General features: G+C 36.6%; 28 protein-coding genes, 3 long non-coding RNA genes, 1 other non-coding gene and 3 pseudogenes across 39 annotated transcripts; 10 read left to right on the top strand and 25 right to left on the bottom strand.

Annotated features, from left to right (window-relative positions):
* Positions 1–7,798: 7,798 nt before the first annotated feature.
* Positions 7,799–9,477, bottom strand: LOC137729239 (tetrahydroberberine oxidase-like). Its single transcript, XM_068468102.1, has one exon. The coding sequence runs from the start codon at positions 9,470–9,472 to the stop codon at positions 7,889–7,891; it is 1,584 nt and encodes a 527-aa protein (XP_068324203.1). The 5' UTR covers positions 9,473–9,477; the 3' UTR covers positions 7,799–7,888.
* A 2,259-nt stretch (positions 9,478–11,736) lies between these two features.
* On the bottom strand, positions 11,737–15,151 carry LOC137729931 (berberine bridge enzyme-like 21; annotated as a pseudogene).
* Positions 15,152–36,751: 21,600 nt separating this feature from the next.
* Positions 36,752–38,422, top strand: LOC137727333 (berberine bridge enzyme-like 17). The gene has a single exon (XM_068466200.1). It carries the CDS (start codon positions 36,761–36,763, stop codon positions 38,345–38,347), a length of 1,587 nt encoding a protein of 528 aa, XP_068322301.1. The 5' UTR covers positions 36,752–36,760; the 3' UTR covers positions 38,348–38,422.
* A 15,017-nt stretch (positions 38,423–53,439) lies between these two features.
* On the bottom strand, positions 53,440–55,035 carry LOC137728488 (berberine bridge enzyme-like 7). Its single transcript, XM_068467264.1, has one exon. It carries the CDS (start codon positions 55,033–55,035, stop codon positions 53,440–53,442), a length of 1,596 nt encoding a protein of 531 aa, XP_068323365.1.
* A 3,113-nt stretch (positions 55,036–58,148) lies between these two features.
* On the bottom strand, positions 58,149–59,000 carry LOC137728487 (tetrahydroberberine oxidase-like). Its single transcript, XM_068467263.1, has 2 exons — positions 58,619–59,000; positions 58,149–58,351 (listed from the first exon to the last, which is right to left on the bottom strand). The coding sequence occupies exons 1-2, from the start codon at positions 58,998–59,000 to the stop codon at positions 58,149–58,151; spliced, it is 585 nt and encodes a 194-aa protein (XP_068323364.1).
* Positions 59,001–60,749: 1,749 nt separating this feature from the next.
* On the bottom strand, positions 60,750–63,070 carry LOC137728856 (patellin-4-like). The gene is made up of 4 exons (XM_068467641.1): positions 61,854–63,070; positions 61,618–61,742; positions 61,343–61,489; positions 60,750–61,242 (listed from the first exon to the last, which is right to left on the bottom strand). Exons 1-4 carry the CDS (start codon positions 62,937–62,939, stop codon positions 61,227–61,229), a joined length of 1,374 nt encoding a protein of 457 aa, XP_068323742.1. The 5' UTR covers positions 62,940–63,070; the 3' UTR covers positions 60,750–61,226.
* A 3,192-nt stretch (positions 63,071–66,262) lies between these two features.
* Positions 66,263–74,945, bottom strand: LOC137729051 (twinkle homolog protein, chloroplastic/mitochondrial). The gene is made up of 21 exons (XM_068467874.1): positions 74,578–74,945; positions 74,029–74,165; positions 73,307–73,362; positions 73,159–73,216; positions 72,945–73,043; positions 72,717–72,800; positions 71,725–71,805; positions 71,257–71,322; positions 71,049–71,165; positions 70,787–70,834; positions 70,615–70,700; positions 70,450–70,510; positions 69,773–69,955; positions 68,961–69,092; positions 68,599–68,660; positions 67,764–67,847; positions 67,431–67,562; positions 67,087–67,183; positions 66,878–67,012; positions 66,705–66,772; positions 66,263–66,598 (listed from the first exon to the last, which is right to left on the bottom strand). The coding sequence occupies exons 1-21, from the start codon at positions 74,837–74,839 to the stop codon at positions 66,550–66,552; spliced, it is 2,097 nt and encodes a 698-aa protein (XP_068323975.1). The 5' UTR covers positions 74,840–74,945; the 3' UTR covers positions 66,263–66,549.
* Positions 74,946–76,721: 1,776 nt separating this feature from the next.
* On the bottom strand, positions 76,722–79,364 carry LOC137728938 (ATP-dependent Clp protease proteolytic subunit 4, chloroplastic-like). Its single transcript, XM_068467750.1, has 2 exons — positions 78,828–79,364; positions 76,722–77,406 (listed from the first exon to the last, which is right to left on the bottom strand). Exons 1-2 carry the CDS (start codon positions 79,232–79,234, stop codon positions 76,923–76,925), a joined length of 891 nt encoding a protein of 296 aa, XP_068323851.1. The 5' UTR covers positions 79,235–79,364; the 3' UTR covers positions 76,722–76,922.
* On the top strand, positions 79,233–84,500 carry LOC137728486 (transcription factor bHLH52-like). The gene is made up of 4 exons (XM_068467261.1): positions 79,233–79,315; positions 83,184–83,227; positions 83,409–84,148; positions 84,300–84,500. Exons 1-4 carry the CDS (start codon positions 79,233–79,235, stop codon positions 84,498–84,500), a joined length of 1,068 nt encoding a protein of 355 aa, XP_068323362.1.
* Positions 84,501–85,859: 1,359 nt separating this feature from the next.
* Positions 85,860–87,577, top strand: LOC137728485 (probable LRR receptor-like serine/threonine-protein kinase At2g23950). Its single transcript, XM_068467260.1, has 2 exons — positions 85,860–87,101; positions 87,194–87,577. The coding sequence occupies exons 1-2, from the start codon at positions 85,860–85,862 to the stop codon at positions 87,575–87,577; spliced, it is 1,626 nt and encodes a 541-aa protein (XP_068323361.1).
* A 226-nt stretch (positions 87,578–87,803) lies between these two features.
* LOC137730019 (alpha N-terminal protein methyltransferase 1) lies at positions 87,804–91,361 on the bottom strand. Its single transcript, XM_068469088.1, has 8 exons — positions 91,088–91,361; positions 90,821–90,968; positions 90,562–90,620; positions 89,905–90,024; positions 89,511–89,612; positions 88,782–88,836; positions 88,499–88,596; positions 87,804–88,099 (listed from the first exon to the last, which is right to left on the bottom strand). The coding sequence occupies exons 1-8, from the start codon at positions 91,349–91,351 to the stop codon at positions 87,974–87,976; spliced, it is 972 nt and encodes a 323-aa protein (XP_068325189.1). The 5' UTR covers positions 91,352–91,361; the 3' UTR covers positions 87,804–87,973.
* Positions 91,362–92,012: 651 nt separating this feature from the next.
* On the top strand, positions 92,013–94,762 carry LOC137729222 (pentatricopeptide repeat-containing protein At4g20770). The gene is made up of 2 exons (XM_068468085.1): positions 92,013–94,529; positions 94,626–94,762. The coding sequence occupies exon 1, from the start codon at positions 92,033–92,035 to the stop codon at positions 94,361–94,363; it is 2,331 nt and encodes a 776-aa protein (XP_068324186.1). The 5' UTR covers positions 92,013–92,032; the 3' UTR covers positions 94,364–94,529; positions 94,626–94,762.
* A 282-nt stretch (positions 94,763–95,044) lies between these two features.
* LOC137729224 (uncharacterized oxidoreductase C663.09c) lies at positions 95,045–97,841 on the bottom strand. Its single transcript, XM_068468086.1, has 6 exons — positions 97,493–97,841; positions 96,327–96,476; positions 95,991–96,084; positions 95,772–95,854; positions 95,532–95,685; positions 95,045–95,434 (listed from the first exon to the last, which is right to left on the bottom strand). The coding sequence occupies exons 1-6, from the start codon at positions 97,670–97,672 to the stop codon at positions 95,199–95,201; spliced, it is 897 nt and encodes a 298-aa protein (XP_068324187.1). The 5' UTR covers positions 97,673–97,841; the 3' UTR covers positions 95,045–95,198.
* Positions 97,842–102,281: 4,440 nt separating this feature from the next.
* On the bottom strand, positions 102,282–108,414 carry LOC137729720 (probable WRKY transcription factor 14). 2 transcript variants are annotated; one of them, XR_011068029.1, is made up of 4 exons: positions 107,240–108,414; positions 106,186–106,326; positions 103,152–103,849; positions 102,282–102,980 (listed from the first exon to the last, which is right to left on the bottom strand). XR_011068029.1 is itself a non-coding variant. In XM_068468727.1 (3 exons), exons 1-3 carry the CDS (start codon positions 107,923–107,925, stop codon positions 103,207–103,209), a joined length of 1,470 nt encoding a protein of 489 aa, XP_068324828.1. In that variant the 5' UTR covers positions 107,926–108,412; the 3' UTR covers positions 102,282–103,206. The 2 variants fall into 2 exon arrangements, 1 of the variants encoding a protein (XP_068324828.1); XM_068468727.1 differs by having other exon boundaries at positions 102,282–103,849; positions 107,240–108,412.
* Positions 108,415–114,760: 6,346 nt separating this feature from the next.
* Positions 114,761–120,032, bottom strand: LOC137727783 (uncharacterized). Its single transcript, XM_068466598.1, has 14 exons — positions 119,878–120,032; positions 119,527–119,757; positions 119,236–119,410; positions 119,068–119,151; positions 118,623–118,864; positions 117,931–118,168; positions 117,448–117,527; positions 117,282–117,366; positions 116,934–117,065; positions 116,719–116,832; positions 116,570–116,617; positions 115,565–115,649; positions 115,316–115,372; positions 114,761–115,220 (listed from the first exon to the last, which is right to left on the bottom strand). Exons 2-14 carry the CDS (start codon positions 119,730–119,732, stop codon positions 115,078–115,080), a joined length of 1,689 nt encoding a protein of 562 aa, XP_068322699.1. The 5' UTR covers positions 119,733–119,757; positions 119,878–120,032; the 3' UTR covers positions 114,761–115,077.
* Positions 120,033–121,239: 1,207 nt separating this feature from the next.
* On the bottom strand, positions 121,240–121,310 carry TRNAG-GCC (transfer RNA glycine (anticodon GCC)). Its single transcript has one exon. It is a non-coding gene; the product is annotated as a tRNA-Gly (tRNA).
* Positions 121,311–130,467: 9,157 nt separating this feature from the next.
* On the bottom strand, positions 130,468–131,345 carry LOC137727782 (protein G1-like1). Its single transcript, XM_068466597.1, has one exon. It carries the CDS (start codon positions 131,247–131,249, stop codon positions 130,560–130,562), a length of 690 nt encoding a protein of 229 aa, XP_068322698.1. The 5' UTR covers positions 131,250–131,345; the 3' UTR covers positions 130,468–130,559.
* A 7,883-nt stretch (positions 131,346–139,228) lies between these two features.
* On the top strand, positions 139,229–141,463 carry LOC137729217 (uncharacterized). The gene is made up of 3 exons (XR_011067977.1): positions 139,229–139,413; positions 139,512–139,700; positions 140,985–141,463. It is a non-coding gene; the product is annotated as an uncharacterized lncRNA (long non-coding RNA).
* Positions 141,464–141,711: 248 nt separating this feature from the next.
* LOC137729216 (protein CHUP1, chloroplastic-like) lies at positions 141,712–145,132 on the bottom strand. The gene is made up of 7 exons (XM_068468077.1): positions 144,211–145,132; positions 143,089–144,006; positions 142,848–142,979; positions 142,537–142,718; positions 142,339–142,450; positions 142,117–142,260; positions 141,712–142,026 (listed from the first exon to the last, which is right to left on the bottom strand). Exons 1-7 carry the CDS (start codon positions 144,985–144,987, stop codon positions 141,946–141,948), a joined length of 2,346 nt encoding a protein of 781 aa, XP_068324178.1. The 5' UTR covers positions 144,988–145,132; the 3' UTR covers positions 141,712–141,945.
* A 531-nt stretch (positions 145,133–145,663) lies between these two features.
* LOC137727297 (pentatricopeptide repeat-containing protein At1g30610, chloroplastic-like) lies at positions 145,664–150,396 on the top strand (annotated as a pseudogene).
* Positions 150,397–150,413: 17 nt separating this feature from the next.
* On the bottom strand, positions 150,414–152,211 carry LOC137727296 (large ribosomal subunit protein uL2x). The gene is made up of 2 exons (XM_068466161.1): positions 151,731–152,211; positions 150,414–150,965 (listed from the first exon to the last, which is right to left on the bottom strand). Exons 1-2 carry the CDS (start codon positions 152,168–152,170, stop codon positions 150,626–150,628), a joined length of 780 nt encoding a protein of 259 aa, XP_068322262.1. The 5' UTR covers positions 152,171–152,211; the 3' UTR covers positions 150,414–150,625.
* A 1,245-nt stretch (positions 152,212–153,456) lies between these two features.
* Positions 153,457–155,133, bottom strand: LOC137727626 (large ribosomal subunit protein uL2x). Its single transcript, XM_068466450.1, has 2 exons — positions 154,631–155,133; positions 153,457–153,938 (listed from the first exon to the last, which is right to left on the bottom strand). Exons 1-2 carry the CDS (start codon positions 155,068–155,070, stop codon positions 153,599–153,601), a joined length of 780 nt encoding a protein of 259 aa, XP_068322551.1. The 5' UTR covers positions 155,071–155,133; the 3' UTR covers positions 153,457–153,598.
* A 13,897-nt stretch (positions 155,134–169,030) lies between these two features.
* Positions 169,031–174,660, top strand: LOC137729156 (UDP-arabinose 4-epimerase 1). 4 transcript variants are annotated; one of them, XM_068468004.1, is made up of 11 exons: positions 169,031–169,195; positions 170,103–170,146; positions 170,424–170,548; positions 171,597–171,710; positions 171,799–171,906; positions 172,001–172,092; positions 172,408–172,549; positions 172,639–172,733; positions 173,398–173,527; positions 173,803–173,947; positions 174,060–174,660. In XM_068468004.1, the coding sequence occupies exons 2-11, from the start codon at positions 170,134–170,136 to the stop codon at positions 174,302–174,304; spliced, it is 1,209 nt and encodes a 402-aa protein (XP_068324105.1). In that variant the 5' UTR covers positions 169,031–169,195; positions 170,103–170,133; the 3' UTR covers positions 174,305–174,660. The 4 variants fall into 4 exon arrangements, with proteins under 4 accessions (XP_068324105.1, XP_068324102.1, XP_068324103.1 ...); XM_068468001.1 differs by having other exon boundaries at positions 169,993–170,146; XM_068468002.1 differs by having other exon boundaries at positions 169,031–169,316; positions 169,993–170,146.
* An 832-nt stretch (positions 174,661–175,492) lies between these two features.
* Positions 175,493–177,941, bottom strand: LOC137729159 (coatomer subunit epsilon-1-like). The gene is made up of 6 exons (XM_068468009.1): positions 177,550–177,941; positions 177,309–177,460; positions 176,609–176,744; positions 176,366–176,521; positions 175,987–176,066; positions 175,493–175,808 (listed from the first exon to the last, which is right to left on the bottom strand). The coding sequence occupies exons 1-6, from the start codon at positions 177,811–177,813 to the stop codon at positions 175,712–175,714; spliced, it is 885 nt and encodes a 294-aa protein (XP_068324110.1). The 5' UTR covers positions 177,814–177,941; the 3' UTR covers positions 175,493–175,711.
* A 650-nt stretch (positions 177,942–178,591) lies between these two features.
* On the bottom strand, positions 178,592–179,563 carry LOC137729263 (CASP-like protein 1B1). The gene is made up of 3 exons (XM_068468136.1): positions 179,325–179,563; positions 179,105–179,231; positions 178,592–178,987 (listed from the first exon to the last, which is right to left on the bottom strand). The coding sequence occupies exons 1-3, from the start codon at positions 179,555–179,557 to the stop codon at positions 178,769–178,771; spliced, it is 579 nt and encodes a 192-aa protein (XP_068324237.1). The 5' UTR covers positions 179,558–179,563; the 3' UTR covers positions 178,592–178,768.
* Positions 179,564–180,443: 880 nt separating this feature from the next.
* On the bottom strand, positions 180,444–186,393 carry LOC137729264 (protein LSD1-like). The gene is made up of 8 exons (XM_068468137.1): positions 186,127–186,393; positions 185,966–186,040; positions 182,978–183,091; positions 182,694–182,804; positions 181,755–181,867; positions 181,104–181,184; positions 180,938–180,991; positions 180,444–180,823 (listed from the first exon to the last, which is right to left on the bottom strand). The coding sequence occupies exons 3-8, from the start codon at positions 183,087–183,089 to the stop codon at positions 180,782–180,784; spliced, it is 513 nt and encodes a 170-aa protein (XP_068324238.1). The 5' UTR covers positions 183,090–183,091; positions 185,966–186,040; positions 186,127–186,393; the 3' UTR covers positions 180,444–180,781.
* LOC137729262 (protein ROOT PRIMORDIUM DEFECTIVE 1-like) lies at positions 183,098–185,958 on the bottom strand (annotated as a pseudogene).
* A 3,367-nt stretch (positions 186,394–189,760) lies between the features above and the next one.
* LOC137729265 (lysine-specific demethylase JMJ18-like) lies at positions 189,761–195,892 on the top strand. 2 transcript variants are annotated; one of them, XM_068468138.1, is made up of 11 exons: positions 189,761–190,046; positions 190,582–190,665; positions 191,256–191,327; positions 191,588–191,665; positions 191,802–192,299; positions 192,387–192,605; positions 192,738–192,899; positions 192,986–194,372; positions 194,506–194,609; positions 194,831–195,028; positions 195,201–195,892. In XM_068468138.1, the coding sequence occupies exons 2-11, from the start codon at positions 190,624–190,626 to the stop codon at positions 195,567–195,569; spliced, it is 3,129 nt and encodes a 1,042-aa protein (XP_068324239.1). In that variant the 5' UTR covers positions 189,761–190,046; positions 190,582–190,623; the 3' UTR covers positions 195,570–195,892. The 2 variants fall into 2 exon arrangements, with proteins under 2 accessions (XP_068324239.1, XP_068324240.1); XM_068468139.1 differs by having other exon boundaries at positions 189,761–190,470.
* A 3,937-nt stretch (positions 195,893–199,829) lies between these two features.
* On the bottom strand, positions 199,830–203,413 carry LOC137729157 (E3 ubiquitin-protein ligase SPL2-like). Of its 2 annotated transcripts, none has more exons than XM_068468006.1 (6): positions 202,972–203,413; positions 202,719–202,868; positions 202,284–202,421; positions 201,811–201,932; positions 201,432–201,551; positions 199,830–200,428 (listed from the first exon to the last, which is right to left on the bottom strand). In XM_068468006.1, the coding sequence occupies exons 1-6, from the start codon at positions 203,281–203,283 to the stop codon at positions 200,137–200,139; spliced, it is 1,134 nt and encodes a 377-aa protein (XP_068324107.1). In that variant the 5' UTR covers positions 203,284–203,413; the 3' UTR covers positions 199,830–200,136. The 2 variants fall into 2 exon arrangements, with proteins under 2 accessions (XP_068324107.1, XP_068324106.1); XM_068468005.1 differs by having other exon boundaries at positions 199,833–200,428; positions 202,284–202,463.
* A 1,919-nt stretch (positions 203,414–205,332) lies between these two features.
* Positions 205,333–205,981, bottom strand: LOC137729161 (uncharacterized). The gene is made up of 4 exons (XR_011067973.1): positions 205,913–205,981; positions 205,753–205,815; positions 205,599–205,665; positions 205,333–205,440 (listed from the first exon to the last, which is right to left on the bottom strand). It is a non-coding gene; the product is annotated as an uncharacterized lncRNA (long non-coding RNA).
* Positions 205,982–215,426: 9,445 nt separating this feature from the next.
* LOC137729160 (uncharacterized) lies at positions 215,427–218,260 on the top strand. Its single transcript, XR_011067972.1, has 4 exons — positions 215,427–215,502; positions 216,408–216,805; positions 217,868–217,981; positions 218,070–218,260. It is a non-coding gene; the product is annotated as an uncharacterized lncRNA (long non-coding RNA).
* A 2,208-nt stretch (positions 218,261–220,468) lies between these two features.
* On the bottom strand, positions 220,469–224,126 carry LOC137729158 (E3 ubiquitin-protein ligase SPL2-like). Of its 2 annotated transcripts, none has more exons than XM_068468007.1 (6): positions 223,650–224,126; positions 223,397–223,546; positions 222,962–223,141; positions 222,688–222,809; positions 222,309–222,428; positions 220,469–221,387 (listed from the first exon to the last, which is right to left on the bottom strand). In XM_068468007.1, the coding sequence occupies exons 1-6, from the start codon at positions 223,959–223,961 to the stop codon at positions 221,096–221,098; spliced, it is 1,176 nt and encodes a 391-aa protein (XP_068324108.1). In that variant the 5' UTR covers positions 223,962–224,126; the 3' UTR covers positions 220,469–221,095. The 2 variants fall into 2 exon arrangements, with proteins under 2 accessions (XP_068324108.1, XP_068324109.1); XM_068468008.1 differs by having other exon boundaries at positions 222,962–223,099.
* Positions 224,127–225,182: 1,056 nt separating this feature from the next.
* LOC137728925 (gamma-soluble NSF attachment protein-like) lies at positions 225,183–229,320 on the bottom strand. The gene is made up of 9 exons (XM_068467731.1): positions 229,200–229,320; positions 228,556–228,623; positions 228,387–228,471; positions 228,123–228,281; positions 227,339–227,476; positions 226,937–227,015; positions 226,712–226,791; positions 226,096–226,225; positions 225,183–225,564 (listed from the first exon to the last, which is right to left on the bottom strand). The coding sequence occupies exons 1-9, from the start codon at positions 229,244–229,246 to the stop codon at positions 225,463–225,465; spliced, it is 888 nt and encodes a 295-aa protein (XP_068323832.1). The 5' UTR covers positions 229,247–229,320; the 3' UTR covers positions 225,183–225,462.
* Positions 229,321–236,581: 7,261 nt separating this feature from the next.
* LOC137729690 (subtilisin-like protease SBT2.2) lies at positions 236,582–243,862 on the bottom strand. The gene is made up of 10 exons (XM_068468694.1): positions 243,219–243,862; positions 241,609–241,768; positions 241,010–241,407; positions 240,491–240,586; positions 239,399–239,471; positions 238,958–239,240; positions 238,154–238,479; positions 237,794–238,064; positions 237,380–237,661; positions 236,582–237,155 (listed from the first exon to the last, which is right to left on the bottom strand). Exons 1-10 carry the CDS (start codon positions 243,437–243,439, stop codon positions 236,725–236,727), a joined length of 2,541 nt encoding a protein of 846 aa, XP_068324795.1. The 5' UTR covers positions 243,440–243,862; the 3' UTR covers positions 236,582–236,724.
* A 2,921-nt stretch (positions 243,863–246,783) lies between these two features.
* LOC137728977 (probable ribose-5-phosphate isomerase 4, chloroplastic) lies at positions 246,784–249,942 on the top strand. Its single transcript, XM_068467794.1, has 9 exons — positions 246,784–247,054; positions 247,638–247,765; positions 248,003–248,072; positions 248,236–248,340; positions 248,542–248,637; positions 248,728–248,784; positions 249,030–249,147; positions 249,238–249,304; positions 249,475–249,942. Exons 1-9 carry the CDS (start codon positions 246,863–246,865, stop codon positions 249,551–249,553), a joined length of 912 nt encoding a protein of 303 aa, XP_068323895.1. The 5' UTR covers positions 246,784–246,862; the 3' UTR covers positions 249,554–249,942.
* Positions 249,943–255,250: the final 5,308 nt, after the last annotated feature.

The following is a 255,250-nucleotide window of genomic DNA, read 5'->3' as shown; positions in this document are numbered from 1 at the left end:
GTGTTTATCCACTACATACATTTCCATTTTTTTTTTTTTTAGTCGAGCGATAGCATTAGTAAGTTAGTTGTTAGTTTAATCACCTATAGAATTCGAACCCACGCCGTCTTGTAAGAGCACAACACTTTTTAACCAATGTGGTAAAGGGCCACTTGTCAACAAGTTGATTGGCCTGTGTGACTTTACTAATACTATTCCAAGTCATGCATGAAATATACACATTTGTCCCTTCATGCCACTTGGTTATAAGCAAACGTCATGCACAAGTTGTTTACTAATTAGTACTACTCTTATTCAGCTTGTATCATGACTGTTTTCTTTCTGTTATTCATATGCCCAAGACATTGTAAGAAATAATGTTGATTATTCAAAATGAATCAATAACTAGTTGCGCAGGGTCACAGTCAGTGATACTCCCAACTTGATAAAGAAAAAAAAAAAAGGAAGTCGACTTTCAAACTAAAATAAAATGTATATAAATATAGAAAATTGTTATTAGCAATCCAAAAATCTCATTTGGCACTCCAAACTTTCTATAATTAGAAAGAAAAATACATTTGTGCAAAGTGTAGAATGAGATTTTTGGAGCACTAATAACAATTCCCTAAATATATCTTAACAACTATTGTATGTGGCATTGACTTAGACTTTCGCTAATAGACTTATAATTTCTGGTATCTAATAAATATTCAAATTGAAAATATTCATCGATCTACAAAGAAAATTTTCTCATGGAGGTACCCATTTTTTTGCCACAGATACCAATATAGAGGCTAAAAGATGCTACAATATTAAATTCATATGTTGTCAAGATATTTATGAATTTACTCATTAAAATGCATAAGCTCAATTATACATTCAAGTTAGATCAATTCCCGAAGTTTTGGTCAACAATAAAAACTGCTTACCTATGAGTTCAGCTATAAAATGTGCAAATATGATATACTTTTTTTAACCACAATTCTATGTATTGTGAATTTTTGTCTGCAACTTTTGTGGCATATAGAGGCTAAAAGATACTACGATATTAAATCCATATGTGATCGAAATATTTATAAGTTTAATCATTAAAATGCATAAACTCAATTATACATCCAGGTTAGATTAATTCCCGAAGTTTTGCTCCACAATAAAAACTGCTTACCTATGAGTTCGCCTTTAAAATGTGCAAAGGCGATATACTTTTTAGCCACAGTTCAATGTAATGTGAATTGTTGTCCACAGCTTTTGTATCTAATAAATATCCACGGTTTCAACAAAAAAATAAAAATAAATAAATATCCACGGTTAAAAATATTCATTGATCTACCAAAAGTTATCATGGACGTACCCATTTTTCTACCACATATAGAAATATAGAGTCTAGAAGATTCTCATTTAATTGAAACATACCAAACTCATTAAACACTCTAACCAGAAGCTCATTTAATTGAAAAGAAAAAGGAATCAATACGTAAAAATTGAACCAATCAATTGAACACATACCAATTATTAAGCTAATTAGTGCTCTAGAAATTTAGAGATGTCAATTGATGAAGAAAAGGAAGAGGAAGAGGTTTGGATGACAACGGAGGAGTAGATGGGGTTGCAGAATGACAACCATGGGAGATGGAAGGATTTTTTAAAGAGAGAGAGAAGGGGCTTTGCTCCATGGAGATGATGGACTGGTTAGGGTTTTATTTTTTATTTTTAAGTAGATTGAGTTGGGTGTAAAAAGAAGTTTGATTGAGTTGAGTTTTGATAATTAATGGTGGTTTCGGAAATAACGTTGAGTGTAAAGAGATAATGATAGATAAATCAAATACAATGTGGGTATTAAAAATAAGCTAGGTATTGAGATACAAAATATGGGTTCAAATAAAATTTCTTTTTTTTTTTTATTTTCTTTTCTTATAATCTCCTTCAAAGTCTTCCTATGTCTTCGTCTATTTCTTTTGCTTGGAACCTTGTCCCACAGTCGCATCTTATAAAAAAATAATTTTGTATTTTGACATCAATTTCCATTTATTGTAAAGAAGTATATATTCGTCGAAAACAATTTCCATTTATTAAAAGAAGGTTATAATTCTTTTATTGAGATACAAGTAGAGTTAGGAACTTGTATACGTTGGTTGAGGCTACCTAATATCTATCGTTCGTTGACACTAGTTAGTAATGTCCGTGCATTGCTCTGGGATTACAAATTGTATGAATAATTATGTATCATTCTCTTCTAACAGTTTCTCTAATTATGAGTTTTATTAAACAAGAAATAAGATTATTTTCTTGTCACAGAATTAGCATTTTCAATGCATCAAAGCAAGTGGTAATTATTAAAATGAATATGTTAACATATAGCATAAAATCTAATAACCTGAATAATAGTATTTTAATTGATATCAACAATCAGAAACACAATTGTAAATATAAAGTTGGGTGATTTAATGGTTACAAACCATGTAAATCACCTAGACATAGAGAAATAAAAAGTAGATGAAAATTAAAGATTGACTTGAGCTTGGAGTTCACAAAATGCTTTTAAAAGTAGTAAATATTCTGTTGGATTGAGTTCCTTGTAATGAGATACACTTCTCTGCATGAATAAAATTCTAACTTGCAACCACCCGTAATTTATAATTAAGCTAAGCAAATACATAGTAAGCACTGCACAATCACAGTAATAACAATTTTCAAATAGCATTATACTATCAATTACTCTACACAGGAATCTCAAAAATGGATAATCAAGCTGTAATTTAAGATCTTTGAAATTGCAATTTTATAAGTCATTAAACCCATATTACAAATTATGTAGTCAATCTCACTACCCTCCTTATTACACATCAAAAGTTGAAAAAAAACAAATATAGTTTCTTTGAGATTTGTAAGTGGAAGTACCTCATTGAAAGCCTTCTGGAAGCACTGCAACACCTTTTGGAACATTTGCCTCATTCTGGTCCAGAGTGCAAACTGCACAAGCACTTTAAGCATTTCCCAACACCGCATAGCATCATATTTCCTATTATTAATCCACAATGCCTCCTCCAACTTTGAAATATCTGCTGGGCAAACAAACACAAATCTATATTTATAAATTCAAACTCCCAAATATCTAAATGGAAGAAGTCCCAAATTTATATTTTCAACTACTAGATAAAACATGGAGAATTCCTACGTCTAAAATAATTAATAATAATAATAATAATAAAAAGATATTTCCGGAAAATTCAAAGTTAGCACCTTGAGTTAGCTTCTTTAATTCCAAAACTGAGACAGATTGCTCTCCGCTTCTTCTCATAATACACACAATCAGTTTCTATTTTTTTTTATCAAGTAAAGCATAGTCAACATCTTTTACTGTCGATTAGATTGCGTCTCCCTACATGATTGAAAAAACAATTGAATCACAATTAACATTTATTAACAATGAAAAAGCAATTTAGTGCCAAACTTTAAAAACAACCTGTAAAATCCAAAGCAAGCATTAAAGAAAGTTAATAGTGTAGGACATAAATGTTTGCCCAAATATAAAAGGAAAGATGTTTCCTAGCTATACTTCAGAGTATTTAAAAAAAAAAAAGGAATGATGTTTCCTAACTTTATTTTAAGCAAGCTCACATATACAGAACATCAATTCTATCATACACATAAGTCAAACAAAAGCATCAAAGCCAATAATAACACTGAACTGAAAACCCATTAACCAATTTATTAACATATTTTTTTGTAGATCACTACCTCTGTATTCTTAATTTATTAAATTGATTAAAATTACTAATTCTCCTATTTCTGACAATACCCCTCCCACTTCAGAATGATAAACAAAAAATTTCTCAATTTCTTATATCTCACAAATAAAAGTACATGCATGTCCATTTCAGATCTTAAAACCGAAAGAAAATATCGGGATTTCTTAGTTTCTTACCCAGATCCACGAATTTGAACAGTTTTATATCAAACTGTTCATCGTCACTAGTTATACTAAAATATCAGGGTTTTTTGTTATTAATATTGATAAAACTCAATTGAGACCTCTCGAATCATTCATTGTGCGTATTGATTTCATTTTAATATTGAACCTTCTAAGAATCTAAAAGCTCATCAAAGCGTATTTCTAAAAAAATAGATATTCCAAAGTGACACTTAATTTCACATGATACAACCAAAAAGGGTAAAAATACAGCAATGAAACGGCTTTTCATTCCCAATGGCCAATTTTATAGGATTCAATCCATACATGGGAATCAAGAGGATTGAAGCTGTCAGGCATAACACATGGTTACTGATTGATGGAAATGGCCAAAATATTAGATAAGAAGAAAGTCTGCTCGCTTTCTGAAAGTGACTTTCTGCGGTAAAACTGAACGAGCTTAAGGAACAATATTTCATAAGCAGGAAAGTCATTAACTTTGGAAAGATTGATCCCCCTTGAAGATACAGCCGATCATTCGTGTACTCATCAAATTCAGCCATCATTACAATCATGTACCACACCTTTCCTAAGATCTCCCTTGCATTTCCAAACGGTTAAAAAATGTATAACTTTACTTATCATGAAAGGCCAATGAGATTACAATGATTATAGTCTGGTGTACGCAAACCTGATATACTACAACTGATGCATACAATCCAATTAAAATGTTCATAAAAACTGCCAACACGATACTTGAAACAACCACAATTACCCACATAGTGATTGTCAAACCAGCAATAAGGATGCAAGCTATTTCAAGAAATGGACCTTCTCGAGTAATCAGATCATGAATCAGTCGATACCAGCCTTTAAGCAGCATATAGGGGCTCTTTACAACAGCAATTACAGTGTAAACAGAATCTCCACGATCAGCCCAACACGCCAACTATATTACATCCCAGAATGTGAATCAACCTAGAATATGTCCCCGAAAAGAATTGAGTTCGGATTAAAACCGCTCTTTTAAGCAATGTTATTTCAAATGTTTATATTTGGCCACTGCTACATAATTTGACGACAGAAGCAAAACGTTGAGTCACTAATTACAACACGATTACTTTATGGTTCGATTCAAATGTTTATACTCGGCAAAATCAATCACGAATGACTCTTCGTATGTATCTAAGATCACCAATTAGGCAGAATCACTCAGGACTAACAATATAGGCACCCAAGCATCCCATGACACACTGACTGACTAACCTGCACAGATATCCCAATAAACCTACAGATTAGTAAAAATAACAGAAGAGTGTTTGATGTTGAATGTCCTGAAACAGTCTCCAAGACAGTGGTACAAGAGGTTTGATTCATTCATGCTGAAAATCAATTTTAGAAGATGTTTATATGACTGTTGCGTGTACTATCATGCGTTCTAAGATGGGATGATCATATTGCTATTGCTATATGTGGATGACATGCCAATTGCTTGTCAAGACAAGTCTAGAATTCAAGACTTGAAAAAGATGTTGAGCGAGGAGTTCGATATGAAGGATCTAGGTGCTGCACAGAAGATCCTTGGCATGGAAATTCAAAGAGATGGGACTGCTAGAAGGATTTGGATATCACAAGCCAAGTATATTCAAAAGGTTCTTCAGAAGTTCAACATGCAAGAAGCAAAGGTACTTTCGACTCCTTTGGCGGCTCACTTCAGGTTAAGTGGGCAGCAGTGTCCTATGTCCGAGGAAGAGCAACGAGTAATGAAGAAGATGCCTTATGCTAATGTCGTGGGCTGCCTCATGTATGCAATGGTATGCACACGTCCCGACATAGCTCAAGCAATCAGTGTTGTTTCCAAATACATGGCAAATCCAGGAAATCAACATTAGGATGCAATCAAGTGGATTTTGCGTTATTTTAAGGGTTCTTGGCTACAAAAGGATTATGTTTGAGAGTCAAAAAGAAAATGTAGGGGTGTTAGGATATGTGGATGCCGATTATGCAGGGAACTTGGACAAAGATAAGGTCAACTTCTGGTTATGTGTTTACGTGCATAGGAGGACCAATCAGTTGGAGGGCACTACTGCAACCAATTACAGCTTTGTTGACCAGAGGCAGAGTATATTGCATTGGCCGAAGCTGGAAAGTAAGCAATATGGCTTAGTGGCTTGGTAAGTCAAATGGGAATCACTCAAGATTGTGTGAAGCAGAAGTGTGATAGTCAAAGTGCCATTCACTTGGCAAAGAATTGAGTTTTTTTCTGGAAGATCAAAATACATTGAAGCAAGGTATCACAGAATCAGAGATTGGATGGAGTCTAAGGAGATTTGGATTGAAAAGATTCATATGGATGGCAACGTCACAGATTTCCTTACAAAGATAGTGCCAGCCAAGAAAGCATTGCTTGAACTTGATCAAATATCGTTGGTTGATCAAATTGAAGCACCTCCTCACTTGAGGTGCAATGAAGCAAGGAGAAGATTGCCAAGGTGAAGACTCTTGAAGATTCCAGAGCTGCTTCAAGAAAGTTCAAGGATACTCTGGGGTGCAACGATCAAGACTTGGTTTGACTCACCAAGGTGGAGATTGTTAGGTATTTTGGTTCGTCAAATATGTCCTAGTCGGTTTGGGTTTCTTTTAGGAAAACATTCCCTCTTACCAACCTCCAACAAGCAAGTATACCAGTAAACTGAGTAGCTTCCCCGTTGGTATCTTGGAATTTGATCCGCCATTCACATCTGTATGTGAACCTACAATCAGCAACCAAAGTCAGTGCCGTTGGGGAGCTCTGGTTTAGGGGAACAAAATGTATGGGAAGATTATAGTTTGAGTATCTGATCATCCAATCAAACAAGTTATGTTTACATCATGTTTGGGAATGTTATAGGGCAAATGTGCACTGCAACAAACTGTATGTGGATTCTTTGAGCTTAATTATTACATCAACTGCTAATTGGTTGCGGACTTTCATCGAACAGGTTGAGTGCACTCAATAGAGAATGCATTCACAATGACCATTGTTAGGAGGGAATCACCCTACTGTTTGACAAAACATCCATACTCATAACAGTAAATCAGCAACAGTTCTTATTATTCAAACACACACACACTTGTTTTATCTTTTTCACTCTACTTTATTGTGCTCCTGAAATCGAAGGCAACTCAACACAACAATAACAGTAAACACATGTATATGGTGATATCCCCAAAAAGAGAAGACCAAAATCCAAAAGGGTCATCTCTAAAGGAAAAGACTTACCTACACTTCTTAGCAGGAATATAACTTAATAACAAATTAATATTGTAATTAGATACCGCCATGCAGGTAAATCTATTTATTTATAAGTGCACAAAGACTAAGAAAACGAAAAATCCTTCGTTGCCAATACTCACATATTTTTTGTGTCTATATCTCTCGTCAAATAACTTTATGTAGACACATCACATGATGATTCTACGAGAAAACGACCGAGTCGCAAGGGACCTTCAATGATTGTACTCCATCTAATAATCCACACCCTTCAAATCTAACCGTGTCACAAGAATCACAGCCACAAAATCAAGACCAACCCACCAACAGAAGCTTCTGTGCAATTACAGTTTTCAATGACAGCTATTTTTAACTCAACTTGACTTTGGCTTAAATGGAATTGTGATAGGAACCTATATTGTGACTTTTTACAATCTTAGACTATAGGAAAGGTTTTCCCCAAAATACGAGGTGAAGAATCTGCATCTGGATGGTTTAATCCAATTAGGCATATTGTTCAAATAAAATAAAAGATTAGTCGTAAGCATAATTCTTCAGAATTTGAAAATACTCTTGGGACAAGAAAGTTTCCCTTTATTCTTCGAGTTTAAGGGTATATGGTTTGCACCTTGTGACCTTTCATTGACAAATTAATCTCGCTTAATCCTTTATTATTATTAAAAAAATAAAATAAAAACCTTGATACTTATCATTAGTATGATAAAAACTAATCACAAGTTCCCAACTCAAATAGATGGGAACACAGGGATGCTTTGTTCATTCCTAAAGAAGTTACCAGGATCAACTAAGGTCTTCACATGAACAAGTCTCCTAAAATTATTCTTGAAATACTTTAAGCCCCAAATGCTTGCTTTTCCACAGCTTGTATTACAAGCATTGTTCCTCCCCAAGTCAAGATCCCTATAATTCAAATAGGCACCTCTTGGGGACTTTGAAACATATGGTTCCATGTAGTCATACAGCCTTCTCATCCCGCCAACATGTTTCTCAGTTTCCTTGCCATCATCCCAAGTGACCATATACTGGATTCCGAATATGTTGCCGATTCTGTGTGGGAAAGGAGTTTCCGAATCCGAAATCTCACTCATCTTTCCACCATAAGGTGTCAATATCAAATAAGCTTTCAATTCAATCAGTGTTTGCCATAAACCTTCCAAGCCAGCTTCCGAAATTGGTTTAGTCACATAGTCTGATTTTGCTTTGAAGAAGCTCCTAGATTGTTGTGTTCTCCCAAGCAAAGCTTCCGACTTGTTTATCGACTTGCCGGCAAAGTATAGAACAGACTCGATCCAGCTCATTTCAGTGCAGTTGCTGCGGTCTAAACTTAACTCCGGAAAATTGTCTTGCATCAAAGTGAGAAGTTTCTCGACTGGCCCAAGAAACAAGGAACCGAATTCAATATTAATAGTTTTGCCACCATTTACGCCAGCTTTATTTCCAACACTTATGACTGAATGTAGGAAAATGTCTTCATGAAGCGTATCTGCAATGTTTTGCCATTTCGAAAATAGTTTGGTTGCGCCTTGTTCTATGGTCTGTGAAATTGTGAAAACTGTCACAGATGGAGGAACAGGAACCAACCTAAGTTTCCATTTCAAAATGACTGCAAAGCTTGAGCCTCCCCCTCCTCGAATAGCCCAAAAGAGTTCTTCTCCCATGGATTTTCTGTCGAGAATCCTGCCATTAACGTCAACAATCTTAGCGTCAATAACATTGTCAGCTGCTAGACCATATTTTCGGAATATAGTGCCAAATCCACCTCCGCTAATATGTCCCCCCACACCATTAGTTGGACATGTCCCTGCTGGAAATCCATGAATTTTACTCTTTTGTGCAATTGTGTAGTACAACTCTCCGAGAGTAGCACCTGACTCAACCCAGGCACTCTCATTCTCTATGTCAACATCGACAGACCGAAGATTGAAAAGATCGATGATGATGAAAGGAGCTTCGGATACATAAGATAGGCCCTCGTAGTCATGGCCCCCGCTTCGGGTTCTTATTTGTATGCCGTCTTTCTTGGCGCATACCACAGCTGCCTGAACATGAGAGTATCGAGAAGGAGTGATAATAGCATGTGGTTTCGGTGTTGTGTTCAAGAATCGGAGATTCTGTATGAAGGATTGCAAGACTAAGGAATAATCCCAAGTGCTTTCGGTGAGGATGATTTTGCTTGTTGAGTTAGAATGTATGCGGGATGAAAAGCAAGGGACAAAGCTTTCCGAAATCGGGTTCGAAGTTGTAGAACAAACCGAGTTTAGAAGGAAGAAAAGTAGTAGGGGAAGTAGTTTTATGTGGGAGATCTCCATCTCTATTTGTTCTACGTATGTGAAATGGTATGAGCTCTAAGCTCACTTATATAGGTAAGATGAGTTGGAAGAATTGAAAAGATATATGCGTAGACTTTTCACAATCGATCGCTTAACAAAAGAGCCGTTTCATAAACGTTTGCCCAACAAAAGAGACTTTTCATGTAAATAATTTAATATCTGTACATGAATCTAATACAAATTATTTAATACGGTTTCAATTCGAATTTTCCATCTATGTGACAATGGAATAGTTACAATAACTACTAAGATTTATTGCACTAAGTGAGGTCGGCTGTATGAATCTTAAAACGTCATTATGCTCGATTTTTGTGTCAAGTCTTCGGTTAGCTCAAAGTACTCCATATATTTTCTTAGTCTCTTTCAAAGTCTTCCTAGGTATTTCTTTATTTCTTTTGCCATGAACTTCTGTCTCATAGTCACATCTTATAAAACAACAATTGTGTATTTTGACATCAATTTCCATTTATTGTAAAGAAGTATATATTCGTCGAAAACAATTTCCATTTATTTAAAGAAGGTTATAATTCTTTTATTGAGATACAAGCACAGTTAGGAACTTGTAAACGTTGGTTGAGGCTGCCTAATACCTATCGTTAGTTTATATGTGCTTGAAAGATGAACAAAAAGCCCAACCAATCTATTTAATATTCTACTTTCCCTGATGGGAACACAAGGATACTTGTTCATTTCTAAAGAAATTACCAGGATCAACTAAGGCCTTCCCATAAACAAGTCTCTTAAGTCACTCTTAAAATACTTCAAGCCCCAGATGCTTGCTTGTCCATAGCTTGTATTACAAGCATTGTTCTTCCCCAACTCAAGATCCCTATAGTTCAAATATGCAGCTCTTGGGGACTTCGAAACATTTGGCGCCACTCTACACGTACACCTTTGTCATCCATCTAATAAGTTCTCAGTTTCTTGGTCATCATCCCAAGTGAGCAAGTACTGGAATCCATATATTCCCGAGTAGCGCCTTACTCTTTCGTGCAATTTTATAACACAACTCTCCGAGAGTAGCACCTAACTCAATCCGTGCAAAGTATGTACTCTCCTTGCCTATGTCAATATGGATGGACTGTAGATTGAAAAGATCAATGATGATGAAAGGAGCTTTAGAAGCAGAAAGGCCCCCGTGGTCATGATCCCCACTTCGGAATCTCATCTCTGTGCCAAGTTTCTTGGAGCAAAAAACTGCTACTTGAACATGAGATTCATGGAGAGGAGTAGCGCTAACTGGTTTTAGCGTTGAATTATCCAAGAATCTGCGTTTCTGTATGCAAAATTGCAAGGCAAACGAATAAGCAGAACTGTTTTTGGTAGTGGAATAAATTGAAGAAATCTATGAGAAGTAAAATTTGAACTTGTGGACCAAACTTAGTTGAAAAGGATGAGAGGTAGACCTACTGGAAAGTCGCCTATGGAAAGAGCATACGTGACCAATGTGAGCCTGTTCGGGACTTGTCTAAGATCACCACAATTATTTCCTCTAACGTATCACGTATGACATGTAGAGATCAACCATATATATATATATATATATATATATATATATATCTGGTTGATGTTCCTACTTTGTACTATGAGTTGAAAGAAAATTGCAGTCATTGGATGCACACTGGAAGTTTCGAAGTGGAAACTTCAAAGTGAAGAATATTCTAGGATGAAATTTAACAAATGGCATGATTTTTTCATGGAGACATCAGCAAATAACTCATCTCTTCTAAAATGGCTGCATTGATCAGCTTGTCACCTACTATTAAGTGCCGCATTCTCACAGACCAGGGAACTACTTGCTTGGTTTACATATCTGTCCTAGCTTAACCAGAGAATCAACTACCCGCCCTCGACTCAATTGAGGTTTTAAAAGTGGCACTTCAGATGATGGTTTCCACCTCCAGATTAAAACGACTTCGTATTAGACATGAGTACTGTAGTAGCATAGAAATCATAATTCATGGCCCTATCTCCAAAAATCTATTTTCAACTACACCCTAAACAAGACTTCTTCGTTTCTATTTCTTTCTAGCTACACTCTAGAAAGCCGAACATGCTATATGCATGAGGCATTACCCGAATGCCTTCTTACTGAAACTAGGGTTGTTTTTATCTCCCTACAATGCCTTCTTATTCGAGTGATGCTTCTTGTTTATCTTTGTTCCGTTTTACTCCATTTTCACGCAATAATGGGAGTCAAACAAATTATAAGTTAAAAGAGGAAGCACGATGGACTTAGTAAGTACAAATGATAAGAATGTATGAAGAATTAAAAATATTTACATACAATGGATCGTAGTCTTGGCTAGTAAAGCATTCCCTCTTACCAACCTCCAACAAGCAAGTATACCAGTAAACTGAGTAGCTTCCCCGTTGGTATCTTGGAATTTGATCCGCCATTCACATCTGTATGTGAACCTGCAATCAGCAACCAAAGTCAGTGCCGTTGGGGAGCTCTGGTTTAGGGGAACAAAATGTATGGGAAGATTATAGTTTGAGTATCTGATCATCCAATCAAACAAGTTATGTTTACATCATGTTTGGGAATGTTATAGGGCAAATGTGCTCTGCAACAAACTGTATGTGGATTCTTTGAGCTTAATTATTACATCAACTGCTAATTGGTTGCGGACTTTCATCGAACAGGTTGAGTGCACTCAATAGAGAATGCATTCACAATGACCATTGTTAGGAGGGAATCACCCTACTGTTTGACAAAACATCCATAATCATAACAGTAAATCAGCAACAGTTCTTATTATTCAAACACACACACTTGTTTTATCTTTTTCACTCTACTTTATTGTGCTCCTGAAACCGAAGGCAACTCAACACAACAATAACAGTAAACACATGTATGTGGTGATATCCCCAAAAAGAGAACACCAAAATCCAAAAGGGTCATCTCTAAAGGAAAAGACTTCTTAGCAGGAATATAACTTATTAACAAATTAATATTGTAATTAGTTTGAGATACCGCCATGCAAGTAAATCTATTTATTTATAAGTGCACAAAGACTAAGAAAACGAAAAATCCTTCGTTGCCAGTACTCACATATTTTTTGTCTATCTCTCGTCAAATAACTTTATGTAGACACATCACATGATGATTCTATGAGAAAACGACCGAGTCGCAAGGGACCTTCAATGATTGTACTCCATCTAATAATCCACACCCTTCAAATCTAACCGTGTCACAAGAATCACAGCCACAAAATCAAGACCAACCCACCAACAGAAGCTTCTGTGCAATTACAGTTTTCAATGACAGCTATTTTAACTCAACTTGACTTTGACTTAAATGGAATAGTGAAAGGAACCTATATTGTGACTTTTTACAATCTTAGACTATAGGAAAGGTTTTCCACAAAATATGAGGTGAAGAATCTGCATCTGGATGGTTTAATCCAATTGGGCATATTGTTCAAATAAAATAAAAGATTAGTGGTAAGCATAATTCTTCAAAATTTGCATACTTTTATTTTCTCATTCTGCACATTTCTTACGCCGAAAAAAGAGAAAGTGCAAAAATCAACTCCCGTTACTTCCGCTTTAATTTTTGTTTTTTCCAATGATTGAACTAGTCCTCTATGAGATAAACTAATCAGATGAAAATGACATTCACGGCAAGCATACCCCATTACACAAGGTAGAAAAAAATTGTCAAGTCAGCCTTCAATATAAATGGCATTGTCTCAACTCTCTTATACATGTCTCAATCTCTCACAAATCCAAAACCAAATATTAATCTGGAGCAGGATAAAAGTAAAACCACATTGTATATATTCACTGTGACACGAACTGAATCAAAATGACCCAATAATTATAACATTTGCATATTTTTTTTAACTTATTACTATGAATCTATGACCAATCAATAACCAAAAATCCATGCTTTTGTATCAACTTCCTAAGTTCTCTTATTCCTTACTTGGAAGAATTGGGATGCTTTGCTCGTTGTAGAAGAAATTTTCGGGATCGACGGCGGTCTTCACCTTCACCAACCTATCAAAATTGTCATTGAAATACTTCACCCCATATACCTTTCCTTCTTCATATGTAGGAGCCCCATTTGAACTAGCACCAATGTCAAGGTCCCTATAGTTCAAAAAAGCACTTCTTGGATTCTTTGACACAAATGGGGTCATGTAACTGAAAAGCCTTTTGCTTTCTGTGGTGTAGTTCTTCTCCAAGTCCTCCCCTGCATCCTCCCAGTTCACGGAGTACTGAATTTTGAACAAGTTTCCGGCACGGTGGGGAAAAGGCGTCTCGGATGGCGCAATCCGGCTCATTTCCCCGCCGTACGGATTGAAAACAAGTCCTGTTTTCCCTAGCTCGATCATTTTCTTCCATAGCCACTCTAACCCGTCTTTTGAAATTGGGGTTTGGACATAATCAGACTTCCTCTTCAAGAAATTTGCATCGTTTGGCATTCTGTCAAGCAACGCTTCCGGAGAGGTACCAATGTCGAAATTCGCCCACCAGAGGACAGATTCAATCCAGCTCGTCTCGGTACAATTTTCCTTCGTTAACCCCAATTCAGGAAACTCCTTTCCCAACAATGTCACAAGTTGATCGCCATTGCCTAGAAACTCAGCCAAAACTGAAGCTCTAACAGTCTTTTCACCCTTCTTCACTTTAGAACTCACAGGCTGCAACAACAGCCTCAAGAACAACCCATCATCCGTAGTCGGCGCCACCTCCTGCCACCGCAAAACGAGGGCGGTTGCATCCTCCTCCAACGTTTTCTCAACCCGAAAAATTGTAACAACTTCCGGGACGGAAACCAACTTCAATTTGTACGAAATAATGACTCCAAAGCTTCCACCACCTCCTCCTTTAATAGCCCAAAACAAGTCTTCTCCCATCGATTTTCGATCGAGAAGTTCCCCGTTCGCATTGACAATCTGAGCATCAAGGACATTGTCGACAGCAAGGCCATACTTCCTAAGCAAGTTACCATATCCGCCGCCACTTATGTGTCCACCAACACCAACCAGTTGGCAAATCCCCGCCGGAAACGCGTGAACTTTGCTCTTCTCCCAAATCCTATAGTACAATTCTCCGAGCGTGGCGCCGGTCTGAGCCCAAACGGAGTTGTCCTCAATGTTCACCGTGATCGACCTGAGATTAAACATGTCAAGAACAATAAATGTCTGGCTAGACCAGTACGAAATACCCTCGTAATCGTGGCCGCCGCTTCGGATTTTAAGCTGTACGCCGGCGAGCTTGGCACAAAGGACGGAGGCCTGGACATGGGATTCGGTTAAGGGTGTGACGACGAGGAGCGGCTTTGGGGTGGAGGTTCTGTTGAACCTGGAGTTTCTGATGTAGGCTTGTAAAATTGGTGTGTATGAAGGGTTGTTCTGGGCATACACTATGCTGGACAACTGGGTTGTGTTTGATGAGTTCGTTTTGGTATTTAGGCATTGGAGAAAGCTGTCGTAGACAGAATCTGAAGCTGCCCAAGAAGCAGAAGCTTGAAGAAGGAGAAGAGAAACAAGAACCGGAAGAATCTTAGACATGGCGTCCCTCATCGGTTTTGTCAAATTTGTTGAATGTTTGCAAGGGGTCGGTCCTCTTATATATAGACACAGAGGCACCAACCAAGGCCGCGTGTGGGAACAGTATTTGCACTGGTTCACTCTGACCATTCATGGCGGTTACCATTACATTTGTTATTTGGAATCAAGATTAAAACATTCAAAACAATTTAAATTATTATACTAAATTTATCCGAATTGCGGAAAATGAAATTCGAACTTGATAGGATAGCAAAATAGTTTAGCCAATTTAGTTATATAGAAAAGGAGTTTCACATACTATATTTAGCCTCTCATACATGTCTTTATTTTTATTATCGAACGAGAAACTCAAAAAAATATCAACATACTAAATTAAACAAATGTATGTACAAAATTAAAACGTGTATCATTTTCTATTCGGATTATGCATTAATGAGTAGGATAGCATTTGATTTTTGGTAGCATGGATTTAAAATTAATAGAAAAATGAGTTTCTTTCTTTAATTTAATGGAAACTTTTAGGAAAGTAATCTGGTTCGCCGTTTGGGCAAATCGGCACCAATCAATCGTTGCACATCTCAAGCATCTTACTTTTCCTAAAACTCCGGCGGGATTAATCATGAATGTAATATTTTTGTGATGTGTGGTCCAAATACACTGAAATTGTGTACATTTTATTATTGACTTTGAATAGTGATATTTAAAAAAATTGTGATATTTTGACTTTAAATAGTCGTAATTTGACATGATATTATTGACTTTTATTTCTTTAAAAAATTTAGGCTTAATTGGAAAAATCAAACTAAATCCAAATTGACTCCTACAAAACACATAATTCACAGAAAAAGATCGTACTTGAACCGAATGGTACTTGAACCTTCCTGTTAAAGTCGGTGATATTGCTTTAAAGAACTTTTAGAAATTTTGTTATCAAGATCTTAGGATCATTTTTATAAAGAAAAACTAATGAAAAGAGTTAGAAAATTTTAAGTTTTAACGATAATGATAAAATAAAAGGTAAAATAAATAGTACTATGATTGACTTTTTAATGTAAAAATGTGATTTTTCGTTAAAGTAAATAGTACCGAAAACCTTTTTGTTAAAATTCCATTTTATAAAAGTCAGAGTTTTGAAGCTTTCTCAAAGACAAACAAAGCCACGATTTGTTAGATAAAATACTAAACCCATGATTTAGAAAAGAGTTATGTCGGAGTAGTTGTCAGGTTTTAGTTATTGTTTATTTGTTTATATATAGGGAGATGCGATTATATTTTTGCAACCATATGAATTGTTTTCTAAATAGCTAGGGAGATGACAAGAGAACTCAAATATATCCATATATAATGACAAATTCGTTAATCAAGTTTTGGTAAGAATTGATCTTTTATTTCTTTTCTTTTTTTACATAAAAAAATTCTACTCCATCGATAGTGGAATTGAGTTGGGCCACACAATGAATCAGCTACTAACTAGGTATCAAACTCTACACAAATATAATACATCATTTTCATTCATTTGAGTCGAACTTTATATGCATCACATACAAGTGAAGAAGATTATCACTGGACTACAGTTTTAGTTATCGCATACTTGTAACTTAACAATATATTAAAGTGATAAATTGTATAAGATGGTTATGTTTAGCCTTGAACCTACCGGACACACCCAATCTACCATGTATTGAACCTAAAAATTACAAAGCATACGTGGCGCATATACTAAGTAAAAAAGAGCTAACTCGTCCTTTGACGGCTTGAATTCTAAAGTGAGCATGCCAATTCGCTACTGAACTTAACTAGGTAAATAACTTGAATGTGGTGATATGGTGGAATGCGTTGCTAACTTCTGAATCAAATAACTTCGTCCAAGGAAGGAACACTCTCAACCTTAGAGTTCTAAAATGTAAAGACAAGGTTGTGCAAATCATTGTGAAGTTCTGGATCCTGTGTGCACCAGGTTTGGCATCCTAAACTATTAGGTGAAAATATAGGTCCAATGAATCAATTTAAACTGTATGGACAAAGATACTCGAAGCAGATGAGTGTCTTAATCATAAAAATGATTCGGTTGTCTGTGTGCCGAACTCTAAATGTGACCTGAGAGTAACCAATCATATAATACCCCAGTTCGTCGAAAAGGCTAATGAGTGACCTCTTTTGCGAAAGAATCAAAGACTCATCGCCGACTAAGACTTAAGATAAACAATCAACTACAGACTCAGAAAGAATCCTTGTCTATCCAGCTTCACTAGTTGCTCCTAAAAAATCCCATCTATCCACTTGGAATTTGTGCTAACAATTAGTAAGTCAATCTCACCCTTTTTTTGCTCAAACTAGAATTTTGGACCTAGTCTTATTATGTGATCCTTAAGAAACTAACTCAAATCCCATCAAACACCAATCATGATCCCCAAACAATCCCTGTTCTAGAACTCGACCACATCATAAGCTAATTCTGATCTTTAATCAAACCTACTTCGTCTAGGACTCGGCCACTCCATCATCACTATTAGGCCGAAATTAATACCCTCCTTTCTGACATTCTACCAACTTGGCCCAAGCCAAGATAAATTTTTAGTTGTGACAGGAACAAAAGTGGTAAACCACGTGTTTTAATAGGAGTAGTGAGAAATTTTATTTTTTAAGTTATTAACTTTTTAGCATACATACCCCACCATTTATATAATAACACGTGGTGTGTTATCTCATGTACCGGTCACACTGAAAAATCTCTCCCAAACCAGAACTTCAGACCCAAACACCGCTCAACTTTGTAGCCTAAAATCAAGTGCATGGTTGTTATGATTGCATCCATTAAAATTTGTTATGATTGCATCCATTAAAATTCCTTTTTATTGTAGATATTCTTTTCCAATGCATGGTACTGGTTAGGTCATAATCTTTCCCACTATGGCCTGCAATTACAGTATAATACTATATCCCGTGAAACTTCACAAATTAAACATTTGTAAGACAGTAAGAGCATGGACTTTTTCTCGACCCTATTAAAACCTTGGAGGATACATACAAATGCTAACGTGACTCTTTATTAAGGCCTTGGAGGATACATACATGAACAAAAGAGAAATACTAATGTGATTATCTTAAAGTGAAATTCTCTATAGACTTTCTACTAGTTCACAGTTTAACGTTAATTTTCTTACCAACATTAAAAAACATTATGTCCAAAACATAAGGTGCCAGAGAGTATATAGAAAGTTCAATTTTTAACAAAGCTTCCTTAACATTTCTTGAACAAAAATGAAGTTATTATATAAATATGTCAATTATTCACTGTATAATTAATCTATAACAACCTTTTATTTGTTAAATGTTTCATCCGGAGACAACTGAGGATGCTTGTCTTGATTGTAGAAAACGAAATGCATGCATATATATATATATATATATATATATATATATATATATATATATATATATGTAGTTGTCCAGTGTAGGTAAAGGGAACACGTGCTTATTATGGTCGGTACGCATCCACAATACAATATCGTTAATCATTGGATACCATAAGTATCAATGAATTTTCTCTTTTACATCAACAATTGTGTTTAAACGTCACTTGGTATTACAGTTTAATGATATTTCTCTTTATATGTAATTCAAATCTAGTGAATGGCGAGTTTCATATCTATTCATTCTTCTCATCCTTTAATGTAAAGATATCGTTGTCTAAATGAAACAATTGAAAAATAATTGTAGTTTAAGATATTTTTTGTAAGACACCGATATATTTACATTATAGAGTTGGAGATTAGATCCAAGCAATCAATAGTTTGTCAAATATTTTGGTAGCAAGCTCGCTCACAGGTGCATTATTTCTCATATTTTTATCTCAATTATCCCTAGGTTTTGTTAAGGAATCGGTTATAAAAGAAACTTATTACTTTCCTTTTCTTATTTTCAGCAAAATTCTGCACTTATAACACTTTTTATGATAAATCGGCTTCAGAAGAAGTTTTGATGCAAGGCCAATTGGATAAAGAATCGAAGAGACCGAAGATCATTTGTCCAAATTTCATAATTTTTTATGGAGCCAAACATTCCAATTTTATAGTTTAATCCTGCAAAAGTTACATTCCCATCAGAACTGCGCAGTTGTGGAAGAATGAAGATTTGAAGGCTTTCCCGATTTTTCCTAGTAATGTGTGATTAACCCTAGAAAGCTAAGACATACAGCTACATGTTTCCTATTTTTCCAAAATTTTCTAGAAGATGGAACGACCTTAAATCTAGCGGGCAAAGTGACTGACGTGTTTTTCAAGACAAGAATGATTATTTCCTAGTTTGTGTCATTAATTGTTAAGGAATGTGTTTTGTTTTATGAGAATTTTTATCAAACCTTTTAGGATTCTTTAGTATAAAAGAGCCTAGGGATGTACCTTGCCATGGATTATGGGTTCTATCTTTCTTTTATTTTTATTTCTATGTGTAACTTAGTTATTGTCTAAGGTTATGACGACGACATGTCATGAATATTTGTGAAGTACTTTGTTAACTAATATTCGATCGTATGCAATGTTGAATTATTATATTCGATTGTATACCATGTTGAATTCTTAATCTTTGTGCGCATTTTATTTTAGATTCAAATTTCTAATGACTAGTCGCCCTTAAGCATCTAGATAAATAAATTTATTAGGATAACCTACAATTAAGTTTATTGGTTCTAAGATTAAGAAGAGTAGATAAACTAATGAGGATGACCAATTATAACTAATGAGAATGACCAACTATATCAAGCTAGTCTTACTTGGCATGATTCTTCTACGCTTAATGGATTTTTATGTGTTTAATTGTATGCCTAATGAACAATTTGGGTCTTTTACGACTTGAAATATACGGCATACAGTACTGACATGCCTTAAATGATATTATTCACGACATTCGTAAAGTTCATGTCGTAATACTTGCACATAATCTAGCATTCATGATATCACTTTTGTGCAAGTCGTTAAATAAAAATATTTATAGCGTAAGCATTGTGTGTCGTATTTGACAATTTACATGACGCACTTTCCTTCTCTTTTAAGGTATCACGTTATGTCGTAAAGTGAATTTTTTTATATATTTGGATCCCTACCTTTTATGGCACGAATGATACATCGTAAATAATAGTTTCTAGCTTCGTGCCTAAACTTTCCCACTCCACACCTAACAAAAAATGCACATCGGGAAATTATAGCACCGGAATGAAATATCAAACAAGTGAAATTCTGGACCATTCCACTTCATCTTTCCCCTTTCTTTCTCTCTGCCTTTCAGATTGCTCTTTCTTTCACACCACCGTGACTCAACAAGAAGGCCATCTCCTCTCTGGGGTGCATGTCATACCCAGATTTATTTACCCAGACAACAAACCCCTCTCTCCATCGCTTTGTCGCAATCCATGGCCTCATCTCCATGTCGCTTGCTGTCCACCACCGAAAATTCAAGAACCTAGGAGATCCATTCCGCCAAAACTCAAATCGACATCTAAATCTTCTTCCCCCAGACACATGAGACCGCCGTTTTTCTCCCAATGTTCTAAGGTTGAAGTTTTTTTTTTTTCAATATTTTATTTTATTTTTATATAAATTTGGTTTTGAATTTACAGGTACTTTCCTCCAACAGCCCCTCCACCTGCACATTTGCACTCCGCAGCCTCCAATTTGGGTTTGATTTTTTTAAATTTATATGTATTTGTGCCCGGCTTTATTATTCCATGATTGGGGATTTTTTAACTTGATTTATTATTACATATGGAGGATTTTTTTCTATCAGTTTTCTATTTGCTTTTTATTTTTCAGTATTTTTCTTTTTGCTGTGAATCTGTAGGTTGAAATTATTTTTCTGGGATGCTTCTATTTTTCTTGTTGTTTAAGGGTAAAATCTTTTTGAATAAGAAAAGAAGGTTTAGTAATTTTGGGCTTTGTAGATGCTTTGAAATTGAACCATACTAATTGTTTAAGCTATCACGTTATACTCTACAGTCAATTCCAAGAGCTATCATTTATGTTTTATGGAGAAGCGATTTTATTATGTGAGGTTCTCTTTGAATCCAGAGCAGTGAGTGCTATGTACTTAAGTAGTTTTAAAAATTAAAAACATAAGCTATTGTTTATTGGATATTAGGATATTAATGCTCTCAATTGTAACGTTTATCTTTTAGTTGCTCTGCATTGTAATCCTACACGTCCTAGAGGCTTATCTCCTCATGTTGTTTCTGTATACCAATACTTGCATCACTCATACAAAAATCAATGAATCGATCAATTTTTACTAATGATGGAACTTGTGCTTAATGATTTTATTTGGCTTTTGGGATCACTATCTAATCCATAGTTTGTAATACACTTCAATCTTTCTTTTTCTTTTTTTTTTTTTTTTTTTTTTTTTTGTGTTTTTGGACTTCTACATTTGGATCTTTCTGAATGTTTGGTTAATTCATTTTTTTTTATATTAATTTTCAATTACAGGTTGGTACTTGGTTGCTTGACTTCTAACCCTTTTATTAGCTCATATGAGGAATTGGGTGCGTGTTGTGTTCTCTTTGTTGTGATGAACTTTTGTTTGAAATTTTCGTTGAAGTTCTTGTTTCACTAAAGTCTACTTGCTTTGCTTTTTAAATGGGATTGAGTATTTTGGGTTTCATTGTTTTTTTTAGGAATGGTCTCTTTGTGTACGGTTAGGTACACTAATATGGAAAAAATGGTCCAAAGATCCAAATAGCCTGGGCAGCAAATAACTTTTGTCAATCCATTTCTGTCCTTTGCAGGTTGCTCATGTTATTCATTAGATCACCACCTATATTTCCAAGTGCAGTGACAAATATATACAAGTTAAGTGATTTAATAACTTAAATAAGTGTTAATATGCCCACCTTTAAGTGTATTGTAGGAATTGTATCAGCACTTTTTTTCTTGTTATAATGTCTTTTTTTGTAAGTTATAAACTTATATATGCATTTGAACAACATTTGGGTTACCTAATCTTTTTTATTGAGTGAAACAGTTTTTGATAGATATGTTGGAATTGATTCCTTCTCAAATCTACAGCAATAAGTAATGGCGCCCAATGAATTATCAAATCTGAGGCACCAAGTATTTAAAAAAAATTTAGACTAATATTAATCTAGAGTATTCCAATTCAATTTCCTCTAAAAGAGTTTTAATTATGGTGTTGGGGATTTGTTAATTTTTCTCTCTCTGTGTGATTTGGTTGGGCTTGTAGAGTGACTTGGGTTTCTTTGTATGCATATCCCGGACCTCTAGGTCACATGGGGTACTTAGCAAGGTTCTACTTTTGCAAGGGAGATGGAGATGTTACAGACTTACCGTGATACTGCAATCCAAATAATCTGTGTTGTAGTAGTAGTAGAATAACACTGGGGCATAGCCTAGCACTTAAATTATTGACTTTGTTTCTTAGCCTAGTACTCTGTGAGTTTGTTATAATAGTAGTGCAGTACTTTGTTTAGTTTGTACTACTGGATAAAAATGCTAATTTGATTGAGTTCCCTTGGTAAGATTTATATTCACTTATTTATTGTATTTCGTTTTACTAATTTTTAGGCAGCATTCAAGTCTTTGGCGAAATTTTAAACGAAGAGGTTGCAAATGCAGCGGTAATGAATGGAAAAGTTTATACTTAATTTTATTAGTATTAAAGTCTTTATCAATTTCTAAGTTAACATTTTGTTTTGACCAGCACTTAACTTACCAACCAAATCCATCTCCTTTGACTAGCTAGAGTATCTTGGTTGGGCACTCTATCCGTTCCCAGAGCCTAGTTTCCAAAGACGAAGTTGAGACAGGTTGGGAACTCTCTCTTTCTCTCCTTTTGTTCTAGTTCCGAAGAAAGTTGATTGGATTGAAGAAAATGGAACAAAAAGAAATGAAAAAAAATTGAAATTTGATGTTGAATTTGTAATATATTAAGACCCAAAAACTAGATAAATGGCTAACTTTGATGTAAATTGATAACAGCAAGCCACAAGGTCAAAAAACAGTGAGTCTTACCTTACAGTTTTTGGGGATATCATAATTGATAACCATATCCACTGATCGAATATCCAATCTTCTACTTGCCGCATCAATTCTTCATGCGTGAAATGTTAGAGACTCATTAATTTATCTATTCACAAGTATATGATTTTTATGCAGGTTATAGGAAAAAGTAAAATTGTGAAGGCATAATTTGTGTATATTTAAGTCATTTGATACATGTATGAGTGTAAAGCAATAAAACTGTGAAGGCATAATTTGGGATTTAGGTTTGTATGACAATGATTAGGTTTTCTTTCAGTATCACTTTTCTTACTTGAGATTAAATGTGTATTTCTACATATAGTTGTACAATAGATTTTCTTCTGCTCCATGTGCTTATGTCTATGCAGATAGAGAAAGTAATTAGTGTGGTTCATGCATTAGGAGCAGTATTTCACTTTCAAATGACTTCATTTGGAGGTCTTCAAGGAAAAGTGAAGTCTTTCAATTGACAAATTTCTTTGTTAGTAGAGGCCTATTTGGTATTTCATGTGTAGTTTGATATTGACCTTAGCTTTGTTCAACTTGTAATACATTTTGACAATATGATTACTTATGAAATTATTGTATTATAGTAAATGTGTAATTTTGTCGATTCTTTTATATATATATATATATATATATTAAAAATTAAAATTAAAATAAATGTAAATTACTGTATGCAAATTCAACAGTAATTGTTGATGCTAGTCTTTGTTTATGATGTACGATATATGCCTTAATTCCTTTCACAGTATTACGACACTCAACAAACGCTGTATCAAATATAAATTACGGCACACAGATATGCCGTAATTGTTTTTTTAGTATTACGACACTTTATTAATACCGTATCTAATACCAATTAAGGTGTGCAAGGCATGCCTTAAAGAGAATTTACGACACTTCATTAACGCCGTATCTAATATCAATTAAGGTGCGCAAGGCACCCCTTAAAGAGCATTTACAACTTGTTTGCTTAAATTATTTACAGCTACTAGAGAACGTCGTATTTGACAAAATATCTTTTACGATAGGGGCTTTTACTGCTTGGGGGCTCACGCCGTGAATAACCATTTACGGCGCCCTTTGTGCGCTGCAAAAGACCAGTTATGTTGTAGTGCCAATAGGATATAGTTATCATGTAGAGATATACGAGTTAATGTCTAACCACAAATTAATTCATGCCTTAAAAAAAAAAGGAGTTTTAACGAAACACTCCCGGTACTGTTCACTTTTAACGAAAAACCACATTTTTACCTTTTCCTAGTACTATTCACTACACATTTATTTGTCATTTTTCATTAAAATTGATTCGTGCGCTTACGAGTAATTTGATTTGTGACTTTTGAATCTCTTGTTTTTAGATTACAAAAGTACGTCGTCCACATTAGCTGAACTTAAAACTTTATTCTTACAAGTAAAGAAGCAAACACTAAACTATAGTGCTATACAGCATGAGGTTTAATTCAATAGATGTACGCGGAGGTTTAATTCAATAGATGTACGCGGTCTCAAGAGACTTAAGATAACGAAATTAGCTCCCATTTAGAATATTCGTTACTTTTGTTCAGAACGCTTTTCAAATCAAGGGATCGATTCCACCGGGCGAGACAAGGGCGAATGGGATCGAGCCTAAGTTTTGAACTTTTCAAATCAAAGGACCACTGCTTTAATAAAAAGGACTTGACTTAATGAAGTCATATATGTTTTGTCTTCTAACTTTTGTTCTTGGCTACACATTCTCTCTTAACACACATCAAACCAAAGAAAAATAATTAAACGCGGCAAATTTGATATACATTGTAAGTTCATTTTCTAAGGTTATAACAACTTAAACTTTTGCAGTTTAATTATTGTCTAATTTGGTATTAGCATTAGAGTCTTGTTTACAAGTACTCCTTGTTTGACTAAATGTGGATTCAGGAAGAATATGATTTAGCGATATTTTGGGGTGTCTTTGATTCAAATCATATGTATGATGAGTTTGGTACCGAATTATTATGGTTGATACATTGTGTGTCTTAGTGTTAAATATATATTTTCATTATCCTATTTAACTTAATATTTTCCCATGTTTCCTTTACTAATTAGGGTTTTCAATTCGGAATAAATTAATTTGGATATTTAATTAGGGTTTGTAATCTTAGTAAAATTCGGAAAAAAATGATACAATCATAAGTTCATAAAATTCATATACACAGGAAATCCATTGGAAAAATGTAATCAAACTTCCGGAAAACCTATAATGTGTGGAAATTCAGTAAAATGTGAGGAACTAGGGTTGGGTTTCATGCTGAGGAACTAGATAGCCATGTGATGGAAATTCCATTTGTCTTTATTTTCACTTGGATGGTTTTTCTCTTGCCTTTTCTTATCACATAATATAACACAGCTATTTCGATATGTAACATGTATAAGGTTATTATTTTCGTCTAATATAAGAGAAATTTATAAAATGCGAGGAACTAGGGTTGGGTTTTATCCTTCCACCCAATCATGAGGCTGAAGCAGTCAGATTGTCAAAGAACATTAGTGCAGTATTCCTTACAATTGGAGAGTGAGGTTGCTGCTACACAAAGTCTCTGCATTAAGAAAACCCTCTTGGCATCTTGAGCTTGTATATTATTGCTATATCATGTGTACCATAGCAGCCAAATCAACATAGACCTGGTGCCGCCACCCTTATCACAAATGCCCATATGGTATCCTACTTGAATATCAAATATACCTCCAACATTGCATAAGCGAAATACATAAGATCCTTTGAACTCATGTGCAGCAATTTGAATAGATTTCTCCCATATGGCCAAAACAACAAGTTGAACAAAAAACGAGTCTAAAAATAGTCCTGTATTGTAATTTCCCTGTAACAGGTATGCAAAAACCTGAGCAAACTGATGTAATAGATGGAGCCTAGTTGAAAAATGCAGTATAGATAGTCCTTGCACTTCTAGTAAATGGGTTGATTCACAAGATGTTGGTAATTTAGCTGATCCGCTAGTTTGTGAACTTTCTGCACCAACAGAACTAGCTGGCTGCTCCTCGGTTTTCATTATAATTGTTTTATCACAATCGTTCTGCTTTGAAGTACTGATAGAAGCTCTTGTTGTGGAATTAAGTGGCAGGGAAGATTCAAGGTAATGCGAGAAAGAATTGACCATAACAGAGTCTGTCTTAATTGACTCCATTGAATCAGAAACTTGAAGCTGATCCTGCAAGTTTGGATCTTGTGTAATAGATGAGTTGGTAGTTTGAGCAGAACAATGGGTAGCAAGATGATCCTTATGTGAACAAATTTGACATGTAGTAATTTCAGGTGGCAGGGAACTAGGATATGAAGATGGAAGTGAGCCAAGAATTCGATTATAACTATCAACATTATTACCATAGCTTGACTAGCATGAACTAAAATTGGATTGAGCATGATAACCACCATTGAAGCCAGCATGAAATTGAGAGCTAAAGAGAGGAAAGAAAGAACCTTTTGTCTCACATTCAACAAGAGCACAATCCACAATGGCTTCCTCAACGAGCAATTGTGCACGAAAATCCTTGAGTGAAATGATACTCTCACGCCTTCTGAGTACACATTTAAATCTGTTGTATTTTGGAAGGAGTCCATTCAACACAATGATCACAAAGTCTTCATCAGCAAATGTGAAACTAAGAATAGAAAGTCCATCCCTTGCTTCTTTAATTCTTTGAAGATACTGGGAAATTGAATTTGATCCCTTCTTAATGTTGTAAAGATCAATTTGTAATTTGATTATACTGGTTTTTGTACTTGGTAAGAAAAACTGGTTTTGAAGACGAACCTACATCTCTTGAGAACTCTTGCTACCATGTTAATGTAGAGGGAGATTGAGAAATGATTAAGGTTTCAAGAACTAGAGAGAGAGAGAGAGAGAGAGAGAGATGAGATTTTAGAGAGAGAGAGAGAGATGAGATTTTAGAGAGATGAATTGCACAATCTATTGTATTGATTTCTTACTCAAGAAGTTACTACAATGATGTATATATAGAAAGCGCAAAGTCTCCAACTAACTAACTAATTAAGGTTTACAATATTATATTCTGACAGTTGTTTCTGTCTCGAAATTAAGGTGGTTTGTCGACTACCGGGTTCTAGTTTGGTTGTCGAGGCGATTGGCTTCTAGCTTTGTATTAGTTGTGCTGTTAGTTGCGTACCTCTCACGTATTCTATAGCTATATGTATGTATGTATGTATGTATGTATGTATGTATGTATACTCACTGATTTGCACCATTCAAACCATGCCATATGTTTCTCATTTTTTTTAGTACAATGATAAGTTTTTACATTAAAAGGATGAGGAGTTCAGCTAAGCCGCACAATGAGCAACCTAATTGTTATCGAATTTGTCATCTACAATATTCGAACGTAAGATTTCTCACTTACCAATGAAAAAGAATACCACCAGACTGTAGTCCTAAGTGGCATATTTCTTGTATTGAAAGCCCAAGAAAATTATTAACATGTCCATTATTTTTAAAAATAAAAAATAAGTTACAATATCCTGGGTGAATTCAAAAGCTGAGTATTCACTTGTGAGTATCTAAGTATCATCTTTTTTTTTTTCTTTTTTTTCTTTTTTTATATTGTGAACAAAAAAAGTATGATTTCTTAATTATTACTAGCCCCTTGCCAAATGGCCTTTTATATTTACAGTTATATTTAGGAAAGGGATCCTCTCCGGATCACTTCCACCAAATCCTACCAATCAACAAATCAGAGTTTTTAAAATTTGATTTAACGGCTAAAAATAGGGGCCCCCATTAAAAGTTATAATAACTTTAGCCGTTTGATCAAATTTCAAGGGCCCATATTTGTTGATTGATAGGATTTGATGGAAGGATCCGGAGATGATCTCTTTCTTTATACTTATATATTTCTACTAGTCCTGGAATTCGATTTAATTTCATTTTTTCTTATAAAATTAAAATATGTCACTTTACACTTGAAATTTAATTTTCGCTCCACTTTAACGAGATATAGTCTAATTCGTTAAATATTCTAAGGTGGAAGGATAGTATTGTAAATTCGTCGTAGATGGCAATTAGGAACCCAATTTTTATAGCGACGTGGCAAAAGAAATGGTAATCATAATTTTGAAAACTTCTGTTGGGTTGATTAGTGGTCCTCCTTCGGCTCTATCGCCTCGCTTGGATTTGCGTCGCCTGTACATCAACCCGATTCGATCGTTGCATTCAATGGGGCACATCCAGGGGACTCAGCGATGAGCCATAGCCTATTTGAGATTTGAGAATTTGAAAAAAAAAAAAGAAAAAAAGTTTGTTTAGATCGTTCTCCAAGGAGGATTTATTCTCTATGAGGCTACTATATTTGAAGCTTTAGTGAGAAAAATGAGGTTAGATTCACCACTTGAGCTAGTAGTTTCCTTTTATGGGTAGCAAAAAATTAGACAGCCCCAAAAAGTAGTAGATTCCATGAGGAAAAATAGCAATTTATGTGAACCAAATTCTGCCACTCTCCTCCAATTGCAAATGGACTTATACTATCTTTTTATTCTTCTTTTTTATTTTTTATTTTGTTTGCATATTTTTATCCAAAGGTCCTCCATTTTGTTTGTATGTTTAATGCTTTAGATAAAGAATAAATATAAGATGTTCTACTAATTCTATTAATTTTAAAACAAAAATACACTATCTATTGAGATGACATTTGTAGTTTAGAGACCTAAACCAAAAACATAACAAACAACATACTTAAGTTGTAAGAGCATTACAATCTAGTTATTTGAAAGTATAAACAAGCAAGGGGGACCAAAATTGTAAAATCATTACAATTTAGTTATTTAAATGCTACAAACGCAAGAATTAGTCGCTTTGTGCATGTCCATTTCACACGTATACATGCAATCAAATTATTTCGGAGATTGGTAGTTTAGAGACAACGATCCAACGGGTTAGATTGAGATGAGAAATTTGATCTAACGGTTAGTGGAAGACGAAATCTTATCTTGTCTGCTTTGGGAGAATGTGTCAATAAAAAAAATACACCGAAGTATGAGATTGAGGTAAGATAATTTAATCCAATTGTTGTTTTGAGATGAAATCTTATTCTGTCTGATTTCAAATAAGCAAATAACCAACTGATGAGGTTGAGATAAGAGAACATAATACAACAGTTTATAAATGATGAAATCTAACATTGTTAGAATTTCAATTTTTTTCAAGTTGGAAAGTTCATAATTTTTTTTTAAGATAACACGTCAAAAAAGCTCAAGAACAGTTAACATAGATTTTTTTTTTTTTTTTTACCGCACAATTCAACTACTACATACATAAATATATAGCCCCATATAGAGTCTGTAAGGTCATAACCCCTCATTGTGGGAGATTTTTTTTAAGACCCAAATATTCCTTGAGTTCTTAAATGAGCTATATCCACAATTTTTTCAGCCCCATATAAAACTCTAATGAGTATGCTTTTTAATTTGAGCAAATCCAACTCATATCTAACACATCCATCCTACTAATTTTAAATTTTCTTTTTCAAAATTCCCAGAAAACTCAAAATAACTACTCAAGTGAGTAGAAGAACATGGGGTTTATTTTGATAGTAAGTTAAAAAAATTTAAAATCTTATCATTTTACTATTTTCTCCTTAAGAAGTTCAGAACTCAATTGTATGTAATGCTTTCCCATTTTCCTGGTCTCATTTAAAAAATAGGGTAAATATCAATTTACTACCCTCATGTTTTGTGGTTTTCAACATTTAGTACATCAAGTTTTTTTCGTCCCAGATTCATACCTAAAGTGTTAATTTTGGGACAGTCTCATACATTCGTTAGTCAAACTGTTAAATTTGCCATTAACTAGTGACGTGGCGCCTATGTGAACAATGACTGGGTGCCACATGTCATTAAAGGGTCTGCGTGGATTTTTTTTTTTTTGAGAAGGGGTTCAAAAAAAAAAAACCGAAACAAAGCAACCTCCCTTCTCTCCTTCTTCCTTCCTCCCTTCTCACTTCTTCTTCCTTGTAAAATCCCAAAAACAAAGCAACTATCAGACCCAGAAACCAAAAAATGGAGAAAACCCAAGATTTTGCTCTGGCTGAGATGAAGAAATCAGTGGCAGAAAGATCTGCTTGCAGGGTTTGTCCAAGGCGGGCTCGGGCTCTAATTCCGGCGAAGTAGGCGGGCTTAGACTCTAAGAAACCGAGGCGCTATCGAGGAACATCACAGCGGTGGGAAATGGGTGGTGTAGTGAAGAAGATTGGGTCGGGATCTCTTCAATAAACCCTAGAAATTGCAAAGAAGATCTGGTCAGGGCCAGGGTCGGTACCGGAAACCCTAGAAATTGCAGAGAAGAAGGAAATATGCTTTCTCTCCTCCGTATTCGAAATTGGGAAAAGATTGAATCTTTGTTGGATTGGAGAATGGGGGGAGGTACAGAGAGATGAGAGAGAGGTAGAGAAAGAGAGAGAGAGAGAGAGAGGGGGAGGGAGAATGGAAGGAGAGAGGGTGCGGGGGTAGAAGACGAGTTTCGGTTTTTTTTTTTTTTTTTGAACCCCTTCTCAAAAAAATAAAATAAAATAAAATCCACATGGACCCCTTAATGACACGTGGTGCCTAGTCATTGTCCACATAGGCACCATGTTATCAGGTAATGGTAGATTTAACAGTTTGACTAACGGATGTATGAGACTGTCTCAAAATTAATACTTTAGGTATGACTCTGAGACAAAAAAAACTTGATGTACTAAATATTGAAAACCACGAAACATGAGGGTAGTAAACTGATATTTACCCTAAAGAATAGATGTATAGATAGATATTAGCAAACCTTGCACTTTGCACCCTTAGAGTTTTGTTTTCAAAAAATATTGGTTCTTACATATTTCAAAACAATAATCAAACCGTATATTTTTGAGTTGATTATGATTTTTTTTTTTTCGTCACAAAACCAAATAAAAGTAAGCGAACCCAAGCCTAACGAGTGGTCTACCTAAGAAGAAGATGATCCTTGAATGAAATATTTGATAGAAAATGTGACGGAACCCAAGATTTTTGAGTTGATTGGAGCTCACTGAACTTTAGTCTATAAAAACGGTGACAAATTCAAGACCCAATGGGTATTGACAACATCGATATTATCCTTAACTTATTAATTATCATATGCATAGTCCGATATGTGTGGGTTTATCACAAAAAAAAATCGGTATTAATTAGAGTGTGGTTAGGATATTGACCCACCCATCCTGTGGCAGTATGGGTTCGCTCCATGGCTCTGATATCATGTCAAATTGTTAGAGAGACGGGTTAAAGGCCCACTTTCAACGACATCGATATCATTCCAACTTGTTAATTATCATCTTCACAGCCCGACAAGTATGAAGTTTTCTACAAAAAGTCTCGATATTAATTAAAGGAGAGTTAGAATATTTAAACTCTTTTCTGATGTGGAATATTTCAACAATATTTACATTCTCGTCGATATCAAGGTTATAATTTGTTTTACAGTATCCTTATATAAGCTTTGACAATACTCAACCCGCAATTATATACAAAGTCTGGATTATATTACAAACTTCACAGCATAAACAAAAGAAGTTGCCTTGTACTAGCAACTATATCTTGAGGATTTAGCTTGACAACCGTCTAGCATCACACAAAAACTTTGGTGCGTAGTCGACTTTTATGCGACAAAATATAGGGACCAACGATAAGGGGCATCCCGACTACATAAATATCATTTCCTTTCTAACGTACAATAAAAACGTTAAAAACATAAATATAGAAATTTTGTTAGATCATCAAACCATTGGTGCTCAGGCATTTTTACAGACGGTTTTGGGATCCTAGTAACATAATTTGATATCACATTCAATACCAAATCCTTTTTAATCCTTTAACATATTTATAACAATTTTATATCAAAGTTTATTAAACACTGACACTATCTTTTTTTTGTTAAAAAAAAAAACACTTTTACTAAAAAAAAAAAAAATTAATACTTACAACATTGTTTATTCTCATTGCACAATAAATTTTCTTTTTTTTTTGAAAAAGCACGTCAATATCAAATTAGCCTTTCCTCCCTTCCACCACACCACCACCTAATGAAGCGCATATTCAACTTTTCTCTTTTACCGCACCATCACCGCTAAATCAGCTTGTCAAACAACAGATATTCTGTGGCTATGAAGTTTGGGATTTCAGAATGTAAAAAAGATATCTAACATCATTCAATAAAGGGGTATGCTATTCACACATCCTGTTTTATTTTTCACACATCCTTTGATTTATGTCCGTTGATCTTCTTCAATTCATCCGATCTGACGGCCGAAAATTAAAAAAGTATGTGAGAAATAACATAGGATGTGTAGATATTACACCCCTTCGATAAAAAGTGAATAGAAAACACTAAAAATGAACCAACAATAAAAGAGGAATACCATTAGCTTCTAATTCATTTTATGTCCTCATTTTTGGTAAGTAAGCATTCCATCGATAAAAACCCTATATATTGTACTTATTGACTATAGTGATGCTACTTTTACTAACTAAATATGCCATAATTTCATATCACTTTTTGTGATAGTCGAGTTGACCAGCCATGTCAAGTAAAAAAGATTGGAATGAGTATTCCCGTCGGATTCTCTTTGTGAAAATTTCCGGAATCCTTAAATCACATATGTTCATCGTACATCGTGCGGTTAGAAATCATTGTAAATTTTTTTATTTAAAATTGAATATAAACAGTACCTGACAAAAACTGGCCGCACAATGTACGATAAACGAATGTGATTAGAGAATTCTGGAATCCTCACAAAGAGCTCCTCTCTCAAAAGATTATGCAACAACTGAGATAGACAATAAAATAATTAAAGGTATTGCTTTGTCATAATTGATTAACTGCAGTGGAATATGATCATCTCCGGATCCTCTTTGTGGAAATCTGGATGATCAATCAATCGTGTCTGTTCATCGTATATCATGCGGTTAGAAATTATTTTAAAATTTTAATTTAAAATTAAATATAAATAATACCTAAGAAAACTAGCCGCACAATGTACGATGAACGGACACGATTAATTGATCTCGGGATCCCCACAAAGAGTATCCAAAGAGGATCCTTGTCCAAGTGCAGTGATATTTACGCACCACTTCTTATCTCAGACACTTTTGTTAATTTTTATTTTTGTTTTTCTTCAATTCATCTGATCCAAGCATCGAAAATTGAGAGGGGTGTGTTAGAATTAAAAATGTGTGTGTGGATGTCACCACCCTTAATTAAAAGAATTATGAGTTTTTTTTTATTAAGAGTAATGTTAAGCTTACAACATATTTATACCATTTTTGTAATAGAAATAGGTCCACCAACGCATGTTAGGTCTCATATTTATTAAAAATATGACATAAAATGATACAAATATGTAGTAAGAGAATATTTTTGCTTTATTAATCAAACTATGCTGTTTATTTACGGAAAAAGAGAATCCAAACCTTACTGATTACGTTCTCTAGCCTTCCCGTTGCCTACTATCCTCCCCCTTCTCCTGGTGCTCCACCACCTCCACCCTTACTGATGATGATTCATATGTCTTGTCACCAAATTCAAGTTTGAAATTTCAATTGGTTTATACCTCTGTTGAGAAAAAAATTGTTGGAACAAATAATTTACTTGACACAAAAATTTTGGTATTGTCTTAACTTAACACTACAAAAAGATCTTGGTGTTATTCGGAGTAGAATCACACACTTATATATTGTATTTTATTTTCTCAATTCCCAGATGTGAGACTTATATTAAAATACCCCATCACGTGAGACCAACACATAGTGGCCACAAGTGCAACCAATCTCACATTGGACATTAAGCGTGGAAGCATGGTGTTACATAACACGGTAACTCGGGCACGGCACGGATCCACAAGACTCACAATCAAACCTACGCTGATACCATGTCAGATATTCAGTTAGACGGGCCATTGTCACACTCATCTATTGTTAGGTGTTGTTTTTTATCACAAAAGACCTTCGTTATATTAAGAGTGAATATATATCAATTGTATATTATTTGATCCTGTAATGAGGTGGGATCCTATTCTTCAATGTCCATCAATAAAAAAAACCTGCCAAACTTTGTGAAACAAAACTCTACGTACCCAACGTGGCTAACATCAAAATGTTCACGTATGATAAACTTATACTTCATTATTTTTATTCAGTTTCAACCGGATAAACCAGACATCCATCGTGGCAAAGAAGTACATGATCCGGGAAGAAGAAAAAATCAAGATGACTCTTTCAAAATCCATTGCAGTCTATTCATCGGAAGTTTCCAAAAGCTTGCCACAATGTCAGGGACAGAATAAGAGTCAAATATATATAATTATTTTTATATATAACCAATGATTGGAAAGAATAAAATTCAAATATATATATATATATATATATATATATATATATAATCACTACACAATCTGAACCTTGGTTTGATGAATTGAATCCGTCTATATTTTTAGTATTACAATTTAATAATTTTTTATTTATTTATAACTAGGATGTTCGTTTGACTGCCACGCATGGGGGCGAGTTGATCATCTCTAATGAAAGTAGACTATTGGGACATTTACCTCAATTCTCTTGTCTTCCTACCTTTGGGGTGATGTAAAATCTAAATTTCCTTGTCCTTGTGGATTTAGGTTTATTATTCTAATTAATATTGATTTAATTTCTTGTTGTTTGGTTAAACTTGTATCTTGCTATCTTATAAATACCACCTTGCAAAAAAAAAAAAAGAAAAAAAAAATTTAAAAAAAAACCTCATATGAATGTGTATGAAAATATAAAAAAAAAAAAATCTCAAATGAAAAGCGTAACCATGTACAAAGAGGTAGCTCATACAGACATGAGGCAGAATGCGAAGCTCAAAACATGGAAGAATACCACAATATAAGATTGAGCGACAAAAGAACATTACAAAGGATCAAAACAAAAGGTGTAACATATTCTGTGATTTGTTAAACTAACATATTCTCAAATTTAATTAGAACATAATTATGTTATCGGATTAAATTCTCAGTCTATCTCCCATTAGTTATAACAAATTCGGCGTCAAGTATGATTTATTAACAGATGTACAAAAACTAGCCAAATGGCTTGTTTGACAAGTTAGTGCCTAAATTTTTTTAAAACAGTCCGCGATAGGTTTAGTGCACATGTAACATGTTTGATATCAAGCGCATGGTTCGCTCACCTCCGACCGTCCCTAGCTAGGCCTGGATCAAGTAATGCTAAAATTAATAAATAAAGAATAATATTTCCTTTTCCCAAAGGAAAAGTCCAGAAACATGGATCCGTGTCAAAATAGTTAACAATCAAAGATTTCTTAGTTTTGCAAGGAGTCTTATATCATAGTGATGGAGATGAGTATTATCTTGTACCACGGTGTGAGTTTAAACCCGATCGACTCTCTAATCTAACATCTAATCTAAATTCCCTTGTCCTTGTGGATTTAGGTTTATTCTTCTAATTAATATTGATTTAATTTCTTGTTGTTTGGTTAAACTTGTATCTTGCTATCTTATAAATACCTGCTTACAAAAAAAAAAAAAAAAAAAATTAAAAAATACCTCATATGTGTGTATGAAAATATAAAAAAAAAATCTCAAATGTTTTCTTTTAACTGAAAGCTTCAATAAAAGCGCAACCATGTACAAAGAGGTAGCACATACAGACATGAGGCATAACTCGAAGCTCAAAACATGCAAGCATACCACATTATAAGACTGAGCGACAAAAGAACATTACAAAAGGTCTAATTAACATATTCTGTGATTTGTTATACTAACATATGCTCAAATTTAATTACAACATAATTACGTTATTGGATTAAAATTCTCAGTCCATCTCCCATTAGTTATAACAAATACCGGATCAAGTATGATTTATTAACAAATGTACAAAAACTAGCCAAATGGCTTGTTTGACAAGTTAGTGCCTAAATTTTTCGAAAGAGTACGCGATAGGCTTTAGTGCACATATAACTGTTTGATGTCAAGCGCATGGTCCGCTCACCTCCGATAGTCCCTAGCTAGGACTGGACCAAGTCAAAGTCTAGAAACAATGGATCCGTGTCAAAATAGTTAACAATCAAAGATTTCTTAGTTTTGTAGTTAGTCTTATATCACAGTGGTGGAAATGAGTATTATCTTGCACCACGGCGTAAGTTTGAACCTGATTGACTCCCTAATCTAACATTTAATATAACAAATTTAATGTTCGACAAAAAAAAAAAAAAAAAAAAGATTTCTTAGTTTTGCTTCTTTCCTTCTTTTGAATACCAAAGATATCGTAGTCCTACATCTGAAAAGATGGGCCTGATTTTTCGATGATTTAGTCTTATCTCAAGGAAACGGATCATTTTCCTTGAGATCTGGAAAATCTCATGATCGTAAACATTTATCGTACATCATGGGATCCCCATGATCCCTAAGAAAAGGATCCAACGGGGATCAATTTCCTTATCTCCATGCTATTATTTGCATTCTGCATGAAAAGTAGAAAACTTGGTCAAGAAATTAAACAAGTTGGAATTTCATACGCTTCTGTTAAGTTCAAAGTCGGGTGCTCTAGCTTCAGTATAAATAATACACGAAGTTTGTTATTTTGTCACACTGCCAGATTTAAATCAAGAATGCTACAACACCACAAATTACCAACAATGAAGTTCCCAAACTCTCCAGTACTACTTGCCATTCTCTTATTCCTTTCACTCTCAGTTTCATGGGCAAATTCAGATCCGGGTCCTATTGATGGCTTTCTCCGATGTCTTACAACACAAACTCAGTCTAGCCACCCAATCGATGAATGCATTTACACCCCTCAAAACACCTCTTTTCAATCTGTTTTGCATGCGCGTATTAATAACCTCAGATACGCTACAACCACAACTTCAAAACCTTTGGCCATAATAGCAGCCAAGAATGAGTCCCATGTCCAAGCAACGGTGGTTTGTGCAAAACAGCATGGATTGCAACTTAAAATCCGAAGTGGTGGACATGACTTTGAGGGTCTTTCATACGTGTCCGATGTCCCCTTTGTCATTCTTGACATGTTCAATCTGAGTTCCATTAATGTTAATGTTGCGGATGAGAGCGCCTGGGTCCAGTCTGGAGCTCTTCTTGGACAAATTTATTATGAAATTGCTAGGAACACCAAGGTTCATGGTTTTCCTGCTGGAATTTGTCCAACGGTTGGTGCTGGTGGCCATTTTAGTGGCGGCGGGTATGGAGCGTTGATGAGAAAATATGGGCTTAGCATCGATAACATCGTCGATGCTAAGCTTGTTGACGTGAACGGTAGAATTCTTGATAGGAAGTCAATGGGAGAAGACCTTTTCTGGGCCATCAGAGGAGGTGGTGGAGCTAGCTTTGGAGTCATTCTTTCCTGGAAGCTCAAGCTGGTTCCAGTTCCAGCCAAAGTGACTGTGTTCAGTGTGCCAAGGACAATCGAAGAAGGTGCTACGGACCTCTTTTACAAGTGGCAAATTGTAGCACCCAAGATGCCCAAAGACCTCTTCCTCAGAGCAATGCCACAAGTCAAGAATACAACTGAAGGCAAGAAAACTGTGGAAATATCATTCATAGCTCATTATTTGGGCGGAACTGACAAGCTTGTTGCGTTGGTGAATGAGAGGTTCCCAGAACTAGGTTTACAACAAAAAGACTGCATTGAAATGAGTTGGGTGGAGTCCACTGTATACTGGTCTTTGTACCCACTTGGAAGTCCCACAAGTGTTCTGCTTAACACGACAATTCCATCGATCTTCTTCAAAGGTAAGTCTGACTATGTGAAGGAACCACTTCCAAAAGAAGTTATAGAATCAATATGGAAGCATATGATTGAGATAGAGGATATTTTTTTGGAAATAAACCCTTACGGTGGAAGAATGAGTGAGATTTCTGAGTCAGCAACTCCATACCCTCACAGAGCTGGAAACCTATTTCATGTTATGTATTATACGTGGTGGGCTGAAGAGGGGATTGAAACCACAAACAGATTGGTTGCGTTAACAAGAAAACTGGCAGAAATGATGACTCCATTTGTCTCCAAGAATCCCAGAGAGGCCTTCCAAAACTACAGGGATCTTGACATTGGTGCCAACCAAGATAATCAGACTAACTTTGAAATTGCTAGACTTTATGGAAGCAAGTATTTCAAAGGTAACTTTGATAGATTGGTGCGTGTGAAAACGACGGTTGATCCTCATAATTTTTTCAGACATAAACAAAGTATCCCACCTGTGTAGATAGATATAAACATGCATAGTATTAGTATGTAGAATAAATCCCACCTTTTAATGGGAGTGGTTGAAAATAAATGTTAAGGGTTTTATTTTTTTATATCAATAAAGGTAAGGTTTACATATATTATTTGGGGTTGGGGTGTGCTATCCACACACCCTATTTTACTTCTCACACATCCCTTGATAATTTATGTTCGTTGATCTTCTTCAATTCATCTGATCCGATAGTCGAAAATTAAAAAGGTGTGTGAGAAGTAAAATGAGGTGTGTGGATATAACATCCCTATTATTTTATGAGATGTGTGTCATACATAATGGTATATCACTTCTCATCAGCTGTCATATACAATATATATTTCTTTTAAGTGAGTAAATAATTATACAATTTGTTTGTTTGGATGATTTTTGGTTATAGTTTTTGGATCGGTTTCTTAGGGGTAGAATGGCAAAGAATTAAGAGGATATTGGAGTGTGGTTTTCAACTTCAAGGTTGTGCAGAAAAAATGCAGCAGCCATACTTCATTAAGTAGAGAAAATGTGTAAGGGTGTGGTACATTTCCATCACCCATACTTGTGTAAAAGAGTTGGTGATTAGATAATATTTAAACACTAAAATTACCTTACTACTCCAGATTAAATCCTAACCCTTCCCTTCATTGGGATTTAAGTGATTTAATCTGGAGTGTACATTTGTCACTCACACATTTAAACAACAAAAAACTAGCCGTTGGAGGCCAACCCTTCATTTTCTTCTTCTTCCTTCTTTAATGCAGACATCACCTTTTGCTCAAGAGCTCCTTGCTGCCTTCGACCCCTCAACTCCAGGAGTTGGTTAGCTTCCAACACTCCCTTTTAAACTGCTTCTAGGAGTCATTCCGAGCAAACCCCTCAGGTAATTGAATCTCTCATTTGGTAGTGCTTTTGTGAATATGTCTGCGATCTGATCTTCTGTGCTGCAATAGATTAGTTTGATTGTATTGTCCTGCAATGCTTCTCTGATGAAATGATATCTTCTCTTGATGTGCTTTGTTCTTTGATGGAAAACTGGGTTTTTGGTCATGGCAATTGCAGAGGTGTTGTCACACAAGAGTGGTGTGGCATCAACCTGTAATTCGCCAATATCTTTGAGTATAAACCCTTAGCCAAATAGCTTAAGCCGTTGCTTCTGATGCACTCATGTACTCCGCCTTGGCTGTGGATAGTGCAACACTTTGTTGTTTCACAGAGGCCCACGAAAACACCCCTGAACCAAAGATGAAAGCGTAGCTCGATGTGCTTCTGCTATCATCTTCACTGCCACCCCAGTCACTGTCACAAAATCCAATTAGGATAGTTGACTTCCCCATTTCATACTTGATCTCATAATCTAGTGTTCCTTGCACATATCTCAGCACTCTCTTAGCTGTGCCCATATGTATCTTGCTAGGATTCTGCATAAACCTAGAAAGTAGGCTTGCTGAGAACATTAGATTTGGCCTTGTTGCAATTAAGTACAATAGACTGCTAACAATGCTCTTGTAGAGACTAGCATCTGCAGATTCACTTCCATCATTCTTCTTAAGTTTCTCATTTGCAATTAGAGGTGTAGAGACCGGTTTGCAACCTTTCAAACCAAACTTTTCAAGCAAGGTTTTAGCATACTTCCTTTGATGAATGAAAATGTTGTTTGCCTTTTGAATTACCCCAATGCCAAGAAAATGATGCAAGAGGCCAAGGTCAGTCATTTCATACCTCTTCATTATTTCTTCTTTAAACTCTTCAATCATTGCAACATCATTTCTAGTGTAGACAACATCATCCACATAGATTGAGACAATGAGACAATGAGTGTCTTGTTGTTGCTTTCTGTCTTGGTGTAGAGTGTAGCTTCACTAGGACTTTTCTGAAATCCCTTTTTAGTGAAATAGGAATCAATATCTCTGTACCAAGCTCTTGGAGCTTGCTTTAGGCCATAGAGAGCCTTCCTTAACTTGTACACTTTTTCATGAAACTCTTGACTTGTGAACCCTTGAGGTTGATCCACGAACACCTCCTCCTTTAGCACTCCATTTAGAAATGCAGATTTGACATCCAATTGATGTAACTTCCAACCCTTCTTGGCTGCTAAGGCTATCAAAGTCCTTATGGTGTCTAACCTTGCTACTGGAGCAAAGGTTTCATTGAAGTCTACACCCTATTTCTGTGAGTAACCTTTGGCCACCAACCTGGCCTTGTTCTTTTGCACAGAACCATTTAAGTTGAGTTTCATTTTGTACACCCATTTCACTCCAATCACAGGCTTGTCACTTGGTCGATTTACAAGTTCCCAAGTGTCATTCTTCTCTATCATTTCAAGCTCTTCCTTCATTTCTTTCTTCCAAGCTTTGTCTTTCTCAGCTTCTTTATATGTTTCTGGTTCTACTACACAGTAATTACATGTAGCATAAATCTCATCCACGTTTCTCAATCTCACTGGAGTTGAACTTGGAGTTGTTCTCCGTGATTGACTTGATTGTGGACTCATACTAGCTTGCTGTGGAGTCCCTTGTATGTCACCATTATCTATGACTTCTTCTTGAACTGATGTCTCCATAAGCTCCCTTGTTTGCCTTTTGTTGAAGTCAAGTTGTAGAGAGACACTGTCATTTTCTTCTATCTTTGTTTCCCGTTTCACTTTGAGTCTTCATCAAAGATAACATTCCTTGATAGGATTATCTTTTGAGTTAACACATTATAAACTCTGTACCCTTTCTCAATGGTACCATAGCCTACAAAAAAACCCTTGTTACTTGATTTCTCCAACTTATGCCTTAGTTGGTGAGGGATGAGAGTGTAACACACTGAGCCAAACACTCTCAGGTGTTTCACATAGGGCTTCCTTCCATTGAACACTTCGAATGGTGTCTTCTTGTCCAGTGCTTTAGTATGGCACCTATTCAATAGGTACACTGAGGTGTTCACAGCTTCACCCCAGAGTATATAAGACATGTTCTTCTCATGCATTATAGACTTAGCCATTTCGACTATAGTCATATTCTTCATTTCTGCAATCCTATTTTGTTGTGGTGAATATGCCACAGTGAGTTGCTTCTCCAACCCCACATCTTCACAGAATATATTGAACTCATGTGAGGTGTACTCACCTCCCTTATCACTTCTCAGTCTTTTGATTTGGTATCCACTTTGTAATTTCACCATTGCCTTGAACTTCTTGAATATTGTGAATACCTCAGACTTGAACTTCATGAAATACACCCAACACATCCGTGAGTAGTCATCAATGAAGGTTAGGAAATACCTGTTTCCACTGATTGTTGTTGTTTGCATTGGTCCACACACATCTGTGTGAATCAATTCGAGTGGCTTTGTTGCCCTCCAAGCCTTGCCAACTTCAAATGGATCCCTGTGATGCTTCCCAAATGCACATCCTTCACAGATTTCATTGCAGTGATCCATCTTAGGTATCCCTTGTACCATTTCATACTTTTGTAGATTTTCTAGGCTTGTCATGTTTAAATGACCAAACCTCTTGTACCATAGTTTCATAGAACCTGTCACACTTGTTTTCCTTACCGCTTCGTCTAAATACTTCAACACAAGTGGAAAGCTTCTGTTTTTCACTTCCACTTTGGTCACCAAATTTGATAGGGATCTGTCATTATAGATCTCAACCATAGTTCCCCCAAAGAGTAGGAAATACCTATGCTCCATCATTTGACCCACACTAAGTAGGTTTTCATCCAATCCTGGCACTAGCATCACCTTCCTGATGCATCTTCTTCCTTTCTTGGTGTTGATAACCAGAGTTCCTCTTCTAGTGGCCTTGACAATGTTTCCATTTCCCATTTTCACTTTTCCAGTGAAGTTTGTGTCAATGTCAATGAGTAATGACTTATGTATAGTCATTTGGTTGCTGCAGCCATTGTCAACGTACCACACTTCATTGTTTTTCTCCACTTTTGCACTAAAATCACAGAACACATTTGCTTTTTCCTCCACTTGATTTGCGCAGTTTACTTGCTGCACATTCTTTGATCTACAGTCATAATGTACCCAAACCTGTTGCATTTGTGGCACCTAGGCTTGTCTTTGAACCAACACTCTCCAAGATGAAATTTATCACAATGTTTGCATTGTTGTTTGGTTCTTGGACCTGCATTAATGTTGATGCCTTGGTTAGGTCTAGAGTTGTGATACCCTTTTCCTTCACATTTCTTGTTTTTCCCCTTCCACTGTGGTTTCTGATTGCTTGCACTGGCTTGATTACCAGATCCAATATTGAGTGATTGAAAGGCTTTCTCAGGTGCAAAATCAGCATGCCTCTCGAGTCTTTGGTCAAAGGCTCTTAAGGATGCCATCACATCTTGCACACTGAGAGTTTCAGTGTCTTTAGTTTCTTCAGTAACACTCACTATCGAATCATATGGTTTAGTCAAACTAATCAATAGTTTCTGGACAATTTTTTCATTAGGCAGTTCCTCACCATATGTTTTCATCTTGTTTACAACATCAAACAGCCTAGTGAAGTAGTCTTTTAACAACTCATTTTCCTTCATTCTTGTATACTCGAAATCTCTTCTAAGGGACTGAAGTTTTACCTTTCTGACTTTAGTGTCTCCTCTGTACTCTTCTTGTAAAACTTCCCAAGCTCCCTTAGCAGTCTCTTCATTTGCTATCCTCGGGAAAATGGTGTCTGAGACAGCACCTTGAATGATTCCAAGTGCTTTAGCATCCTCTATCCGATTCTGCTTCAGTGTTTTGAGTTGTGTTTCTGTGAGATCTTCCTCTAAAGCATCGATCTCCATCTCAGGTAGTTCATACCTGTGTTGAACCATATCCCATAGATCATAGGATTTGAAAATGGTTGTCATTCTTATTCTTCAAAAATCATAATTCTCCCCATCAAAGACTGGAGCTTTTAGCTCATTGCTATTGCTGGATCCCTTCATTTTTAGAATTGTTTGTTGGTTGTTGTTGTTGAGGACACTTCGTTGGTGCTCCCAAAAGTCTTAACTTGCACAGATTACGCCCAGAAAGTTTTCAGATCAGAAACTGAGCTCTAAGGCCATGATACAATTTGTTTGTTTGGATGATTTTTTGTTATAGTTTTTTGATCGGTTTCTTAGGGGTAGAATGGCAGAGAATTAAGAGGATATTGGAGTGTGGTTTTCAACTTCAAGGTTGTGCAAAAAAAATGCAGCAGCCATACTTCATTAAGTAGAGAAAATGTGTAAGGGTATGGTACATTTTCATCACCCATACTTATGTAAAAGAGTTGGTGATTAGACAATATTTAAACACTAAAATTACCTTACTACTCCAGATTAAATCCTAGCCCTTCATTGGGATTTAAGTGATCTAATCTGGAGTGTACATTTGTCACTCACACATTTAAACAACAAAAAACTAGCCGTTGGAGGCCAACCCTTCATTTTCTTCTCCTTCCTTTTTCGATGCAGACAACACCTTTTGCTCAGGAGCTCCTTGCTGCCTTCAGCCCCTCAACTCCAGGAGCTGGTTAGCTTCCAACAAATAATGAAGTCGTGTTCCCATATACAAAACACTTCTTTTGGTACATTCAATACAATCCAATTCTAAACACCTAAAGCATAACATAAAGATGTATATAAAGATGAAGTAACCATGACTATTGTCTTCATCGTACACAAGAAGTGGACTATTGTACGTAACCAGAGCTCCTTGTGGCATAATTGATCTTGTCGATTTTCAGTACACTGATCATAACGAATAAGATCGCATGGGTTGAGTCAGGTGCAACTCTTTGGGAGTTATTGTATGACAAAATTGAACAGAAAACTAAGTTATATGACTTTCCGACGGGGTTTTGTTTCAATGTTGTGTGGGAGGACAATATTAGTGGATTGGTACCTTATTTGGGAGATATGGTGTAGCAACTGACAATGTGATTGATATTTCAAACGAATTGTAGATACGCAAAAGGCCTTTTTGGATTTGTTGACCCTAAAAACAAGGATAAATTATATAAAATTACCTCAACTATTAAGTCAGTCACAGTTTCATACTCCGTCTTTAAAAAATTTCAATGTCATACCTCATCTACGAATTTGTTACAATTTCATACCTTTTGTCAGTTTGTTGGTCAATTCATCTGTTAAATGCTGACATGGCTTGAGGCGGGACCCACTCTCTATTAAAAAATTAATTAAATATTAAAAACTAAAAAATAAAATTATTTAATAATTTTGTTTTAAATGGGGACCTACCCCTTATCCCCCTTACCCTTTCTTCTCACTCCTGTCTTCCCCAAACCCAGATCTCACCCTTATCTGCGCCTGCCCCTCCCGTCTTCCCTAAACCCAGATCCCATAATACCTCCTCTAACTTCAACCAGTCGTTCACCTTCGACCCCATCTCCAACCTCTGGTTCCGCCTCCCTTCCCCCACCTTCCCCCCAATTCTCCTCCTTCTTCGGCGCTAACGGCTTCTTCCTCATCACCGCCCATTTTTTCACCTTTTCCCCTATTCTCAAGCGCCACTAGCTTTCCACCTTCCCTCTCCAATTTTCCCGCATCAACCCCCTCGTCGACGTTGATTCTTCGCCTCCTCCTCCTCCATCCCTAGCTTCATCGTCCTCGGCGGCGTCCGATTCCTAGCTCTTCTGCCCTCCCCTCCCCGCCGATTTTCGCTCCGGAAACTCGTCCCAGTCGCTCTCCTCCGTCCTATCGAGACCCGGATGTGCTGGAGTAGGTGAGTTGTGGGTTGGGGGAAGCGATGGTGGGGTTGAATTTGAAGGATAAGGAAGAGAGGGCGACGGTGATGTAGTTAAGGGACTATTTGGGTGGGTTGTAGGCATGGAGATGGAGGAAGAGAGGGTGGCAGTGGGGTGGTGAAGGAAGCTTGGGGGGGACACGGGAAGAGCTGGAGAAAAAGAAGGGGTGATGGGTGGGTCCCCATTTAAAAAAATTATTAAATAATTTTATTTTTTAGTTTTTAATATTTAATTAATTTTTTAATAGAGAGTGGGTCCCGCCTCAAGTCATGTCAACATTTAACAGAGGAATTGACAAACAAACTGACGGAAGGTATGAAATTGTAAAAAATTCGTAGATGAGGTATGACATTGAAATTTTTTAAAGACGGGGTATAAAACTGTGATTGGCCTAATAATTGAGGTAGTTTTATGTAATTTACCCTAAAAAATATCAAGCTTACGTAGCGCGCAGACCGAATAGCTAATGAAGTGGTGGTGTTGAACATACTGCTAACTTCTATAACTTTGCGATAGCGGCCGAGAAAGGAACTCGTCTCAGCCTTTGGGTTTTAGAGCCTGAAGGCAAGACTGCTAGTTACTTCAAAATTCAAAAGAAGTTCGGTTTTTTATGTGTCAAACACTAAATAACACCCACTCGTCAAAAGACTAACGAAGTGACCTCTTTCAACAAGGACCCAAAGACTCCTTACTGATAGAGACTTGGATAAACAGTTAGTAGTGTTGTCCAATACAAACTGCTGTAAAATGTGATTGACGAAGTTAGGGCTTTTCCCAAATATGAGAGGATTTCGCGTAAAGCGAGAAATTACGCACAAATTTGCATGTTGTGTTGAGTTGAAGGTCTATTTCACGTTACAAGTGTCTTGTATTTACAGGATTCAAGGTTCACAGCAACGAAGTGTACCATCCTAATTGCCCAATAACTCTTCATATGCTGCTAAGCTCCTTCCTCAGCCAAAATTTTTCACGGCTAAATCGGACTATGTGAAGGACCAATTCCAAAAGAAGGTATACAATCTATATGGAAGAATATGATTGACGTAGAAAATATATGTGGATGCAATGGAACCCCTACGGTGGAAGAATGAATGAAATCTCTGAGCCAACAACTCCATACCCTCACAGAGCTGGAAACCTATGTTTGATTCAATAGTAGACGTCTTGGATTCAAGAAGGGATTGAGACCAACAGCAAGTACCTTCACTTTTCAATAATTTTTTTTCGAATGATGACTCTATTGCCTCCAAGAACCCAAGAGAGGCCTTCCAATGCTATGAGGATCTCGACATTTGGGCCACAATGAATAATCAGACCAACCTACAAATTGCAATGCTTTACGGAAGCAAATTTTTTAAAGGTAATTTTGATAGATTGGTACATGTGAAAACCATGGTTGATCCTCAGAATTTTTCAAGCATGAACAAAGTATATCCCGCCTAGAGAGAGAGAATAATAGGTTTAGCAATGAAGTTAGGGCATCTCCAATGGAAAAATGCAAATTTGAGTGCAAAAACAATACTTACATCTCATTTTACATTTTCAACAAATGAAAATGAAAGTTCTACTCCAGTGGGAGGGATGTAAGTTTGAGATCCTATTTAATTTTCTTCTCTTTGATTGGTGGAACCCCTAACCAAAAGATGTAAAATAAAATGTAAATTTAAACTTTTATTTACATCTTCCGGAGAAGATGTATAATTTACATTTGATCTTTAGAGAATTTTCCGCTAAGATATGATGTAAAAGGTCCATTTCAAGGTATTTTGCATCTCATAGTGAAGATGCCCTTATGTGTGATGAAGATAAGAATGATGGAGATAACAATTAAGCAAGTTTTCAATTGTGGATACATAGTCAAGCAAACAAGATCAAGCAAAATCATACTTTGTGATTACAAAGTCAAGAGTCTATTGTATAGGCACTCATTGTTGAATAGTCGAGCTTTTATTACATGTAGTTGGATGTAGTTGGGAGCTGCTGCCTTTATTGCCGTAAGACTCCAGCACTTTTATATAAGGAGTTTCTTGTACCATTTCTAATAGAAACAGATAAACAGATTATTTCTCCAAAACAGAGCTTAATTATAAGTTTTCAAATACCATTCTCTTCATGGTATCAAGAGCCATTTGTCTAACTCCAAACCTCTAACTGAATTTGTTTCCCCTTCTTCTGCCTTAACCCAGTGAGTTCGTGACTGTAATTTTTTTTTTCCTCTTCTGCCGTACCATCTACTCGACTTTTCTTCAGCTTCCATGGCTGCTTCTTCTCTTCTTACCAGCTCCCTTCCTAATATTTCCTATTTGGTTTCAATCAAACTTGATCGAACCAATTACATGTTGTGGCTTGCCCAATTTAATCCCTTACTTAAAAGTAATGATCTTGTTGGCTATGTTGATGGTACAAAAACATGTCCAACAAAGTTTCTTGAGGATGCTACTACTCTCAATCTTGAGTACGTGACTTGGCAATGACAAGACCAACAATTGTTGAGTTGGATTAACTCAACTTTGACACTAAATGTGCTTTCCATCGTCTCAACTTGTGACACATCCCGAGCTGTTTGGGAAAAGCACTAGATTACCTTTTGCTTTGTCTCCATCTGTTTCCGTTTGTCCTCTTCAATTGATCCATTGTGACGTTTGGACTTCACCAATTGCCTCTGTTAAGGGTTCCAAGTATTTTATAATATTTCTTGATGACTATTCTCATTATACTTGGATATTTCCTATGAGATTTAAACATGAAGCTTTTTCTTATTTTCAAAAATTTAAATTGCTTGTTGAAAATCTTCTATCTATTCATACTATCTATAAGATAAAATCTTTACAAACTGATGGCGGAGGTGAATTTATGAGTAAGGAATTTCAACAATTTTTAACTGATAATGGCATTGAGCACCGGTTAACATGCCCTCATACTCCTGAACAAAATGGTGCTGCTGAATGGAAACAACGACATATTGTTGACATGGGTCTTACTTTACTTGCTATCGCTAAAATACCTTCTTCTTTTTGGGTGGATGCTTTCAACACCTCAGTTTATTTAATTAACCGTCTTCCAGCACGCCAATTGAATTATGTTTCGCCTTATGAAAAATTGTTTAGTCTCAAGCCTTCTTATTTATGTTTTCGTGTTTTCGGTTGCGCTTGCTTTCCCTATTGACGACCTTATAATAAAAATAAATTGGAATTTCGTTCAAAACAATGTGTTTTCATTGGTTACTCACTTAATCATCAGGGTTATCACTGTTATGATATGTCAAATGGACGAGCTTATTTGTCACGCCATGTGGTCTTTGATGAGGAAACTTTTCCATTCGACAACCCTGCACAATCCTTCTCAGTCCCGCCGTCAGAAGCTTATTCTCCCGTGGTTATCACTCCTTCTCCCTTACCACTTCTTCCTCAGGTACCTTCATCATCTCATATTTCTATTTCTCATAATCTGACATCCTCTTCTAGTGCAGCACCACTCTTCCTCTTGCAACCTTCCACAAGTTCACCATTGCCTGCACATCCACATTCCTTGCCACCTCATTCTCAACCTGCTCATGATAGCTCTCATACTTTGATTTCCATTAATGAGGCACTTCCACCTTCTTTAGCTTCTACTCCCCATCTCATGCTTACTCATTCTAAATCTGGCATTGGAAAACCAAACCCCAAATATGCTATATTGACATCATTACAGGCTCTTGATTCTGAACAAACCTCGTTTCGAGAGGCAAATCAATTATCTCATTGGCGTGATACAATGACATTGGAATTTAAGGCCTTGAAAGATGCTGATACATGGGAGTTGGTACCTTCCTTATTTGCTACTCATGTTCTTCCTTGCAAGTGGGTCTATCGCATAAAGCGAAAATCTGATGGTACAGTGGAGCGATATAAAGCTCATCTTGTCACCAATGGATTTCATGAAAAGATGGGTGTTGATTACACCGAGACGTTTAGTCCGATGGTTAAGCATGTTACCATTTGTCTGGTTCTTGCCCTTGCAGTTTCTTATAATTGGCTTATACGGCAACTTGATGTACATAATGCATTTTTGCACAGGAATCTCTCTAAAGAAGTTTTCATGAAACAACCATGTGGTTTTGAAGATCCCGAGTATCCTCATCATGTTTGTCATTTGCGCAAGTCCTTATATGGCTTGAAACAAGTCCCAAGAGCCTGGTTTCTTCGCTTTTTTGAATATCTTATTGACTTGGGCTTTGTGGCATCACAAGCAGATCATTCTCTCTTCATTTTTAATAACCATGGAGTGTATTTGATTCTTCTAATCTATGTTGACGACATCCTTATCACAGGAAATCAATGTTCTTATGTTGATTCACTTATCCATGCACTTGGTCAGAGTTTTTCTATGAAAGATTTGGGACCCCTCCATTTTTTTCTTGAGTCTTGAAGCAACACGTGGAGATGATGGGTTACATCTAAAGCAGACAAAATATATTGTTGATTTGTTGAAGCATGTAGATATGTTGGACCAAGCCTTGTGCTACTCCAGTTCAATCTACCTCCCCACTTCACTCTCTTGATGGTGTTCCCTTGCATAATCCTACCAGCTACCAAAGTGTGGTCGACGCTCTGCAGTACGTAACCATCACCAGACTTGACATCATGTAGGCAATGAATCAGGTATATCAGCATATGCACCAGCCCACCTCAGTTCACTGGATTGCAGTCAAGCAAATCCTTCGTTACTTAAAAGGCACAAATGAGGAAAGGCTTTAGTTTCATCTCGGTTGATTTGGTTGGCTTTTCAGACTCAGACTATGTCGGGGATCCAGACACTAGACGCTCCACTGGTGGTTTCTGCAGGTGTTTTGGTCCAAATTTAATTTCTTGGAGTTCCAAAAAACAACACACAGTTGCTCTTTCAAGTACCGAATCAGAATATCGGCAGTTGGCCATCACGGCAACTGAACTTGTTTGGCTCTAACAACTGCTGCAGGAGCTTTGCATTAGTATTTCGACTCCTTTGATTTGGTGTGATAACACAAGCTCCATTGCACTGGTGTCTAATCCCATGTTCCATGCTAGAACAAAAAATGTTGTTGTAGATTATCATTTTGTGCGTGAGCTTGTAGTGGCAAGGTCATTGAATGTCCGTTATGTGTCTACTAAATTTCAGATTGCAGATATCTTCACCAAGGACTTGTCTGCTGATCATTTTCATTTCTTAAAGTCCAAGCTCGTTCGTCTTCCGCTCATGCGCTTGCGGGGGGATGATGAAGATAAGAATGATGGAGATAACAATTAAGCAAGTTTTCAATTGTGGATACAAAGTCAAGCAAACAAGATCAAGCAAAATCATACTTTGTGATTACAAAGTCAAGGGTCTATTGTATAGGCACTCATTGTTGTATAGCCTAGCTTTTATTACACCATTTCAAATAGAAACAAATAAACAGATAATTTCTCCAAAACAGAGCTTAATTATAAGTTTTCAAATACCATTCTCTTCAATGTGTGGGATTGAGACCACCAACAAGCCTCTTTTAGATATCAATCAACTAATAAAGGGAATCTACATTGACGATTTGTTTTTTTTTTTTTTTTTTTTTTTTGAGGCGATTGATGATATTCTTAATTTAATTTTATATTTGTTAGAAATACATGTCACAGTCACACAATCACATCGAGTTTAGGTTAGTTACTTAGCAGAAATAACTCGTAGGATATTGAAAGTGTGCAATTACAAACCATCTCTCCAACCGGACACACACGAACCAAGTATTAAATTCTGTGTATTTCTCACTCTCAGGTCGGAAGTTTGGCTACTACTCGTAGGATCTTGATTTTTTTTTTTTCTTTTTTTTGACAAGGGATTAATTCATTATCACAGCAACATAATTCCATAGAAAGAGGCACAGTTTACAATTAGGACAACAACATAGAATTGGACCTCCAAAGCAAAGCAAAAAAAAAACCCAAACAAAGTTCTAGGCACAAAACAAGAGAAACCAGAAACTGAAACAAGTTCTGTCAAGTTGCTGCCTCCGCTGCTGTTAGAATGCCACCTACCAACCATCTCAAACCATCGCCCCCAACAGACACCTGAGATCAGGCCAAACAAAGTCTCCGAGCTGGATGAAGAGAAGACTCCAACATCCGTCAAAAAGCACCCGAGATCACCCCCACAAATCAATAGAAACCAGTGGGAAGAACCAGTCTGTAAGTAGCAGTAACAGTGGTATTGCCAACTAGGCAAAGAGATGGAAGGAGGTGGTGTGAACACCCGAGCTGAAACTTTACACATCTTCCGAGGGAAAAGCGATAAATTGCATTGAAGATTTGTGGGAGAAGATCCAGATGGTCGATGAAGGATTGAGTCTATGAGGAAGGGTAGGGAATGGATTGTTGGAAAGCATGGAGGTGGAGCTAGGATATTGCCAACAAGGCAAAGAGATGGAAGGAAGGACTGCCACCGACCCTAGCCAGAGCTAAGATCAGAGACAGCAAAGGAAAAGCTTGACCGAAGGACACTCACACATGAGTGAGAAAAACTCTCAGGGAGAGAAAAGGGCTTAGGTTCGATTTTTTTCCTTGCACGTTTTGCTTTAAGGAGGGGAAATTTTGACACACAACACACAAGATAGTTGTGTCGAATGGTGTGTATAATCCCTCACCCAATGACCTTTTAACATAGTGGTCAAACTATGGACTAACTTTGTGACCAAGTTGCACATTCTCATCTATCTCCATAATATTGTAGAGTATATTCTCTAATATGATAGTATTTTGCGACTAAGCCGGCAACTATGCTGGAGGTTTCGCTCGGTAAAATAACTCATGCGACAAATTCTACGATGGTTGAAATTCTAGTTGCTCGGGATGGTGTTTGCTGGGCTCTACAACGGAATTGGCAGCTAGTAATCTTGGAGAGTGATGCACTACAGGCAGTCCAGGCCATTGGTAGTCTGAAGGGGAGTCCTTGCCTTTAGATTTGTTGGTTGATGATATTAAAGTAAGTTTGAGAGGCTTCAAATCCTCAAGAGTTTGTCATGTTCGTAAATTCACATGTAATGGCACACCGTATGACCAAGTTGGCTTTGATTTCCAATTTTATTTATAGCCTTGTTGATTTGAGAAACCTCCAATTTTGATCTAGGATGTCCTCTTAAAAGATTGTGTGCTTTCTTAACACCTTGAATAAAACCACTATCCTTTCTCTTAAAGAAAATAAATTATATTTTATTAAGATAAATCCAAAGATTAATTATTAGGAGAACAACGACCCAAGATTGAGTGCATCCACCCATAATCAAATAGTTAATTAATAAATGAAAGATTTGTAAGATTGAGTGCATCACCCATAATCAAATATTTAATTAATAAATCAAATATTGTAACAATATTCATGTAATTCTCTTCTAAATAAATCATACGCCATGTATTTAGTTGAGGTTTTAAGGGATTTTAATGAATTTATGAATCCATGATTTTTGATAAAGTTTAATGAATTTGTAGAGATTCCGTGTAAAACTTTGATTAAATTCCGTCAAAATCTCAGGAGGAGAGATGAGATTTGTGAGTGTTTAAAATACGCTAGGAAATAGGGTGCATTTTTGCTTACCATGATAAATTATGGTGTATGTTCCATACATCTCATCATCTGACACGTGTCATTTCAACTAATTATGGTTAATTTTTTTCAAAATTAGAAAAGGACATTTATTATTAAAGTTAACCATAGATAGTTGAAAGAACACGTATCAGATGTTGAAGTGTATGATGAGCATACATCATAATTAAGGTGGTGAGCAAAAATACTTCCTAGGAAATATCTCCAATTCCCTAAAATTCATCAACTCTTTTGAAAAATTATAAAATAAATTCTTAATTGAATACACCTGAAATGTTATAAACTCTTTTGAAATTCTAATTGAATATACTCAGATTTCTAAGGATTTTAAAAACTTTCTTAAAATAGTTTTAAAAATCGGGTGTATTCAATTAGGATTTTAATAAACTATCTTAAATCCTCATTGAATACACATTGAATTTTAGAGAATCACTTAAAATCTTGATTGAATACTCATAGATTTATTAAAAAAGAAATAAAATCTCTCAGAATCTCAATTGATCAATTCATTTTTCTTAATTTGAAGTGCACCGTCAAACTCAAAAAATGCTATCTATATCAAATTTTCATTACATTTATACCATATCTCTAATAGATATCAGATGCATGTGTTAGTGAGCTCTTCTTGTATTAGAGAGTTTGGTACCGTATGAAAAATGTGTTTAACTTTTCGGGTCACTAAATGGGAATTTTCAAATATTTAAAACTTATTCCTTGTAAGAAAATACTGATAGAAACAAATTATACCCTATGATTAGCTTCCAATATGCAGTCATTGTGTCTCTCTTTGCAGAGGTGGGATACTTTGTTCATTCTTGAAAAAGTTTTGAGGATCAACCATAGTTTTCACTCGAACCAATCTATCAAAATTACCTTTGAAATACTTGCTTCCATAAACTCTAGCAGTTCCAAATTTAGTTTTGTTGTGTAGATTTGCGCCAATGTCGAGATCCCTGTAGTTTTGGAAGGCCTCTCTTGGACTCTTGGAGACATACGGAGTCATTCCTTGATACAATTTTCCTAAGAACTTAAGGTGTATTTTGGAAGTCACAGAGCTTTCTTCCACCCAATACGTCACGTACTGAATCTTAAACAGGTTTCCAGCTCTGTGAGGAAATGGAGTCTCTGACTCGGGAATTTTCGCCATTCTTCCACCGTACGGGTTCCATTGCATCAACACTTTGTCCATCTTAATCATCGCCTTCCATATGGATTCTATTCCCTCTTTTGGAATTGGTTCTTTGACATAGTCAGACTTACTTTTGAAGAAATTGGGTGGACCTTGTGGCCTACTACGTAAAACACTTATGGGAGTTCCGAATGGATGGTCAGCCCAAAACACAGTAGATTCTACCCAACTCATTTCGAAACAATCTTGCCGCTGCAAACCAAGTTCAGAAAAACTCTCATTTATCAATGAGACAAGCTTGTCCCTTTGTCCAAGAAAGAGACCAAAGAACGATACTTCCACGGTCTTCTTGCCCTCGGTATTATTCTTGAGACGCGTAATTGCTCTGATGAAGATGTCTTCAGGTAGCTTAGGTACTACGTATTGCCATCGATAAATAACATTTATAGCATCTTGTTCTGGAGTCCTTTTAACATTGAACACAGTGACTTTGTCTGGAACTGGAAGTAGCTTGATCTTCCATGACAAAATGACACCAAAGCTTGCTCCACCTCCTTTAATGGCCCAAAAAAGATCTTCTCCCATAGACTTTCTATCAAGAATCCTCCCCTTCACATCAACTAGTTGAGCATCTTCTATGTTATCGATGGTAAGGCCATATTTTCTCATCATTGGCCCGTACCCACCGCCACTAAAGTGACCGCCAATACCAACTGTTGGACACACCCCTGCTGGAAACCCATGAACGTTGCTTTTGTTTGCAATTTCATAATAAAGTTCACCTAAAGTTGCCCCAGCCTGAACCCAGGCGCTCTCATCCACCACATTAATATCAATCGCTCGAAGATTAAACATGTCAAGAATGACAAAGGGAACATCAGATACGTACGATAGACCCTCGTAGTCATGTCCCCCACTTCGTATCCTAATTTGCAGCCCGTGTTCTTTTGCGCAAATCACGGTTGCTTGGACATGGGATTTGTGCTTGGCGGCTACGATAGCCAAAGGTTTCGCAGTCGTAAGGGTCGAATATCGGCTGTTCCGAATGTATCCCAATAAAACAGATTGAAATGAGGTATTTTTATGGGTGTAAATGGTTTCAAAGATTGGGTAAGTGAAGTTTTGATGTTGTTTCGGAAGGCATTGGAGGAAGTTGGTGAGAAGTGGATCTGAAGTTGTGCATGATACTAAGAGCAAAAGGACTGAGAGAACGAATGCAACAGACATTGGTACCGTCATTTTACAACTAGTTTCTGGCTCTGCTGCTTCTTCCAATTCTTGCCCGCATTTATAATGAATTTAGCTGTAAAATACAGAAACGAAAAAAAAAGGTCAAATGTTTAAGCATCTTCTTATCTTCTTTGGCAAGTAGTTATTTATTGCCCTAATTAAGTACACGCCCTACTTTCATAAAGTTGAACGGTTTCATGATTGGAAATAAATCTCATAATGTTGTAAATAATTTTTTATTATGTGATTGTTTACTTTCTGGGTCAATATATAACATGTAATATATGATTAATTAAGACATATTTTGCTATATAAATTCTAAGTCTACAAATAAACACTCTAATGAGAAGGAAAATATTTGGATTTTCTTCTCCCGATCACTATTTCATTTCTATCTATTCTTTTTTTCTGTATTTTTTGAATAAAGAGAGAAGAAAATAACGTGCATAGTGCAAGATCAACCTTACATTACATGCTCATAGCCTCATACATATATTCTGACAAATCATAATTTTCCCCTTCCATCTCAAGCAGTTTTCCTACTGTTCTTTTATGATTTAATATCGTCCTTATTTTTTTTAGAGAATTGTTATTAACACTTCAAAATTTTCATTTAGCACTCCAAAAATTTTATAATTAGAAAGAAAAATATACATATAGGAGTGTAAAATAAGATTTTTAGAATGCTAATAATAATTCTTATATGATAATTTAGTATTGCTTGCAGATTAGTGGCATGCGCAGAAGGATTTGAAGGTAGCTAAAGGCCAATACTTGTTTGTGCGACTTGCACCATATAATATCAATCCCTGATCGGGTGTTGTAATCATCATATTCAAAGTACTGCAGCATACTAATTAACAAAGAGAAAGAGGGCGAAAAAAAAACAAAAAAAAAAAAAAAAAAACAGAATCAAGATCATGAGGTAGTCTCTTACCGATGCGTTTGTTTTATACAAAATCCATTATTCCAGAAACTCCCGTCTGCTACTCCATTATAATAGCTATGAAACAAAGAAAAAGACGAGAATATCAATGCTTTTCGAGGTTGCACCATGAATTGCATATCTATTCTTGCACCATGAGGAAGATCAAGTATATAAGGTCGTTTGATCTTCACATACGTTTTTCTATTAGTTATAGATGTTTTTTTTTTTTTTTCCATACGTCCGTTCATTGTAATATTATTAATTATATGTTCATGCTAGTATTAAAAGCATGATTTCAATTTACTTAATTGTATTATAACTAACCACACCAAAACCTACTTTTAATAGCATTTTTTTTCTTCTTATAAATGCTATTAAATAGTCCTTTTTCTCATTTAATAGCATACAAAATCTTTTTCATAGTATTTATAGTATAAATGCGATTATAAAATGGGAAATTTTATTTGAATCCATCAAACCTTTTTCTACACCCAACTTAAATTCTAACTGTGAATTGTCTATTTTATCCTAATGTATAATTACCATCAAGTACAAGATGAAATTAAAATTTATCAATAAACTCATACTCAATAATCAAGTTCTACCATCAAACAATATTTATCCTACATTCATTTTGACTAAATTCCTAAGAGCTACCATAAAACCCTATGATCACCTACAAATCAAATCCGGTTGCTTTTCGTTTCGTCTCTAGCTTCATGTTAACTCGATCAATAAGAGCAATAATTACAAGCAATATCACCACAAGAAACAAAAGCGTCAGAAAGCTTTCAAGACATTGAAATGTTTTCCATGTCATTACGAGTGCATGTTTAAAGTGTGAGTTCTCTTCTCGTTATTTGTTCAGTTCTGATTCCAGTTCAACTATGTATGCCTTACCTGCAAAAGCAGCATATTTCGCTCAAATGAAAATTGTTGCCGTGATCCTTCAAGAAAACACAATGAGAAGTTCTACTGAAATTTACTTTCACTAAGGTGTCCACATAATTTTACATGATTCAAATTCCAAAAGTACTAGTTCAACTGCTTGCCTAGCAGCTACTGAACTATTTAATCTTGAATTACAAATTCATCACTCAGTTCCACGAGTCAGATTCAGGCTAGCTACTTGGACTACTCTATTAAGAGCTCGGTGAAGATCATTTCCTAACAACCTTGCACTCCAAACCGACGTCGCAAAAGTTTAAAAAACAAATTGATGTTGTTGATCAATTCATCTATAACAATTGGTTGCCATAACAAATTCTTAATTCTTCATTCACTCATTTGGGATTTTATTTTCTAAATGGGTGTAAAGATGAATTTTATATATTGAATTGAGTTTGTGAAAGTAGTTTAGATAATAAATTTGGGTTTAAAGAAAGATTGATTCTTTAATAAAAAATAATATGGGTGTAAATAGTAAGTTGGGTGTAGAAAAAGGTTGTATGGGTTCAAATAAAATTTCCCTTATAAAATAAATGGAAAGCAATTTGATCTTCCACGAAAGAATGACTCCAAAGCTTGCTTCATCATCTCCTCTAAGGCCATCTCTAACCGAAGGGTCCAAAGGGTCAGAGGGCCAAAAATAGCCCAAAAACCGTCTCCAACCGAGGGCTAGGCCAAATGGCTCATGGCCCCCACACGACAACATTAAACAACATTAAATAACATTAAGTAACATGAAACAACATTAAACAATATTAAACAACATTAAATAACATTAAACAACATAAAAATTATATAACATAAAAAAATAAAAAAAATAAAAACATTTAACAACATGAAACTTAAACAACATTTTTAAAAACATTTAACATAAAACTTAAACGCCTACTTCATACTTCTTTTGGCCCAAAGATGTGCAACAAGATCATGTTGTAGGTACTTATTTGTAGCACGGGAACTGACACACCCAGACCTAAATCGAGGCGTGAGCCTGGGCCAGGATGTGACAAGAATCATCCTATAGCGCCTTATGTACTCATTTAAAAAAAATATTAAAAAATTCTCATTTTTGCAGTTTTTAATTTAAAATAATAAATTATATTTGGCCCTATGACCCTTTGGCCCTCGGTTGAAGATGGTTTTTTGTCACAGGGCTATGTTTGGCTCATGGCCCTTTGGCCCCCGATTGGAGATGGTAAAAAATATAGTCATGCACTGTTCATCAAAATATTAATTTTTTTGAGAGTCAGAGGGCTGGCCCTCCTTCGGTTGGAGATAGCCTAATGGCCCAAAACAAATCTTCTCCAACTGAATTGCAGTCAAGGATTTCACCATTCACATTATTAACTAGTCTACCATCTTCAACATTATCCCCTGTAAGCCCATATTTTCTCAACAAAGGACCATTTCCACAACCACCCCAAGTGACCACCAATACCAACACTCGAACTATTAAGGGTACAAGTGTAATACAGTTAGAAATACAATTAGTGATACAGTTAATAAGGTTGTTGGTATTTAGTTAAAGTAGTTAGGATTTCTTTTATAAAAACAGTGTGTGTAATCTTCATTTTCATTTGGTTAATTAATAAGAATCCTATTTCTCTCTCTAAACACTCTCTCTCTCTCTAGTATCTCTGTGTTTATCCTTCTGTTAATCCTTTCTCCTTGATTTTCCCTTCAATTCCCAAACATTGCAATGTAGTTAACACGGACAAGATCCAGCTGCAACCCCATGAACCCTACTTTTCTTTCCAACTTCATAATAAAGTTCACCAACAGTAGCCCCTGACTGAACCCAAACTCTCCCTTCCGTCACATTAACATCAATGGATCGGAGATTAAGCATGTCAAGAATGACAAAGGGGACATCCGATACGTATGATAGGCCCTCATAATCATGGCCATCACTTCGGATTCTAATCTCCAACCCATGTTGTTTTGCACAAATTACGGTTGCTTGCACATGGCGTTCGTGCTTGGCTGCTACAATAGCCAAGGGTTTTGGAGTTGCAATCGTTGTGTATCTGCGGTTTTTAGCGAGTGCCAGCAAAACTTGTTGAAATGACGTAGTTTGTGGGGTGTAAATGGCTTCCATGATAGGGTGGGTGGTGGACTGAAGCTTTTCTGCAAGTTATTGGAGGAAGTCACTGAGAATTTGTTGAGATTGTTCGGAAGCGGAAAGGGGGTGTATTTGAGATGCACGGAAAGGAGTGAGACAACGTACCGTGCTACTACAGAGCAAAAGGAATGAGGGAATGAAGGGTATATTGTTGCACAGCTTTGTTCCTTCATTGTTTTGCAATTTTTTGTACTGCAATTTTGTCTTCTTGAGTTCTTGAAAGCATAATGTTTCTTTTATTTTTCCTTTTGATGTGAAAGCGTAATGTTTCTGAGCAATTAATTACAAAGTATGTTGCAAACAATAATAATACTGTTGTCACTTGGTACTACGGTCTACCGGTTTTTCTCTTCATAAGTGAGTGGTCTTAGGTTAAATTATCGCCAAAAACAAATTCGAACTACATTATTACAAGACTATTGTGAGGCTAAATGCACTCACTTCATTTTAATATAGATAATATTGTAAATAATATCGTTTCTTTAAAAATAACAAATATTGTTCCTGTTTAAAACTGTTTTCTTTTTTATTCAAACCCATTGACTGAGACAAAAAAAAAAGTAAAAAAATAAAATAAAAACTGAGACGTTGTTGCTCTGGCCATAAAAAGGGCAGTGGGTCTGCTGTCCCCAGTTTCATATCTTCTTTGTGTCTCTGGTTTGGTTTTTTGATACGCGTTGAAGCTGAGTCTTATATATATTTCTTGTATGATCCTATTTTAGTCTACAGATTCTTTTTCTGGTCAGATTAGTCACTGATTAGACCTTCATGATGTGCAATTTGGTTAAGTTTATCTGTTTTATTATTTTAAATCGGATTTGATAATTTACTACAAAGTGAATCCGAAGAAGATCATTTTCCCCCATTGAACTACAAATTGGCCGACTCCACCTTAACTCCTAAGACAAAGCAAGTCACTCTTGAAAATGAAAAAGTTTAGCCACACCCCCATGAAAATTCTTGACTCCACCCTATATATCAAATCCAATCATGGGCTCCAAATGTTCATCCATATGAGGATTTAACTAGGGCAGGGACATCACCAACATATGAAGGTGATTTTACAGTTTGACATAGATAAATGGGCAAGTTTGGATGAATGTCAGGTCATCAAAGGTCCACTCTGAAACTTTTCAAACTTACTCAAAACTTTAGAGTTAGCAGGTCATTGTTTTGACTCAAATATAAGATTTTCAGTCCAAATTTTTCAATAGTAATTATTTTCAGTACTCTTGGTTAACTGAGAATTCAACTGTTTTGTAGCTTTTACCATATTTTGACTCAAATATAATTTTTGAGTCCAAATTTTTGGGTAGTAATTCTTTTAGTATTCTTGGTTATATTATATGAGAGTTCCAAACTGTTTTGTAGTTTTGACCATATTACTCAAATATAAGATCTGAGACAAATTTTTCGGCAGTAATTAATGGAACCGGATCCTCTTCGGATCCCAATAATCTGAGGCCAATGATTATTTGATCCAGACCGTTGAAATTTGAACTAACGGCTACAATTATTATAACTTTTAGAGGGACCCCTGTTTGTAGTCATTGGATCAAATTTCAACGACCCGTATCATTTGATCTTTAGGCTCAGATTATTGGGATCCAGAGATCATTCGGTTCCGTAATCAATTATAGATGAGATGAGGAAAATACTAGAAAAGAAAACAATTCAATCTGAACAAATTTTCTTCAAAATGAATAATTGCCAATATATATATTCACTCTCAAAGTCTTAGCCAAATTGAAAATCACAAAGCAAAACCATACACATCAAAACATATATCAAATTACAGAATCACATTGATCCTCCAAAAGAATGAACTATCATCACTTTCTCTATCTCCTCAACCAATTATTGCCTCACTCTAAAAGAATAAGCTCTACTATGTATAATGCTCTCTCAAGCAATTTACTTGCATTGCAACCTTCTTTTGCAGTTCAACTCTCTTTCTGTCTCAGAATGTTGAGCACTTCTTGGCCTTGTACCGGTGCAGAACCCTCTTCTTCTTGCTCGAATTGTTCTCGATTGTCAGGACAACCTTCCCAGGTTCGTTGCTTCGGAAAGTGTTGCGAATCGGGCCTTCATTAGACCCCATTTTCTTCTTCTTCTGTACAATAATGGTGTATGACCCCTCATCAGTGGGAACAAACTCCTCCTTGTAATTCACTTCCCATCCCAAAACAGTCAAGTCCCACACTAATGTGTTATCAACCTGTTACCGAACACCATTTAAAATCAATGATTTAGTGAAAATGCTCATGAGGAAAAGCAATCTAACAGAACATGAATCAGTAACAATTTATTATTACTACCTCTGTGCTGCATCAATCTGTACGGTTCCAGTGGATCCGGCCTTGATGATAAGTTCCGAAACAGCGCCATCTTCGGCAGAGAACTCGCTGTCGTTGTCCCTCTTGAAGCCGCCATACTGAGCAGGAATCTCCTGAGCTGGAATGTACCTGTTGTGGACAATCACAGTTCATTTGGGTAAGCTGGCTAAGATACACCGTCGAATTCTCTTGGATTGTTGAGCACACATCCAGCCGCTAAATTCAGCAATGTGTAAAAGGAGACAGAAACCACTTACTTGAGAAGGGTTTCAGTGACCTTCGCCGGGCGAGCAACGACAAACTTGCTCTTGGTTCTTTGAGTCAAGAAAGGAGATAGCAAAGCATTGAGTGCATAATACCAGAAAGGAACGTTTATGAAGATCTGCAAGTCAAAAACCAAATAAAATAAAACCCATCAAATTATGTCCAATTTATTGAAAACAAACGAAAATAAAAACCGATTTCTAAAGCGAAAATGTGAAAGAAGGCTTACATTTTTGGCAACCAACTCAGGGTAGTTGTCCTGCAAAAGCCCAACAGCTTGCTTTGTGGCAATCCTGAGCTCCTTTTTCGCCGGCCCGGGCGAGTTCTTGAGGTCATTGATCTGAAGCAGAGAAGTGACACCACCAGGCCTCAAATCCAGCTTCTGGACGCTCTTCTCCATCAGCTGGAACCTCCACCTCAGGAACTGCCCTCTCTTCTCCTCATTCCCAAAAGTCTTCCGATAAAGCTCCTCGTTGTCGAAAACCCCAAAAATGTTGTAGCAAACGGGGTGGCCTTCGCGATCAACGCCGTTCAAGTAAGCAGCAGAGCTCAAATCAGCACAGACATCCTCGTCCAAGATCGAATCGATCTTCGACTCCTTCCTCCATTGAAGGGTTTTCTTCAGCATCTCGAAAGCCTCATTGACCTTGAACTCCCTAGCCCTCAAGAACTTTAAGAGCACAACATCAGTGCCCTCAAAACCCTTCCCAGGGAATAGGGGCACTCCCCAAAGAGAGATATCCGTGTCTATTACTTCATACCCATCTTCCGATTTCTTCTCTTGTTTGCCTTCTTCGGCTTTCTCTTTGGCTACTTCCTCTGTCTTTGTCTCACAAACCTCCGCTGCTTTCTCTTCATTCTTCTCTTCCTCCTCTGTTTTAACATCCTCAGTTTTTCCTACCTCCTCTGTTTTTTCTACCTCCTTCGTATTCACTTCCTCCTCTATTTTCTCTTCCTTCTTCTCTTCCTCCTCTTCCTTCTTCTCTTCCTCCTCTGCTACTTTTTTCTCTTCCTTCTGCTCCTCCTTCTTCGGCTTCTCCTTCTTGAAGATATTGTTGCCCAAAATGGCCTCCTCCAGCTTCGATTTCAGCTCGTTCAACGCCTTCTTCTCGAACTCCTTCAAATCGGAGAGATAGTTGCTCTCTTCCTTATAAGAAGAGCTCCTCTCAACCGTTTTCGGCTTCGACTCCGCCTCATCCACCTCCTTCACCTTATCATCTCCCTCAACAACCTTCTCATGCTCACACACAACCTTCTCCGCCTCCTCCTGAGGAACAACCACCACTTCAGCCACCTGGGTCTCCTCCACAGTCATCTTCTCGATCAACCCGAATAGCGAATCACCCGAGAAAATGCAAGAAAATCCCAGAAAACTAGAGAGAAAATTGGTTGCTCTGTTTGGGAAGAGAGAAAATTTGCTTGCACTCTGGTGCGAACTAGTGGCGTTTAAGAGAGGAGAGAGTTGTGGGCTTTTGCTTGGGTTGTAACGGCTATATATTTTCGAAAACTCCCCCAATGGGGGTGGCGGGACCCACAACGGTCACATACCTGTAAAGCCACCGCATAGGACGAGAGCCGTTGGGTGGCTTCTTCTACCGAGGGTGGGGGTTTTGATAGCCTGGACGCCAGCACAGATTTGGCGTTAAAGGAATCTCATTGGGACCCACTACGTTCTCAGTTTTGCCAGTGGGGAATGATCGTGTGTGGTCAATCTTAAGTGCTTTTACTACATGCACAGCATTTCATTGGCTGGAGACAACACAAAGTTCGAAAACTTGGAAAGACATTTTTTTTCCTTTGACTAATTCGCCAGGAGGACAGACATCACCTGGCAAATTGTTTTTAAAAAATTGTTTTTTCCTTCTGGTTTTTGTGGACAGCTAGATTTGCCTTTCCTAAGTCGTTCAAATTTAATAACCGCCATCGGGTTTTTTTGTTTTGTTTTTTAACCAGCGATGTTATTTTTATTAATGTAATTTAAATTTATCTTTAACGAAAATTGAATGTAAAATTTTTTATTTACAAAAAAATATAATATTATTGTACTGTAGTATTAAACGGCAATAAGCGTCAGGTTTAACTCTTCATTTTCATATACCACTTTAAAAAGGAATTTCGATTGGTTGACAAAATCTTATTCTAAAATTTTATTATTTTGAATATTTTTGATTGAAGAATAAAATATTAAATTTTACTATTAGTTTTATATTTTATTCAGTAATAATTAAAATTTTTAATAACGAAAATTTATAATTCCTTCTAATTTTGGAACCAAATAGAGATTTTTAACTTTTCTTCTTCAAAATTGAAGTGCTTGGAACCTCAAAAAAAAACATATATTTGTACATTTTACATATAAAATAGTGGTATATTTTTATGAAAAAAATTGGTAGAGTATGAATATATGAATGGGTACAAATAAAAGATTAAAAAAATTATAGGTAAAAATAAAAGTTCAAAAATATGGGTAAAAAAAGAAATTAATAATTAAAACTAAAAAGAAAATTGGCACAAAAAAAATTGATTGCAAATTAAAAACTTGCTACAAATATAAATATATTAAATGTAACGTTTCTAACACGAAATGGATGTAGTTGAAAATGGTTAAATAATTTTAATTTTAAATTTTAAATTTTAAATATGCTGACCTGTAAATGCTTAATTATTAAAATAACTAGGTAGATATAAAAGCCAAAGAACATTGATCAAAATTAAAAAGGAATAAGGTCATTATCCAAATGATTACTAAGAAGTGTAATGCTGACATTGCAGTGGAATGCATCTTGGAAGACATTTGGGCTCTTGCACAAAGTCTGACTTCGGTGGAGTTCATGTTTGTACCCAGAGAATGTAATCGTGCATCACACCAAGAAGCCAAACATGTTTAACGAGGGCTGTCCAATGGAATTGTATTGGTCTGGATTTTCTATTTAACATTTTAGCGGAAGATGTATGCATTTCAATTCGATTATAATTAATAAATTCTACTCTTGGTAAAACAAAAATTCTTGATATGCACGCATGTATTTTGAATATTTTATTTTGTGTATTACAATTTTAACCCAATTATGTTTGTGTGTTACGATTGTAGCCCTATTATATTTGGATAATTTTGTGTTGTCTTTTTTTTTTTTAAGTGAGGGTGGTAGGGTATTAAAAACTTCATACTTTTTTTTTTGTCAAATAATAGATTTTATTAGATTATATATTAAATTAGTCACCGACAGGGTTCGGACCCACGTCGACATGTAAGGGTTTTACATCTTTCCACTACTGTGGTAAAGGGCCACTTACCACACACTCACGCGTGTAAAAATTCACTCTTTTACATTATTTTGTTTTGTTAGTTTGGATTTTTTTTTTTTTAAATTAAATTGTTTTTAAATTTCTAATTAAAAAGGGATAATTTTGGATTATGGATGATTCACCGTTTTTGCCTCGTAGCTTTATCTATGTGTATATAAAAAGAGCACACCAAAATTTTGAAACATTCGGATATTCCTAAATGCCTCACTTGATATAGAAGAACAAAAGGGCGCTACCCAAACAAAATAGGGACAAAAGGGTAATTTTACATGTTACGAATCTTCAAACTCACCTTGTAGGTGATTAATTATTCTTCCTTTGTTTTCGAATTTTTAAATAAAAATATGTAATTAGATTTAGAACATAAATAAAAATTGACTTTTTGAAGAGAAAAAAAAACCAATTACCAAATATTAAACGAATTATAAAAGTTAATTGGCATAATGCTCTAGCATCATATTTTTGTGCGAATTAAGTATAAGAAAATGACAATATTCCAGGACTTCAATCTTGATTGGTCCGTTTGTAATCATCATAACATCTCATATGATTAGATTTATGTTTGTGTACTCCATTAATTTTTTATTCTTCCGTATTAAGGAAACGGATTAACGATTTTGATATTTATACGGTTAATATACGATAATTACAATTGAGTAAATAAGAAGGTGAACACATAAGATGGAAGCAAGTATTGTCCTTTAGCATATACATCCACTGATTCACAAAAGAAAATACTTGCCTCATTCCTCAAGACTCAAGTATTGTCCTTTAACATATGTATCAGACTATTATTTGCGCGGCCGAATAATTGACTCAAAACAATAATAAAAGGGGAAATATTATCATCTGGCAAGCTATCACTGGTTGATGACGTCCACCACCTTGTGTTGACTTGGGCATTGCATGATTAGCTGGTTAAGCTGAAGCTGCATGTGGTAGATAATTTCGCTTAGGGTCATACGATTCCTCTAATTGATAATTAATCCTAATCTCATATAAATAATTAGTTTTGTTTGGAATCTTCAATTACCTAATCTCATACATTATACATGTTTAAGACTTCTTGAAGTGTAAGATATTGCGTAATTTGGATTAGCCGAGAGTAAGTGGGAAAGTAGGTTAAAAGAATTAGGCGAATACTTTTGGCACTCCATATTTTTGGTCTTCCAAGAGTGCAGACAATGATTACTTCGTTTCTTCGAACCACAAAACACGCAAATGGCGTTTTACCGTATTAGCAGAAAATGCATCCTGGTACAAGTTCGATCCTCACCCCCCCCCCTAACAAGTAACAATTTAACCCACCAACGCTATCGTTTGTCAAAAAAAAAAAAAAAACATAGAACACATAACATTAATATAATTTTCTACATTGTTGAATACACCTTGATCACATACCCAATAAATCACTAAATTCACAATCTCAAATAATAGGGAAAAAAATTAGCATACAAAATTTGAAGGTAACTCTCCCGAGTAGTTGAGTGCCGTTTCCTTCTTGCGACGCGGCCGTGCTGTTTCGCGACACGAAAACGCCCGCCAGGAATCAGGAAACTCACCCGACACCCCCAACATGCTCCTGGATTCCACTGTACAACGTAATTTCCTTTTTCTCCTCATGTGCTCTTTTGAGTATTTTCAACATCCATGAACTGACCAGTTGCCCTGCTCAAGCACCACAATGAAACTGTCATCTCAGATTCCGACCCTTTACTTTCACAAAATATATGTTGAGGGAGGGAGGGAGTATATACTTGAAATTTTAACATACCTATCGTATGACAAAAAGGCGTCGCCTATGGTTCCCGCTACCTTATTTCGTACCTTCCGTACACAAACCTGAGTTGCAAAGTTTGCAAATTGATATCAACATATATCGTTAATTACAACGACAATGACAACAACAAAAAAATAATGAACGTCGATGACCATGACAATACTCACTTGTACTTGATCCATCTCCCCAGCCTCTGGATCCCGATTACGATGAATTACAATTCCATTGTCGCATTTATTTATGAAGTGTGCACTTCCACTTATATCATAGAGATTAGGAGGACCCCCGGTCCACTGGTGCAACTGTTACAAGAGCTATGATCAGAGAAACCACATCAAAGAAAAAGGCATGGTCAAGCTCAACGTAACCAACCAACCTGTCTAGGATGCGCCACAAACCAAACATGGCAACAATGATGTTGAGCAAACCGTTTGATCTTAGTAAGCATCTGACTCACATACTCGGTTTCGGTCCTGTAACAAGTAGAAGTTTTAGTAAACTTGTAAGTAAAAGAAATAAGAAACATGGAATTAGGGCATATGCAGCTACAATACAAAGAATACTAAAGGCAGCATTAGCGGGCATGGTTAAGGGTTAGAACTAACAAAGTAATGCAGTAAAATTGTAACTAACAAAATTCAGGGATAAAATTGTGCTGGTTCATATGTAAAATAGCAACAAATAAATATGCAGCACACAACATGTAATGAAAAGACTAACTGGTTCGGGGGACGTTGATGATCAAGCTCATTGTAAGGATCAATTACAAGTCCACGCACCCCATGCCTAAGTACTGCTGCTTGTGCAAGATCAAGAACCCAACTGATATTTGGAAGAGAATCATCCTCACACCTATAACATGGCCGTAGGAGTAAATCAAAAGGGCACCATCTATGATCAGAAATCAGTTAAAGGAAACAGACTTCTACTCCATAAGGTCTGCATACATGTTTATAAAACAGTGCACTACAGACACATTGATGCAATCTAGCCTTGCGGCGTGGCTCTCTTGGGAACACTAGCCTAAACAATAGAGTTGATAACGAAACTTACCTTATGAGGTAAAAGGTGTCATTTAACCATTTTTTTCCTTGCTCAAATTCTTCAACACTCATCCGTTCAGCAGAACCACCATAACTATAGTCAGCCAGAAATAAAAGAAAAAGTCACAAAGTTAGATCCAATGAGTAGCAAAGTACAGTAGCACCAATTTTTAAAAACAATGGGGGCTTACAAAACTGTGAAAATCATAGGACTTGATCTTAAACTGATGAGTCGCAATAAAATTACAGGAAAAGGTAAAAGCACAAAGACTAAGGAAAGAATCAATAGTGTTAGACAATAATGCTTTTACGCACTACAGAAACAATCTCCTTACTATATCCTTGCATAGGTAGAAGTAAAATTTGAACACAGTCGAACTTATCATATCATAGATGTTATTTAATCATCGGCATGCATGCAAGATGTCTTTGTACTTTTTTTGCCTTACATTTTTTCTTCTTCTTTGAGAGCAATGGGGTGTTCAAAATGGGACAGATTTTTAATCAGTTTAGTTTGGTGTTTGGCCTTACCAAACTGAAACTGAAAATTTTGTTTTTGAAAAAGGCAAACAATTGGTTTTCAGAAATCCTTACTGATTATCGAGCTAAGCCGTAAATCAATTTTCATATTTAATACCATTTTGGTATGTTTCAAATATTATTATGTTTTCTGATAACATAAAAGGTGTGCCAATATAGTTTCCGGCTTCTGTCATAGCATACCCTTTTTCCAGCTTATTTCATATCATGCCCTTTTAATTAAATAATTCATAAAGGTAAAATAAACAGGAAAGGCATCAAATGCATTTTAAGAATGGTAATAAAGAAGGTCAACTCAATCTTACCGTTTATCAAAGAAAGGCTTCTTTATGTGCTTCTCCAGCAATTTTCGTGCATGCTCCCTAACCTATAAATCATTAATGAGAAGGGTGTGATATATGGAAGACAGTTAACGGAGAGCAAAAATGCAACTAAGTCATAAGAGAACATGGTAAAATTGATATGTGGATGACGTCTATATCACACAAGGCAGGGGGTAAAATAACCACCACAAAATCATGTCTAAGGTATATTCTCTCCCAAATCACAAGTGCTATGCACGTGTGCGAACATTTCTCATAATGATCCGCTGTAAACCAACTAACAAGGGAAGGGTTGCACATAGGAGAAAACAGAACAATTTAAACTCTTTGATGAACTAGTTTACCTTGTTCTCCATAGAGCAAAGTACAAATTTCCATCCAACACTTGCAGATAGATTGCACAAGAGAGCATCAATCCACTCACTCTTACCTGAATTAGGGACCCCTGTTACTATAGTCAACTCACCAGGAACAACCTAAAAATAAAAACATAAAAATTAGAAAAGTATGCATATCTACAACCAGTCATACTCATCCAGATTTCAACAGATCAGAATACAAAAGAAGGAACCAGAAGTAAAATATACTTTTGACAACTCATGATAACAATAACAACAACAAATGCATAAAATACTAAGGGCCCATTTGGAAATGTAGAAAAATCTTCTGCTCATAAACGCATTTAATAGAAGTAAACTGAAATTTTTAATATCATCCAAGTGCTTCATTGTAAAGCACTTATGCAGTTTTTACTTTTTCTACCAAACATTTTCAGAAGTGTTCTTGGTTATCTGAAACTGCTTTTAGCTACTCTAAAAGCTCTTCCAAACAGGCGCCCTTAGCCATTGGTGCAGAGAAACAGTAACAAACCATCAGATCAGATCCGATAATTTGCTAAATTGTCAAACATTTATATACCTAGATCATGTAAGGATATGTTGACAAAAAAAAAAGACCATATAAGGGTACAAATTTCGCTTAAATCTCCACTTGAGTGTTTTACCTTACAAAAATAATGTGTTAATTAACAGATCTGCATTGATACCCATAAATCGATACCTAGACCATATAAGGGGGAATTGACACACAACCAGAGGAATTATTCAAATTCAGAAAAGGTATTATTTGTCACCAGAAACGTCAAGGTTTTGCTTACATTGTACAAATCATTCAGATTTTTCCACCCAGTTGAGACACCATACTCATATCCAAGAGTCCGGTGATAATATGCATCGAGTTCATCAAAGTAATTCGCAAAATTGAACAATCCACGTATAGGAAATAATTCAGCATCCTCAATTATTCCCTTCAATACATCCGAACCCAAGTACATGAGAACCTGTGTTGATAAACAATAAGAGATGGTAAGGACTGCTTTAGTGATCTAAGTAAAATATTAAAATACATCTTAAATGATACAATCTTTTTCAGTTCAATGGAAGGTGCAGGATACAGACCATCACACAAGATGATGCCGAGGTAACACATTCCGTATCAGAGGTTTGTTTGTTCATGCAACTTGATTAAGAATGATATCATAAAGATGTACTATTATGTGAGGCAAAAAAACAGAATTCACTAGCATCAAATGGAGCATACATAGGAACATGCAACATGAAAAATCACTGTCATACCACAAATCAACTCAATAAGAAATATTTGAGCAAATGATCACATGAATGTGAGAATAGATATTTCAAATGTCAGAAACTAATCTAAGATCTTTGGTTTATCATTATATGTAATGATCCAACATATATATGTATTTGGAGATAATACTAAAAAGTTTAAATTAAGCTAAATCCAAATCATTGTATGCGCATTATCTCTGACCTCATTTGCATCTTTGAAGTTCTCCTTATCATTTTTCTTTGGCCATTTGACTCGCCAACATCTGCAGGCACATGGGTAGCGGACAATTATTCTTACGAAGCCTGCATAAAGATGATTTTAACTTAACAACAGAGAACAGTAACAACAGGACATTATATTGGAAACCTTTCTCTTCCAAGGCGGCGTGCAAGCTCTTCAGCTAGGGCTTGACCAGGACCATCTCCATCAGTGGCAAGTACAATGCGTGATGCCTATCAAAATCAAAATCATTATAACCAAATACGTGAACCCCTGTGCCGATGTGTTTTGGATAATAGTAGTAAACTTATTTGCGAACCTTCTTTAAGTACTCTTTGCAGTTCCACAGATATTGATACTTTGTATCCTAGCTTTACAGAATAGACAAGATAAGCATTAGATCCTCCAAATTCCACAGATATTGAATAGCATTTAACTTTAACTTAATTCTTCAAATTAAATTAAGGGAAAAAAATCTCTAAATGGATTGTGGAGTGGTTCCCACATTGTTACATTTTACAACAAGTCAAACGAATAAAAGTACAAAAAAAGTAATTTAACTATTTTAAGGTGATACAAACCTTCTCTTCAGGTGGCAACTCCTTTGAGGAAACCTTTGGAGGAGCACCATCAGGTACACTCACACAATTACAAAAGCCAGCTTCTTCCATTGAAAGCTTATCAATTTCGCCTTCAACCTAAATTATGAAATAAAACAAAAGAGTACATATGGGGTGCAACACTAATGTTTGAAAGCATCAATTACTGAAAAAATGGTGGAAGCCATACAATGATGATATCATTAGTTCCCTTTATATCGTCCAGTCCATAGAAAATCTTTTCAGTATCCTTTTCCTGAGAAAAAAATCAAAGTATGAGATCCAAATGACAGTATTACAAAAACTGTTTACACAAACCTAGAAAAAAAAAAAAAAAAAAATGGATAACATCCAAAAGTCGGCCTGACAGGGCATCGTTAAACATCTGAGCAATGACATTGCCGCATTGGCAAATTTTATGTTATTTTTAATTCATTCAAATATGGGCCAGCGATGGACTTTATTTATTTTAACCAGTGAAATACTGACATGTATATCTAAAGAGGTTGTTTCATGATAAAGCCCACCACCACCAGGTCGCTTGCGGCACACCCTTATAAATATATATTATGCTAATCATTTCAACCATTACTCGTTTAAACACTTGGGTTAGATTTAAAAAAAAAAAAAAAAAAAAAGTATCACTTATTGCAACAACCTGCCAGAACTTCTTGTCAATGTCCCGATACTTGCAACTAACAAGCTTTCCATCTCTCCGATAAGGAAAAGCAATAGCAATCTGCATGTGAAATTTCAGAAGCAATTAGGTAAGGAAAACTAATAATTGCATCACAGTCAAAGAGATTAAAGTGCAATATCTGCCCCAGGACTGAGATGATGGTTTTAGCTTAGTACAGATGAGAAAGACAAAGTTCATTTTGTTGTATCCCCCTAAGTTTTCTCAACTCATCTTATCGAGAATTATCGAAGCATCACTCTCTATTAAAGGGACAAGAAAACTTAAATGCAACTTTAGAAAGTTTGATGCCATAAGCATAACTTCATCCATCCACTGTTCTGAGATCCATATGCTTTGTATACAATAAATTTACGTCAACAAGGAAGATCTGGAACTACGTTAAAACAATCCAATTTGTGAAATGTGACTTCTCAAATATCTTTTTGAGAACTTCTCAAATATTATAACCATAGGATGTAGTTAATTCACGATAAAATGCACAAAGGATTAAATTATGAATGAAAAGACAAATGTCATACACATGAAGGAAAATACCCTAGGCATTATGAACCATTCAGGTGTTTACGATTGATTCCACCGGCGATGGATTCAGTGAACTGTCTGATGTTTCAAAGTACTTCCCAAAAGATAGAAAACTTCACACTCACTTGTTTTGGGTTTTACATTAGGAAATTTAATGCATAATACTTAAGGAACCTAAAGCCAAAATAGATAACCAAATGAGGATTCATTACTTCATGTTTACTAATAAAACTTCTGCTGCCATTTCATCTGTGCAGTTTTTTTACTCTTGATGGCTACAGGTGAAAAGAGGATACTTCTAGAGTGTAGTAACCTAGATATTTGTAATACTCACAGAAACATATTTTTCTAATTTACACAACTAAGATCATGAACATCTTAATATGAAGATGAAAAATTAATAATCCTTTTCCATTAGTGTCATGCACCTGATCACCTGTACTTTTTTGCATTACAGCATTTCTCATCAATGTTCCCCTTGATATCATTCGTTCTGAAAAATAATCTACAATCTGAAACAAGGGCAAAAGAAAATATATTCACCATGTTGAATAAGGAAAACGAAAACATAACTTTACTGATAATAGTTCTATTCTTAGTGTCACAATCCAGTACAAGAAGAACTCAAACTTCAGAAAAGAGTAACGAGCTTTGACCTCCTCACAAAGTGGTTCCAGTCCTAGACTTTCCTCTGTGATTTCCCTTTTTTTCTTAAGTTTTGAAGTTTCAGGTGGCAACCTGTTTCCTACAAACGCCTGCAAGAAAGGGGTGACCGTCAGCCAAGTGACTCTCTTTCATTATTTTTTAATAAAATATTATAATGTGATGGCAATGTAGTATAAATGAAGATTGGAAGAAAAGCAAGCATACCCTCGTGCTACCTGTCCACCCACATTTTCCACGAAAGCAACACCAAATAGCACGATCCCTAAAACATCATAAATTTCAATGTAAAGTGTGACTTGCAATCTGTTAATAAATAATCAGAAAAACTTGTAAAACACTAGGAAAAGCATACCAATTTTCCGAAATATCCATGGATAAGCTCTTTTCCTCTGAATCGCCACCTTTGCACTAGCGTATGAGAAGTCATTTCAATTTCAGTCACATATAATTCCTTCTTTTACTCATTTAAAAGAAAACCATGCATGCACAGTTTAAGGCAGTCTCATTACATCATGGCCACTCAATCCCCTGAGTTTCTATCGTTTAATTGCTAAAACAATGGAAATTTTCCATCTTTTTGGCATGATTCACTCTTAAATGCGTCTCCGGCCCTTAGATGGAGAAATGTCATCAGAGATTCTCTTTGATGTTCTCAAAAGTCATTGGTTTTTTTTACATGATAATTTTCTTGAACAAGACACATCGTCAAGAAAGTAATTATTTTGGGCAATAGATAATGCCAACTACTGTCAATAACTACCGTGAATCCCTCATGTCTCCTTCAGGTCGAGTCTGCTCATACTAACACTATTGATTAAAAACAATACTGATAACTTAATTTATTACTATATACAATAGCGTTTACCTGCTTATTATCCATATGAAAATTGCTTATTTTTTCTCCCAAAACTAGTTTCTAAACCTATAATAACGAACAAAAATGGGACATGCACGTAGGTTTTGACAATTACCACCTACAGATTCAGTAATTTATAAAATCCTAAACAAACAAAGTCAAAAAATATTTGCTGAAACAAATACAACATAGCGGCAGAAGCAAAACTATTAGCATACCATTGGGCAAATCAAGTGGTTGTACTGCCCTGGTACAGATATTGTTTCACCGTCTATGCCAAGATTCTCCAATTTCTCCTTCAAGATCCTCATTTGCATAGAGGACATTCCATTTTCTTTTGGGGGTTCCACTTCAACTACATAGAATTCAAAAGCATACAGCACATTAAATTCAAAACATTCTCATAATCCTTCACACACACAAAAAGGGTCCACCTGTAAACACCATAGAAAAGAAATTAACAAAAACAAAAGTTTATTCGAAAAAACACCCCGACAACTAAAATTTTATAGAAAAACACTTCTAACAACTCAAATGGAGAAAAGAAAAACACCCTTATCTATCCGCTTGTGATGCTCTAACTGATTCTCAGTGGTGAAACTCTTTGGTGCTATAAGGTAGGTTGGATTTTTCTCTAAAGTACTAACTTTGAAGTGTTTTCCTTCTAAAATGCGATGTTATCAAGGACTTACATGCAAAAAGCCAAAAAATTAAAGCAGAAAATTGCCTACCTTCTTTACTGAGCACAAATTTACGCAGAAACTTACCTGGTTCTGCGACATGGGCAGGGGAGAGAGAAGAATATCCGTTAGTCCGGAGGCAAAGCGGCCGAATTTTCAACACGGGTTTCGAGGAAATCGGAGAGAAGACGAGGCTGCGAGAGTGGAAGGGGTGTCTGTGTGCAGAAGGGGTCAGTGGGTTCGGAAAAGGAGCGGACTTGAGCAGCTGCTTGGAGGCCATTAGGAGGCCGGAGGTTGAGGAGGATAAGAAGGAGAGCTTGCGGAAAGGCCGATGGAGAAGAAGACGCATGTCTCCGGGAACTGGGTTCCGAGTCTTGTTTGTGGGGTTTCAACTCGGCTGGGTTTCCATGGCGGAAAGAAGAGGAGGGAAGAGGGTAAGGTTTTCGACACTTGGGTCACAACACAGAGAAGGGTTTTAGAGGTCTCGGTCGGGTTCTCTTCCTAAATCTCGACCATGACCCGGACCCAAATGCCTACCCGTATCCGACCCATGTCAAATGACCGGACCGGCCCACCCAAGAGCGTCGCAGCTTTTCTTTCTTTTTGTTTAGTCATTCATGTATGTAAAACAAATTGACGATTCATGAAAACACTTATAGCTCGGTCACTAATTTGTAAATGAAATAAAGAGTTTAATTTCTTATTTAGCTCTGTTTTGATTCATCCAACTCTATTGATTTTAATTAACATGTTATAAGTGTTCGACACGTTGTTTGCACCGTGAAAATTTACTAATCACAAATTAGTGGACAAGGAGGTGCACCCTAGAGTGGATGCAAATACTATCTTTAATAAGAACATTTGGACATAGCCAAGTTGACTAAAAACAATAGGTTATTTCCCCTACACTCAAGTTCGATTCTCACTTTTCATAATTTAGATTAGATTAGGTATCGGTGGAATAATTTAAAATGGCAATCAAGAAAGGGGCAAATGGAAAAAGCATATCCTTTATATGCATTTTAAACTTGAGCTGTGATACACATCCCCAAAGCCTGCTGGCAACTCATGGAACAAGTGCACTAGATCACCATTCCTCCACGTAGCAAAGGTCAGTAGTTTAATTCTTAATCATACGAATCTTAATTACCATCGTAAACAGAAGTTTGCTGGGTATCGTATGAATCCTAGTGCACAATAGGTTAGATTATGCTCTTTCCTATCAGCACAATGGAAAGATTGGTACGAGGCAGGTACTTTTGTTCTCATGGCATTTGTAAACCAGCTGACATTATTCCAATTCTTTGTCTTAATATTCTTCTAATCATGCATTAAAACCTGCGCTTGTTAGCCGCGGCGGAATCACTCCCTCTCTCTCTCTCTCTCTCTCTCTCGCAGGCGGCGGCCCTCTTTTCTTTCCTCCGCTGGCATGAAGAAAGGGTCCATTTCACTACCTCCTCTTGTCAGAATTCCACTCTCCCTCACTCGGTCTCTCTCTCTCTCTCCCCCCCTCCCACTCCATCTCGCGTTTCTTCTCTCTCCTCCCTCCTCCCTCACGCTTTCTCCGCTGTCACTGTGCACAGACGGTGCACAACTTTCCCGGCCACCATGGCCCAAACCAAGGACACCACCAGCTTCATCTCGATCTCACAAGCCAAGAACACCCAGCCTCGCCTCTAACATCCTTCCCGATCGTCGGGATCGAACACCCAGCCTCGACCATTTTCCGGCGAGCTTTTTCGCTCTAAACGGCGAGCTACGAAGGCAGCGCAGTTAAGCCGCAAAGGATTCCGGCTACAACCTGCAGAAACCGGTGAGTTTTCTGCATTTTGGCTCAGACCGGTTAGATCGAGTCGTCCGGTCGGACCGGTTCTGGTGCTTCATTGGACCGGGTAGGACGGCTGAACCGGATAGGACCGCTCGACCGGGTTTGGACCGGGTCGGACCGCTAGACCGCTTTGGACCGCTCGAACGGACCGGTTTGGACCAACTCGACCGTTCCGGATCGACTGAAGCGACCGCGATGATAAGCCGACGTGAACGGAAACTAAAACTTGTGAGATGCAACAAACTCAACTCTGAATATAACTTGTAACTTTTTACCAATCTGGAAATCGAAACGACAGAAGATGACCGACCGACGAGATTAAAACCCTTGTTTTAAACTCCTTAATTTGAAAAAAAATTCTGGATCAGTATTATCAAAATTGACGAACACAAAATGCAGAAAATAAACCACCAAAAACCACAAGTTATTTTCTTGTTATCTTACGGAATGGGGGGAGGGTCTACAAAAGCCAGCTGAAGAAAACACACGAGCTTGCCGCATGCATTCACGGTTTAGTTACAGAAAGTTTTATGAAATTAACACGTAATCAGGAAGCTATCTGAATCATGTACCTCTCAATCTCAGACATATGGCCAACCCAAAACTAGTATATCTCGTCGTCGGGGACGTCTGGTGTCAAAAATTTTCTTGGATCTTTACTAATTTCCTCGTAACTCATTCGCGGCTTCACCTTGTCTGGGACAGGCACCAGAGGAATAATGCTATCTCCGTCAATTACTCCATCGATTATTCCATATTCAACTGCTTCTATGGGGGACATATACCGATCCCTGTCAATATCCTTTTGGACTTGCTCAAATGGGCGACCGGTGGAATTTGAAAGAATTTGTGTAACGTTGTTTTTGTTATGCATCACTTCTCGGGCTTGAATTTCCACATCTATTGCCTGCCCACTAGCGCCTCCAAGAGGTTGATGAATCATGATCCGTGTATTCGGCATTGCAAAACGCTTGCCCTTGGTTCCACCGCCAAGGATTATGGACGCTGTTGATGCTGCAATGCCCAGTGCCACTGTGGAGACATCAGCCCTCACGAGCTGAACAACGTCGTAGATAGCCATTGTAGCACTAACACAAATAACAAAAAGGAAAATCAGCAAGCAGATAAGAAGACAGCAAACCATACAAACATATACAGAAGAATACATCAATGAAAAATACGTTTGGTAATTGAGATTGTGAACAAAGTGATTGCGATTGTATTAACGAAACATTAGATAAAAGTTGGAAGTATACATCAATGTGAACAAAGTGATTGAGATTGTACTCGATGAGACAATACATAAATGAAAAGTTAGTTTTTTTAATCAATAAACAAAACAGGCAAAATCCCATCTTTCTTGAAAAATAAAAGAAAAGCCCCTTTTTTTATAAGTTAAAAGAAGAAATAAAACAAATAGTCCAGTGATCTTGTTTTGGCTGAAGTACCATAACAAATAATAAAGACGCATGAACTACCGGCTAAAATCAGATTTCTATAACTAATATGCTTAATCTCATAACTCAACAGATTCAACAGCCCCCTAAATTTGCATAAGTTCATAACTAAAGAGAAATGGTATGTCTCTAAACTCTAGAAACCAATGCCCATTGGTGGGCATCCCAAAAGCACACTCAAATCCACAAGAAGCACAAAAGTTTCAATAAATAGAAAAATACAGGATGCCAAAGCACACAACACAACCTTGCCTCCCTAGAAAGCTATGCCAAATATCAATGCAAGTAGACATTGGAGGATTAAAAGTTTAATACGCTCAACCTTACCCGCGTCCTTGCACATGATTCACCAAGAAATTGATATTACCTACAATAGACTTTCTCCCCTACCTACTATCACAAGTACTAAGACTTCCATGAGAGACTGTCAAGACTTTGTTGACAGCTCTCCACACTCAGCTGATTTTCCGATTTTATTATGTCCACCACTCACATGGAAGCGAAGCATTTAACATATAACTAGCATCAATAAGGAATGTTGCTTGACTATTAGGAGACAAAATAACTAGCATCAATAAGGAATGTTGCAATAGGAACATAAAGAAATAATGTGGGAGTGTGCATTATGCGTGTCACCGGTTCCTCACCAACGGGGAACTCCCTTGCCTCACAACCGCATCTTAAGCTATATCAAAGTCAACATGCTTTGTACTTAACCTAACCCCAAAGATTTGGCCATTCTCTATGCTCATATATTCATCCAGCACCATGCCTTTTAAGTTTCCATTGCACAGGAAAAAAACCTTCAAAATCAATTGTTCTTATCTCGTCCTAAGGAAAAAGCTACACAAACTAAACTAAATACTAAGCCCTTCGAACACCCGAATTTCAAATCAATTAAGAACTACAAAATCTAATCAAACAACATCCTAATCTCAAAGGGGTCACCTCCCCCACTCAAAATCTCCACAACAAAATTGAAAATTTCACTACTTTCAAACAAAAATCAGCACGAAATAAAAGCTACCCAGATGCTAAAAACCATGTACAACCTGAGAGAGCCGCCGGTGGAGTTAATGAAGAGCTTGATATCCTTCTTAGAATCCTGGGCATCCAACAAAAGCAGCTGGCTAATAATAGCGTCGGCCACAAAGTCGTCAATGCTACTACCCAAGAACACAATCCTCTCCCTGAGCAAAAGCCCCATGGCGTCACCCTCGGCGCCTCTCATGGCGGTGGCCGGCGTCTGAGGAGCCGAGGAAATAAGGAGCGAGTCGTCGAGGGCCTGGGACCTGGAGGTGAAAGTGGGTTTTGGGGTTTGGAGGGAAAGAGATTTGATTGAGGGGGTTTTGGGGGAAGAAGTGGGGAAGTAGGAGGTGGGTTTGGGGCGGGAGGAGTGAGAGAGCTTGGAGGTTGGGGTGGGGTGGAATATAGGGGATGAGATTGAGAGAACGTCCATGGGTGCTTGCTCAGTTGGGAGCTGTGATGGCAGGGAAAAAGAATTGGGCGTTTGGATACTCGTTAGGGGAAATGAGACAAGGTCTTAGAAGACGAACCCATTTCGATCCCCTGGGTTTTATTTATATTTTGTTGTAAAAGTTGTGAGAGTGAAGCCCACAAGTTTTTAGACAAAGATGAGGAAGACTTCTAGAATAGTGATCATGTTGTTGTTGTATAAGGTCTTTCAAAAAGTATTCATTTCACTTTTATAAGTTTTCACGGGCGTGACTCTATTTAAAGAGTATTATGTGTGTGATCATAACACACAGCAAAAGAAAAGAAAAAAAAAGAAAGCAATAATATTAATATTCTTATCTTCCTCTGTTTACCAGCAATCATTTTGTGTTAGAATTACAAAACTAAACAGTGTGATACATTACACCTGTTTCGCTCATATCCCTAGCAAATGTTACTTCTCTAACTTTTGCCTATTTATAACATATTTGGCTTTTTAGCCAAAATGTTTTTTTTTTTAAATTGGTATAACTCGTTACTGTGTCTGACAATAAAAATTAATAAAAGTGATTTATAAGTTTTTTCACTATAATTCACTTTGGTGATCTGTCAATATCTTTGGTAAGTGAAGGGCCAGGGCAATTGTGCTTTAACCAACAAATCTTCACGCTTTGCGAGGATCGAGGAAACGTCTATCGTATGCAGCTTTACACGTACTTTGTAAAGAGATTATTTTCATGACTCGAATCCATGACCTTGTGGCTACAAAAGAGCAACATTTTAATTACCAATAACGTTTTGACATAATGAGTATGTCTTAATTGTAAAAAGGTTACCGTGGTGATATAATAGTTAGAAAATAGTCATATGATTAAAATAAAACAAAAACATGTTTCAAATCCTTGTGGTAATGACTCTTATGGCGTGTTTACCAATCGGGAGTGGAATGGAGAGAAACGGAATTGAATTCCGCTTGAAGCATTATGCCGTTTACTAGCACTTAGGGAATCAGATTTTATGTGGGAATCACTCCCCTTTGTATTTGTTTCTCTCACAGCACAAATCAACCCACCTTTGCAACATGAAATGATGTCGTAGCACTGAACGACGAACGCTGCGATTTGGAACAACGATCGTCCGGGGTTTAAAATGGCGCCATAATGATGAACATGATCTGGAACAACGAACGCCCAAATCCTCAAGGAAATTGTGATTTGCAAACCCATATAGAAGAGAAGGAAAGAACTTTTCTGTCATATCCCGGCCCGGGGCGGATCACTTCCCGGGCCTGCTCCACCACCGTAGCACGATATTGTCCGCTTTGGGCTTACCATTCCCTCACAGTTTTGTTTTTGGGAACTCACGAGCAACTTTCCAGTGGGTCACCCATCATGGGATTGCTCTAGCCCCCTTCTCGCTTAACTTCGGAGTTCTTACGAAACCCAAAGCCAGTGAGCTCCCAAAAGGCCTCGTGCTAGGTAAGGATGAGAATATACATTTAAGGATCACTCCCCTGGGCGATGTGGGATGTTACAATCCACCCCCCTTAGCGGTCCGACGTCCTCGTCGGCACACACGCGACCAGGGTTAGGCTCTGATACCAATTATCACATCCCGGCCCGGGGCGGATCACTTCCCGGGCCCGCTCCACCACCGTAGCACGATATTGTCCGCTTTGGGCTTACCATTCCCTCACGGTTTTGTTTTTGGGAACTCACGAGCAACTTCCCAGTGGGTCACCCATCATGGGATTGCTCTAGCCCCCTTCTCGCTTAACTTCGGAGTTCCTACGAAACCCGAAGCCAGTGAGCTCCCAAAAGGCCTCATGCTAGGTAAGGATGAGAATATACATTTAAGGATCACTCTCATGGGCGATGTGGGATGTTACATTTCACTTTCACCCTAAAAATTGGATTTTTTTTTTTTTTTTTTTTTTTTTTGGGGGTTGATGGGGTGGGTCGTGGCTTTGTGGTTCCTCTAGAGATTGGATGGTGGGGTGTGGATACTGCTTACTTGGGAAAGAAAGGGGTTACAGACGAAGATTGGGGAAAGAAAGGGGGAAGAGAGAAGGAAGTAAAATTTTATTTTAGTTTACTTGAGATGAAGGGGCTGGGAAAAAAAGGCTTGAGATGAAGGAGGAGAAATGGCTTTGGAAATAACGATCTTATAAAAAGTTTTGGAAATAATGAACTCATAAAAAGCTTTGTTTATGGATATATTTAATTAGATAAACTTAATTTTTAATAATTATAGCATAAAAATAATTTATTTTAAATGAGGGTAATTTAGTAATCAAGTTAGTTTTGATTCCGATTTTAGTGAACTAGTAAACAATATATATGGAACTAATATCATTTGTATTCCGATTCTAGTTAGTTTAGTAAACAACTTTAACATGAATCTAATTATGTTTCCTCCTCAATCCAATTCATCCTCAATTTAATTTCCTTCAATCTGATTATAGATTAGTAAACGCGCCCTTAGTAGTTTACCTCAAAAGTTAGATTTTCATCAAAATCTGCTCGCATCTTAACATATTTTAATGAAATTCTCACTTTTGGACAAAATTACTAATGTTCTTTTCGATAGTTAAAAACTGTAGGTAAATCACACTTGGTTCTTAATGCTATAAACCCTAAATCCGGAACTGTCAACGATTCTTAACCAAACAGCTGCACCACTTGATTTTAATAAACGTAAAATTATCATGGACAATATATTACTTACCTTACAAGAAAAAAATATACTCGCATTATCTCCAAGTTTTGAGATGAGAGTCATGAGACATTAGTCAATGTCTCTTAAAAATATAATGAACATGTAGAAAAAGAGACAGGTGTTTGTCACAATAGAAAGCACTTCAAATTCAGCTTGAAAAACGAAAACGAAAACTAACTAAACTTAGGCAACTAACTAAACCCATTATAGTCTATTACACAAATGAAACATCCGGTCTTACAGTTCTAGAATGGCTCTTACATAAAACAAATGAAACATCGTCCGCTCTCAAAAGTTGGCGTACCAAATTAGTGTCTCTAGTACTTTTTTTAGTTGCTCAATCTAGTATTAGTTATCTCAATTACTACGTCGACACATCATGAGTTCGATTCTTGGCACTGCAGCGCTGGTGAATCACACGATGGTGATCAAGGAGAAGCAAAATGTCTCTGTGAATTTTTCCGGCTCCCAAAATTATAGATTGTCATGGCCCTTTTTTAATTTAAGGAAAAGAAATTTGTGCGGCGACTACTAAAAACCATTTTGCATTGTAAGCCCCAAATTAATAACCATTTTGCAGGCACAACATTACACTACAACAATACTATATAGCGAGTCACATGTGTATATCTTTTAGCTAGTAATCCAAACACAACTCTTCATCTCTCATGATATATAACAGTTTCAGAATTTCTGCTCAATCAGTTTTGATTTTTTTCCTTCTTCTGGGAAACATTTAGTGAACTTAATGATTAACGGATAATAATTGTCTAATTGACAAAACACTAATTAACATTGGAGGTACGTTGAGAACTAATTTACAAGATTAATTGTGACAAATTAATTAATTAATAATTTAATTATATTAGTGAATTACTGATCAATAGCTAGCCGCCAACGAGGAGTCATGAGTAACCGACGGTTATCCACAGCAAACCCTAGAAATTGAAGGGTGAGGGTGTGTGCTACTAAATAGGAGATTATTAGGAGGTAGTGGTTATGGTATCATCCATGATCATTGAGATCACCTCCTTTATCTGCGCCAAAAGTAACGAAACCAAAAACTGCCCACCTTCCCCCGCATCTCTCTCGATCTCTTTCTTCTTTCTTCCTCTCTCTTTCCTTGTAGATTGGACTACTTAATTAGCATAAGCTAGCAGGCAGGCTGCTGTTACTTGTTCAGTTAATTTGTAAGCTTAATCTGATAAGGTTTGTTAATTAACACTAATCTTTAGGTCTAACTCAGGTCCACAGACACAAGAAAATCTAATTCTCTCAGGTATATCTCTCTCTCTCTCTCTCTCTCTCTCTCTCTCTCTCTCTCTCTCTATGTCTTAAGCTTTTCAAATCTTGTTTTAGTTATCTCTCTCTTTCCTCTTTCAAGGGTCTTTTTCTATAGCATTGCTGGTCTTTTAGCAATTAATCAGTTAACTATTAACTATAATTAACTGTTCGTGCAGGTTTTGCAATTTTCATGGCTATGAGTACTGCTACTTTTTGCCCTACTGATGACTGGGGGTCTGTTCAGCTTCTCAACCCACCAGAAATGAATATGCTTAGTTTCCCATCACAACAAGAGCTGCAGGCAGCTTCGTCGGGCATTTTCGGTCTGCAGGATTACTACTATAGCTTAGCTAACATTAATCCAGACGACACCTGCACAGATCCACTCTTCCAGCCATACGAGTCCTCCGAAAACTTTTTCCACCCCGATTTTTGTTCTCCAACAGATAACATGAATTTAGCCTCACTGTCGCCGGAAATCTGTCCAACCCTAGATGAATATGACTTCTCCTACCAGGCCTACCCAAAACGCCAAAAGCTCTTCCATGATCAACAAGTCCAATATTACAATTCAAACTTCCCGATCGCCACTCCCAATTATTTCAATGCATATGATCGGTTCCTCCAGCCTGAAATTTTGGTTCCAACTCCTGAAATCCAATTTCAGAATCCGCCTGCGGCTGCCAAGCTTAACAATAAGGCCGTCAGTGGTACTGGAACTGTGTCACCGCAGAGCATAGCTGCGCGCGAGAGGAGGAGGAGGATAACGGATAAGACTCAGGAGCTTGGGAGGTTGATTCCTGGTGCCACAAAGATGAACACTGCTGAAATGTTGCAAGCTGCGTACAAGTATGTCAAGTTCTTGCGGGCACAAGTTTCAGTTCTCAAACTCATGACGGACTCTCCAATTCAGCAGGTACTATTTCATCTGTGTGTGTGTGTGTGTGTATAAATGGTTTAATATTTTGCAACCAAGTTAGATGAATTTAGGGCAGAATATAATAATTCTTTCTTTTATTTATTGATTTAATGTATACATTTTAATTTGAAATTGTACGTTTAAGCAGGAAAGGAAGGAAGAAGGGTTGCGTATTAATCAAGAGCGTCTCCAAGTTGTTGCATCCCCAATTGTTCAAGAGAAGCTCTACTCTGAAGAGAAGTGCTTAGTTTTGAAGGAGTTTGTTGAAGTGCTGGCAAAAGATGATGACATCCAATCCAAACCCTTGCTCAAAGACAAATTTGCTGAGTTGCTGCAAACCAACGGCTGACAATTACAAGAGTCACAGCTAGACACTGATTTGTTTATTGATTTGTTGTTGTTCCTTTAACTGTATTATCTAATTAATTCCTAGTTAGCTAGTTAACATTTTTGTAGGGTGCTAATCTAACCAATTTCTTGTCAATTTCTAATTTTCAAGAAATATATTGGCGTTATGTACGATTTTCTGGTGATTATTGTGTAACTCACCGCATCCACCTTTTAATAAACAAAAATTATTACAATTTTGCTCTTTATATAAATTTTGAATTGATGGGTTATATAATGGTAATAGCACTGAAAAAATGTCAGGAGCCTCTTATACTAGCACTCGAAATTAGTAAATTAGTCATACATACTGCAATTGCACTCAACGCCGATAAGTTTTATCCAACTGAGTTCAAGTACAAATTACATAAGCATCTTAATTGATATATGGAGGCCATCCTGAATAAGTCATTAGATCCTCAAACCAAACTAAGTAAATTACAAATCGAAAATGCAAACTTTGTTGGACGATTGTGCCACTCCATTGCAAAGAACTCATTGCCAGTACTGAAAAGCCAACACTTGTAATATTAATATACCAGGCTTTGGTGAGACTTATTCCAACATGCAATCCCCATCAGAGACTCACGTTTGCCACATCATTTATGATGCTCTGATATTCTATCTGCTTGAGTATTTACACACTTAAGGAAAGTATTGTAGTTAAAATTATAGCACATGTGTGATTATATAAACCCTAGTAGATTATGTTTGAAAATCTTATAAGATCTAGAAAATCTTTGTATTACTTAGAGAGCTAGTTTTCTTCCTTACTTATTAATATAGATAAAAGCACAAAATATGAGATTTTCCTCTACTCTATGCCGATTTTCCTCTCTTCCCTCTCTAAATTTATGCCACAACAAGAAGAACGATTTTCTTTGTTTGTTAAACGATGGATTTATTAGATTAGAGAACCAACAGGGTTTGAATCCAAATCATGATGCAAGAGCAACATTACTCTCCACCACTATGGTAGAAAATCATTTGCAAAAATAAATGAAATGATAAATGAAAAAATTGCTTCAGCCGGAAGTCGATGAGATGATCTTTGGATTGTGTACTTAATTTCGGGATTGGAATTATGGAATAGATTACAGATTATACAAGTACTTTTTGTAAAAAATTTAAAAATTTAAAAATTAAAAAAAAAAAGTCGGAAACTTTTTGCCAATTAAACTGCTCTTTATAGTCCGAGTGCATGTGGTTACCAGGGATAACTTTCAACGTGATAAAATAGACTCCCCCACTTTCTTTCTTGCCAACCGTTTGAACTCAGTTTAAAATTAACCATCTCAAGAGAATCAACACAAACTTCTCCATGGCCTCCATTTCTGCAACCTCCGTCCTCCTCTTCCTCACATTTTCCGCCTCACTTTCGGCAGCTCTATCTACTTCCGTCATAGAAGACCTCAGGAACTTAAAACCACCGCATGATTTTAACTCCACGATCACGAAAAACTGCCATCACAACCCATCACTCAGATACTGCAGTTCCCTACCTATGGACCTTGATGAGATTTTCAAATCCACCATTGTTGCAAGCCATCTCTGCAACGAGTCCAAGAATCCAAACTGCATCGAATCATTCCCTAAAATAGACCTCCAAAACCGCCCAAAGATCACGCCGCTCTACTTGTCATTCAACTTCTTTTGGAAGTATTGCCCTTTGAGCATCTTAACTATTGACTTATCCAACAGTTCCTTAGAGAGCAATTTTCCCATTGATGTTCTTCAATGCACCCAAATCCAAGCTCTTGATATGAGCCATAATGACCTTCACGGCGATGTCCCAATAGAGAGCTTCTCTCCGCTTACCAACCTCACTTCTCTTAATTTATCATACAATCACTTCTCTGAGAGTAAAATCTCTGATGCCCTCTTCTTTAAGCGGTTCAATTCTTCGAGTTTTCTCCATTCAGGTCTACTCCCCGATAAGAAAAAGTTCAGGATCAAGGCTGTAATCTTGTTGGTTGGTTTTCCGATCTTTGTGATCCTGATGGTGTGTTGCTTGGGGTGGCTTTGTTTCCGGAGGCCTGATTTCCTCCCAAGAATGCTTCGAAGAAAGCACCGGTTTACACCAGCAATGCTTAAGGCAGCAACAAATGGATTTTCGAAAAGAAATTTGAAGGGGAAGAGTGAAGCAGTTGATATCTACAAAGGAACTCTGAGAGATGGTACTGACGTCAGGATTGAGATTTACCGAGGAGAAAACCACCCGAACTTGATTGAAGAATGCAAGGTTCTTGTTCAGTTATGCCACAAGAACTTGGTTAGTATATTGGGTTGGTGCAATAACAGAAGGTTGAGAGCCATCGTAACGGAATGGATTGAAGGTGAGAGCCTTGAGATGTGGCTGTTGGAGTCAAACAGTACACCATGGAATCACAGGTTGAAAATATTGATGGGGGTTGTGGAAGGCATGTGTTATCTGCAGGAGGAATGGTCTGAAGTTGGATATGACCTCAGGACAAGCAGTATCTTGCTGTCAAACAATCTGGAACCGCGAATTTCGAGGTTTAAGGTCGGGGATCAAAGCAGTAGAAGTAAGTCGATCCATGAAGCTGCACCATTTGCATCTGTTATTTTTTACCCCTCTTAATTTGGTTAACTTCTAGTATCTAAATTTAAACTTTTTGTTCAGAGATGTACAAGTTTGGAGTGCTTCTACTAGAGATGCTTGTAAACAGGCGGCCGCAGGAAGACTTTGAGACGGGGGAGGCTGGTTTTCTCGAGTATATCAGAATGCATTATCCTGAAAATTTGCAGAAGGTGATAGACCAGAAATTGGCGACACAAGATACCTTTGATCAAGCTAGACAGGCAATAGGCCTAGGGCTAATGTGTACAGATATACCCAGCAACCAACAACTAGGGTTGGGTCAAGTGTTTGATATCATTAGTCGAGCCTACCAGTCTTGCAGGGTTTTAGCATCTCATAACCGCGAAAGATTACATGCCGAAAGAGGTAAAGGGCACAAGCGCATACAATCAAGACGAACCATTGAATTCATCGAACCTCCAAAATCCAATTCCTGAAAGAGCTCATACATTTACTATGCAAAAGATTTTATGTTTCTGTATGTGCTATCCGAAATGCTTTAATTTTCCTCGTGGATTGTTAAGTTTCGGCATGCTATTAGAGATCGATGTCCTTATTCGGTTTCATGACTCTTTCCTCCTTCAACAGCTTCTATAGTTCACAAAATATTGTATTATGCTTTGTAACGGACAGCAGACAACATCAGCGTAGAAAAATAATGCGCACATAACCAATGAATTCGAATCATCAAGAACATTGAAGTACAGAACTTGCAGGTGAATACAAACTGGTTCTTGTAAATATTAAGGGGTGGCAAATTACAAGAAATCAGGACAAAAAATTACTGCCAGAAAAAGTATTCTGTGTATATGTTAGGTTCAAGCTGGGATTCCTCACTTGATGACTCCGGGTCTGTTGGCTTGCACTTTAGATCTTGTCCGATGAACCTTCTTTGGCAACTCAGTAGTTAATGCATACATTTTCACGGCGAATAGTTCTTCAGGCAATCCCTTTTGATCCTGATGTAAAGAAAAACAGGAATTATAAGCGAAGAAGACTTTGATGCAAGGAAGGAGATATTTCATATGAATTCACTCAAAGACAGCTATGAAATAAACCAGTTTACCAAAACCAGCTAGAGTACTTCTCTTCCAGTTAGAGATGTCTAATTCACTTTATTAAGAAAATTGACATTAATATGATAAACAAAAAGTACTGGCAAAAGTCTGACAGGTATCGTATGACGTTATTCTATTAAGAAGCAGTGTCCATGCACTACTTAAATCATTTCTCCTTCACTTCTAGACTATATTAGTTATCAGCAATAAACAATGAAAATAAAAGTAACATAACGCATCAGATAAGGTCCGCATCAAATTCTAGAGCTAATAGTACAAAGTACAAATTTCACATTTAACCTTTGATATGTAAAGATGAAGACCACATTGACGAAAGAGCTCCTTAAAGTACAAATCGGACCTAGTGACACTCCGATCTTCTGTGTCTAATACGAATCCTACAAATCAATACGATTAGTCAACAAGAAGTTGTTATTCTCTGTTAATTTAGTCTACAAAAAAAAGAATGCAGATGAATACACTTTTTGTGGCGTGGTAAACTTGGTATTAGTAGTAGTGGAAACAGGTGAGATGAGAATTTTACCATGACCACATGAAAGAAGTGAAACAGCAAGCAACTTACCGGATCTTGCAATATTTTCCTTCAGAACAAAAAGACCACCAGGTTTTAATCCAACCTAGAAACAGGTGACCCATATAAAAATGTTAGTACCTTTCTACACACAAAACTAACAATAATAGGGGTCATGATTCTTCCATAAATAGAATTATTACAGAGGCACCAATCCAATAAACTACAAAGCAACATGTTAAGGGCATAAATTTGACTGGACGTAAAAAAGTGGTAGTATAATAGGAATAATTCTGCCATCAAAGTGCTTCTATCAAAGATTGACAACAAATAGATAAAATCAAACATTCCCAGGCACTTAATAGCACAAAAATAAGTGATTACATCTTACTGAGGACATAAGCAATAACCTGGTTCTTTGACCCAATAATCCCCAAGTTAACATGTAATGGTACACTGGTTTTTCCATTTCCTTTTTCTTTTTTCCTTTTCCTGTTTTTGGTTTGGAGGGAGGAAGGGACCGAATGGTCCTATGAATTGAACACTATGTCTGAGCATAAAGTCAGTAAGAACAGAAATTTTAAATTTAAGGAAGACATTAATGCTTCACAGAATTTTATAAATTTGTGGATGTAAATGGTCAGAAGATTGTGGATCTTCAAGTTCAATTCCATAGCGAACAGTCTACATTTGATCATGAAATGATAGTGATGCAATCGCAGTAGATGCCTTGATATCTGAAACATAGTTTTACATTGATATTCAAGAAAACCGTTTTACCTTTGCCCGTTTAAAGAATGAGACGAAGTCATCATCTGTCAGATGACCAATACACCATTGAACCCATATAATGTCGTACCTCCCTGCTTCTGGTGTGAATTCCTAAAAATGGAAGCAAGAAAATGTTCATGAGGTTTCCAAAAGAGTCAGCGAGGTAAGAGACCGATGTTTAGAAAAAGTTAAGAAAGGAAGACGCTTCATGAGTGCATTGGATTGACAAAATTGCATGGCAGGTATTTAAAAAATAAATAAAAAATAACCTAGCAAACCATTGTATGACTAATATGGGAGATATAGTTCACCATCTAAACACGAACAAAGAAATAAAATAGCAGGTTGTAAGTGTTGAGACCATCCAATGTTTCTGGTAATGTATTGAATTCGAGTATATTACCTGAAGAGGCACGCAGAAAAAGTTAGTAGCTTTGTGCGTCTCAGAGACCATATGATTTTCAGGAGCCAGACTTTCACGAGCAGTTTCCAAGAAATGAGATACAGGCTCAAGAAGATCAACCTGGGTTTTCAAGAAAACAGAGATATAAACAATCAAAGAGAACAAACGTGCAAAGGTTAAGAAGGATAATAAGCTCTATCAAGTTTTAGTGGCACTGGTTTGTTCCATGTAACACAAAAACAATAATTCAGTCTGACTGAAAATCCAAAACATGAAAACAATACAAAGCTATAGATATCCTGACTCAAGCTCAGAAGTGAAGAAAAGCTAAATCAGTTATCACTTATCATCTAATAAATAAATCCAAAAGCTAGAAAGATAAGAACCAACACGTATTTTTGAGGTCTCGTGATAAAGTCTAGCATCCATGTTCAACATATGCAAGCATTTGGATGCATTTCACATTAAATTAATCCATTTGGAACTTACCTGAATTTGCTTCTACAATTCGGGATTGACAGGGACAACATACACCATGAAATACAAGTTCACACAAAGACCTCAACTTTATACAGTAACATAAAAAGAAATTCACAGAAACTGAATATCGAAAGATGGCCGTAGAAGAGGGAGGTGCTGTCCCGAAACTAAACTCACCTCATTGAAGTATCTTATGAGAAGATTTTTGGAGACTCTGCCAATGCCAGAACCACAATCTGCAGAAACTTAGATACTGGTAAGAACTTGCCTGATTTTAAAACCACAAACCAATAGAGCCAAAATTTGGATTGCAACCCTTCTCAAATTTGCATTTTTGATGAACAAAAGTGAACTTATTTAATCTAAATTAAAAAAATACGACAATTTAAAGCAACTCAAACAAAGAAAAACATAGAGAAAGATAGATTTTGTGTACCAAGAACAACAAGGTGACGTTGGCCATTTGCAGAGTCGGGAAAACGCTCAGAAAGAAGCTGCTTAAGAAAAGCTTCACTGCCCATTATGTCAGGCTCATTCACCTGCGCATATCCTCCCAACACTCCATTGGTCGACGCCTCCACACCCTTTACAACGAAACACACCAAAAACATCACACACTTTCCCGATGCCCACAACCTGCTCGACGAAATGACCGAACCAAAAAGCGGAAACCAAAACAGAGAAGGTTGACAAAAGCACTTACTTCCCAGTAGCCAACGCCTTGGCGGTACCACTCGGTCTTCTTGCTGTGGTCGTCCCCGACCTGCTCCCTCCACATCTCCTCCGCGTTCTTGAATTCTCGGCCGGCGGAGTCTAACCCACCTTTCTCCATTGACACTCGAGTTTCCGTTCTATTTCGGCGGCTGTTGGGTGCTTTAAACGGTTCCTTGGCAAAACAACGTCGCACGGCGGCAAAGATGAAGTCTTTTGAAAGTAGCTGGGAGCATAAAATGGAGTGATGCTGCATGAAAAAGTTTGAAAACCTATGATCTGGACGATGACGATGAAAGAATGCCAGCTAGATAACTTGTTCCTGCGTGGCAATTCTTAAGCTTCTGTGACGTGGCATGATCATGCCAAGAACACAACTTGATACACTAATTACAGAAAGCGTTAAAAATATGGGAATTTTAACGAAAAGATTATGGTATTGTTTATTTTAACGAAAAATCACATTTTTACTTTAAAATGTCAATTCTAGTACTATTTACTTACAACACATTTTTATCATTTTTATTAAAACTCAAAATTTTTAAGTTTTTTCCATTAGTTTTTCCTAAAAATATTTGTGTATCAAACCGTATTAACAACACACTGAAAATTTCTCCTCTGAACACACGAAATAGTTTCAAGGATTTGGATCCTCGCCAGATCCCCTCCGGGATCCTAAGGATCAACGTACGTGGACCATTGATAAAAAATCGTGCGGTACTAATTAAATGTTTTTTATATTTTTAAAAATAAAGTAATCTTATTTTACGTAAAAAAATATAAAATAAAATAAAATAAAAATTGTGACAACACGATTTTTTATCAACGATTCGTTGATCCCTAGATCCCAAAAAGGATCCGTCCAAATCCTAGTTTCAACGTCTCTAAGCTTTGAAAAGCATTAGTTAAAAAAAAAAAAGGCTAAGCTTTGAAAAGCATGGAAGGCAGAGCAACCTGTTTATCAAATCTCCTGCAGAGTTGCATAGACAAGAAATCCCTTTTGTCTGGCAAGCTTATTCATGCTTTTCTAGTACGCAGCAACGGTCTCTTTTCGAATACTTTCCTCTCCAACCGCCTCGTCGAATTGTACTCGAAATGCGGCAATATCGAGTATGCAGACAGAGTGTTTGATAAAATGCCGCACCCAGACGTGTACTCTTGGAATGCCATATTGGCTGGTTACTCTAAATTTGGGAGTTTAGGGGATGCTCAGGAGTTGTTTTTGAGAATGCCGGAGCGAAACACTGTTTCGTGGAATACTCTGATTAGTGCCTTGGTTGGACATGGGCAAGAAGAAACGGCATTGGGGGTTTACGATACAATGATTTTGGAGGGATTCATGCCTACCCGGTTCACGTTGGCGAGTGTGTTTAGTGCGTGCGGAGCGTTGTTGGATGTGGAGCATGGTAGGAGATGTCATGGTCTTGTTATCAAAATTGGTCTTGAGGAGAATATCTATGTTGTCAATGCTTTACTCTCCATGTATGCAAAATGTGGACTTATTAGGGATGCGGTTCAGGTTTTTGCTGACATGGATGAGCCTAATGAGGTTACTTTTACAGCTTTGATGGGAGGGTTAGCGCAGACGGACAGAGTCATGGAGGCTGTGGAAATGTTTAGAATGATGTGTAGGAAAGGGGTTCGTATTGATTCTATCTCATTGTCGAGCATCTTGGGTGTTTGTGCCAAAAGAGGAGGTGGCGAGTTTGGTGTTGGTGATCAGAATGATGGGATTCCATGTAATGTGAGCGGACAACAAATACATGGGCTTACAATTAAACTTGGATTTGACGGAGACCTTCATGTGAACAATTCATTGCTCGATCTGTACGCAAAGAATGCGGATATGAATAGTGCCGAGAAGGTTTTTGCTAGTTTACCTGAAGTTAGTAATGTTTCATGGAATGTCATGATAGCCGGGTATGGCCAGATACACCAGAGTCAGAAAGCTATAGAATATCTGCAAAGGATGCGATCTTGCTGTTTTGAACCAGATGAGGTTACTTACATACACTTGCTTGCAGCATGTGTCAAGTCTGGTGATATAAAAAGTGGACGCAAAATGTTTGATAACATTTCTTGTCCAAATGTGAGTTCATGGAATGCCATTCTCTCTGGATATTTCCAGACTGGTGATCACGAGGAGGCGATAAAGCTGTTTAGGGAAATGCAGTTCCAGAATGTACGACCTGATCGAACAACTTTTGCAATTGCCCTCAGCTCCTGTGCTGCAATGGGGCTTCTGGAGGCTGGAAAAGAGGTTCATGCTGCCTCCCAAAAGGCAGCCTTTCATACAGATATATATGTTGCAAGTGGACTTATTGGCATGTATTCAAAGTGTGCTAAGACAGAAATGGCAAAGCATATATTTCATAGTATGCTTGAATTAGATATTGTCTGTTGGAACTCTATGTTAGCAGGCCTTTCACTCAATTCTCAAGATAAGGAAGCTTTCACTTTCTTTAAGCATATGCGGGAAGATGAGATCCTTCCTACCCAATTCACTTATGCTACTGTACTGAGTTGTTGTGCAAAGCTATCTTCTTCGTTTCAAGGGAAACAGGTTCATGCTCAGATGACAAAAGATGGATATATGAATGAGGTCTTTGTAGGAAGTGCTCTCATTGATATGTATTGCAAATGTGGTGATGTGGATGAGGCCCGAAACTTTTTTGATATGATGCCTAGCAAAAATACTGTTACTTGGAATGAAATGATACATGGGTATGCACAAAATGGACGTGGAGATGAGGCCGTTCTGCTTTACAGGGACATGATTGAATTGGGTGAAAAACCTGACGGTATAACTTTTGTTGCTGTTTTGACTGCTTGTAGCCATGCCGGATTGGTCGACGAAGGCATTGACATATTCAATTCAATGGAAAAAGAACTCGGAGTGGTGCCTGATTTGGATCATTATACTTGCATTATTGATGCTTTAGGCCGTGCTGGTCGCTTCCACGAAGCAGAAGTCCTAATAGAGGAGATGCCATATAAAGATGATCCAGTTATATGGGAGGTTTTGCTTAGCTCTTGCAGGGTTTATGCTAATGTGCGCTTAGCTAAAAGGGCAGCAGATGAACTCTTCCGCTTGACCCCACATAATTCAGCCCCTTATGTGCTTCTCGGCAATATTTATTCTTCTTTAGGAAGATGGGACGAGGCAAGGGAAGTGAGAGATAAAATGAGTGATACACAGGTTGCTAAGGACCCAGGTTATAGCTGGATTGAATACAACAAGGGAGACCGAACTGGCTATGGCGGGTGATAATTTCGTTGTGGTTGATGATGAAGTTGAAGCAGCAAGTAATAGAAAATCTTTCTATAATGCCTAGCCCAAAGTCAAAATATTTCTACAGGGGCATGCCTCAGTGCTTCTTCATGGGATCATATGGTATTCTCCTTGTGGAAGCTCGGGAACTATAAAACAGAAGGTCTGTCAAGCTGTAGCCTTTTTATAATGAGTCTGTTTACAATTTCTATGAACATTCTATCCTCTAATTTTGCTACGTGAAATTTGACATCATCAGGTTGAATGCCGCGGCATCCTTCTGTCAAGAGCCTCGTTAGCCCTGGAAGGTTTGGTCAAGTGAAGGGGAGGGGTTTGCCGGCTATGTAAGAATCGGATGTGCTATGTTGTAGACATGAAAGCATAATAACTCAACAGCAGGGATACCCCTTGAATCAGATAAGGAAAGAGAGCGTAGGTTCCGTTGTTCTAGTGCTGCATACTAAGTGCGGGTTTCCTTTTTTATCGACAAGAATACAACTTATAAAAGGGCAGCCCCAATTAAATGGACGGGGGAGGAAAAGAGGAAATTCATGCCTGCAGGATGCCTGATCTCGTAGCGGACTAAACTCTCTTCATATGTACGGACACAGTTCTGTCTGAGACAGAATTTAGCTCGTCTCAAAAGTACAGTAGCTGTAAACCCATAAGATTTCGTAATAGTTTCAACCATACGATGATTTTGGTTCAAATATTTACTTTAGGTCAAACAATAAAGCCACGTATGTTTGTGCTTCTGATATCAATTGAAGGCTTACATATTTCAACTCAATAATAACTTATCCATCTTTCCGATATCGAAATAATTCAACGGTCACCACGGAATTTCCTGGCCATCCCAGGCGAAAAACTTCCCGTTATCATGGCTTTTTGCATTGAGAATGATGCTTAAGAGCTTCTGTACTGAGAATTCCGTTGTGAAAAGTTTGTTTTCAGGAACATTTCTCTGAAATGGCTTGGAGAGATCTGTGTCCACCGTACCTGGGTGCAATAAAATGCATGTGATCGGATCCTTCCTCCGTGCAAATTCCACCGATATATTTCTCGTCACTGCAAATCCACAACAATAAGAGGAATGACTAAGTTGCTATCGAAAACTAGTAGGGGAATTATGCGATGTTAAGAGAGCACAAGGAAGAAATCATACGTTGATTAAGTGCAGTTTTTGAAGCTCGATAAGAATGCCAACCCCCAAGGCGATTATCCCCTATTGATCCCACCCTGGCGCTCAAGTTGGCCACAACTGCAACATCCCTGTCAGTTCCAGAGCCGCCTCCGTCCTTTAAGAGAGGCCACATATGCTGCTTGCACAAAGCAAGGATTCTCCATAAACATTTGATTCAAAAACCAAGTCCAATTCGAAAGACGAGGCTTAGAGTGAGGATACCTTGATCACTAAAACAGGACCTACAGCATTAACTTCGTAAGCAAGCATCAACGATGACTTCTCTACTTTCCTCAACGTCGTTTCTGTACTGGGAAGTAAAATAATAGAAATGACAGTCCGGCGTTGACAACAAATGATTTAACTTGTGAGAAAAATATTGCAGGTTTAGATCGTGATTAGACAATCAAATGTCGATGCATCCCTCACTAATGTGTATACCTGGTTGTAATACTTGAGGTATTGAAAGAATCCCAGATGCATTGATTAGAAGGTTTAAAGAACCATATCTTTCGCTGATAGACTTTGCAGATTGCTGAAATGCATAAATAAACAAACCTTTAGAACTTTAGAACGTAATTTTTTTTCCATCAACAGACAGGAAGTGTACCACAAATTATGATATTTTAACGCATCCATAACTAAAAGCTAAACTTGATTGACCAAAGTGTTACCGGAAAAAGGAAAGGGCGAATTGATCTAACTTCTACGGTTACTTTTGCCTCAGAATGGAGCAAAAGAACAAAATGAAATTGCAGAAAACCGGACAATGTTAACCTCTATGGTGCTTTCATTGGTCACATCCAATTGTAGAACACTAAGGCGTTCGGCAAATTTGCTTTTCAGATGATGAAGACCAGTTGCCCCCTCAGGATTACGGCAACTAGCAACAACGTGACCTTTCTCCTTCTCCAACAATTGTTTAACCTGTACAAGACAGAAAAAGAAGCATGTCACAATTTTGAGGCAGAAAAATTCACAAGTCTCTCATATCACACCAAAAGTTCAAAACCAAATCATTAAGAAGAAATGGTTACAGAAACCTTGTGTTATTACTTTGTTCAAGCAGTAGAAAGCTAAAAGTGTCATGATTCGAACGTAGTCTTGAGACTTGAAAGCTTAGATAGTCTTTGAAGTATATAGCTATACCTATATACGTGTCGCTCTGTATCATTTTGATAGTCTTTGAAGTATATAGCTATACCTATATACGCGTCGCTCTGTATCATTTTAAGAACCTACACAAGAAATTGTGCGTACGAATTGTTTCTGGCATAATATGACTATTTCAATTTGTTACGCGTGTACACAAATTACAAGAGCTCAGATATCGTCTAGAGGTCTAGGGATGATCAATTACATGGAAATCCTGCAGAGTAACAAAGGTTCTGCGAGATGCGAAACCAATCTTCAAATGATAAATGCAACTCCACCATTGTGATAGCCATAAACAACACTCACAGAAAAGTATTCAGATTGGCAAATTGTCGTTGAACCATAGACGAAAATTTTCCCATCTTTCCCTCTTCAAACCTTAATTCTGTCGTTTTATTCAGGGCATCTTCAAACGCAACTGAAGATCATTTACTCTAGGACATGACATTTTGGATCATGTATGTGCCAGTGCCAGTAAACATTACAAAGATCACATATTCTAGTTTTACTGCATTCCCAACCCGTTAAACCGGAACCTGGCTATACTCTCCACATGAAACACAGCAACCCATTTGCCAAATCAATCAGCATTATATCTCATATATATATATATATATATATATATATATATATGTATATATATATATGTATGTGTATATATATATGTATGTATGTATGTATGTATTTATATACATTGAATATCTGCTACATATAAAAAAACTCAGAAATTTTATATAGACACATATAGTAGAATAAAGCAAAAGAGGAAAGAAAAAGAGGGCTCTCACGAATTCCAGGCCAATTCCTCTGGAAGCACCCTGCACCATGGAAACCCCACCTTCCCATTTCCCAGCAGAAGAAGAAAGTGAAGCCCTTTGGCTCATTATCCGCATCAGTCTCAGAGGTCTCATCGCCACCATGGACGAGCACTGCTGGTTCAGAAACAACAGGGGTCTCAATTTGTACATCTTCGCCAAACCACCAATTCGGAAAGAGACCAACCGATCTTTCTGTAATGTTTGCAGCTTGCTTTTCCCAGCTCCGCAAAGTGCAAACTAGGATGTGGAACCACTGGAAATGAAGGAAGCCATGAAAATAATAAGTTCCCAACAAACAGCTCATTCATTGCAACTTTTGGCAACGTAACACTTTGATTGTGGCTGATAATCTTCCACCTTTGTAGTGTTTTTTCAGTTTTTTTTTTTTTTTTTTATCCAACTTCCGTTAGATTAGATATTAAATTAGATATCGACGGAATTCGAACATACTCTATTGTCCAAGGGCTCAACTCCTGGCACTGTCTTCAATTTTCCTAACAAATAGAGAAGCTATTTAGGGCCGACTACTGCAATCTGGGCTACTTTGTTGTACACTTGGGTTACTCTAGAATTTGGGCTGTGAGTTTTACTAGGCTTGAACATGAGTATTTTTTTTTTCTTGTTTTAAAACGCAACAGAAGTTGCCGTTAATATTAAATTAAATTTAGGGTATAATTAACACAAACCTAATCCATAGAACCAGAGGCCCAACCCTCAATCCTCAATCCAAATGGCTCAAGTCCTAATTGAACATGAGCATTAAACTTGAGGCACTTTAACCAAAATGGTCTTAGTGATTGACATAACTTCTTACTTTCCTAAGATTTGAAATCAATAGAAGTGGTCCCTGAGTTTGTCCATCGTCAATTATTTTGGTCCTTTCATGAAAAATCTATATTAAATAAGGACCAAAATGGTAAAAATACCCTCAATTTAATAAACAATGGGCCAAAATGGTTTTGATAAAAATTCAGGGTATTTTTGTCATTTTCTCCTTGTTTAACAGATATTTTTACGGAACGACCAAAATGATTGACAATTGACAAACTCATGGACCAGTTCTATCAATTTGAAATCTCAAGGGTCAAAGTGAAGAGTTATGCCAATCTCACGGATCATTTTAGCTAAAAAGCGTAAACTTAATTGAGTGTATCAAAATAACGTACTAGAGCAAACTCAATTTTTTTAGGATAGTGCTATTCACACCCATTTTTAACCCCTACACACTTTTGTTAATTTCTGGTCATTGATCTTCGTCAATTCATTGGATCCAACAGTCGAAAATTGAGAGGGGTGTGTTAGAAGTAAAAATGTGTGTGTGGATAACACTACCTTTTTTTTAATACATATGATATTATCTACACTAAGGGATGGAAGAATGGATAAAGCCTCACAATGAGCTAGCCATAATAATTTAGTTCAAATTCGTATTTGACGACAATCAAACTTAAGGCCTCACACTTACAAGTGAAAAAAAATATCACTAAACTGTAGTACTGAATAACAAATAAACTCTATTTTTTAATACAAACGATATTACTACTTTAATAATATACACTAGAAAGATGTGGGACGGTTTGAATTTGAGACGCAGTGTCGGGGACCTATAGTAAAGGCACTATTATGAAAAAAAAAGGCACCAACCCTCTAATGATCGTGGGCAAAATTATTTCTTAAATAGATTAAAAGTAGTGCCAGCCACCTTACTCTCAATCCAACCAGAATCTTAATTTGTTAATGGAGTAATCATGAGAAGTGTCATTTAGGCCATGATCTGACATGGAATTTCCTTGACACTTATTCATTTGAAGTTCCATGATTTGAGTCATTGACGATGTCCTATGTTATATAATTATCTAAACTGTTAACTCACAACAAGCATTGGCCACCGTCGAATCCATCAAAAGTCCCTGATGCATGGCCAATTTTTTTTTTTTTTTGGAAACAGAAAATGGTTCTACTTTATTCCCAATTATCATATGAAATGGAGAAAACATGGAGCTCAACAGCCAAGCAAATCATCATTTTCAAATCAGGTCAAATCAGTTTATTAATAAAAAATATATATATGTATATTAAGGAGTGGAGAAAAAATTAGTATAAACTTGCGATATTAAAATCTAATTTTTTTTAATTATAAGTGAAGAGGGAAATATATAGACTATAGTATTAAGTATCATGTTACATTATTGCTAAGAATTATGGAATAAGAGAATAGTTAAATACAATTATCGTGAAATGTATTGCACATTTGCTACTATATATATACTAACAAAACCTTTAATCTTAAGTATATATATTTTTAATATATACGATATATATTATCTACACAAGTGGGCCGGAAAATGTGCTAGTCATAATAATTTGGTTCGTCTTTGGCGAAAATCGAACCTAAAACCTCTCACTTACAAGTGAAAATGGATATCACTAGACCGTAGTGTAACACCTTTAGTATATATTTACATATGTTCCATAGTACTTTTAAATTTTTACATGTTTGAATTCACAACCCACACATGACATGGAACTAATTACATGAAAAAATAGTATTATTAATAAAAACCAAAATTTACAACAAAATCAAAGTCACATATGGCCAACAAACCCTAATGTAGTAATGTTCAAAACGATTGTGGTTGATGAGACCGACGGTGAAAATATAGGTCCCACACAATAATAGTGGGCGAACAATATAAAAGATAAGCCCAACTAATACATGTTCTCACCAAAACTTCGAATTATTACTGTACCGTACCATACCATATAAAATCATCAACTAATGTTTACATATAGCCTTTATTTTTTTGCGAAAACAGATTTAGGGGCCAAAGATAATCTTTGGTTACAACCATCACCAACCAACAAAGGAGGGTTTATGCAAAACAACACTCTGATACAAATTGATAATCAGATTGCACAAACAATGAGCAAACAGATGACACTTTTAACAAACCACTCACTAGAAACCAAGAACAAATTAAACCAGCAAATCAGAGAACAAATTTAGTCATTATTTGTTTTTTTTTATCTACTAAATCATTGAATTTGAGTTGAGATCTCCATATTCAAACCAAAAATGATGAAAACTTAGCTGAGAGGCATGAAGATTGAGTGGCAAAGGTTTGAGATGTTAAAAGTCGTTTCATGATTAAGGGAATCTGCAACTTAGGTTTCTTGCTTAGTTAACAGTGTACGCACAAAAATATTTATATACTCTCGTATTTAATTCTGTTAAGTTTCTTAATTCTTATGCTTCATTAGAGTTATGACTTTCGCGATCACAATAAAATAAACCTTACAGCTTGAGAGATATGACGATATTAACTTGTGGATAAAATAATTATAAGTGAGATCACGATTCCTTACTCATAATGTAGAGAACTATTTTTAACAAAAAAAAAATCCATGAACTTTGTGCATGCAAGTTAAGAATGATGATTATTATTTTTGCTCCCCTTCGTTAGAGTAGGGCTTAGAAAATGTCATAAAGAATAGTTTCTGAAGTGTTAGCTAGAGAAAAAGAAAGCTCTACCTGGAAGTTGAAGAAAGTTGGGGTCTAATTGGTAATATGAGAAGTAGTTTTAACATTTTATAAGTTTTTGCGTGGTTTGGTCTCTTAAAGAGATGGGACTTTGTCCTTACATTCTCACACGTCCCTTCAAGTGTGATGATTTTTCAAGTTTAACACGTGAACAACATAAACAGAGTGACATAGAACACATGTAGCCGTTGGGCTTCATCCGTTAATCAACATGCTATGATATCATGAGGAAAGTTGGAGTTCTACCATAAATCAATTGACAATATAAATAGTAGCTCAACCTCTTATAAGCCCTTATATGATTTAATCTCTAATTGATATGTGGAACTTTATCATCACATTCTCAAAATAGTGTGGCAACATATATATATATATATATATATATATGTATATGTATGCATTGTTGATGCAATTGGTCTTTTACCAAACATCTATATATATGAAGACATTGAATGATCTTTCAAGTGCATATAAATGTTCAAATGTTGTAGGACTGTTTTGTGATGAGACAACTCTGAAATAAAATAATTACCAAAAATTTCAGGAGGAGTAAATGGTCATGAACTTTATGGTATGCCATCAATTATTACTCCAATTCTTTCTTTTCAAAATCATGATTACAGTCACTCCCATTAACACAGTTGCACCGAATTTTCCGTATACATATAATGACTCTTAGCCCATCAATCAAGAATGTGAAATCACAAAGGGAGAACATTTTGGACTGTTCTTTGTTCAAGTGTCAAATGTTACGGGCATATGTGAAAATATAACATAATTTGGTCCATTTGACAGAACTTGGTGTCACCATTTCCCAATAAACTGAGTGAAGGTTGCTTCCGCTACCAAGTTGATCGATTTATTGGAACCCGTATGCAGTATATCATAGATTAAAAAACACCATGAAGAGCCGGTCATGAATAGTAATTAGGTGATGTTAGAGAGAGATAATCTACTTAAAATATATTTATATAGTTGATGGTTGAATTCCTGTTTTACATCATAAAATAAAGAATTCAACCATTAACCACCACAGTATGTGATCTATAAATAGGAGTAGGATTCTCTCCCCTCTTATTACCATCATCTTCCATCTCCTCCTCTCACACTCTTCTTTTTGTCTTATTCTCTATATAAAAAATTCAAAACAAGATGTAGAAGTGGTATAATCGCAACAGTTTAAATAAGAGGAGATTAAAGGAAAGCGAGATTAGGAGATGAGAGAATTATACTCTCTATAAATATGATTTGTCTAACATTTTTAGTAATATTGTTTCTGAAAAAGTAATAAACAATCTAATATTCCATTAAGTAACAGTAATACACTTTAAGTAAGCAATCTCCAAAGTAAGCACATAACTTAAATGGATAATAAAGGATACAGAAAGATGAGGAACCCAAGGCATGTATTTTATCTCACAATTACACATCCCTAGACTAGACTGATAAGAAAGGTCAAGAGTTTTTGTAGTAATTCTTTCTTTCTTCCTAAGATTCTTTTGTCATCTTCTCAAGTTTTTGTTTCGTTTTTTTCCTTCACTCTCTTTACCAAAAACAATAAAAATAAAAGTTTGGTTTTTTTTTTTCTTTTAGAATGCCAACCCACATGACCAAAGGTTCTGGTTGAATAATTTCTCCCACTTTAAAAGATGAATAATAAAGGCAAGTCCCATCTTCATATCAATCTCTTCTATCACACTGAGACTGAGCTTTCCAGTCATGTCTCTGATGGAAGTTCTTGTTTCCACTGTAGAATCCTTCTGTTCCTCAGCTTTCTGTCCCATCCACTAAAATTCCAAAAGTAATGTGGGACTCATTGGTTCTGCTCCCAATCAAGCAACTACCTTCTCTCTCTCTCTCTCTCTCTCTCTTTCTTCTTTTCACATCATCTCTCTTTCCCTAATCCGTGACTCGATTCTGGTAAATAACAAGAACCCAGAATTATAAAACTTATAAAAAAGGTAGAAAAGTTAGAATCTCCCCCCACCCCAACATGTAAAACTCAATTCAAACCACAAGAACTAGGTTTTAAACTGCACCACCAAAAGGAAAGAACAAAAACTAACTTGAAAAGAGTATACTCTTAACTCTTGTTTAGTGGGGGTTGATCGATATCTTTTCATGGTGATTAGTCTTGGCCTTGTTATAACTGCCTCTTAGCTTCACCAAATGAAGTGTTGTTGGTGTTGTGATCTCCTGACCAATTATCAAAGAGATTGAATGGATCTAAGGGCGCTGCATCCTTGGCTGCCTTTTGCTGCTGCTCATCCGCTGAGAAACATTGTGAAAACAAGAGGTTTAGTGGGTCAGCCTCAATTTCTCCTAAATCAGCAAAGAAGTCCTCAGGATGGTGAGACTGGTTGGACTGCTCATCAGGCATTGATGGTCTATAAGCAAACCCTAAGTGCTGGTGATGAAGATCAAGCTCTAATTGCTTCTCAATGCCCTCAAATTCTTCCTTCACTGTTGAAGCACTTCCAGCGGTGATAACTGTTGGACACACATGGTTATCATCATTCATATTCTCATTTTGTTCTTCCTTTGTTGGGCTAGTTGGCTTTTGAAGAGGCTGATGAGAGCTATTGGGAGAGACCTTCAAGGCGGCGGCAGCGCCGTTTTTGGATGGCTGGGATCTGGTTGAGCCAGCTAGGGCATTTCTCTGAGTAGGCCATGGATGGTTGTGTTCAGAAGTGTAGGTGATTACCAACATGTTTGGATCCGTCCGGCTACGCTCTACTTGTTTTCTTGCTGGGCAACCCTTTGAGCTGCTACATCTGTAGTAGCCCCTGCAAGTAGTATCAAACAAATAAGCTGATTTAGTTAAGTTCAATGGCATTGATAATATATAGATGATTATTATGATTATAATGATGATTATGTTGATCAAATCTTTGATTATATTGCTTCCATCACATATCAACTGACAATAGTCGCATTGAAGGGTTATTCTACAAAACCGACTGGTACTGAAAGCTGAGTTTTTGTGCTAGCTAGTTGCAAATAGAGTAATAATGAATTTACTATTCTTTTTGTCCACACATTTTTCAGAACACAAACTTTCAGTACTTTAGAATCATTCTGTTGGAAAATGTATTAATACTATTATTATATTAAATTTATTAATTGAATGGAAATTAGAAGTGGAGTCTTATGCTAGAAAGATATGTCTGCTTAAATGAAGTGTTGCAACTTTTGAATTTTCATGAATAATTACATGCTTTCCAATGAGGTATCTCACATTCTATAAATAGGGAAGGCCCATACAATCACAGAATTATAACTTTTTTCATTGTTTACATAATCATACATAGAGTGCACTAAATATTAGAGAGTCTCATTGAGTTCATATGAGAGAGTTTTCAACACAATCGTGGTTCATGGAGCCTTATGATTTGGAGTGCTACTATTACAAGGACGTGGTTGTTGTATCTTGGAAGACATGCGCCAAACAACCATGAGCACCGTAGTGGGGAGTAAACTTATCTTAAGGACAAAGTGTCCAACACTTGCCTCAACCGTATTTTCTAGGTTTTTCTGATCCATCATGTCATGTTCATTTAGCATTAGTTTGACATATAATTGCATAAATTATTTCTTGATTTTTCATATGATTTAATATAGCAATTAGACCCTATTTTTTCAACACATTCAAAATAAAATAAAGGTACGTGTTTAGAGTTTTGATGGGAGATGATTCTCGACATTATTTTTTTGGGTGCACTTTAATTTATTTAGTTCTCTTTAATTCTTTATTCTATCAAGTGCCATAAATAAATAAATATGTGCTATACATGTAAAGAAAAAGTTGTACGAAAATCAGTTCTATAAAAGAAAATTTATGAGAGTGCGAAAAAACCTATTTTACCCTAGCCTAATTTTCCACTTCACTCTCTACTCAGACTAGGAACTCCTATGGTGCTATGGAGTATGGGATAATCCAAATATTTAAACCGTTAAATCTTTATTAAAAAATTACAGAAATTATGATCTAACGATTAAAATTCCAAAAGATTCTCATACTCCAAAGCACAAATTTTTTTATCGGACTAATATAAGGGCACTTCACTCGTAATGCATTAAAACCCTACTTAGAATTTTGAATTAAGTGGGTAGATATGATCAAAGAAAAGGAGACACAACCCTTCATGGTTGTCAGTGAGATATGCAATCCAAATCCTTAGTTTTACTTACATAGGAACTTTTTATTATATGCAATGTATTAAAAGGCGGGGGCGTGGTCGAGGCATCCAATGGATAGCCCAACGCCTCACAGAACCTAAAATTTTAACATATATTATATATAAGTATATTTATAACAATATAATACTTTGTAAAAACAAATATAACTATAACTAAATCAAAGATAATATCATCTTCTTTATTACTAAGTCTAGTTGTACTTGGAAACTATGTCATATAGTCTCAAAATGTTATGATTATTTATTTTATTGTAGGCAATTATAGAGAACTTCAAGGAAAGTAAGGATGAATGGTCACAATTATAGGAAAATTTCAAGCAAAATAAAGGTTGAATGTTGCAATTATAAGTAATTTAAAAGGAAATAAAGGCTGAGTGGAGTAGTATAGGGTATTTAAAATGATATAAAGCAATAATTATGGGAATTTAAAGGAAAATAAAAGTTTGAGTGGAGTATTTATAGGGTATTTAAAATGAAATAAATGAGGTGAAGTATTTATAGGGTATTTAAAATGAAATAAATGGCGAAAATAAAGGGTTGAGTGGAGTTTTTATAGGGTATTTAAAATGAAATAAAGGTTGAGTGGAGTAATTATTATGAAAATTTATGGGATTTGGAGAGAGAAAGTCTCTCGTTCTTCTTCGTTGAAACTAGAATGGCATAAAACATTTCGGAAAACCTGGATTTTGAAGAAGAACAATGCCCAAATGAACGCCATGAGGCGCATCTCCACCACCCAGACGCGCTCCGGCAAAGCCTTCTGCTCACTCCCTCAAAACAAAGGCAGGAACACTGACACCCAGCCTCAAAGGCCGCCTAGACGCGCCTTGAGGCGAGCCTTTTAAAACACTGATTATATGACAAGTGAATGTGAAACTTTTTTCTAGTATATAGAAAAATGATGACAAGTGAAACTTACTAACCTTGGAAAAGGTGACCCTTTGATGGGTTTCTGACCGTACTTTCTCCATGCCCACAGATCAGACGGAACTACTTCTCCAGTAGGCCTGCTGTTTGCAGCCGCTGGCGCTGGAATGCACACCACCTTCTTTGCCTGGCTCTTCCTACTCATATAGATAATTAAAGATAATTAAGTATGATTAAATATCTTACGTAAAAGTTAAACACACTATTTAAATTAGATTGGTGGGAGCGAATGAAATATCTCATTTTCTATCCCTGTTTTTGTTGAAATTGAAAGGATGAAGTAATAGATGGTATATTCCAAAGGAGACCAATACCAATCGAAAAGCAGTGATCGATCCTTTCAGGCGGTGTGGATTGGGGTAGAAAAAGTAGTTCCCAGATATATAAAAGATGAAAGCTAAGTGTGCGATTGTTATTGTGACACAAAGCAAAGCCCCATACCTTTTCGAGGTTTGATTAAACCCCAAAAAGACAAAGATGCATATCGTGTTTAGGTATCTACATGCTAATTAGTAATGTTGGCACTTGACACTACTTATCAATCTCACCTGGAAAACAGTCTTAGAGAGCTACTCCCTCTTCAAGACTGAAGACTTTAGAGCTAGTCAAACCTAAGAATATTGATATATTTTCTTTTATACAAGCAACAGTCAATCAAAATTTATCTAAATTACAGGAAAATGGACTCGAACTTGAGTGCATAAAGCATATATATATATGTTTTTTTCTGCATATATATCGCTCTAACTAACTTGACTACACCCTAAATCCTATTTGTATTAATAATAACTTAGAAATGCTTTAAATAACAAACCCTATTGTTAGATCTTCACCATGTATAAATCAAAACCCAAGTTGCATAAAGGCACTTTGTCATCAAGGTTGTTGATCTATAAAATGATGATGATGATGATGATACTGATAATGTAAACTTAACTACTAATCAGGATTAATTTATATAGCAGAAATTAAGTACTAATTAGAATAATTAATTCATGGAATCATGGTCAAGTTGTAAGAAATATTAAATGCTCTCTCATGGGTCCTCACCTTCGCTTGATCCCCGGATTCCGTGGAGATGAGATCTGCATCCCGGTGTTCCCGAGCAAGCAACCTGTTGCTGCTGATGAGCTGTTCCCATTAATAATCATGTCGCTTGCAACCATGGCAGCAGAATCTGGTGAGGTTTTTATCCCCCTAGGAGACGACGACACTGCTCCACCGATCACCGGCGAATCACGCGACGACATGGGTATCTTTGCACTTGGAGAGATCTGTAGCATCTGTGAGAATATGTTGCAAGGCCTCTTTATTGGATCTCCATCAACCACAACACCACCACTTTGATGGTTGTGATGCCCAAGACTAAGTACATGATGACCGCCACCGCCACCAAAAGTAGTAGTTGTGACACCTTCCTCCACACGAGCTGTACAACTGGGGCTGCTGAAAAGGCTGGAGCTTGATATGTCTAGCTCGTTAAGAAGCGGATCGCGCATGTACGACGAAAATGGATCGCCAAAGTTGTCCTTAGCTTCTTCTTCTTCCATGGCTAATGAAGATGATGGAAATATCATGGGATGATCCGATGGGAAGTGCCACGTGTCGGTGTGAGGTTCTCGATGATCAGACGGATAAGCTTCAATGTTAGCAGTAGTTGTACCAGCTCTTAGTATGTCGGTTAAATCACCTTGATAATTCTCCATCCTAGTAATTGGCATGAACAAGCTGCACATGATAATATACACTCTTAAGGCAAAAGTTGCAGCTTCAAGTTTAAGTATGTCATTTGAACCCTTTCGTAGTAGTATTGGGAGGTTAAATCTGCACCAAAAGAGAACTACAGGGCATGCAATTCTTGGCCTTCGTATTTGGGTGGCTTCTAATTTATTTAAGTAGATGGAGGAAGTTGAGATTTCACCGTAAAACCAATGAAAAATTCGCAATAGACTGATATGCAGAAAAAAAAAGGTTTTGATTATTAGGAGCAGGAGAGCAAAGATGTGGTTTTTGAAGGCTGATGTTGGATTCTTTTGTTCTTCTCAAAAACAAAGTTATGATGAAGGAGGAGAGAATTGTTTGGAACGAAGAAATGGAATAGATCAAGACTCGAGAGGCAGCTGACTTTTCATACAAAACAGCTCTTCTCCATACGCAACAAAAGAAAGATAGAGAGAGAGTTTAATATGAAATTGCCGAATAACTAATGACAAACTAATTATCATCAAGCTAACTGTAGTGCTTGTTTTTTACTTGTTAATTTAATATTATGTGTATTTTCTCTGTCATAAGATAAAAGAAAGACCTTTACCAAAAAAAATTTAAAAAAAAATCCTTTCCTTTGTTTCAGAAACAAGTGATAGGAAAGTAAAGAGGCGGCAAGTATCCGCATTTCTCGGAGGAACGTTTCGAAACTTGAACAACTATTCTTCGTTTCTTTCAAATTTGAGTTGCCTTCATCCTTCTTTTGTTGATTTGCCCCTAAATTTGTATAGAGCTGCCAATTTTCTCCTTAAATTTTAATTTTAGTCGATTACCCTCTTGAACATTTTTAATTAGCCAATTTTACCCTTGAACTTTAATTTTAGTCAATTGTCCCATGAACTTTTGTGATTAGCCAATTCCCCCCTTGGCGTTAGATTTTAAAAAGTTTCATTCAATTTTTCATTCATCTATTTTTTCATTCTTTTTGCCCTCATATAGTTGTTTTCGTGATCAAGATGGATGGAATTTTTAAAAATCTAATGCCAAGGGGGGAGGGGGGGGGAAATGGCTATTTATAAAAGGTCAGTGGGATAATCGGCTAAAATTAAAGTTCAATGGGGAAATTGGCTAATTATAAAAGTTCAAGGGGGTAATCAGCTAAAATTAAAGTTCAAGGGGGAAATTGGCAACTTCATACAAGTTCAGGGAGCAAATCGACAAATATGACATCTATCTTTGATGGTGATCATGTGTTGCTTATTAGGACCCGCCCAACCTTCAAAGAAATGAGGAGAAATGAGACTCTCTCAAAATAAGACTCTTCATGAACTCTTTGTCACCTTACAGTTTAACGTTAACTTCCGTGCCAACATTATAAAACATTGTGTAAAAAATATGAGGTGATAGAGAGTCCCACTTTTGAGTCTCCTAATTAGCATTTCTCAAGAGGTGGTAGAAAGTTCATAGAGAGTCCCACTTTTAAGAGTCTCTTTAGCATTTCTCAAGAAACGAGATTATGGGGGAATGTTGTATTGTCTTGTCTTGTAAGCATATCTTATAATTACACTTACACACTATCATTGAAGGGTTTAAGTGCATGTAAGCTATATACCCATATACTAGAGAATTCAACTATTACATTAGGGTTTAGTACATTTTAGACCTCTTCAATCATTTTACATTTATTTTTAACTGAGATCTTAACTAGTTGGTTGTACTCATGTGACCTTTATACAAATTATATCACATCCAATCTGGTTTTTTTTTTTTTTTTTTTTTTGTGATTGTGATCGTTTTCTCGTTTTGTTGAGTAAGAGTTGATCCCTACACTTAGCAAAGAACTATGAGGAGGGAGCTCGTTGAACATGTTTTATTACAATTTATTGTTTTGTTTTTTTTTTGTTTTTTTTTTTTTTTTTTTAGAACAATGACGAGTTACCTTTTTAAATCGAAAGAAAAACATCAATATATGGTATAGGTAATATCGAAATTATTGTTACTACTACATCATGACCTTTTAAATGTTAATCCCAAAGGGGTATGAAACAATACAAATTTTAAAGAGGATGTTGTTGATAAATATCAAGAGGTCTTCAAATCAAATAACCTTCAACGTAATAGATGGCCAAACCAAGATGGAGCTATTCCTGCCACCGAGGTGAAGCCTCTCCTAGTTTGACCACCGAGACGGTGCCTCTCCTAGTTTGACCACCGAGACGGTGCCTCTCCTAGTCTGACCACCGAGACGGTGCCTCTCCTAGTCTGACCACCGAGACGGTGCCTCTCCTGCCATAAAAATGCCACGCCGATGGGGTTCAAACTTGAGGGTTTCCCTTGCATTTCTCAACTGTTTCAGAAGCGAATCTAATTTCCAGAAAAGTTGTATTTGTTTTTGGCAACGACTTTAAAGTTCATCTTCATTCCACAATATAAAACTTCATATGCGGGTTTTGAATAATCAGCTGAATTAATCAAGGACTCTAGAGTATTATTAACTAGTTAATTTTTTTCAAATAAAGACAAAAAGCATGATTAGCGTTTTGAAAAGGTGATTATGATGAAACTGAGACATATAAACTGAGCTCTAATATAAAATGTTGGAATGATGAAGGACAAGATTAGGATTAGAATCGTAATGAAGTATTTTTATTATAAGGTTAATTTGATTCTATATGTATTTGTTGTAATAGGTCAGATAAAGTGCCTTCTGTTTGGTCCAAAAGTCGGGCTCCTTTTTGGAGTCTTGTAAGACCACTTCAAAGATCAAAAATAGTGCGTTACAAGTAACATAATAAGCATGTATCATATCGATTAATATCACGTTTGATTAGACGTATTTTGGGTTAAGGACTTTTCCACCAAAAGAAAAGGTTTGGAGACAAATATAATGGGAAGAGATCCCGTCAAATGCTAAGTGATTCGGGTATTTAAAATTTAATCTAATAATTAAAAATAAAGAAGTTAGTAAAAATTTTAAAATGTTATAATAATTTTTTATCGTTTGATCAAATTTTAAAAATTCAGATAACTTAATTCTTGAGATTTAAAAAGAGAGATCCGGAGAGGATTTCTTTCCAACTATAATGGACTGACATCATTGAGGGCATCACCGAGGGCATCACCGGCCTCATATATGATTGATTAGACATTTTCAGAATCTACCAAAGGTAAAGGCAACCGGCTCTCTCTCTCTCTCTCCTCTCTCTCTCTCAAGGGCACTTGGAGCTTTTTGGCTTTTGAATTCTTTTTGGATAATATTATTTACACATTTATTTTTATCTTTCATATACTTTTGTTTTATAATCATTGTTATTTTTCAATCTATTCGATCTGATGATCTAAAATTAAGAAAAAAATTGTTATTAGCACTTCAAAAATTTCATTCTACACTCTAAACTTTCTATATTAAGAAAGAAAAGTATACTTATAAGAAGTGTAAAATGAGATTTTTGAAGTGCCAATAATATTTATCTTAAGAAATATATAAGAAATAAAAATAGTTCAGTGCTAGGATAGCACTATCCTTCTTTATAACACCACTTTTGCCATCCGTATTTCTTCTTACTTTCCTTTCTATATCTCCTGTGGCACATGTTCACACTGTGTCACTCACTACCATAAGAGGTGGAACTAAAATTTGAATTCGACCGACAAGTCTACTTGTCAACCTAACAAGTGGTAGAGCCGTAGAGGGTTAGTTATTCACGTAATCACAAGATACAATTGATAGTGTTTGATGGTTGTGAATCACACGGTGAGCATTATATCAATCGATAATTTACAATTTGAACAGATAAGTCTCAAATCAGCTAATTCCATCATTCAAAGTCATTGATACGTGTTGAATGACTATTGGCATTGATTGATAGATGTGAATCTCACGATAAGTTACAAATTCACAACTCACACTTATAAATCTCAAACTAACTAACTCGATGATTCAAAATCTTTCATACGCACATGTTGAACGACTATTTTGACAAAAAATAATTCTTCCTGACTTAACAAATCACCACATTAAGTAAGTGCTACTGCCCTATCCACCCTGTTGTAAAAAATAAGACCCCAACTGACTTCTAAGGACCAGTTCAACTGGGTACCCTAAAAACAAAAGGGTCTTAATTAAGATTTAAGTAATCTAATCTATAAAATCCCTATAGTTTTAATTTGCTAATTCATTACTTATTGACTGGCTTTCAGACAAACGCTTGCCCCCACGTTATTGCATGACAAGCTCTCCCACTCCCTCCCACAAGAGAACAAAATTAAACTGGGATTCTCTGCGCGGTTCTCTACTGGGTTTTTGTCTTCCCACAAGAATCCCTAGACCATGTGAAGCAGGCGCATAATTAACTATTATAATTATACAAAATTCAACAAAACTTTATTTATATGTTTGGTTTAATAACACCATATTATATGTCACACATGTAATATATAATTTAAGCATCTGTCCATGACTCATTAGGTTTTTTTATTTAATTCCAGCCTTCCAAGCTTACGAATGTACCTCTAGTTAAATTATGCAAAAAATGAGGTGTCCTTAGTACAATTTATAATAATTCCATATGTTTCAGTCCTTATTATGATAACGTTTTGCTAATTTGCACACATGACACTCTGACAAGAAAATGCTAGAAATATCAAATTTGTACATTATTCATATGATGCGGATAAAATTTTAGCTTTTTTTAATGATTTGAAGAAGAAATCTAAGTACGAACCGTCACATTATATAATCTTAAAAAAAAAATAGTATAAAATTTTGGATCCCTTTAGCTGACATTATCTGGTTATGCATTTCCACACCTTTCAACGTCACCAAACCAGCCCACCGGCAACCTCACCGGTGTGTGCCTGAACCGACTACAAAAATTCGATAAATATATAGTGCCCATCCATTATCCTCTACATGGACGGCTGTGATTTACTTGCCACCAGCTACCCCATTTTATTATTCTAATGCCCTGGTCCCACATAAGCAAGGTCAAAGTGGGGGTCCACGTTAAAATAACACAACACAGAACCCTTTTTAATCCAGGGTTTTGAGGTTTGCTAGGACATGGATCCGCCAGAGACATGTATCCTAATTTTAGGAATCCATCAATTCAGATTATTTAAAATTTGATCAAACGGTTAAAATTATTATAATTTTTAAAATGTTCTCTTATTTGTAACGTTGGATCAAGTTTCAATGATTCAGATTGATGTATCCTTAGGATTATGATACATGGATCCGGAGAGGATCCATGTCATTGAGTGACTAATTAGGGTTTGACATGGTCCAGAGAGAGAACCTTGTGTAAATTACGAAGGTCGATCATAGGCAGCCAATGAGAGAATGACAAGTTAAATTCCCACTTGTAAATTTATCATTTAGTCCTTGCTTGGCAATTCATGAAAGGTGGGGTTTTGGCCCCTCAACACCAACCACAGTGCATGCCTATTGCCTAGGCTTAGCTATTTATAAAAATAAAATAATTGGGCCAAATAAAAAAAATGGATCTATTATTTTTATGGGAAGTGTTATTAGCACTTCAAAAATCTCATTATATACTCCTCATAAGTGTATTTTTCTTTCCTAATATAGAAAATTGGAGTGTAGAATGAGATTTTTGAAGTACCAATAACAATTCTCATTTTTATTATTATTGCAAACGATCTTATTATTATAATTTAGACTAAAGAGATGAAGAATACTTCGAACTCGAGACATAATAGATTGAAAATGAAAGCCAAATCAATCAGAAAAATTCACCACTTTTGATTCAGGTGGCTAGCTAATTTATTTTATATTTTAGTGGTGTTGGTTCATATGTGGGAGTGCACCTAAATGTATGAAATAAGGGAGCTTCTTCCCCTCTTGGTAATCCAAAACTTCTGTTTCTTGAGGAGTTATTTGTTTTTTACTGGTTGGCAGGCATCCAAAAAAAAAAGGAAACATAACTTGCATATATATCCCATCTTGTTTATGCTTCATATTGTAGAAATCTATCCCCTTGTAAGGAAACATAACTTGTTCAATTGTGGGTTAAACCCTCATGCTATTTTTGGGTGAGGAACTTCCAAATCTCACATGTTGTGTGTATTGTCTCATTGGACTACTTCTAAAAGGGTTAAAAAAAAGAAAAATTAATAAAAATGGCTTCAAAACTTTGAGTTTTAACAATAAGGACAAAATAAAAGGTAAAGTGAGTAATATCATAATTGATTTTTTAGTGTAAAAATGTGGTTTTTCGTTAAAATGAACAATACCAGAAGCTTTTCATTAAAGTTCCCTAAAAAAAAAGTGCTTTTAACATCGTTCGACATAAAAGATAAAAAGTGGTTATGAATCCAAAAATGCTTTCTAGAGAAGCACTCAGCATATGCTTCTTCAAGAATCACTTTCAAATGCTTTCCAGAAAACACTTGAGATTTTAAGATAAAAAAATTGTCGCACTCTTCAAATAAAATCGCTTTGTTTCCTATATAAACAATCCTAAACGAGACCTTAGTTCGTTGCAGTTTTTAGGTTTTGAGCTTCAGGCCCATTCTAGTAATAAAAATAAGTACACATACATGGAGAGGCTGGTATTACTAGGAATTATGCACACTAAAGAAAAGTTCATTTCTGAGTTTCTTTACTGCTGATTTCAAAGGGCTAGAAATTGGAAACAAGTTAAAACAAGTGTCCTACAGTTGATCCCTAATTTCGGTAAATGAAAATGCTATTGGTTGGACTTGGAAGTTTACAATAATACATGAAAAATTTACATGTCGTAGGTACGCAAAAATAAGCGTCGCTTAACTCGAACCATATGCCTTGTCACTAAACCTGTATACGAGCACAAAACATCGAGACAAAGCTCACTAAAACCTTGGAAGTAGACAACGATTTTGTCATATATGAGTATAACATGTCAAGTGTCACTATTCTACAAAGCAACAAACACATTTTGGCCATGACCTCGACACACACCGACTCATAAATCAATCATTTATCGTAGCCTAATTGTCAAGCTCAACCTCCTTTCCTATAATCTACATGATTATATGGTGCCTGGACACAAGAAATTATACTTACGAATGCAATTAAACTACAAATTACAGTATTTGCCTACCATTTTCCTTTCTTTTGCAGTGTTGTAAGTTATCTCTTTCAATTTCCTTCCAGCTGGATAATAACTTGTACACTTTGCTTGTTATCTTCGTGGTGGTTTGTATTGATGTAGTGGGGGTCTAGTAGATTGCCGTGAAGGCTGAGAGCCTCCTGAGACACCCAACTGGTTGGGCACACGTTGGGGAGAGGTTTCCTGAATTGGGGGGTTCGAAGGATCAGGTGTGTCTGGAAAAGGCAAACCAAATGGAGGTATGAGACTGCAAATACAATGTAGAACTAGGAAGACGATACTGAGGAACTCGATTGCAACAAGCACATACCAAATAATGATTTAACAGATGGCCGCTTTGGCTTGGTATTCTTTTTCTTCAACTCAGCTGCATCAGAGTGCATTTAATGGTCAGTGAGCTCTAGCGTTATATCAACTGAATAGCTCATCCCCACCCCCAACACAAATAAAAAGTTCTACCAATTGACATATATATTGGTTTTTCCTATTTATACGCATATTCCCTAATTCTTATTAATAGCTTCCTTTTTTATCTAACCATTTAATAGGTAATACTTACCAATGCCAGGCATATGATGCTCATCAACAATTTCATAATTCTTGTAGGTATAGCCAACGAAATTCGTATCCATGGAAGAAAGCATCTGGAATGAATGAAAGTACACGATTATTGATTAATCAGTCAACACATAAAATCAACTGGAAGACAGCAAGACTGACTAACACTAGCACAGAAACAACAAAGACCAACCTATGAAGAAAGTAAGTTACTAGCGTCTGAAACCAGAAGAAACACAAGACTAACTATTAACCCTTCCAGAAGAATTAGGTATAACCCTTTAGAAATTTATATGATAAAATTTGATTTTCCAAATGTCTGATATTCATTATAACTAGTATATTTCATAAGATAGAATGATTTGTATAAACCTAATGAATGTGTGTGCGTACAGTAAGTGATTGAAGATTAGGGTAACCCCTAGCATATCTTGATAAGATACCATGACTTGTATAAACTTAATTATGTTAAACAAGCCAACGCAATGTGTGTGTGTGTGTGCAGTAAATTGATTGAAGATCCCAATCATGAACATATGAGAAGTGAAACTGAAGTATTAAATATTATTTTATGAATAAAGACCCGAAAACTGCATTAACACCCTAAAAAGGTGATGACAACTAGTATTGAAATGTCATGAAGTGATCTAACTGTTACTCAGTACTACCCGCCATTACTCTGAATCTCAACACTGGCAATCAAGTGAAGAAAGAACAATGCATATTTGCTAGACCAGTGTATATTCAATATTTGATGATATCTGCCTGCAAACTTTTTCCATAAGGCATATGATTTAATTTACTTTTCCTCACACAACAGTTCCATTTTTACTGATTATAGGAGAACTACTTTCACATTAACTTCCTAGACAACCAAACTAAGTGCAATCTACATTCTTCCTTTAATTTTAAGAAAACTATCAAATCCTGTTTTGCAGTACTCCTGCTAAAGCTAATTTGCAGGCACCCTATACAGTTGCAAACTCAAGTAAATTTCGATACTTGCCTTTCTCCACGGACCAGATTTTGTTGAAGTCTCTACTGGAGCCCCCAACTGCAACCATGAAAAGAAAATGGAATTCAAGATAATGGTAAGCTAGATAAGGAAAGATGGGAAACCATCAACACTTGGATAGGTATCATTATTTTCCTCACCTCATCAAACTTCTCAAAGTTTTGAGTATCTAACTCATTGTTAACCTCTGGTATGAAAGCCGCTTCCATCTGATATAATCTATCCCATTGTAACCCATCAAACCATGGGTGAGCCTATCATAAGGAAACACATTTCAACTCTTTTTTTCCTTAACCAAATAAAACATCAGTCAACTAATAATGAGAAAGAGAGGGAATATGTGAAGCATGCTAACTTTTATTTCATGAGCTCCATGCGTCCCAAGCCTCTGCTCGACATTGCAGAGGAGCTTGCAAATGAGATCCTTAGCTTCAGGAGAGAGCTTTGCTTCTTCTGGGAATTTCAGATGAGTTCTCCAGTTAACAATCTGCATGGCATAACTAACGATTTGTTTGATAAGAATATACAAATAAGATGTCAGCAGGAGATTCCTCAATTAGTACTTCTTCAAAAATAACTATAGTTCCAGAAAATAAGGATACAACAGGACCCCATTTCTTAAATCTGCGTTGTTAAACCTATTCAGAAATCTGAATGTTGCATATTACAAAAGTCAAACAGAAAAAATCAAAATTCAGTTTACCTTTCTGCATGTTGACATTGGTTCTTCGGAATAGAAAGGTGGAAATCCTACAAGCATCTCATACATGATTGCACCAAGAGACCACCTGATATAGAAATTCCGTTACAAATGCTATATCACTCTCACATGTCCCAATGTGAAAAATGTCTGGAAAAAGTGCACTAACCAGTCACATTCCATTCCATATCCTTTCTTCAGCAATACTTCCGGAGCAATGTAATCTGGAGTTCCAACTGTTGAATAAGCCTAAATGACATATGAAAGGGCCATTTTATGTAAATATTTGAAGATTTGTTACAAAACACTTGAAGAGAAAGCAGAATCTAATTACCGTACAAGAGGAATTAACAAGAAGTTCATGTCTGAAGTATAAATTTTAAGCAACAGAGCATAGCAAGAAAAAATAATACTTTTCCCTCAAAGATAACATTATTCCTGTTGTGCATCCCATTTTATGTAATATCCGTGAGTGTCATGCCAATCTATGACTACAAGGCACCAGTTTAAGTAATTCCTAGATGGTATATTTCTTTTTCCTTGCTTCCTTGTTGAGTAGGAATCTGAACGGATGCATAATCTAGCACAGGAACATAGAAACACTCTAACCAGGCCAAAAGCTGAGTAAACCCAGAAAAAAAACAGAACATACCAGCATTCGCCTGTTCTTTTGCCAGTGCAATAACTTTTCCTGCTGGGTCCGTTTTGGTGTTGTGGGAAGGTTAGAATGTTTATGACTCGTTGAAAGGGAATTTGAATTCCTTCCAACCGAGATGTCATTCTCACTAAGATCTGGAAAGCTATTAGAGCCCAAAGGCTTACACAACCCAAAATCTGAAAGCTTCATGTGGCCGTGACTGTCGAGCAGTAAATTATCAGGCTTAATATCCCTACAAAAAATATTAAAATTCAGACTCACATGACATTTGAGGTGAACGTCTGACGAGCAAATAAAATAAACACAGTTGTGAAACAAATAAAGCCAGCCGAAAGAAGCCTCAAGGGATAACTGTTTGATTCAACTTTGCATAAGGTTGCATGGCTTAAGGTTCAGATCAGTTACACCATAATTAAAGAATCTGAAAGAATGGTTACAAGTAAATATTACCAATTTTTCTGTTGGAAAAACTAAACTCAAGCCTTTTCTAGTTCCCAAGGTTGACCATTTTGAAAGCAGGATATTATGTTTAGATATTAGCAGGCTATTGATTAATGCTACCGTAAAACCACCTACAAGATACTGCCTCTGCAGTATTGTGGGGATAACATAATTGTATTCCAAGTCTAATCAACGGGCCGATCAGGATTCAAACTCAGTAAGTGCACAAATAAGTGAAATAATACCTGTGGATGTAGTTGTGCTTGTGAATAGATTCAATGGCAAGGACCGTCTCTCCAACATAAAACCTGGCTTCGTCTTCAGTCAAGATATCTTTGCGCATTAGTAATGTCATCATATCACCCCCGGGAAGATACTCCATTATAAGATACAAAAATTCTTCGTCTTGAAAGGAGCAGTAGAGCTTAACGATGTAAGCACTATCAACCTCAGCAAGAAGATTTCTTTCAGCTTTAACATGTTCCACCTTCCATGCAAGAAAAGAAGTATGAATAAATATGAACTTATCAATATATAAGTAAATAAAAGCAAGCACATTTCTTCCAAGTTGCTTTCTTTTCGGGCGGGCAAGTTCATTTCCAACAATTCAGATAAAACTCATAGTTCTTCAGCAAGATTTTATCAAATCTACAATAAAGTCAGTTGCGATTACTGGCAGTAAAACAGTACCTGGCCTCTCCGAAGCATCTCCGATTTCTTAAGCTTTTTCATGGCATATACATGCCCAGTAGTTTTTTCTCTACAAATTCTGACCTGCATTTTCGCAACACATACAATATAAAGCCAATGCATTCGACTTAAACAAAAAGCCGATTGACAACAAAGTATAATGATAACCTCTCCGAATGCACCCCTTCCGATAATAGTCAAAAGCTGAAAGTCATCAACCCCCATTTTATGCCTCTGAAGGTGCATATACTCGGTCTCCTTCTGCTCCAAATACTTCAACACATTCATCTGATCCTCCTGCGAAACATCCGCATCCGCCAGCCGCCTTTCGAGCATCCACCGCCTGCAATTCCACACACAATAACACCAGATTGGACCCCAAATTCAACACAATCAATCAACCAGCTTCAATTCAAAAAAACGTTGCCCAATTTGACAAGTCATAGCTAGTCAACTCACCTCTCCTTCCTATCCTCCAAGGACTTCATTTGCGCCTTGTAGTGGTTCTCAATGTACTGTTTGGCCGCCTCCACCTTCAGTTTGGTCACGCTCGACGGCGCCTCATCGGAAGCAGAATTCTGCTGCTCGTCTTTCGAATTCTCCGCCGCCGCCTTCTTCTTCACCCTCGGCTGGAACTTCTGAAGCCAACTCCTCGCAGAATCCATGGCTGAAAATTTACAGTCTTTCTCTCTGCAATTCAATCCAATCCAACTCAATTTCCCAAAAAAATATGAAAAAATGGAATTAAAAAAATAAAAAGAATTCGTAAACGATTAATAATCTTTATCAATTGCGAATTAAAATACTAACTGATTGCAGAGAAGAAGATCGTATCGAGAGATTTCAGGTGGGAAGTAACTGAATCAACGAGAAAAGCCGATGACTTTCTCCACTGCCTCCTTTTCTTACTTTAACCCAGAAGACTCAGGAAGAAAAACAAAGATTAATTAATTAATTAATTTCGTTTTAAAACGAATTAATTAGTGATACGTTGTCTGAAATTACAAAACAATCCTTACGTTGGAAGGTTGGAGGAAATGGAGCGCTCTAATAAGGGAGGGTATTATGGGGGAAGTGCGGAGATTTGCGATGTTAATTAGGAGTCGTGGGACTCACGATGACGTGGACAGGGGGATTGCCGTCTTGCTAAGGTGGTCCTTCCAGCCGGCTAGGGAAGGGAAAAGTGACCGGCAGTTGGGTTCGGGACCGACACGTGTCGGCGAACTTGATGGCACGAAGTTGATGGGCATAAAGGCGCGCGAATTTTGGTTCGACGCGTTTTTGAGCGTCCCTGAATCCTGGCCGTACACGTCAGCGGGGTTGCTGCTGCTGGGTAACCTGGGTCGATATTGGCGTTTGAAAACGCGTGGGAAACTAAACCATGGTTAAAAACTTAATCAATTTCTCTCTTTTTCAATGAAGTAGGTGAAATTTTGTTTTGAAAGGTTCCACCAAAAAAATTGTGTTTTAAACAACCAAAAGGACAAATTTCACTTTGTTCATGTAGTTTATTCTAAGTTTCTTTTTAGTTTCTTTTTTTTTTTTTTTAACAAAAAGTTTAGGTAGAGATTAGTTATTTTCATAATCAGCGTCAAGGCATATCTACAATCTCAAGTTGGATAGACTTACACATGGCACCTAGCTACTAGCTGCCACTTGTATGGATTTATGTAGGAATTTACAGATCGCACACCAAGAAAAATTGCTGGCAGCGGAGATCGAACTTGGATTCGGGGGTTAACCACAAGCATGCCCTTACCGATTGAACCAACCATCGTTGACTAATTATGTCAAATTTAATGTTGTAGTATATCAAACATTATAATTTGAGTGTAAGCCTCAAACATGTTTTTCATGTCAGTTCAATCAATATGAACATGTAAACATAAGGTATTAAAAGGACAAGAGGAGATTGACCTATTTTATAACGATTGAAATAATCATTCGCATGAGGAGTGAGTAGTGATTCGTCAAGAAAAATGATATAAAGTGCAACGCTACGTACAGAGTTAAAATGAACATATGAGATTGGGGCTTAAATTATAAGGTTTGATAAGTTTATTAAACTATTAAAACTGATACAACTGAAACGACAAGAACTAAATTGACACTTGAATTAAATTACAGCGATCAAACTAAAATGATAAAAAAAGGGGAAGTTATAAAACAATTTGCACCAGCCGGGAATCGAACCCGGGTCTGTACCGTGGCAGGGTACTATTCTACCACTAGACCACTGGTGCTTCGTTGGAAGAGTTGATTCTTTTAGGTTCATATAGAGGACACCTCCCTTTTTTTTCTAGTCTCTCTCTTTTACTCCAAAATATACGGCTTCAAATTCTCTAGGGTTTTAATTTGCTTTTACTTTTGTTGAATAATTCACTTGTAACAACCAGTTAGCTAGTTAGCTGGTCCTTAATCTACAAACAATTTATTCACAAATCATTCATACACGACAATCATGCATCATTCATATCCATCTTCTCAAAAACATCCCTCTTTGTTTAGAAAACTCGGGGCATTTTTCGCCCCATAAAATTCTTTGATTGGAGTATTATTCCTAACATGGTAAGCCTTTAAAATTCACTTGCCCCTATCAGCCTCAGCTAATTAGGTCAGGCAGGAAGCTTAGCTGCATTATTATCAATACTCTTGGATTAGACATTACAACACAAGCACAGTACAGTCCCTACGGGTCAAAACTTGATTAGTCCTGGGGACCCTATGGCCCTACGGTGATTAGGAACCTAAAGACTTTTTTCTAACCCATCATCTTCTGTTGCTTAAAAGTTAAGACTACAGTTATTAAGTATTACAATTTAGTACTGTATTTTATTATTTATAAATAAAAGATTTTAGATTCAATTCTCGTCAAATATGAATTTGAATCATTATTATTAAATCGATTGTGAGGTTTAATTCATTTTCCACCCTCTTAATATATAATAGCGTTTGTTAAAAGAAAAAAAAGGTTAGGACTACATAACCCATAACCATTTGATTAGGTCCTAACAAGAATATAATTGCGTAGAACAGGCTATAAGTTTCAGCTTTCACATTGATTCGACAAGCTACAGATACCCTAGACATCTAACTCCACCAAGATCATGTCTAATGGAGATCCACCTGGCTTCTCTGTCCTCTCACTTCCTATACACTCTCATTCTTTCTTATTTGTGCGGTCAGAGTTAAGCCACGTCAACATTTTATATTACTATTCATTCCTCAACATCGATTCCAATAAATTAAATTAACATAATTTACTAGAATTTACGTTGGTGTTCTTGAGCTGACGAACACTGAAGCTTTTCTGGCTTGCGGATTGAAATAATAAGTAAAAAAAAAACCTAAAACCATATTTGCCTCCCATGCAGGGTCGCAGCCAACCCCTTCCTCCATCACCACCGCACCTCTCTCTCTTGTTGTAAGGCACGCGACATTCACATAAGCAGATAACGAAGAAACTAACATAAATTGGGACGAAAAAAAATATTATAGAAAACAAACAAAAAATGAACGGTATGATATGAAATTGGCATATATGTATTATTGCCAAACAAGTGAACTAGAACCTGTACAGCACATACCAACTTCATTTTTATATTTGTCAACTAATCAAGTCTTCCTATGAAGAAAACAAAATAATAATAAAAAATTAAAAATAAAAATAAAAAATAAAAACATTCAAAACTACTTCACCTATGATGAATGAGAGGGTGGCAATGGATAAGGAATAAAGACATTGTTACCAACAGTATGTTGTGGAATTGTAACCCAAAACATGTGAATGATTAAACTAAATTATATGCATATATATTAAACACAGAGGCATTATAAAGTAAATAAATAAGTTTAAGTATATAGAAATTATAGCTTTAATTTGTGATGTATATTTCATATATGCAATGTACAATGGTTCGGGTATATATGAGGAAGGAGACTAAGAAAAAACAAAAAAACATTCCCCTTAAAACAAGGAATAAAACAAGGAGTAAAACAAAGAGTAAAACATGGAATAAAACAAGGAATAAAACATTCCTTAAATCAAGGAATAAAACATTCCTTAAATCAAGGAACTCATTATTTTCAACACTCCCCCTCAAGCTGGATCGAGGAGGTTCACTGAGCCAAGCTTGCCCAATAACCGATGAAACTGAGATGATGCTAGTGCCTTTGTAAAAAGATCTGCTAGTTGATCATGGCTTCGTGTGAACATGGTCCGGATGATTTGCGTTTGAACTTGAGCTCTGATGAAATGACAATCCACTTCAATATGTTTGGTTCTTTCATGGAACACAGGATTGGCAGCAATGTGCATGGCTGCCTGATTATCACACATAAGCGTCATAGGGGTAGAACTAGGAAACCCTAAGTCTGAAAGAAGCCCTTTAAGCCAAATGAGTTCACAAGCAGTGGCTGCCATGGCTCGATACTCAGCCTCTGCGCTGGAACGAGCAATTACCTGTTGCTTCTTACTCTTCCATGTGACAAGGTTTCCACCAACAAATGTACAATAGCCTGTGATTGATTTCCTATCAATTTCATTACCTGCCCAGTCTGCATCTGTGTAGCCACTAATGACAGTGGACTGATTGTTATGCATTGTAATTCCTTGCCCAATTGAACCCTTAAGATAACGAAGGATTCTCTTAACAAGGTTAAGGTGATCAACAGTGGGAGAGTGCATGAACTGACTAGCCAAGCTCACTGCATATGTGATATCTGGACGAGTGATAGTAAGGTATATGAGCTTGCCTACTAATCGTTGATAGTAGCTTACATCATGCATGGCTTCTCCATCTATGCTGAGCTTTAGTTTACAATCAACGGGAGTGATAGCAGGCTTGCAGTCAAGCATTTTTGCTTCTTGAAGGAGGTCCAATACATATTTCCGTTGATGTAGAAACAGTCCTTTTGAAGATGTTGCCATTTCGATCCCCAAAAAATACTTTAACCTTCCCAAATCTTTGATAGCGAAAGCTTGATGTAGTGAGAGTTTTAGTGCCTCAATCTCCACGGTATTATCTCCAGTGATGATAAGATCATCAACATAGATGAGGACCACCAACTTCCCCCTGGTGCCAGTTCTTACAAATAGCGAAAAATCAGCATTACTTCGCATGAATCCAGCCTTTTCCAGAACAGAACTGAGCTTGGCATACCAAGCTCTTGGTGATTGTTTCAATCCGTATATTGCCTTGTGCAATTTACAAACCATGTTGCCTTTAATACCATCATAGCCTGGAGGAGGTTGCATATACACTTCTTCCTGCAGCTCGCCGTGAAGGAAAGCATTCTTCACGTCCATTTGGTAGAGTGACCACCCACAATTGATTGCAACTGACAGTAAAACCCTGACTGAGTTCATCTTGGCCACCGGTGCAAATGTTTCCTTATAATCTACACCAAAGGTTTGGGTGAAACCTCGAGCAACAAGTCTAGCCTTGTGTCTCTCGATAGATCCATCAGCTTTGAATTTAGTCTTGTAAATCCAACGACTTCCAACAGCCTTCTTTCCTGGTGGTAGGTGAACTAGGCTCCAGGTGCAATTCTCTTCCAGTGCACGAAGCTCTTCTTTCATGGCTTGGTTCCATTGTGGGAGAAGCAATGCTTCTTGAAAGCTTCTTGGTTCATATTGCTTATCAATTTCACTGAGAAATGTAGCATGAGATGTTGAGAACTTACTAAAGCTGATACATTCATTGATTGGATGTCGTGAGGCATATGTAACATAGTCCTGCAACCTGACTGGAGGTTTTCTGATTCGAGGAGGATTTCTTTTAATCACCTGAGACTCTGTAGAGGGCGGAGAATGATCAGAGTAGAACTCGTCTTCACTCTCACTGGCAGTAATTTGGTCAGTTTGAACTTCTTCACAATCTGGACTTACAATGACTGATCTATTTTCCAACATCGGATAATTAAAGTTTTGAGGGAGTGGGAACATGTCAACTAAATCCTCCCCCTGACTTGTAAAATAGGGATAGTCTTCTTCGAACTTCACATCTCTTGAAACTGTGCACTTCTTAGTGACTGGATTGAAGCACTTGTATCCCTTTTGAGTGGTCGAGTATCCCATAAACACACACTTGGTTGCCCTGGCATCTAGTTTGTCACGGTTCAAGGTTTGGATGTGAACAAAACATACACAACCAAACACCTTGAGATGTGTCAAATCCATTTTCCTCCCCTTAAGAACTTCATATGGAGATTTAAACCCTAGCACACGACTTGGAAGTCGATTGATGAGATAAGTGGCAGTAAGGATGGCAAACGACCAAAATTTCTTTGGAACGTGCATGTGAATCATGAGAGCACGAGTTTTTTCCAAGAGATCTCTATTTTTCCTCTCGGCTACTCCATTTTGTTGGGGAGTCCCCACACAGCTGGTTTGATGTATGATACCCTGAGAACTTATGTATTGAAGCATGTTGTTGGATAGAAATTCAGTGCCATTATCTGACCTTAAAACCTTAATGTTTGATTGAAATTGCGTTTTAACATGCATGTGAAAGTCTTTGAAAATGGTAGGGACTTCACTTTTTGATTTCATAAGATATAGAAAACTTGTTCGAGAGAAATCATCAACAAATAGAACAAAATATTTAAAACCTTCCATTGATTCAGTTGCAGGTCCCCATACATCGGTGTGTACCATTTCAAAAGGTTTACTTGTCCTAGACATTGAATTACCAAAAGGTAGCCTAGTAAACTTAGAAAATTGACAAGTATCACAAGTAGGATAAGGGTTACAAAAAATTGGAAACAGTTTCGACAAGACAAGTTCAGAGGGGTGAGCTAATCTCCTATGCCAAAGTTGATTTTCATCTATGGACTTTGATTGAGCTTGAAGAGCCTGAGTGAAACATGCATTCTTGCACAGGTAGTAAAGTCCATTTATGAAGACCCCTTCACCAATCATCTTCATGGTGAGAACATCCTGAAACATCACTTTATTTGGTGAGAAAATAGCACGACAGTTTAGAGTGTTGGTGATCTTTCCAATTGACAAAAGTTGGAAGGGAAAGGTTGGTACATAGAGGGCAGTGGAAGGTGTTTTTTGAGAGAGTAAGTTTATTTCTCCTTTTCCCAAAACTAAGACATTTTTTCCATTTGCAACAGACACATGTGAGGGGCTTGAAAATTTTTTAAAATGATGTAAATTTGTAACTTTGTTTGTCATATGATCTGTGGCGCCTGAATCAATTATCCAACAATCAGTTTCAGTACTAGTTAATAGGGCAGTAGTAAAGGCTTTGAGTATACCTGATGCTTCTCCCTTTGGAACTTTCTCATTTCCAGCAAGAAATCCGGCAAATTGTCCCAACATAGCTGTGTGACTACCCTCTTCATTGCCTTGACCATGTGTGCCTCCTCCGTGTCCCTTACTTTGTAGGTAAGCTGCAAATTCATTGATCAATGACAATGGATTGGCAGTGAACTCCATGGATCCTTGTGAGATAGTAGGAGCGTGAGCATTAGCAAGTTTTGCCTTGAAATGAGGTTGAAATTGTTGTGAGGACCTTGGTATCATCCTTCCATCTTTGCTGAACTTAGGCTTGAGTTCAGGATGAAGTTCCCAACACTTGTCTTCCTCATGACCAACACCATTGCAATATTTGCATTTTAGATGTGTGTTTCTTCCCTTGTATACCTTGGCTTCTGAGTTCTTGTAATTTGATGCATATGCCCGAGTCTCCGTTAATCTAGGATTGGGATCAACATTCATAACCTTCTTCCTTGCTTCTTCTCGTTGGATAGTTGCACAAACATTGTTGAAGGTAGGCAGGTCTTGACTCATCAAGATGTGACTCCTTAGGTCCTCGTACTCAGAACTCATACTCCCTAACAGCTGATAAATTTTGTCTTCCTCAGCTCGTTTTAGGAGAATGGTAGGATTTGTGGTATGAGGGAGATATACATCCAACTCATTCCACATGGCTTTGAGACTCCCAAGGTGTTGAACAAATGCTTTCCCTTCTTGTTGAGCACTGGCAATGTCCTTCTTTAATTGGAAGACCCGTGCATAGTTGTTTTGATTTCCATACATATCCTGCAAAGCTTTCCAAAGATCATGGGCGGAATTGGAGTAGCTAAAAATTTCAGCAACATGTTTCTCCATGGTGTTGAGCAGCAAGGACATGACAAGTTGATCTTTGCAGAGCCATGCATTGTATGTAGAGGAAGAACGATCTGGAGCTTCCACGCTTCCATTTACAAACCCTAGCTTCCCTTTGCCTCCGAGAGCTAGGGAAACAGCTCGAGACCAAGGAAGATAATTGAACTCGTTCAAGAGAACTGAACATAAACGTTGATTGGTGTTAACCTCAACGTCTGAGGAGTTTGGAGAGAGATTGTGCCGGGTTTCCTTATCATGGTTGACAGAACTTTCTTCAGTCATGACTTAGACCTTGAAAGAAAGAAAAAATTCGCAGCAGCAAGAATGGCAGAGACAGGTTACAAATGAACCTGCTCTGATACCATATAGAAATTATAGCTTTAATTTGTGATGTATATTTCATATATGCAATGTACAATGGTTCGGGTATATATGAGGAAGGAGACTAAGAAAAAACAAAAAAACATTCCCCTTAAAACAAGGAATAAAACAAGGAGTAAAACAAAGAGTAAAACATGGAATAAAACAAGGAATAAAACATTCCTTAAATCAAGGAATAAAACATTCCTTAAATCAAGGAACTCATTATTTTCAACAAAGTACCTGATTAGATTTCTTTTTTCTTGGTAAGGCTTTTTCCAAAGCACTCTTAATTCTTCATTTTCCTCAATGAGACGCTACTTTCTCTTCGAATACTAAACCCTATATTCCACCATACTTGTTGCAGGAATCACATGCTGCTTGTTCGGTATCAAACTTCATATTTTCTGTAGGTTTCAATTTCAAAGCACCTTCTACGTCATCATTTGGTTTACTCATTATATCATTCACTATCAAATTTTATCACAAAATTAAACCAATATTTAGAAAACTTGAGCAATAACGACAAAATAAAAAAGGTCCAGTTTTTTAGATCAACAACTCACTTGTTGAATTTCTACAGAGGCAAGCCGCTATCTAATTGCAAAAATTTCATAACCAAAAAAATAATAATACAATAATGGAAGACTGACCTTTCGTTATTGAAAAAGAGTGACAATGGATGATCGACCAAGGCTCTTTTTCTTCAGAATTTCTGGAAAAAGGAGACCTGCAAGAGGTGGAAGATCGGTTTCAGAAGAAAAGAAAAGTCGATGAAGGAGTGAAAAGGCGTTGAACTTTTACCTTGATCTGCGTGAATTTTTTTTACAAGTTAAAATGGTTTATGTGGAGTCCCACACCGGAATTATAATTTAAATATCATAATCCTACCTCAACTAACACCTAACACATTTTGTGATGAAATTTCAAGGATTGAATAAATGGTAATTATTAAATTAGAAACAGTATCGGTGTTAAAAATGGATCATTAGCCCGTCTCTCTGATAATTTTATAATTCCTTAGCCACAATATGAAACTAAATGATCAGGATGTTTTGATCCATTGGCTCTAAAGGCTTAAGATTCGGAGATGATCTCAATCCGAAGAGATGGGCACATGGGCAGAGGCAGTTGAAGGCTTATTTAGGCCTCTCATATTGACTAGTCTAATAAGGCCACTTAAGAAGTGTTTAGTCCCACTGTATCCAGTTGGCTAAATAGTCCAATCCTAGTTCTAGTTGAGTCAATCAAACACGGCCTTGGAGATCATTATTCAGACAACCGTGAAGTGGCTGCCACACCATGATATGATATGATTTTCTCCTCATTTGAGGAGGGGATGGAAAATGGTGGAACAATATAATGATGATGATGGAGCTCGTAACAGTATTTGACTATCTGAGAAATTGGGACCAAAATCGTGTCCTATATTGTAGAAAAGAAAACAGAAATCTTTTCTCGACCACTAGTTTGTCAAGATAGGAAATGAGGTCTTGGTCCTCCTCCTAAATTAATCAACTATATATATGTGGATGGAAAAATTTGTCTCCACCGTAAGGTGTAACCCAATGGCAAAAAAAGTTAATGGAATAAGTTTTTCAAAAAAAGTTATGGAATAACCTAATTAATAATTCATTTTGTTAAATACTCCTATTCATCAAATTGTATATGCTATTAAACGGATGTGGATGTGTCTACTTCAGGTTTAAGTAAGGAAAATGATTGCCACTGATTGCCAAACCCTACATTTTGTTTCTCGACTTAAGATTGATTAAATCAAAGAAAGAATGAAACGGACGTGAAATTGATATGATTGTGTGTGTAGAGAACAAATAGGCGTGTGAATTTTCTTTTGACTTAAGCCTACCATTCGATGCATATTTAGTTATAAATAGTTTGTCTCTTCTTGTAGATAAGAAGTTTTATGTTCATTTTTTATAAATGACAAATTTGATACTAATTTAATTATACTATCATTTTATAACTTAATCCAAATATTTTACCTTATCTTTTTTATCCAAAGCGATAGCGATATTTCTTGATAGATCAAAAAGAATGTCAAATTAGGTGAATTTCTCCAATGACCAAATCTTTGATCTAGAAATTAAAGCCAACAAACCAACCCTACATCGCAACCACAAACAACACAGTGCACAAGAACTAGTGGAACAAATCTGCCACAATAGATCAGTGGTGACATATATGTGACCGAGGAATACACAAAGCCATCAGAAAAGTGAGGCTACACAACCACTATGTGGCACAAATATACACAAACAACTAAGCTGAGAAGGAAACTACCGACGACTCATCTATACAGAGAAAAACATGACAGCTTGTTATGACCATCAATGTGCTCAAAAAAGAGACCGGTATGCTATATGTTATTATACAAGTAGAGAGAATTTTTATTATCAAGGGTCCTTCTACTTATACAATGACATATGAGGTATTGCAGGCACAGTGACGCATAATTCTTTTTATCATTAATAAATGGAGGTTTCAACGAAACACTCCCGATACTATTCATTTTTAACGAAAATAATATTTTTACTCTAAAAAATCACTCATGGTACTATTTACTTACAAGACATTTGTGACCTTTTATTAATACTCAAAATTTTCAAGCTTTTTTTTATTAGTTTTACTTTAATAAATTACACAAAGGTGAAACACTCTACCCGCATTGTCAAGAATCTATCATTATCTTAATAATGTCATTCGTACATCGCATATCATAATCTCTTAATTTGTTTCTAGCTATTTTGTTCATAAGTAAATTAATTTTGGCCGATTAACAGCAAACTACAAATTAAGGAGAAAATAAAACTGTAGTCTATGATAATTGGAGAACTGATATTAAAGTTTTCTTCTTCAATTTCGGTTGCTTCTAATTAAGAAAGAAAAGGTTAACAACTTAGTAACAAAACACATCAAAATCCATTGGATATTCATATCATGATGCACCTAACTACATAAATATAATTCATTACTTAATTAATTACAAGCTTAATCAGATTAGCACGGACAAAGGCATCATAGAGCACCTAGCAGCAGCAGCAGATGAAGTAACAGCAGCACCATACCCATAATCTGAACCAAAAGTACCATGTTGCCCCTGCTGCTGCTCCTCATCATCTTGCCCTTCCGGCTGTTGTGATGGCCCTACTTTCTTTCTCTTCTTCTTCTCATAAGCAATTCCCCTGGCCTTGGCCTGGCTGTCCCTGACCTCCCTCAGGTACAGCCTCACTGCTCGTGCCCCAAACGGGTTGGTCTCGGGCTGCCCGCCGTTCTCCTCAAACGCTGCCCGAAGCCTTCCAATGAGTGCGTCGAGGCTGCCCCAGGCCTGCCGCAGCGGGCACGGACAGGGTGCAGGAGGGTTAGGGTGCCCGTAGAAAGGGCAAGCGTCCGCATGGACCTTAGTCTTCCCGAACTGATCCAAATACCTAAGGAACTCCAGCACGTGGGCCCCGCTGCAACGGGACAGGTTCAGCGGCGGGCGGTGGTTCTTGAGGTACTGCCCAAACGTGATCCAGTCCCGCCGCTTCTGGGACTCGTACCTGCTCAGCACCGGCACCACGGCCGTTAGCGGTGACGGCTTGAATAACGGTCGGTGGTTGTAGTTGTTGGTGAAAGAGTTACTGTTGGTGGAGCTAGACCTACTCACTGCCGCAGCGGCGGCGGCTGCTGCTGCTGCCGACATGACACACAAAGTTAGATGGCTTTCAAAACGATTAATTGGTGCGATGGTATGAGGACAAAGTGCTGTGTGAAATGTATAAGAGAAGGTAGAAAGACGTGTAGGAATATATAAAGGGTAGGGGGCCGGGGAGGGAGGGAAGGAGAGGAGAGGGGATGAGAAGAGGTGGGGGACATAATTTCAGTGAGAAGAGACAAAATGGGGAAGATGACAAAAGTAGAAGAAATTTTTAAGTGTAACGGGAACATAAATGTTACATCGCATGTTTTAATAGGACACGTAGTGTACCATCCTGTATACCAGTTACATTAAAAAATCTCTCCAAAAGTAGGGTCCCATGCAAAGATAAAGGGTAATAACAAAAAAATACTAAATTTGTGAACAAAATTTACAAATTAAATGATATGTCATTAATAAAAATGAATACATCTATCAATGTTTAAGTAATAATCAAATCATCAATGTACATGTCATTTAGTTTACATAACTTTGTATACAAATTTAGCCTCTTAACATTAACCAAAGATAAAAACATTTAACACAAAGTTTTCAAATCATTTTTATTAGATTTCTTTATTATTATACTTAATATATAATGATAAATCTCTGTAATCTCTCTAAGTGATGACAGTTTGGATGTCACTTCAGCAACGTCACGTCATGCTTTCTATATACAAAACATCACCTTTATTACTTGCCTTTTCTCTCTCTAAATAAAAATTTTGTGTGGTCCGAAGTACCCGATAATTTGAGTGTATTCATTCTTAAATTTTGAGATATAATTTTAAACAAAGATTCAATTTCTGGATACCGACACTGCGGAGTCCGTTCTCTCTAACCTCTCACTCTCTCTCTTCCCCTCTCTTCCTTGTTTGAAATAGTGAAAATTGGATTACCATGAAGATAAAAATGTGATTTGATTAGGCAGTGGACGTGACTCGTCGTGCGGCAAGATCCTTTGTAACCTAATTCTGGTGCGGCAATCGGTGCTCCCTCTGACCTCAACTGATTAACTCACATGCTTTTCAGTTCCCAATGTTAAACTGCCTATATATGCTCACACTGCACATTTGTTTTCGAAAAGAGAGTAACAGTGCCTACTGTTTAAGGGCTAGCTAAGGACAGAACGGACTCTTACTATCCACAGTTTGTGCTCCTTAAAATTAGGGCAAATTTTGGATGTATCTATTTCATCCGATGAGGTTTCTCTTATGATTTTCTTTACAAGGATCATAGAGATCATCGTATCATTACTGTTTATTGTATATTGAACGATCAGTTTTTGTTAGATACTATTTGTATTTAATCTTAAATAGAAAAATTCAAAATTATGTATGATCACACGATGTGCGATAAACGATTACGATGTGAACATCTCTAGAATCTCCACAATTTGAATCCGAACAAAATCTAAATTCTATTTCATCGCAAATTATTTATATATCTCTCATCACGTATTTTTCTTTTATAAATATACAACAATTTGTGAGTGTTTAGCTTTGAATACAATTCGCAACATGCAGCATGCAAGATCCTCATATGCTAATTGTTTTTTCTCAAACAAGATTTTTGCTCCGTTCAATTCCTCCGGATCTTTGATGAATTATGGGGTCTGTATGTATGAATAAAAGTTAGGAATCAACTAACTTCAGCATATATATACACCATTAGATTCATTAATGTGATTCCACCTATTTGAAATGGGGTGTGTTCCTAATAACGGGAGGGCTTCTGACATATTTAATTTGACCTAATTAACTTCAGCATAATGTAAATGAATTTTGCAATATGTGAAAAATGTTTATCTCATTTCCTTATTGAATGGTAAAAGTTACTACTCCTCACATTGTATACAAATGACTACATCGCTCATCAATCATTTGTATAAGTTATGTATGATGCTAGACTTATTTGTGATACAAGTTATTTATATGCATGATTTAAATGGAGAACATTTAGGTCATATAATTTTTCGTGCAATAGAAAGATAAAAACAATAAAATATAGAACATATGAAACCTAATATTTTAAAAATTAGAGGGGCATAAAAATGGATAAAGGAACTAAAAAAGGTTAATAGATGAGGTAAAAGAAAAGGAAAAGAATCCTCTTCCTCAAAAGTATGGAGGGTAAATAGTAATCAAACATGATTATGTTTAGGGTTAGCATTGACTCTACAACCAGAGGCATTTTGGGTTGCTTGTTTGGAGTACAGATCCTCTTCGGATCTAAAAAATAGAACTTAAGGATTAAATGATCTAAACAGTTGAAATTTGATCTAATGATTATAAATAGAGAGCTTCTTTAAAATTATAATAATTGTAACCGTTAGATTAATTTTGAACAGTCTGAATTATTTAATCTTTAAATTCCATGTTTTTAAATTCGAAGATGATCTGTACTCACTTGTTTGGATCTTATTTATTGTATCGCACTGAGTTGGGTAAGAGGTGGGGGTGGCGGCGAAATAATGTTACATCATGTCAAACATGTCAGATCTAATGAGAGTCCTTTCTTTCTTTTCTGTCCACTTCTTCTGGTTGCGATTGGATCAATCATGCACACGCACACACACAAAATCGGATTTGGATCCTCTCCTGAGCTAATGGAGAGGATCCTCCTGACCCATCATCTTGAACCGTTGGATAAAAATTCAACGATTATAATTATTACAACTTTAAAAAGATTTTTTATTTGTAACCGTTAGATTAAAATTCAACGGTCTAAGATGATGGGTCAGAATGATCATCTCCATTAGCTCAGGAGAGGATCCAAATCCCACAAAATCCTCTTCTTTACAATTTTGCCAGATTTGGCGCTGGTTTTGTGTACTTGGGTCACCAAAATCTCATCTGCAAATCCCTTATTTTAGTTATGTGTTGCTTCTCTTTTAAGGATGACCATCCTCTCCGGCTCTTTGTGGAGATTTAGAAATCAATCAATTATGTATGCTCATTGTATATCGTACGATCAGTTTTTATTAGGTACTGTTTGTATTCAACTTTAAATAAAAAATTCAAAATAATATCTTATCATACGATTTACGATAAACAGACACGATTGATTAATTCTCTTGATCCCCACAAAAGGATCCGAATAGAATCCTAATGCCTCTTTTAAATGCTCAAACATGACACAACAGTCTCTCATCCTCCTATGCTTTTTGATCGACACCTGTAACCAACGTATCTGGATAAAGCAAAAATAATATTATTCACACAACTATTTTTATTTTTCACATACATCTCTTAATTTATGCCATTAGAATGAATTGAATAAATTAATGGCAAAAATTTAACAAATATGTGTAAAAAGTAAAAATAAGTGTAGAATATAACTACCAAAAGCAAATTACCTGCACGGGTAATTCCATATATGTGTTTTGACACAGGGGTAGTGTTAGAGAGATTGAATTTGTAGACAAAATTGTGTAAATTAAATGACATGTAAGTTAATAATTGGATTATTACTTAAACGTTGATAAACGTGATCATTCCTATTGATGACACATCATTTAGTTTGCAAATTCAATCTATATATTTAATCTTCCTAACATTAACTCTTTGCAAAACTATGGTGTAAAACTTCTTGTCACATTCATATCAAATCATAATTTTATATATTAAATATTTCACCTAACTTGATCTCTCTACGTATTGCCCAAGCCATTCCAAGTTTTCACCAAATGAGGGGACTTTCTTGGGTGCGTAGGAGCACCTAAGAATTTTTGTCAAATGAGTAGTAAATGTGGCCTTTGTGTGATGTGTATATGTGTATTTTTGGTGAATCACAGTATGCACTACTCTTAATTTCGAATTACGATTAATTATGTCAGAACTAAAGCATTGAGTTGTATACTATTATTATTTGGTCTCAAAGAAGTGAGAAAAATGAGACATACATTACAATGCATAACGAGCATTATGCTTCAACTGTGTTATTTTGTTGGGTAAATTATATAAAATTATCTTAATTATTGGGTCAGTCATAGTTTCATACCCTATCTTTAAAAATTTCAATGTTATACCTCATCTACAAAATTTCTACAATTTTATACCTTTCGTCAATTTTATGTCAGTTCTTCCGTTAAATAGTGACGTGGCTTGAGACGAGACCCATTTATTATTAAAAAATTAAAAAAATATTAAAAAACTTTAAAAAAAACATCATTTATTATTATTTTTTTTGCATGGGGGACCCACCCCCTTATCCCCTCACCCTTTCTACCCCCCTCCCGTCTTCCCTAAACCCAAACCCAGATCCCACCCACCCCTTCTTCCTTGCTGCCAGTCTCCGCCACATCAACAATCATATCCACCACTCCCAGCCCCTCATGCCTCACCTCCCTCAACGCCCTCTATCCGTCGCACCTGGACAAATTGAGCAACTTACCCACCGCGTTCTCCTTGCTTCTCAAGCTCGAGTCAGTCGAGAGATCCAGCAAATCCGCACCCACCCTCTCACCCCGCCACCTGCACGATCACTGCCATGGACCCTTGCACCCAACCACATGCGTGATCACAGCCGTGGCATCCTCTGCGTCGTCTTGGAGGGAATGGAAGGAGTCGAAAAGGGTTTCAGACAAGTAAGGTATGGCGTCGGATTTAACGACGATGGGGTGGCTGGAGAGTAAATTCGGGATCTTGGTGGCGGGGAGGGGGGGAGGGATTTGAGGGTTTGGAGGGGCAAGGGAAGGATTTGAGGGTTTGGAGGGGCAAGGGAAAAGGGCAGAAGTGGTATTGGAGTAGAGAGAGGGCCGGTTAACCCGGTTTGGTGAAGGCGGAGTCCGGCGAAGAAAAGATGGTGAGAGAGGAGGACTGCGGGATTAGGGACTCGGGCAATGATCGGCGCAGAGAAGAAAAAAGCAGGGTGGGTGAGATCTGGGTTTGGGTTTGGGGAAAATGGGAGGGGGAAGAAAGGGTGAGGGGGTAAGGAGTAGGTTCCCATGCAAAAAAAAAAAAAAATTATATATATATATACACACACATTATGATTTTTTTTTTAGTTTTTTAATATTTATTTAATTTTTTAATAGAGAATGAGTTCCGTCTCAAGCCACGTCTCTATTTAACAGAAGAATTGACAGAAAACTAACGGAATGTATGAAATTGTAAAAAATTCGTAAATGAGGTATGACATTAAAGTTTTTTAAATATGGGGTATGAAACTGTGATTGACCCAATAATAGAGGTAATTTTATATAATTGACCCTATTTTGTTCTACCTCTTAAAAAGAAAATGGATTTGGATCCTCTTCTGAGCCAATGGAGAGGATACTACTGATCAATCATTGTGGGCCGTTAGATTTTCATCCAACATCTATAATTATTATAACTTTAAAGGCATCATCTTATTTGTAGTCGTTGGATAAAAATCTAACGGTTTACAATGATTGGTCAGGAGGATCCTCTCCATTGGCTCAGAGGATCCAAATCCAAAGAAAATGGCCTCAATCAAAATATTTAATGCGATGACCAAATTCAATATCCCTTGTGCCGACACACGTGTCATGCTTAAAATTATGCAGGTGATTAGAAAAATGTAATTGGGCATGTGATAAAATTTGTTAAGAATGTACTTGATTATGGGAAAAGTCGTTACAATATTTTATTTAAGAATTAATTTCAGTTTACTATCATAAAATTTATTGATTTTCAATATTTGGTATATGGAATTTTTTTTTCATCCCAGAGTGGTACATAAAGTTATAATTTTGAGACAATTTTATAAATCTGTTAAGGTTGCTGTTAAATTTATCATTAATTGATAACGTGGCATCCATGTGGACAATAAGGACGCGACATAGATATTAACAAATAAAAAAAAAAAAAAATTTGGTTTTCTCCCTCACCCCTTCCCTTCACTCCTCTGCACCCACCCTTCCCCCTCCCTCTTCGACTTCACCCGAGCCCCGATTTCCAGCCTCAGCCGCCACCAAATCTACTCTCTCTCTTATCTCCTTCACACAGTCTCACCTTCTCACTCTGAAACTCAAACCACCAAAATGGCAGCCTCTTCACAATCTCAAGGCTCATCAGAGCCCCCAAATCCCTTGTTTTCTCCACCATCACTACGGCTGCCGCACCCAAAACATCTCTCTTCTCACCCAAATCCTCTTCCTCCAAAATCTCTTACACTCCCCTCACCCAAAACCCTTTCTCCGCTCATTCACCGCCGCCTTCAAATCCATCTCCGCCACCATTGCCGTTTTTATTCAGATTTTTTTGACCTGCCATGGCAAAGGCCGGATGACAAAGATCGGTCAAGGACTCAGCTCTTCCACTGAGCCTTTCGTCACGACATCTTTTACATCCGTGCAAACCCAAATCCACCCAAACATACCCCAACTTTCACATTCCCAATCATCATATTACAGTTATAGCTTTTGATTAACCAATATACATGAGTTTGCGCCCTTCAGCCGCAAGGAGAAATCAGATCTGTAGATATTATAACGATGTCGATCGAATTGATCTCGGAAACATCAAGGCTTCGAACCTCGATCGGTGTAAGAGGTCGGTTAGATGCATCTTCAAAATTTGAATCAAAGAACACAAGTACAAGTTGGTCAAGACGGCAAACGACCCTCTTCTACCTCAATGCAACTTTGTGATCGGTTACAAGGTGCTGCTGCTGTGCGATGGGAACGACGATTTCACGAGGGCGATCGGCAACTTCACGGCAGGGCTGTTGTAGGGTTTCGAATGATATCTAGGATTGGGGTTTTTTGATGTGGAGTCCTTGGATGGTGAGACTGCGTGAGGGAGATAGGAGAGAGAGCAGATTTGGTGGCGGCTGAGGCTGGAAGTCGGGGCTCGGGTGGAGTCGAAGAGGGAGGGGGAAGGGTGGGTACAGAGGAGAGGAGTAGGGAGGGGGGGTCAAAAGGGGTGAGGGAGAAGACCAAATTTTTTTTTTAAAATTTTTTTTATTTTTTTTTATTTTTTTAATATCCAAGTAGCGCTCAGTTATTGTATACGTGAATGCCACGTCATCAGTTAACGGCAAATTTAACAACCTTAACAGATGTATAAAAGTGTTTCAAAATTATAACTTTATGTACTATTCTGGGATAAAAAAACTTCATGTAACAAATATTAAAAATCAAGAAACTTGAAGGTAGTAAAATGAGATTAATCATTTATTTAAATAAACAAAATTTAACCATTTAAATAATACATTTTCCTTTTATATTTCTATAAAATACTGAAATTCAAAGTAATGCTGTTTGAAGAAAGGTCCTGATATTATTTCCTGGACGCGACAAAAATGAGAAGAAAAATGTTGCTCGTGAATGTGTTTGTTTCGGAATACTCTCTTTGTATTTATTCCACAGTTTTGGAACACCTGTCAAACAAGAATGCTTATTTGTAAATTAAGTGATCCGGATCCTTGAAATTTAATCCAACGGCTAAAGTTATTATAACTTTTAAAAGGGGTCTATGTTTTCAACCGTTGGTCAAATTTCAAAGGTCCAGATCACTTGAGGATCTTTTTTCTATTTGTAGCACAATGTTTGTTATTTTATAACAAATTAACAATTGCTTTCAAGATTTTGGCAATGTGAACTTTGACATATCTATAGAAAAAAAAAGAACTTTGTGACGGACAGTTCTATAGTCTTGATTTAGATTTAGGTAATTTTTGTTGTCATATTCCAACTCCTTGTTTAGTTAGTTTTATTCATAAAGATCGACTTGGATGTCCTAGTCTAGATTTATTATTGAGTAGCTTTGTTTGGGACTCTTTTTTAGCCCTATTTTTCAACCAAAAAAATTGACGATGATGCTTCAGTCACCTAGACGTCACGTAACAATAAATCAGTCCACATAAGTTGCTCTTCGAAAAAAAAAAAATTAATTGAAGCGGTCTAATTGTAATACACGCTTTCAGAAACTAGGCTCCAAGTAACGGGCCCACATTTGAAAGCCATGTTTTAAACATTGCGGAACCTCCAAAGCCCACTCCTTTGTCAACCATAGAACCCGATTTCATAATTGCCGCCTGTAAAAACCCTTTTTCTATTAACTTAAAACCTCTATCCACTTATCCCCTTTTCTGCTGATTCCGATTTTCTGCATCGCAGTTGCATCAAATCTTCTGCTTTTCTCAGTACAATCATCCCCTAAAATCCCAACTAGAAGCGCCAATCGATTCTACGCAATTTGATGTATGAAATTACGATCGATTCCGCCTCTGATTATGTTAAAGTTTTGTTTTTTGATGTATTATTTGTGTAATTTTTATGCGATTTTTTTATTGTTTCAGGCGCGATTGGTGATTTATATGGCCTACTGCGATGCCCTGAATTTGTTGTTGGGGGCTGGAATTTGGTGTGCTGCGTACATGGCGGTAGCAGTTCTTGCTTCTTGTCGAATCTTTTACTACGTCTGCGGCGGCTCGTTTTGATAGCTTTGCGGCGGAGCTGAGATTTCTAGCCCAGGAGCCACTGCAATGGTGATTCTCAATTCACTGCTCTCATGACTACTCTACTGATCCCAAACTTTGATTTTTCAGTCTGGTAATTGTTGCTGGAGAACCCTTAAGCTGTTAAGAATCTCATGTCCGCATTCTTTTCGATATAATTCGATAGGTTTTCCGTGCCACTGGATTCTCTGTGTTAGTTTAGTCGGATAAGTGTTTCAGCCTTTCATTCTGATTTGGTCGATGATAGTATAATTTTAGATGAATGTGTGTAGGAGTTGGGAAACAGGGTACTTTTAGTCGTGACTGACGGAAACAAGAGGATGTGGGTGGCTTTATTTGAACTACATTATGCTGTTGTTGTGTCTTCAGTCTTGACTGAAGGCTTATCAGTTTGCAATCAGAACTTTCTGCATATATCTAGCGTAGGCGTGGATGTGTATGCCCTGTGCTTTGTATCGGTGAGGGGATGACTCAGTGAAGGCATTACCCTTATACTAGGGCTTCTATGAGTTCGTACTCGTGCTTGAACAGTCAAGGTCGGGGTAATTTTGTTCACATACCAGGCAGTCCTTTGAGGCATTAGACTTCTATGCTTACTCTGTGTGTTTATAGTATAACGTGACTGCATTAACCCTGATACTAGGCTGTCTATGAGTTCATATAGCCCTCATCCCTAGTGCTTGAACAGTTAAGGTCGGGATTAATTTGTCCTGATAATAGGCAGTCTATGAGCTTGTTAGCCCTCATATCAGGCAGTCCTGTGAATCATTAGACTTCTATGAAGCCAGAAATATTAAGCTCTTTCATTTCACCTTGACAATAGATGATGGATGGTACGGCGGAAAATGAACAAGGGGATAAAAGTTAAATGTGTCAAGTTGGGTACTAAGGAAAGATGTACCTCAACGAATTTGCATTGATCATCCAGCCAACCTTTAGGTATTGCTTTTATTTGTCAAAACATAGAGAAAAGTGAGTGGTGATGTTTTGGATTCATTAATAATACTGTGCAGGTAATAGGCAAAGCTGTTATACTTGTAGTCATTCTTATATAGGGTGATAGATATCTGCTCTTTCGTTGGATTTACCAAAATCTTTGAAGACTTGCCGTTGTATCTTTAAATGTTAGCAATGTATTGCGGTCAAACAGTGATTCTTTTGGTGGCACTGCAAAGCCTACCAATGTGGGAACCTATACAAGATCCATAACATCTTTCTTGTTATGCTTTTGAAGTCATTTTGTGCTGCGAGAAGACAGTATGGAATTTTGAATGGTATCGCAGATGATTAACGTTGACTTGTTCACTTCTGCAGTGTACAGTTCGTTTTTGTTCAAATTTGACAACTACCCACAGTATGGAGAATATCAGACGTGACGATTAGGGACTTGGATACATAGGATGACGGCTACGCCTTCAAATGTTGATTTACTTGAGACATGTAACAGTTGCAGGAACTGTTTTTGTATAAGAATGTACGAATTTTTCGCAGTATACTGCAAAACCTGTTGTGAATTACGAGTGTTATAATGAAAATGAGCTCTGAGTATTGGCGAATCAAATTAGTTTACTTTTTACTGGATTCGTAATGGTTTTGATGTCCTTGATTAAATGTATGCGCGATTTGAAAGCTGCAATTGCAATTGATTTGATCTGTTTGTTTTAACTTTCATTCCAATGGATATGAGACCTCGTGATTATCTATGTTTACTGCGCTTAGTGCCAGGACTACTGCTGCTCCCTTCTTTGGCATCCCTATTTCTACTGCTCGGGTTCACCGATGACCTCAGCTCATTGCTACCGCTACTCCTCAAATGTCTTAAGTTGCTACCTACACCTTCACCCCAAGTCACTGTCACCACACCGATGATATCCAGCAGATTTCACATCTCCATCACCGGAGACCGCTGCAATCTCAACAACTACTTGGCTGTTTGTCACATTCACCGCTATCACACTCGAGCCAACTTCCCCACAATCTCAAATGTTATTTGCTCATCGTCACCACAATCTCGAAATAACAGTAAGGTCTAGGCAAGTACTTGGAAAAATATGTGATTTTTTTTAGATGAGTATGAAACTCTGAATAACTTGTATGATTCTTATCGAACAACTTAACAAGGTATACATATTTTTCGTCACACAAACTACAGCCGAATTATGCTGTCTTGTCCAGAATGCTTACTACGGAACGTATACAGTTTTCCGTATGAAGCGTACTGAGATGTTCCATAAAGCCAAAAATGTTCCATAAAGCTTTCACCACCTTTGTCTCTTTACTTTTTGTTGAGAAGATGAGCAAGGTAGCGAAGTTCCTCGAACGCGTGCATTGTGTCTGCATCAAACCCCCCTGCAAACTGCATATCAAGCATAAACATATCTCAATCATCTAAACTTCATACAAAAATAAAATTCCGGGTTTCTTTTTTCGTTCTTGCACTGCTAACCTGATGAATTCTGAATGCAAATCTCACTCCCTGAAGCAGCATGTAATCCATTGCAGGATCTTTCTCCGCTGCTGCCTTTGACTGAAGTTCCATAGCCACCCTTGTCATGTACATCTTTGCCAACTTGACTGAGCCAAACTTAATCTGCAAGACTAGCATCGAATCAGATATGTGATGCACAAAGGCGTCTGCTATTCGTTCATAGAGAATATCAAAGTCTACCTTGCTTAAAATTCCATTGTCAAGCATCCAATCTGTGGGGATTTTGAAGTCCTTGCAATTACGCATCAACGATTCTCTTGTCCGCAAAAGGTTATAAACGGTACGCTCCATTCTGTGAGAGGTAAGGAAACACTTGGTAAGTTTAATTACTAGGAAAAAGATGGATCGTCTTATGAAAAGAGCCATGAAGGTTCCTACTTCTCAGACAAGGAAACCATTTTCTTTAGTGCAATATCACAAGGCAGTCTGATATCATCCTTGTAAGAAGACACTTCAGACTCCAGTTTCTTGAGATCTCTATAGCCAAATGCTGCTTCTCGCAGTGTGTCGGCTTTCTTTTCCGGCCAATCAAAGTGCTTTAGGACTGCCCTCTCATCAACCTTTTCAAAGGAAGGAATTAGCATCTCACACATCAAAGTAATTTATCAAAGAGATGTGTGAGTGAAGTTATTTTCCACACTCAGTTATGGTAAAATCGTTACTCTGGGCATGAGAGAGATCAAACTTACAAGAAAGCAAAGTTCGTCATCGAGCCACTTCACAAAGGCCACAACATCTTCAATGTTTTGATAAACTGCATTGTTCACTTCTCTTATCAACGAATTCACGAATTCCCCTTGAGTCTCAACATCTGCCTTTATCTGCAAAGGAAATGGTTATTACAAGCAATAAGGATTTGTTCTAGTAGTTCAAAAGAAACGAAGTTCAAGCAGACAAATATTATAAATAACTGGGCAAGTGAGCACTTACAGCAAGCAAGTGTGATGATCGGTTCTCAATTTCTCCGATCATGCTACTGCGAACATTTGCAACATCTGGGCCATCACTAACTCCACCATTTGAAGAATCCTTCCTAGAATCTCTCTTCATCAGTGAATGATAAAACTCAACGACTTGTGGGGCTCTTTGTACCACTCCTGTGGTGCTAGGCTTCGCTGCAAACTTGGGAGGAGGTGGTGGGGGTGGTGGAGGTGGTGGTGGTGCAACTTGGGCAGCACCATCCACTTTGGTTCCACTAGATATGGAACATGAAGGCCTTGGAGGGGGATTAGGAATTCTCAAGGCCCTTTTCTCAACATCTAAGCAAGATGGAAGTTTGTTAATTTCGTGACAATTTCCGAAGAACTGTGATCCATGAAGCATATCCAAATCATATTCTTGAGAAACTACTGGTTCTGTATGTTTCTCAATTTCTTGGATACACATAAAACCATCAGACTGCCTTCTCTTATTCGTCTGCACCAAGTCTTCTGCACAGAATCTTGATCCACTTATTGAGTGTCTTCTTTTCGGACTTCTTGCTTCCTCGTCTGAGCTTTCTAAGTTAGGCAAATCGTCGTCAGCCATAGGCCAGTTCTTTAGTTTCTTTATAAGATTCAATCTCTTTCCACCATTGTATTCTAAGTACTTGCTGCTTCTAGATGACAGTGCTCCATCAGATTTACTACTCCTCTCAATCGAAGCGGGGCTTAATGTCTTATCAGAATTTGTGGTAGAGGATGAGTTCTGCAACTCATTTCGTAAACATGAATTCACCCACCTCAGGTAGGCTAGCTCCTCAACCTCATTCAACCTACTCATTTGTAAACCTTCAACTTGTTTGCACAAATCTTCGTTCGTATGCCTTAGCACATATGCCTCAGCCTTGATCTTCTCAACGATGTCACTCTGATGATAACCAATACAACAAAATTGCAGTAAGCAAACAAAGCTAAACCAGTAAAATTAATGAAAACAAAATCAATTAATGTGTTTGGTTGCTAAAGATAAAACGAGAAACTCCAAGCGCTTTGTACTTTTTTGATAGAAGTTTATACGTGCTTATAATAAAAGTACTTCTAGTAGAAGTGCTTCCATAGAAGTTGATACTACCTCAGAAGCCTTTGCCAGAGAAGCCAACTGGGATGTCACAGAAGAAAGTTTGCAAGCAAGATTTCTCTTCTGAAGCTGCAGCTCCTTGTTCAGACGCCTCAACTCTAAAACCTCCATTTCCACACTCCCTGATGCTGCTGTGACCGAGGTTTCGTGTTCTTCTCCTTTCAATACCACTTCCTCACTCCTCTCTGAAATCGATGTCAGTTGCTCTGAGAGACTAGTTTTCTCTTCTTCTAGCAACTCAACTTTTCGAGCCAAATCATCAAGCTCGCTCCTTTTCACCTCAAGCTGCCTCTCAAGCTCCAAAACCCTCGGGTTTCGCTTACACTCCGATAACTCAGCCTGCAACTGAAACTCCCTCTCCTTAGAATCCTGAAGCAAGTTCCTCAAATGATCAAGCTCAATAAACAAGTCCCGGGACGACTGCCTCCGGTGAGTCGGATACATCTGAGGATGAACCTGATTGGCATTCACAGAGCACGCCAAATCGCCAATCAGCGAGCGCTTGACGCGCGACTGAGCTGGTGCAAGAGGGATCTTCTGGTTCGCCGAATCGGACCCTGTTAGCGGCGGTTTCTTGCCGGTGACTGCAGGCTGTGCCTTGGTCTTCTTGTCCCCTGCAAGCCCTTTGACAATGTGAGAACCCCATGAGGAAGCAGACCTCAATCTTGAAGAATTGCTGCCGCCCTTCGCATTCGAACACTTCGGAACCTGGTTTTGGTCGGAAAATTTGATCGATCTTGCTCTGGTTTCTGATGGGTTCTCTTCTCTCATTGTGAAAAACCAAAACTTCTACAGAAAAATGTCTGAAAATTGGCACTCAATTGGAGCATGGGACGCTCCAAAAATCGACCAAAAGTGATGAACTGGGGTGATAAAGTTCAAATCTTTTGTTCCAAAAGGAAGATATAAAAGCTTGAAAATTGAAAGCTCTAACTCCAAGACCAGCTGAGAGCTAGTGCGAGAGAGAAAAGTGGCAGCTTGCTTTCTTTATTTGTCCCGACTTTTCGATTTTTGAAATTTGAATGCCTCTCCGGGGTTCAAGAGCTACGTGGCCAACGGTCGTATTCTGTGCCTCGGAGGCCCCGCATTTAGGGCTTTATTGTAATTTCCTTGATTCAAATATAAATCAGGCTCTGGACCACTTATTGGGCCTATACCCGGCCCAATATTCTCTTCGTTTTCGATCAATGTTCGTTGAGATTCCCGGGTTTTCAATGGGTATCTCCAACGACATTCAGCTTCTTCTCCGACTGCTGTCGTTGTAGCGACTCCTCGTAGCTCTTCTGCTTCTTCAATTTCAAGTTCGTAGTTTGTCTCCTCTGTAATTCCATTCTTCTCTCTTCTCTATGTATTTTCGGTAATTTTTTCACTCAGTAGCTCAGCATCTGAGTAGGAAAGTTTCGAAGTTTAAACGATGATATGTGAAATTTGTTGGATGAATTGAAAAATGGTGGAGTTGGTTATGGAAAATGCTCGACTGGGTGTCTCCAATTTTCAGAGTAATGGGATTTTTGTCACGATTTGTCCCCAAAGCCGTTTCCTTCATCTGGGTTTTCGATTTTTCGAAGACCTGTTTTCGGTGTTGGATTATATGAGAAGAATGCGAGGAAGAATCGGGTTTTTGGTATTAATTTTGTAAATTCTAGAACTTTTATTAGTGCTGTGTCGAAGGAAGGGTCTGAAATTTTGGAGAAAGAATTTGAATTTAAGCCGTCATTTGATCAGTACTTGAAGGTTATGGGGACTGTTAGGCTTAGAAGTGATAGAGATAAGCAGCAGAAATCGAAAGAAGAGAATTCGAAGCATAATTCGAGGAATAGAGGTGTTTCCAGGAGACTATTGTCTGAGGGTAGTGGAAAGGATGCAAAATTGGGGGAGCCAAGGCGTCAAAAGTTGAGAATCGGTATGAGTCGCTTGGAAATAGAAACAGAATTGCAGAAAAGAGTGAAGGGCAACGAGGGTTTGAGGATGAATATGATAATAGACAGAGCAACAAGGATGAGAAGGAAAAGAAGATGATGAGGGGAGAGACAAGAGATGGAAGATGGTCAAAACATACTAGTAGGGTGGAACCGCAATTGGACGTCAAAAGTAAAAGTACAATGGCAAAAAATGTAAAAGATGGTCCGAGAGTTACTGGTATGCTAGAAGAAGAAGTAGACTTCAAAGGTAAAAGTACAATGACACGAAATGCAAAAGATGGCCCGAGAGTTTACAAGTCAATGGAATGGATAATGCCGTTGAAAGAAGGAAATTTGGTGTTAGAAATGAAGATGGAGTTGTGAGGAACCACATCAATGCGGAGAAAGCCACTGATAGAGGTTTTGTTCCTAGAAGTGTAACTAAGAGTGGTAGGGATTTCCCTAACAGATTTAATGACAATAGTTTGGAGGTTGAAAGAGCAGCATTGCAGAGTTTTGATGAGTTCGGTGATATTATGGACAAGCCACGAGTTTCACAAATGGAAATGGAGCAGAGAATCCAGAAGCTAGCAAAGCGGTATGCTCTCTATGCCTTTTTCCTCTTCTTATATTCGAAGAATTACTTTTTTTATTGATGAAATTGGCCTTACAATTATTGATGACAAGTTTAGTGTTACTTTGTTTCTTTTTAGAAAAAAAGACTGACATTATTGATTTTAGGCGTTTACAATTCCTTGTACTTCAGTGGATCAAATGGTTTAAATGTATTGGCGGTATGGCATATGAGTGAGTTGTTCAGTATGTCATGCTGGCTATAATACCGTTTTCTTTGTATAGAGCATCATGGAAGTCAAGCTAAGTTTGGCCTTCTATAGCCATCTGTATTATGTTTTGCATAATTTTTGGTTCGTCAATCCACTCAGAAAAAAATATTTAATATACTGTTTCCTAGGTGGAGTTTATGCAACGTGATAGTCGTGTGGTTGTAGTTTTTTACACTTGACTCTATACTTAATTCCATTTGTAAACTGGGTTGCTGAACGATCATTGTGAGTTTATAAAGTGTTTCTTTCCTGTTATAACAACTTGGGAGGGGGACAGTCGTGTGCTAAAAAGATTTTGTTGTTGAGGATAGGCAAATTTGCTCCTTTTTTCTGGATTTTTCTCTATTTCCCTTGTGTGATTTACCAAACTTAATATCTCATATCAAGTGTTAATGTATTGCAGTTATGAATTCTTGTGATCTCATTAATGTTGAGTAACTATTTTAACAGGCTGAATGGTGCAGACATTGACATGCCTGAGTGGATGTTTTCAAAGATGATGCGAAGTGCACAAATCAGATTCACAGATCATTCAATATTGAGAGTTATCCAATTATTGGAAAACTAGGAAACTGGAGACGGGTATTACAAGTCATTGAGTGGCTTCAAATGCGTGAAGGCTTCAAATCCCACAAGCTCAGGTACTTTCCCTGAGAAAATAGTAGAGCATTAAGTATAAAGATTGGCATACACTCCTTCTTAGTAAACTATGGCAAATGATGAATATCATGAAGCTTTAGACTCCCTTTCATCATTCCAGCATTTAGATGGGCTTGAATCGTAGTGCTACAACACAGTTTCTTTTAAGAAATTGTCACAATTAGTGGATGGTACAAAATAAGAGTTTTTGAAGAGTAATCTCATTTACCTTATTAGACTACGCTGCTTGCGATTGTTTATCTTGTAATATAAAATTAGAAATCAAGTGGCTCCTGCTAGTTGTTACTACTCTATTCACATGACTATCAATTATCTTGTTGAACAACTATATTGTATCTGAGAGAAATTTGAAGCATTTCCCCTTTTGAAATTCAGTTACATATACACAACTGCACTTGATGTACTTGGAAAGGCAAGGAGACCTGTGGAGGCACTTAATATATTTCATGCAATGCTGGTATTTCACATAAATTGTTATTTTCAACAGTATGCTTCATGCTCATAAAACACGCTTGTAGTTAAAAGGAAGAAGAGTACTTTGACCAACCAATGTTATCTTTTCTTTTTCTTTACTCTCCAGGAACAAATGCCCTCGTATCCTGACTTGGTAGCTCATCATTCTACTGCTGTAACTCTTGGACAAGCGGGACATATGAGGGAACTTTTTGATGTGATTGATACTATGAGATCTCCTCCAAAGGAGTTCAAAACAGGAGCACTTGGGAAGTGGGATCCTCGACTGGAACCAGATCTTGTTGTCTTCCATGCAGTAAGTAGAACTTGGTGAAAATTGATGTAAACATGAGTGTGAGTTCTATATACATAGGTGTAATGTATTGCATATGCCGGTATTGAATGCTTGTGTTCAGCGCAAACAATGGGAAGGAGCATTTTGGGTTTTGCAGCAGTTAAAGCAACAAGGCCTACAGCCTGCCGCTACAACTTATGGACTTGTCATGGAGCCTGGAGGTATAAGTTGCCCTAAGTTTCTTTCTTCCGGTCCATTGACTATCTCCTAAGCCTCGACTATTTAGTTCCCATGCATTGTCTTTTGTCATTAAGTCAGTGTTAAGGAATTTAGTTTGTCATGTGTGTGCTGGTTTTTTGGTATTTATGTAGATATCCTGTTTGATTTTCAGCTGTCAATGAAACAGGGTACAACTTTGTGAATTAAGTAAATTTAATTAATAGCCCCCCTCAATCATTTTTATATAGTTTTCTGCCCGTTCTCGCTGTGGAGTTTCTTACGTGCAACTTTTTGGGCCAGTCTAGGCTTCTCCATAAATAATTTAACTGACACAAGCTGGACAACGATTTTCATGAAGCATATCTGTTTGATTTTATGAGATTTATGAGCCTGGTACTAGGATGCTAAATTACCCTGAATATCTCTTTCGAATTATGCATACCTGAAATCGTTTTTAATAAATCAGGTGATGTTAGCATGTGGCAATTACAACTTGGTTCACGAGTTTTTCAAGAAAGTGCAGAAAATTTCTATACCAAATGCTTTAACTTACAGAGGTATGTTACAATTTCTACTGGACTACTGTCTCACCTCATATTCCGTTGTAGATGGATAATATTGACAATTCCTTATTTACACAGTTATTGTGAACACTCATTGGAGAGAAGGTAAAATAGATGAGGCTGTATCGGTTGTTCACAACATGGAAAGACAAGGGATAGTAGGTTATGCCGCTCTCTATTATGACTTTGCTCGATGCCTTTGTAGTGCTGGAAGGTGCCAAGAAGCTCTAATGCAGGTAATTTGAGCTGTCTTTTTCATTACATCAGTGAAATGTATTCCCATTTTCTATTTTCGTATGTTTTTTTGGCTTGGCACTTCAGCATGCATTACAGTTGGATCGCTTGTTCCATCATTCCTTCTCTTCGCAGATTGAGAAGATATGTAAGGTTGCAAACAAGCCTCTAGTAGTGACTTACACTGGTTTAATTCAAGCTTGTTTGGAAGCTGGAAGAGTTGAAAAAGCGGCATATGTTTTCAAACAAATTGAGAACTTTTGCTCCCCAAATCTCGTTACTTGCAACATAATGCTTGAAAGCTTACTTGGACCACGGAATGTTTGAAAAAGCTTAAGATCTGTTCCTGAAGATGTTAGATGATGGGAATAATACCAGCAGCAGATCTGATTATAAGATTCGGATAATATCAGATAGCTACACTTTCAAAACTTTTAACACCTGCGTCGCAGAAAGGAGGCGGGATGATTTCGAGTATGTTTACAAAAGGATGTTACACCACGGGTTTTACTTCAATGCTAAACATTATCTTCGGATGATATGGGACGCTTGCAAAGCCGGAAAGGTATCATTTCTTTCTTTTTATACTTCTGTTCCACCTCTCGGAATATAGTTGTCACTTGTCCGAAAATGTCCAATGTGTACGGAGTGAATGTTTATATAAAAATTGATTTGCATTCATGACAGGTTGAGCTACTGGACATAAAGGAAAGGTTTTGCACAAAGCTCCTCCGGATTCCACCTCCTCCGCTCGAAATCTCAGCAAACTTCATGCATTCTCAAAGACAGCGAGGTTGAAGCTGTGCAAGGAAAATGCAGAAAGGTTTCAGGAAGACACTTTCGTACGGTTGGTTCACGAGGGTAGTATTCTTGTTAACAGAACTGTTAGGTTGAACCCTGTATTTCAAAACCTTATGGCAGCTTGCAGAGAACTTGATAGAAACCATATAACCGGAGCTGCGGGTTCTAAACGTGAAACCGTGTGTACAACTAAAAGCAGCTCTCAGTAAATTGAACATTCAATAAAGCTTAGAAATGAAAGGTTTACTGGAACTCCAACATGCACAAAACAAGAACCATATGACAACAGGTAAAGGTTTTGACTGTTAAAACCTCCTCTCAGCATATAACGGTTCAAACCGAACAAAAATGCAACAATCTAGTACTGGAGATAAATTAAAACGGTCCCGAAACAGCAAACTTAGGTAACAAATAAAACGTAATCCCTTAAAAGCCTCTTCACTTATCTGCCTTAGAGATGTTTGCAGCAGCTTGTCCTCTGAGACGACCCGTCCTCCTAGCGGCAATGAGACCAACCTTCTGCCCGGGAGGAGCGTCACGCCTGACAGTGCTAGCATGTCCAATATGCTGATGGTTACCTCCTCCGTGAGGATGCTCGACTGGGTTCATAGCCACACCACGAACCTTGGGCCAGCAGTTCCTCTTCACTCTGAACTTGTGGTAAGCATTACCAGCCTTGAGCATTGGCTTTTCTGTTCTTCCTCCTCCTGCAACCTGCCCAATCATAGCACGGCACCCACTTGGAACAATCTTCTTGGCTCCAGACGGAAGTTTGATCCTGGTATAGAACCAATAGAAACACACAACTGTTAACCCGTGTCCCAAACACCATACAGAATTTCAATATATACGCTTTTACAATTAGAAAGGCAAAATATTTCAATAAGAGCGGACGATCAAAACAATAGAAATTTTTGAAATCATATTTAACCAGCTTGCGGTATGGACAGAAAACATTTCTCAATTCGCAATCTTCTGAACAACGAGACCAAGTACGGATAACGCACGCTTAAAACTAATCAATTCCCAACTAGTTCTGAATGAAAGCCAAATACAGAATAAGGATATCATACTCAATAAGTTAATAGTGTGAACAACAACCTTAAAACCCTGACTTCGGTAATTTGACAATCATATAAAAAATAAAGAAAAATTAACCAAAAATCCAAAAAAACTTTAGTTTTAACGAAAAAGGGTAAATAAAGGTGTAGTGAATAGTAAAAATATGATTTTTCGTTAAAAGTGAACCATTCCAGAAGTGTTTTGTTAAAAAACCTTATAAATAATAGGATCAAATAATGGCTCCTTGTTTCAGAAAAAAACAGTCATTTTTCTACAGTTAATGAAAAACTTGTTCAACGAATGACCCTAAAAACCAACCATCTACCGCGCAATAACAGCTAAAATGTAACCCGTAGATGCAAAGTATTAAGGGATAACAGTTCTCATTGAATCAAATTAGATACCTATACCCGTAGATGCAAATCCAATTATTCACATATGAATAAATCGAAAAACGAAATTAACAAAGCGAGAAATGGACCTGGAAGTATCGTTATCAGGGTTGTGGCTGATAACAACGGCGTAATCACCAGAAGCCCTAGCTAGGGTTCCACGGTCGCCGACATGGTGCTCGACGTTGCAGACGACGGCTCCCTCCGGGATCGATCTGAGAGGCAACACATTTCCGACCACCAAGTTGGCCTTCTTCCCGCAGTAAATGAACTGGCCGGTGTAGATGCCCTCAGCGGCGACGAAGAGCTCGTTCTGCTTCTTGTAGCGGAAGGGGTGGCGGAAGCTGACGCGGGCCAACGGGGCACCACGACCGGGGTCGTGGATGATCTCGGTGACGACGCCCTTGAGGTAGCCGTTGCGCTCGCCGAAGTCGAGGCTCCGGAAGCGGGCCGGACCCTTGCGGTGGTGGGTGTGGGACTTGAAGACGGAGCCGGCACCCTTACGCTGAGCTCTGATGACTCTCCCCATTGCTCCTACTGAATAGCGGCTGCGAAATGCAGAAACCCTAGAATTTGTTTGCTTTTATAGCACCAGTACTTAATGAAGCACAAAGTGTTAAATTTTCCTTTTTGGTCCAAGCCCAACAATGAAAATAGAGTAAGATTCATTTTGCATTCGAGGAAAAAGCAACGTCATTCGATCATCATCAAAATAACAGCAACTTATTTTTGCGACCGGATAGAACCCGTTAAAATGGTTTTTACTTTCATTAAGTCAGGATTACATCAAAATCATTCTCAACGAGTTCTTAATAAATGATTCGAATTTTTTCATCGAGTTGGGAAAGAAACTCAGAAGATAAGGAAAAATATTCAACTCGTAAAGCTCTTGAGCGGCTTGTTCGTAAGAAGTTTGCTTTGAATGAAAGATCTTCTAAGTATGCAATGTAATTATATTCATAATACAAAAAGCTTAAAACAATTGCGTTTGTTTTCTTCCTTTGAAGGTGATCAACTCTGTGTTGTTATTTAAGAATCGAATCTAAGACCTCTTACTTATAAATAAAGAAGAGTACCATTAGACCATAATATGGCAACATTGCATACATGATATTATTATTATTATTTTTTTTTTTGTCAAAATATTATTATTAATTTATAAGTTATTTCTTTCCGCATTTCATCAATTATTATTTTTTGGTATAAACTGGAAAATTGGAAATGCATTTCAGAACACAGCAATAGCCTAAGTACATCAGGAAAGCCATATAGGGCTAACAGGATTAACAAAACAAAAAGGAGTAGCAAATACAAGTAGACGCCAATACTACAAACCAAGCGTCATTCCCCACTCCAATAAACCACTTAAGAAAGACATGGCAATCCATCCTTGTTTAAGATTCTAACCAACGAAGATGTTGGTCTATCAATCCTACATTCCTCGCTCATCTCCGTACCCACATAGGTTGCGACAAAATTTGCCGCTTCATTCGATGAACTTGACACCCAAGACCATTTACAAATCTAGAAAGATTTCCCAACATCTACAATACGATTGACAATGGGAAAATTTTCCCATATTATCTTATATATTTAGAAAGTAGAAACCAGGCCGGGTTGAGGCCGAAAGAATATTTTATTATTTAATCAAGGTTAATATTTTATCGAACATTAGGTTGTACTGTATGATAAAATGCTTCAGTGTTTAGCCAACATTTATTGAATACAATACCTTCTTGAATAATAAGGGTTTTAGAGCTTCAATATGTACCAAAACCACAACATTACCAAAACTTGCAGATCTTGAGACTGTTGAACGGATAATATATTAAGCAACAGACATTAAAGGATCCATCCAAACAAAATTTCCTCCACAAAATGCACCAAACTAGTGTTGAATAAAATATAACACGGTCCAAACACGGCGAATGTAGATAAAATCGAAAATGTAATCTCATCACTTGTCTGCCTTAGAGATGTTTGCAGCAGCTTGTCCTCTGAGACGACCAGTTCTCCTAGCAGCAATGAGACCAACCTTCTGCCCAGGAGGAGCATCGCGCCTGACTGTGCTAGCATGTCCAATATGCTGGTGATTACCTCCTCCATGAGGATGCTCAACTGGGTTCATAGCCACACCGCGAACCTTAGGCCAGCAGTTCCTCTTCACTCTGAACTTGTGGTAAGCATTACCAGCCTTGAGCATTGGCTTTTCAGTTCTTCCTCCCCCTGCTACCTGCCCAATCATAGCACGGCACCCGCTGGGAACAATCTTCTTGGCACCAGAGGGCAATTTGATCCTGTTAGCACCAGTGGAAACACACAACTGTTAACACGCATCCGCAAAACAATACAGTATGCCAACATATAAGCCTTTACAATCACAAAAGTGCAACACTCGACGAAAAATGGACAGTAGAAATCACATTCGGTTATATCATAATGCAAACAGAAATATTGAAATCTGACCCTTAATTTCACAATCTTCTGACCAATACAACCGAATAAACGTCTCTTGTTAGAAAATCAATTGCCCTATTGTTCTAAACAAAAGCAAAAATAAAATGAGACAATCACATTCGATTAGTAGTACCGTGAACGTAATAATTAAAACCCAACAACAGTCTCTTTTCTTTCAGAAAAATCATTCCTCTCTTCTAAATTGAAATTTGATTCGATAACCGACCCAACCGCATAACCGCATACTGCATAATAAAACCTTAAACAAAACCCAACCCGGTTCAGTAAATGAACAAACTATCATCTAAAGGGATACAATTTTTGTGATCAAATGAGACATCACATAGCTACGTGCAAATTGCAATCATAAGAGAAATGGGGATCTCAATAACAATGAAATTTCGAGCTCCAATTATTGAAATCCAATGAACAAATACACTAATCTCTGTAATCGAATATAATAATCCAATGGTTTTACAAGATTGAAATGAAAATTAAATGAACAGAGAGAAATGTATATAGAGTTATAGACCTGGAAGTATCGTTATCAGGGTTGTGGCTAATAACAACGGCGTAATCACCAGAAGCCCTAGCTAGGGTTCCACGGTCGCCGACATGGTGCTCGACGTTGCAGACGACGGCTCCCTCGGGGATCGATCTGAGAGGCAACACGTTTCCAACAACCAAATTGGCCTTCTTCCCGCAGTATATGAACTGTCCAGTGTATATGCCCTCGGCGGCGACGAAGAGCTCGTTCTGCTTCTTGTACCTGAACGGATGGCGGAAGCTGACGCGGGCCAACGGGGCACCGCGACCCGGGTCGTGGATGATCTCGGTGACGACGCCCTTGAGGTAGCCGTTGCGCTCGCCGAAGTCGAGGCTCCGGAATCGGGCGGGACCCTTGCGGTGGTGGGTGTGCGACTTGAAGACGGAACCAGCACCCTTACGCTGAGCTCTAATGACCCTTCCCATGGCTCCGGTGAGTGTTGTCTGCTACTAGCGGCCGCGCAAAATGGTCTTCCAAAAACCCTAGAATTTGTTTTTGGTTTTTATAGGGCCCCAAACTCTCCAAACCCCTAACGTGACATTTGGGCCCAAACTTGTGAAATTTGGAAACCCAAGTTTGTAAGTGGATTTGAGATCACAATGGGCTCCAAGGCCCAAACTATATGGACGGTCATGAAAAATGCCAGATATGTACTAAAGGATCTCAATATATCCCTGTCGAAACCTCAAGAAATTGATGTGGTGAGCAAAGGTTTGGAACCTCCATCTCGAGTTCAAACTCTCACAAATGATATTTTACAAAATTTAACAAATAAATTTGAACCATTTAAAATTTTAGAGTATAGTTCATTGACCCGCCAGTCAAATCTAAGTTTACCATTTTTTTATGTGAATAACAGATTAAAGAGAATAACTTACATGATACGGATACATCATCTTGTGACGTTCAATATTAATAAAACACATAACACAAAAACATACACGTATTTATTTTAATGACCCGAGGTTTAATGTGGCGGTCAACCATGTATGTTTTTTATATCAACTTTGTATTGATAGCCAACAAAAGAGAGAGTCCTTTTGACCAGAGCCAAAGAGTTGAACTCTCCTTCCACTGCTTTTGAGTTTTGAATGACAAACGGGTATTCTTCCATCGAGAAAAAAGATAGCATCCATGCATCATTGCATACAGACAATTAGAAGTCTAAAATCTAAATGCGTCCCAAACCCTACGGTAAACTAAAACTGGTCAAATAATGCGTACCAAATTTGAGTTGACAACTAGAAATTAGAAATTTAGAATACTGGATATAGCAGCTTAAGCTATAGCTAGTTGCCGAATTTTAAAAATTGCATTGCATTATTGTACAAGTTGTTCATATATTGACTTAAAACTCCTTATATAAAATATCTATTGCTTAGCTTTATCTGTATTCAGGATCATGCCAATCGTTTTGGACATCGAAATTTACACATTAACGAATTACCTAGATGGTTAGAGGAATTACAAAATTTCGGTACAAATAGTTGTTCGCTTTGAGTGATCTAATAAAATTTTAACGAGGCTACATATATTAGTACTTATGTCAATGAATATCATACTTTCCAAAAAAAAAAAAAAAAAAAAGTCCTTACATGTAGTAGGATTTGTTAATATGTATATGAAGTCACAAGTACATTGAGTGTGTATGTGTGTGTGTGTATTAATTTAAAAAAAAAACTAATGAAAATTGTTTGAAAACTTTGAGTTTTAACGATAAAGACAAAATAAATGATAAAGTGAATAATACTATAATTGGCTTCATAGTATAAAAATATGATTTTTCATTAAAATGAATAGTACCGAGAACTTTTCGTTAAAATTCTTTTAAAAAAATCTTATAATACCAAACCTTCTTTTGGAAAGTTAAAAAATAAACTGCTTACTTTTATAATGGGATGCACCAACTCTTTAACTATTGGATCGTCACCAATCACGCCAAATTTTGTTCTAACCACTCCAAACTCCAAACCTTGAGTTTCATTAGATGCTGCTAAACAAACGTGGCATGTTCAAATTATATATATTGCATGGACAACATTATTGTAGATAGAAAGTACGCATGTATCACTATTGGTATATGATATTGTGAGATAAATTAGAGTTTTCAGTCACTCAAACATGATCTAATGTGTCCGCCATAGATTGTATGTGCAAATTTCCCTAGTACCGTACTCAATTGTCATATGACACCATATGTGGAAAAGGAGGAGGATTATCTTCCCACCTAATCTCTCTTTCATTCTCTCTTCTTCTACTTAAATCGTTACGATTAGATCACGTTAGCGTCTTATATTGATTTTTTTATAAAGACAATAAGATAAAAAGTAAAATGTGAGAAGAGATGAAGAAAAAAGATGAAAATAAAAAGAGAGATAATCATACTCATATGAGAAATGAGAATTATCACGTACTATTTATGTTATTTCAATTTTCGTCCGACATATAAGATGTTACATACAAATTTGGCTGCCACGTGTAAACAATGCAAGGCAGGCTTGGTCGGTTTTTTTGGGGCACCATGCATTATGTTTATGTCGTTTCGATTAAAAAGTCTCGCCATCGCGTTCACAGCCGTATATTTTTGGCCGGTCTGCATGGCTTTCACAGTTTGACTCATCATGCACGATGGCTAGCTTTGGCTAATTAGAACTCAACCCATTATAATGTTCCTTAGTTGGTTTTTAAACGTGAAAAAAGTGGTAATTTTAGTCTTTGGTACCAAAGTCAATCGGGATGGGATCGGTTTCGGTAGCAAAATTTGAAATAAAAAAATCCGTACCAAACCAAAAGGTACTTTCAATTTTGGTTCTAGTATCAGTTTACTCCCAAACCGTATCATACAGTGCCCATCCCTATTTTTTACTAACCTCGATTTGGACTTTTTTTTTTTTTTTTACCAAAGTTATCTTAGAAAGTTTTAAACCTTGAACTTAGGCTACTCAAAGTCATCACCCTACCGATCATTTGTCACATCCCGGCCCGGGTTCCCATCATATTCCGGGCTTGACTTCACTGTAACACGATATTGTCCACTTTGAGCCCCGACCACGCCCTCACGGTTTTGTTTATGGGAACTCACACGAAAACTTCTCAGTGGGTCACCCATCATGGAATTGCTCTCGCGAGAACTCACTTAACTTCGGAGTTTCGATGGAACCCGAAACTAGTGAACTCCCAAAAGGCCTCGTGCTAGGTAGAGATGAGAATATACATAAGCTTACAGGATCCACTCCCCTGGACAATGTGGGATCTAACAATCCACCCCCCTTAGGGGCCCAACGTTTTCGTCGACACACAACCGGCCAGGGATTGGTTTTGATACCAAATTGTCACATCACGGCCTGGGCCCCCATCACATCCTGGGCTCGACTCCATCGTAGCACGATATTGTCCGCTTTGGGCCTCGATCACGTCCTCGCGGTTTTGTTTCTGGGAACTCACACAAGAACTTCCCAGTGGATCACCCATCCTGGGATTTCTCTCGCGCAAACTTGCTTAACTTCGGAGTTCCGATGGAACCCGAAACCAGTGAGCTTTCAAAAAGTCTCGTGCTAGGTAAAGATGGGAATATACATATAAAGTTTACAGGATCCACTCCCCTGAACGATGTGAGATCTAACATCATTTCTATTAGGTTAATTCTAGTGAATTTCGAAAGAAATAAAATTAATTATAATTTAGTAGCAAAAAACAAAATAAAGTGTATAAACGGATGTGACACTCAAAGTTAGAGTTGGAACTGATATTGCCTATTATTTATTGATTTTATATATTGTTTTGGTAACATTTTATATATATATATATATTTTTTAATATTTGAAGAAATCTCAAATTCTTTTTTTTTTTTTTACTCGTCAATAAACAAAATAAAAAGAAAAAACACTAATTAAAGGACGTTACCATAGATTAAGTCATCATCTCACACCCGCACACATTGTATATCATAAAGCTAATCTATTTGATGTTGTTCAAGTTTTCAAATTCATAATGAGAGTAATGCTAAGGAGACCAAATTTGAAGACTAAATTTACAAACTAAATGATGTATCACCAATAAGAATAAACATGTTTATCGACGTGTAAGTAATAAACTAATCATCAACTTTTATGTCTTTTAGTTTTTAAAACTTCATCTACAAATTTAGTCTCCTTATCATTATTTTTATAATGGCAAATCCCCAGACTTGTAATGAAATTAAAGTGAACGAGCCAATGTAAAATGGCTTTGCATTATTTTGCGTTGCGTTGTGTTTCCTTGCTGTTTACAGAGGGTTTATAATTTATAAGCAAAAAAAAAAAAAAAAATGGCACATGCAATTGTACGTGTCATCACGTACATCGAATTATTTACATGCATGGATTAGTAATCACAAATTGTGATTAAGAAAGGATTAGTAAACGTGAAGCGATATTTCTGTAACAACGTCCGGAAAACTCACGTTTTCTCTTGACTACTTAATATTTTTTATGTTAATCAAATCTGACAAAGTGCACAGACGAGAAGTAAACATCAATTTTGGTTAATTAAGTACCAGTAAACACCTAACACCTAACAAATCACATATTCTTATATTCTACTCCACGCTCTTAATTTTCTCTTGAAACTAGGGTAATTAAGACAACTGACCTTAAACTATAGTATGGTACTAGAAATAAATTATTGTTTTTGGAATTAGAAGAATTTATTGGTACCAAAAACAAAACCCACACATTATGTTATTTCATATATTATAATATAAATGAATAACGAGATTGATATGTTATACTTTTGATGTATGTTAATAAAATATAAATATTATAATTTAAAGGATGATGTTTTTGAAACATTAAAAAAATGCACGAATAAATAATGTCGGCAAGTGGCAGAAGCTCCTCCAGCTGCGTGCAATCCAAGGGGGAATTTGTGTTTTGTGTATTGTTTGAAATTTGAAGTGGCACTTCGATCACCATTCATGCTTTGTGGGGTGCCACGTACAATAATGTACCAACCCGACCCGGGAGAAAATGGCCCACCTGTTCTGCGATAGGTAGAAAGCTTTGGTATACCAAAATAAAAAAGTCAATACACGATGTGTTTGGAAATGAAAGGGCAACTGGAAAGCTAATGCTTTATCACGAAGTTAATTGGTAATTATATAGTGTAGTCTAACTCTTTATAAAATCATGCAATGTCTCTATTTATTTTTTTTAATATGAGATTAATATTCTTAATAAGCTTGTGTCATTTAAGGGGGTGTAGTCAATTTGGATTTTAGAGGATTTTAATAGATTTTTTTAAGTGACAGATTCTAAAGGATTTTAATAGACTTTACAAATCTATATGGATTTTGGTAGATTTATATAGATTTTTATTATAGATTTCTATGCATTTGTATGAACTTGTTTCATAGATTTCTATAGATTTATAGTTTATTCCTACAACATAAATCATATAGAAAGCTGACACACAAAGTAGAAATTAAGCAACCACAACAAAAACACATTGTAAAAGCTCAAGGTCATGTACTAGTTTACTATACATAGATAAACTAGTACTACACATCAATATCCTCATCACCCAATATTTGTTAATGAAAATGCTAAATTGATAAATACATAATCAACGATTAAATGTGAAATATGTTTTGAGTTAATTGCTGGTCAATGTGAAAAATCTCTCTCCACGATTAGAATCTTTCTCTCTCTCAATCTGAGAAAATGGAAGAAAAGGAAAGATAAGAAAGCAAAAGCAGCTGTTGACGGTTTCAAAATTTCAACAAAGGAAGCAATCAGAAGCTGACAACTTTGTGCCGAAAATTTAAATGGGTTTTAATCGCCATTTGGCTCTTATTAGACAGCACAAAATAGCAGCTCAAAGTGCGATTAAATCCCAACAAAAACGATGAGGGTTTAAAACTAGCGCTGTGGTGTGGACACTGCCAGGCCTTGAAACCCCGTGACGGGCAGCTACCAAGCTCAAGTGCGAAGATGTACTTTTGCCAAGGTGGACGCCAAGGAGGAGAACGAGTTGTCGTAGGAGTACAACATCGAGAGCATGACAAAAGAGAAGTCAATTTGAAGAAAGAAATCCTAGGGGTGTGAATGGGATTCTTCACAGCCCTTTTTATTCATTAATAGGCTCTCAAATCCTCCAAAATCCATTACTTAATGAAATCCATTAAAATCCATAATATTTTGAATACCTACAGATTTGTACCAAGAATTTTAAATCTTAATTGACTACACCTGAATTTGGATGTATTCTTTCAAATCCTGTTGAATCTTACTTTGACTACACCATAATTTTAAAGTCCTTTAAAATCTTCTTAAAAATCCTAATTGACTACAAGCTGATTCTAAAGTCTTTTAAAATTCTTTCAAATCTTAATTTGACTACACCCCTCTAAGTCTAAAACATTGATAACATGAAATGAGTAACATTGGAGCACATAAGTCCTTGAGCTTAACACGTGGGTAACCTTTTTTGCCTTTAATTTTGATATATAAGAGGATTAGAATAGTAATTTTATGAGTTTTAGTTGACAAACATGATTCGTAGTTTAGATATATAAGTGAAAAGACAAAAAAGGTGAACTTTTTAAAATACCTAAAATGCCCCGTTATTACTTTTTAAAGAATGCAATTTAATTAAAAAAAGAATATGAATTGTAAAAGTACAAAATAAAACTACCTCACGTACAAGAGGAAGTAGTTACTTATATAGCTTTATATGTTTTCTAACACATGTAAATTCGATTTTTTAAATCTATACATTTAACGAGCAAATTACTACACGCGTAGATCTGTAACAAGATGCCAACATTAATATAAATTATAAGTGAGCGATCTATATATTTTTTAATATGGTATAGTACATACACTCATTTTATAAAACATGAATTAATTATACCATTAATCATGTTCCAATACTTGCACAATAACCTGTACGTATGAATACCTATAAATTATAATGCATAGGATCGTGTTATACATATTGTGTTCATCATTGTGCTATTCTTTTTGTTTGACTTTTAGAAGACATGCAAGGTTGTGAGGAGTGGGATTGCGTAAGATATAAACGATCACAGATAATCATATTCAAACAACATAAGCTTCAAACAAAAATAAACAAAAAAAAAAAAATCTTGAATAATGCATTAAGAAAACTAACGAGGCAAAGTTGAAGCACAGGTGCGAGAGACTCACAATATCATTTATCTCCCTTTGATAGTTACGAATTGTGTTGTTTATACAACAGTTGATTTTTTATTTTTTATTGATAATGCTTGTGTTCGTCCATGAGAGAACCTACTTGTCCCCCCTTATGATTTATATATCTTCACCTTACGAACATCATAATCGAAATCATTCATTCTCTTTGCATCATCTAAAGATTATATTTTGCAAAAAAAAAAAAAAAAAATCATTCAATTTCTAGATCGTTTAGTCATTCACATGCATCAAACAATTGAACGGTTCTTCATGAGAATACACTTGTTACCCAAATCGTCAGTTTTTTTATTTATTAGAAACGATTGATGAACAAATAGTTACAAGCGGTGCCAACACGGGCACATAAACTCCATTAACCAAATCCTTGATGTAGAGGTAAATTCACACAAACAACAATGAAAATTAAACCCCTATACGGCTACTAACAAAACAAATACATCAGAACAAATATGTCACAATGACGATAAACGTAACAAACTTATATCAAGCACACATCAACCTATCGGTATACAGAGATCCACAACAAGCTATCGCTACACAACATGAGCACAAACATAAACGCATCACGCTAAAAAGCGGCACACTTAACGATAAGCAAAATTTCTACAACTAATCCGCAAAAGAAAGCCACCAATCAACATCTCTTCAGTGAGACCACATCAAGACCACTGCAACTTTACCACTTCTTTGAAACCCGCTGCAACCACAAGCCACCCAGGCGGAGCCGCCAGATATTTGGCGGATAAGGCGGCTCAACCACATATTCGGTCAAGAGGAGTACATCCATCATAGAAATCAAACCCGTTGTAGGGGGTTTTGACCCACCAACAACCACAATTCGCCTCAAACCACAGCTAGCCCACTCAACGGATAAATCCTTGAGAAGGGGACATATGGCGAGGTTGGAGAGGAAACTCCGTCAATACTATGAGGAGGGTTGCCTACAAAATGGTAGGTAGAGAAACGAAAAGGGAGGGGAGGGAAGAAGGAGGAATTGGAGAAGGAAAAGGAAAAAGGAGTGGAGATGAGTAGACAAGGGAAGAATGGGGAAGAAGGCGCGGGAAGAATGGGGAAGGGTCGGTGCCATACGATTTTGGAATGATTTTTTTACAGGTATGATTTTTTGTTTTTTTTGGTCAAAGGTTGTAGGTATGATATTTAAACGAGAATTTTAACAAAAATCTCTCGGTACTGTTCATTCTAACGAAAAATCATATTTTTATACTAAAAAACTAATCCTGGTACTATTCATTTTACCATTTATTTTGTTTTTATCATTAAAACTCAAAGTTTTCAAGCCATTTTTATTAGTATTTCTTATTTAAATGATGATAAAATGAACAATTTCAGTTATTACATTTATACGGTGAAAACATGTTAATCATAAATGAGAAGACAAGTAGGTTCTCCAATACAAAGACATTCTATTTTAAAGGAGTGAGAGATGTTCTATTTTACATGAAGACGAATTGTGCTGCGCCACATAATATATGTACCAACCAATATCTAGATACATATTGAACTTAACACACAATAATATGTCTTCTTTGTTTATATAAAATCAAACTTGCAACCTCTAACATATAATTGAACTCAACACAAAATAATATGTTATTCGTATAAAATCAAATTTCAGACCTCTAACACTTATGATGATTATGTAGTTCTAGTTGGTAATAAGACAGGAGATGGATTGTCTGGCATCCCTGCACATACCCTTCTGTTTTGTACGGTCACGATTAAGCCACATCAACATTTAATTTTTGTTTTATTATTTTTATAAAAAAATTAATATAAAATATTAACGTGGTTTAACCGTAACCGCACAAAACAAAAGAATATAAGAAGGGTATGGGAAGGGATGGAAAGATAATTCATCTCCAAATAAGACATTCGGTTTCAGACTGCAAGGGCCCGTTTGTTTGGCTTCACTAAACTTCCTTGGATTAGACTGGACTGTAATCCGGTGTTTGTTTCACTCGGGGACTACGTTTAATGAGACTCGTCTCGACTGAGTCCGACTAACAGCTTCGCTACAGGGTCTTAGCGAGACCCCCCAAAATTGGGCGGACTGCTAAGACCACTCTACTTCGCTTCACTCCTACCCGCTTCGTCCTCCAATCTACCTCTTCCTCGCGTCCCACAACCCATTTCAAACCCAGATCCTGCCAAATCCGAAACAAAAAAGCAACAAAATTTCCCAAGGTTCCTTTTTCAGAACCAGATCCAACTCCCAAAATTCGAATCCAGGTAACCCAGAAAACCAAAAAAAAATTTGCAGTGGGATGAGCTTGAAAATTTCACCCAGAAAACCCAAACCAAATCCAACCCTCATCTTCTACCTTCGAGCCAATCACACATGCACCTCGCCTCCTTCAATCTCTTTCTTGCTATGTGTTTTGACTTTAAGATTTGCAACCGATTTTGTGAGAGGAAGTGAAGAGGCAGGAGGCAGGAGGCGGAGAGGAATGAAGAAGCATAGAGGATTTGCTTTGGAAATATCGGTCTGTTCTTCAAAAAATAAAGGTTGTTCTTCTAAAATAAAAGTAAAGGCAGCAAATGAAACATTAATTAGGTTTTTAGAAGTTAAATAACTACAAATAATATTTTAATATTTGTTGTTTTGTTTATTTTAAACGCAAAAGTAAATAAATAATAATAATAAATAATTAGTTTGTAGTTTAGTCCGATACTGCACCAAACGCTTCACTAAGTTAGTCCAGTTTAGTCTAGTCTAAGCCAGTCCAGCTTAGTCTCTAAAGCTAGTCCAGTCCGAGATAGTACAGTGCAACAAACACACCCCAATTTGACTAACGTGTCCAAGAAGTAAGAAAAGATTATGACTCATCGATTGATGAACTTTTTGGCTTCACAAGGGTGAACGGACTATGGTCCAAAAGTTCAAAACCCTAGAGCCATCAGTCATTTTCTCACAACCAAATTAATAAATTTGTAATTTACAATTGATAACATCATTTGGTGATCCTTGGTAACTTCACAAAGGAAATTCTCCATAAAAATACAAAATTTATCTGCAAGTTTTTCAAAATAGTCCAATTTGTTTTCTGAGTTCATAGAAACTAGTTGTGGGCAGAGAGTATATCACACTCTCACTAAATTGTTTTTCCTTCTTTATTTTTGGCTGCATATTTGAACATTTTTGGTATGGCAGTAAAAATAAGGGAGTTTTATCTATAGAAAAGATACAAAAAATACATTTCATTGAACTTCATTAGTTTTAAATTTTTTCGAGGAGAGGAAAAAGTTCAAAATCCCAACAAACCGAGCTCAGCACAAGCAAAACCAAAATCTCAGAACAAGCAAACCAAAATTTTTAAATTTCAACCGTGTCTCCAGGGGACTTGACACTTAACCAAGCCGAAACTAAAAAACTGACACCATCCATAAAAATTTCAAATTAATTTTTGATCCGTACACATTAATTTTTGCACTTCTACAAAATCAGTTTCACAATTCATAAAGACTAGTTTCAAAATATTATGCACTTTTGCAAGATCATTTTCAAAATTCCAGCACTTTTTTACAAGATCAATTCTAAGATTCTAGCACTTTTACAAGATCAATTTCAAAATTCTAGCATCTCTGAAAGATCAGTTCAAAATTTAATGCATATTAGCAAGATTAGTTTCAAAATTTTAGCATTCATGCAAGATCAGCTTCAAAACTTTTAGCACTTATGCAAGATCAATTTTAAAAATTTAGCATTTCAGTAAAATCAATTTCAAAGTTCCTGAACACTTCATCAGTATAAAAAATTATGCATCCAAATCAATATAAACCTCAAAATCAAATACTTTAATAAAATACTAAAATTGAAAACTAAATATCTAAAATCCAAATAATGTGTCACCAATGGATAGAAAATAAACACGTTAATCGACACTTAATTAATAATTCAATCATTAACAACCACATCATTTGGTTTGCAAAGTTGATTTAAAAAATTTAGTCTCCCTAGCATCATCCAAGAAAAAAAAAACACTCATATATTTAGGGAACAATACGAAAAAGAAGAGGAGGAGGGATAGTAAGAAGTATGAAGAAGAAATAGGAGAGAGAAGGGCAAAGAAGAAGGTGGAGGAGGAGAGAGAAAGGTAAGAAGGTGGAGGAATGAGAGAACAGTAGGGAAGAAAGAGAAAATAATGAAGGAGGAGGAGGAAAGAAAGGTAAGGAGTAGGAAAGACAGAGGTAAGAAAAAGGAGGACCGAGAAAGAGACATGAGTAGAAAGCAGAATGAAGATAGAGAAAAAACGAGGAAGAAAAGGGAAGAGTGATAGAGAAACAAGAGGAAGTTGTGCAAATACCACCATAAATTTCGGGGGTCCGTGCATTTGCCACCTAGAGAGAATTTTTTGACTTATTCACCCAGACTTTAGCATTGGTGCTAATCTACCACCTCCGATCAATTATGTCAAACTTGTCGCTAAATTCAAGGTTATGTTTGTCTATACAAAATAAATAAATAATAAACTAATAAAAACTTTAGAAAAGATTAAAATTTGTAGGGAGGAGACGAAACAGAGACAGAGAGATTGAGTGGGAGAAAGAGGTGGTATAGGTTGCCATGGGGGTTTCTAGTCATATAGGGTTTGTTTGGTGGCTTGGTTATGATAGGATGTGATCAATTAAAATGGACTTTAGTCCAGTCTCTTGTTTGTTTGTTGTGTCAAAATGTGAGATGGACGTGACCAGACATGATGGGTTATGAATTTACAATAGAGTGAGTTATTTAACTTATCCTTATAGATGAGTTACAATTCCTATCTTATAAGTCTCTGCTAATCTAATCTTATCTCTAAAGCTCAATCTCATCTAACCTACCAAACGGACGCATAGGGTCGGCAGTTGCACCGTGTGGGAGGGGAAGCTGGTTAGGAGGAGACGCAGTGGATGGGTCAAATATGGGTCTGGTGTGCGGGCTTTGAGAATCCGGTTTAGTGTTTGGGGTCACAAATTCTTCAAGAACGAAAATCTCTGAGGGTGATTAGACTAGAGATTTCGGGGTGAAATCCAATCATAAAGGGGGAGATTTAGCTGACCTTGGGGTGATCGGGAAGAGGAATTAGAGTAGAGGGAGGTGGGAGAGGAGCCTACGGTAATTTTATTTTTGGATTAGGTGTGTTTTTACTGTAAGTTTTAGTATTTCATTTTATTGTTTAATTTCTTTTAAGTATTTTTTAAAAATATTAAAAATTAAAAAGAGATACAATTTTGACAGAATGTACATAACTAGATGGAGGTGGTAATTATCACCAAAGCTAAAGTCTAGGTGGATAATTGTTAAAATTGTTTGTTTGGGTGGCAAATGCACACACCCTTGAAAATTCAGGTGGTATTTGTGCAATTTTCTCAAGAAACAATCCAATTAAAGAGATGCATATCCATCTTCCAATTACTGATGGCTAAAATTGTAAATACAAAAACAATTAAAATTATCATGACACCACTTGTCACATTAAAGTTAAGTTTTGTTTATCACCGAAATAAATTAAAAACTTAATCACTCTCTAAAATATAGTCTTATAAGTTGAGTATATGGGTAATTATTCATAAATATGGTTGCTTACCAAAAAGAAAACTTGAAAAAATACATAACAAGTAATGTTAGAGAGCTTACATATTTGTAGCATAGTAGTGTACCATTATATGTGGCAAATAATGTATGTATTGAACATCTAATCAGATTAATTCAGTAATTAACGTAACATGTATACATCACTTGTTACATTAGATGATACATAATCAATGTGGTACAAAAATATCCAACAGGATCCTCTCCGGATCCTTTTAGCGAGGATCTTGAGGATCCGTAGCAATCGTGGATCGTGTCCGTTTATCGTACATCATGCGGTTAATTTTTGTCAAGTACTGTTTATGTTTATTTTTAAATAAAAATATTTGAAATAATTTATGATTACATGATTTACGATGAACAGATACAATTCACAAATATCTGAAATCCTCATAAAGAGAATCCGATGAAGATCTAGACTCAAAAAATATCTCCTCCATGACATTTTCCAAATATAAATATTCAACAGTCAAACTCTTTAAACAAGAAAAAGGAAGGAAAAAATATCTGTCTCAATGACAGGGGTATCACAAAGTGGTGGACCCGAAACAAAGAAGAAAAAGTACAAAGGGTAGTGAGATGGTGGCACGTAATTGGTTAGGTGTACAGTAACTCGGTCCACATTCGACGCTGAAAAGACATCATAGAAAGATTCTGAGAAAACAATATTGTAAAGTGCTATTTTTTTCGTTTGGCTTTTTAAATTTTCTTTTCAGTTAGCTTAATCGAAAAGACTTTAAATTTTTATGGACACAAGTTTTAGCCCTAATTTGATACTGAGGTGATTATGTTTGGTAAATATTCAGTTTCAATTTTTTACCACAGTTTTGGGTGAAAAATAGCGAAAAACACAAAGCTGCAAAACCATGATTTGAAAAATAAGTTTTTTTTCACATCTGTTTTACATAAAAATTTTATCAAACATTATAATACTGCTTTTTCTTTTTTTTTACAAAATCACTTTTACAAAAAAGGTTACAAAACACTCTGTTACTTTATTTCACAGCTGATTATTAACAGAAGTAATTTTTTTTTTAAAGCACAACAATAGCAAACTAGCCCTTAGTCTAATTAATTATAGCAATGTGCTTTATTTTGCATCCAAATTAGAATTCGTCTCCAAAAAGTTTAGACATATTTAATGTAATTGTTTTATTGTCCATTGATATTGCTCTGTCTTAAGTTCGATTTTGTTACTTAGTACTATGGTCAGGTGATATTCTTCTTCACTTGTAAGTGAGATATCTTAGGTTCATTTATCACCAAAGGCGAATTTGAACACATTATTGCTAGCCTATTGTGAGGCTAAGCCTACCCCTCCTCCTTAATATAGATAATATCGTTTGTTCAAAAAATAAAAGTTTGATTTTTAGTGTGAGACTAATTTAATATGACTTACTCAAAATTCTCAACCTTTTAGTATAAATTACATTGTTGTATAAATAAATATTTTTTAAATTAGCAAAACTCAAAAAATAATTTAAAAAAAAGAAAAATAACTTTATGTTTTTTTTGTGCCACTTTTTTTCTCTTCCTGCGCACAAAAGCAAAAAACAAATAGAAATCCAACAACTCAAAAACATGAACACGCCGAGAAATCTCGGCCTATTAGTAGAAGAGACAACTCACTTTTTCTCTCTCGCCCTTTATTTTCAAACCCCAAAAGCAAAGCCACCTGCAAACGTTCAACACCGCCTCATCACCCTGTTGTGACTCTCTCCTTTCCTCTTCCTCTCCCTAATTGTACGTTTCTCTCCCCTTTCTCTCTCTCTCTAACGTTTTTTCAATTTCTTCTGGTTTTCTTACAATTTTGGTCAATCGTTTTGCTTTTTTCTGTCGGATTCGTGCACCCCCGCCTTAATTTGTAAGATTTTCGTGCTCATTGGCATGCCTTTGCATCTCCTTGTACTTTTGTATTGTCTGTGTGTTAGTGCTTTTGTTTGTCGTTTTGCTTTGTCAGCTTTCAGGTACTTTTGTCTGCAACAATAAATGTGTGATCATCATACAAAAAACCCGGTTTCTTAATTGATTTTAGAGAAAACTCAATTTCTTATTTGAATTTTTACACAAAATTTGAAGTGGTTTTGCCGTGGATCTCGAAGCTTCGAGCTTTCACGGGTTTTGGTTTGTTTTCCCCATAAATATTTCAGATTCCTGACAATGGCTTTCCCTCTGCAAAATGGTCCTTCAAAGTTCGTCTCTTTCTTTGGCAGACATGCTCTGAAAGCCATGTGTTTGCCTTAGATTGTGGAATGTTACTTGGGGTTGTTCATTTTTGAATTTTTTTCGAGTTCCTTCTTCTGGGAGTGTTTGGATCTTGTGATTCTAAATCCAACCCTTTTTCTGTTTTGGAATTTGGGGTTTGTCGGTGAAATTTCTAGGGTTTCTAAAAATTTTCCTCCTTTGGGATTTTAACCTTTTCAATTTGATTGCTTTATTTGTAGAGGGCCCAGTTATAACCACCGCTTTTGAATTTCAGTAATTTTGGGATGTGATTTTTTTTTAATTTTCCGGCTGATTGTGTTTGGCTTTCACTGCAGTGCATTACACCAAAAGAATATTCAGGGATAGGTCATTCTTGATTGAGGCATAAAATTTGATTCCTATTTATAAGCATTGAAGACATTCTCCCAATGCTTAATTTTGGCAGGGCCAGAAATCAGTCAAGAACTAACAGATCCATGTCTTTAGGAGGTGAGTTTTCGATTGCGTTCAGTTATGATTATCTTTTCTTCTGTGAATTTGTTATGTTCATCTGGCGTTATGAGAAACGATGATTTGAAGGAGGTGGAGGTGAAATTAGAATCTGCTCAATATGTTTTGAAATTTGTTTATAACAAAGGTTTAACTGCACAGTTTCAATTCGGATGTTATAACAAATGTTTAACTGCATAGTTTCAATTCGGATATTTTGTGCTTTGAGCTATCTGGAAGTTTTAAGCTTGTGTCTTGGACCCTGTTGTGCTTGTAGGCATGGAGTACCCAGATCCCAAGAGGAAGAACAGCTTTGTTGGAAAAATTCTTTTGGCTGCTACTCTTACAGCAATATGTATTATTATGCTGAAACAATCCCCATCTTTTAATACCACAAGCTCGGTAATCCCCTAATCCTGCGTATTTTCTTTGGTTGAACGTATACTTCAGTATTTGATTATTGTATTAGAGTGACTATCTGCGTAATGATCATTTACTTCATGCAATTGATCCCTTTTTGATTAGACAATTATCAGTTGCTGTTTTTTCCTGTCTTTCCATTTGATCATTATCCGACAATAATTATATAGTATTGAGGTCTGGCATATTCGAGAATGTCTTGGTTGTATGTGCTGTTTCCTTGGATGCATGATTAACTTATATATGGCGACCTAACTTAACTTGACTGCAAAAGCCAACTTTTTGCTCTTTTGAAAAAAGTGGCCCTGCTGGATGTTATACATGGCGAGGCGACTTTCAAAAAGAAATACTTATATAACTTTGCTCTTTTTTCCGGATATCACTGATGGACAGAAGCAAATAGTTGTTGCTAGTGCTATGTTTTTAGTTAACCCTAATGAGTCACCATGGCCTGAATGGCTAGGTGGTCACCACTGACCACTGAGGAGCCTCCATGGGTGCCTCAAAAATAGGCATACACCTATGTTCTGAGGGAGGGGGGGGGGGGCAGGGTGAGTGAATTTGGGATACCAGAGAGAAGAGGAGGCTAAGGGGTCCTAAGAGCCTTGTCCTAGGAAATCATCACGGGGATCACAGTATGATGTTGATTTGGTTATCGTCATTGGAGAAAATCATTATAGATCATATCATCTTGCTTCTGGTTGGTTTAATCAAATCTGGTCCAGTCCTTTTGCTTGTTGTATATTGTTGATACCTGCTTGGGTCAATTATTTCCCATCTGCAATCTCCTTAATGTTTGACAGAGTGGTAGACTTATTTTTTGGCGTATTGTGAGTATAGTTGATACTTAAAGATATGAAAACTTGGGTACGAAATTTTTGTGCTGTTGCATTGGAACATTTTGCAAGTTCTATTTTCTTTTTGTGTGGCAGAAGTAAAATGTTCTATTTTGATTTCATGTCTTCAATAAAAATGCAGAAGTTCTATGTAAAAGACCTTTTCTTACCGTGTACTATTTATATTGGTCCAGTTCTCCCTTCATGAAGCAGGGGTAACTCATGTCCTAGTAACTGGAGGTGCTGGATATATTGGTTCACATGCTACATTACGACTCCTAAGGGATCAATATCGTGTAACTATTGTGGTAGGTCTCTGTTGGATGAAGTCAAGGTCTTCTCTATTACTTAACTTGTTAATTACTCTAGACCAAGAAAATTTTCTTTCTTTCACAGGATAACCTCTCACGGGGAAACCTAGGTGCCGTCAAGGTTCTCCAAGAGTTATTTCCTGAACCTGGGAGGCTTCAGTTTATTTATGCTGACTTGGGGGATCCAAAATCCGTATCCTTGTGATGTTCTTTATGAGTATTGTTCAAAATATTTTGTGCAAATAAAAAGCACTAAGTTTCAATGTAGCCTTAACTGAATATTCCAGGTAAACAAAATATTTTCAGAGAATGCATTTGATGCTGTGATGCATTTTGCAGCTGTTGCATATGTTGGGGAAAGCACACTTCATCCACTTAAGTAAGTACTATCCATGAGCCAGATTAGGACCATTTACTACCACCGGAAATGTGCTCGTCTTGCTTGTGTGCCTTTTTCTTTACCAGAACTTTCTTTGTTAAAAAATTTTCCCTTAATGATGCTATGTGGATACACATGAATTTCTGCTCAGTATTATGAACTTAGGGCTGATGCTGGATGTTGGCATGGCAGTTTATATACCTCGCTTAAACAGTTGTCTTCCTTAATTATAAAGGCAAAAGAAAAGGCCTGAGCAGACTTTGATATAACATGTACAAATAATCTTGCTAATGAAAATTTTGAATTTTTGCACAGGTATTACCACAATATTACGTCAAATACCTTGGTGGTATTGGAGGCAATGGCTGCACATGATGTGAAGACTTTGATATATTCCAGTACATGTGCAACATATGGTGAACCTGAGAAGATGCCTATTACTGAAGAAACTCCACAGGTGGGTTGTCTGATACTTGGGTTGTTGTTTTGTTTCGAATGAATAAACTTGTTTAGTCGTTGACTTTAAGGTTTTGGAAATAAATTCAGCTACCAATTAATCCATACGGAAAAGCAAAGAAGATGGCAGAAGATATCATCTTGGATTTTCATAAGAATTCGGACATGGCAGTCATGATCCTGAGGTTCGTGTCCTAACAAAATTTTCAAACCTTTTGATGTTTTTTTTGAACTGTTGTTGACTTAGTCCTGTGAGTAACCTTGCTTCGCAATTACTTTGTCAGCAATGGGTTTCAGTTATGTTAATTTGCAACTGAAACATGAATCACATGCCAATATTGTTTAGTCGTCTTCAACTTTTCATAGCTTAGGTTCTGCTTTTCTTCTAAACTCATGTGGCGTTTGGATTTGGAACCTTAGCGCACTACGCGGCTTTGGCTTAGGTGGCAATGGATGTTGGGGTTTGGATGTCTAAAAATTTAAAACCTTCATTCGATTTTCCAAGTAACCTCTCTGCCTAAAGCTTGTTTCCTACCTTTTTCACTAATAAGCCAGTATCTTTATTAGTAATGGGTTCATCATCTCATTTTCTGTATAATAGTTAACAAGGCCATGTGATACTTTCTGTGAGGTCCTTTGTTGTCCAACTGAATATTCGTACTATCATCTTGTGTGACCTGCATATGGTCTGTGTGTATAACTTATGTCTACACTTGTATTATGCTGCAAGTCATTGGCCACAAAGGATGTCAACCAAATAACGCATCCACAAACAATTTACTTTAGCAGATGAATGAATAAATTGTCCTGATTGTCTCACAACTTATTTTATTTTTCGAAACCTTCTAGATACTTCAATGTCATTGGGTCGGATCCAGAGGGCAGATTAGGTGAAGCTCCCAGACCTGAACTTCGTGAACATGGACGAATATCAGGTGCTTGTTTTGATGCAGCTCGTGGTATCATTCCTGGGCTAAAGGTAAGTCGTTGCATAATTAACAGATATATCCGTGGTAAAGATCAAGTTGTAGGTTTGGCTATTAAGGTTATGATTATCGTTTTGTATTTATTATGGACACAGTGCATGAATTATTTGAAAATCTTCATACCAATTCTCACCTGCCATAAAGAGTAAAAAGAAAACGATTGGGTTTTGATCTGTATATTTTGACGATTTCAGTTAGCTTTCTCATATCAGCTGTTTCCACTGTTCTTTTGAGGGGTTGGAATTTTAGTAACGGAAGTGCTTTGCAGGTTCGAGGTACTGATTACAAAACATCTGATGGAACTTGCATAAGAGATTATATAGATGTCACTGATCTGGTTGATGCTCACGTTAAAGCTCTTGAGCATGCACAACCCCGTAAAGTGGGAATCTACAATGTTGGAACTGGAAAAGGTAGGATAAATGAAATTTATTCGACTCTAATTCCATTTCTTATTGTGCAAAAGATTTTGTAGTGAATAGCAGAATTTTCTCTTACACTATATATACGGCTGTCTATTACCAGGTAGTTCAGTTAAGGAGTTCGTGGAGGCGTGTAAGAAGGCAACCGGGGTGGACCTAAAAGTTGATTTCCTTCCCCGCAGGCCTGGTGACTATGCTGAAGTCTTCAGTGACCCATCTAAGATCCTACGTGAACTCAACTGGAGCGCTCAACACACCAACCTTCAAGAGAGTTTGCAGGTTGCGTGGAGATGGCAAAAAGCACATCGCGATGGGTACGGAACCAACCCGTTGGTGTTGTCTTCTTGAACGGAAACCCATTGGTGGCGTCTTCTTGAAATGGTCACGGCATTGCATAGCCTGAAGATCGAGACAGTATCCGTTGCAGTGCCGAATCAAGCCACACTTATTTAGCTCATTTAGATGAGGGAATTCAGAATCCCCTTTAACCAAAATGAGAAGAAAAAGAAAGAGAGTCGGAGAGGTTTGGAATCAATATTAATTTTGTTGTTATATTATATATGTTTATATTCTTTAGTAGTAGTAGCAGGCCATCATCCGGTGGCCGGAAAAAAAGAGCAGCAGCCTATGTGTTACAGTCGATGTATCCGAATGATGACATAGTTCAATAATGATGCCCAGGAGGGGTATAGCCTTTTATCATCCTGTCTTCGTGCCTCTCTTCTCCGTTGGTATCCAACACTATTGCTCTTTTCATTTTGTATTTCCACTTAAGTTAGAAGGAATCGAACCTTTGACCTATCTTAATCCGAACGTGTTTTTCCGCCTTGTGCATCACTAGGGCACATGTCAAGCATTAGTTACAAGCCATATAAACAATAGCTAATCCCAACTGGATTTGCAAACATTCCCAAAAAGACTATTTTCTTCTAGCTTTCCTATTTTTGCTAGGACTTGGCGGATGTTGTTCAAGCCTTGGCTTTGTAATAGTTTTCGGTTGATCGTCTTCTCTTTGAGCCGGAAAACCTTGTGAGTGCTTTCCGAGTGCCTTATCTCCTGCGTTGGGACGTCTTACCGATTGCATTTCTTGCTACGCAAGTTTCCTCTATTTTTCCTCCTTTCACTCTCGTTCTGTTCTCGGAACAATGTCGGATCACTTGCTGCTGCTGGCGATGCTTCTCTTTGTACGTTTTATGTTAAAGGCTGGGATATGGTGGAAAATTTGGTTCCGGATTGTGGTGAGAAATGTTTTTGGGATGTTTCCGAATACATTACAATGCGCAAGCCGATACCCCAATCCCGCATAAGAGCGTCACTAATCAAGTAGCTCTACAAAACCTGAGTACGGATGCTATCATCCTTACGGTATCTTTCACAAAAGGATATCCGAGGACGGATGCTATCATCCATATGGCACCTTTCACAAAACGATGCCACTATGTATTTTGATTTCACTCAACGTGAGAGTTGCCATAAAACAGCCCGGACGTATGTCCATGGTACAACGATTGCTGGCGTAAAAAATTATTGTAAAAATTTTTATTGTCGAACTATTCTTTCATTGAATGCCAACAAAAAGGTTACTGCAATGTATAAAACATAACTCTCTAGATAAAAAAGGAAGCAAGTGCAATTAATCACAATCAAACCCAAAGATTTGATCTGTCTCCAAAATACCAAATCAAAAGATGAGATGCCGTAAAAGGTGTAAGGAGTATACAATAGCACTAATCCGCTCGTGTACAAACCAAGGTTTCAACCAGCTGCTTGAAGAGCAGCTAGGTTAAAGCTCTGTTCTGCCTCCAAGGCCCGTTTGACGAGCAAGTGATCTGGGTGACCAATTTTCAACTGGCTGAAAAAGAGTGAAAATCCCAAACATTGAGCATTATATTCTACAACAGCACGTGATATGGGGCATATATAATTTTATAATTCCAGCGTTCTTATGAAATCACGATATAACAAAATTTATGAATGCGTAAAGACATTTTGAGTTATAACGGCAGTATGAAGTAGCCTTTGTGATTTACCTGAGGAAACGAGAAGATGGTTTTCCAAGGTGAAGACAGCATACGACAAGGTTGGCTAGAGTTTCTGGATCCTTTGCGTCCTGTGACAGACATCAAATGACACTTTTATCACTCTCAAAAGTCTTAAAAAATATGCGTAATCCAATGTCACTCCTATCACAAAAATACGCAACTTTAAACAGGAAAGTAGATGAATAAGGATGTAATCATGTAATTTTGGTATACAGTCAGATTTGAGTTGAGTAAGCATAAGGATGTAATCATGTAATTTTGTTTAGTAAGCCTTCGACTTTGTGAAAATTTTCTAATTGACTGGATACAAACTGTAGACACCTTAAAAGCTCTACAAAAGCCACCAATATATCACTTAGATACTTGCCTTTTGCAATGCTTCAAGAAGTAGTGTTTCAGCTTCATCAAAGTTTCCCATATGCATACAGCAAACAGCCTTTCCATTGAGGATCAAACTCGTAACCTGAGACTTCTCAGATAAATCTTGGAAGATGAGATATGCCTCCTGTATCTTGGAACCACCCTGATTTCGAAGAATGTGAAATTACAAACATGGACTACGACATCTAGTCTTGAAGGGGAACTGAAAGGAAAACAAATATTTAATTACCACCGCCAGACTTAACCATGCCATTGCAAGTTGAGTTAGTGTGTGGTCCTCGTCAACCTGTTGCATGAGCCGCAGCTGTCTCTCAGCATAATCTGACCTATGCATTTTAAGGAATATCTGGATAGTCAATGCATTCCTGCAAAAGCATAAGCAGCAAGTATCAGGCTTGAGCCGAAATCATCAGCATGATATTTCTACTTTCTACTTCAACAGTTAAATAAAATGCAATTACATGGTAATGCATTAACAAGTAAAGGCACAACTTATCATTAGCCTCGGCATAAGTTACATCAAAGATTTAATTTCTAAGGTAAAAACGACACTATCCAACAGAGGGCGAGACGTAGATTGCATAAGTCATCTAGGATTTACAATGCAAGGGGAATTGGTTTCTGAAGTTCACAACTCACATATTAGGGAGGGTTTTCAAATTATTTAACAGACCCTGTAATTAGCTTCCTTACTTAATCTAATCAGACTAGCCAGCAAAAAGCTGATGAGCCTCAATATAATCATTAATCAATCAGGCTAAAGGAACAAAAATGTCAAGTGTTTTGGGTTATGTCTCATTCGAAAGATAATGACAATGCGAGCAAATCTAACAGCAAAGACTTCAAATTTGATTACAGCGTTTAATCAAAACATGATCTTTTAAGTAATATCAGAATAGTGGTCAGGCAAAGTTGAAAGTTTGACGTACAGTTCCATAGTGCCTCCGGCGTTGGTGTATTTGAGAGCTTCATTGTAGTCCTGCTCATGCATGAAGACCGTCCCAGCAATCAGCCTCAGAGTAGGGTTGTTTCCGACGGCCGGATCCGCCAACAACTCCTTCAAATTCGAGATCGCCGATTCCTGCACAATTCCAAACCTTTCAGCTCATCGCACATGCAATCAAATTCAATCCGATTCGATTCAACAACTTCTGATCTCGGGATCGAAACCTTGAAATCGGGGCCGGAGAGGTAGAGGGCGAGGAGCTTGACGGCCTGGAGAGGCGTGGCGGCGGAGGCGTCGATCTCATTGATGACGAGCTGGTAGCTGCCGAGGGCGATGTAAGAGCGGAACACGAGGCAGTCGCGCTCGACGGCTTCGTCGGGGGAGAGGTTGGGAATGTCGCTGTTGTTAATGGAGGCCTGGTAGGCTCCCAAGTAGAAGTTGTTGCGGAGGTTGAAGAGGTGGTCCGGTCCTGCTGCCACTGCTGCCATTGTTGAGAGATTTCGATTTGGTTTCTCACAGTTGCAGATCTGAGACAAAAGCGTGGAGGACAAATGCTGTCGAGGGGCCGGCTTATTATAAACTTTAGAAGGATTTATGATGATGCGTAAGATTAATTCCAAACTTGGGCCAACCCAAAGAGAAATTATTTTATGTGTTCGTAACACAAGCTGGTTCGTCATATATAATATTAGTAAAAGAAATGATATATTTTTTTTAGTGTCGTTTCTCCATTTGTATTATGTCAATGCTTATTCTCGGGTACATTAAAATATTTCTACAATTGAAAGTCTCAATTTATAAAGAGAACTGTTATTAGCATTCCAAAAATCTCATTCTACACTCCTAACAAGTGTAATTTTCTAACTAATTATAGAAAGTTCTAAGTCCAAAATGAGATTTTTAAAGTGTCAATACCTTATAAATTAATTATAATCAAATATTTAACTCGTTATTTACGGGACTTGAAAGCATGAATCTGGATTTTATCAAGTCAACAAGTTGTTATACCTTTTGTGAAAGTTTAGTAAGATTACCAATTATGATTTACCCTTAAACTTCACAACTCATCCCGTCATCAGTTTTAAAGTCAATTTCGGATGGGTGCAATGATTCGCCTGTGAATTGGGTAAACTAAATGATTTTGTGGTTGTGTAATGTAAAGATTACACTCAAAAGTTTCTCGTTTCAATACACGCACGTAAATGTTAGATAGTTTGAGTTCACAGTACGCAACTTGCTTATTAGGTTAAAACATTATTATTCTCCTTAAGAACTATGCCATACCATGTTGACATGGCAAAATCATTCAATCCAAATACATGAATTCATGGCACACAGAATTAAAAGGGTGAAGTAAATTCAACAACACTGTACACTAAGAGCAAACACACATCCAAAGCAATACATTTTGACACATTAAAAGGGATTAGTATCAATGCAGCTCTAATTTCTTTTGAGTAGTTTGACGATGGACAACACTGTGATAACCAACAAGAGAAGGAGCCCGATGTAGGAAGCGATGATGGCACCACCGGCATGGTCGCAGAACTTCTCGAACTTGTCACATATTTTGTTCCACCTTGCGTGCGAATTTCCCTTCTTCCCTAGCTGTGCCATGAAGGTTGCTGCACCATCGCCTGAAGATAATAGGGCCACAATCATCTGCATAATGCATACACAAACGATGATACAATTTAGTCGACGTTGTTAATCTGTGTTCGATTCTTCCCCTCCCCAAATATCGCTTGTATATAAAATAAAAAACAATGGTTTGCTTACCATGTCTAAAATGGCCACGATTACAAGTTGAAGGCCCTTGTCCTTGAACGTATGGTCTCCAAAAAAGTGCACAGCCATCATGAACAAGTTATGAAAGCTGGCAATTCCATTAGCTATCACAAAGTACCTGCATCGTTCATCAATCGCGAAAATTGCCCGCGTTCTCTAATTTCTGTTTGCATAGTAGGGAGAAAGAAAAAGAGAGTGCTGTGAGGCTTACACATTTGCAGGAGTGTGATGAAACTTGGCTGTGAGAGTGACGCTTAACGGAGTAGTCCCAACAGTGGCAACCACAATGGACTTGGTTTCTTTGTTGATTGCCATCACAATGGTTGCAGAAACCGTGGCCAAAAACGCAACCACCCTCAGTACGACAATAGTCCAGTCCATCGGCTTTCTCACCGCCACTAATTCTGTCCCGTCCTCGAGTTTCTGCGCATTTTCTAGAGCCATGGTTGATTGAGATAGATAGATACACAAGCGAGTACGTTGTTGCTTCTTATAGTGATGGAACCAGTTGTTGAGTGAGTGAAGCATCTATGATTAGTCTTAACAATCCACGAACTTTTGGGTCTGTTGGGTGCAGGTAGTTTGGAAAAACTTTTTAACCCCACATGCATCATGGTTTAATCTGCCTATGTCATCCAGAATTTTAGATAAATTGGGCCAACAAATGCAGAACTACCTAGTCTAAACTTTCTTCTTTGCGTCTTTGCACAAACACATCAGCAATTTTGACATTCTTCTCTACATCATTAGCTTTTCGCTTCATGAATGCAAGAAATTTTTTGATAGCGTCTTTAACAAACATGGGCGTTCAAATTATTCCGATTCTTGACTATTCATACGATTACTAACAAGTACATAAATTATGTGACCTTCACATTACACTCCGTAATTTTACAATTCATGACTCTCTCTTATTCCAAGTACGTAAACATGTCGTGAACACTCCCAAATCTAGTCAAAAGAGTAAAAAAGAGCATATTTAGAATAAGGAAGAATTGATGTTTTTTCATTGTCAAACGATAGATTTGTAAAATTGGATGTTAGATTAGTTAGCCGATGAGGTTCTAATCCATGCCATGATGCAAGGGCAATATTCTTCTCCACCATGACAAAGGGTCGCTTGCTGAGAACGAGGGATCGCCAACTATGATTTTATGAGTGGCAAAACTGCCAACCTTGAACAGAAAGGCAAATGATAAGCACTCTGGAATAATACTGAAAGTAATGCAAGTTTAGCTCAATCGAAGTTGCATATACATAAAGACCTGTTCATCGGCAGATGTCCACAGTGAGAACGTCATTTACCGATGACAATCGACTACATTTAGAATTGCATCGAGGAAGTCAGCAGACCATATATAACAACAATTAAACAAAATAATTTGTTTACATGGAAAACAAATGTGCGACAGTTTGGATTTGCAGTTCAAAAATATATATATACTTTATCCGGCAGTCACTCGACGAAAATTGGAACACACGGTGACGTAATACATTTGTCCGACGCCTCACATTTGAAATGTTCCTCGCACAGATGTTTATGAACAACTCCAATAAAAATATACAACCAATTTGAACATGTCTAGCTTCCAAGTAATCTGTAATATGGACTTGATATGTTCCATGCCAAGTAAAACTAGCTGCAATAGATTTCAGAATCCTGCTGTGCTATTTTTTTCCCGTTGTCACACCGACGACGACATTGCTCACCTGTGAGATTAACGGTATTATAATCAGGACATCCTTTGTTTGCTCAATAAGGAAAAAAGGGATTTTCAAAGAAAACAAAGGCATATACACGGATGCATTATCGGACAAGCTTACCAATTTGCCACTTTCGTCGACAGACATAGGGTTCTCAACGACGACGGTCTGGCTCTGAGAAAATACAAGAGAAACAAATTCAATAGAGTTCACTATGCATCATATGGTACTACCACAAAGGCGGTCTCATCTGGGAATTATAAATAGTATGCTTTTAAGAACTTACTGCTGAAGTAGAGGGCACCATTCCTGAATTGGTTGTCCCATTAGGTCTGTGCGCTGGAATTGGAACCCTCATATTGGCCGTCTGTAAAATGTTCAAATCAACACTCAATCACAATGCAAGATGCATACATCCAAATGTTATCATGATTATAACGGAAAATAGGAGGCACCAGTTTGTATGTTGGCCCCAAGAAGACAACAATACGAAGCAATGGAATTTTATGTTTATTCAAGTGCTATCCCTTGACTTCAGTCTTATATTCTGACATCAACATGGGACGTCATACATATAAGCCATAGCTACATGCGAATGTTACATAATTTTTAGTTTATTTTCATCAACCAGATAAAATTGACGATCTCTCTAAATTAATTGTGTTCCTTTTTTGGTTCCATTGGCTAGTTTACATAACAGTGTATCCCTCCGATTCCCTAAAGCCTCCTCCCCTCAAGTAGTTTAACCCAAGATTTATATCCAACCACACCTAGTATTAACAAGAGGATTCGTAACATCTAGTGAATTTATCAAAAGTTTAAACTACCGATCAAACAACCTTGTAACATGTGGTAAGCAAACATCTTTAGCCAAAATTAAAGCATGACCCAGAACATTCTAATGCACTCAGAAGTCAGAAGGTTCATCTATACTTACACCAGCATTTGTAACATACTGACAGACTGCACATTTGACTGAAGGAGCTCCATACGGATACATAAGTGTTGTCCGGCAATTTCCACAGTTGATGTGGGCAACCTGACTGGATGCTATTTTTGCAATAATAAGACCCACAAAAGAGAAGTCAATAGCAGGCTGAGTAAAAACAGTAATCCAACATAGAACAAGCTCTACATTTGCATTTATAAAATATCCTGGTCGATTTTTTACGATCTTACTGAACAACACAGAAGACGAATTTCAGTAAGTAATTCCAATTCTCCAAAAGAACATAAATGTCAAACTCCAATATTGACAGGGAGCATTGCTGCCATGTTGCTTATAATTGAAACAAAAATTAACAGCAAAACAAAAGAAAGGGAATTCTTTCTTATGGTCTTTCATTTAATACAAAGACATGTTGATGAATTAAGGAAGTTTCAAAATCACTGTCCTCATAAGGTAGGTGAAATCTGCTTCCTTCAAACTTACAATCTTTGAATTTTTCTCTATCCATTACATAAAGAGAGAAGTTTTTTTATGTTAGTAAACTAAAAATAATCTAGAACCTTCCAAATAGAAGCATATAAAACAAAATGAGCTTTTGGGAGTTGCCTGTACATTTGCAGAAATGGATTCATAGTTACACGCGCATAAGCCTGCACAGATGCAGTGCTAAACTGAAATGCCTCACCAGTATCATGGGACTGATGGTGTCTACCTAAGATTGTTTAATTTGGAAAACATTAAGGCTGCATGATCACCATACACTATGTGGCAGATTACAAGAGTGATCAATTTCCCTCTTAAAATATATTTTTTTCATTTTCAGGGGAGCAAAGATTGCAATGCGGAAATTCCATGACTTGACAATTGAAACTTCAGTATTTTTTTTACTTTATTTTATTTTTTAACGCAAGGGAGCTTATATTATACCTGGAGCAAGATTCACTGTGTGACAGCAGGAGCACCTCACACTTGTCGCCCCACGTGTGTGCATTAGCAACGTCCTACAACCCCCACAAATAAGTTGAGCCATTTCCGTACCTGCAAGGTCATTGCACAAACGTTTTTGTGACCAAACCTATACCTCTCCAACAAAATGCTAATTAGGTTAGATAGAAGTCTATCAGTCTCTAGTCCTATAATGATAGCACATAGCATATTTATCCTTTGCTCTGCCACCCATTAAGAAAAAGGATAAGCACAAGAGACATTACCAGGAGGAGGGACTGGGGTGATTATATTGCATAATGCACAGCAAACATTTGTAGCTCCTCTAGGATACAGAAGAACGCTCCTACACCCATTACACACAAGCTGGCTCTGCATAGCTGCAATTTTTAGAAACATACAAACACAATGAGGCATTACCAACAGAAATACGACTAGAGAAAACTATAGAACTCCACAACTCTGATCTTTTACTATATGGCCAATATGCTACACAGTGTCGTACTCCATTACAAATTCTGAAGAAACTGACCAAACTTTTGAAAAGGAAACCTGAAAACTTGAAAATATCTATTATCAAATTTTAAGATGCATAAAAGAAGTAAGAAAGCTTATGAAGAGAAATCCTAAAGCTTACCCAAAATATGTTTTTCTTTATTTTCAGAAAAAAAAAAAAAAAAATTTAGAAAAGCAAATCATAGAAACAAGACTGAACTAACTTTCTTCATGAAAATTGAGGCCCTTGAGGTCTTCCCACTATCAAACCAATCTTGAGGCCTTAATGTCTTCAAAGAACTTGCCAATCCTAACACTCATAGATAATCTACAATTCTACGGGTGGAAAGGACAGAAACCCCTTCTATACAGAATAAGGTCCCCATCCTTGACGCAGCATAAATACTTAAATTTAAAACAAGTCAGGCCTTGGTAATTAAGCAAGCAATTGCATCATTCACAGAAACAAGAGATATATGTATAAAGAGAAAACAAAAACTATTGAGGCAAACAATCCTAACCAGTGATTTGAAGATCTATCAAGGAGAAACTACTTTGTGTTTCATGACTACAAGATGTCCCAGCATTACTGCACATGCACACCTTAACGTGTTGAAGATAGTTTATTTCCTGGTTGGTAGAGATTGCAACCTTATTTTTTTAATATTTCTTCCGGTATTTCCTGATCTACAACGCAAGATTTGAATTTCTTGAAGCAAGTCATCTATTGTGATTGATCATGAAATCAAAGATGACTTCGAATAACTAATTAACGATGGTAACACTACAAAGGGAACACCAATAGGTGCAGACGTTCCCATCTTTAGAAATAAGCTACCACACTTCCTCCTACTTTATAGGTATATAAGCCAAGTGTGTCATAAGTTAAGCCAAATTTAACTAAAGGTTTATATGAGTAACACAGGAAATATAGAAGAGAAACACCAAAACTCAAATCCAAGTAAAAGCGAGAGCTCTAGCTGCTCCTTCAAGACCACACAGTAATACTCGCATCATTTCTTGAGCCAAATAAAATGAATCATTGACATTCGCAGTCATGCAATAAGATCAAAATTGAATAAGTTTCTGACTATTAAATTCGTAAACTTATCAGGTTCACAGGAAGGAAAAACTGCATTAATTAATCAGAGCTATAGGTTTCTTCATTGTGCTGTTCCAGTGACTTGGCCTCCTTTTCACTAGCAAGGTTCCTCGGCTTAGACTTAGAGCCATCAATAAACAAGCCATGACACCCCAAAACGACAAGATCCAGAAGCTTTCTCCTAGCATTATAAACTGGATTTGGGTGAATCAGACACCCCCTCTCATAAGCTTCTCTCAGAAAAACAGTGTGTCTCTTTCCCTTGGTTGACAAATAGAACATCCCGGGGTGATCCAAGAACAAATCCCTTATATTCAAATCAAATCCAAAACATTTCCTGAAATGGCTGATTTTCTCCACTTCAACCATCTTCTCTACCGTCAAATTCAAGAATTCATGAACAATTGCAACTGCTCGTTTCTCCACAGCCGTCATTCTGGCCTTAGACTACCTCTTCTTCTCTGTCATCATATCGTATGGGCCCACATACGTTAACTTTTGCCACTCCTTAACCTTGGCTCTAAAATATTTTCTTAACTACATCCCTGGAGGATATCCATGTTTAAAACTAAACTGAATTTCAGCCCTATCAACACTGGTACCCTCCTTGCAATATTCCTCTACCCTCCAATTCTCAACCGCTGCAACGAACTTGTCAGAAGTTGCATTAACCAGTTTTAAGTTACGAGTATTGGGTTCATGAGCATCACATAGTTGAAAAAGATGGAAGTTTTTATATATTACAGTGTCCTCAAAATCATCAGGAAGCCCAAGTTCCCTGCCAACTTTAAGAATGGTGCGGAGTGGCAACATCTTGGAAGTAGACATTGATAGAAGCCAAACCAATTGATCAACAACAAGTGGCAACGAGGCGTTGATAGCCTCTGCTTCGTCTTTAGAAATTTGAACGGCTCTGTCAGTTAATCTGCAAAAGGTCTGGGACTTCATGGGATCATGGTAAATGTGGAAAATGTGAGGGTATTTGCGGAGGAAGGCAACTGCACCACAGTTGAGATGGAGCTTTTGAGAGAGTTTGGAGAGAAAATCAAGGGACACAACAGGGTCGTGGGGGTTTGCAAGGATGAGATCTTGCACAGCAATGACTTTGAGAAGGTTCTTGTACTTGTCCATAAATTTCTCAAACGTGGGATCTCTGGCTCTCGATGCTACATACTCAGATGAGGTTGTTTTATACCGGACAGCCAAGAAATATTGGCGGGGCTGTTTCATTATCCATCTGGAAAATCGGGTTCCCATCTACACTCAAAAGAGATATTCCTATATGTTTCAGACACAATCCACCTCCTACAATCTACACGTAAACTGAAGCAGAAGCATATCAAGTCTTCAGCCAAATAAACACAAACATCGATGAACAAGGCGGGTTCTATATAAAAAGATCAAAACCTGAATAAGTTCTGGCAGACAAAATCTCAAGCCTAAATAAGTTCTGGCAGGTAAAATCTCAAACCTAATGCCGAGGCCCAAACGAAACATAGAGGAACTAAACCATAACAAATGCATTGAAATACGCAAATATGCAGCAATTCACTAACACCATTGCAAGCAATTAGGAAAAAGCATCCTCTTAAATTAACCACCAAATTCAAATTAACAATTGTTTCCACAAAAGAAGTAAAATAAGATAAAAAGATACCTGATTTCGTTCAAAAAAGTTCAAATTTCACGACCCCTCGAGCAATCGGAGCTGTAATTCGACGTAATCGAATTTCTGCATCCCAAACAATGAGCTTCAATCAATCCAAGTCAACGCAATATCGATTATTCATCGAAAAAAAAAATCAAATAAATGAATACCTGAGGTTTGAGGAAAGGTAAAATCTGAGACCAATATATGAGATTTTTGGGAATTTTTTTATAATTAAATCCAAAACGCGGAATCGAATCCAAAGAAAGACGCGGGCTTTCTGGATACGGAGGAAACGATAAGGAAATGCCGAAGAAAAGAAGGGAAGAATAAAGTTTTGGGTCGTTTGTCGAAATTCTTTGCGTTTGTGATATCGTTGATTGTCGTTGTGTCAATAATGTGTTGGAAATTTGGAATATTGGAGATATCGGATTCACATTAGAATTTTCAACGGACAACCTTATTCTTTTATGTTGTAAAACCGACAGCTCGGTTCTAATCGGCTAATGTCGTCTACCTCTACGGGTGAGAAAATAAGGTCCATGTAGTGTTTGAAAAAAATATTGACATGGAAATGTATGAAAACTTGTTATGGTGTGAGTATATCAGCTTATTAACACTTACGGAAGTTTATAATGGTGTAAGTATATTAACTACTTAAAACTTAGTTGAATTAGAGAAATTTTTTTTCAAAGAAAGTTCAAAAATTCGAAATCTACAATGAGTATCGACAAAATTCATGTATTTTCCTCTATCACATTGATATAGGGTGAAGTGCAACCCAATTTTTATATAGATCCTTTGATTTTTCTGACAATTTTGTGGATATTTTAAACTTTGGGTCCAAGGGGTGAAAATTTGGGTTGAGTTGAGCTTTGTTCAGTTCAATTTTTTTGTCAAGATTGAAAATCAAACTAGATTACTGTTCGGTTCGATTTAGTTTGGTTTTCTTTGAAGTTTTTTCGGTTTAGTTTGTTCCCATGGCTGATGTGTTTTCGGCAACTTTGAGGAGCTTCCCACAGCAGTTGAGGTGCTTCCTGCAACTGTTGAAGCTTTTTCGATGACTGTTGAAATGCTTCCCATGGTAGTTGAATGTTTCTGACACTAATAAAGTGCTTCCAACGATAATCGAATGTTTTCGACATTGATAAAGTGCTTCTGACGACTTTTAAGAGGCTAACCAACATTGGGAACAACTAAGTAGTCACAATACATTATAACTTGCTTGAATGATGCGCGGCGTGGGAGCTAAAAGCCTATTATTTAACGTGAAAGAGGCTATTCTTGGTTGTATGGTTTTGAAGGGGGTAAGGAAGCTTATCAGAGTGAAGGGATGGTTTAAAACTCATGGGTTGGGTTTCCAACGCTTAGAAATAACTTGCTCTGCTTGGTGCGTCTCTCCCATTTCTTGTGTGCTAATGCTCTTGATTTATAGGTGTAGGGATCGCTTCAAGTTCCAGCTGGGGAATCTCTTAGTTTCTTGTCCTTTTCCAAGTCTGCTAAGTCTTCCCTTCTTCTTTCCATGGTTATAGCAACATGGTTCTTTTTGGTATAACATTGCAAATGATTGGTAGCCTCATGAAGCATAGGTTGAACACGATGGCCCGGGTTCCTACTTTCATGCGCAAAGTCCCACAGTACGACTCCATCTTTGGCAACGCTCCTCTATGCTTTCTCCCTTATTTCCCTATAAGACCATCTCCAATGGTGACCTAAAACTTAAAAATATTTGGCCCAGAAAATTTAGGTTTTAGCCTATAAACAGTTTTTCTGCTCCAACCCTTCTGGCCTAAAATTTTAGCCCAAAATTATCAAAGATTGAATTAAGGCTAATTTTTTTTTTTAAAATTAACTTTAAAAAAAATTATGTAGACTATCCTAAATTAATTATATGAACATTTTAACCTAAAAATATTTAAATTCTAATAAATTTTGAAAAATCACTAAATCAATACATGAAAATCATGATAAACCACATGAACTTAATACAAACGACATTTAATAAAACCACATGAACTTATATCTTTTTTTTTTTTACCGTTAGATTTGATTATATTCGATCTAAGCCGTTGGATTCAATAAATATATAAATATAAAACTAAAAAAAATTACTTTGAACCTGGACCGTTGGATTAACCAACGGCCCATTTAAATGAAACCGTTGGATGAAGAAAAGTAGCCCAACGGCTACTTGATGGTCTGACAGTGGGGGAACAACACCACTTGGGTTGGTACAAAATTTTGAGAAAGCCTAGCGTGTGCAGCACGTAGGCGAGTATGGAGTGGGCAGTGGGCTTCACAGCCCCCGTTTCAGTCTCAGTTGGTGGGGCCCATTTTGCTTTGTGTTCTAAAATTGGGCTGGTATTTGCCCTCCATTTGGGTTTGGGGGGGGGGGGGGGGGAAGGGAAATTTTAAGTTTTAGCCCACTATTGGAGATGGTCTAAGAGCTTGGAAGGGAAATATACTTTCTTCTACTCATTAAAGGAGGCGCACAGCTCAATGTCAAAACGTAATTTGGTCGGCTCAACTTTGGGTTTGGTTGGTTCCTGAATATCTTAGTTTGTAAGGGAAAGTGTAAGGACAAAAATTGCTCTCTCAAGCCTTCCCACGTGAAGCCAAAATCATGGGCTTGAACTTTGGTGCTCCGAAAGCAATCCAAAGTCTTACACAATCATAATTTCGTGTAGGCTAGTAAACTTCCGTAACCTCCACACCACAACCCACTCGGCAAGCCCTGTTACGTGACTCGAGCTCATTTAAGTGTGTCACATGCTTGGCGTGACTCAAATTATAGTACAACTTGACACTATAAATATGTGTGAAACATAAAAATAGGTGTGTGAATAGTACTATCATATTTAAAAAGCGAAATCATAACATATATTTGCCACTAAGTACTACGGTTTGATGGTATTCCTCTTCAATTGTAAGTGAGAGGTCTTAGATTCGAATCTCGTAGATGACAAATTCGATACCAAATTAGGTTACATATTTTGTGGTTTAACCGAACTCTCCTTACTCTTAGTGTAAAATATATCGTTGTACTAAAAAAAACATATATTTGAACAATATTATCCATTAATTCGGACTTTATCACATTAATTATTCTAAACAACATTTGATCACAACACGTGCAAGCAATTATTAAATATCTAACTACTATTGATAAGAAAAAAAGGATAGTGTAAGCCAAGATCCAAATCAAAAGATGTTAGTACAAACGCATTTACAACTTATGTGAATTAAACATGCATAGAATCATGTGTAATTATATATTTTTTAAATGTTATTTTTACAATTCGTTTGTATTATATTTTTAATAAAAATGACATTAACGTGTATTGATGAATTTAACTTTATTAAAAAGATAGTACAAATATATTATAAATGTAACATTATAGTATTTTCCCAAGAACTAAGCTAAACAACCCCAAGTAAGAGTCATCATGTGTAAATATACCTTCTATATTTGAATCTAATGCAAATTCGTAACATCATGTAAAAGTAACGTTAATTATACCAAAAATGTTTCTCATGTATGGTGCATTTGTGTGATAGGGTCCCACTTTTCTTAACCAAGTGAGAAGGGCCCACTTTAGCTCGAATAACTTGCAAACAAGGTATTGTGGGGTTGGTTGCACTTTGGATATGGAGTGTTGGACTCCTCACCGTGAAATCTGCGTGCGTTTGTGCGGGTTGACGAACTCCGGTTGACCCTCTCTCCATCTCCTCTCCCTCTAAATTAAATACATAAATAAATAAATATTTACAAAAATTATAAAAAAAACACCCAAAAAAAAAGAAGACAAATTCTTTTCTTTTTCTCCATTTCCCACTCGTATTAGATCCACCTTCCTCGTTCAAGCAGGATTCTTTATTCCACCTCATTCTCTCTTTTTATTATTTATTTCTTACTATTATTATCCCAAAAAACAAAAAAAAACTATATCTAAAATACCAAGATTTTATTTTATTTTTCTGAAAGGTGTTGACAGGGTGAGGAAGGGTTGGTTGCATATATTCACAAGTATACCTATTGCCTACACATCAAGTCATCACCCTACCTGGGAATTTTAGGCGTGTTCTTTGGGTACCCTCTTGATTTTTCAATCCACTTTTTCTCCATATTTAATATTCTATACATTTAATTCTCTGAAAAACTATGTCTTGGGTTTTAGTCTGCTTTCGTCCTCATTGTTGATAGACTAATCATTTTGTTTTTATTTTTTGTACTTTGATTATTTTTTCCAAATATATTTGTTTTGTTTACCAAGTCAATTTTTTTGCTTTAATAAAAAAATTGAATTTATTGGGGGTGTAGAAAAGAATTTAAATTTACCAAAACTGTAAGAATTTTTGGGGCGGTTAGATGCATGCAATTGAAAAAGTATTGGGTTTTTTGTTTTGATTTGGGTTCAGTTCGTGAAAATGCCAATTGAGTTTGTGTTTGTTTGATCAGAAAGTGGAAAGAAATTGTTTCTGGGGAATGCCCTTTGCTAGTTTGGGTGAATTAGGTATTGCATAAATTTGTGTTCTTTTGGTTAAGTTCTGTTTGGTTATGGAGAAGTAGGAAAGTTGTTTTTGGGTTGATTGATTTTGATAAGTGAAAAGGTTTTCTTTTGCAGATATTATTGGTTAATCAGGATTTTCACAAATTTTTACCGTCAATGGAACAGTTACAATTAATTGTCGAATCTCAGCAGAAAGAGGTTGGATTTCTAATCCCTAATGTTGTATTCTTTCCATTGTGTCATATATATGTGTGGAGTTATGTCATATGTATGTGTCTGGTTTCAATCTCAGGCGGGATAAGATGTGTTTTCTGTTTATGTTATCGAAATCATCTGTGTTGTTAACCTGCAGAAATTGCAGATCTGTGTTATCTGTTTCTTATGTTGTAAAATCTATAGCATGTGTTTAACTGTTCTTCCTTTTTTGTTCAATTAAATACATAATCGGTTCTTCTTTTCTTCGAAGTTTGTTATTGATTGCTTTGACAATCGGTTTTTGTAAGATCCCCTTTCGCTTGTTTGCGTGGTCCTGTGTGCATCTGGAATTTCTGATTTCTATTGCATATCGTCGTTGTGATCTTTTTAATCTGCTACTGTAATGTGCTTGTCTACACCTGAACGTGTATTATAGGCAGAGAAATTGAGAAAGTAAATGGTTTTAAATAGATATTTTGAAGGATCATTCGTATTACAGTGTTGCTTGTCTTAACTGAATGCCTTTGGTCTGTCAACGAATGTAAATTTCAGCTGTCAATTGATTTTTTATTCTTACACAAAATGCTTTGCAGGATCATTCTTCTAAGAATAACCACAAAAGTTATAACACACTTGAGGGCTCTGGCAGCCCTCGAATCCGAAAGGTACAGACCGTTTTATAATTAGTTATCGTGTTCCATAGCATTCATTTAATAATTAAGAAGTGATACATTCACCTCTGTAAAGTTTTGTGTTTGAATAACATCACATAGGCGTGTTTGGGTACTTTAAGGATTAATAGAAAGACATGGGGAAATAAATTGGAAGAAACATTTGTGCTATCAAATCCAAGATAGTCCGCATTTTTTGTGTTTTCTTCTGTTACCTTGTGATCCTTAATGATTTCATTATTGGCCTCTTGCAGATATCAGCTAGATGGAACCCGGAGGAAGCATGCAGACCTGATATTGATGAAGCGCCTGTGTTTTATCCAACTATTGAGGTATTCATTCTATTTTTTGTTTGTTTGATAGTTGCATTGCCTTTTATAACATCTTTGATGGCAGCAGTTTTTGTATCATTGGATTTTTTTGTATTTATAAGGTTATTTAATTACATGTGTTGTTCTCATCTTTTAGGAGTTTGAAGATACACTTGGTTACATAGCAAAGATCCGCCCACTGGCCGAATCTTATGGTATATGCCGGATTGTCCCTCCACCTTCCTGGACCCCGCCCTGCCCTCTTAAGGAGAAAGAGATGTGGGAACATGCCAAATTTTCTACGCGAATTCAGCAAGTTGACTTGCTTCAAAACAGAGAGGCCATGAGAAAGAAAAGTAGAAGTCGGAAGCGTAAACGAAAGAGGAACTCAAGAATGGGAGCCAGAAGGCATTCAGAAGCTAATGCTGCTACTGAGGCTGATGAGAAGTTTGGGTTCCATTCAGGATCAGACTTTACATTTGAAGAGTTTCAGAAACATGCTGCTACTTTTAAGGAGAGTTACTTCGGAACAAAGGATGCTAAGGAGGGTTCAACTTATGGTGAAACTAAAAGCGAAACATGGCAACCCTCTGTGGAGGATATCGAAGGTGAATACTGGCGAATAGTTGAGACACCAACAGCAGATGAGGTTGAGGTATGTAACTATAAATTTCAGAACCTTTAACTCATTAGTGAATGTACTCTTATCTTTGCAAATGGCTTTTTTCTGATCGCATTTCAGGTTTACTATGGAGCTGACTTGGAAACAGGAGTATTTGGAAGTGGTTTTCCTAAGGCATCATCAACCAGAAGTGATTCGGATAAGTATGCATTGTCAGGTTGGAATCTAAATAACTTCCCACGCCTGCCTGGTTCTGTACTGTGTTTTGAAGCAAGCGATATCTCAGGAGTTCTAGTCCCATGGCTCTATGTTGGGATGTGCTTTTCTTCATTTTGTTGGGTATGTCATGCCACTGTGATGGTCAAAAAAAGGGCCCTCCAGATGTTTTCATTTCTTGTGTTTTAGAAAAAGCATAATATTTCAGTTTACTGTTTTGCTTATTTGGTCTTCTTTTTTTGTGGTTTTTAACAGCATGTTGAGGACCACCACCTCTATTCGCTAAATTATCTGCACTGGGGTGACCCAAAAGTATGGTATGGAGTCTCTGGAAGCCATGCTACCGATTTGGAACGTACAATGAGAGCTTATTTGCCTGATCTATTCGAGGAACAACCTGATTTACTCAATGAACTGGTAAGGAGATTTTTATTCACATGTTGACATTTAAAGTTGTTATTATTATCTCAGGCACTAAGATTACAACTTTCATCTTTGTTCAGGTCACTCAACTATCTCCTACAGTTTTAAAGTCTGAAGGTGTACCTGTGCATCGAGCCGTCCAGCATTCTGGGGAGTTTGTTCTTACCTTCCCACGGGCATATCATTCTGGATTTAATTGTGGTTTTAACTGTGCTGAGGCAGTGAACGTGGCCCCTGTTGATTGGTTAGAACATGGGCAAAATGCAGTTGAGCTCTACAGTGAGCAGTGTCGCAAGACATCAATCTCACACGACAAATTGTTACTGGGATCAGCTCGGGAAGCTGTACAGGCCCTCTGGGAACAATCAGTTCTTGGAAAGAAAACTACAAAAAATATGAGCTGGCAAAGTGTTTGTGGCAAAGATGGTCTACTCACCAGAGCAATTAAGACACGGGTGCAAATGGAGGAGGAAAGACTAGATCGTCTTCCAATTTGTATGAAGTTGAAAAAGATGGAAAGAGGCTTTGATTTGAACAATGAGAGAGAATGTTTTTCTTGCTTCTATGACTTGCACTTATCTGCCTCCAGCTGCAAATGCTCTCCTGACCGATTTTCATGTCTCAAACATGCAAGGCTCCTTTGTTCATGTCACATCAATCAAAGATATGTCCTTCAACGCCACACTATCAATGAATTAAATATGCTGATTGAAGCATTGGAAGGGAAAGTAGAGGCCATAAAACTATGGGCATCCAAAGACCATGAATTAGATGGTACTGATACATGTATAGCTAAGCTGGATGAAGAAAGAGGCATGCCTCGTAAAAGAATCAAATCTTGTGATCCAAGGGAAACTTCACCTTGCTGCCCGGTTTCAGAAGAGAAGGTGAACATAAATGCATCCAGCAGTTCGTCCAGTCAGGTTTCTTCTGCAGTTGTCCAGTCAGGGTCGCAGCATGGAGCTTCTAGTTTAAGTACGTCTCCCATCACCACGGATGGTCAAAATGACAATCAAATTCTGGTAAAGAATGATGAAGCAAAGATGGGGATGGAGTGCTTTGATCTGAATCTTAATTACATGTCTGAAGAACATGAAAGCAGGACAATGCACACATCTGATCATTGTGATAACAACGCTGTCACAATTGAGGAGGAGACCTCTACGTCAGTGTCTAATCAAGAGAAAGTTTGTAGTTCAGATGTAGCCAGAGAACCAGACATGATGAAAGTTGATGATGACTGTAATGTATCTGCTCTGACAGTTCTGAACAATGACTACCCTGCCGGTTCAAGGGACATCAGGAATAACTGTGCGAGTGAGGGCAATAAGTTGTTCGGTGTAAATATATATGTGACTGACCAAAGCTATCAATTACAAGAGTTGAGTCCTTCCGTTGAGCCTATAGATTTTGGAGCTGTTGTCACTGGGAAGTTGTGGTGCAGTAAGCAGGCAATATATCCAAAAGGTATGTTGGCTATATTGCTATGCTTATTTGGATTCAATAATTTTCTTCTGGTTGCATTTTTCGCTCTCCTTTTCTTTCCCGTGTGGATTCATCTAATTTTTCGTTCTTTCTAAATAATGGTTGTCTTTTGCAGGTTATAGAAGCCGAGTTAGGTTTTATAGTGTGCTTGACCCAACAAAAGTATGTAGCTATATTTCAGAAGTTGTCGATGCTGGGCTTCTTGGTCCTCTATTCAAGGTATGTCTCTATCGACCTCCAAAAACAATAAAGTGAGAGATTTGGGGAAGTGTAAATTTCATTGTTACAGCTGATTATTAATTTGTTGAATACTTGCATTGAATTGATAGTTTACTATGCGAAACTAGTGAGCATAAAACACCATCACACTTGTAGGCTCTAAATCATTAATTTTTATTTAGTTTGTGCATTTCTGAACAATTTTCTGTCATGAATTTCAGGTTAGTTTGGAAGACTGCCCAGGTGAGGTTTTCGCAAATGTATCGGCAGACAAGTGCTGGGAAATGGTACTACAGAGACTACATCAAGAAATAAACAGACGGAGTAGTGTAGGGGAAAGCGGACTGCCCCATATGCAGTCATTGCAGAGCATTAATGGGCTCGAAATGTTTGGATTTCTCTCCCAACCCATTGCTGAGGTACAGTAACTCTTTGTTTATGTCATTACTTTTTACTGTGATAAACTAATCTCCTTGGCACGAAATTATACTTTCGTTTTTGTTATGTCATTGGTGAAGCAAAAATTTCCTTCTCCTTTCTCCAAAAATAAAATTTAATCCATTATCTCACACCTGACTATGTTTCTTCCAGGCTATTGAGGCTCTTGATCCTGACCATCAATGCGTGGAGTACTGGAATCACGGGCGCATGGTCCCGTCAATGTCTTGCAGGGTTAGTGAAATCAAGCAGCATTCATTCGAACAAAGTTGCTGTCTACGAGAAATGGAGACGAAGGTTTTTGGTGTCAGTTTGACAAAGCCAGATCAGGATTGTTCATCGGTGGAACATCATCATTTAACTGAAGAGATGCAGCTGGTACTACGAAGACTACTAAAGAAGGCGGATCCTGAGGAGTTAAGTGCATTACAGAGAGTATTCTGCAGCGAGTCACAAAGTGCGAAATGGAGAGTCGCATTCGCATCAATGATCGACGAGATCCAGAAACATGTAGATAGTTAAGGAACAGAAAGAAAGTTAAGTCCCATCATTCTTTCTCATTCAAATATAGTCATTCATTAGGCCTATTCTTTGATCGAAAAATTCATAAGGGGAAAGAGGGAGAGTTTCTGGGTCTTGAGTCGGGCACAAGATATTTTGTAATGTGGCTACTCATGAACTGGATCTGGAGTGTTGATTTGGCGCGGCGGAATGCCTTCGATTGGTTGCAGATCTTTTTGTTGAGTAGAAATTATGTTTTGAGGATAGGATCTACAGAATCTTAATGAAACACTTCCGGTACTATTCACTTTTAACGAAAATGATATTTTATCTTGAAAAGTCACTCCCGGTACAATTCACTTACACTCTTATTTTGTCATTTTCATTAAAACTAAAGTTTTTGAGGACTTTTCGTTAATTTTTCTTAGGATGACCTAGGTCTTAATCAGCTAAGCTCATCTAATTTTTCTTATACTATTTCATTAAACATTGATAAAAAAGTATAAAATGAAAGGTGCTGTTTCAGATTCCTCAATGAATGCTTAAGTTACCGATGATGCATGGAGCAAATGCAGCAACCCAATCACTTGTAGTAGATGCCTCTTGTTCATGTTTTAATCCCCTTCGTTTTGGTAGTTGTTTCTATTCCTATGTTCGTGTCTTCCCCATGAATGATGAATGAACCGTCAAGAGATTGTACGGGAGTAGACTGAACTGCCCTAACTGTAATTGAATATTTCCGAGATGCGTTTCATTTTTCACTACCAGAGCTTCACCTAAACTAAAAAAATGAAATCAAACTTTTTTTCTTCTATACAAACGATTGTCTACTTTGAACACAAGAAAGGGTTTTGAACTCGGTTGCACTGCAAGGGCGACCACATCCGCTCTAGCCAATCCCGCTACACCCGTAAAAACATACTTTTGATTTAATTGAAGGGTTTTTATTACAAATGGTCCATGAAATTGACACATCCTATCAAGATGATTTTTGAAATTGAAAATCAATCAATGTGATCCTTGAAAGTTAGTGGTACAAATCAATGCCGTCATTTTGTTTGAATTTCATTAGAAAATCTGTTAGTGTGGTGACGTGGCTTAGGGAAAGGAAAGGGATCCTCTCCAGATCCCTTCCACCTAAGCCTCATGACCCACAAATCTGGTCTCTTGAAATTTTATCCAATGACTACAAACAGAGAGCTCCATTAAAAGTTATAATAACTTTAATCGTTGGATCAAATTTCAAGAATCCGAATTTGTGGATCTGGAGAGGATCATTTTCTTTGGGGAAAGTTTATTTTAATTAAAAAAAAGGAAATGTACTTCAAAAAATTTAATAAAAAAAAAAAACAAGAAAACTAAAGTAATGGTCGTCTTCCTCCTCGCACCCAGCCATGGTACTTCCAACCCAAACAGCAGCAGTCCTTGCAAATTTAGAAGAATTAGCATCAAACACAGGCCTTCATTTGTGAACTACTAGCTAATGACCCGAGATAAGCCTAGGTCCTCCAGTAAGAACAAATTCCAAATCCTCTTTTCTTTTCATAATTGCAACAAAATAGCTATTAATCAAATCTACAAGCTTAAGACCAACAATCGGACTCCAATCTCACTCATCAAGATCGCATTTGAAATTTTCCAGATCCAGAGCTTGTAATCCATTCTGAACATTCAGAAGTTTGTCTCTCCAACTCGCCTTGACGCCGTCGGCACCCACCCCACACCCTCGCATTTCAATTTTCAAGCTTCTGTACCTTGTAGTTCACAAACGGACGTCTGGGTTTGATGTTTATTCTTGCAAAATGCGTTAGCACAAAGTGTAAAAAATGCTTGTCACAAACATCTATCCCTACAAAATGTGCTAGCATCTAGTTCATTTAAAATATTATTAATTTTTTTTATAAAATAATAAATAAAAAAAATTAGTTTTAATTTCGGATAGGATTTTTAACTAATCTTATCACGCCACGTGTCATTATCCGAAAGTACTATTTTGTGGATAGATCCAATAAGATTTTCAACCAATCCCGACCCCTCACGTGTCAGTATCGGTTTACAATAATTTAGCCAAGTTTCCGATCAAATTATCAACCAATCTTGTCACGCCACGTGTTATTATCCAAACATACTATTTTGTGAATAGATTTTCAACCAATCCTGACGCGCCACGTGTCACTATCTGTTTAAAATAATTTAGTCAAGATTTCGATAAGATTTTCAAGCAATCACGTAGTGCCACATGACATTGTCCAGAACCTTATCCTTTTTTCTTTTGTCCATATAAACCCTACATCTATCCTCATTCACCCACCAAACTCAAGTCCAGTTATTCTTACGCTCTTTTTAGTTCTTGGCTTTTGCCGTTGTTTGCTCTCTTTTGCTATCTTCTATGTTGATCTCAGTGGTTTTGTGACTTCATCATTTTCCGGTAAGCTATTCGATTCTTGCATCTGTCAGTTCTTTTTCGAAATTTGTGGATTTGGTTTTATTCAAGTTTAAGTGTTAAAATATGTTGCCCTCTTTCTTTGTAGATTTTTTTGTTCAAAATCTTGAGGCTTTTGCTTTGCCGTTCTTCGATTATACGTTAGAATTGTTAATTTCTGCTTCTATTTGGTTGGGTTCAAAATATTTTCTGCTCTTTTGATCTGTCCTTTACAAGAAAATGTTGCATGTTTTCGCCTCTAGAGAATTATTAATTCGGACCTAGCAATTCATATTTCTAGGTAATCAAAGCCTAATAATTTCACAAACCAAGTTTGGAATAAAAAAAATTTCTAAGGAAAAGAGATTAAAAATGGAAAAAACTTTGAATATTATTAAAAAAAAAAACCAATTATTTTGTTCAAGAAAAATAGATTTGGGGTTTTGTTTGGGTTTTCGGTTGTGATTTGGACTAATTTTTGCAATTTTAAAACACTAGGGTCAGACTTGCATAATGAAATAGTGGATTGGAAGGTTAGCTTGAGGTCCATAACTTTGCACATTACTGAAGTAGCTAAAAGGAGAATGATTATATATATATATATATATATATATATATGTGTGTGTGTGTGTGTGTGTAAGAAAAAGGAGAGTTTTTTTTCCGATTTAGAAGATTTCTTTTATGTGGTTGGATCGTAAGTGTAGCTCGATAATTCGGTTGTCTTCTGATTTTGGAGAAATGCTGATTTTTCCTTTTTTTATTTGTTGCCCTTCGTATACAGCTGAGATTTCGGATTTAGTCAAATTAGGTACTCAATCAATTGATATAATGCCATTTACTTGCCTTTTTATTTATTCTTTACTTTTTGTTATTGTGATGTAATTCGGTAAGTCATTCTTATTGGGCGGTTATATTTTTCTCTTGATTTTGTTTGACATTATTATTCAATCAAGGACAACACTGTTTATACTCAAAAACTGATTAAATAAACTGTGTAAATAATAGTTGTTTTTAATTTAAGAGCAGTGGGTTGCAAGGTAGATATAAAATGTTTTTTTACCAGTTTGTCCTTGTTTTTTTGAATTTTTTAGGTTTTGATTGTGAAGGAAATAGATGGACATTTTTGGCATTTTTGAAAGCTTCACCAAATTAGAGCTCTCAAAATCTATTCCTTCGAATCCCAACTGATAAGTTCAAAGATCAGAACGGCAGTTAGTTACGAATGCGAGAGCGAATGCGCGACCGAATGCGAGAGATGCGAGACCGAATGCGCGGGAGATAATTTGTTACGATTCCTGAAATTTACTGTACATCCCGCGCATTCGGTCTCGCATCTCTCGCATTCGGTCGCGCATTCTCTCTCGCATTCGTAACTAACTGCCGTTCTGATCTTTGAACTTATCAGTTGGGATTCGAAGGAATAGATTTTGAGCAACGACATTGGAAAAACTAAGTTCATCTTCACAAGGCAGAACGTTTTGGCGGGAATTTGCATGGATATATATACATGTAGGAAGCCTGCTTTTAAAGGAAGGGATTTTCATATTTTTTTTATGAAAATGGGGATTAGTTGTGAGTCCATACTACATCGAATTTTAATGATCCGAACCATCTATTTAAGGAAAATTAGAATGTCCCACTCTTTTTCTACCTTTTGTGTCTTTTAAAGATTTGATCAAATTGCTTGGACTAATGGCCACCTAAGCATTTTTAAAATTTTTTATTTACATATCATTAGTTTATTTCTTTTAAATGAAAAATTTTATATGTTGATTTCCCACTTTATGTTTTTAGTCGATTAAGGAATCTCTCAAAACGGATTCATGAAGAACAAAGACGCGGTTCCATTAAGAAGAGGATTGCATATATGGTTAATGTGTGTTTCTCAGTCTATCCATGTCTAATTTGAATTGTACCCATGTCTTGTTGAAACGTACTAATATTGGCTTGCCAAATTGAAACGTACTGATACTGATAGAAAATAAAGAAATAAAGAGAATAGGACAAAGAGAATGAGAGAGAGGAGAGTCCTAGAAAGAAAGATTATAAAAAAATAAATTATTATATTACATCCAACATTATACATCTCACAACACATCAAAGCAGTTATTTTAAGATGCATAGAAACAGCAAACTAACCGCTGATAATGACCAGAAAAACTAATGCTAAGATTGATAAATTCGTACCGAAACGAGAATTTCCACCTGACAAAGAAGGCACTTCGGTGAAACGTGACTTTTGACCAGTGCACTACATGATTGGCAACAGAGCAGATGCCCACAAGGAATGAATGCGTATTGCCTTCTACTCGTATGACATACGACACACAACTGATGCCTTGGAACTTCATCCTCTGCATCCGCTCCTTGAACTTGAGTTTCAACATTGCTCTCAGAAGCACGAATTGCTTGCAGTAGCCGCCTTTGTTGCTTCCACATTTTCCATCTATTCCAATTCCTGAAACAAATATTTGTAAATGAACAACAACTTAAGTTTCGGTTAGTAGCCCGGACATGGAGAAATATTGATATGAATATCCGCGGAAATATTGATAAGTTTTTATGTTAATTTAATGGAAACTTGATATAAAACACATCCAAACTCCAAATTCAAACCAGTAAACATCCATTTTTAACGTATAGACTTTGTAAAATAGTTTACATCGTAATCGAAATTTGCATGCAAGGTGAGGGGAAAAAAAAATAAAAGAGTAGCATTAAGCACACTGCTAAACTAACAATAACACACTTGGAATGTGATCCAGTGTGTAAAAATGATTCACTCGATACCATCCCATTTTGTTTATACTCTGTGTACACGAAACCATGACTGCCAGACAAAAAAGATATTTCTGAAAAAGAAACACTTAGGCAAAGGATCCCTAAATAAAAAGGAAACTAATAAAAGCATTTAAGGAACAGAAAGAAAATTAATCAGTACCATACAAAAGAACACACTTAACATAATCACATGAAACATGCGAAGATAGATAGACTAGAAAGTGAAATGAATCTTATTCTCAGAACTGATCCCATATGGGCTCAAGTTTTATTGAAATTGGCACCGAAATTTCTCCAAAATCTCCATATTATGACAGATTCTTTATCAAAATAAAGAAATTTAACTGGCATTGCCAACATTACTAAAATATATCTGAAACTTTGTAGCTATCATAGCAAGATAGCGATTCCCCTTCCCCCCCCCCCCAAAAAAAGTACCGCTAAGCCAATTTTTTAATGAAACATCGGCCAACATTTCAGTAGTATTCAACATTTTTTTAATCCTTGATTGTACAGCATTAAGGGAACAATAGGAAATTACACGTGTATTATCCAAATTCAGTAGCAAAACAAAAGGTCTGACCCTTAGACAAGCCTATAAACATATAATAGCTATAAAGATTGAATGGTAACTCACAAGACGAGATCACAAGAACTTAAGGTTTCAAGGAAAATTGTACCTGGCAACAAAATAGCCAAGGACTCCGATTGATACTGAACCAAGAACAATCCCAGTGAATAACAGTAATTGTGTGTGTGCTGTAAGATCTACAACCATCTGATCCTTAGACATCTCAGAGCTGCAAATCATACAAAATCAGTTAATGCACATCAAAGTACAGAGAGCAAGTATTAAAGCACAACCATTCACGCTTCAGAGCAGAAATGATATATAATAGATTGACAGACAAAAAGACAAATATGAAATTCAATCTATAAGAAAAAGACTGGGACCGACAATTGGAGAACCACATTTGCCGGAATAAGAGTAATGACTTTTCAAAATTTAACAGCGAAGTTGAAGATTCAAAAGAATGTGCTCAGAACAAAGCCACTTACAGAAAATAGGGAAAATCCTTGCAGGACTTGACTTCCGGCACTCCATTTTTGAAACTGCAGAGACCAACAGCACTAATTTCCTTTCCCAAGGGAAGAATCTTCACTTGCTCAAGCACACTGGCCTTCGAAACCAAAACCAAATCAACAACCAAAAAAAAAAAAAAAAAAAACCATTATAAATACTACAGAAGCTAAAAACACTACCATCTCCAGTATTGGTCCAAAGGGCTCTTTTTGGCCCGAAAATGTCAAACCCCGTCTCCAGCAAGCATTCTAAGGTGGGCTAAATCCTAGGCTTGCAAAATAAAGCAAGCCCTACAGCCCGAGCTATATTCTCTTGTTCTAAATTTTTCTTCATATGTTTAATATACAAAAAAGTAGTAAAGTAGTGGTGTGTAGCCATATCGTCTGGGCTATACATTAAAAAAAAAAAAAAAAAAGCACAATGAGAGCTAAAAGTTTGCAAAACTCACTGGGTACTCATGGCCTAAAAGTGTCTTCACGGATGAATAGAGAGAAGCGTCAACAGGATGAAAATGCCGATACACTGTAGTAAGAGGTAACGGGTGCCTTGATCCATCCACATTCACGCTAACAAAATCAGAACTTGACTTTTGGGAACCACCACCACCGTCAACAAGAATGAAAGGAAACTACACAAACAAATATAGATCAAAACTAGCACTGATATTCTAAATGTTTTTGCAAGAACACGTTCAAACAAATTAAATAAGGGCATGAACCCCTTATCGCTTCCACACACACTTGTGAAATTCTGTCATTTGATCATCTTGAATCCAAAAGTTAAGTTAAGAGGGTGCGTGGAAGGTAAAAAAATATGTGCGGATAGCACCAACCATTAAATAAGCAATCAAATCAAAATACAGAGAGAAGAATAAGAATAAAACCTTTTGTAAGGACCTGGATCCTGGCTGTGACAAAGCCCTCCCCAATGCTTTCCAATACGCTCCAATATCAGACCGCGGCAATCCCAAAAGCTTCTTCCTCCTGTCATCAGACCGCCATCCGAAAAGGGCCATCCAATCGCGAAATACACACTTGATCAAAAATTTCAATTTCACCAATTCAGTATCATCCAAATAGAGTACAGGGTAAAGAGACCCAAAAATAGATAGAATAATACAAACAAACAAAACGCACCAGTTGGCTTCTCTGAACAAGGACGGCTTTCGTTCCTTGAGGTGGGAGCACGCCGGACTTGGCTTCAACGGTGCCTCGGACGAAGACAAGCTTTGCGTCGGACTGGTCGACCTGATCGAACGCAAGGATTGAACGGAGATCGGAGACTTTGACGGAGGGAGTGTTACGGATCTTGCGTAGGGCTGAGGAGTAGGAGCTGAATGTCTGGAGGGTGCGCACTGCGGCGTACGCTAGGGCTACACCCACAATGGGGCCATTGAAGGAGAGGGCTTCGGAGACCAGGGAGGTTAAAATTTGATCCAGCGACGGCATTGCGGGCGGTGGTTGTCGTCAGGGTTTGCTGGGCGATGGATGAGAGCAGAGAGAACGGAGAGAAATTGTGAAATCAGAATGCGTATTTTGTTGTAGATGTATTTGACTGTATTTAGGATTAGAGAGGAAGAGTGAATTTATTTAAGAACAGAGAGGAAAAGAGACAACGGATAGATTTCATTGTCTGCCTAGTATAATAGGTTTCCTATTATAATTCTAATATAGTAATATTTATTAAGGAGCATGTTTCAAAGCACTCCTATATGTATTATAATTTATACAAATTAAATTTTTATTCTAAATATCACTGCAACGTATTTATATTTTTCTTCCCATTGAGTCATTATATGTAATAGCAATAGGTTCCAACTTTTCTTAGTATTCTAATTGAAAAAGGAGTTCTATTGTTGCGTTACATGACCTTTTTCCCCCTTTTTTTTTTATCAATAGTAAGGTAGGTGGGCCCCTGTAAGTGTTCGCAATGGGAAGCCTCGAACCCCGACGGAAAAGTTGGATTTTTTCAAAAATTTCATACTCGTTGCAGTCCCAATTTAATTGGGTAAATTTTAGAATTTTCCTTTTTAATGGGATTTTACCATCAGAGATGTTATTCTACCCTCTAATTATACTATCATTTATACCATCTTCAATAGAGATAGAATCTACATGCATTGACTGTTCCTACCTCTTTATTAAGGTAGTAAAAGATAATATAAATAGATGGTAAATGTAACATTATATCTTTTAGATAGTATTTTGTTTATTAAAGACGCAATCACTACAAAAGATATCCACATGACAACAATCCAACTCCTACCATGTACTCCAGGAGATTTTGTCGGAGGCATCTTAAAAAGAGTTTCTTCCAATTCAAATCTTGTATACCATTCATTTTATCAGTAACACGAGAATCCATGAAATGCAATACTCTCCTCGTATTATTTCCCCCGTTTGACACAAGAGTGTACTAAAATAAGAACAAAACAACCGGCCAACCCTTACTGAATCTAAATGTCAAGTTCCAAATTCATCAGGCACCCCACAAATAGAATTGACTCAAGATCGAGACTTTGCATGTTCATGGAAGAATCTGATGTTACAATCACCATGGTTTAACCAAGATATTCTTCATCTTCGTCGCCAAAAAAATTCTTCCCTGATGAGAGCATCTAAACTGCATTCCATCCGTTTATGACGAGGCAAATAACGGCAAGGTTGAGGCTTCAACTCTTCAATGATTTCATCCCGAACAAGTTTAATTCACTTGCGAATACTACCAACAACAACAAAAATTATGATGCCAAACCTGTTATAATCAAATCTGTCAGTAACAAGGTTTGATACTGAACTTCTAAGACCTCCTGTCTTCCGTTGTAACTTGTCCCAAACCTGTCAAAAAGAGTCCAAAATTACGAAAGAACTAAGTGAATGCAAACAACGTTACACAAATACTAATCCTGCTCACTAATCAGATTTTCACATACTGCTGAAGAATGCCATGTTAATGGGCCAGGATGAAGTATGCATGCCAATGCAAACAATGACAACAATGCAAGTGGACCACCAAATCAAAAGAGATCAATAATGCTGAAGTCCTGCAGAATATACATTACATACTAAATCACAATCATTACATATGCTTATGGCCACACATCACACTCATGACAAGTATAAGCCCAGAAGATTGTTAAACACTGTTGCTGACTAACCGTAAGGGTTTTCTGATTTCCTTAATAACTGACAAATTCATCATAGGGCCACCTTATGGATTTGTTTTAGCGAGACACCACATTGGAAGGCTGATTAGCATGGGGTAAAAATGCCTTAAGATAAGTCTGTCAATGGATGATCAACCACATCTACAGAGACACACAGAGGATTCTCCAAAACGCAGCGACATTGTACAGCAATAAACTTCTTCCCACTCAACATTTTTAACAACACAACGTGGAAAATGTAAGAACCCCATCAACATAATGATACCGAGTAAAAGGCAGCACCTTTTCTTAAAGCATAATTTTTCCTAACCATGCTATGGTAAGATCATGCCATACTCTAGTGTAGTAGGAAACGTGACCTTGTCGGCCCGTGATACCAGACTCGGCAACTCCTGAAGAACTATATGCACCCTTTTTCTTTCTACTGGCAAGCAGTTGCCTGAAAGAAAACACCAAACATCAGAATAATATTCATCAATATCTGCACCAAGGAAAATAATGACCACCAAACATCATTCCACATTAATCACCTATAGCAATTACAAGAAAAGTAATAAAAAATTCAAATATTTGCGAGTGTGTAGAAACAATGATTACCAGCACATGACCCTTCCTCCAAAATCTGGCGGAACTGGTCAAGTTTTCCTTGTTTGAAATACTCTCTCTGCAGCATTACCAATTGGAAAAAAAATCAGCACATCCATATTTTCCTTGTCATACACTCCTCCACAAAACCCCACTGAGCACTCACCAAAATTGGAGGTAAACTTGGAATTATAGATTTCAAGAGTTAGCAACTCCCGAAGAACTTTATCTGCCAATCACCACCACTGAATCAAAAAACAAAATCTCTCGGCAAACAATTGTTGAGTTGAGGCAACAAGTCTCTACATATCAAAAATTGTGTGTACCAATTCTGCACAACTGGATTACTGTCCAGCCATAGAGCTTTTAGATTCTGGAATTTTGTAACTTCCTCGACAATTACTTCCACATTCTCAAGCTCATTTCCGCACAATGACAATGCAGGCAAATCCTAAACACAACGAGTAAAACTTCAAAAATTCAAAATTATATTTTTTGAAAAATACTACTTGGGTTTTCTAGGGTTTTAGAAATGACATACTGAACACTTGGCAGCCAAGTCCAAAGACGAAAGCGTTTCGTCGTCGATGTCAAGGTCTTCATGCTCCAGCCGCCTCACTTGTCATCTGGCTTCATTAATTTCACTTTCCAGGATCTTCACATGTACAATATTTCAATGTTGCAGAAACAAACCTCAGGCCTTGCCGCCTTGATAAAAGAGGTAAATGTTATATATTTAAAAGTCAAAATTGCATCTTCTTATCAACAAATATAAATTTCTTCACAAATGTCAACAACCAACTTAATATTTATGCAACATTTTGGTAAGCACTAAGTAGATGTGTCAGTTTTAACAATTCTTCACAAGAACAAAGAACCCGAGTATGGTTGTCTCTATGAGTTCTTGAATATGTTATGTCATGCTAAATCCATGAGAGAAAGCTCGATTAAATAGCCACAGTTGCATTCAGAAAATCAAATCATGATCGGTTATCCAAGCGTCGCTCCCCAGAAAAGTCATGACTCACTCAGACCAATACCAATTCAAATATTCAAAGGACGCAAGCAAACTTATACAATACCATGTGATCAAGATGATTAACCGTGCTTGACTAAGCAAGTTTTTTTTATTTCTTCAATGTCAGTCTGTGTAAGTCGACAGAAGTTTGACACCAATAGTTGAGGTATGAAAGTGTCGTGACACCAATAGGGGAGTATTACGTTTTAATCATTCTTTTATGATTAATTTATTGTTTTATTGAATTGATCTAAATGCTATTGATTCAATTTAATTTTTCTGTGTTGAACGTGATACAACACATTGGAGATACAATTTCGGCTTTCCGAGAAGGATCTTCTACAAATTCAAAGGCTTTTGTCGTTTTCTGCTAATCAGGTACGCTTAAAATAAAGGAAGATATTTGAAACATAATACTCCCCTATTGGTGTCACGATGGGGTGGAATAGAACATACCTCAATTACACATCTCTCTCTTTCTCTCTATTACATGTTATTCCTTTTACAAAATCCTCAATTTTCATAGATCATCATGACATAAGATTTTGTGGTATCCACTTCTGTAAATATTTTAAATTGACGATCAAATTAGTTCATTGTATTCATATAGGATCAAGGAGTGTAGCTGTAAAAAATCATTAAAACCAGAGTTAAAATAATCGTTTAATCGTGATTTTTCGTTTATAATGTTGAAAACTTTTGTCTCGGTACTTGAACTCTGAATATTTTTTTTTTTTGCAATTTTTGGCGTATACGATATCGAAGCATATATAAACAAGTTTGACGGTTGGATTATTGAAATTAGTTTCATAGGATGCATATCCCATCAAAACGATACATTAACTAACACTTAGAGTTTATTTATACTTTCATTAAGTATAACATAAGATTTTGTGGTATCCACTAGTGTAAATATTTTAAATTGAAGATCGAATTCATTCATTGTATTCATATAAGGTTAAGGAGTGTAGCTGTAAAAAATCATCAAAATCGGAGTTAAAATAACCTTTAAATCGTGATTTTTCCATTATAACCGTCGAAAAGTTTTGTCTCGTTACTTGATATTTGAATGTTTGTTTTTTGCAATTTTTGGCGTATGCGATATCGAAGTATATATAAACAAGTTTGACGGTTGGATCGTTGAAATTATTTTCGTAGGATGCGTATCCCATTAAAACGATAGACTCACTAACACTTAAGAGTTTATTTATACTTTCATCAAGTATAACATAAGATTTTATGGTATCCACTAATGTAAATATTTTAAATTGAAGATCGAATTCATTCATTGTATTCATATAGGCTCAAGGAGTGTAGCTGTAAAAAAATCATCAAAATCAGAGTTAAAATAACCGTTAAATCGTGATTTTTCGTTTATAACCGTCGAAAAGTTTTGTCTCGTTACTTGATCTCTGAATGTTTGTTTTTTGCAATTTTTGGCGTATGTGATCTCGAAGCATATATAAACAAGTTTGACGGTTGGATCGTTGAAATTAGTTTCGTAGGATGCGTATCCCATCAAAACGATAGATTCACTAACACTTGAGAGTTTATTTATATTTTCATCAGGTATAACATAAGATTTTGTGGTATCCACTTATGTAAATATTTTAAATTGAAGATCGAATTCATTCATTGTATTCATATAGGGTAAAGGAGTGTAGCTGTAAAAAATCATCAAAATCGAAGTTAAAATAACCGTTAAATCGTGATTTTTTCTTTATAACCGTCGAAAAGTTTTGTCTCGTTACTTGATCTCTGAATGTTTTTTTTTTGCAATTTTTGGCGAATGTGATCTCGAAGCATATATAAACAAGTTTGACGGTTGGATCGTTGAAATTAGTTTCGTAGAATGCGTATTCCATCAAAACGATAGATTCATTAACACTTAAGAGTTTATTTATACTTTCATCAAGTATAATATAAGTTTTTGTGGTATCCACTAGTGTAAATATTTTAAATTGAAGATCGAATTCATTCATTGTATTCATATAGGGTCAAGGAGTGTAAGCTGTAAAAAATCATCAAAATTAGAGTTAAAATAACCGTTAAATCGTGATTTTTTGTGTATAACCGTCGAAAAGTTTTGTCTCATTACTTGATCTTTGAATGTTTGTTTTTTTGCAATTTTGGGTGTATGCGATCTCGAAGCATATATAAACAAGTTCGACGGTTGGATCGTTGAAATTAGTTTCGTAGGATGCGTATCCCATCAAAACGATAGATTCACTAACACTTAAGAGTTTATTTATACTTTCATCAAGTATAACATAAGATTTTGTGGTATCCACTAGTGTAAATATTTTAAATTGAAGATTGAATTCATTCATTGTATTCATATAGGGTCAAGGAGTATAGCTGTAAAAAAGCATCAAAATCAGAGTTAAAATAACCGTTAAATCGTGATTTTTCGTTTATAACCGTCGAAAATTTTTGTCTTGTTACTTGATCTTTGAATGTTTGTTTTTTGCAAATTTTGGCGTATGCGATCTCGAAGCATATATAAACAAGTTTGACGGTTAGATCATTGAAATTAGTTTCATAAAATGCGTATCCCATCAAAACGATACATTAACTAACACTTAAAGTTTCTTTGGGTTAAATATTAGGTGGGAAATTAATTATTATAATTTTTTTTTATGTGTTTGGTATTTTTAAATTACTTGATATTTTTATTTTTAATCTCAATCTTTGCCTATAATATACTATAAAAATAAATAAATAAATAAAACTTAAATTTTAAAATTTATATGGAATAATAATTAATAAACAATATATGCATATTCATTATATCTATTGCATTTTATAGTATGATTTTTTTAGTAGTTTAAAAAATTAAAATCATCAAAATAACATTTTTTTTATCGTGTCAAAACAGGTTACCCGCGTGTCACTCTCGTGTAAACTTGTTAAGGACCCGTTATTAACGGGTTATTATCGTGTGACCCAATAATGATCCGATTAGTTATTGTGATGACCCGAAACCCGTTGTTTTCGTATCGTTTCCATGTCGTGTAACAAATTGCTAGGTGTGCAATCTCTCTTCCACGTTTCTTTCCTCAATTTCCCGGCATTTTTTTATTTTCGTTTTTTTCTTGTTTTTTTAACAGCATCTGTCTCTTTATGTTTTTTACCAGTTTGTCCTTGTTTTTTGAATTTTTTGGACAGATGGGCATTTTTGGCATTTTGGAAAGCTTCACTAAACTAGGCTCACTTTGTATATATAGATAGACTAGCAACGGTGCAATAAGTTTTGGTGCAATAAGTTTGGAAGAGGCAAATTGGGGAAGGTGTGATGATGATTATCCATTGAATCATCCTAAATAATCATATTCTGATGACTAATTATTAATCAAAATTATATGCACTACCATGTGAGCTCTCCCTAAATCCTCCACCTTCAAATTCCACCCTAAATGATTCTTTTTCTTAATCTATTAATTCATGTTTTTTAAATAATTCTAGTGTACTTTTGCCCATTGGTATCTGATGTCCAGACTAAAAAATGTGGCTCAGCATTTCGTAAGAACTTGGACTTTGGTAGTCCAGATTAGATTAGCTTTTGACTTTGCCAGTTTATTGCATGCCTTTTACCTATAATTCATGTCCTAATTTATCTGTTTAGGTTTTAGTTTTTGCCTTTGGGAAAACCCAAAATCTCTACCTTAAATGCTCATGTGCAACCACTCCTTACACCCCTTGTCTCTTTCCCCAACCTCAAATTTTCTAGGCAACCAAACAGAAGACAATATTTCACTCCTTTTTTCTAGTCAGTAGGCAATAAAACTCAGCGTTTCACTCTCTTCCGTTTCCCTTTGATTCTCGGCAACCAAACACAAATTAGGAATTGAAATTAGAAAGAAATTCGAACCTGCCTTGTAAATTAGGGCTTGAGCGATGTTCTTGACGTGCGACGTGGATCTTCCGATGGCGAGGACCATGAAATCCGCCCACTCGCAATGCTAAGTGGTGGAGAAGCTATTCACCCTGAGAAAATAAAAAAACCAATCCAATGGGTTCTGATGGGTCTTAAAGACAACAAATCTAAAAATTTGCCCAAAAAAAAGAAATCTAACAACAAAAACATAAATTATATAGCTTACCCAGAAAAGGTTCGAAGGGGACAGAAGCAAAGATTTGTGAGAGAGAAGACGGATCGAAGCAGAGATCAACGGCGAAAGAGAGAAGGCAACAGAAAGGTAAAGGGAATTGAGGGGCAACATTGATCGCACTTGTTGGAATCGAAGGCGAGATTTAGTAAGCCCGAGAACAGTAGAAGAGAGATCTGCGAGAAAGATGTGAGTAAGCAACGGAAAGCGAAAGAAAAATCGAGAACACAGTCCAAAGAGGGGATTCATCGATGACAAACGCGTGGATGCAAATGGGCAAAAGCGGCATTTCGCTGCCCCAAAAACCAAAGAGAAGAATAACCAAAGGAAAAAGCCAGGGGCAAAATCGTCTGCCCACTGGTCATCCACAGTACCACTTCATTGAGTTTTAGTATATATAGATAGATTTCAGGTATTGTAGCAAAATTTCTCCCGCCCAATCGCTCCCTGCAAGAACTCGCGCATTCGCTCCCTGCAAGAACTCGCGCATTCGGTCGCGCATGCGATCGCACATTCGCTCTCGGATCTATTGCATTCAATTGCGCATTCGATCTCCTTTGACATGGTAATCTCTCTCTAATCTCTCTCTCTCTCCCCCCTCTCTTCTCTCTCCCTCGCCTCTCTCTCCCTTCCTTCCTGACCTGCTATGCTATTTGATTTAGGTTTGATTTAGGTTATTTTGTTTTGCTAATTAGGTGCCTTCAATTTTCGCTGCAATTTTGAGTTGGTTGGCATCACTGTTTGATGCGATCAATTTTGATCCCCTCACAAGCTACGGGTAAGATTACCTTTGAACATTTTCTAGGGTTTAGTTATGGTGGATTTGTGATTTCTAGGGTTTAGTTATGGTGAATTTGTGTTCTGTTGGAGGTTTCTTTTAATGTGATATCTTATCTTTTCAACCCTCTAAGGACTGAGTTCAAATGCAAATTGGAATTGTTATCGATTCAAACTGTTTTGATGTATTCAAAATGTCCAAAACTTCAGTTTATTTCCTTAACGGTTCTTCTAGTTTCTTGTTAAATGTGACATGTTTTTTATTTATCAGATTGACTTGACATCTTCAGTTTGATTGTTCTAAGCTAAGAGTCTTTTTAGGTACTATGTGATCGGTGCCATCATTCTCCTTGCTGTTGCTGTTCTGTGGAGGGTTTTCCAAGCCCCCAACTCTACCTTTTTTGATAGTCTAAGGGCTGTTTTCAGCGGTCTGTGGCGTTTGCTACGAGGTGTAGTCAGACTCTACAGATATTGCTGCACATCCATGGTTTCCTTAATTCCAAACACTATATCCCTGCTCTGCCAGTCTCTTTCTGCAGGTTCTCTTTCCGGAGGTTTTCTGGTAAGTTGTTCCCACTCTCATTTTCTATTCATTTGTTGATATCTAGGTTCTGACTTTTATTTTTGTTATCTTAGTTGGCAACAGTCGTAGCTGCAGCCACTCTCATGGGATATTTAGGGTCTCAATTGGCTTTCCCTGCTCCTACACGCTCTCTTCCTGCTGCACGAACAACACAACCAATGGCTCGTAACCCGCGAAGCACATCTGCTTCAACATTGCGGCCTGTTCTGAGGTTCTTGCGGAACATGCCAAGTCGCTGGCGCATTGCAGGTACAATTTTGATTGCTGGTGCTGCAGGTGTTGCTGCTGGATCTGCAGGGGTTGTTCCAGATGAAGTTTCTCCCCTGGACTTCTTTGTGGCCCAAGTTCAACGCATTCCGACGAATGTCTTTGTTGCTACTGGAGCCATCCTACTTGGAGCTATACCGTACGAAGACGTATGGAATTACGTCCGGGACACTGGCAATAGGTATGAGACTATGGTCCGCAGAGCAAGGAGGAATATCTCGCCAGGGTCGAGCCCTTGAATACACTAGATGATAGCGTCCCTGTAACTTCGACTATTCCATTAACGGTGGCTATGTAGTATGTACCGGATTTCTTAATGCAACTGCACAGTGATGTCTAAGTCTTGCATCTTGGATTCGCGTAAAATGAGCTGGTGCTGCAAGTTAAAAATGTTAGAGATGTGAGTGGAAAGCATCTAGCACTGGTAAATATGGTAGGATAAGGTTTCACGTGAAATCCCGTCCCCGGATATTTTGTATTCGTACTCGTAGTTTCGACACGTTTATATTTACGGTGTAGAATCTTATTTTTCGATAAGTAAAATGACAAAAATACTACTAATGGGCTAAACAGAATTTTACGAGGACGTGCTTATTCTTCCATGTTTTGCCATATTTCTAGGCATATTTAGATAATATACGTGTCCATACAAAAGAGTGAGACACTGAGAGCACTTTGATAATTTTACATTAATTGGCGTATTTGACATTTTTTTCCCTTAATGTGTGTGACAGGTGGGGCGCACCCTCACTTTTCTAGAGCATTTTTTTTCTCTCTCTCTCTCTTTCCTTCCCGTTTTCTCTGGGGGGAGGTTGAAGGAACTCTTTCTTCCTCCTATGAACACAAAATCACACATCATTTTTTTTTCGACGCGGACGTTCTTATTCTTCCATGTTTTGCCATATTTCTTGGCATATTTGGATAGTATACGTGTCCATACGAACGAGTGAGACACCAAGGAAGCTAGGAAAAAGAAATATACCATCTAGGAATTACTTCAACTGGTGCCTTGTAGTCATAGATTGGCATGACACTCACAGATATTACATAAAACGGGATGCACAACAGGAATAATGTTATCTTTGAGGGAAAAGTATTATTTTTTCTTGCTATGCTCTTTTGCTTACAATTTATACTTCATACAGGAACTTGTTAATTCCTCTTGTACAATAATTAGATTCGGCTTTCTCTTCAAGTGTTTTGTAACAAATCTTCAAATATTTGCATAAAATGGTCCCTTCATATGTCATTTAGGCTTATTCAACAGTTGGAACTCTAGATTACATTGCTCCGGAAGTATTGCTAAAGAAAGGATATGGAATGGAATGTGACTGGTTAGTTCATTTTTTTCCGGACATTTTTCACCTTGGGACATGTGAGAGTGATATAGCATTTGTAACGGAATTTCTGTATCAGGTGGTCTCTTGGTGCAATTATGTATGAGTTGCTTGTAGGATTTCCACCTTTCTATTCCGAAGAATGTCAACATGCAGAAAGGTAAACTGAATTTTGATTTTTTCTGTTTGACTTGTGTAATATGCAAGATTCAGATTTCTAAATAGGTTTAACAATGCAGATTTAAGAAATGGAGTCCTGTTGTATCCTTATTTTATGGAACTATGGTTATTTTTGAAGCAGTACTAATTGAGGAATCTCCTGCTGACATCTTATTTGTATATTCTTATCAAACAAATCGTTAGTTATGCCATGCAGACTGTTAACTGGAGAACTCATCTGAAATTTCCAGAAGAAGCAAAGCTCTCTCCTGAAGCCAAGGATCTCATTTGCAAGCTCTTCTGCAATGTCGAGCAGAGGCTTGGGACGCAAGGAGCTCATGAAATAAAAGTTAGCTCCATGACATTTTCCAAATATAAATATTCAACAGTCAAACTCTTTAAACAAGAAATAGAAAGGAAAAAAAAATCTGTCTCAAGACGTGGGTATTACAAAGTGGTGGACCCCACAAAACAGAGAAGAAAAAGGAGAAAGGGTGGCATGTAATTGGTTAGGTGTACAGTAACTCGGTCCACATTCGACGCTGAAAAGACACCGTAGAAAGATTCTGAGAAAACAACATTGTAAAGTGCGGAATTGGATTGGATCCCCTTCAGGTAAGCTCTCATGATCATGCTTTACTAACATAGACGGTTAGATTTTAATTAAACGGTTACAATTATTATAATTTTTAGACGAATCTTCTTGTTTGTAGTTGTTAAATCAAAATTCAACGGTTCGTGTTGTTGGATTAGGAGGATCCCGAAGGTTTGTCTCTGAGAGGATCCAATTCCGTACAATGCTATTTTTTTTCGTTTCGCTTTTTAAATTTTCTTTTCAGTTTGCTTAATCGAAAAAACTTTAAATTTTTACAGATAGACATTTTAGTCTAATTAATTATGGCAATGTGCTTTATTTTGCATCCAAATCCAAATTAGAATTCGTCTCCAAAAAGTTTTAGATAGATTTTATGTAATTGTCTTACTGTCCATTCATATTACTCTTGTCTTAAGTTTGATTTTACCACTTAATACTACGGTCTAGTGATATTACTCTTCACTTGCAAATAAGAGGTTTTAGGTTTAATTATGACCAAAGACGAATTTGAACACATTATTGCTAACCCATTGTGAGACTAAGCCTACACCTCTTCCTTCATGTAGATAATATCGTTTATTAAACAAAAATTTGATTTTGAGTGTGATACTAATTTAATATGACTTACTCAAAATTATCAACCTTTTAGTATAAATTACATTGTTGTATAAATAAATAATCATTAATTAGCAAAACTCAAAAAATAATTAAAAATGAAAAATAATCGTATGTTTTATTTATTTATAAATTTCCAAGTGTAGGATTTTTTTTGAGAACTTTAACGAAAATGTACTGATACTGTTTATTTTAACAAATGACCATATTTTTACACTAAAAAATTAATTTTTATACTATTAATTTTATCTTTTGTTTGACCCTTATCTTTTATTTGACCCAACAACTGAAAAACATGAACACGCCGAGAAATCTCGGCCTATTAGTAGAAGATACAACTCACTTTTTCTCTCTCTCCCTTTATTTTCAAACCCCCAAAGCAAAGCCGCCCGCAAACATTCAACACCGCCTCATCACCCTGTTGTGACTCTCTCCTTTCCTCTTCCCTCCCTAATTGTACGCTTCTCTCCCCTTTCTCTCTCTCGTACGTATTTTCAATTTCTTCTGGTTTTCTTACAATTGTGGTCAATTGTTTTGCTTTTTCTGTTGGATTCATGCACCCTTGCCTTAATTTGTTAGATTTTCGTGCTCATTGGCATGCCTTTGCATCTCTCTGTACTTTTGTGTTTTCGGTGTGTTAATGCTTTTGTTTCTCGTTTTGCTTCGTCAGCTTTCAGGTACTTTCGTCTGCAACAATAAATCTGTGATCATCATACAAAAAACCCAGTTTCTTAATTGACTTTAGAGAAAACCCAATTTTCTTATTTGAGTTTTTACACAAAATTTGAAGTGGTTTTGCCGGTGGATCTCGAAGTTTCGAGCTTTCACGGGTTTTGGTTTGTTTCACCCCACAAATATTTCAGATTCCTGACAATGGCTTTCCCTCTGCAAAATGGTCCTTCAAAGTTGGTCTCTTTCTTTGGCAGACATGCTCTGACAGCCATGTGTTTCCCTTAGACTGTGGAATGTTACCTGGGGTTGTTTATTTTTGAATTTTTTTCGAGTTCCTTCTCCTGGGAGTGTTTGGATCTTGTGATTCTAAATCCAACCCTTTTTCTGTTTTGGAATTTGGAGTTTGCCGGTGAAATTTCCAGGGTTTCTAAAAATTTTCCTCCTTTGGGATTTTAACCTATTCAATTTGATTGCTTTATTTGTAGAGGGCCCAGTTATAACCACCGCTTTTGAATTTCAGTAATTTTGGGATGCGATTTTTTTGAATTTTCTGGCTGATTGTGTTTGGCTTTCACTGCAGTGCATTACACAAAAGAATATTCAGGGATAGGTCATACTTGATTGAGGCATAAATTTTGATTCCTATTTATAAGCATTAAAGACATTCTCCCAATGCTTAATTTTGGCAGGGCCAGAAGTCAGTCAAGAACTAATAGATCCGTGTCTTTAGGAGGTGAGTTTTCGATTGCGTTCAATTATGATTATCTTTTCTTCTGTGAATTTGTTATGTTCATCTGGCGGTTATGAGAAACGATGATTTGAAGGCGGTAGAGGTGAAATTAGAATCTGCTCAATATGTTTTGAAATTTGTTTATAACAAAGGTTTAACTGCATTGTTTCAATTCGGATATTTTGTGCTTTGAGTTATCTGGATGTTTTAAGCTTGTGTCTTGGACCCTGCTGTGCTTGTAGGCATGGAGTACCCAGATCCCAAGAGGAAGAACAACAAATTCTTTTGGCTGCTACTGTTACAGCATTATGTATTATTATGCTGAAACAATCCCCATCTTTTAATACCACAAGCTCGGTAATCCCTTAATCCTGCGTATTTTCTTTGGTTGAACGTATACTTCGGTATGTGATTATTGTGTTAGAGTGACTATCTGCGTAATGATCATTTGCTTCATGCAATTGATTCCTTTTTTATTAGACAATTATCTGTAGCTTTTTTTTTTCCTGTCTTTCCATTTGATCATTATCCGACAATAATTATTTAGTATTGAGGTCGGACATATTCGAGAATGTCTTGGTTGTATATGCTGTTTCCTTGGATGCATGATTAACTTATATATGGCGACCTAACTTAACTAGACTGCAAAAGCCAACTTTTTGCTCTTTTGAAAAAAGTGGCCCTGCTGGATGTTATATATGGCGAGGCGACTTTCAAACAGAAATACTTATATAACTTTGCTCTTTTGTCCAGATATCACTGATGGACAGAAGCGAATAGTTGTTGCTAGTGCTATGTTTTTAGTTAACCCTAATGAGCCACCATGGCGTGAATGGGTAGGTGGTCACCACTGATCACTGAGGAGCCTCCATGGGTGCCTCAAAAATAGGCATACGCCTATGTTCTGAGGGAGGGGGGGGGGGGGGGGGGCAGGGTGAGTGAATTTGGGACACCAGAGAGAAGAGAAGGCTAAGGGGTCCTAATAGCCTTGTCCTAGGAAATCATGACGGCGATCACAGTATGATGTTGATTTGGTTATCGTCATTGGAGAAAATCATTATAGATCATATCATCTTGCTTCTGGTGGGGTTAATCAAATCTGGTCCTGTCCATTTTCTTGTTGTATATTGTTGATACCTGCTTGGGTCAATTATTTCCCATCTGCAATCTCCTTAATGTTTGACAGAGTGGTAGACTTATTTTTTGGCGTATTGTGATTATCGTTGATGCTTAAAGATACGAAAATTTGGGTACGAGATTTTTGCGCTGTTGCATTGGAACATTTTGCGAGTTCTATTTTCTTTTCTTTTTTGTGTGGCAGAAGTAAAATGTTGTATTTTGTTTTCATGTCTTCAACAAAATTGCAGAAGTTCTATGTAAAAGACCTTTTCTTACCGTGTACTATTTATATTGGTCCAGTTCTCCCTTCGTGAAGCAGGGGTAACTCATGTCCTAGTAACCGGAGGTGCTGGATATATTGGTTCACATGCTGCATTACGACTCCTAAGGGATCAATATCTTGTAACTATTGTGGTAGGTCTCTGTTGGATGAAGTCAAGGTCTTCTCTATTACTTAACTTGATAATTACTCTAGACCTAGAAATATTTCTTTCTTTCACAGGATAACCTCTCACGGGGAAACCTAGGTGCCGTCAAGGTTCTCCAAGAGTTATTTCCTGAATCTGGGAGGCTTCAGTTTATTTGTACTGACTTGGGGGATCCAAAATCCGTATCTTTGTGAAAACATAAACTACTAAAAAAAAATCTGAAAATATGACATGTAATTTCATTTCTAAATACATTCTAATAACATTTAATGTCCTTAAATCAAAATTTTCAGATTCATAACTTTTCAGTCAAAGTTATAGGCTAGCTAGGGATGAACTCCTAATATATGAAGCAAAGCAAAATATGGACAACATACCAAAGCCATGCTTGCCACCCATTCGTTTGCACTTGATGATTTAGATTTTCATGGTTAATCTGCAAGCAATGAGGATAAAATAAGACGTCTAATGATAATGCGCAATCCCAGCAATCCCAAATATAAAGGTTGTAAGCAATTTAACCTAAATACCTTTAACCTTGACAATTTTCTCATATTGATACTTTTACTCCAGTTACTTTTAGAATACTGAAAGATTAATAATTTGTCAAGTTTGAGGTAACAAATTGTAACATGTTTACAAAATTAAATAGCAAGAAATGTTACCTTAGTCTTGTACTTCAACCTTTGTACTTTGAGACGGGTGTGATGCTTGTAAAACTGACAAAAAATGCAATTTTATTTCTATTTGAAAATTGAATGCAATTTGAATTTATAGTATACTTCTGTATGAAAATAAGAGAAGACTTACCGTATTTAGAAAAGTTGTTTGGTCACTATTAATCTTTTTCCTGCACTCATAAATTGTTTTTGTTATTTTTATAATTTAAGATAATTAATTTGTAGATACTCATTAATAAGTTTCTTTTAATGAAAAAATAAAATAAAATAAATCTATATAGAAGGAAAAAAAGAAGAAATTTTCAAGCAGGGAAAAGCAAAGTACTTCTCATTATAAAGAATTTTAAACAAAGTAGCAAAACCTGTGAAAAAAAAAAACAATTCATACGCAAATAAAATGAAGTATTTACCTTTTTTTTTTTAACAAATTTTATTTTATTAGTCCCCCTCTCTGTTTAATCACAAAATAGAAACTTAAAATTTGTTTTCTATGTCAGAGGTTAATTTACCTATTTATTTTGCTACTTTCATTATAATAAGGTATCTTTAATTTTATTTGCGTATGAATTGGTTTTTTTTACAGGTTTTGCTACTTTGTTTAATTTTGCTAGTTTGTTTAATATTCATTATAATGATAAGCACTTTGCTTTTCTCTGCTTGAAAATTTCTATATTTTCTTCTGTATAGAAGAATTTATTTTATTTTTTCATTATAATTTGAGTAATTAATTTGTAGAATGATATAGAGAATGCCATTAAAAATAAATAGGTAAGAAATTGTGTTGTACCTAATTTGTTGGACTTTATTCCAAATACGTATGATGTGAGGAGTTGTTGAAGGTTTTAATTCTTCTACAACATTTTTCATGCGCCACCTGTATATTGAAGATATATATAATGTTAGAATTTCTTGTAACAGACTTGTTAAAGAATTTAGAATACATACTGCTCATGCTTCTTCTTTTTCCACTCTTTGAGAATCAGTTGGCTTATATCAATAGTTTTTACTCCGACAAATATCTCCCAACCAGGTGTAAAAATAGAGACACGTCTGTTTGAGATCTTCTTAATAGGTAGTTCCTTCTTCATTTTTTGTGGGTATTCTTGTAAATATCCTGAGAATGAAAACAAATAATTTTTTTTAATTACCATAGCACACGAAAAGCACATTAAGATAATCAAAATTGAAACTCATAATGTGACCAAATTCAAAATATTAAAAAATTACTTAAATTTCCTCTAAATTTCCTCTTTTAACTTCCAAAGTTACCCAAAAAACTTCACAGTAAAAAACGGAAAATCAAAGACCCAAATTTTTTAAGTCCGTAGATTGATAAAATCTTACTTATACAACAAAACTGTAACATCCCACATCGCCCAAGGGAGTGATCCTTATATGTATATTCTCATCCCTACCTAGCATGAGGCCTTTTGGGAGCTCACTGGCTTCGGGTTCCGTAGAAACTCTGAAGTTAAGCGAGAAGGAGGCTAGAGCAATCCCATGATGGGTGACCCATTGAGAGGTTGCTCGTGAGTTCCCAAAAACAAAACTATGAGGGAATGGTAAGCCCAAAGCGGACAATATAGTGCTACGGTGGTGGAGCGGGCCCGGGAAGTGATCCGCCCCGGGTCGGGATGTGACAATTTGGTATCAGAGCCTAACCCTGGCTGTGGTGTGCCGACGATATAGTGCTACGGTGGTGGAGCGGGGCCGGGAAGTGATCCGGCCCGGGTCGGGATGTGACAATTTGGTATCAGAGCCTAACCCTGGCCATGATGTGCCGACGAAGACGTAGATGTACGTTTCATGGTTCAACAAGTATACCTAATAATTGGATATGCTGCTTTAAGGATTGGTGTAACAATAAAAATATTGGATTAAGTAGCAGCATTAAGGATTTTCTGATGGGAGAAGAACCCATTATTGTTTCATTTTAGTGCTGAAAGAAGAACTCTTGCTTTGTATGTTGTGATCTTTACGATTACCATGCCATTTGAACAGTACAAACGTCTTGATTCTTTGAAAAAGAAAAATCTTGATTCTCTTTCCCAAATAAGGAATCTCTCAAAACGGATTCATGAAGAACAAAGAGGCGGTTCCATTAAGAAGAGGATTGCATATATGGTTAATGTGTGTTTCTCACTCTATCCATGTCTAATTTGAATTGTACCCATGTTTTGTTGAAACGTACTAATATTGGCTTGCCAAATTGAAACGTACTGATACTGATAGAAAATAAAGAAATAAAGAGAATAGGACAAAGAGAATGAGAGAGAGGAGAGTCCTAGAAAGAAAGGTTATAAAAAAATAAATTATTATATTACATCCAACATTATACATCTCACAACACATCAAAGCAGTTATTTTAAGATGCATAGAAACAGCAAACTAACCGCTGATAATGACCAGAAAAACTGATGCTAAGATTGATAAATTCGTACCGAAACGAGAATTTCCACCTGACAAAGAAGGCACTTCGGTGAAACGTGACTTTTGACCAGTGCACTACATGATTGGCAACAGAGCAGATGCCCACAAGGAATGAATGCGTATTGCCTTCTACTCGTATGACATACGACACACAACTGATGCCTTGGAACTTCATCCTCTGCATCCGCTCCTTGAACTTGAGTTTCAACATTGCTCTCAGAAGCACGAATTGCTTGCAGTAGCCGCCTTTGTTGCTTCCACATTTTCCATCTATTCCAATTCCTGAAACAAATATTTGTAAATGAACAACAACTTAAGTTTCGGTTAGTAGCCCGGACATGGAGAAATACTGATATGAATATCCGCGGAAATATTGGTAAGTTTTTATGTTAATGTAATGGAAACTTGATATAAAACACATAAATTCCAAACTCCAAATTCAAACCAGTAAACATCCATTTTTAACGTATAAACTTTGTAAAATAGTTTACATCGTAATCGAAATTTGCATGCAAGGTGAGGGGAAAAAAAAATAAAAGAGTAGCATTAAGCACACTGCTAAACTAACAATAACACACTTGGAATGTGATCCAGTGTGTAAAAATGATTCACTCGATACCATCCCATTTTGTTTATACTCTGTGTACACGAAACCATGACTGCCAGACAAAAAAAATATTTCTGAAAAAGAAACACTTAGGCAAAGGATCCCTAAATAAAAAGGAAACTAATAAAAGCATTTAAGGAACAGAAAGAAAATTAATCAGTACTGATCCCATATGGGCTCAAGTTTTATTGAAATTGGCACCGAAATTTCTCCAAAATCTCCATATTATGACAGATTCTTTATCAAAATAAAGAAATTTAACTGGCATTGCCAACATTACTAAAATATCTCTGAAACTTTGTAGCTATCATAGCAAGATAGCGATTCCCCTCCCCCCCCCCCAAAAAAAAGTACCGCTAAGCCAAATTTTTAATGAAACATCGACCAACATTTCAGTAGTATTCAACATTTTTTTAATCCTTGATTGTACAGCATTAAGGGAACAATAGGAAATTACACGCGTATTATCCAAATTCAGTAGCAAAACAAAAGGTCTGACCCTTAGACAAGCCTATAAACATATAATAGCTATAAAGATTGAATAGTAACTCACAAGATGAGATCATAAGAACTTAAGGTTTCAAGGAAAATTGTACCTGGCAACAAAATAGCCAAGGACTCCGATTGATACTGAACCAAGAACAATCCCAGTGAATAACAGTACTTGTGTGTGTGCTGTAAGATCTACAACCATCTGATCCTTAGACATCTCAGAGCTGCAAATCATACAAAATCAGTTAATGCACATCAAAGTACAGAGAGCAAGTATTAAAGCACAACCATTCACGCTTCAGAGCAGAAATGATATATAATAGATTGACAGACAAAAAGACAAATATGAAATTCAATCTATAAGAAAAAGACTGGGAACGACAATTGGAGAACCACATTTGCCGGAATAAGAGTAATGACTTTTCAAAATTTAACAGCGAAGTTGAAGATTCAAAAGAATGTGCTCAGAACAAAGCCACTTACAGAAAATAGGGAAAATCCTTGCAGGACTTGACTTCCGGCACTCCATTTTTGAAACTGCAGAGACCAACAGCACTAATTTCCTTTCCCAAGGGAAGAATCTTCACTTGCTCAAGCACACTTCCCTACAGCCCGAGTTATATTCTCTTGTTCTAAATTTTTCTTCATATGTTTAATATACAAAAAAGTAGTAAAGTAGTGGTGTGTAGCCATATCGTCTGGGCTATACATTAAAAAAAAAAAAGCACAATGAGAGCTAAAAGTTTGCAAAACTCACTGGGTACTCATGCCCAAAAAGTGTCTTCACGGATGAATAGAGAGAAGCGTCAAGAGGATGAATATGCCGATACACTGTAGTAAGAGGTAACGGGTGCCTTGATCCATCCACATTCACGCTAACAAAATCAGAACTTGACTTTCGGGAACCACCACCACCGTCAACAAGAATGAAAGGAAACTACACAAATAAATATAGATCAAAACTAGCACTGATATTCTAAATGTTTTTGCAAGAACACGTTCAAACAAATTAAATAAGGGCATGAACCCCTTATCCCTTCCACACACACCTGTGAAATTCTGTCATTTGATCATCTTGAATCCAAAAGTTAAGTTAAGAGGGTGCGTGGAAGGCAAAAAAATATGTGCGGATAGCACCAACCATTAAATAAGCAATCAAATCAAAATACAGAGAGAAGAATAAGAATAAAACCTTTTGTAAGGACCTGGATTCTGGCTGTGACAAAGCCCTCCCCAATGCTTTCCAATACGCTCCAATATCAGACCGCGGCAATCCCAAAAGCTTCTTCCTCCTGTCATCAGACCGCCATCCGAAAAGGGCCATCCAATCGCGAAATACACACTTGATCAAAAATTTCAATTTCACCAATTCAGTATCATCCAAATAGAGTACAGGGTAAAGAGACCCAAAAATAGATAGAATAATACAAACAAACAAAACGCACCAGTTGGCTTCTCTGAACAAGGACGCCTTTCGTTCCTTGAGGTGGGAGTACGCCGGACTTGGCTTCAACGGTGCCTCGGACGAAGACAAGCTTTGCGTCGGACTGGTCGACCTGATCGAACGCAAGGATTGAACGGAGATCGGAGACTTTGACGGAGGGAGTGTTACGGATCTTGCGTAGGGCTGAGGAGTAGGAGCTGAATGTCTGGAGGGTGCGCACTGCGGCGTACGCTAGGGCTACACCCACAATGGGGCCATTGAAGGAGAGGGCTTCGGAGACCAGGGAGGTTAAAATTTGATCCAGCGACGGCATTGCGGGCGGTGGTTGTCGTCAGGGTTTGCTGGGCGATGGATGAGAGCAGAGAGAACGGAGAGAAATTGTGAAATCAGAATGCGTATTTTGTTGTAGATGTATTTGACTGTATTTAGGATTAGAGAGGAAGAGTGAATTGTATTTAAGAACAGAGAGGAAAAGAGACAACGGATAGATTTCATTGTCTGCCTAGTATAATAGGTTTCCTATTATAATTCTAATATAATAATATTTATTAAGGAGGATGTTTCAAAGCATTCCTATTTGTATTATAATTTATACAAATTAAATTCTTATTCTAAATATCACTGCAACGTATTTATATTTTCCTTCCCATTGAGTCATTATATGTAATAGCAATAGGATTCTAATTGAAAAAGGAGTTCTATTGTTGCGTTACATGACCTTTTTCCCCCTTTTTTTTTTTTTTATCAATAGTAAGGTAGGTGGGCCCCTGTAAGTGCTCGCAATGGGAAGCCTCGAACCCCAAGGGAAAAGTGGGATTTTTTCAAAAATTTCATACTTGTTGCAGTCCCAATTTAATTGGGTAAATTTTAGAATTTTCCTTTTTAATGGGATTTTACCATCAGAGATGTTATTCTACCCTCTAATTATACTATCATTTATACCATCTTCAATAGAGATAGAATCTACATGCATTGACTGTTCCTACCTCTCTATTAAGGTAGTAAAAGATAATATAAATAGATGATAAATGTAACATTATATCTTTTAGATAGTATCTTGTTTATTAAAGACGCAATCACTACAAAAGATATCCACATGACAACAATCCAACTCCTACCATGTATTCCAGGAGATTTTGTCGGAGGCATCTTAAAAAGAGTTTCTTCCAATTCTCAAAAGTCTCAAATTATTTCCTTTTTATCATAACTTTCACTCTCCTTCGGATATTCGGAGGGATTCATCTATGTAACCCGTATATATCCCGGGTATCTAGTACAACTCTCATGACGTGCGGCGCTCTTCACGTGAACATCCATATGAGGGGGAATATGTTCAAGACTCTTATGTAAGAAAATCTTTCTTCGACGTGCAATCAATCACCGGATCGGTCGGAACCAGTCATGTTCTCATCATCCGAAACATTTTGGAACATGAAATGCAAAGTAGGGAAACTGACTGCGAGTGAAAAGGGAAAAAATGACAGACGTTAGTTACGGTAGCGTAACATGAATGCCTCTTGCACCCCGGTTCGAATCTCTCATTTCGGTGTATACTAGAGTAGTTTTGGAAATTGTCTTGTCAACAGAAAAAATAATAATAATAATTGTAAAAAACAACTTGAAATCCAGTGATACATCATCCAATGCCCAATGTCTGTGCGGTTTGTGTCATTACCCAAATGACTAAAATGTGAAACGGCCCAAATACTTACAAGTGTGGTTTTTACATGTTTTGAAACAGGCTCTCAAGTTTTCATGTTCTATTAATGTAACAAGATCAAGACATCATAAAATATATGACAATCAGCGTAAGGCTATGTAAGGTCATCTTCATCCAGCGGTTCTTGCTCCTCGGAAGCATGGGTCTTCAGCGCACTCACATCACCCATCGGCAGTTTCCTGGCGAGCCTGATGATCTGCAGCCATTTCAGTTTAGTGAATTATACTCCAAAAAACAAATGCAGATTTGCAACATATTTATCATGCAAGGCAGAATAAAAACCCAGGATAATTATTATGCAGTCCAATATTTCTGTTCAATGTTGCAGAAATAAACCTCAAGCCCTTGATCAAAGAGGTAAATGTTACATATTTAAAAGTCAAAACTGTATCTTCTTATCAACAAATATAAATTTCTTCACAAATGTCAACAACCAACTTAATATTTATGCAACATCTTGGTAAGCACTAAGCAGATGTGTCAGTTTTAACAATTCTTCACAAGAGCAAAGAAACCGAGTGTGGTTGTCTCTGAGTTCTTGAATATGTTATGTCATGCTAAATCAATGAGAGAAAGCTCGATTAAATAGTCACAGTTGCCTTCAGAAAAGCAAATCAAGATCCGTTATCCAAGCATCGCTCCCCAGAAAAGTCATGACTCATACTCAGATTAATACCAATTCAACCAATTCAAATATTCAAAGGCCACAAGCAAACTTATATATTACCATGTGATCAAGATGATTAACCGTGCTTGACTGAGCAAGTTTTTTTATTTCTTCCATGTCACCGCCTGTGTAAGCTGACAGAAGTTTACCAGCAAAACGGCACTGGTCGCTTCTCAAAAATGCATCAACCCTACACAACCAAAAGCAGCAAGCCATTATTTCCTGACATCCATGTTCTGAAATTTTTAGAGTTAAACCAAAATTAAAAAAGAAAATAAAAATCAATAGGATACAATGGCCACTTTACCATGCCTCCTTATACTTATTTTAGTAATTAACAATCTTATTTGTTATGAAGCATACATTATTCTAAATACAACTAACTGTGCATGTGCATGATAACAGCCAAGCAACTAAATCTGAGTACTAAATAAGGTCTCAAACTCATACTTACTAACACAGATAACTACAGGCTGTCACCATTCTATAATCATGATCCAGATGCAGATTATGTCAGTTGAAACTTGTTTTACATACATAAAGAAACTAGTAAAATCCGGATTTACAAATATTTTTAAGTATTATCGACAATCATAAATTTATAATAAACAGTGAGCAGATTAGAACTTCTATATATTGCAGAACCAGAAGTTTCCCCGAGATAACTTTTACTTACTGGGAGCAGTCATTGTAGCATTGTTCTGCTTGCTTGATGTCATGGACATAAAGGTAAATAATAATCGCACCAAGATATGCCTGATTAGACAAAGAATGTAGAGTTAAGTTTATTAGAACATGAAACATTAAGCAGTTAAAAACAGTGACTAACGCGCAAAAGGATAACAATATGTTAATGTTCAAATTGTTTTTTTATGTAGATGCTACTCAAGAACTTATGAACCTTGCACTGGCTATGTGTAGCATTGCACTTATCAGCGGATAACCCAAATCTGAGCATGAAAGCAGCAGCATCTGTATACCTGTAAACAGTGGAAACACTAATTTCAAGATCTCAAGAACGTGATTAAACGCATAAGGAAAAACTTCTCACAGGTTACACTAATTCCTGAGAATGAAAACTCCCTTAAATTTTTGACATTTTGCAACCTCAATGTACTGCCCTTCCAGAACAACTACAATCTGATTCTACAAGGTCAGATCTGTTTGCCTAAACAATGATTGCAACAATTTATTTCATCCTCTCAATCAATTAAATGCTAATGACCAAAGTTTACTCTCCCAATCAACTAAAATAATAGACTGCCAAATTTAAAAGTCAAATGGAAGTCATTTGAAAACTTACTTCTCACTTTTTATGTAAACACTAGTGGCATCACGATATAGATCAAAGGCCATTTGCTCCTTGCCATCCTCTTCAAGAATAGCACAAGCATCAGTGTAAAGTTGAATAGCTTCATCAGGCATAGAATCTTCAATAGCACTGTAAAAAGGGTTATCACTTCAAATTGTTCACCAAAGACACTCTCATTCAAACAGTAAAACCAGTACAGGAGAATAAAAGGCAGCACAAAGAGGCTATGTATATCAAGCTGTAATCCCAATCGAGAATATACAGTACCGAGCAAGAAAGCAACTACAAAAACAGCATAGCAATATAGGGAAAGAAAATATAAGAAGAGGAGTTCCATATGGCATGGGAAACTTCAATTGATCAAAGCTTTTACGCTTATTAAAATTTCAGGAACTTACCATACATCTGTGTATGTGAATTTATACAATTGTAAGCTCTTTTTGCGAACAAGAATAAAAGAAATGTGAGAACTATAACGATAAGAATACTTAAAATGGTGAAGAGCCACGCAATTAGTAAACCAATTAAATCTGGTGCTAGTACACTAACACTTTTGGACATAACATTTGAATATCAAAGATCATTATTCAGATTGAGCCATTGCAAACATTGGAAGGATTTTAGGAAATTATTCGAATGAAACACTTTATATTCTTTACTGCCGATATGAGCGAATTCTTTTTTTTCTCTAAAAAGGAACCCTTTAAAAACAGTCCAACTTTTAAGAAATTAAGATTCATAGCAGCCAAAGCAAGGGAGTGAACCATATATTTACCGTGCCCCTTTTGCAAGAGCATCTGATGCAGGTTGTGATCTCCCACACTCAGAGTACAATTCAGACGCCCTTTTATAAAAGTCAGCAACTTCATTCCACTTCCCTAACTCCTTTGCTAGAGCAGCAGCAGACTCCATATGCTTTGCAGCATCCCAGGGTCTGATTGGTAGTAAAGGTTATAGCAAGTAGAAATTGTAGAGATCACAAACAAAATCAAATGATACCGAAAGGACAGACCATGCAATTTAAAGATTACAAGGATACGAAGAGATCAATTCTTGTCCCTTCGAAGCTTTTTCCAACGCTTCCTTAGCTTTCTCATAATCCTTGGCAATCCTAAACCCATTAGCTGCAACAGAAAACGAAGTTTAATCCAAATACCCCATAAACCATTGTAATGAAGGCTTACGGTTGCACAAAACATATTACATACCAGCTTGTTCATACAAAAGAGTAGCGCTATTCCAATCAGCACTCCACCTTGTAAGACTGAGTCTTGTTCTACAATCGAAAACTAAATTCAGAAGACAAAGCTTGAGCAATCAAAGTTACAATACAAACAAAAAAAGGAGTTTTAACGAACCATTCCTGGTACTGTTCGCTTTTAAAGAAAAACCACATTTTTAGCCGGTACTATTCACTACACCTTTATTTATCATTTTTCATTAAAACTAAAGTTTTTTTTTTTGGACTTTTCGCTGGTTTTTCTAACAAAAAAGAACAAAGCTTGCCCTATTCTGCTCTTCCCCCCACTAAACAAATAAACAAATCTCAACCAAAATCAAATTGTCGGTTATATAAATTCCAGAAGTTATATACAACTTTACTGAAAGATTAGCAGATTACTGAAAACTCAAGCTTGCCAACTTCATCTTCATATGCAGATTACTGAAAGATTCAAAATTTATGCAACTTCATCCGATTTCCCACCATCCCAGAAAATAAAAAATTCGATTACTCCCCATAACTAATTGAAATCACAACAAGTAAGAGACGATTTTGGCTCAATCTAATTGCATCAATACATAAACCAAACACAAAATTGTATATATTACTAGATATTAAAGAGATACTGACAGTTTATCGGCTTTGGCGAGCAACTTGTTTGGATCGGAACCCGCCATGGATGAACTCCGACTGTCAAGCTTTTTTTCTTTTCCTTTTCTTCTAGTTTTGCAGCGCAGATTGATTGTTTTAATTGGGCAGTTATATTGTTCAAAAAAAAAAAAAAAAATTGGTCTGTTATAGTCTGTTACTCGGTTTCCATGAGGTCGTTGCACCTGCCTATTGGCTCCACTTATATTTTCACATGTCCATCCACTTGTACGGACACAATATTATTATTATTATTATTATTTTGAGATAGACACAGTAAGGTTATGATAAAATCTAAATAAATTTTTTTTCTTACTAGTAGCTAATTTGTTTTGAAATGAAGTTTTCTTTCAAGAAATTGATAATATAAGTAATGTGGCCGAGATTAAAACATAAATACAATTTGTAAAATGTGTTGAATTACAAAAAGAATTGGGAAAAGGTAAGCTAGAGACCCTTGAAGTCTTTTTTGTGTTTGTGAGTTTGGTATAGTTGTTTTCTGCCCTTCGACTACCTTATATAATTCTCTACTGACAAAAGATAAGAATTTACATTGCCACTTGATCTTTCTTCCGCACAAAACCATCAAAATGCCATCAAAAAACAACTTTCTCTCCATAAAAACTTAGTAAGTTAACTGCATAATATGTAAGGGTATTTGTCGTCTATAATGCCACGTGTAAAGCACCTTGAAATGTTTGAACCTGCGAACTGTTTATTTCTATTAAGAATAAAATACTCATCATCTTGTTTTTTGTTGTCAAAATACTCATCATCGCTTTAGGTTAAAAATAACGGGATTGAGCCTTGAACAGACCCAATGGTTATTTTCAGTCCAAATAGTGTACTGCAAATTCAAAAGCCAAACTGCGTGCATGAGTCAAAGATTAGGTTCAAGGTAGAAGCAGTCTGGGAGCCCTGAACACCAACCAGGGAAGCCACCCAACAGGGTCCCAAATTTGAGGGGTCCCAAAAAATTTCGATCTAAAATTTATATGTAATAATGATATATATTAAAATAATAATTATTTTTAGGGAAAATTTGATATGAGTTCAATTTTGTGAGCCTTTATGAGGTATAGTCCAATTTTGCTTGATTATTGACTTAGGTCCAATGACTCATTGTACACATCAGCTTATTTTTATTCTTTTGCCAAATTTATTCCTAAATTGACTAATTAAGTAATTAATATATTATTAATTTTTTTATATTTACGATGATTTTTAATCCTTATTCATAGGATTATCTTATGCTTAATGATCGGATTAAGTATCGGAATTTAATTCTCTTTAAAACGTTTCCTATTCTCCCTTCTCTTTCTCCCTCACGATGTCTCCTTCTCATCCCTCATGATATCTTCTTTTTTTCCCTCCTCCATGCTCCCAAGCGTAGATGATCAAAGATGTCCAACTCAAATTTCTATTGTTGGTTTGATTTGTAGAATTTAGCCAATCTTGTATGCTTTAATTCTTTTTCTTTTTTTTCATGTTTCTCTGTTCTTTGTTTTTTTTTTTTTTTTCTATTCTAAACCTCTTCGTGTTTTACTCCCTTAGCATCATCTTTTTATTCATCATTTTCTATGGATCTTCTTGGTATACATATCACATCTTTTTTCTAATCTACCTCTGTGTGTTTTATACTACATGTGTCATGGATAAATTGTATTATCTACCTATCACACATTATTGATAATTTGTCTCAAGTTAATTGTGTTTTTCTACCTGTATCATAGGTTATCTTGTTCTATCTACCTTATTCCATGGATTAATAGTGCACACACACATTAGTTCTTGATATTCTAATTCAAATTAAAAATATTTATCTACCTATACCATAGGTTTTTATTCATTGCTTATATTACAGGTTTTTGTTCATAGTCTACCTATATCACAGGTTTTTGTTCATAGGTTTTTTCATATGTTTTATATATATCATTCATTTCAACTTAGGTTGTGGGTTTATAGCCATACACATGAACTTACTTTTAAATTTTTTTTTCCTTAAATTGTGGCTAGACTGAGGAATTTGAAGATTCAAATTTTGAAATTCAAATTTGAGTAAATAATGCATAAATTAGGAAATTTAAATATATATTTATTTTTACTATAAAGGGCAAAACGAGAATAAGATGAGATCAACTAGACCTAAACTGGGAAGAATATCTAACTGGACTCAATCCAAAAGTAGCTGATTTTTTTGGACCTGGATCTAAATACTCCTTATTTTTATTAGTACTTTAAAATCTCATTGTACACTTTTTATAAGTGTAAGTTTATTTTCTTTCTAAATATAAATATTTGAAGTGTACAATGAGATATTTGAAGTGCTAAGAACAACACCTAAAAATGATTTTTTTTTTCAATTCTATTATATAATAATGCTATATATTCAAGTGAAACTTTGACGTTAGAGTTTTTGAAACTTTTTTTCTTGTTTGGTTGTTTAAGATTGAAGTGATTTTGACTATTTAGTAAAGCTTATGTTTGTAACTCTTTTTACTTATTATTTAATGATATTTATAAATGTACAATTAGTAAGTCTTAAGTTTGTTTTGATTTAAGTTATTATTTTCTAACATCAGTACATTATCTGTACTTTTTTTGAAAAACTATCTTAAGAATGAGCCCTTTTGTAAATTTCGTACAGGACCCCGAAAATCTCAGAGACGGCCCATGCACCAAAAATAAAATTCACTCTCTTATCTGCCCTTGTATATTACTTAGCCTTCCATCAGTCAGATTTCCTTATTAATCTAATATCACCTTGTGTCTATCATAGAATAGGAAAGAGGTTGATAGAATGAGATGTATGTATACGACCAGTTACAAGACAAATTCTTAGCTAATGATTCAACCAATGAAGTTCTAAACTTGTAATGAGGCACATGCTTTTCTTGATGAAAAATCCCTAATCTCATCAACAAAGTGAAACACCAAAACAGTTCCAACTTCCTGTTAGATGAAGTCAAAAGCCAAAAGCCAAAAGCCAAAATGTGTGCACGACTCAAGTATTAGGTTCAAAGTAGAAGTATCACGAAAACCATGAACCAACCATTAAGTAGCCAAACAATAATTCTCTCTCTTCTCTGCCTCTATATATATAAAGCGCCCCATTCTCTAATCACCATCAATATATCATCACTTAATTTTCTCAGTTGACCTAATTATTATGGCTTTCACTAGTCTCAGTTCTCTCTTGTACTTGCTCTTTCTCGGCTCGCTACTTTGCAGCTTTCACTTATGCTTGGCATCCAGCCGCTTGTTGGAGCTAAAGAAGCCATCAACGATGCAATTCTTGGGATCTGACTCTTCCTCCTCAGCTGTGCAGTCAAGTTTCCCTGCACCTTTCACCTTCAACAGCCAAATGGAACCAACAGTGCCTTACTTCAAAGAGCCCATGGTGCAGCAGCTTCCCAGCCTACATGAAAATATCAACTTTTTGCACCCATTTCCTGGCTTCCCAACAATTCCCAAAATCCCTTCAATTCCCCCATTCCCATTCCCAACCATGCCTTCAGTTAATAATCCTTTTGCTCCTCTACGGCCACCAGTGCTGGCTAAGATTTCAGGCCCAGTGATTCCAACCAAGGAGGCAACAACCAACCCATGAATTACTTTTTTGTTGTAGGCACGTCAACTTCTATTTATACTACTCCTAGCAAGCTAGCTCATATTGTGTGTTCTCAAATTGCAGCTTGATTGGGTGATGATTTCACCTTTTTTTTTTTCCCGTCAATGTTTTAGAAATAATGCAATCAATATATTTAGTTGTTTTGATGTCTCGTTGTTCCTCAATTACTCACACTACAAGCTGATATCAAAAGTAATCTTTTCAACCTTTGGGTAGCGATTTTGTCACTACTTTTTTAATCATTTGCACTCTAAATTGAATAATTTGTAAGTTTTTATACTTATTGAAGGAGTGCACGAGACATTTAAAACGAGTATTAATATCACTATCCTAACTATTTCTAGCTATACCCTACAAGTTGGCCACAAAAAAATGTGTTAATATCATCATCCCAACTAATTTCACTGTAATTGATCTGAATGGTGTAAAAATAGACCACAATACAAATGTTGCATATAAGTTGGGTTGGGAAACTAAATACTTTTCACTATTAAATTGAAATTAACATCATACAAAAAGTAGCATACTAGCTAATTACCCCAGCTCAACTACTTAAGTTGCAACAAAACATACACACATTAATTAGTTGATAGAACTTGCAAACAAAAAGTAACAGAAAGCTTACTGCCTAATTTATCAACTTGAAAAGTTAAGCAGGAGGAGGTGAAAAGAAGGGGATATTAGGAATATTAAAAGGAGGGAATGGGAAATTGGGAATTGATGGGAATGGAGGGGCATTAGGAATCTCAAATGGGGGTGGGAAGGGGAATTGCGGAATTGGAAGGCCAGGAATTTGGGGTGGAAACGGGAATTGTGGAATTGGAAAGCCAGGAATTTGGGGCGGGAATGGGAATTGTGGAATTGGGAGTTGGGGTGGAATGGGAATATTAGGAAGTGGTGGCAAATTCTTCTTCTCACCCAACTCATCCCATCTTTGCCTCTCCTGAGGACTGCTCCATCACCTTTCCTTCACTTTGATCATTCCCACTTCCTCCTAGGGGTTTTCCCTTGGTTTGCTCCTCCTCAACCTGTTTTGGAATCTCTGCAGGCTGCTGACGTGCTTCAACATGATTGGCTACCATAACGATCAGACACAACGACATGCAACAATGAATCAGTCCCATTTTGAAACTCATCGTCGGAGAAAACATGAGTGAAAATATAGAGAGCTCAAGTTCAAAGCCCTATAGTGTATGTGTGTATATAGATATATATATATATATATATATATATATATATATATATATATATATATATATATCTATAGAGAGAGAGAGAGAGAGAGAGAGAGAGAGAGAGAGAGAAAGATGCGCATGCATGGCTCTTGATGGTCGTGATAACCATTAGAAAGAGTAGACAAGAAACTGGCAGGATTGTTTCCAAAAAAAAAAAAAAAGAAACTGGCCGGATTTAATTAGATGGCAATCGGCATTCGGCAGCGGCTAGCCGAGGATTGAAAGCAGTGCCGCTTCTGGCCTAATCTCATCCGTAAACTTAATGATAAAATTAAACGTGACTTGACTTTACATCTCTCAATACATAATAGGGCAACGTGAATCAGAAGTACGTGCCAAGAAAACAGTGGTTTTCATGCATGCGCGACTGCATGTGTCTAGCATGCATGCAAGCTGCTCAAGACATTCAAGGGATCAGATTTCCAGTAGTAAATTAAGGGGCACACATTGCAAGAATACAATACATATACAACGCGTATTGCAAAGGATTCTACACAATTCACATTTCGATCTGAGCTAGGACCTTTTTCTTAACAAGGATTGTTGTGATTGCCGCAGATTATTCGTTCAAGAGTTAAGATTACACAAAGTTGATTGGTTTATGAATTATGACTTATCAACTTGGACTTACATAATTTTTTAAGGGATGTGTTATCCACATACTCCATTTTACTTCTCACACACCTTGATAATTTTTGTCCGTTGATCTTCTTTAATTCATTTGATCCGACGGTCGAAAATTAAAAAAGTATGTGAAAAGTAAAATAGAGTGTGGATATCACATCCTTTTTTAATCATTTGCATTGGACAATATTTGGGTCTTGATGGATGATGATCAATGAAAAGAATTTTTACGGAATAACAATAAGTGAGTCTCATATTAATATTAATTATTTGATACTTCAACAATTAGAGCATCTTCAAGATGTCAAAATGTCTAAATCAGCAATAACGATAACAAAAGATAATAGTAATAATTTACATTCGAGAAGCCAAATTTGATGTGGCATGATATATAATAGAATGACATCTCTCTTCCTTAGCTGTCAAATTAGACATAGCGTCAAATGCTTTTTAATTAATTATTAAATATTTTTTTATTGTTTTCTTCTTCAACTCCTTCTTCTTCGAGCTCAACTCCTCCGGCGAGGTCTCCAACGCCAGGGTATCGTCCAACGCCTCCCCCTTCTTCTTCGCCTTATCCGAAACCTTCTTAACCAAAAAACTGCAGTAACTCTTCAAAATCCCATCCAATTCCTTCACCAATCCATCCTGCCCTTTCGATGCAATCGTCAATCCGTAGTTCAAAAAATTGTCCGGATCGTTCGTCTTGGCTTTCGGGTCCGATCCGGGCCCGGAGACTGAATCCTACGGGGCGTAGAGAGAGAAGAAGTAATGCGAGTGGTCGAGCTTGACGACGCCTTCGTCCTTAGCCAGAGGCCAATGGATCTCGTCGCCGACTCGGGTGGAGCCGATGCCTAAGGCGGAGCAGACGGGTGGTATTGGTAGGTAGGGTTAGGGTTTTCGGGGAATGGATTTTCGTAGACGTCTTTCATGTCGAGGGAAGGGTAGAGATTTGGGGCTGAGGAGGTAGGGATTGAAAAGAAAATATAAAATATAAAATATATAATAACAATTATGAAAAGAAAATAGCGTAATAAAATAATAGTATAATTTGATATATGGAATAAAGAGTAAAATTTTAAAATATGTCAAAATATCATTATAAGCTGTCAATTTTAAATTTTATATTTAAAATTTGACATCTCCTTTGAAGATCGTCTTTTAAATACTAAATCACCTTAAAGAGAGTAAATTTATCTCATATATGAATGATTTATTTAATGTATCCTACTTTTTTTTTAAGAAAAAGAGACTACATAATGCAAAGTAATTGCATTTTAGAGGTCGAGAATGTTAAGAATAAGTTTCACATTGATGGAAGAGGGACTTTGCATAGATTTACAAGAAGTTGAACCACTCTCTATATTGTTAATTGGTTTTATGGTGGAACCTCAACTTCTTCATGGTACACGTGAGGATGCTTATTGGGAATGAGTCTTACGTTGATGGGAGAAGGAACCACTCTACGTCACCCTTGTCAACGTATTAGACTTAAAAATTCGCCACACGTGAGGAGGCGTATTGAGAATGAGTCCCACATTGATTTGCGTGTGACCATTTGGCTTTAGAGTGTGAGATTCATTCTCAACTGAGGGGCAGTAGAGTTCCAGAGAAGAATAGGGAGGAGGAGAGAGAGAGAGAGAGGAGAGAGAGAGATTCTGCACACGCCGCAGCTGCCATGGCCAGTTACAATTCGTTTTTAACTTTTTTTTCATAACAAAGACGACTTTCATTGGCCATAATCAAATTTTAAATGATTAATCACAGCCCGATCTAACTAAACCCTTGTTATTAACTGATATGCTGCATATTAGAGAGAGAGAGAGAGAGAGAGAGAGAGAGAGAGAGAGAGAGAGAGATTAACACTTCTGTGGAATTTTTCACTGTATCTACAAAACAGATGTTACAAGCCTTGCATGACCTTACATTTACAATATAATGAATGAATGGTTAATCACATTTTGCATGCCAAAAAACCAAAACCAACCAAATCAAATAAAGCAGAGCGTGTCGATTTTTAACCGTTGGCAGTAGTATTATATGTGATTTTGACAATGACTGACAATGGAATGTTGACAACATGACCTAGATGTCCAAATAGTCCGATCCTCCCATAGCTAGCAGTTGTGCTGTTACTCGTAGCATTAACGAATACACTTAAGACCTGTGTCTCCCCACTGGCAATCGAAAAATGAAGTGGAGACACCTTCAATGAAACTCCGAAAGGAGCACTCCAGCCAACGCTATAGGTTTCATTTGCAGCAACGTTCCTCACTGTTCTCAGCACCGTTCTAGACTGGTTTAGTTTTGCTATTGCTATTGATGGCAAGTTCAGGTCACTGCCATTGATGGTAGAATTATATGTCCAACAGCTCTCACCGGTGTAATTCAAGACCACAGGAGCCGATCCATTGATGCCACAAAGAAACGACATATAATTGTCATAACCTACAACAAGAAAACATGGTTTTCAGACAACATATACTGTGAACCATAAACATAATCACTTTAAAAAAGATACACCAATGAGTCTTTGTTTAATCAATATCACGACTTTTGATAAGATGATTGTTATTACCACATATCGATTTTCTCAAAGATAAGTAAAGTTGCAATCATATGGCTCAGAGAAGAGAGTAACTTTATTTACGAGAAGAAACACAAAAACTTACTGGTATCAAAAATCAACCCTGGATTCAGCGCTGCTGTAGCATTTACAAAACCACTGCCCATGTCAAAGGGTGTTGCTGGAGACTGGTTTTGATCTGGAAATGAATAAGCACGCTGAGCCATTATGGGCCCACCATTTCTGTCATACAGAGAAGCTGTTGTGGAAAGTGCAGATGCAATGGCGGAAGGACTGAAATTGGGGAACTTCTTCCTAACCAGTGCAGCAAGCCCAGCAACATGAGGAGCAGCCATGCTTGTCCCGGACATCATTGCGAAGTGCTCACCTGAAGTCACATAGTAATGTTTGAAGTAAAGAAAATTGTCATCTATCAACCAAAACACTAAATTAGTAAGCAATTTTTTCAGTAAACAGAGTAGTTGTAATTTGAATTTAATCACTATGTCAAAGTTCTCACCTTGAAATTCAATCGAGTCTTGCCCAACAGAACTCCAAGCAGCCCATATAGAATTTCCAGGAGCTACCAAGTTGGGTTTCATTATATCTGCATCATCTAGAAAATTGTCTTCCGGATCTGGACCTCTAGCAGAGTAATACATGATCTTTGGAGCAGAAGTACCGTATTTTGCTTTCAAACCTCCACAAATGGTTGCAAGTGCCCCAAATTTGGTAATTCTCTTTGTCATGATATCTCTCTCCAAGGAAAGATTGTAGTATTTGAGTAAAACCTACCAAATATAACATATAGCCTCATTAAAAGATAATAGAGAGAGAAAGAGAGAGTGAATCTGGACCGCGCATTGAGAAAGTTGCACACCTTGGAATCCTCTGGGGATGGAATTATGATGCCGGGTATTTTCATTGGAGTAGGGTTAAGCTGAAAACCAATGACAAAAGCATCCATGGTGAACACAACACCAATTGCACTTAGGTTTTTGGCTGTTTCTAAGGATTTATGGATTGTGGAGATCCCTAGCACAAATCGGATTGAGTAGCTGCAGATCAAGAGGTTCCCCCGGACCAAATCCTGATTAAAGTTGCTCGAGTCTTGGCATTCACCCACATACATATCATCTGACACAGTTGTGCCATTGTTCAAAGCATGTGTGGCAGAAATCAGAGTGTACATCGTATCTGTTCCCGCTGTAACAGAAACAGAAGTAATCAGAAATCAGCCTGCAAATCTACCACTAATTGAAAAAGGAGCTCCCACATTAAAAATCAGAAAAGAAGATAACTCAAAGTTAGGCAATGTAGACATCGTGTGAACATATCTCTTTTGACACCACCACATCGGATCTTAAAGTTAATCATATGAAGATCCAGATAACTTTAAAATTCAAATGTATCACTACTGAATGTAGATCTCTTTTCACATCTCTCTACTTAAAGTTATTGAACTACCATACTGGATTTCAAAGTTGCATTCCATATAAGATCCAAATGTGAATTAGGTAGCTTATACACTAAAAATGCTATTAGTTTAACTAAGAATGGTGAACCAGCTCAAAAGTTAATATTTAACCTAAATCATAAAGAATCAAAACAGGAATAGTTGTTAAGATTATCCAATGTGACAAATTAAAGCGAAGGAGCAATAGAATTCAGGATAAAAACTTACGTGCAAGTCCAACTCCAGTAATGGTGACATTGTTGCCAAGCATTATAGAATTGCTGTAGTTTCTGTCATGAGAGGCAGAGCCAACGGTGAATATCCATGGACTGAAGGAAGACATGCTCTTTGGTGATGGTCCGGTATTTCCTGCTGCTTGGACAACAAATATACCTGCCTTTACAGCTGATAGTAATGCCATGTCTATGGGATTGAAAAATGTTGCAATTCCGGGAGGACGCCTGTTGGGAGTGATTGATAAGCTTATTATGTCAACCCCATCCTGAGCAGCCTGGGAATGCATAAATACGTAAAATTAAAGATGCTAAAATGGCAAATATAGAACAAGAAACATAGATAACTGATTTCTTATAGGTATGAAACCCCAATAGAGATTCATCAGCATAATATAATTCACACTTCGCAGAACTAGACAAAATTGGCATGTACCTGGTCTATGGCAGCAACAACATCAGCAGCAAAGCCTCCAAAGCTTTTGTACAATGCCTTGTAAACAGCGATGCTGGAATAGATAGACAAGTAGTTACACATAAGAACATAAAGCATTTCAATTGTTTATGTACTGAAAAGAAATGACTTCAGTTGGGCATCAAATGATTTTTTAGGTTCTAATTTTATAGAGATTTCTTAGGTTCTTAAAACATAAGGAACAAGATGTAGGCTGTTTGAGAACCTGCTTTGGGCTGAAATGAGCTGTATGAAATCTACTCCTAGTGAAAACTCTAGTGCTTAACATATATTCTACAGACAAAAAAGAAGCTCTGTGAAAAACCAGGGCATTAAACCCACCCTCAGGCAGTATGGGTGCCCGTTTACCCTGTCAGCCACCCAGCTGAGAAGGAGAAGCTGTCCCTTAACACTACGGGCATCACAGGGTTACTGACCAAAAACAAGATGGGAGTAACTGGTAGTCAATAAAACTAAGAGATCTGCTCTTAATTTGGGGTAGGAATGGTTGTGGTTGTTTACTTGTTGAAAAATTTAGGTATCAAGTATTTTTGGTGCAAAAGCACGGAACTTGGCATATAATCATCCTAACATTAACACACCACAAGTCTGCAATCACCTTGTCATGCTAACATGGTAAGCCAAAACTCACAACAGGGAATCAAAAGACTATCTATTCTGCACATTTTTATCCAATACAGGATTGTTTCTTCAGTTCCCAGCCAAAAGAAGGAAAAGAAGACATTTTTGATTCAGTTCAAACGTCACAAATGATAAGGGTTAGTGAATCTTCTAGCTGTAGGAAATCACAAACAAATCATTGCAAGTAAGGAATTACCTGTTTAATGTCATTATTAAATTAACCTATCATTAAGTGGCGTATCATCACGGTTAAGTTTGTCTCAGGTGAAGAACATATTCTGAGTGAATTACTGATTAAATAATTCTCAGATCTAGGTTAATTTTGTTTGTCACAAGTCAAAGAAAATGTGGTTCAATAGAGCTCCTTTTTGTACCAGTAATTACAAGCACAATATCAATAGACAAAGTGACACTAGGATCTAGAATTATTACTGTGAACGAGGAGCCATCCCACTTGCATTTCCGAAATGATGCCCAGCAACAACCACTCGAATTCCATGGTTTCCTGCAGCAATGGAAGCGGTGTGCCTGTAAATTAAAACGAGATCCATCAACTGTCTTTTGAAATGGATGTTAAACACATGAAAGTAAACATAAATAAATCACCTTTCCATAAAATTTAAACAATACCATATTGTTCTTAATTATCATTAAAACAGCTAAATAGGTTTTTTAAATCAGAATGTAAATTGAGGGGTAATATGACCTTGTCAAGTTTTCAACAATTTGTAGGGTTACTGGTTTATTAATTTTTTGCTTTCATGTCAAAATAAATTGCATAACTTATTTATCCTAACACTAACGATTTGTTGGGTTACCAGTTATCAACTGCATTTTTCCTGCATCTTTATGTGAATGCATTAATGCTATAAAAATGAACTTGAAAGACATAACACAGATGCAAAAGACACAATAGAGCAATTTCTCCTGGGGGCAAGTTAGAAAACTCACGTGCCATGACCATCTCCGTCAAATGGAGAAGCGTAGTCCTGAGATGAATTGAAAACGCCTCTGGTTATAGCCGATGATGCAAAATGGCGAGCTGCAATAAGCTTCCTATTGCAGGACCCCGATGGGAAATCCGGAGTAACCTCACAGATGCCAGAAAAATGGGCTGGAACTGGATATGGACGTTCAGATGTATGGTCATCAAAACTACTGTGAGTTGGATCAATGCCAGTATCAACAAACCCAATAACTACCCCTTCTCCAGCTGATTCGTATCCTCCTCCTTGAACCCATGCTCCTTGTGGTAAACCCAAGAACCGAGGAGTATGGGTGGTTGCGGTTCTAACAGAAAAGTCCAAAACCACATTTGCTACTTCTCTCCTCCTTGAAAGCTTATCAACCTCCAAAATTCAGCGATATCACCAAATTAGGAACTTATGATCAGTTACATAATTGTACGTAGTGCCAGGAATATACAAGATGCTACATCACAAGGCCATGTAATGTTCCAATTTCTCACATACAAAATTAATAAATAAGATTATCATGACATATATCACATCATATTTATCACATTTTATATAGAAATGAATAATTCATACCTGATCTTGGGTAACAAACACCGCAAACCCGTTTATCAAGTAGTGGTAGCTGTACAGCTTCAGATATTTTTCCCCTCTGAACACTCTCCTCAATAATGAATCATGAACCCGAGCGATATAAGAGCTATACCTACGATCTGTTCTCGAAATATTTCTAAACCTATAAAGAAGACATTAAAATCATCATCATCAATCACTTTCAGGGTGCGTTTGTTGTACCGGACTATCTCGGACTGGACTAACTTCGGGGACTAAGTTGGACTGGCTTAGATTAGACTAAGCCAGACTAATTTAGTGAAGCGTTTGGTGCATTGTCAACCTAAAAAACAAAATAATTAATAAATTATAATATTATAATATTTAATATATATCTAATAATATTTTATTATGAATTCAACCTTTTCCTTCTAAAAATTTTAGACACTCTTCTACGGTTCTACCTCTCTCTAGAGAGTACTTTCCTCCTCTTTGGTTTCATCGCCCATTATTTCATTTCCTCCCATCTTTTTTCCTTCAAAGTTCAAATCCATTTTTTCTGCAGAAAACTTCAAAACCATTTTTCCTGCAAAATCGTTGCAAAGCTACTCTCTCCTCCCTTTCCGTCTCTCTCTCTCTTTTTATCCCCAAAGTTACTCTCTCCCTTTCTCTATCCATTTTTCTCTGAAATTTTCTGGGGAAAAGAAAATTATCTGGGAAATTTCTGGGAAGTTTCGGGAATAAGGAAGAATTATTCTACTAAGATTGCTATTGTTATTGTCTTGCTTTATTTTTTTTCGAATTTTGGTGGCTGGATTTTGAGATTTAGGTTGTGGGTGGATTGGGTTTCAGATCCGGGCATGGGTGGGCAAACAAAGTTGCCCATAATCATGCTTGCAAACTTGCAATGTAGACATCGTATGCAGTTCTGGAAACGGGACTAGCAATCCCATGGTTTTTTAGGGGGTTCGCTAAGACCGGCTAATCCCATGGTTAGTCGAGGCGAATGAAGGTTAGTGTCATTAATGTTAGTCCCAGTGGGTAACAAACAAGGGACTAGACTAACCCTTAGTCCAGTCCAATCCAGTGAGAGTTAGCGAGGGCAAACAAACGCCCCCTCAAGGTCCTAAAAATACAAGCTACCGGAAAACGTCAAATAGTTTAAGATAAAATGAAATAATGAGAAACAAATAAGGGAGGGGAAAAGAAAGAGAAAACAAAAAAAAAAAAACACCATATGCATTTCGGATAATGATTAAGAACACGAATAAACAACTTTTAAGAAAGTGAAGACCTCTCCCATACCGAAAGATTTAAGCAATTGTTGGTCATGATAGAGTAAAGGGACAACATGATATGAACAAGTTTCCACACGTTTATAGGAGAACTCATACAGACAACGTATGAAAAGTGACCAACATAAGACCCCATGAACCAAAAACATCCAAGCAAATTGGTTTCTCAACATTTGAACATTCATCTTAATTCTTAAACTGCATAATTAGCCAACAGAAAACAAAAATTCACAGCTTTAGAAGTAAGAAATCACAATTGAAATACCAATTCAAGATGTAAAAAAGAAAAGTAAATTTCGAGTAAGAAAATCTTGGTAAATAAAGGGTAAAAATGGTTACCTTGGTTTGTGAATGTTCAACCTCTCAGAAGCACCGCCATGTCTGACACCATTTATACTGCTCCTTCTCAACTCGGCATCGTAGTGAACGGCCGGAGCTTCTCTGAGAGTGACGATGTAAACAGCCGAGAAGTTATCAGAATCTTCGTCTTGACACAAAGAACTCACAAGCATCCCCAAAAAAAGCAACCCCACTAAAAGCACCCCATGAAAGCTTCCCATTTTAGACCTAAAGCAGCAACAAGAGCAAAATCCCAGAAAAAGCACTTCCCCAGATGACCAAATCAGGCTTTTGGGCACAAGTGCTTAATAACCCATGTCCCTATTTCCAAAAGCGAGCTTCTTTCATGGAGCATTTGCAGAATATGGGAAGAAGCAGAGCTGCGGAGGGAAGAAGAAACAGAAACCCAGAGACCCTTTTTGTACAATGTGAAAATTGGCGTGAAGGGCCGAGATAAGAAGTGATATCGCCGAGAAAGCTGAGCGCTTTTCGGTGAAAAAGGTTACACTTTCGCTTCTGTGTGTGTACAAGAAACTAGAGAGAACACAGAAGACTAGAGGGGAGAGAGATGGAAGGAGACGGAGGGAGGAAGAGGGAGGGAGTATTAATAGTTGGAGGCCGGACCACTGAGAATATGTCCACACTTTCTTGGATGCTGTGCAGTTGAACATTTAGTTTGTGTAAAGGAAAAAGCCAGAGTCTTTGAGTCTTGGACTCTTGAGAAAATATGAACGTTTTATTTTGTTTGTATATGGTTTTTTTTTGGTATATTGTTTACTGTATCATTCTTGCACCGTCATGAGTCACATCCCAACATTTTTATTTGTTTGCTACTTGAAAACCATAGTACTCTAGAGGTGGATTGTTTGCCCTTCTATTTTCATGTTCTTTTCATGCATTTCTGTGATATGTGGTCATGGTTAAGTCACGTTAATATTTTATATTAATTTTTTATAAAAATAATAAAACAAAAAGTAATAGAAATATAAAATGTTGACGTGGCTTAACCGTGACCACACAAACAAAAGGGCATGGAAAGAGTATGGAAATGGGAAGGCAGACAATCCACCTCCGGCCACTCTCCTAAAAGTGATATGCTTTCAAAATTGAAACTCTCTAAAATGTGAGACTGTTCAGGAATTTTCTGTCATTTTATATTTTTGGCACAATTTATGTATCAACATTATAAAATATTGTGTCAAAAAAAAAAAGGTGACAATCTATAAAGAGTCTCCTTTTAAGAGAGTATTCTTAGCATTTACAGTAACTTAAAAGAATTGTTATTAACACTCTAAAAATCTCATTTTGCACTCCAAACTTTCTATAATTATAAAAAAATATATATTTGTGAGAAGTATAGAATGAGATTTTTAAAATGCTAATAACATTTTCCTAACTTAAAAAAAATTTTAAGTTTCACTTGAAGCCAAATAAGTTTTGCGTAAAATCCTAATTTTATTCGTAACACTAAAACAGGATAGCCCATAACTACATGTATATTACATTAATTAAAGTTATCCGCACATTAAGTTTGAAATTCATCACACATAAAAGATGAGAATGTGAAGTTAAAGTAACACATTATTGAAAATAAGAAACTTTGCATGTACATATAATGACTTTGATTAGTCATCTTTTGCCGATTAATAGAATGAAACCTTAACTTTTTTTCAAAAGCAATATAATTTTTCTTTTTGAAAAAAAAAAATTACTTAAAGCACAAGGCAGTTAGGGTAACCATTACAAATATAATCCACAAGCAATGCATGCATGCCTTGCACGTTAACGAATAACAAACAACCATATACAATGAGAATTTTGTGTATACCTGAAATTGACAAGAACATCCGCTACAAATTTTGCTTTTCTAAAAACAATTATGAGCAATGAGTTTCGATCCTCCAAGACACTCCATTCCTTCCAAGCACACAATGAACCAGTAATTTACAGTCACCTGCCGCCAAAATGTAAGTCAAGCAAAGCTCCATATTTTCTGGCTATCTGTTCGGGAAAGTAATTGTAGTAATTCATTGCCAACCATTTTCATTCATGTAAATAAGGAGAAATGATGGTGATTTGGTGATGGGTCAGGTCAACATTCTCACTTGTCTTGGCCCTTTTCTTTTCTTTTTCAATTGTCTAGTTGCCCCAACGTTCTAATTTTTTAAGGTCACCCGTGATATCCTCTGAGTCTGAAGAGAGAGAGAGAGAGAGAGAGAGAGAGAGAGGTTTTTGGCCCTTTTGATGTTAGTCTCATGGGTGGGACGATCATGTATTGAGTACCGGTGATGAGTGCGCATGTGAATGCCACGAAAGGCCAAATTTCAGTCCTCTGAAATTAGAGAGCCACTTATATATAAGATTAAGATAGGTTCATTGTTATCGTGATGTTCTGATTCAATAATACATTATTATAAAAAGAAAAACTTGCATATAATAACAAGTACACATGAATCAAAACATCACTTGACGATAAATTACTTCTACGTAAGTCCTGATTCTTAGAATTGGCTTTACATCTCCTTTGTAACAACCGAAACTTCTTCGTAGTGACACTGTTCCAAGCCTCATTTCATAGGGAGTCGGTGATATTGGATCTAATCTAATCACTAGAGAATCCCTTCTTCCTAGAATCGTCAGGAATCGATCTTCTCAATATATTTTGGAAAATATACACAAATAGAATATGGTAACACTTTCAACCAGAAATACAATTGAATGATACTAAACCTACAATGAAACATATTCGTAACGAGTTTTATTCTATTTATGATAGTGTCTCTCCGGTTCAATTTTTATTACAAATTTGTAACCAGTTTGATTTGTGGATATTTCCCTTATTATTCCATATATTTATCCATACCCCCATATGGTAGGCCAAACTATGATGCAAATGCAATGCATTCATTGTGCACTTTAGGAAGTATGATTTATTTAATAGTCGTGGGGAGCGTTCTTGGTAATATGCTCTATAGTGCTAAAAGGAACCTGATTCTTACAATCATGTGGATCACTCTTTTCCGAGTCTAATTGATGGCCTCCTCCATGTGACAATATCAAAAGGAAAAGGGAAAGGAAAAAGAGAAAAATAACATATCTACCGTTGGTCCTTGATTGATTCCATCTGTTTGGAACAAAAAAGGTGATCGTGTTTGGAATTTGTTTTCCTTCTATGTATACAGTATACACATTCAGCAAAAAACTTGGCAGAAACAGTTCAAACTTGCATTCCTGCAATAATTTATAGGTAGGTAGGTACGTTGTAAAATTTTGAGGGTTTTTATTGCAAATAAAAGAAATTGTGTCCAACTTAAAGGTAGAAGATTGATTCGAAGGGATAAACTTTTTTCTTGTTTAATTCGTTAAATTGGGCAAACTGCTCGAGAAAATGCCTCAAAGCGGGATTGAGACTATCATATTGATATTGGATTCTCATTTATTCATTGGCCCAAAGCCCAACATTACTAAATGGGCTCAGTCCCACACATTTTTCAGTGGTTCAGCCTCAAGATTTAATGGTAGTTCGAGGCTGAAGTCTTGAAAAGGTGACATAATCCTAAACTGCTTTAGAATTTAGAGCACCCATTCAAAGTTTGTAACTTTATCCGTTATAGTTGAGACTATCAGAGGAAGTGTGAGAGAGGATGGCATTGGCAGCCATAGCCACAGCTTCATCAAATCCCCTGCATTCTTCTTCTCTAGCTTTCACAACTTCCACAGGAAGAGGAGGAGGAGGCAGCTGCTGCACAAGGACAAGGAGGAGGAGCCATTGCCTAAAGATTACTGGGTCCAATCCAGCTCATGACTCTGCTCTTTTCCAAGCAGCCCACCACACTGTATATCTGTATCTGAATTTGATTTGTTTACATAGTTATATTTTCTTTGTGAGGAGATTTCTGTTTGCTGAATAAATGCTCAAGAAATTGGACCTTCAGGCTTAATTTAATTTTGGTTGGTTTTCATCATAATTCTTTTTGCTGCACTTGGTTTTCTTAGCAACTTGGTGGAGGGCATGATGTTAGAAAAAAATTGCTTGGTGGAAAAGAACCATATAAGATGTAGGTTGAAGAAAGGGTGGCGTTTTCACATATAAGTCATTGATAATGTTACACTTCAAAGAAAAATAATTCGAACTAAATACTTTAGGGAAAACCCCAGTTGACTTTGTAACGAGAGAAGGGCACCAAAATCAATTAGAGCATAGCAAGTGGATAGACGAGGCTCTTGACGTATTTTTGTATAAAAATTATAGTTGTCGGGGTTTTTGTTAATTTACTGGAAAGAGGGAGTCATTAGGTGAGTGAGCTTATGCTTTGTAGAGAAGAATGAAGCTTGCCTTCTTTCTTGCTTTGATAGTTTGTATGATTGTTATATGTAGGAAGGAACTAATGGAAGGAAGATTCATATTTGAGTTTGTAGGTGGACACGTACATTAAAAGTGGTATGGTAATTGGATTGGGGTCTGGCCAAGCTTCTGGTATGGCCATACAGTATATAGGTCTGCAACTTGGTGCAGGTGCTTTGAAAGATATAGTCGGGATACCAACGTAAGTACGCATTCTTTCGCCTGATTAAGAATTCATACTTCTCTTCCAAGTTCCTTCTGAAGTTCTTGAGATCATTAAAGTACGGAAGTAAGTGATGTCTTCGGATCATATAAGTTAATGAACTGAATCTTTCTCCTAAGCTCCATCAACGGCTGAAACTGAGAGAACTGGGAAAAAACTTTCGTTTTCTTTCGTTTTTAAGAATTCATAAAGGAATGTTGCTTTGGATTTATGCAGGTCCGTAGCATGCGCAAGCGAGGCAGCAAGGGCAGGAATTCCATTGGGTCACTACGAGTATTGTTCTCAAGTGTGCACAAATTCTAACATAAGAAATTTCCCTTCCATCTGTAACGATATTTCTAGAAACTTTCTTGACCAATGTGCAGTGCACTATTAATGTGCAATCGTTGTAAGATTCTCTGAAAACTATACCTTAGTAAAATGTATCATTTTAACTTGCTCCTTTGTAGATTGACTTTGCATTTGATGATGCTGATGTATTAGAAGAAAGGACACTTATTGCTGTCATCGGACGATCTAGATTGCAGGCTGAGGAGTCCATAATCCAAGAGAAGGTGAGTCCTGATACCGTTGTCTGTCCTGCGTATATGGACTGTTAGAACTCAAGCAATCCAATGGAAAATCTCTCACCCAGTCTGCAATGTTGTCTTTTAAGTTTTCGGAACTATCCAATTTGTATGATGTGGTTTGTTAAAATCATGTTTTGTAATATGAAATGCTTACTGGAAAATTTCCTTTTGTCATTTCCCCTGCAGGCGATACTAAACGCAGCAGATAAACTTGTGTTCATGACCACAGAAAAACAGTACAAAAGTGGTTCGGATGGTTCTATTCCAGTTTTGGTGAATCCTGTAAGCAACTCTATTCGTTTATCTGTATTAAACGAACCGTGAAGACCATGGTAAGAGAAAAATTGTCTGAACACTCGAACTAAATTTCAGCTCAACTGGTTGCAAGCTGCTGAAGAAATTGATGACCTTTTTTTAGGCGATGCCGAGGTATGGTCTCTCGTTATACCATTCTCTCATCTGTTTATAGCTAATGTTCATACATTATTATCTTGTTCATCAGAAGAAAGTAAGCATAAGTCACTAGTTTCTTTCATTAAACAAGAGTTTGCACCCTTTTTTTTCATTAAAAAATTGAAAATCGTTATGAGACAGAAGGAACTGTTAAATAAATAACTGATATTACTTAAACAGTTGTCTTTCCTAATGATACTTCGCTTCTTCACCTTCTGAAGGTATGGAGAAGACCATCAGCTGGACTGGCAGGTCCTAATGGGGGTGACTTCCCACTAGTCACCAACGAAGGCCATAATGTTCTTGATATCATATTTACGTCTCCAATCCTAAGCCTCGGTAGGTCTTACAGTACGATCTTTTCTTGTTTTAATACATGCTTCCACGCTTGTAGATAAGTTTGCATGTCTATGTGAACTTCAATTGCAGCTGAAGTATCGAACAGCCTTGATGAAGTTGATGGGGTCGTAGACCACGGAATCATTTCCAAGTTCCCGTTAAGTTTCTGATCCCCCTGTAAACTGTTATCTAGATCAAGTATCAAAGATCTTATACCTACCTTCAAAAAAATCGTTCTCATGGCTTTCCGTGAGTTTCATTTCTGAGAATGTTGATTAGGCAACATGCACAACTAATACGTGTTCTTTTACTTGTGGAGAAGTGCAGATGCACGGCAGTAATCGCTTCGGAAAGTGGACTGTCTGTTGTTGATAATCTGCCTAAGAATGCCGTGAAGGAACCTTAACAGCAAGATCCTGCATCACAAACTTACACCGCGGTTCGGTATTGTTTGTTTCTACATATAAGCCTGCATCATATACAAAACACATCATTTTGTGTAATGTGGCGTGCATATCGCTTCGGACGCATATCACTTGTATCCATTCGACGTGTGTGCGCGTATATGTATAGTGCTTCTGTATATATAATGCAGTGTAAGGGTGGAACTTGGGTTGGACCAACCTTACCAACCCGAATTTAAGACAACCCAATTGTTGATGAGTTGAACAAATGCAATCAGAGGAATCTCCTGCCTGATAAATCAATGTATGAATATTCACAGATGTAGTATAGACTCATGTAACTAAATTTTTCCGCTTATATATGTCAAGAAAGTTGAGGTTTTAGCGTAAAATCAATTAACTATATGAGAAGTAGTCCAACCTTTTATAAGCTCTTGTAAGGTTCCTCTTTTCACCAATGTGGACTCTTTTATCTTCACATCCTCACAAGCCCTATCACATGTGTCTAATTTTTAAGTCAAATCCGTGGACTACACGAATTGGACGATGTGGAGCACGCATGGCCATTAAGCTTCATATGTGGGCTAACCTACTTTGACACCCTAAAGCAAGCTGAGGTTCTATTCTAAAACCAATTGGCAATATGGTGAGTAGCCAAACTTTTTATAAGCCTTGCAAGGTTTTTCTTTTCACTGATTTAAGACTCTTTTATTTTCACATCCTCACAATATTTGACATAAAAAAAATCCGCTTATATAATGGTAATCGTTAGCCACTTAGTATTACGGTCTAGTGATATTCCTCCTCATTTGTAAGTGAGAAGTCTTATATTCGATTCTTGTCAAAAATGAATTTGAACCACATTGTTACTAGCCCATTGTGAGGCTTATCTCATTCCCCACCCCCTTACACCATCTCCAACTCTTGGGTAAAAACCTAAAATTTTAACCCCAGAAAATTTAGATTTTAATCCATAAACAGTTTTTTTGCTCCAACCCTTTGGGTTAAAATTTTAGCCCCAAATCATTAAAGAATGAATTTAGGCTAATTTTTTTTTTCAAAGTAACTTTTTTTAAAAGAAAAGATTATGTAGACTATCCTAATTTGATTTTATGAATATTTCAACCTAAAAATATTTAGATTCCGACAAATATTGAAAAATCACTAACCGACACCATGAAACTTGAAACACTATAAAAGAATATGAAACACATAAAAGATTTTATTTTTATAATTATTTTAGCCATTAGATTTAAATTTGGACCGTTAGATATTTTTTTTACCGTTGGATTTCATCAAATTAGATCTTAATAGTTAGATTTAATAAATTTATAAATATAAAACTAAAAATATTATAATATGGTGGACCAACCCCACTAACCCAAGAGGAAATCCTAAGCTAAATTTGGCCTAGAAATGAGTTGAGTTTTAATTCATATTTAACCCAAGGGTTGGAGCAAGTTGTGATAAGTTTAGAATCTAAAATTTGAGTTTTACTCCAAGGGTTGGAGTAAGTCTTAATGTATATAATATCGTTTGTTTTAAAAAAAATGTCAATTGTTCATTGTGAACACTTTTTTGCTTGAAAGGTGTTTGTTTAATTATGCATTATTTAAAGGATTTCCATTGCAAATTTTTGCATGGTTTTTCCCAGAAGTTCTTGAAAGATGCGAAATTGGATTTTCTAACAATCGAATCTTTACAATTGATATGTGTATTGATATGTGTTTTATTTTTTGGGATCACAAATTAACAAACAATTGATAATTACCCAACTGAGTTTTGCGTGCGCATAAAAGATTAAAGAGAATGATACTTATTTAGTTAAATCTCAACTATTCATTCGTAAAAAAACATGTGCCGAGATAAATTTCCATTACCTAACCTATCTGTTTGTAGAATGGTTCCTTGAAACTATACAATAGGAACTAGTGAGTGAGCAAGGTTTGACAATGTCGCCCATCAACTTCTTCCCTTTGGGTCAACATCTGTAAGCTTCACACGGTGATGCAATTTCCAGGGCTTTGATAGTTCCTTCTCTTTCATTTTCTCTCATTTCGTTTTTGTCATTATGTAATCGAAATCAATTATTTTCTGGATGTGTCTTACAAGTTATTTTGACCAAAAGATAAAAATTAATAAAAAAAAATCAACCAAATGGAGAAATGTTTCATGCAATCAACGAATTGTAAAATACATGGATAATCCAATGTCAATGCTAAATTACCACAATATTTTAATTTATTAGCAAAATGATTTTTAGATTTATTGATTTTTGCAAGGAGGAAGGCACCTTTGTTTTATGTCTCGTTTGATAAATAATTTTGGTCACATAATATATCATGTATAATTACCATAATATATAATTAATCACAATATGTGGTTTATATTGTTTTATGCGCAGAGGGCACGCCAAGGTTGACAACCGCACACTGCGGAGTGTGCAAGCACATTGCATAATGATGTCGAGTCTCCTCTGGTGCGCCCAAAGTCTTTCAAACCAGACAATCATTTGGCTTTCTTTTTATCTGTTTGGTTTTTTATGGAATTTTTTTAATTTACTTATTTTATTATACGATTCGGCTATAATGCTATAAGCGTTTTAGCTGTTAGATTTGATTTTTACAACTATTATTTTTGTTTTTAATCTTAATAATTCATTATATGCATCATTCAATATTACGTACCATTTCTTTTGTTATGAACGATACTGAATAGAGTTTGAACTAAAAAATTAGCTAAATTTAGTTGGTTGTGTGTGACATATATGATCATGCAATTAGATTATGACCAATTTCTGGTTTAAACTTAATAGATTTAGTCCACAGTACAATATTTGTTCGATTGAAATATTGGTTAGTACATGTTACCAACACCAAATGAATTTTCTATCAATAAATTCTTTTTCAAGTTGTAATTTTTATTTGTTATCACTTCTTATACATATAAGAAACATTTTCTTTGCAAAATAATGTACAATAGATGTTTTCTCCGAATCTTGTTGGCTTAAAATCGCATTTTTCTTACTTCTTACACATATAGTATTTCCTCAGTTATATTAAGCTCATAAATTTCTGCCAATTCGAACTCATGTTTACATTAATAAAATTCAACCAACGGATACGTAATCCGTATATAAACTCTAAAATCACATTAATCGTGGTTAACACTTAACAGTTGTACATAAGGTCAACATTTATGTGAAACACAAAACAAGAGGAATTCTCACGATTTGCATGGCGAAAAACCGGGCTATATATGGCCTAGCTAGCTAGATAGGACTCAGGAGAAAAACAGTCATTTGTTCGCAGTGGGTATAAAGTGTATAAGTATTCCGTGCATAAATTGCTCACCTAGCGAAAAATGTTTAGGTTAGAACATTGGAGGCAGTTTGTCTTCCTTCCTATTTGGATGCCCTTTTCATTTTCTCCTATTTGTAAGGTCACGGTTAAGTCACGTTAATATTTTATATTCCTATTGCTCTTTGTTTTATTATCTCTATAAAAAAAATCAATATAAAATGTTAACGTGGTTTAACCGTGACTGCACAAAATAATAAGGGATAGAAAATACATCCAAATAGGAGGGCAGACAATCTACCTTCTAGAACATTAGCAAAAAAGATAAATAAAGTTTAAGATTGGGAACATGAATCTTCGTGGTTTGACGGATCAGCTACAGTATCTGAAAATATAATATCTGATTAATTACAATGTAAGCAATTCCTAATTAATATTATGTTAAAGGATAAAATTAAACAAACTGAAGCCTGATCTGGGGAAGGCGAATTAAGATTTGATAACATGTTACGAACAATGCCCGTTCCATAAAATAAGTAGTAATTCTACTTTGACTTTAATTAGCTAAAATTAAATTAATTGCACATTCATTTGATATAATTAGAGAGTTACCATAAAATTAACTGATAATATAGAGAGTAATTCAACTTATTTATAAGTTCATGCGAAGTCTTTCCTTCCAATAATGTGGAACTTATTCTGACGTGTGATAAATTTTCAAGCTTAACATATGGACAACACAAACGGAATAACGTGGAGCATGTGTTGCCATTAGGCTTTATATGCGAGACAACATACCATAATACCATGAAAAAAGTTAAGATTTCACCGTAATTAAACTAATTAACACTATAAACAGTAACCTAACTTATTTATATGTCCATACAAAATATCTCCCCCCATAACGTGGAATTCCTTCTCAATATAACATCTATTCTAGTAATATCGGCATCTACCTTATCACAATTGTACAATATATACAATTTATAAGTTTTCTCTTTAAATTGAAAATATAATTTCAAGCATAAATAAGGCTGGAAAAAAAAAGGGTTATCGAAAATGCTGTTTAATTTGTCAAACTTATAACTTAGTCAATCATACAAGTTCAGTTCACACACTAACATAGCAACACGCACTCAAGTTTGTGGTGTAAAATACTTCCAAAATGCATGTTTCCATGTCTAATGTATGTCGCCTAATGCTTTAATTTAATCAATTCAGAAATTAATTTCCCGACGACTATGATGTATATGTTTGGCATGTATAGATCAGAATTTAATTAGCTTTAATACCGAACCCTTCCGTTTGAATGAGATTTTTAATTTTTTTTTTATAAACAACCAGTTGATATTTTTATTATCTATAACTATGCTACCTTCAGCCACTTAATATTACAGTCTAGTGATATTTCTCTTCACTTATAAATGAGTTTATGTTCAATTCTCAATAAAAATGAATTTGAACCACATTATTACTAGCATATTATTAAGCTAAATTCACCCCTCGGTTTGTTAAAAGAAAAAGGAGAAAAAAGTATGTTACTTTCTTTCAACTCTTATGCGATGAAGGTGGAATCTGTAATAATGTTGATATTTCCTATTGTACCATAATTTCTTTATCTGTTTTGCGACAGGTGTTCACTTGTCCACACAAAAATAAGTGGCTCTCTTTTGGGAGTCAAAATAAGATCTCTGTGTTGATATTTTTATTGCTTCCAATCTTGTATCATATTATCAACCAAGCATATTCCACTAAAGCGGCAGACTATCTTTTTGTTAATAATGTTAATTTGGGATGCAAATTGCAAAATAAGTTATTTTCCAATAGTTGAAGACCACCGTTCACCAAATTAAAATAAGTATAATCTCAATTTTGCATTGTTTGATCAACTAGCAACAGATCACACGTGATTAATTTTTCAATTATTTACTACCTCAGTTCGGGGTTTGATGTTAAGATCCCTGTTTTAAGGGTGTTACCCTTAAATAAAGATTAAACCCTTGCATTTCTGCTCGTTAATCATGCGATTAGGGATTGATATGGCTTTGGAAAGTTTGTAACTTGACTTTAGGTAGGGAATCTGGTTCCTCTTTACGAGGATCCATTAATCATATCTGTTCATCGTATATCGTACGGTCAGAAATTATTTTAAATATTTTGATTTAAAATTGAACACAAACAGTACTTGACAAAAATTAACCGCACGATATACAATGAACGGATACGATTTACCGATTCTTAGAATCTTCAAGGATCCTCACCAAAAGGATCCTCTTCGATCCTTTTGGTTAGGTAGGTAACTTTGCAAAGGGTTTTTTCCTTTTTCTCCCAACTTAGAAGTTTTCTTCTACTTTTCTTTTTCTCTAATTTTGGGATATAGTTTTTCAGCCCATGTCAGCC

This window comes from Pyrus communis, chromosome 3 (genome assembly GCF_963583255.1).
Source record: "Pyrus communis chromosome 3, drPyrComm1.1, whole genome shotgun sequence".
NCBI classification, from domain to species: domain Eukaryota; kingdom Viridiplantae; phylum Streptophyta; class Magnoliopsida; order Rosales; family Rosaceae; genus Pyrus; species Pyrus communis.
This window is presented reverse-complemented; position numbering and strand designations above follow the sequence as displayed.

What these genes read in the sequence shown, in the direction of transcription:
- LOC137729239 (XM_068468102.1), bottom strand. Translation starts at nt 9,472, where the DNA reads ATGGAGATCTCCCACATAAAACTACTTCCCCTACTACTTTTCTTCCTT.
- LOC137727333 (XM_068466200.1), top strand. Translation starts at nt 36,761, where the DNA reads ATGAAGTTCCCAAACTCTCCAGTACTACTTGCCATTCTCTTATTCCTT.
- LOC137728488 (XM_068467264.1), bottom strand. Translation starts at nt 55,035, where the DNA reads ATGACGGTACCAATGTCTGTTGCATTCGTTCTCTCAGTCCTTTTGCTC.
- LOC137728487 (XM_068467263.1), bottom strand. Translation starts at nt 59,000, where the DNA reads ATGGAAGCCATTTACACCCCACAAACTACGTCATTTCAACAAGTTTTG. An exon ending in TGGGGTTGCAGCTGGATCTT is followed by an intron (nt 58,352 to 58,618) that starts GTCCGTGTTAAC and finishes TACCCTTAATAG; the next exon opens with TTCGAGTGTTGGTATTGGTG.
- LOC137728856 (XM_068467641.1), bottom strand. Translation starts at nt 62,939, where the DNA reads ATGACTGTGGAGGAGACCCAGGTGGCTGAAGTGGTGGTTGTTCCTCAG. An exon ending in CTGAGTTGGTTGCCAAAAAT is followed by an intron (nt 61,743 to 61,853) that starts GTAAGCCTTCTT and finishes TTTGACTTGCAG; the next exon opens with ATCTTCATAAACGTTCCTTT. An exon ending in GTCACTGAAACCCTTCTCAA is followed by an intron (nt 61,490 to 61,617) that starts GTAAGTGGTTTC and finishes TGTCCACAACAG; the next exon opens with GTACATTCCAGCTCAGGAGA.
- LOC137729051 (XM_068467874.1), bottom strand. Translation starts at nt 74,839, where the DNA reads ATGCGTCTTCTTCTCCATCGGCCTTTCCGCAAGCTCTCCTTCTTATCC. An exon ending in TTGACAAGAAGTTCTGGCAG is followed by an intron (nt 71,323 to 71,724) that starts GTTGTTGCAATA and finishes TTTTTTTCTCAG; the next exon opens with GAAAAGGATACTGAAAAGAT. An exon ending in ATCTGAATGATTTGTACAAT is followed by an intron (nt 69,093 to 69,772) that starts GTAAGCAAAACC and finishes TTTTATTTTTAG; the next exon opens with GTTGTTCCTGGTGAGTTGAC.
- LOC137728486 (XM_068467261.1), top strand. Translation starts at nt 79,233, where the DNA reads ATGGGTGCTTGCTCAGTTGGGAGCTGTGATGGCAGGGAAAAAGAATTG. An exon ending in GTTAGGGGAAATGAGACAAG is followed by an intron (nt 79,316 to 83,183) that starts GTCTTAGAAGAC and finishes ACTAATCTTTAG; the next exon opens with GTCTAACTCAGGTCCACAGA. An exon ending in CGGACTCTCCAATTCAGCAG is followed by an intron (nt 84,149 to 84,299) that starts GTACTATTTCAT and finishes ACGTTTAAGCAG; the next exon opens with GAAAGGAAGGAAGAAGGGTT.
- LOC137728938 (XM_068467750.1), bottom strand. Translation starts at nt 79,234, where the DNA reads ATGGACGTTCTCTCAATCTCATCCCCTATATTCCACCCCACCCCAACC. An exon ending in TCCACCGGCGGCTCTCTCAG is followed by an intron (nt 77,407 to 78,827) that starts GTTGTACATGGT and finishes TATTTGTGTTAG; the next exon opens with TGCTACAATGGCTATCTACG.
- LOC137728485 (XM_068467260.1), top strand. Translation starts at nt 85,860, where the DNA reads ATGGCCTCCATTTCTGCAACCTCCGTCCTCCTCTTCCTCACATTTTCC. An exon ending in GAAGTAAGTCGATCCATGAA is followed by an intron (nt 87,102 to 87,193) that starts GCTGCACCATTT and finishes GAGATGTACAAG; the next exon opens with TTTGGAGTGCTTCTACTAGA.
- LOC137730019 (XM_068469088.1), bottom strand. Translation starts at nt 91,351, where the DNA reads ATGCAGCATCACTCCATTTTATGCTCCCAGCTACTTTCAAAAGACTTC. An exon ending in AAGGCGTTGGCTACTGGGAA is followed by an intron (nt 90,969 to 91,087) that starts GTAAGTGCTTTT and finishes TTCGTTGTAAAG; the next exon opens with GGTGTGGAGGCGTCGACCAA. An exon ending in CATTCTTTAAACGGGCAAAG is followed by an intron (nt 88,837 to 89,510) that starts GTAAAACGGTTT and finishes ACCTGTTTCTAG; the next exon opens with GTTGGATTAAAACCTGGTGG.
- LOC137729222 (XM_068468085.1), top strand. Translation starts at nt 92,033, where the DNA reads ATGGAAGGCAGAGCAACCTGTTTATCAAATCTCCTGCAGAGTTGCATA.
- LOC137729224 (XM_068468086.1), bottom strand. Translation starts at nt 97,672, where the DNA reads ATGTACAAATTGAGACCCCTGTTGTTTCTGAACCAGCAGTGCTCGTCC. An exon ending in GAGGAATTGGCCTGGAATTC is followed by an intron (nt 96,477 to 97,492) that starts GTGAGAGCCCTC and finishes TGTCTTGTACAG; the next exon opens with GTTAAACAATTGTTGGAGAA. An exon ending in CCAATGAAAGCACCATAGAG is followed by an intron (nt 96,085 to 96,326) that starts GTTAACATTGTC and finishes TATGCATTTCAG; the next exon opens with CAATCTGCAAAGTCTATCAG.
- LOC137729720 (XM_068468727.1), bottom strand. Translation starts at nt 107,925, where the DNA reads ATGTGCAGCTTGTTCATGCCAATTACTAGGATGGAGAATTATCAAGGT. An exon ending in AATCCGGGGATCAAGCGAAG is followed by an intron (nt 106,327 to 107,239) that starts GTGAGGACCCAT and finishes CTATATGAGTAG; the next exon opens with GAAGAGCCAGGCAAAGAAGG. An exon ending in AAAGGGTCACCTTTTCCAAG is followed by an intron (nt 103,850 to 106,185) that starts GTTAGTAAGTTT and finishes TACTACTTGCAG; the next exon opens with GGGCTACTACAGATGTAGCA.
- LOC137727783 (XM_068466598.1), bottom strand. Translation starts at nt 119,732, where the DNA reads ATGGATTCTGCGAGGAGTTGGCTTCAGAAGTTCCAGCCGAGGGTGAAG. An exon ending in AAAAGAACAGGCGAATGCTG is followed by an intron (nt 117,528 to 117,930) that starts GTATGTTCTGTT and finishes TATGTCATTTAG; the next exon opens with GCTTATTCAACAGTTGGAAC. An exon ending in CAATGTCAACATGCAGAAAG is followed by an intron (nt 117,066 to 117,281) that starts GTAAACTGAATT and finishes TATGCCATGCAG; the next exon opens with ATTGTTAACTGGAGAACTCA.
- LOC137727782 (XM_068466597.1), bottom strand. Translation starts at nt 131,249, where the DNA reads ATGTCGGCAGCAGCAGCAGCCGCCGCCGCTGCGGCAGTGAGTAGGTCT.
- LOC137729216 (XM_068468077.1), bottom strand. Translation starts at nt 144,987, where the DNA reads ATGAGAGAAGAGAACCCATCAGAAACCAGAGCAAGATCGATCAAATTT. An exon ending in CTCTGGCAAAGGCTTCTGAG is followed by an intron (nt 144,007 to 144,210) that starts GTAGTATCAACT and finishes GGTTATCATCAG; the next exon opens with AGTGACATCGTTGAGAAGAT. An exon ending in GATCATCACACTTGCTTGCT is followed by an intron (nt 142,980 to 143,088) that starts GTAAGTGCTCAC and finishes TTTCCTTTGCAG; the next exon opens with ATAAAGGCAGATGTTGAGAC.
- LOC137727296 (XM_068466161.1), bottom strand. Translation starts at nt 152,170, where the DNA reads ATGGGGAGAGTCATCAGAGCTCAGCGTAAGGGTGCCGGCTCCGTCTTC. An exon ending in CCTGATAACGATACTTCCAG is followed by an intron (nt 150,966 to 151,730) that starts GTCCATTTCTCG and finishes GTTCTATACCAG; the next exon opens with GATCAAACTTCCGTCTGGAG.
- LOC137727626 (XM_068466450.1), bottom strand. Translation starts at nt 155,070, where the DNA reads ATGGGAAGGGTCATTAGAGCTCAGCGTAAGGGTGCTGGTTCCGTCTTC. An exon ending in CCTGATAACGATACTTCCAG is followed by an intron (nt 153,939 to 154,630) that starts GTCTATAACTCT and finishes TGGTGCTAACAG; the next exon opens with GATCAAATTGCCCTCTGGTG.
- LOC137729156 (XM_068468001.1), top strand. Translation starts at nt 170,086, where the DNA reads ATGCTTAATTTTGGCAGGGCCAGAAATCAGTCAAGAACTAACAGATCC. An exon ending in CTTTTAATACCACAAGCTCG is followed by an intron (nt 170,549 to 171,596) that starts GTAATCCCCTAA and finishes ATATTGGTCCAG; the next exon opens with TTCTCCCTTCATGAAGCAGG. An exon ending in CAATGTTGGAACTGGAAAAG is followed by an intron (nt 173,948 to 174,059) that starts GTAGGATAAATG and finishes GTCTATTACCAG; the next exon opens with GTAGTTCAGTTAAGGAGTTC.
- LOC137729159 (XM_068468009.1), bottom strand. Translation starts at nt 177,813, where the DNA reads ATGGCAGCAGTGGCAGCAGGACCGGACCACCTCTTCAACCTCCGCAAC. An exon ending in TCTCCGGCCCCGATTTCAAG is followed by an intron (nt 177,461 to 177,549) that starts GTTTCGATCCCG and finishes GGAATTGTGCAG; the next exon opens with GAATCGGCGATCTCGAATTT. An exon ending in TTCTTGAAGCATTGCAAAAG is followed by an intron (nt 176,067 to 176,365) that starts GCAAGTATCTAA and finishes TGTCTGTCACAG; the next exon opens with GACGCAAAGGATCCAGAAAC.
- LOC137729263 (XM_068468136.1), bottom strand. Translation starts at nt 179,557, where the DNA reads ATGGCTCTAGAAAATGCGCAGAAACTCGAGGACGGGACAGAATTAGTG. An exon ending in CATCACACTCCTGCAAATGT is followed by an intron (nt 179,232 to 179,324) that starts GTAAGCCTCACA and finishes TGAACGATGCAG; the next exon opens with GTACTTTGTGATAGCTAATG. An exon ending in TCGTGGCCATTTTAGACATG is followed by an intron (nt 178,988 to 179,104) that starts GTAAGCAAACCA and finishes TGCATTATGCAG; the next exon opens with ATGATTGTGGCCCTATTATC.
- LOC137729264 (XM_068468137.1), bottom strand. Translation starts at nt 183,089, where the DNA reads ATGCAGAGCCAGCTTGTGTGTAATGGGTGTAGGAGCGTTCTTCTGTAT. An exon ending in CACAGTGAATCTTGCTCCAG is followed by an intron (nt 181,868 to 182,693) that starts GTATAATATAAG and finishes TTGCAAAAATAG; the next exon opens with CATCCAGTCAGGTTGCCCAC. An exon ending in AGTATGTTACAAATGCTGGT is followed by an intron (nt 181,185 to 181,754) that starts GTAAGTATAGAT and finishes AACATTTTACAG; the next exon opens with ACGGCCAATATGAGGGTTCC.
- LOC137729265 (XM_068468138.1), top strand. Translation starts at nt 190,624, where the DNA reads ATGGAACAGTTACAATTAATTGTCGAATCTCAGCAGAAAGAG. An exon ending in TCGAATCTCAGCAGAAAGAG is followed by an intron (nt 190,666 to 191,255) that starts GTTGGATTTCTA and finishes AATGCTTTGCAG; the next exon opens with GATCATTCTTCTAAGAATAA. An exon ending in TGTTTTATCCAACTATTGAG is followed by an intron (nt 191,666 to 191,801) that starts GTATTCATTCTA and finishes CTCATCTTTTAG; the next exon opens with GAGTTTGAAGATACACTTGG.
- LOC137729157 (XM_068468005.1), bottom strand. Translation starts at nt 203,283, where the DNA reads ATGCCGTCGCTGGATCAAATTTTAACCTCCCTGGTCTCCGAAGCCCTC. An exon ending in TTGTTCAGAGAAGCCAACTG is followed by an intron (nt 202,869 to 202,971) that starts GTGCGTTTTGTT and finishes TTTTTGATCAAG; the next exon opens with TGTGTATTTCGCGATTGGAT. An exon ending in AAGGATTTTCCCTATTTTCT is followed by an intron (nt 201,552 to 201,810) that starts GTAAGTGGCTTT and finishes TATGATTTGCAG; the next exon opens with CTCTGAGATGTCTAAGGATC.
- LOC137729158 (XM_068468007.1), bottom strand. Translation starts at nt 223,961, where the DNA reads ATGCCGTCGCTGGATCAAATTTTAACCTCCCTGGTCTCCGAAGCCCTC. An exon ending in TTGTTCAGAGAAGCCAACTG is followed by an intron (nt 223,547 to 223,649) that starts GTGCGTTTTGTT and finishes TTTTTGATCAAG; the next exon opens with TGTGTATTTCGCGATTGGAT. An exon ending in AATCCAGGTCCTTACAAAAG is followed by an intron (nt 223,142 to 223,396) that starts GTTTTATTCTTA and finishes TTATTTGTGTAG; the next exon opens with TTTCCTTTCATTCTTGTTGA.
- LOC137728925 (XM_068467731.1), bottom strand. Translation starts at nt 229,246, where the DNA reads ATGGCGGGTTCCGATCCAAACAAGTTGCTCGCCAAAGCCGATAAACT. An exon ending in GGACAAGAATTGATCTCTTC is followed by an intron (nt 228,282 to 228,386) that starts GTATCCTTGTAA and finishes ACTACCAATCAG; the next exon opens with ACCCTGGGATGCTGCAAAGC. An exon ending in GCTCTTGCAAAAGGGGCACG is followed by an intron (nt 227,477 to 228,122) that starts GTAAATATATGG and finishes CCCTTTTTACAG; the next exon opens with TGCTATTGAAGATTCTATGC.
- LOC137729690 (XM_068468694.1), bottom strand. Translation starts at nt 243,439, where the DNA reads ATGGGAAGCTTTCATGGGGTGCTTTTAGTGGGGTTGCTTTTTTTGGGG. An exon ending in AGACTCGATTGAATTTCAAG is followed by an intron (nt 237,662 to 237,793) that starts GTGAGAACTTTG and finishes ATGTGACTTCAG; the next exon opens with GTGAGCACTTCGCAATGATG. An exon ending in AGGGTTGATTTTTGATACCA is followed by an intron (nt 237,156 to 237,379) that starts GTAAGTTTTTGT and finishes TTCTTGTTGTAG; the next exon opens with GTTATGACAATTATATGTCG.
- LOC137728977 (XM_068467794.1), top strand. Translation starts at nt 246,863, where the DNA reads ATGGCATTGGCAGCCATAGCCACAGCTTCATCAAATCCCCTGCATTCT. An exon ending in TCCAAGCAGCCCACCACACT is followed by an intron (nt 247,055 to 247,637) that starts GTATATCTGTAT and finishes TTGAGTTTGTAG; the next exon opens with GTGGACACGTACATTAAAAG. An exon ending in TTCCAGTTTTGGTGAATCCT is followed by an intron (nt 248,638 to 248,727) that starts GTAAGCAACTCT and finishes ACTAAATTTCAG; the next exon opens with CTCAACTGGTTGCAAGCTGC.